The sequence below is a fragment of the Pristis pectinata genome, chromosome 1 (assembly GCF_009764475.1).
Source record: "Pristis pectinata isolate sPriPec2 chromosome 1, sPriPec2.1.pri, whole genome shotgun sequence".
Taxonomy (NCBI): domain Eukaryota; kingdom Metazoa; phylum Chordata; class Chondrichthyes; order Rhinopristiformes; family Pristidae; genus Pristis; species Pristis pectinata.
Window position 1 is genome coordinate 71,487,031 of NC_067405.1, and position 288,358 is coordinate 71,775,388.

The 288,358-nt window shown below is 41.5% G+C and overlaps 4 protein-coding genes across 13 annotated transcripts in view; 2 read left to right on the top strand and 2 right to left on the bottom strand.

Annotated features, from left to right (window-relative positions):
- Window positions 1-8,389: 8,389 nt before the first annotated feature.
- stradb (STE20 related adaptor beta) lies at window positions 8,390-39,721 on the bottom strand. Of its 2 annotated transcripts, none has more exons than XM_052015003.1 (13): window positions 39,555-39,721; window positions 39,014-39,156; window positions 37,963-38,018; window positions 33,329-33,409; window positions 32,104-32,200; window positions 25,484-25,605; window positions 22,972-23,080; window positions 22,743-22,866; window positions 21,275-21,446; window positions 15,871-15,975; window positions 15,509-15,747; window positions 12,628-12,670; window positions 8,390-12,173 (listed from the first exon to the last, which is right to left on the bottom strand). In XM_052015003.1, exons 3-13 carry the CDS (start codon window positions 37,972-37,974, stop codon window positions 12,024-12,026), a joined length of 1,254 nt encoding a protein of 417 aa, XP_051870963.1. In that variant the 5' UTR covers window positions 37,975-38,018; window positions 39,014-39,156; window positions 39,555-39,721; the 3' UTR covers window positions 8,390-12,023. The 2 variants fall into 2 exon arrangements, with proteins under 2 accessions (XP_051870963.1, XP_051870955.1); XM_052014995.1 differs by having other exon boundaries at window positions 12,531-12,670.
- An 11,479-nt stretch (window positions 39,722-51,200) lies between these two features.
- Window positions 51,201-152,980, top strand: LOC127571287 (trafficking kinesin-binding protein 2-like). 6 transcript variants are annotated; one of them, XM_052017580.1, is made up of 18 exons: window positions 51,201-51,354; window positions 56,736-56,835; window positions 81,114-81,450; window positions 94,229-94,423; window positions 107,669-107,728; window positions 109,556-109,632; window positions 110,586-110,702; window positions 113,174-113,383; window positions 118,511-118,589; window positions 120,716-120,846; window positions 120,968-121,042; window positions 124,077-124,211; window positions 125,606-125,682; window positions 126,159-126,359; window positions 134,034-134,338; window positions 141,303-141,599; window positions 142,857-142,956; window positions 147,641-149,450. In XM_052017580.1, the coding sequence occupies exons 3-18, from the start codon at window positions 81,396-81,398 to the stop codon at window positions 148,332-148,334; spliced, it is 2,808 nt and encodes a 935-aa protein (XP_051873540.1). In that variant the 5' UTR covers window positions 51,201-51,354; window positions 56,736-56,835; window positions 81,114-81,395; the 3' UTR covers window positions 148,335-149,450. The 6 variants fall into 6 exon arrangements, with proteins under 6 accessions (XP_051873540.1, XP_051873527.1, XP_051873535.1 ...); XM_052017575.1 differs by lacking the exon at window positions 51,201-51,354 and adding an exon at window positions 51,369-51,498; XM_052017567.1 differs by lacking the exon at window positions 56,736-56,835.
- A 2,423-nt stretch (window positions 152,981-155,403) lies between these two features.
- LOC127575252 (flagellum-associated coiled-coil domain-containing protein 1-like) lies at window positions 155,404-196,869 on the top strand. Of its 3 annotated transcripts, none has more exons than XM_052024977.1 (15): window positions 155,404-155,477; window positions 158,298-158,362; window positions 162,586-162,655; window positions 168,224-168,345; window positions 170,331-170,351; window positions 175,202-175,295; window positions 181,401-181,462; window positions 181,799-181,896; window positions 184,171-184,223; window positions 189,282-189,381; window positions 189,937-190,040; window positions 191,230-191,301; window positions 193,883-193,972; window positions 194,769-194,878; window positions 196,550-196,869. In XM_052024977.1, the coding sequence occupies exons 2-15, from the start codon at window positions 158,307-158,309 to the stop codon at window positions 196,755-196,757; spliced, it is 1,260 nt and encodes a 419-aa protein (XP_051880937.1). In that variant the 5' UTR covers window positions 155,404-155,477; window positions 158,298-158,306; the 3' UTR covers window positions 196,758-196,869. The 3 variants fall into 3 exon arrangements, with proteins under 3 accessions (XP_051880937.1, XP_051880953.1, XP_051880945.1); XM_052024985.1 differs by having other exon boundaries at window positions 155,462-155,591; XM_052024993.1 differs by lacking the exon at window positions 194,769-194,878 and having other exon boundaries at window positions 196,550-196,711.
- A 1,242-nt stretch (window positions 196,870-198,111) lies between these two features.
- usp40 (ubiquitin specific peptidase 40) overlaps window positions 198,112-288,358 on the bottom strand; it is a 102,637-nt gene continuing 12,390 nt past the window's right edge. Inside the window, exons 4-32 of one of the 2 annotated variants that reach the window (XM_052028716.1) lie at window positions 278,808-278,921; window positions 277,696-277,860; window positions 273,944-274,090; window positions 270,738-270,881; window positions 258,958-259,080; window positions 254,553-254,657; window positions 253,916-254,023; window positions 252,008-252,338; window positions 250,640-250,721; window positions 247,118-247,289; window positions 242,309-242,390; window positions 241,403-241,473; window positions 238,888-239,231; window positions 238,325-238,463; window positions 230,424-230,481; window positions 229,789-229,842; window positions 229,541-229,629; window positions 227,504-227,590; window positions 225,712-225,748; window positions 224,836-224,900; window positions 223,752-223,826; window positions 222,686-222,815; window positions 220,270-220,364; window positions 216,121-216,239; window positions 214,771-214,836; window positions 213,540-213,750; window positions 204,006-204,101; window positions 203,481-203,575; window positions 198,112-202,002 (exon numbers count right to left, since the gene is read on the bottom strand). In XM_052028716.1, the coding sequence (XP_051884676.1) occupies window positions 201,882-202,002; window positions 203,481-203,575; window positions 204,006-204,101; window positions 213,540-213,750; window positions 214,771-214,836; window positions 216,121-216,239; window positions 220,270-220,364; window positions 222,686-222,815; window positions 223,752-223,826; window positions 224,836-224,900; window positions 225,712-225,748; window positions 227,504-227,590; window positions 229,541-229,629; window positions 229,789-229,842; window positions 230,424-230,481; window positions 238,325-238,463; window positions 238,888-239,231; window positions 241,403-241,473; window positions 242,309-242,390; window positions 247,118-247,289; window positions 250,640-250,721; window positions 252,008-252,338; window positions 253,916-254,023; window positions 254,553-254,657; window positions 258,958-259,080; window positions 270,738-270,881; window positions 273,944-274,090; window positions 277,696-277,860; window positions 278,808-278,921 (3,525 nt within the window). In that variant the 3' untranslated portion in view covers window positions 198,112-201,881. Of the gene's footprint in view, window positions 202,003-203,480; window positions 203,576-204,005; window positions 204,102-213,539; window positions 213,751-214,770; window positions 214,837-216,120; window positions 216,240-220,269; window positions 220,365-222,685; window positions 222,816-223,751; window positions 223,827-224,835; window positions 224,901-225,711; window positions 225,749-227,503; window positions 227,591-229,540; window positions 229,630-229,788; window positions 229,843-230,423; window positions 230,482-238,324; window positions 238,464-238,887; window positions 239,232-241,402; window positions 241,474-242,308; window positions 242,394-247,117; window positions 247,290-250,639; window positions 250,722-252,007; window positions 252,339-253,915; window positions 254,024-254,552; window positions 254,658-258,957; window positions 259,081-270,737; window positions 270,882-273,943; window positions 274,091-277,695; window positions 277,861-278,807; window positions 278,922-288,358 lie in introns of both variants that reach the window. The other variant, XM_052028709.1, reaches the window with a different exon arrangement.

The following is a 288,358-nucleotide window of genomic DNA, read 5'->3' on the forward strand; positions in this document are numbered from 1 at the left end:
GTTTGTGATTAGTGGTGTGCCGCAGGGGTCGGTGTTGGGACCCTTGTTATTTGTTATTTATATAAATGATTTGGATGCGAATGCACAAAGTTTGATCAGTAAGTTTGCGGATGACACAAAATTAGGAGGTGTTGTTGATAATGAAGAAGGTTATCGTAGATTACAGGGGGATCTTGATCAGTTAGGAAAGTGGGCTGAGGAGTGGCAAATGGATTTCAATACAGATAAGTGTGAGGTGATGCATTTTGGAAAATCAAACCAGGTACGGTAGTGTAGTGGTTAACGTAATGCTATTACAGTGTCAGTGACCCAGGTTCAATTTCGGCTGCTGTCTGTAAGGAGTTTGTATGTTCTCCCCATGTCTGCGTGGGTTTCCTCCCACATTCCAAAGACGTACGGGTTAGGAAGATGTGGGCATGCTATGTTGGCGCTGGAAGCGTGGCGACACTTGTGGGCTGCCCCCAGAACACACTACGCAAAAGATACATTTCACCGTGTGTTTCGACATACATGTGACTAATAAAAATATCTTATCTTATCTCACTATGAATGGTAGGGCACTAGGGAGTGTAATGGAACAGAGGGACCTAGGAGTACAAGTACATAGTTCATTGAAAGCGGCGCGTCACAGGCAGACAGGGTGGTGAAAAAGGCATTTAGCACTCTGGCCTTCAGTCAGGGCATTGAGTATTGGAGTTGGGACATTATGTTGCAGTTGTATCAGTCACTGGTGAGGCCGCACTTTGTGTACTGTGTACAGTTTTGGTCATCCTGTTATAGGAAAGACATGTTTAAACTGGAAAGAGTGCAGAAAAGATTTATGAGGATTTTTCCAGGACTAGAGGGCCTGAGTTATAGGGAGAGGTTGGCCAGGCTGGGTCTTTATTCCTTGGAACATAGGAGAATGAGGGGCGACCCTATAGAAATGTTTAAAATTATTAAAGGCATAGATAAAGTGGATGGTAACAGTCTTTTCCCCAGGGTAGGGGAGTCCAAAACTAGGGTGCATTGATTTAGGGTGAGAGGGGAAAGATTTAAAAAGCACCTGAGGGGGATCTTTTTCACGCAGAGGGTGGTGAGTATATGGAATGAGCTGCCAGAGGAAGTGGTTCAGGTAAGTACAATAGTATCATTTAAGAAGCACTTGGATAGGGCTAAACACAAGAAATTGGGACTAGCTAGGTGGTCACCTGGTCACCATGGACTCAATGGGCCAAAGGGCCTGTATCCATGCTGCTATGGCTCTAAGAAGTCACAGATGTGCTTGTACAAAGCTTCAGCAAACTGAAACAATCCAGTTCAAGAACTTTATATTAGCTTACTCACTATAAAACTCATGACAAAAATGTCCTCTACCAAGATGCCAAGTCTTGCTATGAGAGGTTTAAGATGAACTTGACTGCAATGAGCCAAAGGGCAGAAACTTGCTGTTAGTGCACAGGGATTTTCCCAATCTCCCCATGATTCTGCGCAGTGGCATGCCAGTCAGAGATGTTGAAACATTTTGTGCTCGATTGCCACACAATAAAGGTTGGTAAGACCCTGTGTTAAGTCCAAGCCCATTTCAGCTAAATATGCCTAAATATGTTAAGGCATAGGATTTTTCTACCAGCTTGTCAGTTCTCCCGAGCCTGCCAAACTTCACTGGGAAAAGTCAGCAGATAACTGCAAACAGAGCTGTCACAGACCAGGTTACCTGTGCTCAGTAGCACAAGGCTACAGATGGAATGCCTTTTCTCCTCAGAATCAGATTTATTATCACTGACATATGACGTGAAATTTGTTTTGCAACAGCAGTACAGTGCAAAGACATAAAAATCTATAAATTACAAAAATAAATAAATAGTGCAAAAGAAAAGGAATAACAAGGTGGTGTTCGTGGGTTCACAGATCATTCAGAAATCTGACGGCGGAGGGGAAGAAGCTGTTCCTGAATTGTTGAGTTTGGGTCTTTGGGCTCCTGTACCTCTTCCCTGATGGTAGTAACACGAAGAGGGCATGTCCCAGATGGTGAGGGTCCTTAATGATAGATGCCGCCTTCTTGAGGCACCACCTCTTGAAGGTGTCCTCGATGGTGGGGAGAGTTGTGCCCATGATGGAGCTGGCTGAGTCTATGACCCTCTTCAGTCTCTTGCAATTCTGTGCATTGGAGGCTCCATACCAGGCTGTGATGCAACCAGTCAGGATGCTCTCCACCGTACATCTATAGAAATTTGTAAGAGTCTTTGGTGATATACCAAATCTCCACAAACTCCTAACAAAGCAGAGCTGTTGGCATGCCTTCTTCATGATTGCATCAATGTGTTGGGCCCAGGATAGATCCTCTGAGATGTTGATGCCCAGGAACTTGATGCTGCTCACCCTTTCCACCACTGATTCCTCAATGCGGACTGGCATGTGTTCTCCCAGCTTCCCCTTCCTGAAGTCCACAATCAGTTCCTTGATCTTGCTGACATTGAGTGCGAGGTTGTTGTTGCGACACCACTCAACCAGCCAGTTTATCTCACTCCTGTACTCCTCCTCATCGCCATCTGAGATTCAGTAATGTGATGTCATCGGCGAATGTATAGATGGTGTTTGAGCTGTGCTTAGCCACACAGTCATGAGTGTAGAGAGAGTAGAGCAGTGGGCTGAGCACACATCCTTGAGGTGCACCTGTGTTGATTGTCAGCGAGGATGAGATATTGCTACTGATCCACACTGACTGTGGTCTCCTGATAAGGAAGTTGGGGATACAGTTGCAGAGGGAGGTGCAGAGGCTTGAGCTTTGAAGTTTGGTTATTAGTACTGAGGGGACAATGGTGTTGAATGCTGAGCTGTAATCGATAAACAGTAGCCTGACGTATGTCTTGCAGTTGGCTAGGTGCTCCAAAGTAGAGTGGAGAGCCAGTGAGATTGCATCTGCTGTAGACCTGTTGTGGCGGTAGGCAAATTGCAGCGGGTCCAGGTCCTTGCTCAGGCAGGAGTTAGTTCTAGCCATGACCAACCTCTCAAAGCACTTCATCACAGTAGATGTGAGTGCTACTGGGCAATAGTCATTGAGGCAGCTCACCCTGCTCTTCTTGGGCACCGGAATGATTACTGCCCTTTTAAAGCAGGTGGGAACGTCAGACTGCAGCAGTGAGAGGTTGAAGATGTTCTTGAATACTCCAGCCAGTTGGTCAGCACAGGTTTTCAGTGCCTGGCTAGGTACACCGTTGGGGCCTGACACCTTGCAAAGGGTCACATTCTTGAAGGTCATTTGAACATCGAGACAGCAATCACAGGGTCGTTGGATGCTGTGGGGATTCGCACAGGTGTAGTGTTATTCTCCCTTTTGAAGCGTGCATAAAAGGTGTTGAGCTCATCAGGGAGTGAAGTATCACTGCCATTTATGCTATTAAATTTACCAATCATCTACTGTCCTTAAGTGACGCCAGGCTGACTTTCCAGATAAAGTATCTGCTCTCAGGCAGCCCCTAATCATAAGCTAGGCACATGAAATGCCAATTACAATACAGGGAGCTGAGACTACAGATGCTGGAATCAGGAGCAAAGAACAAACTGCTGGAGGAATTCGGGACTGATGCAGGGTTGACCATTCCTTACCCTCCACAGATGCTGCCTGAGCCACTGCATTCTGCCAGCAGTTTGTTCTTTGCTGAAACGTTATAGAGAGATGGGTTCTTCAACGTTTGGAATTATGGCCAGTTTAACAATATTTTTGCAGAAAATAACTGAATTGGTTGCTTTTTATTAAGCTGTTTTATGCTGTTAGATGTTGCCTTATAGGAAGTAACATCTTTACACATTTCACTGCCCTGTTTTGATGCGGTCCTGAAATACAAAAATACAGTTCCTTCCTTGATGGAGAGCAGACTCAGAGCTTCTCCTTAGCTGAGTATAAATTTGCCAAAAAAAAATGGAAGGGATGGCAAATAGGAGCTAAAGTAAACAAACAAGATGTAGAGCAGTATTTTATTTTATATACTTTTGCTGACACTTTTCAGAGTTCATCAGCAATCTTTAAAAACTACCTTAAATTAGCAAAGGCCAGGGAAGTAGTGATCAAGTAGTGCTTTGCTATTTGTATAGAGATAAAACATCCAAATTAAGGGATGTAAAACATCCAAACTAAACAAATAGTTGTATTTTTTTTATTTGAAACACAGAAACATCATCCAACAACCACTGAAAGATGTAAAAAAGCTATTTTATTTCCAGAAGTAGTAGTGGCAGACCAAAAGAAAGGCATCCTAAGCTTCAAAATGCACAAATATGTGTTAGAACAAGATAGAACAGGTGTTGCAAAACAACCCAAATCAAAGTCAGGATCTGCAAAGGCTGAGCCCCAGTCACGTTCTCCATGCAAGTATGTTCGAAAGGCTGAGGATTCTTTGAAGAGGCAGGACTCCAGGGAGACGAGTCTAAACACACTTGGTGCAGCTAAGGCACAAAATGCTGATCCGCGACTAATGACTTGCATGGCACATAACAGTCAAGATATTCAGCAGAGTGATGAAATAGAAGACATACTCCCCAAGGATGGGCCTCAGAAGAGACCACCAGAAAGCTAATAACCCAAACTGACTCAATAAAGTTGCCCATTTAAACCAGAGGGAACATCTTTTGATTGAAGGATGAGGTTGGGCACTTTTTAATTTCTTGACGTAGTCATGTTTTTTTGATGATATATTTCTTGTTTGTCCTAAATAAATCTAACAAACTTAGGGGCAATTGTAGTTTGAATATTGAATGCAAGATAGATTTTAAAATAAGATTCCATTTAGCTATCTCTTGATTTCGACACTAAGCCCTACACTGCTTGCCTGACAGATTATTTCAACTATTAACTGCCTAGTATGTGTGTTTTACATTCACTCAACCACATACCAATCTACTTTGGTCACCTGAAACAAAACATAACCATACCTGGCAGTATATCCATTGCTAGAGATTCTAACTCCCCCCGCCCCTCCCCTCCCATCTCTCCGATCATATTGAATATTTCACACCCTTCCACAATGCTGGTGATTATGAAGGCAGCTCCGTAGCTATGCCTTCAATCTCCACCCTTTTGGTCTCTCAGAGGCCCTACCATTCCCTTTTACAGGTTTATAAAATAACCTTGGAGTATTCTTTAATTTTTTTCAGACACCACCATTTGCCTTCCTAACATCCTTTTTTAATTTCTCCCAAGCACTTTATATATTCTTACAATTTCTGTTGAATTCTCATTGTCATAAGATTCTTTTTGCCTTATTTATCAATGTAATTGCTCTATGACTCTATGACTCTTTTTTGATTGAAAGCATATTATGAACCACACCTCCTTTAATGTCCTTGAGATCTGACACATTTACTTTTATTTCCTGTCTGAGATGTATGAGGCGGCTGTGGGTTCCTGAAGAAAGGTGAGCTGAATGATTTTCCTCAGCTGTGAAAAGCTGTGCGGTATACTGCTCTTGATAAATAACAGCTGCATCCATAATGACCAAAATACTATTCCATTTGTGAGTAGCTTCCTGGGTCATCTCTCACAAATTTGCAGATGCCAAAATGTGTCATCCTTGGCTCACTTCACACTCAAAATCAGGAGTTCAAGTCTCCCTCCGGAGTCACTGACAGTCTAAGAAACACAAGGTGTCATCCAAGTAGAAGTTTAGATCTTATCTGCCCCCTTGTGGGCACAGAAGATTACGAGGCACTCTTCAAAGATCTGCAGAGTTCTTGGCTAATCATTACATCTTTACCAAATAATCTGTTTTTGGGATGGTTATCACTTTGGTAGTCGAAGCCATTCGTAATGCACAGACTGCTGCATCCAAATGGTGTGAGGCTTCTCAAGTTGTTGCTTTGGTTGTGATGTGCTTTGGGACAACCCAACATCATGAAAGACATACCAAACAAACCCATCATGGCACAATAACTGAATCTACACTGGAACTCTGCCATGTTATTCTAGATCTCCTGATTAAAACTTTGTTGTTCGTCATACAACTTTTAATCAGTGCAATCCAAACCATAAACAGGTATTCAATATTGAGTGTAGTAAAATTTATGTTGATACCTTAACATTTTTAAATATAATTCAAATCATCCTCTTTATTTGTCCTGTTCGTTGTAGCACTTAGATTAAGGAGGTGACAAAAATGGAGAGAGACTTGTTCTATCCTGAACACACAAAGCTGCCATGTTGTCCCAAACCCAGACCACTGCCCACCAGACACGCTGACCTTCCATACCTGACAGGTATCCTGGAAGCAGAGCAAGTAATGCGTAGGCCTCAGATGTCGTGTCCTGAGACCCTATACCAAAATACCCCAACACCTTTCGGTAGCTTGATGGGTATCAAGGACTTTTAAAATTGGTTTTGGTTTCAGATACATTTAAAAAAAAACTAATGAATTTTAATTTAAACTATTAAATTAAAAAATATGAATTGAAATATGAAATAACAAGTCATGTACTTAGCTTTTCTACAGGGTCAGCCACCCTATTTAAATGAATGGGGTGACCATGTATACACCAACTTTCCCTAGCATAGAGCTGAGGGCTGCATGTGAAATCACACAAATCATCTCTTCATTGTCACTGCTTCATTGGGGGAATCAATAGCCACTGGTGAGTCAGATACATTGATATCTGACTTCCAGTTCACCTCAAACTTCTGTGCATGCATTATGTCAGAGACAGACTAGGCTGCAAATTGCTGATAGCTGGTATTGAAAGGAAGAGGTTCCCTGAAGGATTTTTAGCATTCTTCAACACAGACAGCATCACATTCTGTTTGGCCCTAATAGAACTAAATTACTCACAGCTACACATAGAATTAGAAACATGCCACAAGTTATTTTATTGTTTTATACAAGAGAGTATACATTGTGTTTAAAGGAATACATTTGTACAAAAAAGTAATTTATAGCAAAGTTCAATATCTCAAATCTTACAAGTGTTCATCCTTCTTAAAAGGATCCCCCTTGTTACCACAGCAAAATGTTCAAGATATTCTTGTGCAGGATAACATGTTTCTTTCAGCTTAGCAGTTTTGAAATAAAATCTAAAATTCTACTAACATACTTCTAACAAAAAGGGAAATATTGCAGCCTCTGAAATACTGATCATTCCACTCATTAGGCTTTCAGTATTCAGCATCAATATTAAATACAAATTCTTAAGGCACCTGTGCATGATTTTTTCCTCTCATCTATACCTTTAAGGTTTGAAGATAAGTTTAAGTATTCATTTCATTGTGCAAGAGTTTTTGGGTGGCAGGTATGAGGTGAGGGAATTCTCTCACACCATAAAACATTTATAACAGCAATAACTGCCATTTGGATAGCACCTATAATTTCGCAAAATGTCTCAAGGTGCTTTGTTGGCCTATTATTACAATAAAACTGATGCAGAGCCACAATACAAAAGACACATAGCTTGATCAAGGAGTACCACCTTAAAGCCAGCAAGAGGTAGAGGGGTTTATGGAAGGAATTCCACCCCTGGAAAATTGAAGGCATGTGAGGTGTTATTAAATGTGGGGGTGACCAAGAAGCTACACGTAGAGCAGCATATATCTGAGGTTTACAGGGCTGGAAAAACTAGAGTAGGTGTGGCAAGACCAATTTAAGTGTTTTAGCTACTTGGAAAGATTCAGACGTTCTGAATGCAAGCACCATTTTCTTGGTATTAAATGTGAATTAAATATCTACCATCAATTCTATTTAACAGTAAAATGTAGAATTTATCCCACTTGGAAGAATGTGTTGTTCAAGGCATGTGTGCAATTAAATAGCTATTTCACAAATTTCCACAATGGATGCCAATTATGAAATAATTGTAACCTCGATCCCAGATATAATTTCAATGGTGTTACATTTTAACCTATCTTAAACTTCTTTTTGACAAATATACTCAAACAATTTGGCTGCTGCTGTAGATTTGGGAAAGGGGGATTTGTTATGTAAAATGTGGTTATGCTTCAAAGGCAATTCCAGCACTAGGTTGGAGACACCAATTCTACAGGTGCTAGAAATCTGGAGCAATACACACAAAATGCTGGAGGAATGCAGCAGGTCGGGCAGCAGCTATGGGGGGAAATAAACAGTTGATGTTTCAGGTCAAGACCCTTCATCAGGACTGGAAAGGAAGAGGGCAGAAGCCAGAATAAAGGGTGGGGGGGGGGGGGGGGGGGGGAAGAGAGGAGCACAAGCTGGCAGGTAATAGGTGTGTCCAGGTGAGAGAGGGAAGGTAGGTGGGGGGGGGGGGGGGGGGGAGGGGGAGAATGAAAGGGAATAATGCAAGAAGCTACATACATCATTCTTCATCACTTCCTTTCAGCCCCCTGATGAAGGGTCTTGACCTGAAATGTCAACTGTTTATTTCCCTTCATAGATGCTGCCTGACCTGCTGAGTTCCTCCAGCATCTTGTGTGTATTGCTCAAGGACTAGATTATTTCTTTTGTCACTGATCTGCTTAATTTATTAGACATGTTATTGTTTCAGGAACTGTCCATCAATGAGGTGGACCTATTTGCATTTTCCCTCATTAAGATTTCTAATTGTTATAAACAGTGGCTCTGCCTTCCTTTAGGTATCCCATTTATTTTGCTAGTTGGAAGTAGTGGAAAAACAGGCATTTTGTGTTAGTCTCACTTCCTTCAATACCCTGATAATTTGCTTATCTTCTGACACAAATAGTAACTTTACCAATCATCTACTGTCCCTAAGTGACACCAGGCTGACTTTCCAGATAAAGTATCTGCTCTCAGGCAGCCCCTAATCATAAACTGGGCAAATGAAATGGCAATTACAATACAGGGAGCTGAGACTACAGATGCTGGAATCAGGAGCAAAGAACAAACTGCTGGAGGAATTCAGGACCGATGCGGGGTTGACCATTCCTTACCCTCCACAGATGCTGCCTGAGCCACTGCATTCTGCCAGCAGTTTGTTCTTTGCTTAAAACATTACAGAGAGATGGGTTCTTCAACATTTGCAATTATGGCCAGTTTAACAATATTTTTGAAGAAAATAACTGAATTGGTTGCTTTTAGTTAGGACACTAAATATATTTTCCATTGTGACCTCTTACAGAAGGGAAAATGCTCATAGCTGGCGTCTATTAGAATCCTTCAACACATAGAATAGTGGGAGCAGTTACTATACCCAATGTTTTCCACCAGTATCTCTACTAGCTCATCTGGAATTCTGTTTAAAAAGTCTCAAAAGCTGTCTCATTAACACTGCTTGGAATGGGCTACTGGCAATGGTGGTGGGGGCGGATACGATAGGGTCTTTTAAGAGACTTTTGGATAGGTACATGGAGCTGAGAAAAATAGAGGGCTATGGGACTCTAAGGTAGGGACATGTTTAGCACAGTTTTGTGGGCCAAAGGGCCTGAATTGTGCTGTAGGTTTTCCATGTTCTAAATATCATCACAACAAGCTTTAAAAGCACAAAAGAAATCTATTTCTCTGCATGTGTGCAATCACAATCCTGTCCCACACATTCCCTTTAGTCAGGATAAATGCCTAGATGCTGAGTAAACATATTAGCTATGGTACAGATTTTGATCACATCTCCAATCACAGCAAAACCATGTCTCATACAATATTCATCACACCCAAAAAAAAAGTACCAAGAAGATATTTTTGGAATTAAGACAAAAGAAAATCTTTGGTATAAAGCATATCTATCATTAAATTCATTCTCCTCTCCTCCACCAAACTCACTCACCCAATATGGGAATACTGGATACACCATGAAGGATAACACATGTATCATGTTGTTCATATATCCACTATATTTTTGAATGACGCAATAACCAAGTCTAATTGCACTGGTTCACATCAGATTCCAGTTAAGGGTACTGGTAAAATTTAGTGTTAACGTAGTGTATACAGGGTTAGATTTTGCATCTCATTGAACAAAATGGAAATAAATGACACTTACTTAAAACCTGATAATGTTGGGAGTTTAATAAGACGGTAGCTTCATAATTTCAAATAGAAGACAACTAAAAAGCTTTATTTACAATGGCTCCTCAACAAGTCAGGACTAAATGGAATTTATTTGGAAACTATCCCTTTGTTCAGGTTTCAGTTTCACCAACAAAACAGGAAAACAAAATCTCTGACTGCTTCCAGAAAACTTTAATAATTAAATTGAGATATTGTCATACACAGCAAACTCTGTATTTTCTATGAGAAAAATTTGCAATATGGATTATTTGTAAAGGTGAAGCCAGCTGCATGACTATACAGTGAATTGAGACACTGGGTGGTATGGTTCAATTATATATAAATTTAAATGATCTATAACAGTGCAAATTGCTTGCATTGTTTTAATTTACCAAAAAAATTTATAGTAGCAGGACTATAGAGGCACCTCCGCAACATGCCACTTTTAATTATCGTGATTCGGTTAGCTAATACAACCCAAGCCTATGGAATTCCAGCCCTAGTAACATTTTAGTGAATCTGCATTGCACCCTTTCCAAGAAGTAATGAGGTCTAATGCTCAAAAGTGAACAGTACTGTTAATGTAGCCTCAGAAAACCTTGTATATTTGAACCTCACTTTTGTATTTGAGCCCCCTGAGGTAAATGCCAACATTATAATACTTTTTAAAATATTTTTGTATGTTTGATATACATGAATTCCTTTATTTCCTTTCCTGCTAAACATCTCCTAATCTAACTCATTAAGAAAATGTTCCCTTTAGCTGCCTCCAAGTGGATGATCACAGAGTTTTGTCTACTCAATCTGATCAAAAGCCTTTTTTTGTTGTTGTTTCATCAGTTTTAATGATATTCTGCATGTCACATAAAAGTGGATAGGGTGGGGCAAAGTTATGGTACAAAAGAAATTATGTAGATGTTGGAAAACTGAAATAACAATGCTAGAAATACTCAACAGGTCAGGCAACATCTGTAGAGAGAGAAACAGGGTTAAAACTTCAGATCATTGACCTAACCTCAGGACTAATTATTAGTGACAGTGATTAGATAGTCAATAATAATGAGCCTGGGATTGCAGTAGTCAAGCAAATCAATCCAAATATGCTGTTTATAAAGATCTGAAAATAACATTTAGTCTTACCCAAAGAATCCACTTATTCAGACTGTGTTAAAAAGGGACAAGGCACATTGGACCACCAAAATAAAGTCTGAGGACCAATTCTCATTGCACTGTCTTCATATTAGATACCAGTTAAGGGAACTGGTAAGAATTAGTGTCAATATAGTGTTTTCACGTTTAGAGTTTGGATCCCTTTGAACAAAATGGAAATAAATGGCACCTAAACCCTAATCTTTTGATAGTCTGATGTGATGACAGTTTCATAATTTCAAATGGAAAAGAGCTAAAAGCTTTTAAAATAATGGCTCCCAGCCTATTGTTCCCTAAGCAATGAAATGAGAATGTCTTGGGGAACTCGTCTGCCACTTTCTTCTCTTTCACATTTCTGTTTGGATGCTCATTCTTCTATCTCAGCTTTGCTCCTTCTGCCTTAGCCCAATATCATCCCACAGCAAAATTAAGGACAAACCGCAAGGTGATCTTGAAGTTCAATCCTGTTGAAACACATAGACCTCACTATGCTACTAAACCACCAGATGTAATAAAGGTTGTTTGTATATTTATGCATGTAAAGAAAGTACAAAGATATGTTCAAAAATATATTTGTGCTTGTGCATTTGGCCATTTTGAGTATCTTGAGCAACTACATATCCTAATGTTCCAAATTACCTTTCAAAGTAATAATCTAATACTGGAATAGAAAATGCACAATTTGTAAACACAAGTGCATTTTATGCACAAATGCAGGATCAATTTGGATCAAGATGGATAAATGCCTAATCTAGATTTACAGCACAGATCAAGATTCCCACATATCAGCACAAAGGCAGCAATAACATATGCCTAATTTTAACAGGTCATTTCCTTGTCTTCAGTCACCTCAATGGGCAACTAACACAAGGTGAAACCAATTCAAACTTGTTGTGTTTGTCATAAAAAGAGACAAATGGGTAAAAGGAAATAAAGTTAAAATTCCCAGTCACCATCTAGGTCTTGTAAGGGACTGATTGGGCTGTCTCCTTTTGACTCTGATGTCCCCACTGTGGCCCGAGAGCCAGAAAGCGGCACAGCTGGCTGAAGCAGATTGATCAGGGACGACTTGGTCTGCTTTTTCACCTGCAGAAGTGGGAAAGAAGTTAACACCACTCACACCCAAGCAGTCTGCATAGGTTAGGGCTTCCAAAATGCGTGAAGCCTAATGCAAAGCAATATTCTGATAAAATTCTCTATTTAGTACTGAGAAAAATAGTAAAATGTTAATAAATGCATACGTCATCATAGCATTTTAAACTTATTCCTGGTACTGTTTACCATAGCAGCAGAAGGCAAAACAAATAAACATATTCATATCCATCTTGATGGGTTTTATTTACTACATGATTTACTAATTAGCAATACATTAAATTCTTTAGAATTTTTAAATCATTAATTACTTTGACATTTTCAAAATCTAAATACTGAAAATTAACAAACCCATCTTCCAGTGTTCCACAGTCTCCCAGGTTCTGATGAGGTATGTGTTCAATCTTAATTTTAAAATCAACAGAAAATAAATGGAGTGAATAAGCACCTGTTTAAAGAAGGGGTGGGATAGCAACGTGCTTGCTGATGGTCTGAAAAAGAGAAATCGAAAATTATTGATTCAAACCAAATAAGTATATCGATTATCACAATAATTACAAAAAAGAGTCATTACAAGATGAAAACTTTCTGAAGGTCTAATCCTGTTAATTTAAAGTCAAATTACAATTTACTTTGAACTACAATTTTTCTTAAAAGGGTAATTGCCATTTTAGTGCAATTGTTTTGATCAAATCACTGAATAATATTCACAGGTGCTGCCTGACCTGCAGAGTTTCTCCAGCATTTTCTGTTTTTATTTCAGATTTCCAGCATCTGCAGGATTTTTTTTTTAAAAAATTTCATTTACTGTTGGAATTCACTGCCCCTTCTGGGAATGCCAACTCTGAAGAAGTTCTCCTCCGCTCACTGGCAGGATTTCCGCTTGTCCCTTTTGTTTTGTCCACAGATGCTGCCTGACCTGCTGAGTGTTTCCAGCATCTGCAGTGTTTTTTTTTAAATTTTCATTGAATAATATCATTCATTTTGATCTGAAAAAGAACACCAGATTCCCAGGAATAGATTGCATCTTCTCCATGCTACAAACCATCTCTCCCCACTCCATAATCTTTTGAGTACACACTTATTTGTCTTTTTCCTTACAACTTAATAAATGGAGTCCTTTGTGAGTGATGTTTATATTGTGAGTAGCTATTGCCCTTCATTGGTATATACTGTTTCATGCTCAAAAAAAAATTACAACTCTTTCACTTATTAACAAATCTGCACAGTTTACTATGAGAAATCTCACTTTGAAAGTCAGCATTACTCAAATCTGGCATCATAATGGCTATTTTGCACAAATCACTTTTAAACCACAATCCTTTAAGTTAATCATATTGTTAATATGCAATATTAATGCTTGGCCGTAACTAAATCTGGCTCGCTGATCTTTAAATCCTTTTTGTTGGAGTTGTTGCAGGAAATTGTAGTGTGCAAACCAGACAATAAATAGGTTCCTTACCTGGGGTCACCTGATAATACCGATTTATATGAAATTCAAAATCACCATTAAAATCACTCTGCCTTTACCAGAAGTTTGTCAAATCTCAGCATTAATACACTCTGCCACTTCATAGTTGTTGCCAGGAATTCTATACACACTGATCTGTCCAATTCTTAATTATTCTCGTCTTCTCTGCCTGCTTACTTGTATCACCTCTAGTCAGACAGGTGATTTGTTCATTAAACAGTAATGGTATTCGTTCCTACCACCATGCATTGTAAAACTTTGATAATCCTGCAATTCTAAAATCCCAATGGTTTTTGGCATTTGGCTCACCAGGTGCTGTTTGCCATGCTCCTTTTCCACACACCAGGGCCATGCCCCCTTTACACTTGCCTGCTTCGCTGGAAAATTATAATACTGTATAACACCTTTAAAATTCAATTAAAAGTGCTGGGTATTAATAGAAGTAACATCTGTCAGTCTGGCACCACCAATGGCTTAAATGTGCCGGATTATCAAAATTTTACCATAGTGTGGTACATTCAATTCAGAGTCATACATCATGGAAACAGGCCCTTCAGCCCAACTTGTCCATGCTGACTGTGTTGCCCAGTGAGCTAGTCCCATTTGCCACCGTTTGGCCTATAGCCCTCTAAACCTCTCCTATGCATGTACTTATCTAGATGGCTTTTAAATGTTGCTAATGTGCCTGCCTCAACCAGTAATTCTGGCAGCTCATTTCCATATACGCACCACCCTTTGCATGAAGAAGCTGCCCTGATGTCCCTTTCAAATCTCCCGCTTCTGATCTTAAACCAATGCCCTCTCGTTTTTAGCACACCTTCCCTGGGAAAAAGACCATGTCCTTTCACCCTGTCTATGCCCCTCATAATCTTATATACCTCCTACGTTCCAGGGAATAAAGTCCTGGTCTACGCAACCTCTCCTTGTAACGCAGGCCCCCAAGTCCAAGCAACATCCTGGTAAATCTTTTCTGCACTCTTTCTAGTTTAATAACATCTTTCCTATTACAGGGTGGCCAAAACTGTACACAATACTCCAAATGCAGCCTCACCAATGTCTCATATACTGCCACATAACTTCCCAATTCCTATACTCAATGCCCTGACTGATGGTGGCCAGTGTGCCAAATGCCTTCTTCACCACCCTATCTACCTGTGATGCCAGTTTCAGCAAACTATGCACTTGCACTTCTAGATCTTTCTGTTCTACAACACTCCCCAGGGCCCTAACATTCATTGTACAAGTCCTACCCTGGTTTGACCTCCAAAAATGCAATACCTCACTTATACCTGGATTGAAAGCCATTTGCCAATCCTCAGCCCACATATCTAGCTGATCAAGGTCCCCCTGTAATTTTCCATAACCTTCTACACTGTCCACAACACCACCTATTTTAGTATCATCCGCAAACATACTAACCACGCCTTGTTCATTCACATCCAAATTGTTTATACAAATTAAAAACAACAAAGGTCCCATCACAGACCCCTGTGGCACATGACTAGACACAAGTCTCCAGTCCGAGAAACAACCCTTAACCATCACCCTCTGCTTTCTACCACTGAGCCAATTCTGAATCCAATCCACTCTCTCCCCCTGGATCCCATGTGGTCTGACGTTCCAGACTAGCCTGCCATGAGGGACCTTGTCAAAGGCCTTGCTATAAAGTCCATATAGACAACATCCACTGCCCTACCCTATTGCTAATCCAGTTTCATATGCACACCTCATCAAGAGCTATTACGTTACACCCTTTAAGCTGAACTTCCATCTGCAATTCATTCATTTCATTAACAACCTTTTAGTTGTACATTTACCTACCACAATTTCTGATTACTCTTCGAGTTAACCAACCTACCGATTGCCAGGCTCTCTCTGTAGACAGAGCTCCACAAAGCTGTGAAAAGCTGCAGAGAAAGTTTTCTTCGTTGAACTTGGGGATTGTTCACTTCTTTTTGTCCTCATCATGCGGTAGATGGCCATACTCTCCCCAATGCCAGAATCCATTCCAGAGCGGAAATTCTTTATCATTAGTTCCTTTTGTGGAAAACTGAAGTCGACCAAACATAATGACCTCTTCAACTTCTGGAGCAGCATCTGCAAAATGGAAATAGGAAAGCTAAATGGACAACCTTCCCCTATCTTCCTCTGTCATGCATCAGCCACATTAAACAGTTTCTTAATGTGCAATGCTCCATTTTCAAGAATTAAGAAAGTCACCTGTGTAGGCGGTGTATTCTGAAAAGGAACCTGGCCTCTGGCTAACTCACATGCTGTGATCCCAAGGCTGTAGATGTCAGACTTCGCATCATATCCATGCAAGTCCTAATGTAGAAGAGAAGGTGCAGTGTTTGAAATCCAATGGTAATGGGCAGGCTTACAATACCACTGTTCATCAAGGGAAGAAATGTGGAACTCCAGCTAACTGCACACCAAGATACATTGAAAGAAAGCTTACTATTGCTGCATCTCAAACCTAAAAAAGGAAAGAGCAGGTTCTTTCAATGTATTGGACATCAGCTGATCCACATTCTGCTTTACTGCCTTTAGCTCCATTATAAATCAGGAGGCAAGGCAAAATTTGAGAATTTTTGTATTAGTTTTATGTTGTTATTCCATCATTTAAGGCATGGTTAGATAGTCACTCAGGAAGCCCAAAGTGCAAGTGAAAAAGCTCTGCAAGTGAAACTCTCGCCCTTGTACTCCTCATCTTGGTCTTTGAATAAAATCCTTGGTTGAATGTACAGGTAGTCTCCGGGTTACACCAGGTTCCATTCCTGAGAGCTGTTTGCAACCTGAATTTTTTGTAAGAGGAACACAGAAACAGCTGTGAGGGGAAGAGCAGCCGTCAGCCAGCCTCACTGACTCTGAGTGAACGAGTCTGCTCAGCACCCCAAGCTCGGCTCAGCTCAACCCCACTGCTGATTGTTGTGGCTTGTTCATATGTATAGGTGTCCACAAGCTGGGTGTTCTTAGCCCCAGGGAGGGCCTGTATTCCTGTTGATTACTTTGGAGACTGGTCATCGGGATAACTACTCCTGGTCCTCTCTGCCGTTTTAGTCACAAAAGAAAAGCACAGAGGATCGTGCCCAAATTCTGCAAGTTGGTGAACTATTACACTTGAACACAGGGAAAGAAATAGCACAAAACTGGATTCATTCATCATGAGATTAAAGGCAACTGACAAAGAATATTCATCATGTGCAGTGCAAGGGCAGATTGTATTGAGTCTTTTATATTCAAAGGAATACAAAACTAAATAAGGATTGATCGAATTCTGCATTGGAAACAAACATCGAATCACAGAATGGTTACACCACAGAATGGTTACATGACAGGTAGACAGGGTGGTGAAGAAAGTCTTCATTCAGTGCACTGAGGATAGAAGTTGGGGTGTTATGTTGCAGTTGTACAAGATGTTGGTGAGGCTGCCTTTGGAATATTGTGTTCAGTTTTGGTCACCCTGTTGTAGCAAAGATCCACTCGGATCATTCAGAAACCGAGTCTGTACCAACTCTATACAAGAGCAATAGAGTCATACAGCATGGAAACAAGCCCTTCATCCCCACCAGTCCGTGCTGACCGAGGTGCCCATCTAAGCTAGTCCCACTTGCTCGCGTTTGACCCTCTAAAACTTTCCTATCCATGTACCTGTCCAAGTGACTTCTAAATGTTGTTAATGTACCTGCCTTAACCACTTCCTCTGGCAGCTCATTCCACATACGGACCACCCTCTGGGTGAAAAAGTTGTGCCTCAGGTTCCTATTAAAACTTTCCCCTCTCACCTTAAACCTATGCTCTCTAGTTCTTGATTCCCCAACCCTGGGGAAAAGACAGAGTGCATTCACCCTATCTATGCCTCTCATAATTTTATATCACCCCTTATTCTCCTACGCTTCAATGAAAAAAGTTCTAGCTTGCTCAAGTCCTGGCAACATCCTTGTAGATCTTTTCTGCACTCTTTCCATCTTAATGCATCTTTGCTATAGCAGGGTGACCAAAACTGAACACAATATTCCAAAGGCAGCCTCACCAACATCTTGTACAACTGCAACATAACACCCCAACTTCTATCCTCAGTGCCCTGAATGAAGACCTCCTTCACCACCCTGTCTACCTGTGATGCCATTCTCAGGGAATCATGTACTTGTACTCATTGGTCCCTCTGTTCTACAACACTCCCCAGGGCCTTACCATTCACTGTGAAAGTCCTACCCTCATTTGTCTTCCCAAAATGCAACACCTCACACTTATTTGAATTAACTCCTTTGCCATTCCTTGGCCTACTTACCCAGCTAAAGTTCCACTGGAATTCTTGATAACCTTCTTCACTGTCGACGACACTACCTATTTTAGTGTTATCTGCAAACTTACTAACCATGCTTTGTACATTCCCATCCAAATCATTGATATATATGACAAATAACCAACCTCTGCCACTAAAAATAGCACCGACACCTGAGGCACACCACTAGTTACAGGCCTCCTGTCAGGAAAAAAAAACAACCTTCCACCCATCACCCTCTGCTTCATACAATCAAGCTAAATGTGTATCCAATTAGCCGGATCTCCCTGGATCCCATGCAATCTAACTTTCTATAGCAGCCTCCTACCATGTGGAAACTTATTAAAGCCCTTACTGATATCCATACAGACTATACGTCTACAACCCTGTCCTCATCGACCTTCTTGATTACTTCTTCAAAAAACGCAAATCAAATCGTGAGACATGATCTCCTGCGCACAAAGCCGTGCTGACCATCTCTAATCAACCCATCTTTCCAAATCCATGTATATCTTATCTGTCAGAATCCCCTCCAGTACATAGCTAGCACAACATCACGGAAACCAGCTGCCCCTCCATGGACTCTGTCCACACTTCTTGCTGCCTAGATAAAGCAGCCAACGTAATCAAAGACCCCACCCACCCTGGACATTCTCTCTTCTCATCCCACCCATCGGGCAGAAGATACAAAAGCCTGAAAGCAAATGCCACCAAGCTCAACGACAGCTTCTATCCCACTGTTAAAAGACCATTGAAAGGTCTCCTTGTATAAGGTGAACTCTTGACCTCACAATTTATCTCGTCATGGCCTTGCACCTTACTGTCTGCCTGCAATGCACTTTTCCTGTAACTGTAACACTTTATTCTGCTTTCTGTTATTGTTGTCCCTTGTACTACCTCAATGCACTGTTGTAATGAAATGATCTGTATGAATTACAAGCAAAACAAAGTTTTTCACTGTGAGAAACAAAGGACTGCAGATGCTGAAAAACACGATGATGCTGGAGAAACTCAGCAGGCCAGGCAGCATCCGTGGAGAAAAGCCGGTGGTCAACGCTTTGGTTCAGGACCCTTCTTTAGGACTGAAGATAGGAAAAGGGGAAGCCCAATATGTAGGAGGGAAAAGCAGAGCAGTGATAGGTGGACAAAAGAGGGGAGGCGGGGTGGGCACAAGGTAGTAAAAGGTAGATGCAGGTAAGAGATAGTGATAGGCAGGTGCGGGGGGAGGAGGGGAGAGGAGAGCAGATCCACCGGGGGATGGGTCAAAGGTAGAGAGAGAGAGGAAAAAAAAGGTAGAAAAAAAGAGGCCAGGAATGGGAAGAAGAGAAGAAGCATGGTGGGGGGGTTGTGGGGAAGGGGGGTGGGGATTACCTAAAGTGGGAGAATTCAATGTTCATGCTGTTAGGCTGCAACGTTCCAAGAAGGAAAATGAGTTGCTGTTCCTCCAGTTTGTCCTTGGAATTCTGGCAGTGGAGGCGGCCAAGGACTGTCATATCTGTGATAGTGTGGGAGGGGGAGTTGAAGTGACTGGCAATGGCGAGATGCAGATCACTACAGGTTTTTCACTGCACAGGAAGTCCCCGGATTACGAACGAGTTCCGTTTTTGAGTCTGTTCGTAAGGTGAATTTGTATGTAAGTCAGAACAGTTACGTACAGTTCACATCTAGCATCAATTAGTCCTAAATCACTACAAGCTTGTTATTTATGGCTATATATTAAGATCCAAATGGAATTTTGATTCCAGTTTCATTATAATTCCACACATAATGTGAAGCAATCTAAAATACAGCATAAATTGTTATCACCGGGACATGTGAAGACTGTCATCAGTCTTATGTGCGTTTGGTGTCATTCATTACAGTACAGTACTGTGGAGGTACAGTTACCACATCGAGTGAATTTTGTGTATTTTCCGGCTGATGGACAAAATCAACTTAACGACATCTGTAGAAATGGACCTCGGTCATTACCTGGGGACAACCTGTCGGGGGAAAGCAAGTGCTGGATAAATAGATAGATAGAGAGTGAGATAGAGATAAATAGAGAGATAGGTATGGTGGGTGGGGGTAGCGGGAGAGGGGGCTGGTGACCATTCATAGCGCCCCTCATCATTCGGAACTCCTCCAACATCCCTGCCCGAAATAGCGGTACAGACTGTAACACATGAAATCCACGATCCAGCCGTTCGCCACCTCCATCACCTGGAAAAAGTCAACACTGACAAGCAAACCATTCTGCGCCCAATTCCGTGCCTTCTTCCCGCTGTTCGTAAGTCGGGCGTTCGTAACCTGGGGACTTCCTGTACCTCGGCACATGTGACAATAATAAACCAATTTACCAATTTATGCCCACCACTGTGGTTAATCAGACTGCTCTATAGATAATAGGTTTATCCTTAGTCCCTTTTTCAAACATCTGCAATTTTCCAACACTTGGGCACCACCCCTAAATGTTTAGATGTTTGAAAGATATATGGATAGGGCTCCTACAATCTTCTCCTGTCTGGACCAGGTGATTTATCTACCCTAAGCCTTTTTTAATAGCTCCTCTTTATCAGTTGTTTCAGCCCATGCAGAATCTCAACTACATCTTCCTTTGCTGAGAAACCAGCTGCATCTTCCTTGGTGAAGACTGGGATACGACACTCAGTACCTCAGCCACACCCTCTGCCTCCAACAACAAGTTTCCTTGGACTCTGGTCAGCCCAATTTCTTCTTTTACAATACTTTTCGTGTTCACATACCTTTGGAATGTTTTTTAGATTTCTTTTGAAGTTTGTTGCTGGTCTTTTCTCCCTTTGCCTCTCATTGCCTTTTTTACTTCCCTTTCTGTAATCAGGCAGGTTCTCACTTGTGCTAACAACCCAGAATCTTTCCTGTGCTTTTTTTTACTGCTCTGATTTGATAGGGCAGATGGTAAGAAAACATTTCTTCTGGCAAGGACATTAGAACAAGGAGACATACTGTCTCCCAAAGGGTGTTTGGCAATCTGGAACTTTTCCTTCAGAAGTTTGCTGAGGATGTAGGCTCAATTCATATAACTGAAAAATATGTCTTATAGATAATTACAGAATGATTAATCATGATTGAACTGAATGGCATATTCCTGTTTCTACTCCTAAAATGTATTTGTTTTAGTCACAATTAGCCTTGGTTTCATTATTAAATGAAAAACTCTATTTGATAGATTATCCAAGTACACAGTTCCAGACAACAGGCAAGTTGGTAAATTAAAACTATTTGTTAAAGTGCCAAAAGAGAAATATCATTTATTCAGCATCCATCACACTTTCAGCTTGGTGTACAAAGACTCAAGTTCGTAGTGCTGCTTAAGCTTACCTGTTGGAGAACTTCAGGGCTCAGCCAAGGCAGAATAGAAGCACTGAATTCTGGAAAATCATATACAACTCTTAGCCTTTGTCCATCAGTGATCATGTTGCAAAGACCATGCAGACCGGAGAGATAAATATGTCCCTCCCCAGAAATAAGTATATGGCTTGGCCTAACACTCCTGTTGAGGGAAAACAAGAATATTCAGAACTCAGCTTGTCTCCATCGGGAAAGTGTTTTGAATAAACTGTCCCAGAATTAAGTCCAGTCTCAAGATGGGGGACGAATGACCCTTGAGTACCCGACAAAATGTGCAGGTTGAATCAGTCTGCGCAGTCTTGAATGTAAATTTGAGTAGATTCAAGTTGATTCCAAACCAATCCAAGTCTACAGCAGTAAAAATTCAATCATTTTAATGAAAAAGCCAAATAAGACTTCACTAATGCACTTCATGTTGTGGTAATGCAATGGAATTAGGGAAAAAATATTTTTTGAACAGTATTTAATCCCCTTAACTTAATTTCACAGCTTTTTGCTTCTCACTAGCCTCCATATTTAAAACAAAATTTGTACCTTAGGGTTATTAAGTGCTAACAATTCCCTTAAAATATAATTCAGAGATTAGTAAGTCAACAGCAGCACATAGCTCAATCAAAGCCTCAAATTAAAATGAAATTTTCTTAAGATTTAAGGGTTGCATTAAAGCATCATAAATATTGAAGATGAACATTCAATCTATTTTAATGCAAAACAGTATAACAAAATAAAGCACTGAAGGATTGTGTACTTTTACATCTGACAACTACAAATGCTGGAAGGCAATCCAGAAATTATGTGCATGCATACTAATACTGGCATTTATTTAATCTGGATCATGGAAAATCAGCAATGTTTACACTGTTGTAGTGGGGAGATGACTTTGATAGAATAAATGCATTAAAGACACTAACAATCCAAGCCAAATGCCCCACAATGCATTACACCTCCCTACTTCTAATACCTGTCAGCTTACATTCTTCCAAAATTTCTATATGCCTCCAGATGTTATTTTTAAAAAAATACAAGTCGTTGTTGGACATAAAGTCTCATCAATTACTCCTTTTAAGGAGAAAGCGTACAACTTAGGAAGTGCATAACCATTGCCTTAACTCACCCTGGAGTTCTCTTTGCAACTTTAGCCACATATTTAATGAGAGGTATGATTTGACTGGCTTTTTGATTCTGAGCTGTTTATAATCACGTCTTGACTTTAAACAAATAACATGCAATACAGCAAGTTTTTCAACCACATTAATGGCACGACGGCAGATTCACAAATAAACACAAGAGGTTAAAGAATATCAAGAGGTCAGTTCTTGTAATTCTTTGGAAGCAGCAAAATGTCATCAACTAACAACAGATGCAAGAGAAATTCAAGAAAGAAAGAGGATGGGGGAAGCTTGTTTAAAAAAACAGTTGGCTTAATATCTAAACTTACCTGTGAATGCATCCCATTTGGTGAATATAATCCAATGCCTTCAAGACTCCATAAAATATATGTGCCATTAAACTCTCACTCATGCCTTCGGTAAAGTACAACTTTAGCAGGCTGCTGGCAGAACCTAGATAAAAGTCAAAAAAGCTCAAGGGGCACACATTCATTAAAAGTGATTAAGTGCAAAGAGTATAATACAACAGGAAGGTTCCTTGTACGGGTTTTACCTTACCGTAGGCTGTGAATGCCAGGATGACCCATAGCTCACTACCTTCTACAAAAACTGCTGGATGTGGCAGGATATTTGGGTGCCGGAGAAACTGCCAGATAAGCAGCTCATTCTGAAAGCAAAGCATAAATTCTCCAGATAAGGCTACATTCAGGGAAACAAATAATGTACATCAACTCGCACATAGAAGGCAGGCTCCATTCTTCCCGAAAATGTCAGCAGTTGTTTCTCTTTGGCTACCCTTTCCAATTTTCTCTTAAAATTTATAAACTCTAACTGTCAGGGTAGATAGGATAACTGGTGTTTTCCTGGATTTAGCTTGGGAATCAACTGGTGTGCCACAGTTGCTTTAACTGTACAAGACTGAGCATAGGGTGAACATTAGACAAAGCCATAAGATGACCAAAACAAAATCAAAGAAAATGAAGAAATAGAAAAAGAGTTACTAGCAAGAAATATAGAAAGGTCTCTAAAGGGCAGAGTCAGAAGAAATGTCAAATGATGAACTGATTGATGAGCATTAAACAAATATCTTGCACCCATCATCGTGGTGGAAAACTGATGAGACTGAACAGCATAGTGGCCACATTATGATCCAGTGACAATAATTCAAATCCCACATCAAATCTTAACTTTTTTTTCATTAACTAATCCAGTTCTGATGAAAAGTCTCCATGCTAAAACATTAATTCTGCTTTCCCTCCAGAACTATTTTGCTTTACTGCACTTATTCAAATAAGAGTGAGAAATAAGTTGAGTGAGAAACTTGCGCATGAAGTACAAAGTTAATTGCTAGGTAAGGTAAGCAACTAAGGCAGCATGTAGCATTACACACAAAAAGTGCTGGAGGAACTCAGCAGGTCAGGCAGCATCTGTGGAGGGAAATAAACTGTCGACGTTTCAGGTTGAGACCCTTCATCAGGACTGGAAAGGAAGAGGGCAGAAGCCAGAATAAAAAGGGAGGGGGAGGAGCACAAACTGACAGGTAATAGGCAAGTCCAGGTGACAGGGGGAAGGTATGTGGGTGAGTGGCCCCTTCACCCCTTTTTCCCCTCCCCCACCCATCACTCCTTCTGGTTCCCTACCTCCTTCCCTTTATTCCATGGTCTACTCTCCTCTCCTATCAAATTCCTTCTTCTTCAGCCCTTTGCCTCTTCCACCTATCACCCAGCTTACCAGATCACTCCCTTTCATCTTCCCTCCACCACCCACCTACCTACCCCCTCTCACCGGGACTCACCTATCACCTGCCAGGTTGTGCTCCTCCCCCTACCTTTTTATTCTGATGTCTTGACCTGAAACGTCGACTGTTTATTTCCCTCTATAGATGCTGCCTGACCTGCTGAGTTCCTCCAGCACTTTGTGTGTGTTGCTCCAGATTCCAGCATCTGCAGAACCTCTTGTGTCAAGGTAGCTAGCTTTTATTGCAAGGGACTAAGAAATCAAGTGTAAGGAAGACTTGCTCTAGTTGCACTGATAAGACCACATCAAGAGTACTGTTTGCAGATGATGTTCCCTCTCGCAAGAGAGTCTGGATCAAGAGGGCAGAGTATCCTTAGAAGGGACTGGGCATTTAGGATGGAGATGAGAGGAAATTTTATTACATAGGGCTGTGGATCCTTGGAATTCTCTATCCCAAAAGGCCGCAGAGACCCAACATATTATATTATATTTTGGGGCTCAAAGAGAATCAAGAGCTAAAGATGAAGCAGGAAAGTGTACATAATGACCAGAGTAGAGCAGACTTGAGACCTTGTGGTCTTTTCCAACATGTTCTTAAGGAAAAGGTGGGGAATGAGGGTGGTGGTGGTCTGACAGCTTTTTTTTATTTCCGTCCATATGGATTGACATATAGCTGCCTTCTACATTTAACCATGCCTCAGTTGGTAGCATTCCTTCCTCCAATTTGCGAGTTCAAGTGCTACTTTTGAGGCTCAAGTACACAAATCTAGGCTCACAGTCAAAAGCTGAGGGAGTGCTTTACGGTGTCAGATGCCAACTTTCCAATCAAATGGCACTTTGCAGGAGAGCCTGAGAGTGATATTTTTTTCCTCAACCAACACTTAAACATAATCTGGTCACTATCACATTGCTGTCAGTTAGAACTGGGCTAACACAGAAGAGTGACTATACCTTAAAAGTATTTCATTGGCCGTGAAGTAAGTGTTTTGGGACTGTATAGTTTCACCGACTGGAAAATGTAATTCTCAGTCTTCTGACGTGTGTGTGTGTGTGTGTGTGTGTGTATGTGTGTGTGTGTGTGTGTGTGTGTGTGTGTGTGTGTGATGCATGTCAGGGTTAAATAAAATAACAGCACCCAATGTGAACATTCACAAATGAAAAAGGATAAATGCTAAATGTGTCAAGTGATCACTGCTTTGATGAAAGAGGCAGTGAAACAATTTGAAGATGTACGTTGGGATCTATGTAACAATTTGACAACACTTAAAAGTTATTAGCTCAATTAAAAACATACAAAAAGGATTCTGCTTCATTGCATATTTACTATACTGACCTGCAAAGAAGACAGGTTTTCTTCCGAACAGGTGTCCATATTTGTGCGTTTGACAACTACCATGTTACCCGATGGGATGTGCTTAGCCAGGTTCACCGTGGTTAAATTACTAAAACTCTTTCCTGGAATATAAAATAAATAAATAAATAAATGGATAAATAGATGCCAAGGCAATTATTGAATTTTCAGCAGCCATTGTCATATTAAAACCAAAGGGAAAATAGTTCAGTTAAATGAAAAGTCCAATAATAATGCAGGAAATACAAGAATCTCTTAAGTTAGTTAAAACCACGTAACTGCAAAATAATTCAAGTCCTAACAGATTTCTATTTGCCCATCACAAAGGAAGTATGCTTATAGTCAAATATTTAAATGCAAGATATTGGAACACCCACAGATAATACCATGGGAGCAGCCACTATTATGGAATAGAATTCATTTTTAAAATTACACTCATGTCCTAACTAGATTAATATCCCTCAGACAAACCAGACCGACAAACCAGGACAGTGCTGCACTAGCAGAGGAGTTGCTCTTGGGTAACATTAAATTGAGACTTTAGCTATCCCCTTGGATGCAAGATCCCACAGCATTATTCAAAGAAAGGATGGGGAGTTTGCCCTGATGCCTTGGCCAAATTATCCTTCAACCAACATCAATGAAATCAAATTCATTCATTATATATGATCTTTTATTATCTCTGAGATCATAAATGGATATAAAACTAAACCCCACAGGGTTCTCAGAATGAGTGAAGGAGTTTTCCTGGTGACAGGACCAATATTTCCCTCCTAACCAACATCATTAAAATAGATTAATTGGTCCTTTACGCCAATGTCATTTATGAGATGTAACTGCACAAAAATTGTTCACCACACATGCATATTTCAAAAGTGATTCACTGTTAATGAAGCACATTGTAACATCTGAAAGGTATGACAAGATGCCATACAAATGCAAATTTCCTTACAAATCTAATATGTTATTTGTGAAATCCTTCTCTCTTGTGAGCTTGTGAGTTTTACCTTGCAGAGTTGGGAGTTGGGGCCAGATTTGGAGCAGGACCTTTGAAAAGAGGTGAGTCCCTGTGCCTGAGCTTGTGAGTTTCACCTTGCAGAGTCGGGAGTTGGAGCGAAATTTGGAGCGGGATCTTTGGAAAGAGGTGAGTCTCTGTGCCTGAGCTTGTGTGTTTCACCTTGCAAGAGTCTAAACAAGGCACATTTGCAAATTGTTACCAGTTGATTGGCTTATTAACAGCAGCAAATAAAGGTAAGGCAAGTATAAGCAGAGCGCCATTGCGTGAGTGGCTAGTATTAGAGTGGGGAGCTGAAGCTTTGGTCCAAGAGGAGTGGGCCAATGTTGGAGTGGGGCGCTGAGGCCCAAGATGCTTTGGTGAGAAGAGGTGAAGGCAAATCTCTGGTAAGTTCCTTTCTTTCTTTGCTTTGGTGTTCCCTTTAGTGCCAGGACAGAGTAGTGAGAATATCTCCAGGGTCAGTGGTGTGCTCAGCTTGTGAGATGTGGGAGTTCTCGGAGACATCCAGTCTCCCTGATAATGACATCTGCATGAAGTGCATCCAGCTGCAGCTCCTTACAGATCACATTAGGGAACTGGAGCTGCAGCTGCATGACCTTCAGCTCCTATGGGATACCGAGGAGTACATAGATAAGAGCCACAGGGATGCAGTCACTTTGAAGCTGCAAGAGGCAGGTAGCTGGGTGATTGTCAGGAGAAGGACTGAGAATAGGCAGGTAGTGCGGAGTACCCCTGTGGCTCTTCCCCTCAATAACAGGTATACCACTTTGGATACTGTTTGGGGGGGGAACAACCTACCAGAGGAAAGCTACAGTGACCAGGCCTCTGGCACTGAGCCAGGATGTATGGTGCAGAAAGGAAGGGGGGAGAAGAGGAGGGTGGTAGTGATAAGAGACTCCATGGGGGGGTAGACAGGAGATTCTGTGGACGTGTAAGAGACTCCTGGATGGTATGTTGCCTCCCAGGTGCCAGAGTCAGGGATGTCTTGGATTGGGTCCACAGCATTCTGAAGGGGGAGGGTGAACTGCCAGAGGTCGTGGTACATATTGGTACCAATGACATGGGTAGGAAAGGAGACAAGGTCCTGAAGAGGGAATATTGGGAGTTAGGTAGGAAACTGAAAAGCAGGACCTCAAGAGTAGTAACCTTTGGATTGCTGCCTGTGCCATGCACCAGTGAGGGTAAGAATAGGATGATTTGGCAGATGAATGTGTGGCTGAGAAATTGGTGCAGGGGGCAGGGATTCAGATTTGTTGATCATTGGAATCTCTTCTGGGGAAGGTACAATCTGTGTACAAAAGGTATGGGTTACACCTGAACTGGAGAGGGATCAATATTCTTGTGGGCAGGTTTGCTAGAACTGTTGGGGAGGGTTTAAACTAGTTTGGTAGGGGGATGGGAACCAGAGTAATAGGTCAGAGGTTGGTGCATTTAGTGTACAAGTAGATGCAGTGTGTACAAATACTGAGGAAGGATAGGCAGTTGTAAGGGCAAAATTGCAGTCAGTTGGATGGGTTAAAGTGTGTCTACTTTAATATGAGAAATATCAGGAACAAGGCTGATGAACTTAGAGCATGGGTAAGTATGTGGAACTGATATTACAGAGACTTGGCTGTCACAAGGACAGGAATGGCTGCTGGATATTCCAGGGTTTAGATGTTTCAGAAGGGACAGGGACAGAGGTAAAAGAAGTGGGAGAGTGGCTTTGTTGATCAGGGATAGTGTCACAGCTGTAGAAAGGGAGGATGTCCTGGAGGAATCATCCACTGAGTCAGTGTGGGTGGAAGTCAGAAACAGGAAGGGAGTGATCACTCTATTGGGAGTATTCTACAGACTGCAACCCCCGCCAAGAGCAGCGGAGACACTGAGGAGCAGATTGGGAGGCAGATTTGAGATGTGAAAATAACATGGTTGTTGTCATGGGTGATTTCAACTTCCCTAATATTGATTGGCACCTCCTTAGTGTAAAGGGGATAGATGGGATGGAGTTTGTTCGGTGTGTACAGGAAGGATTCCTGACACAGTATGTGGACAGGCTGACTAGAGGAGAGGCTGTACTGGAACTGGTACTGGGCAATGAGCCTGATCAGGTTTCAGATCTCTCGGTGGGAAAGCATTTTGGAGACAGTGACCATAACTCCTTGACTTTTACCATAGTCTTGGAGAGGGGTACGAGCAGTTGATATGGGAAAGTATTTAAATGGGGGAGGGGGAATTATGATGCTATTAGGCAGGAACTTGTGAGCACAAATTGGGAACAGATGTTCTTGGGGGAAGTGCACAGCAGAAATGTGGAGGTTGTTTAAGGAATACTTGTATGGGGTTCTGGATAGGTTTGTCCCATTGAGGCAGGGTAAGGATGGTTCCTTCACTCTACCATGGTTGACAAGAGATGTAGAATATCTTGTCAAGAGGAAGAAAGAAGTTTACCTGAGAGCATGGATCAGACAGGACCCTGGAGAGTTATAAGGTAGCCAGGAGGGAGCTTAAGAATGGACTTGGGAGAGCTAGAAGGGGGCATGAAGTCCTTGGGGAGTAAGATCATGGAAAACCCCAAGGTGTTCTACATATATGTGAAGAATAGGAGGACGATTAGAGTGAGGGTAGGACTGATCAGGGATAAGAGGAAACATGCCTGGAGTTGGAAGAGGTAGGGGAGGTCCTTAATGAATACTTTGCTTCAGTATTCACCAGAAAGTGAGACTTTGACATTTGTGAGTATGGTGTACAACAGGCTGATACGCTGGAGCATGTTGACGTGAAGAAAAAGGATGTGATGGAACCTTTGAAAAACATTAGGATAGATAAGTCACTGGGGCCAAACAGGATATATCCAAGGTTATTACAGGAAGCGCGGGAAGAGGTTGCTTTGCCTTTTGCGATGATCTTTGTGTCCTCACTGGCCATAGGAGTAGTGCCAGATTGGAGGGTGGCAAATGTTGTTCCTTTGTTTAAGAAAGGGAGTAGGGATAATCCTGGGAATTACAGACCAGTGGGTGGGCAAATCACTAGAGAAGTTTCTTAGAGGTGGGATTTATGGGCATTTGGAGAAGCATAGGCTGATTAGGGACAGTCAGCATAGCTTTGAGGGGCAGGTAGTGCCTCACAAGCCTGATTGAATTCTTTGAGGATGTGACAGCACATTGAAGGTGGAGCAGTGGATGTGGTGTACTTGGATTTTAGTAAGGTGTTTAATAAGGTTCCTCATGGAAGGCTTATTCAGAAAGTCAGGAGGCATGGGATCTAGGGAAACTTGGCTGTGTGGATTCAGAATTGGCTCGCTCATAGAACACAAGGTGGTGATAGATGGAGCATATTCTGCCTGGAGGTTGGTGACCAGTGGTGTTCTGCAGTGATCTGTTCTGGGACCCCTGCTCTTTGTGGTTTTTTTATAAATAACTTGGATGAGGATGTGAAAGGGTGGGTTAGTAAGTTTGCTGATGATACAAAGGTTGGTGGTGCTGTGGATAGTGTAGAAAGTTGCTGTAGATTACAACAGGTTATTGATAGAATGCAGAGCTGGGCTGAGAAGTGGCAGATGGAGTTCAACCTGGATAAGTGTGAAGTGATCCACTTTGAGATCAAATTTGAAGGCAGAATACAAGGTTAACAGCAGGATTCTTAGCATTGTGGAGGAACAGAGGGATCTTGGGGTCCACATTCATAGATCCTTCAAGAGTGCCATGCAGGTCGATAGGGTTGTTAAGAAGGCATATGAAGTGTTGGCCTTCATTAGTTGGGGTATTGAGTTCAAAAGCCGTGAGGTGATGTTGCAGCTCTATAGAACTGGTCAGACCACACTTGGAGTACTGTATTCAGTTCTGGTCACCTCATGATAGGAAGGATGTGGAAGCTTTAGAGGGGGTGCAGAGGAGATTTACCAGCATGTTGCCTGGATTGGAGAGCATGTCTTATGACGACAGGTTGAGCAAGCTCGGGCTTTTCTCTTTGGAGAAAAGGAGGATGAGAGGTGACTTGATGGAGGTGTACAAGATGATAAGAAGCATAGATCAAGTGGACTGTCAGACTTTTTCCCAGGGTGACAATGGCTAACATGAGGGGGACATAATTTTAAGGTGACTGGAGGAAGATACAAGGGGGATGTCAGGGGTAAGTTTTTTTTTGTGCACAGAGACTGGTGGGTGCATGTAACACTGCCAGCAGAGGTTGTTGGGGCAGATACATTAGGTACATTTAAGAGACTCTTAGATCGACACATGAATGATAGAGGAATGGAGGGCTATGTGGGAGGGAAGGGTTAGACAGATCTTGGAGCAGGATAAAATGTCAGCACAAAATTTGTGGCCGAAGGGCCTGTGCTGTAATGTCCATGTTCAATTTCCCAACCACTTTTAATCAACCACACATGGTGTAAATGTGAGGCAACTTATCTGATTTGAATTCTAGATTTTTTCTGATGTAGCCCACTGCATCTGTACACAATAATAAAAAGTATTGAATTTCTCATGAGACATTAAGTAAATGTGCTAACAGAAAGATATACATTTTATCCTTCACTAAAGGCAAATAAACTGGATACAAGCTCAAGGGTCATTCTAGATTGGAGCACATAACCTGATACTACAGACATTCAAGTTGATGGAGCAGATCTTGTGGAGAAGTTGCTGAATGCATGCGTGGGTGGATCTGAAGGATCATATGATATCATGGAAGGTGTTGTGTAAATATAAATGAGCCGAAGAATGAGTTTAACTGAAAGGAAGATTGGGGCTCCTACTGACTTCAGAAGTCTTAAATCAAGAAGAAAATCAGGCATTCTTCATACTTAATAAAAATCCATTACAAACTGAACATTAGGGCATCTGTTGTGAACAGATTAGACTATAAAACATAGAACAGTACAGCACAGGAACAGGCCCTTCAGCTCACCTTGTCTGGTGCTTGATGCCAATCTAACAATACCATCATGGTCTGTGTCTATTTTCTGCCTGTTCATGTGTCTGTCTGAATGCCTCTTAAATGCCACCATTGTATCTGCAGTGCGTTCCAGGCATCTGCCACTCTGTGTAACAAAAAAAAACTGCCTCACAAAGCTCCTTTAAACTTTCTCCCCCTCGCCTTAAATCTATGGCCTGTAGTGTTTGACATTTCCCTCCTGGGGAAAAAGACTATGACTAAGACTATGCCTCAAAGCTTGGTAGCAATGTTGTCAATACCCTGCTTACACTTACTATCTTCATTCTCAGCTGAAAAGCACCTACTACAGAAGATGCAAAGGGTCATTGTAAACAGCAGAAATACATTCCTGCACCTCAAGAGGACAGCTGGCGCTTGAAATCAAATTAAAACCCTTCTACTATTTGAAAACAGGAGCAAGTTAGACTGAATTTATTTTGTGCTTGTGGATTTGCAATGTTTTTTTCCAAAACAATCATAAATTATTCTAAAAGGAATTACTTAAATAGTTAGAGAAATACTAAAGGTTTGGGCAGCAAACAAGAACAGGATTAGACTATGTGCCTTCAGAAAAACCAGCACCTGGAACAAGTTTCAGTATTCTAACTTCTGCATTCAACAGTACATTTGTGAGGCCATTATTAAATAAACCTAATTCAAGTCTTTTTACCTAGTTCACATAGAAGCTCATAGTGACTGGCATTGGTTGTGTATATCATCTTTTCCTCTAGCTGGGACCTCCGGGAACACGTGGAAAATCCATTTTTCTATGTAGACAAAAAGAAAGCATAATAACAGATGAATACCTGTTCAGGTTGAGAAGAAATTTCTTCTTGTAGGGATCAAAATATTGAACACTTAAAGGTGAGCACCATTACCAGGCAGATTGCAGGAGGAGTGGGGGGCTAATCAAGAATAAAGGGAACTAGTACCCAACCTTGAGAGTTTATTTGCATAAAGATTACTGAATTTATCAAACCTCTGCCATGCAACTCTAAAAAGTAATCACTCTTCCTGAGAAAACTTATAGTCATTCAATTTAAATCTTGAAAATGTATCTTTTGTTTAAGTTATTGAAGTTTGTGAAGGAGTGAGCCTTTCACTCAATAACCAGTAGATATCCAATGCAAAACCAATTTGAGGAGCAAAACCTACATGCTGCCTACTAGCTATAAGTTAGTTCTCTCAATTAGTGACTGAGAATGTGATCAAATCCAACAACTGCCATACCCATCTACAATTTTGCAAAGTAAACAGATGTTATAAATAGACTGCAATGTGACTTATGAAATATGATCACTGTCCAAGAGATTATACTTATAGACTTTTTTAAAAAATTCTACCTTTATGTGCACAGACAAAATTCAGATAAGGAGGAATGCAAGTTATGATGCAGCCTGCCTCATTTTCTGCCCAATATACTGAACAGATGTCCTTGCAATCCAATGTTACCATCAAGGCTAAGTGATAATTTGTATCATAACTCAAAAGGTGAATAACCTGCCCTTTAATTTTTTTTGCAGTATCAATAAGTGACACTGTTGCTTGTAAAGCATAATAGATCTTGGGGGGGAAAGCTTCTGCCCAAGTTTCTCTCTCATAGTACAGCTGATACACCCACACTTTTGAACAGGCAGGTTAAGTATGGGTCCCTTCCAAGCCTGGATGAAATGTCCAACTGTTGTGCACCAGTAAATTATTTTGCTCAGCCTAGCACCCCTCAGCTCAGTTTGGGACAACACAAAGGCATTTAGCAGGCACTCAAATCATGTGATTACTTTGCAAAAGAAAACAGACCAGAATTATCAAATATAAAGATTAATCCTTCTCACCACCACCACTTGAGCATGTTACCTTATCAATAACACCAACATCATATTAAAGCTATAACTCACCGGATGGTGACGGTTTTTACCGTCTACCTGGCTCCCAGCATCAATTGGTTCTATTTCTGTTTGTGAAATGCAGGAACAGTCCTTAAGAGAGAAAAAGAAAATGAAGAATACAAACTTAATGTAATTAAAAGTTGGATAGGAGGGGGAAGGGCAGGAGGTGAATTCCTGATGTCTGAGATGGATTGCTGTCCAACTTCAGTAGTGAAAGCTAAAAGTGGGATTCAAGGGTAGCTACTTTGTGTTAAGATGTGGATGATTGTGTGCTACAAAGATAAATGTTGGGAACACGCTATTCAAAATTTACATTAATGATTTAGGCTCTGAAATCAAAATGGCTATATCTAAATCTGCGCACGATTGAGACCCAAGTTGCAATTTGTGAAAAGCACTGATTCACTACATTAGGCCTACACTGGATATTTTGGGCAGAGTCATAAGTGTGCATACTCACACATGGATGCTCATGCTCTGTTTCAGACACCTGGTCTGGAAAGGAGAGACACAGCATGAAATGGGAAGGGCAGTGGAAAAAGTGGGGGGATTAAGTGGAGAAACTGGTGCTTATAGACCCAGATCTGGGGTCAACATCTGTCAAGTATAGGCAAAAATGATGGGTAAGGTGGAGTGTCTATGTAGGTTCAGGGAGGTAGACAACAAAAGTTAAACCTGAGGCTGGAAACATCAATTACTAGGAGCTACAACACAGGCTAGCAAGTCCATAAAAACAACCAAGCACTGGGATTGGGAGTCAGAGAGCAGCAGGGAAACAGACCCCTTAGCCTACCCGAGCCTGTGCTGAACATTAACCCCTCCATTTTCATTAATTTTTTTTTACATTTTCCCCCTATTCCCATCAACTCTCCCCGTATTCTACTACTCACCTACGTGCAAATTGCCTGTTACTGTACTATCCTATATAATTTTCACCACTCTGGTTAAAGATCCAACTGAATCAGCTGTTGGATTTATTGGTAACTACCTTAAATTTGTACTCCCTTCTTGTGGGAAGTTTATGACTACCCTATCTAACCCTTTAATAGTTTTACAATTTCAATTCTTTGTCCCCCTTTGTGAGTTATCCATTTCCTCAAAGAAATTTGATGTTTACATCCTGCTCGCGTAATGTGTAACATGTACAACCACCACATTTTTTTTGATTCTTTGAGATACAAGCATTACTAGCAAGGGCACCATTTAACACCCACCCTGAAAAACCGGTGGCACGATGACTTCTTCATCCCCTGCAGAATTTGTCATAAAGGTGCACTCAGTAGCCTTAACTATGGAATTTCAAGATTTCACCAAGAAATGTCCCCATTACTGTTGAAGCACCTTTGACAACTCACTGGTCGCATCGAATAGATGGGGCACACTGCATTTGCTGTGTATTGAAGGAACTGAACATCAAGGATGATGGATGAGGTGCCAATCAAGTGTTTTACTTTGCCCTTCATGGTGTAAGGCATCTTTAATGATATTGGAGGTGCATTCATCTACATAAGTGGAAAGTATTCAACAAAACTAATGGTTTGTACCTTATTGATGGTGAAATGGCAAAGGGGAGTCAGGGAGCAAGTACTTTGCTGCACAATACCACGACTCAAGCCAGTCTCGTAGCCAAAATAAGTGCATGACCAATCCGGTTCTGTTTCTAGTCGATGATAATCTAGTCAATAATGATGTTGATGGTGGGGGAGTCAGCAATAGTAAATGCTATTTAACGTCAGGCTTAGGTAGTTTTATTAATCTCCTTGTTAGAGGTGACTCAGAGTAAGAGGTGCAGAAGAATGAATGTTATTTGCCACATTTCAGTCCAAACTTGAATGTTGTGCAGTTCTTTTTACACTGTTCATATTCTGCTTTATCATCTGTGGAGTTGTGATGGAACTGAATATCTCCATTTCTAACCTTCCAACTGCCCTGTAAAACCCCTGCCATAATGTTCTGGGATGAGATGATTACTTCCAACACTCTTTCTTTGTGCTGTCTGACCCAGCCAATGAAAACTAATCCCTTGACTCTATTGACTTCAAATTATAATGGCTGCTTGCTGCCACCTTCAGTCAACATTGCCTTAATGTCAAAGACAGTCATTCTTTCCTGACCTCTGGAATTCAGTTTTCTAGTCCACATTTGGAGGAAGGCTGTAAATGAGATCTGGAGTGAAGTGGTCCTGGCAGAACCAAAACTGAGCTATGTGCAGATTACTGGAGAGAAAGTACCACTTGACAGCAGTTAACAAGCCTCTTGTTACTTTTCTGTTAATGAAGGATAACTGATTGTGGTTAGGAGTTGGCAGTAATTGGGCAAATTTGATTTGTCCAGCTTTTTAATCAACAGAACCAACTGGGTAATTGTCTACTTTGGCAACTGCCAGTGTTATGGCCTAGTTGAATAATTTAGATAGATGCACAGCTAGTTCTGGGATGTCCCTTCATCACCACAGCTCTTGTTGTAACCAGTCCACTGTACAGCGAATCAAATTAGTTGACAAATGGCTTCAGTGGTGTTGAGGACCTCAAAAGAAAGTAAAACTGAAATGTCCTCAGGCTAAAGATGGATCCAAATACTTCAGCCTGTCATCTCCCCCACTCCCCCACCCGTCTCCAACAAGATCACAGAAGCCAGTCTTCATTCAATTCAATTCACTCCACACATCAAGAAACAGCTGAGAACAAAGGCTGTAGAGGACTAGACAATATCCTGACTGTTATACTGAAGACCTGAACTCCAAATTTAGCCACCCCTATAGCAAAGCAGATGCAGGTAACCTGTTCACAAAAATGCAATGTGGCTAATCACTGCCCAGTAGTCTACTCTCAAACATCAGCAAAGTGCTGGAAAGGATTGTTGACAGTGCTGTCAAGTACTTTCTCATCAATAATCTTCTCATCAATAATCTTCTCACCAATTCCCAGTTTGTCTTTTGTCAGTACCACTGAGCTCCAGACCTCACCACAGCATTGGTGCAAATATGGACCAAAGAGTCAACTCCAGAGGTGAGAGTGACTGCCCTTATCATCAAGTCAGCTTTTACTCAAGTGTGGCATCAAGTGCCTTGGTAAATCTGATGACAATGTGCATCATAGGGGAAGAAACATTCCAACAGTTGGAGCCATGCCTCACGCAAAGAAAGATGGTGGTGGTTGTCGGAGGTCCATCACCCCAGCCCAGGACATCACTGCAGGAGATCCTCAGAGCAAGGCCCCAAGCCTAACTATTTTCAGCTACTTCATCAAAGACCTTCTACTATCATGTCTGAAGTAGTCCACACCTGCATGTGGCAAGACCTAGTCAACATTCAGGCATGGTTTTTAAGTACAAAGTAACATTCACACCAATGTCAAGTAATAAACATCTCCAACACAAGATAGACCAACTACCGATACCTGACATTCAATGGCAGTACCATTGCCAAATATCCACAATCAGCACAAATCCTGTGGCTAGTCCAGATGAATAACATACCTCCAGACATGCAAAGCCTTTCCACCATCTCCTAGGCACAAATAAGGAGTATTTCTTCAACCATCATCCCAGATGGATGAGCTTCAGCAGCTCAGCACCAAATTATTCAAGACAACCTGTTTGTTTGGTACCCCATTCACTACCCTAACCATTCATTCCATTTGCCACTGGTGCACAGTGGCTGCAGTATGTAACATACACAAAATTCACTGCAGTTATTTACTTAGGCTACACTGACAGAACCTCTGACTACCACCAAGGACAAGGGCACTGGAACACCATCTGCAATCACATATCATCCTGACTTGGAAATATCACTGTTCCTTCAGCTTGCTTGGTCTAAATTCTGGAACTCCCTCCCTAACAGAACTGTGCAAGTTGCTTTACCAGAAGGACTGAAGCTGCGTCACCAGCACCTTCTCAACATTACTAAGGTATGGGACTATAAATGGTTACTTGTCAACAATGTCCAGATCCAAAAAAAATTGAACAAAAAATATGCTAAGCTTATCAACATGCATGGGAAGACACATCGAGCCTCTGACTCCTCTTAAGTATTTGATTGTCCACAACTGGATAGAGCCGGACTGTAAAACTTTGTTTTGATTCTTAGTTCTGTCTGATGCATGCTGCTTCCATTTTTAAGCACACGTGGTGACAAGTCATTTTCATGTGTCTACTGCTACCCTTTACATACTTCTCCACACTTTGTTGATTCCAGGTTTGCTCTCCGTGTGCGATGGTAATCACAATTCGTGTAACTGTCTCCATGGCGAAACTCAAGTGCAGATTGGGTAACCACTGTGTGCATCATGGCCTGCTAATACCCAAGAGTGACTTTTAGGTGCTGGTTGCCTGGCATACTAATTCTCTGTTCCACTCTGACCCTTGTCCTCAGCCTCCAACATTGCTCCAATGTAGCTCAAAGTAAGATTTTCTGTCATTATGTTTTGCATGGCAGGTTGGTATAATTGAGAGGCATGCAAGGACGGTTAAGAAGGTTGCAGGTTATTAAGTTAGCTGAATTACCAAAATGCTCTGACGGGATTTGAACTACATTGTTAAGTCCAGGCCAACTGATTAGTAGTTCCAGTAGTTTAACTACTATGGCAACCGCTTAGACAAATGGGAAGCTGCAATTACATAACAACTTTGGGTTGACTTACCAGAAAAGACATGGAAGCTCCTGATGTGCTTGGTGATTCACATGAGCACAGCAACCCTAAGAAAAAGAAATACTTGGATAGTCTCCTGATTTATTTGGCTGATCAAACAAAACTAAGAACTTGTGCATGATAAATTTTTCTGTAGCTCCCTGCTAAAATATATGCTATAAGACTTTGATGCATATATCCTAATGTACCAAGTCCTATTCACTGTCCTCCCTGACCTTCTGTAATAATGATCTAGTCATGCATTAGCTTTTTAAATTCTCTTCCCTGTGTTGACAAGCCTCCATGGCCCTGTCACTCTCTACTTCTAATCTTCTCCAGCCTTACTAGAATCTGCATTCCTCCAGCGCTGGCCTTTCAAGCATCAATCATTCCTTCCATTCCATCAATGCAGCCATGCCTTTAGTTGCCATATCATGAAACACTGGAATTACATTCCTAAAACTTTCTAATCCTCCTTCTCTCACTTTAAGACCACCTCTCCTTGACTAATCTCTGGTCATCTATTCCCTTCTATGGCTTAATCAAATTTTGTCTAATTATCATGTGAAGGACATCAGAATGCAGACCTACCTTAAAAATAAATTGTAGAGCAAGCTTCTGACAAGAGCAGCAATCTTGGTTGGAATCTTGATCGATAATTAACAACCACATCCCATTTTGTATGCCCTGCAGCGCTGAGCTCAACAAATTCCCATTGCACAGATTAGCTCACTCAGTACTGAACAAGTGAACCTGCCACCCTGCTAGCATATCCAATTCTGACACATATACATGATTGATGCATTTTTTTCCACTGAGTTATCACTGTTGTTTAGTAAGTAAATATAAATATTTAAAAAGTAACACCCTTTACTACGAATTTGGAATTATACCCAACCCTATTCTACAGAAACTGTTCATATTAGATTTTTACTGAAAAGTGAATTCAACATTCACATAGACACAGTTTAGTGCTAGCAGAGAAGATTTAAGCTGTTTAAATTCGATTTGCTCTTAAATAGCATATTAATATTTATTTTATTATCTCAGCACATGCACTTACTAAATGAACTGCATCATTTGCGAAGTATGTTAATATTTAAGACACAATCAGTATTAGGATTCACAACCTCCTGCTTCTCAAGAAATACGATGGCCTTTAGACAATGGAATGAACTTTTACTTCCAATCAACCAATCGTAGGCACTGCAAATAAAAACAAAATATTAAGCCACCAACTCCAGGTAAAATAAATCGATTCAGCCACCCCTCCCTCCTCCTCCCGCACACAACTCCATTGAAGCCATCAACTTGCACCAACGCAAAAAGTTGACATCTTACATGCTTAGAGGTTGGTTGTTTGCAAATTTATTTTTGCACACTTGCAAAAAATGACTATGATCCATCGCAGGTTCTAACGATCTGAGATATTTAAAGCTTACAACAACACCACCACCAACCCCCCCCCCCCCCCCCCACCACCACACACACACCCCCCCCCCCCCCCCGAGAGTCCTCGCCAGCCAGTGACAAAAAGAAACTTCAACGCCAATTCTCGGCTCTAAACGCCCTGCTCGTCTGACACTTGTCCATGGGTCACTCACTGAGGACCCTCCTTGCCCCAGCCCAGGCCTCGGACCCCAGGCACTCGAACAGTGTAGGAGGGAGCGAGAGAGGAGGGGAGGGCAGTGTGGACATAAAACGTTTCATTCCCGGCGGCGGGAGGTGCCTCCGCTGTCCTCCTGGTCCTGCAAGGGACCGTGTTCCCACAACCCCCACAGCTGCTGCCTCGGCGCGTCCCCCTCACCTTGACCAGAGAGGGAGGGGGGAGGGAGAGGGGGAAGAGACCCCCCCCCCAACGCCGCTGTCTGTGACGTCACAGTGACTGCCCGCCTCCCCGTTGACAGCGGGGGGGGGGGGGGCAGTCTTGGCCTCGGGCATCAAATCTCGCGAGAAGAGGCCGAAGCTGGCATGCGGGATTGGTCTTGGTGCCACCGAACTCGGAGCGGCGGCCGGAGGATGGGGCGGGGTGTCTGGGGGCTTGGGTGTGTGTGAGAGTGAGTGAGTGTACGGGGGTGTGTTGGGTGGAGGTGTGTGTGTGTACGGGGGTGTGTTGGGTGGAGGTGTGTGTGTACGGGGGTGTGTTGGGTGGAGGTGTGTGTGTACGGGGGTGTGTTGGGTGGAGGTGTGTGTGTACGAGGGGGGTGTGTTGGGTGGAGTGTGTGTGTGTACGGGGGTGTGTTGGGTGGAGGTGTGTGTGTACGGGGGTGTGTTGGGTGGAGGTGTGTGTGTACGGGGGTGTGTTGGGTGGAGGTGTGTGTGTACGAGGGTGTGTTGGGTGGAGGTGTGTGTGTAGAGGGGGGTGTGTTGGGTGGAGTGTGTGTGTGTACGGGGGTGTGTTGGGTGGAGGTGTGTGTGTACGGGGGTGTGTTGGGTGGAGGTGTGTGTGTAGAGGGGGGTGTGTTGGGTGGAGTGTGTGTGTACGGGGGTGTGTGTGTAGAGGGGGGGGTGTGTTGGGTGGAGTGTGTGTGTGTACGGGGGTGTGTTGGGTGGAGTGTGTGTGTGTACGGGGGGGGTGTTGGGTGGAGGTGTGTGTGTACGGGGGTGTGTTGGGTGGAGGTGTGTGTGTAGAGGGGGGTGTGTTGGGTGGAGTGTGTGTGTGTACGGGGGTGTGTTGGGTGGAGGTGTGTGTGTACGGGGGTGTGTTGGGTGGAGGTGTTTGTGTAGAGGGGGGTGTGTTGGGTGGAGTGTGTGTGTGTACGGGGGTGTGTTGGGTGGAGGTGTGTGTGTAGAGGGGGGTGTGTTGGGTGGAGGTGTGTGTGTAGAGGGGGGTGTGTTGGGTGGAGGTGTGTGTGTGTACGGGGGTGTGTTGGGTGGAGGTGTGTGTGTACGGGGGTGTGTTGGGTGGAGGTGTGTGTGTAGAGGGGGGTGTGTTGGGTGGAGTGTGTGTGTGTACGGGGGTGTGTTGGGTGGAGGTGTGTGTGTACGGGGGTGTGTTGGGTGGAGGTGTGTGTGTACGGGGGTGTGTTGGGTGGAGGTGTGTGTGTACGGGGGTGTGTTGGGTGGAGGTGTGTGTGTACGGGGGTGTGTTGGGTGGAGGTGTGTGTGTACGAGGGTGTGTTGGGTGGAGGTGTGTGTGTAGAGGGGGGTGTGTTGGGTGGAGTGTGTGTGTGTACGGGGGTGTGTTGGGTGGAGGTGTGTGTGTACGGGGGTGTGTTGGGTGGAGGTGTGTGTGTAGAGGGGGGTGTGTTGGGTGGAGTGTGTGTGTACGGGGGTGTGTGTGTAGAGGGGGGGGTGTGTTGGGTGGAGTGTGTGTGTGTACGGGGGTGTGTTGGGTGGAGTGTGTGTGTACGGGGGTGTGTGTGTAGAGGGGGGGGTGTGTTGGGTGGAGTGTGTGTGTGTACGGGGGTGTGTTGGGTGGAGTGTGTGTGTGTACGGGGGGGTGTTGGGTGGAGGTGTGTGTGTACGGGGGTGTGTTGGGTGGAGGTGTGTGTGTAGAGGGGGGTGTGTTGGGTGGAGTGTGTGTGTGTACGGGGGTGTGTTGGGTGGAGGTGTGTGTGTACGGGGGTGTGTTGGGTGGAGGTGTTTGTGTAGAGGGGGGTGTGTTGGGTGGAGTGTGTGTGTGTACGGGGGTGTGTTGGGTGGAGGTGTGTGTGTAGAGGGGGGTGTGTTGGGTGGAGGTGTGTGTGTAGAGGGGGGTGTGTTGGGTGGAGGTGTGTGTGTAGAGGGGGGTGTGTTGGGTGGAGGTGTGTGTGTGTACGGGGGTGTGTTGGGTGGAGGTGTGTGTGTACGGGGGTGTGTTGGGTGGAGGTGTGTGTGTAGAGGGGGGTGTGTTGGGTGGAGTGTGTGTGTGTACGGGGGTGTGTTGGGTGGAGGTGTGTGTGTACGGGGGTGTGTTGGGTGGAGGTGTGTGTGTACGGGGGTGTGTTGGGTGGAGGTGTGTGTGTAGAGGGGGGTGTGTTGGGTGGAGTGTGTGTGTGTACGGGGGTGTGTTGGGTGGAGGTGTGTGTGTAGAGGGGGATGTGTGTACGGGGGTGTGTTGGGTGGAGGTGTGTGTGTGTACGGGGGTATGTTGGGTGGAGGTGTGTGTGTGTAGAGGGGGATGTGTTGGGTGGAGGTGTGTGTGTAGAGGGGGATGTGTTGTGTGGAGGTGTGTGTGTAGAGGGGGATGTGTTGGGTGGAGGTGTGTGTGTACGGGGGTGTGTTGGGTGGAGGTGTGTGTGTGTGTAGAGGGGGGTGTGTGTTGGGTGGAGGTGTGTGTACGGGGGTGTGTTGGGTGGAGGTGTGTGTGTGTGGGGGTGTGTGTTGGGTGGAGGTGTGTGGGGGTGTGTGTGTGTACGGCGGTGTGTTGGGTGGAGGTGTGTGGGGGTGTGTGTGTGTACGGCGGTGTGTTGGGTGGAGGTGTGTGTGTAGAGGGGGGTGTGTGTTGGGTGGAGGTGTGTGTGTACGGGGGTGTGTTGGGTGGAGGTGTGTGTGTGTACGGGGGTGTGTTAGATGGAGGTGTGTGTGTGTGTGTAGGGGGGGGGGTTGTGTCTGTCTCTAGAAGTACGTTCCAAATCACACCAACTAAATGTCCTCGGCGCCTTGTGTAAATTTATTCCCAGTCTTCACAGTTCGCACTGCTCACTGACGGCAGAAAGCAGCGAGCCTGCCTGCTTTGCTGTGGGTCATGGGATAGAGGAGAGAGAGGGGCAGAACAGCCTCCATTGACCTGCCAGCCGGCTTCCCCACCACCCCCCACTGGTAGTGTCGCCTGTGGTCTCGATAATTAAAATGGAGCAGCTTCAGGTTGCTGACCTGAATAAATCTCCAGAAATTAAAGATTAATCTCAAAGGATATTGCTGTGGACAACAACAGGATGACTTTAGATAAAAAACAAAATGGGCTGCTCGATGAACACTTATACCTCAGTTCTAGAAGTGGTGGAGATGAGAAAGAAAATGGATCTTTGACCAACTGTCAAGTCTTCTCTGAGTCACCAAGACGCAGGCTGAAAGGCTAACAGTAGATGTGAGATGGTTGGATATCATATAATAAATACTAGAAAATGCCCAGAGTTGTCAAGCTAGCAAATAGCAGGGCAAGACGTGAAATTGCTCTGATGAGGGCTTGTTGACCTGAAAGACTAATGCTTTTACTCTCCCTGTGGATGTTGAAAGCATTGCTGAGTATTTCCGGCATCCTCTAATTTCAGATTTCAAGCATCCACAGTAGGATTTTGTCTTTTATATAATTGTTGGTAATCCCATAGTATTTTTTCACTTCAGCTGACAACATCAGAACAGTGGTAGCACATCTAGCCTCCTGAGCCTGTCCAGTATTGAATGGGACCATAGCTAATTTATGACCTAGCTTCATACGCCCACTTTTCCCCAACATCTTTTATCATACAGAAGAACGTGTAGAAGAATCTTCAGAAATTGACCTACTGATATCTTTTGCTAGTTTGTGTTCTCCTAAATAATTATATACAGCAGTGCACTAGCTTAGCTTTGTCCCACATCATCCTCAAATTTTCTCAATGGTTCTTTGAAAATAAACCACCAGTACAAGATGTATATGAATGTTGTGGCTAAAATTGACCTTTGTCCGACATTTCAAGAAAAATGTAATTGTTTATTGTTTCTGGAAGTATGCTGTTCAAATTGGCTAACACCTATATTACAACATTTCAGAAGTATTTAATGGGCAAAAACTGGTCTGAGGTGTTCTCAAAGGCACTATAAACCTGTGGTCACCGTTGAGGACGTAAGATTAGTCTCCCGGAGAGTGAACCCAAGAAAAACGTCTGGCCAGGATGGTGTCCCTGACCGTGTTCTCAGATATTGTGCTGATCAGCTGACAGGAGTATTTGCAGACATATTTAACCTATCCCTGCTTCAATCTGAGGTTCCAACCTATTTTAATAAGACCACTATCATCCCGGTACCTAAGGAAAACAAGGTAAACATGCCTTAATTACTACCAACTGGTGGCTCTGACATCCACCATCATGAAGTGCTTCAAGAGGCTGGTCATGGCACACATTAACTCCACCCATTGCAATTCACCTACCACCAAAACAGGTCTACAGCGGACACCATCTCCCTGACCCCACACTCATCTCTGGAGCATCTGGACAGAAAAGACTCCTACGTTAGACTATTGTTTATTGACTACAGCTCCGCAAATACTATAATTCCAAGCAAACTCATCACCAAACTCCGAGACCTGGGACCCAACACCTCCCTCTGTAACTGGATCCTTGACTTCCTAACAGACCGTAATCAGTGAGGATAGACAGCAACACCTCCAGCACAATTATACTCAACACTGGTACCCCACAAGGCTGTGTCCTCAGCCCTCTATTCCCTGTATACTCAGGACTGTGTGGCCAGATTCTGCTCTTAACTCCATCTACAAGTTCGCAGATAATACCACCGTATTAGGCCATATCTCAAATAACAATGAGTCGGAGTACAGGAAGTAGAGAGCTTATGAAACAAGTTTGAGGTCTTGAAGGACAAGGACTCTGAACACAGTCTTAGCGATAAGTGATTTATTTACAAAGACAAATGTGGAGAAAAGGTAACGGGAACAACATGCGCACTAGTTATAGCGAGCATGGGAAAATCGCAACAAGGGTAAAATACACACACGTACACACAACGAACTGGGTACAGACAATCAAGGAAAAACAGTATGATACCCACCACCCCTTGACTCAGTGCAGGCACGGATCTATGCTACTGGGGATACTAACTAGAACGCTTCTAACCCTATTGACAGTGCACACCTTACCAGCGATCTCTCCAGCGCCGTTCCACGGTTCCTCGGCCTGGGACAAAGGGTGTATCCCTCAGAGCAATCAAAAAGACGACAAACTGGGCACATGTGGTCCAGCCCAGGTAGTACAAAAAGGCCAATGGCCCAGTGCCAGCAGGGGCTAATCGATCACAAAAGGCCAATGGCCCGAGGCCAAGTACAAAGGTGCTTAAAGGGACCAATGGTCAGGTGTGCACTGATGGGTGGGGTGGAGCCAAACCTTGATTGACAGTGGTGTGTCTTCCAACCAGGTAATGGGTGGTGCCGTCATGTGACAGCCACGACCCTCCACAATACAGCGTCGTGACATGGTGTCATGACAACAACCTTTCCGTCAATATCAACAAAATGAAAGAACTGGTCATTGACTTTAGCAAAGGGGGTGGTGTGCATGCACCTGTCTACATCAATGGTGCTGAGGTCGAGAGGGTTGAGAGCTTTAAGTTCCTTGAACATCACCAGTAGCCTGTCCTGGTCCAACCACGTAGATGCCATGGCCAAGAAAGCTCACCAGCGCCTCTACTTCCTCAGGAGGCAAAAGGAATTTAGCATGTCCCCTTTGATACTCACCAACTTTTATCGATGCACCATAGAAAGCATCCTATCTGGATGCATCCTGGCTTGGTATGGCAATTGCTCTGCCCAGGACCACAAGAAACTGCAGAGAGTTGTGGACACAGCCCAGCACATCACGGAAACCAACCTCCCCTCCATGGACTCTGTCTATATCTCTCACTGCCTTGGTGAAGCAGACAGCATAATCAAAGACCCCACCCACCTGGGACATTCTCTCTTCTCCCCTCTCCCATCAGGCATAAGATACAGGAGCCTGAGGGCACATACCATCAGGCTCAAGGACAGCTTCTACCCCACTGTTAAAAGACTATTGAATGGTTCCCTTAAATGATGAGATGGAGTCTTGAACTCACAATCTATGACCTTGCACCTTATTGTCTACCTGCATTGCACTTCCTCTGTAGCTGTGACACTGTATTCTGTTACCCCGTATGACCTCGATGCACTGTGTAATGAATTGATCTGTATGAATGGTATGCAAGACAAGTTTTTCACTGTACCTCGGTACAAGTGACAATAATAAACCAATACCAATATCAATATAAATTATTTGGGATGAGCAAGGCTATCTTAATTCATCCCCCCAGATGAACCATGGATTCCCCTCTCATTCTTATTGGAATTGGTTTATTATTGTCACTTGTACCAAGGTACAGTGAAAAATGTGTCTTGCATACTGTTCATACAGATCAATTCATTAAACAGCACATTGAGGTAGTACAAGGTAAAACAATACAGAATGCAGAGTAAAGTGTCACAGCTATAGAGAAAGTGCAGTGCAGGTAGACAGTAAGGTGCAAAGTCATAACAAGGTAGACTGAGTCAATAGTCCATCTTACCATACTAGGGAACCGTTCAATAGTCTTATAACAGTGGGATAGAAGCTGTCTTTGAGACTGGTGGTACATGCCTTCAGGCTTTTGAATCTTCTGTCTGATGGGAGAGGGTAGAAGAGAGAATGTCCCGGGTGGGTGGGGTCTTTGATTATGCTGGCTGCTTTACTGAGTAAGTGAGAAGCATAGACAGAATCCATGGAGGGGAGGCTGATTTCTGTGATGTGCTGAGCTGTGCCCACAACTCTGCAGTTTCTTGTGGTCCTGGGCAGAGCAATTGCCATACCAAGCCGTGGTTCATTGATAAAAGTTGGTGAGTGTCAAGGTATATAGTTCCGGATTTTGTTCCACCACTTTGCCTGGATGTCTGTCCCAAATTGTTAGAATCATAGAATGATTGAGCCATCATCAAGAAACACAGTAAGCTAATATGAAGGTACAACAAGAAAATAAGAAGCCAAATGGAATGTTGTCCTGATTGTAAGGGGGATGGAGTATAAAGCTGAGGAACTGTGGTTACAAATTTATGGGGCTTTGTGGAGACCACAACTGGAGTACTGCATATAATTTTGGCCTCCTTATTTGGTGTTAGAGATAGTGAAGTGAAGATTCACTGGGAGGAGGGGTGTGTTTGTGAGGAAAAATAAAGTAGAATGGGCTTATAACAACCCCCCATTTAAAAGAATGAGAGATGATCTTGTGAGACATGTAAGATTCTGAGTTTTAGTAGGGTGAATACTGTGAAGATTTTCTCTCAGTGGGAGAGCCTAGAATGTGGGACATAAGGGGTCTAAAACTTAATACTGGGTTGAGGATGATTTTCTTTCTCTTAGGGAATTGTAAGTTTATGAAATCCTTTAACCCAGAGAGCTCTGTTTGCTGAGTTATTAAAAGTATTCAGGACTGAGATCGATCACTATTTGCACTACAATAAAAATCAATGGTAATGGGGAGAGGCTAGGAAAATGGAATGGAGGCCAAAGTTCGTATTAGTTATGAATGACAGAGCAGCCTCTAAGGGCTTTATGGCATACTCCTGCCCCTACTTCCTAATCATGTGCCAGTCCTTTGTTATCCAGTTGATTCCACTCCTCTGCTCTTACTCCGTAGCCTGTAATTTCTATCCCTTAAAGTATTTAATAAATTCTGTTGAATTTTATTATCCAATTTGCTTCATTCACTTTTTGGGCAGCATTTTTCAGATCACTGTAGTACTTATTGTGTGAGGAAGATATTTCCTTGTATCACTACTAGTTTCTTTGTCAAAGACTTTAAATCTGTGCTCTCTTATACACAGCCTTAGTCCACTCTGAAAGAAAATAACAACAGGCTGATCCTTCTGTGGGGTAAAAAACGTCATTCTTAATTCATTATTTTAGTTTCACCTTTTGCTCCCTTCTCCCATGGTTTTAAATTTGTAGAAGATTTCAGATGAACCTTTCCCATGCTAATACTATTTTGTATCTCAAATTTTTTGGAAGTGATTTGTGAATTCTTTAAGGGCAAATTTATGTATCCCGAACTGCTGTATTGAGGGGTTTCCTGTACTATCTTATGTACAAGCTATTTCAACTGGAACACTTTTATTCCAGTTTTGACAAAGACTCCCTTTTGCAAGTTTGCAGTGATTATTTGTGAATTGTGCACCAGTCTTTCCACCACAGTTAAATCAACTTGCTTTCATTCTTCAGAAAACTTGATAACATCCTGACTCAGAAATGCAGATAGACTCTGAACAGACTGTAAGGAGAACAGAGTGTGTGTAGCCAAATCATTCAAAAACACAACAGATAAATATTTACACATTAACATTATTGATTATGAAAATGAAACCAAATAATCAATGGTTTACTTTAAAAAGAGACACCAGAAAGGGAACATTAAAAGCAGCTTAAATGATGAGACCAAGTATTGCCATTGTCTAACTTTCTGGAAAACTTAGGCAATATTATTGCTGATGTTTAAGCTGATAGAATTGCATTGGAGATTTCCATTTACATGCTACATGCCTCACCCCAAACGTACACAATTTTCCACCCATTAAAAGCAACAATGAAAAATTATGGTAAATCCTGTCCAGAGTCTTTGACTCTTAGAAAACATAAATGTTCCTCACAAAAAATATGAGACAGAAGCAAAAGTTTATGGGATTCATAAGAGCAATTTAAACACTATTTCAAGCCCTGTGGAAGCAGACATTAACTGTGTTCACAATACTGATAAGAACATTTGGCTCATTATGCTTTGCTAGCCCTGAGAGATATTTTATTTACACAGAATATCAGTATTGTCATTGGAGGCAATGTTCTTGTGGAACTATTGAGCCTGACATTGTGAAGTGCTACAAATATACATAAATGAGATGATGACAAAATACTCTAGATTAATCTAAGGTTACATTTTAGCTAAACTTAGCATTTAGCAATCGTTCATTAATATTAATATTTAATCTGTATCAATGAAAATATTTGACCTTTCAAAGGCCTTCGACAAAGTCCCATATGGAAAATGATCCAAAAGTTAAGAGCCCACTGGATCCAGGGCACCTTGTCAAACTGGATCTGAAATTGGCTTGGTGATGAATGAAGCCTGTGAACAGTGTTGGATCACAGGAATCAGTATTGAGACCTTTGTTGTTTGTTTTTTATGTATTAACAATATGGATATGAATCTGCGATTTGTAAGTTCAGAGATGACATAATTTATGGTGTTGATGGCAAGGAGGGTAATCTTCAGCCACAGAACAATAATTGGTGAGCTGGTAAGATAGGCAGAGCAATAGCAGATGGAATTTAATCCTGAAAAATGTAAATTCATGCATTTTGGAAGACTAATAAGGTAGGATATATATAAAATGAATGGCAGGGCCCTAGGAAGTATTGAGGAACAGAGGGACCTGAAGACACCAGCACAGGTAGATAAGGTGGTTAAGAAGACATGCAGGATACTTGCCTTCATTAGCCAGAGCAATTAATATAAGAGCAGGGAGGCTAGGATACAACTACATTAAACATTAATTAGGCAACTGTTGGAATACTGTGCAGTTCTGGTCACTACACAAAAGGAAGGCTGTGATTGCAGTGGAGGAAGTGCAGGATGTTGCCATGGATGGAGCATTTCAGCAATGAGGACAGACTGGATAGGCTGGGTTTGATTTCCTTGGAGGCTGAGGGGGGACCTATTTGAAGTAATCAAAATTGTGAGGGGCATAGACTGGGTGGAAGTGAGAAACTTCTCTCTTTAGCCAAGCCATCTATGACCGGAAGGACGAGGTTTTATGGTCAGGGATAGGAGGAAGAATTATTTTTCACTCAGAGAGTGGACAAACTCTGGTATCCAATTTCTGGATGGTGGTGGAGGCAAGTACATTCACATTTAAGAAGTATTTAGATTGGCACTTTTCATCTGTAAATGTGGTAATCTCTTTGCTTAGGATAGAGTGTGTTTTTGTGCTATATTACTATAATTCTCAGTGCATGCATATGACATGTAGGAAGAAGATGTAGCATGTAGTGTAAGAAGAAGAAAGGCATTGAGATAATTTTAATTCATCCATCCATAAAAATTCTAATATCTGCATTTTAGCCCCACCTCAACCTCACCCCATTTCAGCATCCAACAAGAATGCAAGGTTTTCAATTTCCAGAGGTTGTAGGTTGGATGCCATAACAGTGCCTGTACTTTAAGAAGTAACTCAAAACAAGCAGAATGCTTTTGGGTTTCCTGATAAACTGGCAATTAAATGGAAGTTCTTTCTGTCACTTCAAATAATTGTAGGCTTAAAAATTAGGCTTTTTTTCCCTGAAAAACAAAGGGTATCAACTAGAGGGTATCAACCTAATTTATTGTACATTATATATCTGTGCCACAAATAACCACTTGATTGCTGTTGAATTGGTACTTATAATGTGTATAACTATTACATTCTGGTATAAATAACTCCTGAGAAAGTAGTTCAACATTGGTTAATTTGTCAAAATTCTGTGTAAACTTAATCATGCATTACATTAATAGATAGACTCTAGCAAAATCCTAGGCCGATACTTATACAGAGCCTAAGGAAGCAAATTGACTGCACACTCATGTTTGGGCCACTTGGCTGTGTTTGGATGCTTATCACGTTCTTCTGAACTAGCAGATAACAAGAGCTTTATCCCTTCTTTATAGCCATTGTATTTCCCATGAAAGCTTGTATTTTCAATTTGCTTAAGCATCAATGTTTGGCATGATTCTTAAGTCATATTGTTTTGTTCCCATATTATAATAGTGATTACACTTCAACAATAATTAGTTGGCTGTAAAGTGCTTTGAGAAGTCCTGAGGTGCCGGAAGGTGCTTTTTTACCCCTTGGGTCATAGAACTGATTGCTGTACACACACACACACATACACACACACTTTCAATGGGACCTTTTCCTTACAGGATCCTGTTCCATTGTCCAAAGTTAGCATCCCTTTAAGAAGTGGTCAATTAAATTTCATTACAAGAGTCTTGGCAAACTATCTTCCTGTGCAGCTGGTGAAGTAAGCCATTTAAAATGTTAAGTGTTTTCTCTTCATGATTTGATCAAGATACTGAACTTAGTTTAGGGCTTTCAGAATAGCTACACACTGAGGCACTGCTTTCTTAGGCTAATTACTCTTACCCTTATTGCTATATGATACTTTATCCTGTGAATAATTATGATATTAGCCTTTTCACATTGGTTTTATTAAAATGCTAAGAAAACAAATATATATATGTTTTTCAAAATACTCTTGCCTGGATTTGGTGAAACTGATATCATTTTGACCCTACTGTCTAGTTTTGAATACATTGTCTGCACTCTCAAGTATTTTCTTTTCATTGTTGGTGAATATCCTGAGTCAGCCAGCAAGTGGCACACAGTAGCAATCGAATAACAACAGCTTCTCTATTCAGATTTCCCTCTTTTAGAGGGAGTCTCTGTCTAGTACTGTTCCCTGGCATAGACCAGATTAGGGACTGAACCAGCAGTCCCCATTCACAGTGCATATGAGCTACAATGAACAGCACAATTGTCGCCTGTTCTTCTTCTTAGGCAGTCCCTTCGGACTGAGGATGACTTGATCACACTCTGGTTTTGTGGGTTCTGAGATGACCGACGAAGGCAATGTGGGAACTGCAGACTCGTCCACAGATGGGGCAGGAAGTGCCTGATGAGGCTGGCAGGTGGGTAATTTGTGAGGCAGTCTGGTGCTTCTGTCATTTATACAGAGTTTCTGTGTCCTCCAGAAGCAAGCACTTGAGGTCCACAATACCATCCTGTGTGCTCAGTCTCCACTTTGAGCAGTCATGTGCCAGAGATCCCCAAAGGTCAGTGGAAATATTGCATTTTCTCAAGCAGGTTTCAAATCTTTTCTTTTGTTCACCAGAGAATCTCTTCCTATGTTTGAGATCAGAATAGTGTCTGTTTCAGGAGTCTGTTGCTGGGCATGCGAATGATGTGGCCTGCCCAGGAGCTGACTGAGTATAATTAGGAACTCTATGCTGAAGATGTTGCCCTGGGAGAGGGCACTAATGTTGGTTCAATTATACCACCCCCTCCCCCAATTGAGTTGGGAGGATTTTGTGGAGAGAGCATTGGCATTATCTTTCAAGTGCTTTGAAATGCATACCATATGTAGCCCCGAGCTCAGAAGCAAATAGGATGGGAGGGATGTTGCTGTGTGGTAAACTGTGAGTTTGCACCAGATCTGATGGCATAATTTTCAAATACCCTTTTCCTCAATCAACTTGAGGCTTGTTGACACACTGAATGTGACAGTGAATTTCATTAATGATGTCTGCCTTTGCTGAGAAATGGCTCCTGAATTTTGGGAAGTGATCTATCTTCCCTAGGGTGTCGCCATGAACCTTTATTTTCCAGCCAACATTGTGCTGTGGAAAAAGGTTGGTGAGGGACTTTTGTTTTGTGGATGTTGAGTGTAAGGCTTATCCTCCTATATGCTCTCATGAATGAGTCAACGATGGCTTGAAGCTTGGCCTCTGAGCATGTCCTCTGCATACTACTGCACACGACGACACTACTGTTCTGTGACAAATCACAGGTGGCAATGAGTCAGCTTACCGGAGTGAGATAGGACACCTGGTTGAGTGGTGCCATAACAACAACCTCTCGCTCAATGTCAATAAAACTATTTTGTTGATAAAAATTGAAGCTGATTGCTGACTTCAGGAAGGGGAAGGATTGGGGGACATTGGGGGATTGGTGGTGGAGAAAGTCAGCAGCTTTAAATTCCTGGGCATTAGCCTATCGAATGACCTGTCCTGGGCCCAGCACATAGATGCAATCATAAGGAAAGCATACCAGTGTCTTTACTTTCTTAGGGGGTTAAGGAGGTACGGCTTGTCACCGAATGCTCTAACAACTTCTACAGATGTATTGTTGAAAGTATCTGACTGGTTGCATCGTGGTCTGGTACGGCATTTCAAATGCACAGGAACATAAAAAGCTGCAGAGAGTAGTGGACTCCACCCAATTCATCATAGGCACATCCCTCCCCACCATCAGTTGTATCTATAGGAGGTGCTGCCTCAAGAAGCCAACATCTGTCATCAAAGATCCCCACCATCTGGGCCATGCCATCTTTTCGCAGCTACCATCAGGCAGGGGGTACAGGAGCGTGAAGTCCCACACCACCAGGTTCAAGAACAGCTACTTCTCTTCAACCATTCGGTTCTTGAACCAACCGGCAAACCCTAATCACTACAGTTTAGCAATACTAAGACCACTTTGATCACTTTGCACTAAAATGAACTTAGGTTTCTTTTACTCTGATTGTGTTCTTTCTTGTAAAAATTGTGTATAATTTATGTTTTTCCTGTGAATGTTGCTTATATGATACTATGTGGCTGTGATGCTGCTGCAAGTAAGTTTTTCATTGCACCTGTGCATACATGTACTTGTGCAGATGACAATAAACTCAACTTTGAACTTGGAACTACAGCTCAACTACTCAGGTGACCTTGGTTCTGGAGTATGGTTGAACAGTTTCCCATTTGTTCTAAAGGTTAGCTCCATTCCAGTGGGAAGTTTGTTAAAGGTGAGTTGCAACATTGTAGCAAGAAAGATTGAGAAAAATGTTGGACCAATGAAGCAGCCTTGTCTGATGCCAGGCTTCACTGAGTTTACTTATAATGTAGAACCCATTGGATAGGATCATGGCTTGCACACCATCACAAAGCAAAAGAAATATGATGCAAATTTCTGTAAGCATCTAAATTTGAGGAGAGTGTTCCACAGTCCCTCTCAATTTATGGAGTCAAAAGCTTCAGTGAGGTTGATAAAGGCCACATATAGTGGCTGGTACTGCTCCCTTCATTTTTCTTGAAGGTATCACACTGTGAAGGTCATGTCCACTGATCCTCTAAATGGCTAAATCCACACTGTGATTCAGAGAGTAGCTCTTCGATCAGAGGCAGAAGGCAGTTGAGGAGAACCCTGCTGCAATGGCTTTCTCAATGACATACAGCAGGGAGACCCCTCTGCAGTTACCACAGTTGTATCTGTCTCTCTATAATTATCACAAATATAACATCATTGAGTGGTATATCCTCCTTTCCCAGAAATGCATAATGAGATTGTGGACCTGAACCTGACCTGAGTGCAGCAAATCCAAGCCCAGTCTGAGCCCAAGGACTTATTATTTTTCTGATATCCAACTTAAACCTAACACACATAGTCAGACCCTGTCAGGCTTGGAATGGGTAGCAGGGTTCTGCTTGGGCACAGGAATCTCAGATCGTTGGAAATGATGACAGAGAAACAGTAGGTCAATCCACATATTCTTATATTCATCTTAAATCATTGAAATGGTTAAAAAAAAGATTATATGAACAGTGACAACGTAATTATGCAGAAAGTTGACAAGAACAGATTTCAAAATTCTGCAGATGCTGGAAATCTGAAATGAAGTAGAAAATGATGGAACTACTCAGCAGGTCAAGCAACATCTTTATAGAGACAAACAAGAGTTAATGTCTCAGGGGGACTTTCAATGGGACTTTTCAGCTGATATATGTCTATGAAAATGAAAAAAATAACTACAGACACTAGAAATCTGAAATAAAAGCAGAAATGCTGGAAAAAAATCAGCAGATGAAGCAGCATCTGTGGAAACAGAAATAGAGTTAGCATTTCAGTTGGTTATGCCGTGTATCACTGTGAATGCTGACGTTTTCGGCAGCATTGACCCACAGCCTTGTAACGGTTGCTTTGTAGTCTAGTAAGAAGGGACATAATTTAAAAGTTAGAACTGAAGTTTCAGGAATGGTTAGAAAACAATTTCATGCACAAAAGATGATAGAAGATTAGAATTCTGTCTCTTCCATAGCAACTGATGCCAGGTTAATTGTCAATTTTAATCGTGAGATTAGTAGTTTTATTTTGCCTTTTTGGTGGTGTAGGAAAAAGATGGATAATCATCACAGATAAGCCACAATCTTACTGATTAGCTGGATAGGCTTGAGGGATTAAATGATTTAGTCATAAAATGGGTAGGAAGCCAATCTTTCATGAAAGCTGCATGAATTAAAGATTTTTCTCCTGTTTAATGCTGTGAGTAACTTGGGAGAAAAATCAGAGAACATTAAAAGAGCTGTGTGTGGTTTTAATTTTGTTTCATTAGTATTTGGGGAAAAGCCTATCTGACCAGCTGGGCTGTTTGGAAATGGGAAGCCATTTGACAAAACCATCAGGCTCAGCAACTTCATTTTGGCGAAAAGTGATGCTTATACATTCTGGGAATAGCTAAGGATATTCTTTAAGTTTTTCCTGGGTTAATTTATTTCAAATGCTTAAAAGGTGAATGCTAGTATTCACCCAGAAATGAGTCATTTAGTAAAACTAAAATCCTGTGATTTTCCCATGTGGACCTAAACTGTTATGGTGTGACTTTATAAAATATTGGTTAGGTCACAACTGGAGGCTTGTGTGCAGTTCTGATTACAATACTAAAGGAAGGGCATGATTACCCTGGAGTGGGTGCAGAGGAGATTCACTAGATTGTTGGCCGGAATGGAGGGTGTCAGTTATGAGGAGACTGGATGGACTGGAATTGTTTTCCTTGCTGGAGGAGGCTGATGATTGAAGTACAGAAAGCTATGAGGGGCATAAATAGCTTACAGCAACACTATGATAATTCAGCATCTTTGGGACATTAGTGATGCCAGACTAGCAAAATTTCCAAACCCTGGCTCCACAAAACTTATCCACATTTTGACTTGTGTATTGCTGACCTCTACCTCAGCTCCAACTACACACCCAACCCATAGTCCGGACCCTAGTCCCTGCTGCACACCCAGCCCTTACTCTGAACCCCTGTCTCCGATCGTACACCCTGCTCACACTCTGGATCCTTGACACACACTCTAGACTAATAAAATGCTGAACCATGGGGAATTGGATTACAGTAGTAATAAACTTTTCCTCACAGCAGAGGTATATAAAGCCAAAAGGCATGTGTTTAAGGGAACAGGTATAGGCCGGATCAACAATAATGATGAGACAGAGTACAGGAAGGAGATTATGAACCTTGTGTTATGGTGTCAGAACAACAACCTAGCTCTTACCATCAGCAAGACAAAAGAGTTGGTTGTTGACCTAAGGAAGCAGGTGGTGAACACAACCCTGTCCTCATCAACAGAGCTGCTGTAGAGATGGTCCACAGCTTCAGTTTCCTTGGTATTCATATCACCAGCAACATCTCCTAGTCTCTCCACTCTGATGCAGTGATCAAGAAGGTGCATCAGCATATTTACTTTCTTAGGCTTCTGAGAAGATTCATGAGGATTTGTCCATGAGGATTTTCTCTAACTTCTACAGATGCACTATAGAAAGTATCCTGATGTGTTGCATCTTAGTCTGGTATGGTAACTATTCTGTTCTGACTGACAGAAACTGCAGAGAGTGGTAAATACTGCCTAGTCCATCTTCACGACGTGTTGCTTCAGAAGGGCTAATAGTATCGTAAAAGATGCCTGCCACCCTGCCCGTTTCCTTTTCTCTCTTCTACCTTCTGGGAGAAGATACAGGATCTTGAAAGCCCAGAAAACCAGACAAAAACAGCTTCTTCCCTATGCTATCAGACTTTTGAACCAATCACCTTTTTCACATCCCCTTCATGTGGTGCTGTTTTGTTCTCAGACTCTTAATTATACTTCTCTCAGTTATTCCGTTATTGTCACTTTTTGCACTATTTCAGATTTGCACTACAATCTTTGCATCATTCTGTTGTTTTGCACTCATTACTGTATTTATTGTTATACTTATTATTACTGTCTACTGTTTACTTTGTGAGCTTCACGCAAGCAAGGAATTTCATTGCACCCTTGTGTTTGTGACAATAAACTAATCTGAATCTGAATCTAAGGATCTTCACCCAGAAGGTAACTTGAATCTGCAATGCACTGTCTGGCGGGGTGGCGAAGGCAGAGCCTCCCACAACGTTTAAGTATCAAGATGAATACTTGAATCGCCAAGGTGTAGAGGGCTGCAGTTTCGATGAAGGATCTTCGATCTGAAACGTTAACTCTGTTTCTCCCTCTCACAGATGCGGCCTGACCTGCTGAGCAATTTCAGTTTTTGTTATGGAAGGTTCCGGGCTGACTGCTAGAAAGTATAAATGGATATCGATGGTCTGCACGGATACGGTAGGCTGAAGGGCCTGTTTCTGCGCAGTTTGACTCTATCTTTGTGATCAGTGGGCACCACAGAGAGGGAAGTGCAAATAATATCGGTTGTTCAGTAGTTGAACCCAACCCAGGAAAAGGAGAGACTTTTGTTAAGTCTATTTTGTTGGTGTTTCTTTCTCTCCTGAAAGGAACAGACATTTTCCCAAATGCCGACGACCTGTCGTGACTAATTCCCCGGTGACACCAGCATCCCTCGGCCGTCACTGTCCTCCAACACTGAATGGCTTCGCCCCTGTCACTGCATGATGACGTCAGTTGTATTGGGTAACGGTGAGTGAAGCTGACGGTCGGAGATTGATGACGGCGGCAGAGAGCGAGGTGGCATCCCCGCCGGTTGCTAAGGCCCGTCCTCCTCTGAACGTCCTTCGGTTCCCGCGTCGGGACCTGACCAGCCGACGTCGGCCGAAGGGAGGAGGCATTAACGCGGCCAGGACTGGTCGGAGGCCAGTGTTGGACGGTGAGTGTCGTGAGTCGGAGGGAGGGAGGGAGGGACGAACGAACGAATGAGGGGGAGGCGTGTGGGTGGCAGGGAGCGCGTTCGTCACGGCCACCCCGGTGCTCCCCTGTCTCGGCCTCCCCATTTACCTTTTATTATCACCTCTAATGAAAACTCCACGTACGTCCGTTTCTTTACCGCTGCCTCCTCAGTTGCAGGACGCACGCCAGAACTCTTCTCGCTGTCAAGGCTTTTACTGGTATCCTAATACTACATCCGCGCACCGACAGCCAGACACGGCCCAGCCTTCTCTACCCCCAACTACTCAACCCCCCTCCCTTCGCCTCCACCCCTCTTCTGACCAACTCTCTTAACACCCCCAACTTCCCCGGTCGACCCTCTGCTCCCTTTCACTCCACCAGTCACCATCTGCATCCCATCCCGCCCCGCCCCTGCCTCCGCCCCCCTCCCCACTCCACTGGTCAAACACTGTCCCCCCTTCCGCCTCACCCCACTGATCAATCCTGTTTTTTTCCACCCTCACCCCGCACCTCACCCGTTAACCCTCTTTCCCCTCGCTCTACTGGTCAGCCCTCTTTATTTCCCTCACTCCACCATACACTCTCTATCCACCTCCCCCCTCATTCCACTGGTCAACCCTTTCTATTCTCCCCAATCTCCTCATTTCACCTTCAACCCTCTTCCCCTTCCCCTCTCCAGCAGTCAACACTCTCCCCTTGCTTCCCTCCCCCCACTGGTCAAACCTTTCACCCCCACTCAGTCACTCCACCGGACAACCCTCCTGCCTTCCCCCTCACACAAACACTCATTTTCCAACCACTCCTCCCCCATTCCTGCAACTGCCAACCCTCTTTTATTTTCCCCTCACCTCCCCACCCCACCCCCACCACCTCTCTCCTCTGCTATTTTCCATCTCCATATTATATCTGTACTATTTTCCTCATCACCTTGGGGGCCCAAGCAGCCATTAAAACTGCACTGCTTTATCTCAAAGAAGAGCATTTGTTCTCCCACGCCCTGGCTTATATTTATTTATCAATCAACCTCTAGAACATTATTTCTGCTTGTATGAACGTGCTGCATCCAAAGTAACTACTGTCTTTCTTATGTATTTCGATGACTATACTTCACATAAGTACTTAATTCAATTTGAAGTACTATTGTCATACAATGGTTATGGAAGGCCTGACCTCAGCATGTGCATTTCGTCTTCCTTAAATAAAGATGGGCGTTATTGTGTATCTACATTAAAGTGGGCTGAGGGTAACTAAATTGTGTCAGTGATTTAAATCCTAACAAACAAAAATCACTGGTTCATAATGGAGGTTTGTTCTGTTTTCCTCTGCTGGATCTTTAGTTTGCTCATCCAGTATACACTCGAAGGATGTGATTGTCATTTCCTGTTGGTGCAATGATGTATATGTGTAAATGAATTCTTAAGTACAGAAATGAACATCAGCAAATTGGAAGATTATTCTGAATCTGATGAAGGTGACAGTATAACTTGTAGGCTTTGAACATGTCATGTCACCTATAATGATGGCCACTGCTCCAGGATTTTTTGGGGTTCTTCAGCAATTGCATGTTAATCCTAGGATTTGGGTTTGAGCACCATTGTGGTGGGATAGAGGCAGTGGTGAAGTGTAAAATGAGGTTTATTTCATCACATGTTTTTGTTGACTGTAATATTGGAGTAGGGAAAAGGACCTGTTTGACAGTCAAGAATTATCCAGTTGAACCTGCTTTCTAGTCAGTGAGAAAGATGATGAGGATGGATGTGTCAAGCAGACAGGTGAATATGTTAAGGTTTGTGTTGAAACCTCTTTGAATGTATTCAAACAGGTTGCAGTCCTATTGAGATGATGCTTAACTTGGGATGTTGGTGAATTTATACTCTGTGTGATGTAAGTGAGTCTTGTTTCTATTGTTTGAAATGTTATACAGAACATTGATATTGTTAATTCTCCTGGACACTATTTGACCTCATGGGCAGAACTCCAGGCTCGTGTATATGCAGAATGGTCGATGATTATATGAGAACTGTGCTTGTGTTTTCTTGGATTACAATATTAGGAGAGCACTAAAAAATCTAGACGTGTATATTTAGGATAATGTACTTAGTGTACAGAATTTATTTGTACATCAAAGGTTAAGAGTGATAAACAGCATGACAGCTTATGCATGCTCAACCTGGGAACGTTATTGTTTGTGATGTGCTTTAAAATGGTGATATTACTTGTCCCAGAAAGCTGTTTTTGTTTGCCTCTGCATTGTTTCACTTGATGAAGAACCATACTTCCAATGGCGTGAAGTGGGAGGTGTAGTTAAACAGCACTTTGTCTGGAATATGTATTTCAATCTGGACAGTGAAGCTATAAAATTGCAGTGCTACTTGAAGGCTGTCACATTGTTGAGCTCAGTTGAGGCACAGTAACAACACTTGAGAGGTTTCATAGTTTAACTTTTGATTTTTCTCTTTATCTTCACACTTTCCCCTCCCCCCCCCATCACACACCCCTTCCATTCTCCATAAATATAGCTAACTCATCTATTAATGTAGTACTCATCTATTATTTTGTTCATTGATGTCTATTGGTTTCCAATACATTAAAATGACAAATTAATGATTCTTATTTATTTTTTTCATGGGTTTGCCCTTCCCTAATGCTTTAACTTTGTTTAATTCCCCTGTCTCCACTATCCCTTTTCTCACATTAAAGGCCTTCCCTTGTTTCCCCCTTCTTTAAGTCCCTTCTTAAAAACCAACTTCTTTAACAAGCTTTTGGTTACCTTTTTTCACTGTCACACGCTTTGGCTTGGCACTTTCATATTGTTTGGTTGCATTCCTGCAAAGGATGTTGTACATTAAAGGTGCTATAAAAATGCAGTTCTTTGCTGTTGAGACGGCAGATACTATTGAAATATATACACATCAGTTAATTCAACGTGGATAAGACCCATGATCTTGCTGCACAATACAGTGCACTATCATGTCATACAGAACCATCTTTATCAAAATATTCTTGTATTCAGAGGGAATCCTGATGCTAAGACATCCCTCTCTCTGTGTTCACAGTTCAATTCAGTTACACAGTCAATAATTAATGTTCAGAATATGATAACCTCTTCTGTTAAACAGAAGATAAATAACTCCATTGACTGAACTTGTGACATATAAAGTGCTTTAAATGATGGGATTTGTTCCCTGCAATCATTTAAAATTTGCACTCTGCACCTTCTGTAAAATCAGAAGGTGCAGGTTGCAAATTATAACTCTTGTCTGTAAAATAATTTTTTTTCCCTGTTTCATTGCCATTTTACACAGTGAATTTTGCCACTTAATTCTCTGTGAGTGCTGGACCTGAGGCCCCTATGGATTTTTTTTTGGTGTTACTCTGGATCCATTCCTTGCTAATTTTACCTAAGAAATAATGTGCTTTTATGTAATATTAAATCCTTGGCCACTACTTTTAATGCTATGATAAGTGAGGTATACTTTTATTAAAATATTCTTTCCCTATCCATACACTATTCTTAGTTTCTAGTAGTATAATTATTAATCTGCACATGTTTGTTGCACAAATCAACACTGGTGTCTATTCACTGCTAATCTGGGTGCTAGTGAATTTCCAGAATTGTTGGACTTAATCTCTTAATATGGTTGTGTAGTATTGAACTGAACATTAGTTGTATATTCTCCTTTTAATACAGTAATTTGATCTACCAAACTAATGCCCTTGTCCTTACTGAAAGGGCAGTCACTCGGCTGAAATGAAATGAATGCCCAAAGAGGAATGCAGTGCTGTAAATTGACATGTCTTGCTGTTGTAGGCAAGTTGTTGATACTTGGTGGAATGTGCGGGTTGGAGCACGATTTGCTTTGTTTTATTTTGGTCATTTGGGTCATTGTGCTTAATCAATAAACAGACTCATTTGCTTTGCTTGGTTATATGCAATTTTATCTGGGAAAGCCACATCATATTTCTCTAAACCCAGAGAAATTGACCACAAATTTAACAGTTTGTTTTTGATTGGCATGAACATCAGAATGAATGGTTTTTTTTTGCTTTTTATATCATAGAGTCATAGAAAAATTGGGTACCAGACAGAGAAATTTAGGGGAACAGGAAATCAATATAACTGCAGGTGCTGGCAACCTAGGATGAAAATGGAAAATACAGAAAACACTCAGCAGGTCAGGGAGTGCCTGTGGAAAAAGAAACAGAATTAATGAGTCAGGTTGAAGACCATTCATCGGAACTGAGAAGGTGAGAAAACAACTTAGCTTAGAACAAGCTAATTCTAGGGAAATATGTGCTTAGATTGTTGAAAGTGAAAATGATTTTAAAAAAAACATACGGTATCTTGGTCTTTATAAATAGAAGCATGGAGTACAAGAATGAAGAAGACATAATGAATCTTCTATAAAGTACTTGAACAATATACAAAAAGCTGGAGGAACTCAGTGTGTCAGGCAGCATCTATTGAGGGAAATGGACAGTCAACATTTCAGATCGGGAGAAAGTACTCTCTCTCCATAAAATACTGGTTCACCCTCAACTGGACTGTTGTATCTAGTTCTCAGCACCATATTTTAGGAAAGATGTGAAGACCTTGGAGAAGCTACAGAAGTAATTTACTAAAATGATTCCAGGCCTGAGGGACTTTAGTTACATTGATACTCTGGAGAGTGGAGAATCTAGAGTTATCTCTTTGAAACCGTATGTTACAAGGTGGTCTGATAGAAGTATTTAAAATCATGAAATACTGTATCTTGACAGTAGATAAAGAGAAACTTCTCATTGGCAGGATGTTCAAGGACCAGAGGAGAGAGTATGAAAGTGATTGGTTAAAATAAAACTAAAATGAGAAAAACCTTTTTAAACAATGAGTAGTTAGGCTCTTTGATCAAGCTTTTGGTTGACTGTTTTGAGACAGACTCTCAAAAAAAACTCTTTTGTGTCAGGTTTTGTTTGATAATGCCTCTGTGGTTTGGGATGCTTTACTATGTTCTAGGTACTTTATAAGCACAAATTATCATCAAACAGCATGGAAAGTGTGTTTGTTCCAGCCATTGATAATGAGATCCATACTAATCCCATTTTCATGCACTCAGCCCGTATCCTTCTGTGCCATGGTGTTTCAAGTACTAATCTAATCTAAATACTTATATGTTAAATATCTACTTTCAGCACCCTTCACGAAATGTCTTTTAGATTTCAACTGTCCTCTGGGTGGGGGGAAAAATCTTCTACCCCTCAGAACTTAAGCTCTCTGGTTATAGGCACTTCTACTTGGGAGAAAGGTTTGTCACTGTCTCTGCCCCTCGTGATTTTGTGTACCAGTCAGATGCTTCCTCAGCCTTTTCTGCTTCATGGAAAACTAACCCTATGTCTCCTCATAACTGAAATGCTCTATCTAATGCAACATCTTGATGAATCCTCTCTGCATCCTCCCCAGTGTAATCACATCCTTCCTATGGTGTGGTGACAAGAACTCGAGCTTAGCCTATCCAAAGTTTTATATAGTTGTACCATACCCTCCATGCTTTTGTATGCTATGCCCCAGCTAATGCATTTTTAACTACCTGCTGTCTGCAAGAATCCTTGGACATGTACACCAAGGTGTCTCTATTCCTTTGTACTTCCTAGGATTCATTGTGTATGTCTTAGCCTTCAGTTCTCCCAAAGTGCATCGCCTCACAATTATAAGGATTAAATTCCATCTGCCATTGCTTTGCCTATTTTACCAACTCGCTAATAGTTTTTGTAGCCTGTGATCATCCTCCTAACTGACAACAACATCACCAATTTTTATGTCAACTGCTGTCTTACTAATCATATTTCTTTATTCATATCCAGTTTGTTTATATATATAACAAATAGTAAAGGTCCCAGCATCAATCACAGGCTTACAAGCACAAAAACATCCCTCAACCATCATTCTTTGGCAAATTAGCTTGGTGACAGGAGGCAGATTGCTCTGTGTTCCCTTAGGCTCTTACCTTTCGGACCAGTCTTCCATGTGAGATCACATCAAAAGTCTTGTTTGCGGGATCAGCTTTAGGAGATTTGCCACTCTCAGATGTTTAATAACAAGATTCTCAGTGGGATGTGTTAGATAAGTAATAGACTTCCTGGATTTTTTTGTTTGTGTTGAGGTGATGGTGATTGTCACTGACCTCGGTAAGTTGTCCCATGGAGATCTGGTAATCGCTGTTGGATAAGTCCTTTCCTGAAGTCAGCTGTCAGCAATTCCAGGGGATCACTGGTATCAAACATCATAGAAGCTGTCAACCAGGCTGAAGAGCCAATCGCAAAGCTGTCTCAGAAGGCAACCTGGAAGTACAAAACAATATTTTTAAGTACTTTTGAAGAGCTTGAATGGTAGTTTATAATAGTTAAGGTAGAAATTGAAATATTTTCCAAAAATAAAAAGTAAAATCTTTTTAATTTTGAAATGCCATTTGAGCATGACCATCCACACAAAAGTGAATTTTCTTTGAGGCATACTGGTTGTTTTGCCATTATTATGGCTTAGAATGCTTTTCAGATTCGACTTGCATCTCATGAAACAAAGCATAACATTTTCAAATTTCTTTTCTGTGTTTCTATATATTTAAGTCTTTGGCAGATTGCTGCTTTCTGAACATTATCCTGAAGCCGGCTGCAAAAAAAATTACACCACTGTATATGTTTAATTGTGCATGTGCAAACTCCAGCAGTTGCTAGTGCATGGATAACAAATGCTGATAGTTTTGCTGTCTGCGCATCTGTTTGTGTATTTTTTTAAAATCTATTATTGTTGCTGTTAGAAAATCCATCCTATCCCTGTCATGTGACTGCTGTCATGGAGCTACTGTTGCTTCAATTACAATGCAATGTCAGACTACTCAGTTTAACGCTGGTGATGAAAGAGTGTAGAGCATTAAACATCTTAGATTAATATTTCGATTGTAATAAGCAGATGTTCTCTGCAAATCTGAAGAATATCTGCTTCTGAAGGACTTGATTTTTTGGGAAAGCAATTTGATAATTTTTGTCATGCATCTTTGTTCTAACAGTGATCCTATCTACGTTTTGTGTAAAAATAAATAAGGAGTATAATGCAGGCTGTAATTGGACTGGGAGGCTTGTTAGTCCGTTGATTTGATTTATCGGCATTACATTATGAAGTGCTATGTCCCCTGCTATCGAGGGAAACTGAGCTTACAATATAAACATATTTGATGAGGAGTGGTGTGTGTGTGTGTGTATACATATATAAAAAAGGCAAATGCAGAAAAGCTGCTGAAACTATTGAAATTAGGACTTGTAGCAAGAGACTATCTAGGGTGCTAATATAGTCAACAGCACAAACTGGTGACAGACCAGTGTCACACTGACAGTGTTTACATTAGTCAGTTTCAGCACTACTCAATGTGACTTCTGTTTCAGAAATTTTTTTTTGTTCTAAACGTCCTGCTTGATGTTTTGCTTGTTCATGTAGAGAAATTTGGCCTTTCATTAAAGTACATGACTAATTCTTTGCAAAGTATTCTGTTCATCCAAAATAAAAGTTTTAATAGCATATCGATTGGATGTGGACTTTCCTACCTATATAGTGATAATCAGGCATGCTTGTAACTTTGGTGCTGGATTGGCTGATATTCCACACTATTGGATGTTATTCCTATTAAAACCTCAACATATCTTTAATTCACTTTGTTTTGTGTTGCACAGTAATACATTTTCCAGTAAACCCAGTAAGTTTAAAGGAAGAGTGTGAACCAGAGTCGGGTGAAATTGAAGGGAGCATGGCAACCATCACCTGCTGAGCCAGATGATTAACCATTGGGATTTCCAAATACAGTTTTCCCCCTAGGTTATGACGGGATTCCGTTCCTGAGAACTGTTCATAAGCTGAACAGTTGCAAATTGGAAATGCAGCTGCCCGGCTATATTTAAATAAAAACATCGGCCAACCAAGGGCAACGTATAGTTAAACCAGGGCGTTTAACTCAACTGTTTAGATTCTTCTGCAAGATGCAATGATGTTTCTGTGAGCTGATATCCCACATGGCAGAAAATGCCTGCAGCAGCAGGGAAATCCATCCCACTGGTCTCCCAAATGTTCATTCATAGTATGGGTTCTATATAAGTTGGGCGTTTGTAACCTGGGGAGGACCTGTAGTCAGACAGTGGATTATTGGAGTTTTACTGTGTTTTGCGAGTTTCTTGATAAACATGCTAATATTTTCATCTTATGTGATACATTTGGAAATGAAGAGTTTTGAGAACAAAAAATTAAACAATGAGTTATTAAAGAGGTACAGGAATGTTTAATGGTCAGTTCCTCTGTTTTATTAATGGTTGAAACAAATAAAAATATACAAAAGTTTGCAAAATCATGATAGATCACTGGCTGGGCCTCAGATGGAGCATCTTGTTCAACACTGGCCATTCAAAAGGATGTCAAAAGCCCATGTGAAGTTGTAGAGAAGATTTACCAGGCTGATACCAAACATGGGACTAAGTTATGAAGAGAGACTAGAAAAAGTCAGAATTGTACCCGTAGTAAAGAAAATTAAGAGCACATGTAATGTCTTCAAATTTTTGGGGCAATTTGACAGATGGAGCAAACTTTCCACTTCCAGAAAAGTTACTAACCAGAGGTCCCAGTTAAAATAATTCTGGTCAGGGATTGGGAAGGGATGTGAAACCAGGGGAAAATAAGAATTGGTTTATGTAGAAAGCTGCAATCTGATATGTTTTACTTGAATGGTGGAAGAAGTAGATTCAAAAAGGAAATTGGATGTGTACGTAAAATAGAGAAATATTAAGAGGTATGCTAACAGTAGGGAGATGGGATTCTTTTCAATGAGTTGGCACGTGGCATGGAACCAAATGGCTCTTCATGCTTGAGAACCACCAATTTAAAAAATGAACAGTGCAGAATTATTTGAATTATATCATAGGCCTGTTAGAAATATTATTACTTTGTGTAAATAGCAGGACTATTCTGAAGCAAATTGGCTCTGTCTAGTATTTGCTGGTGTCGTAAGCGATCAAGAGAGCAAATGGTTTCTTGGTCTTTATTACAAGAAGATTGAATAAAGGAGTAGGGAAGTCATGTTGTGGTTTTATTGGGCCTCAGTTAAGTATATTGTGAAGTTTTAATCTCCTTGCCTGTGAAAGGATGTAGTTGCCCTAGAGGGAGTGCAGTGAACATTCACTCAACTTCCCGGGTTGGCAGGTTTGCAGTGTGAGGAGAGCTCATATTCTCCAGATTTTGGAAGAATGAGAGGAGATCTCATTGAAATGTACAAATTTCTTAACATGCCTGACAGGATGGATGCAGGGATAATATTTCCCCTGCCTGAGAAGTCTAGAACTGGAAGCACACTTTGAGATGAGGGATAGGCTATTTGAGTCTGAGATGAGAAATTTCTTCAACTCAGAGGGTGGTGAACCTTTGGAATTCACTGCCTTGGAGGGCTGTGAAGGCCTGGTCATTGTGTTCAGAAATTGAAAGCTGTCTGGTTTCATTAAGAAAATCAAAGGATATGGGAGTTGTGCTGGAAAATAATGCTGAGGTGGAAGATCAGCCATAATCTTAACGTTGTGCAGGGTGGAAGAACTGGATGCCCTACCCCTATTTCCTATATTATGATTTTGAATAGCTGTTTGTGAAAGTATTCTGTTAACTGAGGGCTGGTGGGTTGAAGGAGAATCAAGATCATTAAAGAATTGCCTCCTATAAATATTCATCAGGTATATAATAGAAAAACTTGCATTGCTTAGGAACTTCAGAAACCCCATACTCTTTACAGATATAGTTTACTTTTGAAGTGCAGCTGCCATTATAATGGAAACTCAGCAGTAAATTTGGTAAATTGGTTTATTAATATAACATGTACTGAGGTACAGTGAAAATCTTGCCTTGCATTTTTCCACAATTTCTGTGTATAATAGATTTGTTTATTTGTCCTCAGCAACGTACGATTAGACCAGATACCAGGGATTCTTTGCCACTTCATTGCCATGCACTTGGATCTTTAATTTCCACTTAAAACCATAGATTTGATGTCTCTTTGAAAAGATACAGTGCATTGTTCTGAAGTTTCAATGCATTGCATTCATTTCCAGTTTGGTATGGGGCTTGAATCCAAACTTCTTGACCCATTTGAGAGTCTTGCCACAGAACCAAATCTGGGATAGTTTTGATATCTGTTTTAGGTTTGGAACTGTCCTGCAGCACAGATTCTGCTTCTGATTGCAAATATAATTGTGATACTTGGACAACATTTGAAATTAAGCCTACATTCTTCTAGCCATGGGATCCTTTAGTCTTTGCAAAACTGATCCTGACTGGTCCTTTTTTGACCAGTTTTGATTTCCAGAATTAAAATGAATGGTTAGCATTTTGCAGTGAAAGGCTAAACAAATCTTTGAAACTGTCTTGGGGAACAGGTTAAAGTATTTTTTTGCAGTTATCAGTTACTATGGCAACTTAGAATCTGCTTGTTCATGTGAGACATTGACTATATTTAGCCCTGACATCACTTGGTACCAAAATCTGTCAATCTTATGTTTTTAATATGGTTGTAATGTAGAAGATGTAGATTGTTGGAAAGGAAGAGACTAGTCGGTCCATCAAGCTTTCCTCGCCCTATGATGACTGGACTGTTAAGCTAAAGGTATCAAACTTTACCTATCTCTACAGTATATTCCTATAATCTCTTGGCACTGTTTACTGTAACTGATTGCTTGCAGTAATTTGGCTCTTGGAGATGTGGGATATACTATAATTAGGTGATCTCAGCATGCAATAGAATGAAGATATAGGAAATATTGTACTCTGGATTCTGTGAAAATGCCATTGATTGAAGTTTTTCAAAACTCAGAGTTCCAGGAGGGTACCAATAGATTGGAAAACCACAAATGTGATGCCCTTGTTCAAGAAGGGAGGAAAGGGTGGTTTAAAAGTAGAGGGTGTTGGCAAGGCTGCACCTGGAGTACTGTCTGCAGTTTTGGCCCCCTTAGTTAAGAAAGGGTATACTACCATTGGAGACAATCCAGATTCACCAGGCTAATTCTTGACATGAGAAGTTTGTCCTATCCCAAATGGCTAAAAAAAAATCAGATCAATATTCTTTGGAATTTAGAATGAGGGCTGGCCTTATTGAAACATGGGTAATACAGAGGATGATGTAGAATTGGTGCAGGTGGACTTGAGGCTAGGGGCAGATCAGAATGTGGTGGGATAGGCTTGAGGGGCTGGATGGCCTGCTCATGTAACTATTTTCTTGTGTTTTCTGTAAAATTCAACCCTCTAGTCAGCAATAGACTTTTTTTTGGGGGCGGGGAGCGTGAGACATTAAACTGCTATATCTGTTCTCTGAGATGAACATTAAAGGTAAAAAGATCACATGGCTCTATTTCCAAAAAATGTTCATGTCTCTTATCCCCGTCAATATTTACGTGGGCAATCAACATGTTTCATAAAATGTTATCTATTATCCAGATTTCGAATTTGCAGTTGTGTATATGTTGCCATGTTTCCTCCTTTTCAATAGTGATCGTACTTCAAAGTTGCTCCTAATTACAGCTAATATATTACTTCGGAATATTTTAAGGACATGCAAATTGTTATTGAAATGTAAGTTTATTTCATATCCTAATTTACTCCAGTCAGTCATATCATGAATTGCACAGAGTTAACCAAAACGTGCGTTCTTTTTAGTTGACTTTATAAACTTGAAGTGAATAGGTGGCTTCAATTGAAAATATTCTTGAAAAGGAGAAATTTGCAGGGCAACAGGGAAAGAACAAGGAATGGCAGTACAGTAACTAGACAGCTGTTTCAAAATAGATGCAAGAGGCCGCAGATACTGGTATCTGGAGCAACAAGCAACCTGCTGGAGGAACTCGCGGGTCAAGCAGCATCTGTGAGGGGTGGAGAAATTGTTGATGTTTTGGTTCAAAATCCTGCATCAGGACTAAGGGTGGAGAGGGAAGATAACCATTGTAAAGAGGCGAGGGGGAAGTGGTGTGTTAGGGCCACTGGGTCATTGTTGGATCAAAGAGGAGGTGAAGGATGATGGGCAGATCAAGCTAGGTGGAGGAAGGGGAGGGGTGGAGGTGGGAGACAAGCAGGTGGATGATAGATGGAGGCAAACAAAAAAAGGGGCAGATGAAGCCAGGAGACAGCCAAGAAGGTGATAAACAGGAACACAGAAGCTACCAGTGCTGGACTCTGACAAGGAAGGAAGGTGATAATGGGAACCATCTTGCAAAGAATTTGCACAGGCATGATGGATTGCATCTCCTCCATCTGTGCTATTTGATTCTGTCATTGTTAACTGGATGGTGAGAAGCAGAATTCAAACTGACAAAGAAAACATGCTGTGTAGTGGCTAGCTATGCTACTGTAAGATAAAGACACAGTCGGTTGCTTGGAGTCAGAAGCTGAATGCTCGACAGGGGCGCAGTGCGCCTTTTCTTCCCGAGCTCCTCCTGCACTTCAGTTCCCGTGCTGACATCACGCGCGGGTCACCTGACCTTCCCGCGCATGGGCTTTCCTAGCCCAACGGTGGAGAAGGAGGAGGGCCCCGTGCCATCTTGGGTTGGGGCCTCCGACGACGCTCGCGATCTCGGGAGCTGGTTCGATACCGGTAAAGTGAGTCACCACATAACCCCTCCCCCAGAACCGGCGATACCGTCGCAAAACCCAGAATTAAATAAACTATGACTTGGGTGGCCTGCACCTGCGTCGTGCTCGCTGGACCACTACCAGTTGGTCCAGATCTAAATGAGCCAGCTTCAGCTGGTCAATTGTGCCCCCCAATGTCCAGCACTAACATAGACCCATTGTTCTTGACGACCTGGAATGGCCCATCGTACGGCCGCTGCAGCGGTGTTTGGTGCGGACCCCTCTTGACAAAGACAAACTTACAGTCTCGGAGGGGCGTCGGCATACGGGTCGGAGCCTGTCCGTGTCGTGAGGTGGGTATCGGGGCCAGATTGCCAAGCTGCTCGCGCAGCTGGTTGGATGGTGCAGCAGGTTCTTCCTCTGGCCCTCGAGGGGCTGGTAGGAACTTGCCCTGGACGACCAAGGGCATTCCGTAGACCATCTCCGTGGACAAGGCATGCAGGTCCTCTTTTGGCCCGGTAAGTATCCCCAGCAGGACCCAGGAGAGTTCATCCACCCAGTTGGGCCCCTTAAGGCAGGCCATGAGTGCCAATTTCAGGTGTTGATGGAATCTCTCTACCAGCCCATTGGATTGCAGATGATAGGCGGTGGTGAGGTGGATCTGGGAACCCCATAAGTCGGCGATGGCAGACCACAGGCCGGAGGTGAATTGAGCTCCCCTGTCTGAGGTGATATGGGCCGGGACACCGAAACGGGCCACCCAAGTGGACAAAAGGGCCCGTGTGCAGGACTGGGTGGAGGTGTCTGCAAGGGGGATGGCTTCGGGCCAGGAGGTAAAGCGGTCGACAATCGTGAGGAGGTACAGCGCTCTTCGGGAGACTGGGAGGGGACCGACAAGGTCGACATGAATATGATCGAACCTCTGACGGGCAGGTTGAAAATCCTGCAGAGGGGCCTTGACATGCTGCTGTACTTTCGAGGTTTGGCAGTGTGCACAGGAGCGGGCCCATTCGGAAACCTGTTTACGCAGGCCATGCCAGACGAACTTGTTGGACACCATCCGGGCCATAGTCTGGATGGATGGGTGTGCCAGGCCGTGGACGGAATCAAACACCCGTCGACGCCAGGCAGCTGGAACGATGGGGTGGGGTTTACAGGTAGAGATATCGCAGAGCAGGGTGCGCTCACCGGGGCCTACCAGTAGGTCTTGCAGTTGCAGGCCTGAGACTGCGGTGCGATAGCTGGGCATCTCCATGTCCGTTTGTTGTGCCTCCGCCAAGGCGCTGAAATCCACCCCCGGGACAAAACTTGGATGGTGGGCCGTGAAAGTGCATCCGCGACCACATTCTTTTTCCCGGACAGATGGCGGACGTCAGTGGTATGCTCCGAGATGTACGACAAGTGCCGCTGCTGCCACGCTGCCCAGGGATCTGAGACTTTGCCGAAAGCAAAGGTCAACAGCTTGTGGTCGGTGAAAGCTGTAAACGGCCTGCCCTCCAAGAAATATCAGAAGTGTTTGATGGCCAGGTACAACGCTAACAGCTCACGGTTGAAGGCGCTATATTTGAGCTCTGGTGGTCGAAGGTGTTTGCTGAAGAACGCCAGCGGTTGCCAACTCCCTTCAATGAGCTGCTCTAGAACGCCTCCGACCGCTGTGCTGGAGGCGTCGACCATGAGGGCAGTCGGGACATCCGTACGAGGATGCACCAACATGACCACGTACGCCAAGGCCTGTTTGGTTTTGACAAACGCGGTGTCAGTCTCCTCTGACCAAACAATGTCCTTGCTTCCTCCTGGGGAGCGAACAACGGGCGCATGATGCGGGCCGCAGATGGTATGAACTGGTGATAAAAGTTTACCATACCGAGAAATTCCTGCAGGCCCTTGGCAGAAGTGGGTCTGGCGAAGTGGCGGATGGCATCGACCTTTGCAGGCAGGGGCGAGGCGCCGTGTTTGTTGATCCGATGGCCCAGGAAAGCATTTGTCTCGAGCCCGAACTGGCATTTGGTGAGGTTGATGGTCAGGCCGAAATCCCTCGGGCGAGAACAGAATTGGCGGAGGTGCGTGAGATGTTCCTGGCGGCTGCTGCTGGCGATCAAGATGTCGTCGAGGTATACGAAGACGAAGTCAAGGTTGCGCCCGACTGCGTCCATCAGTCGTTGGAAGGACTGAGCAGCGTTCTTGAGGCCAAAGGGCATCCGGACGAATTCAAAGAGGCCGAAAGATGTGATCAGCGCCGTCTTTGGAATGTCGTCCGGATGCACCGGGATCTGGTGGTTGCCGCGGACGAGGTTGACCTTGGGGGGGAAGAAATGGACCGCCGATGCAGGTTGGCAGCGAAATTGTGAATATGCGGTCCGGGGTAGTTATGTCGTTCAGGCGTCGGTAATCACCGCAGGGTTGCCAGCCTCCGGCTGCCTTGGGAACCATGTGTAGCAGAGAGGCCCATGGGCTGTCCGATCTGCCGATGATCCCCCAACTCCTCCATCTTCTTAAATTCTTCCTTAGCGAGGCGGAGCTTGTCCAGGGGTAGCCATCAGGCGTGGGCGTGGAGGGGTGGGCCCTGGGTGGGGATGTGATGCTGGACACAGTGCTTGGGCAAGGTGGTGGAGAACTGGGGCGTTAGTACAGACAGGAACTCTGCCAGGACGCTCATAAACTCATTGGTCGACATGGTGACGGAGTTGAGGTGTGGGGCCGGTAGCTTAGCCTCACCCAACGAGAATGTTTGGAAGGTCCTGGCATGTACCAAACGCTTACCCCGCAGGTCAACCAGCAGACTGTTGGCGTGAAGGAAATCTGCCCTGAGGAGTGGTTGCACCATGGCGGCCAGGGTGAATTTCCAGGTAAAGTTGCTGGTGCCAAACTGGAGTTGCACCAAACGGGTGCCAAAGGTCCAGATGGCGCTGCCGTTAGCGGCTCTGAGGGCGGGTCCTGGTGTGCGGTTGCGAGTCTCGTGGCTGTTGGGAGGCATGACGCTGACCTCGGCTCCGGTATCTACCAGGGAACGACGGCCAGAACGCCTGTCCCACACATGCAAGAGGCTATCTGGGTGGCCAGCCGCCATAGCTATCAGCGGCGGCTGGCCCTGGTGTTTCCCGGAAACCTGCATGGTGGCCGGCACCTGCGGGTGTCTGCACCCCACCGCTGGTTTTAGAAATACCATTGGTTGGTCGGTGTCTCAGACCTGGTGGTGGGTGGATTGCGGTCGATTGCCGGGTCTGGGCTGCTGGGTATGTGGCGTGGCAACGTGCTCGACAGACGCCCCGCTCTCCTCTTCCTGCCAAAAGACATCAGCATGGGCAGCCACCTTCCGGGGGTTGCTGAAATCGGCATCCGCCAGGAGCAGGTGGATGTCGTCGGGTAACTGCTCCAGAAAGGCCTGCTCAAACATCAGGCAGGGTTTGTGGCCGTCTGCCAGGGCCAACATCTCGTTCATGAGCGCAGAGGGGGGTCTGTCACCCAACCCATGAAGGTGGAGGAGGCGGGAGGCCCGTTTGCGTCAGGAAAGGCCGAAAGTCTCAAAAAGGAGGGTCTTGAACTTGTCATACTTCTCTTCCTCCGGGGGCGCCTGGATGAAGTCCTTGACCTGGGCGGTGGTGTCTTGGTCAAGGGCGCTCACCACGTAGTAGTACTTGGTGTTGTCCTGGTGATCTGGCGAATCTGGAACTGGGCCTTGGCCTGGTCGAACCGGACGCATGGCCGGAGGGTCCAAAAGGTGGGCAGTGTAAGGGCTACTGCCCGTCCTCTTGCTGTGCAGACATCGTGGGTCCAAAAACGTTTGGGCCTGTCGGGGTCACCAATGTAGCGGCTAGCTGCACTACTGTAAAATAAAGACACAGTCGGTTGCTTGGAGTCAGAAGCCAAATGCTCGACAGGGGCGTGGTGCGCCTTTTATTCTCGAACTCCTCCTGCGCTTCAGTTCCTGCACTGACGTCATGCGCGGGTCACCTGACCTTCCAGCGCACGGGCTTTCCTAGCCCAACGATGGAGGAGGAGGAGGGCCCTGCGCCATCTTGGGTTGGGGCCTCCGACGCTCACGATCTCGGGAACCGGTTCGATACCAGTAAGGTGAGTCGCCACAACTGCACCAAAACAAAATCTACATTCTACTCCATTCCCACATGTTATTATTGCCAATTTTTACGTAACTTGGCAAATATCCTTTTTTCGCAGTGAATCAAAAATGTTCATGCATTAATTTACACTCTATGGCTCATTCTCCCTTTTGCAACCTGTGGTTCAATCTCCCTGGCAGTTTCCTTTTCTTTTTTGATCTTTTTATTAATTTTCAAATTAGTACAAAATAACATGTATAACATTGGCAGCACGGTAGTGTAGCGGTTAGCGCAACGCTATTACAGTGCCAGCGATTGGGGTTCGATTCCCATCACTGTCTGTAAGGAGTTTGTACATTCTCCCGTGTCTGCATGGGTTTCCTCCGGGTGCTCCGGTTTCCTCCCACATTGCAAAGATGTACGGGTAGGTTAATTTGGGTTTAAAATGGGTGGCGTGGACTCGTTGGGCCGGAAGGGCCTGTTACCACGCTGTAAATAAAATTTAAAATTTAAAAAAAAAATTAGTAATTATACATATGGTGCAAAGAGATCAGGATAGCAATCATAACAGTTAAAATATATAATCACAAGGAGTAAAAAAGTAATCTCGACCTTCCGCCCTCTTATTAAGTGAACAAATACAAAAGGAAAGATTGAAAAGAAATAAAATTTAGTTATATGAAAGAAGAACCCCCAAATCAAAAAAAAATTGATAATAAACCAAAAAAACCCAAAAATTTCAAAAAAAAACTGGACTGATATTTCTTCAATTAAAAAGAAAAAGAAACATTACTATGTCGTCAACTCCACTCCTCTGCATTCAAGGGTTATTGAGAGGGATCTGAAAAAGTTCAGCTTATATCATATGAAAATATTGAATGAATGGACTTCAAACTTCCTCAAATTTAAGCGAAGGATCAACAGTACGACTCCTAATTTTTTCTAAGTTTAAACATGCTATAGTTTGAGAAAACCACTGAAAAGTGGTGGGAGGCATTGGATCCTTCCATTTGAACAAAATGGATCGCTTGGCCATTAATGTGACAAAGGCGATCATACGACAAGCAGAAGCAGACAAATGGCAAGATTCCATCGTTGGTAACCCAAAAATTGCAGAAATAGGATGAGGTTGTAAATCAACATTCAATACAGATGAAATAATGTTAAAAATATCTTTCCAATATTTTTCCAAAAGGGGACAGGACCAAAACACGTGTCAGGGAAGCCACCTTCGAATTACATCTGTCACATATAGGATTTATATGAAGATAAAAATAGGCTGACTTGTCCTTGGATATATGGGTCCTGTGAACCACCTTAAACTGTATCAAAGAGTGTCTAGCACACATAGAAGATGTATTAACTAACTGAAGAATCTTCTTCCATGTATCTGTAGGTAAAAGTGTCTGGAGTTCTCTTTCCCATTCATTCTTAATTTTATCAAGTTCCTCAATGTATTTGAATAATCCGGTCATAAATTATTGCTATCAGGCCCTTCTGATAAGGATTAAAACCTAAAATTTTTTCCGTAATTTCAATTTTATATGGTGTCAGAAAAGAAGGTAAAGTAACTTTTAAAAAATTTCTAATCTGTAAATATCGAAAAAAATGTGATCTAGGCAGATTGTGTTTATTAGACAACTGTTCGAAAGATAAAAAACAGTTGTCAATGAATAAATCTCGAAAACATGTTATACCCTTCATTTTCCATAAGGAAAAAGCTGAGTCAGTTCTTCTCCCTGGCAGTTTCCATTCTACTATCTGCTAAAATTATAAATGGAATTCAAGTTACCCTGCCATTGGAAGCTATGAAATAACCGGATGAAATGTTTAGAAATAGAAAATGTAGTAACGCTCAAGGAATTCAGTTGTCAGCTTTTTGGGTGTAACCCTCCCCTGAATCTCCTTTTTAAAACAAAAGTTGTCTTTAAAATGTCACAGTGCTGGGTGGGTGGGAATTGTACACATACATGAGAAAGAGTGCTTAAAGGTAAAGCAGATTAAGTTGCTGCAGTAACATTTACAAGGTGAAGAAATACTGCCTTGGCGTGCATACAGGAGGGTCTAGCAAAGTGGAACAGCAGCCTGAAAAGAGAGGGGGGAGAAAAACAGGCAATCACCAAGGATGCAGACCATTACATTGGCAGATTGATCTGATAAAAGTCCTCACCCCACACTTGTACAAATCTGGCTGCTTTTCACTTTTTGTAAGTGCAGTCTTCTATTTTTACATTGTCCAAATGAGTAATTGGAATATGTGATTGCCTGACTATGGGATGAGTGTTAAAATCCTGTGCAGCTGTTTGTAATCCTGAGTATTTTGTACTTGTGGTGATAATCTCACATCCTTATCCAAAATTTCACAGGTCAAAGTGTTTATCCAAGGGCTGTTATGGAGTGTTTCTACAAATACTTTAAGTGTGATTACAGTGGCTGTAAACTGCTACTCCTGTAGCAGTGATTTTAAAGAAAATGCACAATAACTAGTTGGAGCTTGAAGGCAAATTTATGATTATTTTGATAGAAGGGTTAGGGAGTTGCCTTGTGGAGATAAACCAAGGAACTTTGTCCTTGTTAGTCAGTACAACCTAATAGCTGGTTACAGAGCAGCACTAGCAGAAAAATTGACCCTTCCCTTGGGGCTTTGATCTAAAATGTAGTGCAGGGACATCTTTTCAGTCTGTTAGAAAGCAGTCAGACTTTTGGTTCAGTGCACCAGAAACTGACACTGGCCTCTGACGTTGCTGGTGGCATCAGCCCAAAGTACCCTGCTGGTACCTTTGAAAACCTGGGGAAGGCACTTAGAATAAAGTTCTTGGGAGTTCATCTGACCTTATTACAATTGAGAACAAGAGCAGAATTTAATGATCGTGGAGCTTGAGTGCATGATTGTGGGCAATGGATCTATTGAACAAGTGCATCTGGACACAGCATAAACTTGTTGCACTTTCACTTGCTGGGCAGGCATTCTACAATGACAGTTTACCTGGGTTCTTTTGCACATTAAAAATAGCTGATCAATTACACATAATATTTTGAAACCCATTTTCAGATATGGTACAATATGGTTAACTGAGTTAGACCCTACCATTAACTAGTTTTTCCTACTTCCAAGCTGTCTAGTACATAAGTGGGGGATAAAGCATGCCTTTGACATGAACACCAGTTAGATCAGTTGCCGCTGCTGGTTCATAGCTAAATACAGAAGGGTAAACTTGCATTTGTGTAATTCTTCACTTTCTCTGAATGTCTCAAACAGCATGTCAGAGCAAGTTCTTGTTAAAGGAAATGAGATAAATAATAAATTAGAATTTCAAAGCTGTTAATTGAAGATTGCCTGATTATTAAGGACAGAAAGAAGGCTTCCCTGTTTCTTTTTTGGTGCAGCAAGATTTTACTTTTGCATCCACCTTAGAAAGGAGACAGAGCCTTGAGTTTGTACATTGTACTCGAGTGTGGTCCTAGAATAATGTGGCCAAGTACGAGTGTGAAGCTGGAATGTACAAGTTTAACTTTGAACACATTTAAGGTCTTTCTCTGGATTAGAAATAGCTGTTTATTTTTAATATTAACAATCTTCACATAGGTGGGTAGCAATGAATGCATTTCAGGCTTGTTTATGGGTTGTTACGATATTCCATTAAGTGCAACTTGCTCTGTCAATGACGTGTAGGGTGTCCTATCCTTTGTTAGTTTGAAAATAAATTTATAATCTTCACGCAAAGGTTGGTGCATATTTAGAATGAGCTGCCAGAAATAGTGGTTGAGGAGGCACATTAGAAATGTTTAAAAGCCATCTCGATATGTACGTGTATAAGAGAAGTTTAGAGGGCTATGGGCCAAACACGGCCAGATGGGACTAGCTTGCTGGGCAACACAGACAGTATGGACGAGTTGGGCTGAAGGGACTGTTTCCATGCTGTAAGACTCTGACTCTATGTTAACTGCATATTTTGATTTTCTTCGTAATGTTTTATTTAGGTTTAGCATAACTTCCTGTCTTTTGTATTCTTTGCCTCTGTTTACAAAGTTCAAGATCCCATATGCTTTATTAACTGTTGTTCTGCCATCTGCAGAAGTTGGTGCTTAAACTTTTAGCATTCCTTTTTAAAATTGTGCCATTTCCCTTGTATTATCTTTCCTTGTACATCCCTATCAAGATGTAATCTCTTTTACTTTTTTGTGTAGAATTTCATCTCTCCCATGTCTACCCATCTGTTTGTCAGTCCTCTTAAAGTGCTTTTTCTGGTGTTTACAGTGCTTTCAAGTTTTCCATTATTTGCAAATTTCATCATTTGTTTTTCATCACCACAAGCCATTTGAGACTTGAATTTTTCATTTTTATTTCTGTTGTGTTTGAAATGTTTAGATTTGATTTGCATTTGTGTTAACAATTGGATATATATGGAATCCTTGGTTATGGGGGAATAAGTCTTTAGTCAAAAGGTGCATCCGCTTTCAGTTAAACAAAATTGAAATCATTAATGGTAACATGTGCATAGTATTAACTTATTCAAATTTATTTATTGTGGCCTGGCATCTTTCAACTAAGATAATGCACATCTCTGCAAATCTGGTGCATGTGTGGCAGAATTTTTACTATGAGTTCATTCACAAAGCAGCACCAAGGGATCTATCTACTTGATTCATGAAACATGGTCATGAATCATTGCCTAAACAAATACAAAAGTAACATCTTCTGTTCATCTTTCCCTTATAATTACAGATGTTATAAATAGCATCTGTCCTGCTCCAGAAGTCGGGGAGAATTGACCAGAGGACTGAGTCAGTGAGCTTAGAACTTTAATTATTTCAGTGAAGGACTGCACCATGCTCTTGGTCCTTCAGTGAAATAATTAAAAGTTCTATAAGCTCATTGACTCTTGAGATCAGTTCCTAGTGCGTTGTAATGTTGCTGTGGTGTAGGTAGTTCAGGAAATGAAGTCAGGGAACTGGCAGAAAGGGATTTGCAGCTGCTGCAACGGCCCATCTGTTTAACCATAACACAAGCAGAGTAGAAGACTGCTTGTTTATATAAAAATAAAAGCTTGCATAATGACACTACTGTTAATCAGTGACTGCTGTAAGTGACTCAGATTGAATTTACACACAACTTGCATCATGAATCTATCCTCAGTTTATTGCATTTTTTCTGGGTAAATGGTCTCATTTTTGCTGGAAACTGATAGCATTTTGATCCTTATTTGTGATTGCACTGCCTCATATAAGCTGTTTAAATAGATACTTCATTCTAAAAGTGACTGTTGCAAAATAGCCTCTACCTTATTTCCTGTCTACTGCCATCTGATACACCAAAGGATACATATTCTGGGAGAGATAGGGTGAACCTTGTTTTACGTCTGACATTTTAGCAGTAAATTAATCCAATCCCAGCACATGAGTGCCTATTACACTTGTGTAAGGTTTATTAATAGTTGTATAATAGGCAAAGTGCTATCAAAGATACTGTTAGTCCTGAAAAGCAAATTTGGCAAGGACTTATCCTCTGTATATTTTGTTGAGAAACTTTTTGATTTGTATGTGCATGAGTGCATGCGCAAATGTTGGGCTTTTGGGCAAGAGCCAATATCATTGGCGGAAGTGTCGGAACTACTCAATACAAAATATCCGTGAAATATCTCATTAATATGCAATATTTTTCAGCCATCTTTCAATCTCATTTCCCAATATTTTTAAATTAGTTCTGCCTTTGTTCCTATGTAATTATTACCTAGAGATTACCACCATTGACTTCCTTCTCTTGCTTTTTCTTTCCTCCTTCAAATTGATTCTGCATCTTGACCTTCTGAGACAAGATCATTTCTCACTATTGCAGTGATCTCATCCTTTGACAGATATAACTCGCCTCTTTTTTCTTTCTTCCTATATTATCAAGGTGTTAAGTGTCCCAGATTATTTAGTTCTCAGACAAAAATAGAAAATGCTCGAAACAACACTTAGCAGGCCAAGCAGCGTATGTGGAAAGAGAAAGTGTTGTCTGAGGAAGGGTCTTCAACCTGAAATGTTAACTGTTTCTCTTTCCACTAATATTGCCAGACCTCCTGAGTGTTTCCAGCATTTTCTGTTTTTAAGATTTCCAGCATCTGTGGTTTTTGATTTTTATCTAGGTCCCAACCATGGTCATCTTGCAATCACAACTTTGTAATGGCTATCAAATCATTCCCACTTGTGTGTTCAATTTGTTTATATCATTTTGTGCATGCCGCATACATTCAGATATGGAACTTTTAATTTTGTCTTTACCAATTTGCATACAGTTAAGATACTTTGGAGGTTATCAACTTTTTTAAAAATTTGGATCCTACTCATCATATTGTACTGTTACTGTTTTTACCTGTACTACCTCAATGCACTTTGTACTAACTCAATGTAACTGCACTGTGTAATGAATTGACCTGTACGATCGGTATGCAAGACAAGTTTTTCACTGTACCTTGGTACAAGTAACAATAATATACCAATACTTTCTCAGTGGAGTCACTTTCTTAATCCCACTATATATTGGTACCGACGTGGACCACAACAGCTAGATTTTTCTCTTTCGCCTCTAAGTGCCCCTCCAGAAAAGAGATGTCCTTAAACCTGGCACCAAACAGGTAACACAGCCTTCAATACTCTCACTCATGACTCCACTCCCCAAACTTGAATGGGCCCATTGTCATGGTGCTACTGTTAGTTTGTTCATCCTCACAATGTTTCTTGTTGTCTTTTATCTCCAAGGTAAAAACAGGAGTTGAGCTCTGCATGTATAATAACGTAAAGGCAAAAACCTCTTCTTAGCTTGGCCTCTTCCATTTTACAGCCTTTGCACGATTTACTCCTAAATGTAATTGTGTGGTGGGATTATTGTTACAAAAGTAACAGTTCCTTCTGGTCTTTTCTGCAATGTAATTCTGATGTCACACATACTCACTTGAGATTGTACTGTAAGGTATCATGTCCTCTTGATATTATCCACCTGAAATTATAAAAGTTTAACTTCACTGGCTTCACTGCTAACAATGTTGATGCCAGGAGAGTTCAAGGGATTTGTGCTAAGTGCAATTTGTGTTTTGTTTTTGCTACAGGTTGCATTCGAAGAACAGAGCATTGTGAGCATTCCCTCTACTTGATTCTTTTGCAAGTCGCCAGCCCAGCTTTTAATATTTTCCGTCATTTCATCTTCACTGAATGAGATGTGATCTACAACGGACTTTAAATGCAAATCCGCTCAGCAATACTAAATATTATATGGGATGATATGCGTAATCCTCCTCATGCATTGAATCATCTAGTCTGTTTATTCGAGCTGTTTGGATGGCAGGGGGTCCTTACAAGAGGGAGTTTTCCAAGATGCCTTTGGATAAGTAATGCCAGAAAATAAACCCATGAATGTGGATCAAAAAGAGACGGGGACCATCACTGGTAAGAGAAGAAACCAAGCTCTACATTTGGAGGGACAAAACTTCTTTTGTTTAATTTTTTTTGTTTTCCCCTTTAAGTGTAATGTAAAACTTGAGTATAATTGTAAATTACTTAACTTGGAATGCCTGCTAATTATTGACTTTACTCTTTGGCTGATGGGTCTGAGCACCAGTGAGACATGACCTTGTTCTCTTTCACTCTTTTGCCTGCTGTTTTAGGCATGAAATTAAGGCATGGTGTATTTTTCAGGCAAAGCCATCATGTACAAGATGCTTTTAATTTCAAATGCAACCCAGTGAGCTTGCATGTTACTAGATCTTGTTAAGGCAAGGATTAGAATGGGAGCAGTAGTATCCAGTGACTCTATGTAGTCTTTGGAAGTGGAGAGAGGCAGCAAAACAAGGATTTGGAAAAGAAAACATTTCTGGAATCTAGAAGTGAGTGAGGTACATTTGAGCTTGGAAGTGCTTTATAACAGGGTCCAAATGATGAATGGATACTGGGACATGGAGAAGATTACAGATGTAGGGAAACGGTAAAACCATAAACAGATTGATACAAGAAGCAAAGATTTTGAAATGAGTAATGTTGAGAATATATTGATATCTAGCAAGGATAAGTGTGATGGGGTGGAGGAGTTGGTGTTGAATGACTTGTGATTCAGAAGGACAGATTTCAGAATGGTGATTCAAAATTGTGAAGGACAGAACGTAGTGGAACAAGTACTGTGCTAGAGTAATCATTAATGGAGGTGACTCATCAGGGATAGTACTTCCTCTATCAGTAAGTCATTAGTGGATGGACATGGGCAATGTTGCCAAAGTAGATAAAGGAGGTCCCCATGTTTAAGAGTAGGTTGAACTGGGGGTCAGGTTGCTGAAAGTTTAATAGCATCTCAGCCCCCCAGAGGAATCAAACAGGATAATTTTGGTCTTGCCAATGTTGAATGGAATTGAAAGACATTACTGCTCATCCAAGGCACGATGTAGGGGTAAGATATCAGAAAGCTATCAGAGTTGAGAATTAGAAGTTAAGGAAGAAAAAAAAAAGTCAAAACCAGAACCAAATATTTCTTATATATTTTCTATGTATATCAATTATTGGAAACATAGGCGTGGTTTTGAATCTTGAAGAAATCTATGTCATGTTTCCGCAGCCTGACTTCCTCCTTCTAATAAGTGAAATATTTTGGAGTGCTTCATGCTGATGACATCTGGGTGGGCAGAAGGAAAGATGTTGCAAGAGGTTTACTCAGCTTGTTGGCATAGTTCATAGTGAAACTAACATTTTTAAATTAAGAGATGATGGGGCAGTGGAATTAGCTTTTGATGCAGTACCCATGTTATCATAGAAGGCAGTACCTCTGGGTTGAAGCTGACTTCTAATACTGTCTTGAGGCATTCTCTTAAAGTGGGGTGGCCATTGTACACCACCTGTCAGTGGTCTTGAAAGCAAGGCCTTGCTCCAAGGCAACTGGAGACCAGGCTGAGCTGCAGGACATAGCATACACACATTTGTGTAACCACGTAGGCAGTCCAAATGCATACTGATGCCTTCTGATGGTACTTATACAATTTTACCCCCAAAGCCTTTGAAGCCACAATGTCAGGTGGCATAGATACATAAAGAAGATCATATACCAGAAACAGCAGAAGCTTTCAATCTTGCTGCTGCCTTGCTTCCAATTTGATTAGCTTGTAGCCACAAGCTCAAGAATGGTTTTAATTTGATCAATTTTAGACAAAATTTATTTGATGCTCTAGACAATGTTATAGATGTAATGAAGCAGGATGTGCCTCTTATGTCCAGGTAATTACTAATGGAAGGTTGATAATGAGTGGAAAGTGTAATTCATGGAATGGGCATGAAAGCAAACTTATCATAATAGGAAATACAAAAATTTGGAGATACTCAGCAGGTCAGGCAGCATCTTTGAAGAGAGAAATAGTTAACATTTCAAGTCAATGACCTCCCATTGAGAGCTAAATGAAAAGTTGATAGCATTTTTGAAGTTTATTTTAAATTTCCAACACTTGCCGTTTTTTTTGCTTTTCATTTATCATGGGTTTATGATCCAAAGGTTGCTATACTTTAAAATTTTCAAGATAAGTCTTTGCAGGTTGGCATTAGATACCAACAGAAACTTGGAGATATGAGGATAATTGGTTTTGTGTTGTAAACTATGTAGTGGAAGCTTTTCAATCCAAAAGTAAACACACTTGTGGCTTAATGTGTGGGGTAGAGATTTATTGTGTTGCATGTGCTAAGCACTTGACATGGTAGCATATTTACATTGTACACCACTTCCAAACTTTAGAAGTTGGTCATGCTTTTGTACTCTAACAATGTTGCATAACTTTTAACTCTTAGCTAACTGTACCTTCAATTCTCATGTAATTAGTTCTAACTTCAATTCTGGATGCAACTTGCCTATCTACACAGGTTGATCAGACCTGCCTGTAGTTTTGTTGCAATATTATTTAGTTTTGTCCCCAACCCCCATTTTTATAATACAAAAGAATTACACCATGGCAGTTGATCCAACCCCCTCCATTTTTGATTGTTCATTCCTTGCAAGGCCATGTACCCTAACCCAATTAGTACTGTCATCAATTTTCATTGAAGACTTGCTGTGACAAGGAAGAGCTTCAGCTTATCAGCACCTGAAGAATTTGTTCCTGACAAACATTCTGAAGACTCTTAGACTGAAAAATCTTTATGGAGTAAACACCATAAAAAACACGCTAGTACAGGTGGCTGTGTGGTTGGAGAGAAAGAGTGCAGTGGAGTGAGCTTTAGGTTCTTGGTGCTGGTTGAATTGCACGGAACTGGATGCTTGAGGAAGGTTCAATAGAACTATAATGCTGGGTGTGGGGATGTTGGGGGAGGAGTACATTTTAACTAATTTACTGAGGGATAAGTACTAGCATGTAGTATTGAAAGGGAGAAGAGCATACGTAGAGAGAGATCACTAGGGCAAGAAATTGTTTGGTTTTTTGGATCAAACCTAAGAGCACAAAAAACACAGGCTGATAGCGTATGTACATAAACACATAAGCATATTAAACAATTTTAGGGGTGCCGGTGCAATTAGTTCATGACGTGGCAATAATAGAGACATGGGTTAATAGAAAGAATAGGATTGGATACCATGCATTACTGAATGCAGTAAGGAGATACAAAACTGCGGAATCTGGAGCAAAGAATGAGCTTTTGGGAGGAATTCAGCAGGTCAGGCAGCATCTGTTGAGGGAAATGAACAGTTGATGTTGTTATGTACTAGCAACAAAAGAAACACAATGAGCCATGTCTAAATGTTAGAATTTATTAATAACTACTTGTAATAATGAGAGAAGTAAAAACTTTAGATATTAAACATTGACCCCAAAATAAACTCGAAGTGTGTGTGGCAAGTTCCCAAACCCCCAAGTCTAGGAACAGTTCTCAAAGTTCAATTCAGCGAGTCATAAAGTAAAACTGAGAAAAGGTTTCTGAAAACCACAGTAGAATGTGGAGAGAATGTAGAGAGAAGGAATTTACGAAATCCACAAGTTCCGCGATGGAACCCGTACGACACCTCAATCACTGAAGATCTCCATTGCTTTGTTCTGAAGTATCTGCCACACCGAGGGCACTCGATACGTGGCCGCCCACAGATGTACCTGCTTTCCAGTACAGGTTAACGACAACACAGATTGCTCCAAAAATCCATACATGGATTGTATAGTGACAGTCACAACTATTGTTCTTCATCCATAGATACAGAGACTGGCAGTCAGTGCCACCAACTCTCCCTCTCTCTCCATTTGTCTCTCTGTGCAACTGCCAGTATGCTCCAGTTATAGTCTTTTTTTCACCCGCAGTAGTCAGATAAAGCCACACGCACACTACTGTCCAGGTGCCTTAAAGGGGCACTCGCCAAGTACCAACCTAGCTCGTAACAATGTTTCGGGTTGAGACCCTTCATCTGTACTAAAAGTAGAGGGGAGATGGCCAGTATAAAGAAGCTGTGGGGGAGCACTGGGGCAAGAGCTGGCAAATGATAGGAAGATCCAGGTGAGAGGGGTTAATTGGCAATTGGAGTCAATCAGGTGTGTGAGGGAGGGGCAGGGAGAGCGACAGAGGTAATTGGTGGAGACAACAAAGGGCTATAGATTGTGGAAACCAATAAGAAGGAAGGTGAAGAGTGGAACCAAATTAAGGAGGAATGGTGGGCAGATGAGAATGGGGGAGGGAATAGGGGACCTAGTGGGATTGGTGTGTGGGTGATGGACAGGTGGAGTAGGTGGGGGATGGGAAGGAAACGAATAAAGGAGGCTGGGGAGGTGGTTTGGAGAGGACCTGGATAGATCAGAAGGAGAGAGAAAGGGACGGTGAGGGAGTGGATTACCTGAAACTGGAGAATTCAATGTTCATGCTGTTGGGTTGTCATGAGGTGGTGTTCTCCTAGTATGCGTTTGACCTTGACCTGGCAGTAGAGGAGGCTGAAGATACAGTATATGAAGGGGAATTAAAATGGCTAGCAACTGGGAGCTCCAGATGGCCATGGTAGACAGAGGGCAGGTGCTCGGTAAAGCAGTCGCCTAGTCTGCGCTTGGTCTTGCCATGCAATATGTTCACTGGGGATAGGGAAGGCACCAAGGTTGGGGGGAGGGGTAGGCAGGCAGGCTTCAGGGGGATACAGGATGGTGAGAGTTGGTATTGAAGTAGAAGAATATTTTAGTGCTGGAGAGAGAAGGTGTACTGGTGTGGTCATGGTCAGATGCTAGTTGAGAAATAATTGAGTTGCAATTACCCTATTGAGAGTATTCAAAGGGCCATCGAGCAGTGGGAAGAATGGCGAGGAGCAAATATGCAGGGAAGTGCAAAAGCCCAGAGAGTTGTAATAACTAGGGACTTCAACTGACCTAAAATAGACTGGGATAATCCAAGGGGTAGAGGGAGGGAGGAATTTTTTAAATGTGTTCGGGAGAATTTTCTTGACCATTATTTTACAGCCCAAAACAATGGGTGGCGTTGCTGGTCTTTTTCTGTGGAATGCGATGGGGCTGAGTGGAGTAGGTTCAGTGGTCGAGATTTTAGGGAATAATGCTTGTCTTTCCACAAGCATTGGGAAAAGAAATGGATTCTTCAAATGTAAAATAACCAATTGGAAAAGGACCAGTTTCAGTAGCATGGGAGACAATCTGACATGAGTAAATTGTAATTGAAGATTGGTGATCAAAATTGTAATTGATTAATGGGTGACCTTTGAGGAGATGGTTCAAGTACTTTCTCATAGTTCCCTGACCTGGACCTTCAGCAATTTGCCTACTGCCACAACAGGTCTACAGCAGATGCAATCTCACTGGCTCTTCACTCTGGAGCACCTAGACAACAACAATACATGCATCGGGCTGCTGTTTATCGATTACAGCTCGGCATTCAACACCATCATCCTTCAGTACTATTCAACAAGCTTCAAAACCTGGGCCTCTGCACTGCAACTGGATCCTTGATTTCCTTATTGGGAGATCACAGTCGGTGCGGATTGGTAATAACATCTTCCCCTCGCTGATAATCGACACAGGCAGACCTCAAGGATGCATGCTGAGCCCACTGCTCTACTTGCTTTACACTTAACTGTGTGGCGAGGTACAGCTCAAACGCCATCTATAAATTTGCCGATGACACTACTGTTGTTGGCAGAATCTCAGATGGCAATGAGGAGGCATACAGGAGTGAGATAGATCAGCTGGTTGAGTGGTGTCGCAGCAACAACCTCGCACTCAACGTCAGCAAGACCAAGGAATTGATTGTGGACTTCAGGAAGGGGAAGTCAGGAGAACACACACCAATCCTTATTGAGGGGTCAGCAGTGGAAAGAGTGAGTAGCTTCATGTTCCTGGGTGTCAACAGCTCGGAGGATCTGTCCTGGGCCCAATACATTAATGCACTCACGAAGAAGGCACACCAGTGGCTCTACTTCATGAGGAGTTTGAGGAGATTTGGTATGTCACCAAAGACTCTTGCGAATTTCTACAGATGTATGGTGGAGACCTTTCTGACTGGTTGCGTCACTGCCTGGTATGGAGGCTCCAATGTGCAGGATCAAGAGGCTGCAGTGGGTTGTAGACTCAACCAGCTTCATCATGGGCACAACCCTCCCACCATCGAGGATACCTTCAAGTGGTGTTGCCTCAAGAAGGTGGCATCCATCATGAAGGACCTTCACCATCTGGGCTATGCCCTCTTCTCATTACTACCATCGGGGAGGGGGTACAGGAGCCTGAAGATGCACGCTCAACATTTTAAGAACAACTTCTTCCCCTCCACCATCAGATTTCTGAACGGTCCATGGACGCTACACTTTTTTTTGGTAACTTGTAGTAATGTTTACATCTTGCACTGTACTGCTGCCACAAAACAACAAATTTCTCGACATATGTCACTGATGTTAAACCTGAAAATAAAAGTAGTGAATCGTTGTTTATCTGGACCAGAGGGGTGTGCAGTGGTGTTCCTCATTAGATTTCTTAATGTTTGATGACTTGAACTTGGGTGTACAGGGCCTAGTTTCCAAATTAACAGATAATATAAAACTTGGAAGCACAATCAGCTGTGAGGAGGATAGTAATAGATTTTGAGGATGAAATCGGGCTGATGTAATGGGTATGTCAGTTAAAACTTAAAGTAGAAATATGTTGAAACAACAAGGAGATGCATAATAGATTAGAGGCACACTTCTAAAAGGGCTACAGGAACAATCTTGAAGTATATGTGCATAAGTGGTTGAAAGTAACAGGGCAGGTTGAGAAATCTGAGACCATGCCCTTTTAAAATGGCATCAGGCAAAGAAGTCAAGATGAACCAATAGAAAACACTGATTTGCTACAACAGGAGTTTTGTTTAAGGTTCTGGATACCACTTTTAAGGAAAGATGTAAAAGCCAAAGAAGGGGTTCAGAGGAGATTTACTAGATTGGTTCCAGGAATGAGTTATTTTAATTATTGGATGAGCTGAAGTTATTCTCCTTGCAACAAAGGAGCTTAAGATGGGATTTGATAAAAATCACACAGGATCAAGTGCAATGTTCCCATTGGCAAAAAGGTCAAACACCAGAGGATTGGCAAAAGCACAAATAGATGTGAGGAAAATTTTTAAGCAGCTTGTGGTTGGAATCTGAAGTACACCAGCAAAAGGATATTGTGTCAGTCATGTCATTCAAAAAAGGAACTGGTTAAATATTTGAAAGAAAATAATTTGCAAAGGGAGAGGACAGGGAGGTTGGAATAACTGGATTGCTCTCACACACAGCTGGCAGAGTCTCTTTACACTGAATAGCCTCCTCAGTGCTTTAACCTCTTAATGGTAGCAAAATATAGTTGTGAACTGAAAATTAATCTGTGGGGTAATTGGAGAAAAGCCAACAAATAGTCAAAGTTAGACAATTTATTCGAAGACGTACCACATTCATGACAGGCTGAATGATAATCTTCAGCACTATATGATTCTGCAATTCTGACTAGGTTTATAGGACAAGTGTCAGAAATGGAAGGAAGCTTGTATGGACCCTGAACATCAGCCTAGTTTGGGGAAAATATAGCACATTACTGTCAAGTTAATTTTGGTCTGTATGAATTTTAAGAATGCAATCAACAGCTGCATTTAATTCCTTACAGTCATTCCTAAAATGGTGCTTTATAAAATTAGTTTAATATGTTTCACTATCCACATCAGTTTTTTTTCCAGTACTTGCCTCCCAGAGAGTTTAACAGATGTCGCATGATGCACACAGGAGTACATGTATCTTACAGCAAAATCTTGAACTTTACTCTAACCGGATCCTCTGAGAAGAAAATGGTGATATTGACAATCTACAGTAACTGCATGAGTGTATTAAATTAGAATAATACAATTCAAAATAGGAGTATAATAGTCCTTGATTAATGAAGGAAGGATTTTTCTAGCCAGTCTGAAAAATGGAACAGTAATCCAGAGATTTCTGCTGTTGATCCAGACCTGGGAATTCAAATTTGATTGATTTAATCTGAAAACATTTACAACAAGAATAAGTCTACACTTGGCATTCAATGGCATCATCATTGGTGATCAATACTATGTTTTCAAGTGTGGATTAATTCTGTCCCTCATTTTTTTTTCCCTAATAAACACCCGACCATTTGCCACTATTTCATTACTGGATCTAAATTTAGATAGTGATTCATTATGACAAGCTTGAGGGCATAAAAGGATGGGCAATAAATGTTGACCTTGCATATTAAGCCCACATCTTAGCAATGTATGAAATAAAATCAATGTGGTCTGTTGCTGTGGAACAATAGTTCATTAAGACTAATTATTTGTGTTGGAGGTGGTGAACTTGGTTGTTTAAACCCTTTGTATGGAATATTTTTGTAAAATTCATAATTTGATATCTAATTGTTCCAAAATGGATCTACAAGACTTTTAATAGTTCTCTCTCTCAGTGTAGAGGGAAAAGTTGAGTTAACGTTACATTGTATGACCTTGGAGCAGAACTGGCCAGTTTTGACACAAACGAGAAAGGCCTGTTACCTGAAATTGTTGGCCTCCACCGTTGGATTACAAAGCACCTTGATAGAAGCCTAACTTAATGTGAGAGGCATCTGGAATTTCAGGGTGACCCTTGCGAATTGAACAGGAATATTACTGATAGTGTTCTCCCAATCTATGTTTGGTTTCTGTTATGTAGAGGAAATGTATTGTGAGCACTGAATTGGAAGAAGGGCAAGGTGGTCCTTCACCTAGAAGCAGTGTTTGATCCCTGAATGGTGGGAAAGGAGGAAGTAAAAAGGCAGGTGTTGTACCCTTGGTGATTGCATGGGAAATTTCCTGAGAAGGGGAGGTTTTTTTTGTGGAGGTGGAAGAGCAAACCAGGGAGTTGCAGAGGTAACGACCTCTTTTGAATACCGAGAAGCAATGGTATGTCTGGTGGTGGCATCTTTTTGAAGCTGAATTAGAGCATATCCCATGGAATGCAGAGGTGAGGGCGAGAGGAACCGTATCCTCACACTGGCCTAGACATGGAAGAAAATGAGAGTTTTGTGACATCTAATTTTGGATTGATGTAATAACTGGATTATAATGAAGAGAAGTTATTTCATAGGTTCCCGTTAACACAGTTAACAGCCAGACCTGTTATCTTGATGAGCCAAATCTTGTTATCTCAACAGTGTTTTTTTGTGAAATCATCAAAATCTCCAGTTTATGGTGGCTGAAATGATTAATAGAATGTACATTACAAAAACCTGTGATTTTTGGCTGCTACTTTCCATGCTTGTCAAGCTTCATCCTACAGCATCCATTTAACACCATTTGCTACTTTTTCTGAAGGAGTTAAACACAGGACAGCACAGAAACAGGCCCTTTGACCCACAATGTCTATGCCAAACAAGATGCCAAATTAGACTAATTCTGTTCTGCTTGTACATGATCCATATCCCTCCATTCCCTGCATATTCATGTGTCTATTTAACAGCCTCTTAGACACCACTCTCGATTCTGCTTCCACCACTACCCCTGGCAGCGAATACCAGGGACCTATCAGTCTCTTGCGTAAAACAAAAACTTGCCTTGCAGATCTCCTTTAAACTTTTGCCCCTCTCACCATGTCCTCTGGTGCTTGACATTTCTACCCTGGGAAAAAGATTCTGACTGTCTACCCTGTCTATGCCACTCATAATCTTATAAACTTCTATCAGGTCTCCCCTCAGTCTCCGCCACTCCAAAGAAAACAACCCAAGTTTGTCCAACCTCCTTACATCTCATACCCTCTAATCTAGGCAGCATCCCGGTAAACATCTTCTGCACCCTTTCCAAAGCCTCCACATCCTTCCTGCAATAGGGCAACCAGAACTGAATGCAATACTCCAGATGCGCCTAACCAGAGTTTATAAAGCTGCAGCGTAACTTCCTGACTCTTGAACTCAATGCTTCAACTAATAGAGGCAAGCCTGCCATACGCCGCCTTTACCACCCTATAGATTTGCATGACCATTTTCAGTGAGCTATGGACTTGGACCCCAAGATTCCTCTGAACATAAATGCTTTGAGGGTGCTGCCATTAACTGTATAGTTTTCCCTTATATTTGACCTCCCAAAGTGTAATACCTCACACTTGCTCGGATTAAACTTCATCTGCCATTTCTCCACCCATATCTGTAACTGATCTATATTCTGCCCTCTATATTGTCCACAACTCTACCAATCTTTGTTGTCTGCAAACTTACTAAAGCACCCATCTACATTTTCATCCAAGTCATTCACATACATCACAAATAAGAGGCCCTGCACCGATACCTGTGAAACAACATTGGTCATGGACCTCCAGCCAGAATAACACCCTTCCACCACTACCCTCCGTCTTCTATGGCAAGCCAATTCTAAATGTAAGCTACCAAGTCACTGTGGATCTCATACATCTTAACCTTCAGAATCAGCTGCCATGAGGAACCTTGTCAAATGCCTTAAAGTCCATGTAGAGAGCATGCTCAGTCCTACCCTCCATCAATCACCTTCATCACCTCTTCAAATTAAAACTCAAATCAAGCTTGTAAAACGTGACCTGCTTTGCACAAAGCCATGCTGACTGTCCATAATGAGGCCATGTTTTTCCAAACGCGTGTAAATCCTGTTCCTAAGAATCCTCTCCAATAGCTTCCCTACCACTGATCTAGGGCTCACTGGCCTATAATTTCCTGGAATATCCCTATTTTACTACTTCAACAAAGGAACAACGTTTGCTACTCGCTTATTGCTAGTGAGGATACAAAAATCTTCAAGGCCCCAGCAATCTCCTCTTTCAATAACCTGGGATATATCCTATCAGGCCCTGGGGACATCCACCTTGATGCTCTTCTAAAGACCTAGTACCACTTCCTTCCTGATCTCAAAATGCCCTAGCGCATTAGTATGCCCCACACTAATCTCATTATGTTTCACGTCCTTCTCCTTGATGAATACTGACGCAAAGCACTCATTTAGTACCTCGCTCACATCCTTTGGCTCCAAGCATAAATTCCCTCCTTTATCCTTGAGTTCAGCATTTGAACTGGACAATCGCTTGAAGAATGTAGGAAATTCTGATTTCACTGTAGGAGAAGAGTGCAAATAATTAAGGTTAGCAATTGCATTTTCAGATTTTTTTTGTATATTGTTTGACTTTATTCTGTGGGAGGCTATTTGGCCCATTGGCTCCATTCTGACTCCCAGGGGAGCAATCCTATTTCCCCTCTTATTTCCCCGTATTCCTGTGACTTATTCTCTCTCGCACATGCCCATCAGTTCCTCTTTGAATCTTTTTTCCATTAAGGCATAACTTACAGTAGCCAATTAATCCACCATTGCATGTATTAAATCATTTTTTAGGTTTGATTAATGTCTAATAGTTTTGCAATGTTTTTGAATGTTATATGTTTCTGACATTTCAGAAGCAATGTTAAGTTAGCAGACTCCATGTTTTCCAATAGTTTAGTGACCGGGAATTGTTCTGTATTTTTCTCATTCTGCACTCCCTCCCCCCACCCCCACCCCCACCCCCAACCCACCCAAATCCACGTGATGGGATTTGTGAGTGGAAGCTCTACCATGAAACAGGGCCTTGCAGCTTACCTTGGAGCCAACGCTTCGCAGAAGATTCACAGGGGGAAGAGTGCACAAAGTTTATGTTTAGTCTTTCTTGTAGCTCGGCAGCAAATGTGGGCAGCTCACCTCTGGTCATAGATCCTGGGCCATTGTCTCAGGTTGTCAGCCTGAAACATCAGAATTAATAAGCTGCCTGAAAATTTAACTCCATTTTTTCTTCCCCAGGCACTGCTTGAGCTGGTGAGCATTTCCAGCATTTTCTTTTTTGATTTGAATTTCCAGCATTTTTTTTGCTTTTGTATTAATCTGAACTCCATTGGTTCAATAGGACCAAGTTTGCTTCATACAGTTAAAGGTGCAAAAATGTAGGATTAATTCTAGTGTTGTTAGAATTTGCAGTACAGCCTAGCTGGTCAGTTGTTCTTATTATTGGTTTATTTTTGTTACATGTACCGAGATACAGTGGGAAAAACTTTTGTTTGTGTGCCATCCGGAACACATTAGTTCATTGAGGTATTAAAAGAAAACAGAATGCAGGATGTCTTGTAGCAGCTACAGAGAAAGTGCAGTGCAAGTAAACAAAGTGCAAGGCTTTTGGCATATGAGAGGTCTGTTCAAGAGTCATATAACAGTGGGATAGAAGCTGTCCTTGAGCGTGGTGGTACATGCTTTCAAGCTTTGGTATCTTCTGCACCACAGAAGAAGGGAGAAGAGAGAATGACCGGGATAGGAATGGTCCTTGATTATGTTGGCTGTTTTCCTGAGGCAGTGGAAAGTGTAGATAGTGTTGATGGAGGGGAAGCTTATTTGCATGATGTACTAGGCTGCGTTCACAACTCTGCAATTTCTTGCGGTCTTGGGCAGAGCAGTTGCCAAACCAAACTGTGTCTGCAGTGTGTTTGTACTTCACATCTGGGCAGGTAGGGAGAAAAAGCCTAAAATGTCAAAAAGTCCATCGATAAAAGGTGAAATATTACTTGAAGCTTGCTGTCTGGATTTTTTCTGTCACTTGATATACTTCTGAATTTAATAATTTTCTTAGATATTTTTATCAAAAATACAACTTCTATGGACAAAAGTTGCCGTATACCTTTGCATGAAATGTGAAATTTTGACTGATTAATGTGATGGGATGCCCCTGAGAGGTTTCTCTGTTTTTTCACATCATTCCCAGATGTGTGCAGCAGTGAGGAGTTGCCTGAGGTGGAACTTGTGAGCTTGATTGAAGACCAGCTTCCCCAGTATCACCTGCGAGCAGAGTCGCTCTACCTCTATCAGAACAAGGACTGGGAGCAGACCTCTGAGCATCCTGGACATGCATCCACCGGGCTTTCTCCCACCCAGGCTGAGGAGGCCTTCCGCTACATGAGTAAGCGACCTGTTCATGGTAACTTTTCATTGAATGATTTGTTGTGTCATTTCAAAAGACAAATGACTCATCTTGGGGTAGGGGAAGAATCAAGCCAATAGCATTCTTTTTCTAACTAGGTTCCAATTTACAATATTATTCTCACCACTTGCATTTGTGAGTGCTAATGTATTATTAAATGCACACAAAACAGACTTTAACCTGCATTGAAAGCTGGATGGGCTTTGAGTTGTAAAGTGTTCCTTATGACCTCATGACTTAAAAGCAATTTAAAACCAATGAAATTCATTTGAAAGGTTGAATACATACATAAACTTGGCAGGCTATATTTTAACAATTAAAATCCCACAAATGATAATTTGATAGTGACTGTATAACTCTTGTGGGTGGGTAAAGACATTATCATGGGATCTTTTATATCCCTGGCGTTTGTCCTAAGTCGTCTTTGGAAAGATGGCACCTTTGCTTTTCTACCTCAGTAATGCATTGATATTGTCAGCTGGTTGTCTCAGGGACAAATGTTGATTCTGGGCTGAAGTAAAGAAACCATCACAAAATAAGTTGTATTGTATTACTTCTGCATCATAGTTAACTTCTTCATGGTGTTGGACCTAATACTGTATCTTTTTTATTGCAAAGCCAATGGGCTGGTGCGGAATGGAGTCATAACCCATTTATCTGAATTAAACTGTTAAGTATCTTCTCATGCTTGTCTGCATAGTATTTACTTCTGCTCTAATTCTCTTTTATACTAGCTGCATTTAGTGTGTCCATCGTAAAGATGTACGAATAACTGGTTTTTGGGGTTGCTTTAGTTTTGGAAAGTGCACAGGAAGTTATAAAATGCATTCAGAATAAAATTCAGTGATGGCAAGAACTCAATTGTTGTGTGTGCACGTACTTGGGATTTTCAAAATTTCTGGTAAGTATCCACTTCAATTTTGAATTCCTTGTCACAAAGGATTTGAGGGAGCAAAGAGGGAGAAACCGTTTTGCTTGACAAATGGATGGATAACCAGAGATCAGGCAGAATAGAACTGGCATAGTTGATAACGCATTGGTCTCTGAGCCAAAAGACTGAATTAAAATTCCATTCCAAAGACTACAGAACATTCAGGCTGATGGTCAGTGCCCTACTAAGGATCTGGTCCACTTTGGAGTTAATTTCTATGGGATGAAATATTAAGTGATACTCTGTCACCCTTTTTTGTAAAAGATCCCATTAACCTATTTTGATGACAAACAGGGTGGTGTCCTGTCCAATATTTCCCAATCAGCATCATATCTGTTCATTATCACATTGCTGTCTATGAGAGTTTGCTATCTGTAGATTCACTGCCACATTACCAATGTTACTACAGTATCTCCGCTTCACATTTCAAGAGTACTTAATTGGTAGTAAAGTAACCTGGAATTTCTGAAAACAGTGTGAAAGGTACTGTATAAATACAAGACTTTTTTTCCAAGTAACCCATGTCCTTCCAAATCCAATACAAAGATTCAGCAGGTCAGACCACATCAGATTTCCAGCTTCTGTAGTTTCATTTGTAGTAGCATAGTGGTTAGCATAATGCTTTACAGCGCCAGCGACCCAGGTTCAAATCTGGCCACTGTCTGTAAGGAGTTTGTACGTTCTCCCCGTGTCTGCGTGGGTTTCCTCTGGGTGCTCGGGTTTCCTCCCACATTCGAAAGACGTACGGGTAGGTTAATTTGGGGGTTTAAAAAATGGGCGGCGCGGACTCGTTGGGCCAAAAGGGCCTGTTACCGCGCTGTAAAATTTAAAAAATTTTTAAAAAAATTTGTAATGTTAGTCGAATCACTTAATCTAAGATTTTTTGCCTACCCTTGACTTTTGCAGCAAAGTTAATTTGCAGTAGAACACTTAACCACTGATTATTATCAGGAACTAGATTCTGTAATATTTAGGCACAAAATCAAAATACATGGAGTCTAGTGCCCCCTAGTGGCAAGTGAAAACTCAAAGCTATTAACATAAACATTCTGGAACTGGACAATAAACCTTTTTTCTTTTGGTCTCAGCCTTATTATGATTAAACAAGGTTTTCCTTTGTCTTCCACATGCTAAAATTGTATCAGGTCAATTTCATGGGACTTGATTTGTGAATGCTCCAGAACAGCTGACCTTCCTGTAGAAGACTTAAGAATAGGAGAGAACTTTCTTGTAGAGGCCTCTCCATTATATGTAAACAAGTTTCAATATACTATTCACATTAAAATACTTTCTAATGTGAATTGTTCCCTTTCTTAAAATGAAAGGGGCCTGCTTTCTATGCAAGTCGGAGATCATGTTCCATAAACTTGTACACTATATACTGTGACAACAAAGGTACATCTAATGGTTTGCTCTTAGTAATTCCAACAGATAGTGGCAAACAACATTACTACACACGTTAATGTAACATAGGTGTCACTGGCATTTCTGAACCATTCCTAATTCTACCCCCCCCCACCCCCACTGATAACAATGTGATGCATGGCCTTGAACTGTCTCACCCTCCTCTCCAAAGAGAAAAGCCCTAGCTCACTCAACCTATCCTCATAAGACATGCTCTTCAATCCAGGCAACATCCTGGTAAATCTCCTTTGCATCCTTTCTAAAGCATTTATATCCTTCCTATAATGAAGCAACCAGAACTGAACACAATACTCCAAGTGTGGTCTGACCAGAGTTCTATAGAGCTGCAACATCACCTCGCGGCTCTTGAACTCAATACCCCAACTAATGAAGGCCAACACTCCATACGTTGTCTTAACAACCCTAACTATTCTGCAGAATGACTGTTCTGCAGTCATTCAACTTTGAACTGGTCGACTGAGGTTTTCCCGACCAAGACTGGGTGGTCACTCTGCCACATGGGAAGAAAAAGTCTCTTCAGAATTTGCAGCAATCCCTCGGAACTGCTCAGATGAGGTCACTAATTTGCAACTTGAGCCTGCTAGAATGTTATCACTGGGATGTGGCTGTTACAAAGATATCAATTGCACTTTAGTTCAGTAGTCATTTTCGAGGTAGATATTAACTCTGATTTCACTGAAGTCAGTGACAAGAGTGCAGTTTATGGTGTTGGGGGACGTATCATTGGGGTGGGGGCTATGAAGAATCAACTTGCCAAAACTGGAAGTTCAACTTTATGCATCACAGCCTGTTCTGCAACAAAGATTTCTCAACTGCAATTAAGTACATTCTGTAATTTATTTAGAGAAAAAGGACTGCAGATGCTGGAACGTAGATGAAAAACACAATGATGCTGGAGGAACTCAGCAGGCCAGGCAGCATCTGTGGAGAAAAGCAGGCAGTCAATATTTTGGGTCAGGACCCTTCTTCAGGATTGAAGATAGGAAAAGGGGGAGCCTAATATATAGAAGGGAAAGGCAGAGCTGTGATAGGTGGACAAAAGAGGGGAGGTGGGGTGGGCACAAGGTGGTGATAGGTAGATGCAGGTAAGAGTGATGGGCAGCTGCGGGGAAGGTGGGGAGAGTAGATCCACTGGAGATGGGTCAAAGGTAAGGAGAAAAAAAAGGGGGGTAGAAAAAAAAGGGGGGTAGAAAAAAGAGAGGCTGGGAAAGGGAAGAAAAGAAGAGACATGGTTAGGGGGGGGGGGGGGGAGAAAGGGGTGTGGGGATTACTTAAAATGGGAGAATTCAATGTTCATGCTGTTAGGCTGCAAGATTCCAAGACAGAAAATGAGGTACTGTTCCTCCAGTTTGCACCTGGAATTCTCCTGGCAGTGGAGGAGGCTGAGGACTGACGTATCTGTGATAGTGTGGGAGGGCAGTTGAAGTGACTGGCAACGGGAAGATGCAGATCGCGGTTACGGACGGAGCGCAGGTGTTCTGTGAAATGGTCACCTAGTTTGCATTTGGTCTGTATCTTATTTATGCTTCTCTATTCAGCATATCTGCTGATTTTTGTTCTTTCAGTAGGATGTGGGACACTTTTAGGAGGCAAGTCAGAGGGAGAGCAACAAATGTATCCCTTACTTTTCACTATTTCCACTCCTGTTCATCTGCCCACCTGGACCTTATCTAACACTTTATTTAAAAACTGAACAATAACCAGTTAATTTTTAACCCAGTTAATGCTTATTGTTTATATTGCTGGTTCCTGCCCCATCTGTGAGTAGACTATAATTGCACTTGCAATGACCATATGTAAACAACATTTCTAATGGTCTGGAATTGACATTGTGATTTTAAGGTAATTCCAATGTTTCATTGTTGCAGTATTTTTCAGCACATGTCCACAATCATTGTGTCTATTGAAAAGTGAGACGCGTGATTTTGGTTTGTAATGGTGCCTGAACATTTATGGTGTACAAGATGTTATTGTGGTACAGTGGCATGGTCAAATTTAATGTAGATCAAATTGTAATGAAGAATTTCTACAAACATTGGTGAGGCTAAGCAAAAAATTTAGTCATAGATATTGGAAGCTTGATTCATCTGTTAATCTGCTAGTCTTTTGCAATAATTGCAGTGAAAGAATCAGCAGAAGAAAGGGAGGGTGGTTAAGTCAGAGTTCGGTGATTTACCAGGCAGCACACTAAACTCAGAGTTCCTCTCTCAACTAAAAATAGAATTTACAACCATATTGTTGTTGCCAAGTTGTACTCTGTTCTTCTCGTGCAGTTTCATTCTGTTTAGCCCAGTGATATAATATGGGTGGTGGTTTTGAAACTGCTGTACTGTGGATTGCTCTTCAGATGAAACAGAATAATTTCCTGCTATGTAAGCTGTTTGAAAGCCAGACTGTGGGAATGTATTCTGAGCCGTTTCTGTTCAGCATTGTACCCTCTATCTGCATTGGAGACCTTGAACAATGAGAACAAGAATTTGAATTGCTTTTCCTTATAATGCAAGATGTTTCGAGGCTTTTCAAAGGAGAACTGTCAAATAAAATTTGAAACTGAGGCACATAAAAGCAAAATATAGTTGGATTCCAGAAAGCTCAGGCAAAGTCCCCATTGTTTTATCTCAGAGGCATGAAGGTTCGAGAGGAAGATTGCTGAAGGATTTGAACACAGTGAGATTTTTAAATTACTGGAACAGGAGCCCAGTGAACATGAGCAAGCACTGGCGTGATGAAGAAATGGTGTACGTTAGGATATGGATAGCAGAATTTTGAATGGAGCTGAATTCATGGAGGGTATAAAGTGCTGGGGTAACTATGTTATTGTCGGAATAGTTGACTCTTAAAATAATGAAGGAATGCATGAGCATTTTGACACATCGATTCAAAGGCTAGAATTGGAGTTCTTGGTGATAGAGTAACACTAAGGTACTGAATGATCTAATTCAGTCACAGTAGCTAGGGAGAAAGACATAGTCAATGGCTAGGGCACAGTATTGGTGCTGGAAATTGAAGCTGATGAACCTTGGCCTTCCCAATATTTGTTTGGGGGCGGTGCTTGTGCTTGGATGTGAGGCAAGTACTGTGGCGGATCTAAAACAACAGGAACTGAGTATTGAGCTGGGAGTTGTAAGCATATTTTTGATACTGAACCTTGGGGGTTTCAACTGATGATAAATAACTGAAAATACGGAAGTATATTCAGCATTTATAGAAAGAAACATAGTTAATGGTTCAGATCAAAGTGTTTGGAATAATTTCAGGAAGGTGAAGGAGGGTGGTAAGAATTGATTGATTTTCTTTGAGGAGAAGCTGTGAGCCTTTGGGTCATTCTAGTAGAGATAAATGGAGTAAGGATACTGAACGTCCATGACAGAAAGAAAAAGTTGACGTGATCAGGAATCCTAAAACTGTTGATGGAATGATCTACCTGAATGCCATGCAAACAAAAAGTTTTTCATTGTATCTCAGTATATGTGACAATAATAAACCATTTACCAATGTAGACTGTTGGAGGCTGCTGATAGGGAGACAGAAGTTCTGTGGGGGCAAAAACAGACTGCAATCATAGATTTCTGTTGGTGGATCTTGTGGTGGAACAGAGGCAATCTCTCTGTAGTTTGGGACCAAATTAAGGTCATATGAGTGGGTGGTTTGGGAGGAATATTTCCAGAAGCAAAGTAAAGGATGATTTGGAGAATTCATAGTTACTCTGCACAATATAGAAGTTTGTTTAGACCATGAGATCAGAGGTTGGAAATTTAGAAGAAGACACATTTGAATGAGTGAGTAAGGTAGGAAAATTGACTTGGCCAATATCAAACCAGCAGTTTGTGATGACAAAATTAAGGGCCTGTAAAAGAGTTCCAGGTATAAAGCAGCATTTGTGGACTGGAGAGAGAGAGATTTCTGGCCAAAGGAGTTGGATGTAAAGGCAACGGCAATACAAGAACTTGAGAAATCCCCTGAGCTTGAAATTTATTATGATAGCATTGGGATGTAAAGGGATAAAGCAGAGAACTTTGACAGATCATTCAAAGTCAGAAAGGGGAAAGATAATGAACACGTGGCAAGATATTAGTTTGAAAGGAGGGATAGGATCAGAAAAGCAGAGGAAGGAGGATCAAAATGCATACCCAGGAGTTGTTTGTGAAATGTAGTACTTGAAAGGAAGGTGAAACACCTTTCTGCTGGGGAAAGGATGAAGAGGTAACCACAGATCAGGACAATTCTGAAAGAGACGGAAGAGGATTAGAGCACACGTGTCTGCATATAGTTCCGAATGTGGATGTAGCAGTGATTTGAGGAATGCTAGCTGTCTTGGAAAAAGCTGTAATCGTGGGTCAATCTGGGAAAAAAGGTAGTAAATTGCAATTGGGATTCACCTGGAATAAGTTGGAGCTAGAGACAGTTGGTAAAAAAGATGATGTGGGTATAAAAGTAGTTTAGTAGAAGCCTGATTAAACATAAACATAAAGCAATAAAGGTGAACAACTTAAAAGAAGCCATTGGAAATTGTTAGGAGAGCAAAATTTCAATAATGTAGGAATTCCTGGAAAAATAACAGTCAACGAAACAGTACAAAAGGGAAATACTATCAATGTTACAACATACTTAATGATTTAAAATTAAAACCAGGAAGTGTTAGAAATTGAGTAGGATCTGTGGATCAAGAAACAGTAACATTTTGCATTGAGACTCTTCAATAAGTACAAGAGAAAGTTGTGAAGTAACATTTTTATGCAAGTGCAGAGGTAGGGAAAGGATGAGTTAAAATAAATGGAATTGGCTGTAAACCTCTGCTTTTTACATCTGTACATCATAGACCAAGATATTCAAAGTAAGGCCATTTTCACAAACTCCATTACACCTTCAGAAAGCAGCTGTCTGATTTCTGTTGCTCCACAACCTTCTGCTGAAGCCTTCGTTTTAAGTCAGTGGTTCGTTGATCCTGTCTAGCTCCCAAAAGTTTAAGCTCTTTGTGAGCTTATCTGTACATCAATTAAGCAAAAAAAAATCAAGATCCATTGGTATTGTTGGCTCTCGCTAAAAGTAAAAGGATTAGAAACTAAGCTGTTTGTTCCCAGATAGTCACTGTTGAAATGTATTAAAGTTTCATGTTGATTTAAGGTAATCTAGTGCAGGGTTAATACAAGACTGTATCCCTGAAGCAGAATTCCAAAGCGCAAATTCCAGACTCTGGACCACACTGAATGGATGACTATTATATGATAGGAAAACACTATACTGTACATAATGGTAATAAAAGTATAGAAGAAGGCATTGTTAACTTTAACTCTGATAACACACATATTGGGCCTTGCCTTGTGAGATTGCAAAGTATTTTTGGCAATTAAATATGGGTATTAATATAAACTGAAGAATGTTGGGATTTTATATTACAACTAACCTATCTGGCCTTTAGTCCTCATATTGACTTGGTTATCTTTTTATATTAAAAAAAAATTATCCACAATACTTTAAATCTGGCACAGTGGTGCAACTAGTAGAGCCGCTGCCTCTCAGCACCAGAAACCTGGTTCAATAACAACTTCCAGTGCTGTGTCTGTGGAGTTTACCCATTGTCCCTGTGACCATATGCATTTCCTCTGGGTGTTCCGGTTTCCTCCCACATCCCAAAGGCATGTGGGTTGGTAGGTTAATTGGTGGTTGCAAGTTGCCTCTAGTGTGCAGATGAGTGTAGAATCTGAGGGGACTTAATGAGAACGTGGGGAGAATAACAAATAGCATTAATGTAGGTGGGTGGTCAGTGGTTGGTGCAGAAATGGTGGGTAGAAGATCCTGTTTCTACGCTGTATTTTTCTGTGATTCTATAACATATGGATTCTCCTTCCATTATGGTTTCTGAAAGCTGAGTCTGAGTATTACAGTTTGTCTTTAGGTTTTCTCAAGTCTTATAGATGTACAGTAAAGTAAAAAGTAATTGGTAAATCATTCGGGCATATTAGAAACCCGAACCCATTGGGATATATTTAAAGCAGCCTCTGCTGCAGTTTTTACGGGTACTTGTGAAGGATTCCCTTATACTTCCAAACTCGAGAAAACATCCTTTTAAAAGGCATGACTGACATAATATCCATCAACATCATTTTGTAATGTTTGCTATTTTTGTTGTAAAGGCACATTATATTTTCTTTGCTATTTGAAAATGTAAAACATTCAGCACTATGATTAGCCCTTATTAGTTTCCATTCAAATTGTATGTTGAGAGAGATTTAGATAAATGAATATTTACTCCAAATTCCATTGTGCGAATCCTCTGCTGATTTTGCTGACATTAATAGGGAAACCTTTCAGTGCCTCTTTGTTGCATACAAAATGACCTTGCCATCTAATATATTTACATTTGCTGTGATTTGTGAATTTGATAAAAGACCTGCAGACTAAAATCCATTTTGGCTGTGTGTATAAATTAGGTCACAGAGAAGTAGTAGTGACCAGCTGGCATTCAGGAGAGGTCACGACCTGAAAAATAAATTCTCATCTATATTGATTCTCCTACAACCCCCCCTCCACCCCCTCAGTCGTCAACACCACCAGTTAAACGGGAAGCATGTCTTAAAATAACTATCTGGCCATTTTGAAGAAAGCAGGGTTCTTTCTGGTATTCTGGTGAAATTACTTGGCCAATATCACTAAAATAGATTTGGCAAATTTCATGTTCCTGTTTATGGGACTGTATTTCCACAAATAATAGCCATAGATCTAATGTTTAAAAAATGACCTTTCATTTTTGTAAGAAAATTCAACATGAATATTGGTATAAATGCTTTTAATAATTATTTTGTTATTTCCAAGTAATTGAAACCTGCCAAATTTATTCATTTGGCTGTTATGGATATGCTCTAAAATCAAATGTATAATCTTTTATTAAATTACATGCATATATTTGAGAAAAAATTAGAATTGATGCATGTTAGTAATAGTGCAGCGGTATGCCCGTAACAATGCATTGGTATATTCTTAAAAGTGCCTTACTCTGGATTAATTTGTATTTGGAAGTTTGAAGTTCCCTGTGCCATTTTTAAAAAAAAATGGCATTTAAATTTTGAATCATCAAATATCTAACAGCATCCAAGAGGTGTATGTATTGATAAGGTTAAATAACAGGCTGACATTTGTTTAGTGTTTACTCCTCCGTTCAGAGTCCTATAGTTTGAGAACTGCAGGAGTGTGATTAAATTTGATATTGGGGTAGAATTTGTTTACAAAGGGAGTTCTGTTTCAGCCTATACCTAAAGTGGCACTGGGAGGCACAGAGGCACAGCAAATAGAGCTGCTCCCTCATAGTGCCGAGGCCCAAGTTTCATCCTTTGCACATTCTCTCTGCAATCATGTGGGTTTCCTCCCACATCCCAAAGACGTACAGGTTGGTAGGTTAATTGGCTATCATAAATTGTCCCTGGTATGTAGGTGAGTGGTAGAATCTGGAGAGAGTTAATGAGAATTGGGAGAATTTTTAAAAACATAAGGTCGGTGCAGTCACGCAGCTAGTAGAGCCATTACCTCAAGTCCAGTGACCCAGGTTCAATCTTTTCCTCGGGAGCAGTTCGCATGGAGTTTTTGTGTTCTTCGTGACCTCCACGGGTTTTCTCCTGATGCTCTGGTTTCCTCCCACATCCCTAAAACTTGCAGGTTGTAGATTGATTAGTCAATCGGTCCCATGCCTTCATCTTATTTCCTTGTACTCTTGTAACATGTCCATTGTGTCCCATTTGACTATTTTTGTCATTAACCTAGACTAAGGGGTCATTTATAGTAGTCAATTAATCTATTAGCATGTCTTTGGGATGTAGGAGGAAACTGGTGCAACAAAGGAAACCCACGTGATAACCATCTGACTTCTGAGACAGTACTTAAGGTTGGGATTGTTCCTGGATCCTTGGAGTTGTGAAGCAGTTGCACACACTGCTATGTTACCAGCCCATGATAATCATAAGTTAACAGATAAAGCTTAACTTGTACTTGCACAGGTTGTAAGTTTGTCCTTTTCGGTAGTTGATCTGAGGTTGTTTAAAAGGATAGTTTTGGGCACTGCATTCTGTGAAAGAAATTTGCATGCATTGCTTTTAACATCATCTGATGTAAGTTTGTGTGTTCTTAAAGCATTAAAAAGAAGCTTCGGACTTGGGATTGAACGGGTAGTAGCATCTTCTGGATCTTGGACTTCTAGTCTCCATCCATTGCTCCAAAGTGATTAGCAATAATTTAAATTTACTTTGTAGCTTTTAATGTAGAAAAGCATTAAAGATTGTCTCAGTAGTCCAGTTGTGTGTAAATGGACACCGAGGCAAAGGAAGATAGGTTAGAATGGGGTCACCAGAAACTAGGTAAAGTTGTGGCTTTTACAGAGTGAGGGATGTAGGGAAGTATGTCCATTGATGAAGCAAAGCTTGATAGGGGCAGAATTAGAGTACAGAGAACTCTGGGGGGAACTTGTGTAAATAAAGAAGGGTGGGACCAACAAAAGATTTAAATAAAGATAAGAATTTTAAATTGAAGATGTTGACTGATGGAGTAGCAAAGTAGGTTGGGCTTCAGTAGGATATGGTGCACAACGGTTTGACATTGATTTTTTTTTACTTGTACCAAAGTAAGTGAAAAGCTTTTGTTTTGCATGCCATCCAGACAGATCATGCTATACATAATTACATTGTGGAATTAAAAAGAAAACAATGCAGAATAGAGTGTTGCAGTTACAGAGAAAGTGCAGTGCAGGTAGACAATTAAAGTGCAAGGGCCACAATGAGGTAGATTGGGAGATCAAGAGCTCATCTTTTAGTATATGAGAGGTCTGTTCAAGAGTCTGATAACAGTGAGATAGAAGCTGTCCATCAGTTTCGTGGTTCAGGCTTTTGTTACTTCTGCCCAATGGAAGAGAGGAGAAGAGAGAATGGCTGGGGTGGGAGGGGTCCTTGATTATGCTAGCTGCTTTCGAGGCAGTGGGAATGTAGACGGAGTCAAGAGAGGGGAGTTTGATTTGCATAATGGACTGGGCTGCATTCACAACTCTGCAATTTCTTGCAGTTTTGGGCAAATATAATTGTATTAAAACTAGCTAAAGACTTGGCCACTAGGAATTGCAAAGGAAAGAAAAACTGGAAGCAGTTTAAATCAAAATCATCATACTGGTTCTTGACTTGGTGATGTGTAATATAGAAAAATCAATTGCTGCCTTTAACAATAGAAGTGGCCATGCATGTGAAAATGTTGACAGAGGTTTGTAATTGTCTTTTTTTTGCAGGGTACAGAAACGAAAAACTTGGATTTTAGAGTGTTTTTCATGACCTCCAAATGTCCCAAAGTGCTTAGCATCTGAAGAGCTATTTTCAAACGAGAACCAACTGGTGTAATGTAGGAAACATGGCAGCCAGTTTGTGCATAGCAAACTTCTATAAGCTGCAGAGGGATAAATAAACACTTATTTGTTAATGCCTGAACATTCATCAGAATGTTGAATCAGAGTAACATAGAATTATAGATTCAATGCAGTATGGATGGGGTACTATATCGGTCTCTGCAAGAAGAATCCAATCAGTCCCATTCCCAAGCTCTCTTCCATTTGTTTTGTACCACTTATGTAGAAATACATAAAATTTGCATCACGGGAAAGGGTAATTTAGCCTGAAAAATCTACACTAATTTGTGTTTTGTTTCACACACACCCCCTTTCATTCTACTTCATGCAACCCTGTTAGTCTATTTCTTTTTTGTCTTTTTAGTAGTTAATGAATTTCATCTTAAACACACTAGGCTTTACCTTAAATGTGTGAGGCTTGTCAGCATGTTAACCACTTTTCCTCGATAATATGGAGTCAGCTATGGGTAAGGAATAGAAAAAAATTGACAAGAACTGTGCTCAGTCTTGATTAAACTTTGCCAATAATGTTATTAGAGTTTTGGCTGTACAAAAAAAAATGCAGAGTTTTATTCCCCCACCCCATTAAGAAAATGTTTCTTTATCTAAAAAAACAATCTCCAAGCTACTATAATTCATGCTTCATTGCTTGAGAGTTAAATGGAAAGAAATTATTGCCTCTAGTGTGGAAGTCTAGAGCAAAAGGACATAGCAGAAGTAGAGCTAATCCATTCAGAATTGATATCTGGAAGGATAATTCACATAAAAGATAATGGAAAGCTCTTTCTTCATCACTCACACACATGCACGCACATACATATGTAGGCACGCAGGCACACCTGAACGGAAATAAAAAGCTGTTTAGATTGGAGACGATTAAAATTTTCAAAACTGAGATTAACTGACTTTTTAAATGTTGATGCTTAACCAAAGTGGGTAATGGATTAACCATGATCTGTTCAACGGTACAGCAAGGCACTCAAGCACAAACTGGCCTTCTGTTACTCCTGCAGCGTGATAGCCATGTGAAATAGTAATCAAAAAGTAGAGTTGAAAAATGTTGTGTTTTTTTTTTCAACACATCACATATCCAATGTGAAAATATCTGGACTTGAGATCTTCCATTGACTCCATTGGACACATCCTGGATGTCAATCGTGGGATTTCCTATTTATTTATATGCAAGTAGTTGAAGGTAAAATTAATTTCCTGTTGTATGAGGAGAAAAGAATTGCAAGTCACAATGGGAAAATAATTATTTGTGCCATTTACTCTTTTACTTTGTTAATTTCACTTTTTTTTCAAAAAAAACAGGTACCAATGGGAACTCTTGGTGGTTAGTCTAGTTTTAATTGCACTCTGCATGCAATGCTTTTGGTAATTATCCCATTCGTTGTGAATTTTCACCACTGACCTTTTATATGATCCCTGTATTACTCTTCTTTCTTTCTTTCCATCTGTACCTTTCTCTGATTTACCATCCCCTCTCCTTCAGCTTGCTTCAAAAAGGAAGAGAATTCCTCGGTACTCTCAATATCTTGCAACTTTCCTCAAGGTAACTGAAACTTCCATTGAGCCATAATTTGATACGATAGTTAAACATCAAAAGGTGCGAACTATCATTGAGAATCTGTATACTTCAGTAATTCCTACAGTTTGATGAAATTGAGCCTTTAGTCTTTGCAATTTGCTTAAAATGTTTTATGTCCAAATGCCTGTTGTTTTTTCATTGGTTTACTTGTTTAATTACTAGAGAGAAAAAAATAAGAATTACTTTTATTCTAATGTTAACAGGTATTTCATTCCTTTGAAATATTCTTTGGGTTTAAAAAATGATCTTGTGTAGGATCATCTTTATGCTTTGGAATCAAATGCATTTCATTTAGCCTGTGAGTGATCTAAAAATCTATACTTTTGCCACATTCCTGTGTTTGTATTTTCATTTGCAGTGCATTGTGAAATTGAGACATGGGAAATGGAAATATGGCATTAAGGACCCAAAAACGGGTCCTTAATCTGAAGTGCTCCATTCTTGGGTATTTTTACCTGGCCAATGTCTTTCTCTTGTTTTGGGGATTCTCCTTCCTCATTTTTTTGTTTGGGGGAGTGGGGGGGGGGGGGGGGTTCTCTTTGGAACCAGGTTGAGCTTGTGATTGATTTTCCTTGTTTTCTAAAGATAGTAAAACAACACAACAATGGACTTTTACTTGGAATTTAACTCATTGGTGACACTTGCCATTAGACTAATATTGGAAAATTGATGCTAGATTTGCTGGAAAAAATAATGGGATAGCCTTTGAAGGGTGTGCTGGACAAAGTAGAAAAAACATCCTGGTTTGATACGGCTGATGAGCAGTAATTCAAATTGGATAGAGCTGTTCGAGCCCAAGGATTTTTTTAAAACTCTGATGTTTGACAAGTTAGAACAGCTTTTCCCCTTTCCTCTCCCCTCTTCCCATTAATGGTGGCAGAGCAACATTAAAAAAAAGAGGCCTTGCTTATGCTACTGGAGCAGCAGCATAAGCAACCTGTGTGTATGTAGAGCCTTTTGATATATTAAAACCAAGCTATTTCACCAGAACAAATCCTGAAATGTGAGTTGCATGTTGGGATAGGTAACCAAAAACTTGATTTTGAGAAGAGGGAATAAGGCAGCAGAAAAATTCAGGGAAGGAATTTAGGAGATTTAGAGCTTTGGTGGCTAACAGAGCAACAGCAGTGATAGAACAAGGAAAATCAAAGATGTATAGGTGGATGGAGTTGAGAGGATAGGGAATTCTGCCTTGTTTACCCTATCCAAAAGGTTGCAGAGTTGCACTTCTTTTCTTCCTAAAGAGTTTTTCTGACTTACTTCTGACAAGCTTTTGAAGCAGCTTTTTAAACATGCTGAGCCCTTTAACGCATCCCAGGCCCTGGAGGCTAGTATTATTTTCAAGATGTGCATTATTTTTGAAAATGGAAATAAAAAGCTTTTTATGTCCTACACTTCAGCTCAGCTCATCTAATATGTAAATGGATGTCTTGCAGCTGGAGCAGATATTGTATGTTACGTTAGGGAATGGGGCATGCAACCTATAGAGAATGCTCGGCCTTGGTGAAATTTTCTTACTTTAACCATTTTTTTTAATGGTTAAAAGATTGAGAAAAAAATAGTGAATGAGGAACTATTTTCACTGGTGGGATGGTATTAACCAGGAGACTCAAATTTAAGAGCTTTATCAGTCATTTCATTCAAGTGTTTTGCTTTTAGTAAATGTGTACATTGGGAAAGATCTTCACAGGTTTTAACGCACTCATAAGTTAAATAAACTTGAATGCTACAGATCTTATGGGATTTTGACTCAAGTTAATGACTCTTTTCAAATTTCAATCTTTACCCCAGTTCTCAGTTCTGAAAGGGTGGATCAGATGACAAGGACGTACAATGACGTTGATATGGTCACACACTTGCTGGCTGAGGTAAGCAACTTAAACTGATTTTACATAACTTCCATCCAAATCGGGTAAAAAAGATAAAAGGTTAGAACTTGGTTGACAGCAATAACATTTAGTGGGCCAGCAGAGTTCTGCTGTATTGAAGTTGCAGTGGTATGTAGCTAAAATAAAGACTGCTTCCCATTTAATGTTTCACACTTAAGAAGTGCAGTTAATGTGAAATATTGGCAAAAATCATACAGCACATCATACCTGTGCCATTACTTTTAAAGAGCTAATAGTCCAATTCACCCACTTTCTCCACAGTCTTGCAGATTTTTCTCAATTTTCCTTTGAAAGTTGATTTAGAATTTGTTTCCATCACCATTTCAGTCAGTGCAAACCAGATCTTCATAATTTATTGAGCACGAATCGTTCTATCCCCCATTTTTTTTTGCTGAAAATGTAAAACCAATCACTGGTCATTCACCCTCTTGAACAGAAACAGTTTCTCCCTAGATACACAACAAAATCATTTTTATTTTGGAAGCTATCTTCTTTTAAATCACTCTCATTTGACCTGCTGGTGCTCTTGGGCTAATCCATTATAAATGAAAATATGGAAGCTATTATTCAAAAGATCGGAAACAACTTAAAGATTTCCACTTTGAATTCCCCATACGCATATTTCCTAACTTTGTCTTATAGACTTCATCAGTTTTACTGCTGCTATAAACAGAGCAATGCTCATTTTTTCCCCATAAAGCTGGACTAAATAAATAGTAAAATGATCTGCACATTGCTTGCCCCAGAAATGATAATTCAGTTGCACAGTTGGTAGATTTGTCTAAGAGGAAATTGTGTGTGAAGTTGTAAGATTGTAATGACCTGCAGCTTTGCACTATAAACTTATTGTACTTAAGGGATGGCCTAAGGGCTTTCACCAAACCGTTTGGGATAGATGTTGTTATACATGTTGTCCTTTTGCTTTTTGATAGAGAGATCGCGATTTGGAATTGGCTGCTCGGATAGGGCAGTCTTTACTGCAACGGAACAGAGTACTATCTGAGAGAAATGAACTCTTAGAAGAACAGTTGGCCCAGGCTTACGATCAAGTGAGTCAACATTTTCAACTGATTTACTTTTAGCAAAGGAAATTTGCCTTTTTCATCCAACCTCCAAGTGACCCCAGTTCCACATCAATGCTTGTGCTCTGTTGAGATGGCTGAAAGTCATGTTAGGTTGATCTGGAAGCCGACCCAATTCTTTCCAATGCCTGCCATGTTATTAAGTTCCTATCCTCTGTGGAATTGCCATCTAGCAATTGATTTATGCTTCACTAAATTGCATGATTGCCCAATTATCTCTTCCCAATACTAATATTGGGAGAGTTTGTAGAGAAGAGAATTCAATTTGTATTGAGTAGCAGCTGTTAGAACCAAATAACTGTTCACAATCCCTGACCAATGGCTTGGTCCATATGACTATACTCAAAGCACATGATTTTTCTTAGCTATTAACCTTTTTTAAAAAAAAATCCCACTCCCCCATTACTCCTGTGCTCATTGACCCCAGTCCAGCAACAACACTTTTAAAATTCTTGCTCCTAGTTTTCAAATCTTGGCATGGATTTTCCTGCTCCCTTTCACTCTTTCTACAATTCTCTGAGATCTGTTTTCTAATCTTGGCCTCTTGTGCATAATCACTTTTGATCTACTAGTTATTGCTGTGCCTTAGGCTGCAAAGCCCTAAGCTCTGTAATTTCATGCCCTGACTGTCTCTGTGTACGTGTCTGTCTCTCTCTAAAACAGATAACCTGGGTTTTGGTTATCTTCCCTAATTTATCTTTTAGTGGCTTAGTGCCAACTTTTATATCAAAATACTGCTGTGAAGGATCCGGTGATATGAATATATCGATTATGAACAGGAGTAGGCCACTCAGTCCCCTAAACCTGCTCTGTCATTTCACAACATTGTGGCCAATCTGATTGTAAACGCAATTCCCCATTCTGTGGTAACCTTTCACTCCCTTGTTTATCAAATATTATCTACCTCTACCTTACAAATTTTCAAAGCTTCCGCTTCAACAACCTTTAGAAAGTTCCAAAGTCTTCTGAGAGAAAAAAAATCATCTCATCTGTCTGAAATGAGCAACCCCTTATTTTTATACAGTGTCCTCCTAGTTCTCAATTTTCCCACAAGTGGAACTCTCCCCAGCCACCCTATCAAGACTGCTCAGGATCCTATATATTTCAATCGAGTCCCCTCCCACCTTTCTGAGCTGCATTAGATACAATCCAGGCCTGTCCAATCTTTCCTTATTAGACATGCCATCCATTCCAGGTTTTGGTTTAGTAAACTTAAGTGAACTGTTTCTAACAAATTAATATCCTTTTTTACTAAATAAAGAGTGCTCTGATGTAGTCTGAGCAGTGCCCCCCTATAAATTAAATATAACCCCTCTACTTCAGTGTTGAATTCTTCTAGTGACCAGTGATCACTGCTTTCCTAATTGCTTGCAATGCCTTTTGAGAATCGTGCACTAGGGTACCAGATCCCTCTGCATTTGGAAGCTCAGCAGTGTTTTTATTTCTCCAGGTTGTCAGGAAAATCTCTCACATATTCCCACATTATTTTCCATTTGCCAGATCTTTTCCCACTCACTCAACCTGTCTATATCCCTTTGTAGCTTTCTTATGTCTTCTTCATAACTTACTTTCCTGCCAAGGTATATATCCCCAATAAATTTAGCAACCATGCATTTGGGCCCTTCATCTAAATCATTTATATAAATTGTAAAAAAAAACTGAGGCCTATTGCATCTTGCCAACCAGAAGAGACCCATTTATGCCTACCCTCTTTTTCCTGTTAGCAGCCAATTTTCTGTCCATGCCAATATGTCACCACCTACAACATGAGCATTTAATTTTTGCAATAACCTTTGATGTGACACCTTATCAAATGCCTTCTGGAAATCTAAGTACAATACATCCACCATCCACATGTTTTACAATGTTAAATAAATGAAGATGGAAATTCATCTAGAATTACATTAAATTGTAGGTTTTTACATTCAAGTCACGTAAATGTGAAGATGTCACATCAGTTGCTTGAATGCACCACGTGATCACAACTGTTACTTCAGCAACTGTACAATTATTTAAAAAAAAATTCTGGACTCTTCTTAGAGATGTAGTTAAAAGAATGCATGTTGACTAAAGGAAAAAGCTGTTCTAAGAGTAGTGATTAAGTCAAAGGGGGTTGCTTATTAGAAAGGTACAAATGGAACGTGGGCAATTCAAGGCTTGGATAGCTAGAACGCAACATTTATGCAACTTTCTTGCCCTCTAGGATATCCGAAGGCACTTTATCCGTAGATAAAAGCTATTGTAGTCTAATCGTTCTTGTAATGTTGGAAGTGTGTCAACTTACACACAACTATATCCCAAGAAGGCAACACGATGACCAGAAATTGGCTGAGGAATAATTATCAGGAAATAATTTAGCTGCTTTGTTGCTCAGCTAGTTCAGCTCTATTCCATGTTTTTCCAGTTACTCTTTGCTCAGTCCATGTTCTTTCCATCAGGTTAACCAACTGCAGCATGAGTTGTCAAAAAAAGATGATCTCCTGCGAATTGTGGCCAATGCTTCTGAGGAGAGTGAATCTGACTCCAGCTGCTCCACGCCCCTCCGACGTAACGAGTCCTTTCATTTATCGCATAGTTTGATGCAATTGGATGCATTGCAGAGTAAACTGCGAGAACTAGAGGATGAAAATCTTTCTCTCCGTTCCGAGGTGGGCATGTATATTAATTGACTCAAGTGTGCTCCACAAGTCAAATACAAGTCACTCCTATAGTTCACTTAGTATTTACTGTGTTTGAAGCATAAGCTGATGCGGATTGAGTAGAGTGGGGGAGGAGGCACAGACCAGTTGGTTAAATGGCCTCTCCTTTTGTTATTTAGACATTTTAAATTCCTATTGAATAATTTTGTAATTTAAAACAACTTCTAAAGGATTTAAATTGAGGTCAACATTGATTCAGCTGCAAAGCATTCCTTTTTAAATAGAGTGTATGAATTTTTTATTCTTTTACAATGGAACACATTTATGATAGTTTCCTGGTTTAATTAGAGTTGTAGAGTAATACAGAATGGAAACAGGGCCCTTTGGCCCAATCCGTCCACACCAACGAAATCTAGTCCCATTTGCCCATGTTTGGCCCAAATCCCTCTAAACCTTTCCTATCCATGTACCTGTCCAATTGCCTTTTAAATGTTATTGTACCTACCTCAAAAGCTTTCTCTGGTAGTTTGTTCCATATATGCACCACCCTCTGAAGAAGTTGCCCCCCGGTCCCTTTTAAATCTTGCCCCTCTCACCTTAAGTGTAATTGTGGCACAAGGGAACTCAACTGGGCGAATCTTGCTGGCATTCCTTGCATGTCTTCTGTGTTGAACATTTGCTTGCTAATGCTGGGTTAAATTTATCTGTGTGGTTCTGGGACGTGACTTGCATGGGTTCCTTTTTTTAAAATTTATTTACACACCTACCGTCTTTCAGGTTCCATTCCTAAGGTACTAAGTCAACGCACAGCCTCACGATCCTCATTTAACAACCATCACTCATAACTGAATCCCCAGTACTCGATGTCTGTCCATTGTTTGCAGCTCCCCATTCCATTAATGCTCGCCCCAACTCAGTCAAAACCTCCATCAATGTCCTCTCTGCTGACTCCATTCATAGACCCCACTGCAAATAATCATTGACAGCCAACTCTTGCCCAAAACCCCTTCAAATCATTAACCTTTCCTATGACTGCGCATCCAGACCCAACTCCAGCTCCATGTTTTCTGTTTACTTTTCCGTACTTTGCACTGGCATAGTAAGTGAAGGGAAACCTGTAATAGGCTAGCGTTGTAGAGCAGGTTCAACCATGCCCAATTCCTTTTAGACTGCAGGAGTTACTGAATTTTTAAGCAGCGAGCTTGTAACTGATTCAGAAGTGCATTAATTTTTACACCAATCACTGTTGTGATGTAGGAAACATGACAGACAAATCGTGCCTAGCAAGGTCTCATGAACAGCGGAGATCTAATAATCAGATAATTTCTTTCAGTCATGTTGCTTGAGAAAGAAATATTGGTTCCTACTCTGTGGAGTAAACACTGCACCAGCCTAACATAATGCATTGATTATTGTTCAGGATAGCCTCCACTTTTTCTTTGCATATCTCATTAACCCTTGCATCTATGATAACACGATGGCCAAAGTGCCTTCAGGCCATTATCATTGCTGCCTTTGAGCTGGATGGCAACCAACAAACAACATTTGTTCATGACAGCATTGGTAGGACTGCCCATCACATAGTCCTTTACATGCTATTTATGTTGTGTGGCACCACCATGATATTAAATGTGAATAGATCTAGCAGATGAAACCAGACACCATTGAGGTGCTGTGGACTGTCGGTAGCAGCAGAAATGTGCATCGCCACAATCTGTGGCCCCTTCTATTACTCACTCTACCATTACAGTCAAGCCAGGTGATTAACTCTGGTTCAGTGAGGAGTGTGCAGAAGGCACACTGGGAACAGGATGAAAATGAGGTGCCAGACTGAAAAGCTGCAGCGCTGGACAACAAACACACTGGACAACAAGGAGTAGACAGCTAAGTGATCTTCGAACCAACAGATTAGATCAAAGCTCTCCAGTTTGGGCATATCCAACTAAGAGTGATAGGACAGTTAAATAGCTGGTAGGAGAAGACTCCACAAATATTCCCATTATTAATGAAAGCAGGACAAAGCACGTGAGTGCTGAAGACAAGGCTGACTGGAGATCCATTTAGGCTTCCTCCTGAGAACACCACTTCAGCTAATTTGATTTATTTCAAATGATAGTAAGAAATGGCTGAGAAGAGCACTAGATGCCATATCGTGAAAAAACTGAATGGCATTTCTCACCTTGGCACCCAATCTCATTCAATGTTTGAATTTCACTATTTACTATCAGAGAGTAAACAAATATAGTGCATGTAATAAAGCTATGACTATCAGAGGATTAGTTCCCTTGAATAGTAAGGGAAACTGAAGGTCTTGTGCAATCATTTGACTTCCAAGAAGTGGTAAAGCCTTGAGAGTGAAATTGTACTTTTACTTGATAGTGATTGTTTTACTCTTCCTAGCTTTCGCATTGTGAATTCAGATGAAAGGTCAAGTTGAAATGTTAACTCTTGCTTTCATACAGATGCTGCTTGAGCTGATAAATGTTTCCAGTGTTTTCAGATTTCAGCATCTGGATTATTTGTCTCTTATCAAGGTTATGGGTTCAGTCAATGCTGTGATGAACTTGCGTTTAAATGATGAAATCAAATTATGGCCTATTCCAAATAGTGGTTTAGATCAGCAAAGTGGGCCACAATGTCTGCAATCAGCAAACATTGTGGCTTAGATTAGCAACATGACAGCCAGTAGGCAGTTCATGAGATCAACATTTTGAGTGCCAGACAGAGTGCTTGAAAAGCAATGTCATCCCGCAACATTACAGAAGCTTTGATTTTTATGTTGAGGCCAGATAGGAATATGGATAGAAGGCCACCTACATAAAAGATCCAGATTAAAACTATGATTGCCAAATATTAATGTCCAGATTAATTGTCTGCACTAGCTGGCATTGAAAAAACAATGGAAGTCTGGTGACAATGGCATAAGTTAAAAGAGTGGGCATTTGATAGCACTGACATAGGTTAAAGGGTTGGACACTAGATAGCAGTGTGGGCGTAGTCAGTCAGTTTTGTGCACTGTGAATAAAATATGCTTTAAATTATCTGAAATTGTTTTGCAATATCTATAACTTTCTTTGTGGTGTTCTTTGCAGAACAATTTTGCAGGAAAACGGGGAGAGGGGAGCAAAATAACGGGATTCACGAGGCTTTCTTTGTGGAATTGGTGCAGAATCTTGTGCAGACTTTGTACCAGGTTGTAGTTCCTTAGTGTAAATTTTAATAATCTTAACAACAGTTGGTTCAAGGCTGGCGATTGTTCAATATACCGCCTCTAATTTTTAAGCTATAGTTTCAGAACTGGGGTTAATAACATGTTATAAAACAGTGCATCATCCTCTGTTGGTTGATAAGCATGTCAATTTATCTCAAAAGTACATGGAATAAAAGTATATCAGATTAATTGCACCTATGGAAAGAAAACAAGACAGTTAAACATTTCAGATTAATGACTTTTCATGGAAACTCAATGGATAGATGGGAAGCAGGTGAAAATAGAATAGCAAAATTGTTACCTGAAATTACTGAAAGCTTGCTGAAAGTTTCAGATACTGTTCTTTGGATCTCTCAGAATTCAGGAGGATATATCAGAAATTGAGAGCACGGTGTTTGGAGAGAGACTAGAATTAAAATGACAGGCATCCAGAAACTGGGTCCGTTCACAGACCAAATGGAGTTATGCAAAGCAATCCATAATCCACAATCCACATTCAGGCTTTCTTATTTAGAAACTGCACCATAAGCAGTGAAAGCAGTACACTGAATTGGAAGTAGAACGAATAATTTTGCTGAGCAAAATGCAGGTGCCAGGAATCAGAAATAAAATTACAAAATGCTGGAAATACTCAGCAGGCCAGGCAGTGTCTGTGGAGAGAGAACCAGAGTTGACATCAACAACCTTTCATCCGGACTGGAGAAAAATCTGAAAACGAGCATGTTTCTGCAGGGAAGGTGGGGTGGCGGGGTGGCGGGGGTGGGGGTGCAAAGAACAAAGGGAATGCTTGTGTAGGAAGAGACTGAATGAAACAGATATACTTGGTGCCAACTGAGAGGGGTTTGTAATTGCACCTGATCTGTCCAGAGGAGTGTAAGTAAGAGGAGACAAGAACATAAGAAATATAAACATTATTAGGTTATTCGCCTCTTGTGTCAGCTTAGCCAGTCAGTAAGATTGTGGTTGATCTTTTACCTCTGCAACTTTCCTGGACTAATCCCATATCTCTTCATTGCCTTAATGTCCAAAAATTGTTCATCAATGTCTTGACGGACCCTCCACAGCTCTCATAGATAGAGATTTCCAACAATTCATGACCCTCTCAGTGAAGAAATCTACTCTTCTTCAAACCTGGTCTAACCAGGGGGAGTACACCCACCCACCCTCCTGTCCTCAAAGTTTTCAAACAAAAAGTAAGTGTTTCATTAGCTCTCTTGATTATTTTCTGCACACTAGCACTCTGCCTAATGCTACCCTGCAGAATGCTGATTTGTCACACCGTTTTTGGTACTCTTGTCCGCGTGCTCGCAGCTAAGTACTTGCCTTGCTTCAAAATAAAAGCAGCTTGTCGCCCAGGAGATGCACTGCTGGGAGCCTGGCATTGAACTCCTGCACTCTCCTAGCAATCTAGCAGCAGAGAATCATCGTTGGCTTGGGTGGAGAAGCTGCCTGTGAAGGCTGGTGCGGGGCACCCTACTCCCTGAAGCAAATGCCGTTCTAAAGGACTAATCTGCCGCAAGCTGGCTGTCTCATGAAGATCCCACAGATGATTAGTGAGAGGAAATAGGAAAATCCATACAAGAGAACTGAAGTGGAGGGGTTTGCTTTTGCAGAGTCAATGTTAAAGCTTTTTTTTGGGGGGGGTGAAGTAGTTTTATTTGCAAACTAGTGTTGGTGTTGACACTAAAAGCCCTATCCTGATCCTAGCATAAGGAACAACAACTGTTTTACAGGGTACTTCATTCTTCTGTGGGTTCCCAATATTTAGGGTGCAAGCAGCCCCTCACTTAACTGTATCCTTGCATATACCATCTCCTAAGTACAAAACAGCAGATGCATTAAAGCACCAATTGCAGAGTCGTGTGTTGGAGGAATTGGTAATTGTCCTTGGTCTGATCACCTCTATGCATTCCTTCATTCCAAAGGCTTGTCACCTGAAGACTGAAACTATCAACTACGAAGAGAAGGAACAACAGCTGGTCAATGACTGTGTGAAAGAGTTGAGTAAGTACAAATAAAAGAGTCTCTTGCTTTCATACAATGCTTTCCAAAACCCCATGGTGTACCAAAGTACATTAGGCCCCTTTGAAGTACATTAGAAATTGCTATTGGTTTATTATTGTCACTTGTATCGAGGTACAGTGAAAAACTTGTCTTGCATATTGATCGTACAGGTCAATTCATTACACGGTGCAGTTACATTGGGTTAGTACAGAGTGCATTGATGTAGTACAGGTAAAAACAATAACAGTACAGAGTAAAGTAACTGCTACAGAGAAAATGTAGTGCAATAAGGTGCAAGGTCACAACAAGGTAGATCGTGAGGTCATAGTCCATCTCATTGTATAAAGGAGCCATTCAATCGTCTTATCACAGTGGGTTAGAAGCTGTCCTCAAGTCTGGTGGTACGTGCCCTCAGGCTCCTGTATCTTCTACCCGATGGAAGAGGAGAGAAGAGCGAATAACCCAGGTGGGTGGGGTCTTTGATTATGCTGGCTGCTTCACCAAGACAACGAGAGGTAAAGACAGAGTCCAAGGAGGGGAGGCTGGTGTCCGTGATGCACTGGGCTGTGTCCACAACTCTGCAGTTTCTTGCGGTCCTGGGCAGAGCAGTTGCCGTACCAAGCTGTGATACATCCAGATAGGATGCTTTCTATGGTGCATCGATAAAAGTTGGTGAGAGTCAAAGGGGACAAACCAAATTTCTTTAGCATCCTGATGAAGTAGAGTCGCTGGTGAGCTTTCTTGGCCGTGGCGTCTACGTGATTTGACCAGGACGGGTTTGTTGGTGATGTTCACTCCCAGGAACTTGAAGCTCTCAACCCTCTCGACCTCAGCACCATTGATGTAGACAGGTGCATGTACACCGCCCCCTTTCCTGAAGTTAATGACCAGCTCTTTTGTTTTATTTACATTGAGGGAAAGGTTGTTGTCATGACACCATTCCACTAAGCTTTCTATCTCCTTCCTATACTCCGACTCATCGCCGTTTGAGATACGGCTTACAACGGTGGTATCATCTGCAAACTTGTAGATGGAGTTAGAGCAGAATCTGGCCACACAGTCATGAGTGTATAGGGAGTAGAGTAGAGGGCTGAGGACACAGCCTTGTGGGGCACTAATGTTGAGAATAATCGTGCCAGGACTTGTATTTCCCCACCACTTCTTTGAAATAATGCCTGAGGAATTTTGGTACCTGTATGAAGGGGCAGATGAGACTTGGCCTTGACATTACATTTAAAAGAGAGTCCAGTATTCTATTAGCACCACATTCTGTTCAATCTTGCGCTGAAGTCCATTGACTGTATACCAATGCTCAGTTGCAGTCAACTGTGTGCATTACATCCAAGTGAAAAGTATTTATTCAGTGCAGAGAATGGTTGCTTTTTTTTTCCCCTCTATTAAATCTGAGTCAGTAGACAGAATCTTTGAGTTATAATTCTGAGGAAGCTGGTCTGTGAAACCAGGTAGAAAGATTTTGAAACTTTAAACTTTAGGAGCTCATCCAATCTGTCCACAGGCACAGATGTGTGTTGTAAAGCATCACACAGTGAAATCATTTACACCAGAAGGTCCCCAAGTTTGCCTATGCTCTATCAACTAACTGAGGCAATATCAACGGTTCTATTCTAAGCAGTTTTGTAACTGTGATTCCCTGGTAGACCTAAAGGTGAGAGTTGTTCCATTTAGTTTCTCATGAAATTATATGTATTTTATTCAATTTTGTCATGTGGCTGTACCTAGCAAGGCCAGTTTATTGGCCATTCGTTGTTTCTCTTGGGAGTGTGGTGAAGGGTTGCCTGTCATCTTCAATTATTATGGCCCATGTGGTGGAGACATTCCCACAGTGCTGTTAGATAGTGTTCCAGGAATTTGATACAGTGTAAAGGAATGATGAATTATGTACAGGTATTTATATTTGAGTTGCAAGGAAATTTGAGGTATTTTAATGTTCCTTGGCCTTGTCATGCTACGTGGTAGGGGTCACATGTTTGGGAAAAGCCAACCTGATATCCACAGTATCAGCACAATTCCTGTAAAATTGCATGGCACATAATCTGCTTTATTTGTTGAGTTCACGGTTTCTTTCAACTCTTTAATTCATCTTGTCCTTCCACTTTTTTTTGAAGGAGAAGCAAACATACACATTTCTAACCTGGCAGATGAACTCTCCAGAAAGAATGATGACATCGCTCGTCACCAAGAGGAGATTACCAACTTACTCGGTCAAATTGTGGAGCTTCAACTTAAAGTCAAAGAGGCAAGTGTGAAAATCCCACAAACTGGCACAGTTACTAAGCTTGCAGCAAGGCTGATATTGAACCCTGTCTACTTCTGGGTTACCTTTTCTGAAAAAGAAATTATGTGTATTTGTTTCTTAGTGTGCCATTGAGAAAGAAGAACTGAAGCAACATCTGCAGGCATCTAAAGATGCCCAGAGACAGCTTACAGCAGAGGTGAGTACTTTTCCTGGGCCTGAATTAACGCTATAACAAGAAACTAAAAGCTTTCTACTTTCTATGAGCAATTAAATCAAAGAAAATTAACTGCAGATGCTAGAAACACTCAGCAAGTCTGGCAGAATCTGTGGGAAAAGAAATAGAATTAATATTCTGGTCTTTGACCTGAAATGTTAACTCTGTTTCTCTTTCCACAGATGTTCTTGACCTACTGAGTACTTCCAGCATTTTATATTTTTATTCCTGCTTTCTACAAACAGTCGCAGAGAGAAGTAGTATCCACTCCCATTGCAACATCAACCCATACAGAGCACCAGTGTAAATGTTACCATTTCACATATGTTGGTCCCTCTTAGAATGATGTCCATTTACTGCATGGTTATGGACAGCTTTTATGATTTTGTGCAAGATGGAATTACAGTTTAGAGCACTCAGTCTGTTCTTTCCAGGCAGAATTCCAAATATCAAAGGATAAGTGCTGTGAAGCAATCAGATATTTAAGAGTTGAATTCTGTAAAATATAGCTTTTAATCACTCCATATTATCAAACGGAGAAGCAGTTGAGAAGGTGCGAAAAGAGATTCAGTCACCGATATCGCTGTCTTGAGTGCAGTTTTCAGGAAAGACTAAACAATCGTACACTTTTATTCTAGGAAAAAGAAAGTTGAAGGATATTAGATGCCTTTAAAAAGAGATTTCATTGAGTAGACGGAGAATATATGGGCATTCAGAATGACAGGTCAGGAATTCAGGATAATTTAATCCAGAGAGTTGTGAGAATGCAGAACTTCTACATGGAGTAGCAGAAGTCAATATCTTAAGCAAATACATTAAAAGGAAGGCCAGATGGAGAAAAAAAAAGAGTATGCTGATCAGATAATGTGAAGTAGGGTGCAAAAAGATGTGTTCAGCATTGTGTGTAATTAGTGAAAGGATGTATTTCATCCCAACAGTTGGTTGGTTACATGACTGCAGCTAGTCATTAGTCAGTCTCCCATCTTCTGCATGTATAGAATGGTGGTAAACCAGAGCCTCACTCACTGCTCAGGATGTAGTCCCATGAGCAAGTGGGCTAATGGAATCAGCACTAAAAGGCGTCGTCATAGCATTATGTGTAGAAAGATGTGTTTTAACAGTGCTGCTGTGCCAGGAATCTGGTGTAGATTTCTGCCCTCATTGCTGCTGCATCCTATCTTGCTGGAGACCCAGTGCCAAGAACGTGTCGCAAAGCTCTGCCCTCCTTGTTGCTGTGTGCTGCTGGCCTGAATCCAGCAATGAATTATTCCAGGGCTGAGTTTGGCTGCATCGCTCTCCCCAGCCTGAAGATTTCTTTACAGTAACAAACCCAACTGAGAAGGGGAGGCAGCAGCTCCCATTACATTCAGCAGGTGGTGATGAGGGAGACTGTCGGATCCAGGTGGTGTGCCAACACATGGAGATGGTGCTGCCAATGCCCAAAGAAGGCCCACACTTACCATGCCAGCCAGGGTGCATCCCTGGGTTCCACATATTGGTGCTGATCAGCTGCTCTGACCTACTGGCCCACTCAACACCAGCCCTTGTAGGCAGCCTCTCCACATAAACTTGTGGGAAATTCATTACCAGGTAAGTGCCAGGGATTCGTGCTAGGTTCCCGGCATCATGGTGTGCAGCAGCAGCAGGGAGGGCAGGGTTTCACACCAGGTTCCCAGCACAACAGCGTGCAACCTGAGCCAATGTCTTTTTTTCCTAAGAAAAACAGGCATTAGGTATCCATTCCTGTTGGTGTTTAGACTGGAGTACCAAGAGTGCTACAACAAATCGGCACTCTGCAGGGTAGTGCCAACTGTGCTGTTGTATATGAATGGGAGAAGGAAAACTGGATATTAGTGAGTGTGTTTGAAACCTTTACTTGTTAATTTAATCATGGCATTCATTTTTTTCATTTCAAAACAGTCAGATTTAATTCCCACCTGCTCAACAGAATTTGTCCAATTTGCTACTGCTTCCCACTCCTTTTACTGGATCTTACATTTTGGATTAATTCCATATCTCAGTTTGGAGAGGTTTCTGTTATTTTCTGCAGGGGAAAAAAATAGTAGAAACATCAGCAATTTTAGTATATTTCTACATGAGCTTGCCTTGGATTGAAGCTGTTACAAGGAAAAGGAGGCATATTATCATCTCTGGATGAACCAAATGCTTTACAACTAATGAAGTACTTTTGAAGTATAGGGAGGCATGGTAGTTATTGTACACACACAAGCTTCCACAGACAACAATAAGATAGACCAGATAACTTCTAATAATGTTAGATAATAGGTTTAAAAAATAAAATTGGCCTGACATCTTGGGAGAAGTTCTCTGCTCTACGTGGAATCTTTGCAGTGGGATCTTTTGCATCCGTTTGAGTGGGGTTGTCTTGCACAAAAGATCATACCTTTTCCCATTGAGAGCTTGTACTGTCTGTGTTAGTCTAGATGTTGTGCTCAAGTCTCTGGAGACTGATTTGAACCCACTGACTGTCAGAGAGGAGTTCTCTCAGTGAACCGTACCTGATGCAGCCAGGACAATGACTTCCCTGTCAGTAAAGGAGATTAATGTGAACTGATGAACATTATTAGCTAGTATTCTTTGGGTGGTTGTGTATTGATGGAAAACTGTAGAACCAAATCCATGAATGTCCTTAAGGAGTAGTATTAACCTTTTGATTCTCAACTATTTTAACTGCCTTGACTTTTGGCTTCATGTCTTAAAAGAGAGCTTGTAAACCACCAAATCATAGAATTACAAAATGCTAATATGCTATTATTTTCCTTCCCCTTTCCCCTACCCTGCCAAGCAAAGGAGGTGGATGATAACCTGCAATCTCTGTTGGTGATGTAAAACACAAGATACCATACTCCATGAGTTTACATCATACACGAACATGCAATGGAAAATGGTTGCGTAACATGTTGACTGATGTCTCAGATGTGCTAATTTTATAAGTTGATCAATGGGATAATCTTTTATTCTGATTTGTTTTTAACCTTGGTCTTTTTCACTGCAGCTGCTGGAAGTGCAGGATCATAATGTTGAGTGTTTGGGAATGTTGCATGAATCTCAGGAGGAAGTAAAAGAGTTGCGGAACAAGTCAACATCATGCTCACTTAACCGGCCCCAAGCCTACAGCATGTTCCCTATGGTATGGAGACTTGATATCAAATCCTTTTGCTTTCTAGTCTGTTAAATCCTATTGCTTCACACACCAACACTGAAGAGCACAGAGCAAGAGGATTGGACAAGCTGCTATCCACACTGCACCAAGCTATAGCAATTATGTGTGTGTTTTTTCTCCTTGTTTTCTTTTTTCTCCTTCACTTCATTTCCTTTCAATATAGAAGGAGGCCATTCAGCCCATTGAGCTGTGCCAGCTTCTAGCCAATTTCATCAATCCAATGCTCCCACTTCCTTCCCAGTAACCTATCCCCGATTCTCCTACCACTCACCTACACACTGGGGGAAATATACAGTGGCCACTTAACCTACCCACCAGCAGATTTTGTGATGTGGGACAAAACCGGAGCACCTGGAGGAAATGCATGTGGTCACATGGAGAATGTGCAAACTTCACATGGGCAGCATCTAAGGTCAGGATTGAACCTCGGTCACTGGAACTGCGAGGCATTAGCTTTACCTGCTGCACCACTGTGTCACGCTTCCTTGTGGTGAAGGATTTGCCTTGGAGAGGGGACAGCAGAGATTTCAGAGTGGTGCTGTATTCGCTTTCATTTAGTGAGAAGTCTACAGAAGCTGGGATATTGAAGGGGATATATTCAAAATTATGCAGGATTTTGATAATGATAATAATTTGTTTGTACAGGGCTGGAGAGCTGGTAAGCAGGGGAACCTGATAATTATAACAACTTGCAGTTATATATCATCCTTAAATGCATTTAATCACCTGGTGGTGTGCAAGGGTATCATCAATCAAAATTTTACATTGAGACACCACAGGAGAGTTGTCCAATGCTTGGATATAGAGGCAGGATTTAAGGAAAAGCATACAATTTAGAGAGGAAATTCTAGAGCTTAGGACATTGGCATTTGAAGGCAGTGCTACCAAGATTTGGCAGATTAAAATTTGGATGCTTATGGAAGAATTTGAAAACTAGGACAAGAATTTTTAAAATTGAAGCACTTCTGCACTAGGAGCCAGTGAATATACCAATGCATAGAAGAGGCAATTGAAACAAGTGAGGTTGGGTTGTAATTATTAAATGTGAGTATGTTACTATAATATGGTAGAAATTTTCACACTTCATTTTAAAGAGAGAGTGCAATCCAAATCATTTTGGTAAACATATACAATTCCAATCACGAATTATCAGGTCAACAACATTTTATCAAATTAGTTGCAATTCCCCATCCCACAGCCTACCCTCCCACATCCCCCACCATCACTGTGACCACTTGGATCTACCCAAGCGTCAGACAGCTTCAATAGAATATTGATATTAGTGATGGGCTTGCATGTGTATTTATAATTTCTGCATGTATTAGGTTTTGGAAACTGACCATAAAATAATGTCCTTGCAGAATTCCTTGGCTGCTGAAATTGAGGGAAGCATGCGTAAGGAGCTAAATCTGGATGAGTCGACCATGGAAGATCAAAGGTAATTGGAAGTACTGCAGCTGCTCTTAGCACATTTTCATCCTGCTATTTCTGGGAAAAAAAATTCTGAACCAAGCAATTTATCTTCAGAATAAATCAGAAAGAATGATTCTTCCATTTATCTTCACCCCAGAGCACAGGAAGCAGGGTTCAGCCTGCTCTGCTTTTCACTGATTATGACTGACTGATTGCATCTTTTCCATTTATGCACCTTGGTTCCATATCTATTGCCATCCTTGCTTAACAAATATCTATGGCAGTTTTGCCTTTTTCAATTGGACCCTAGCTTCGACAAGAACTTGGGAATGAGTGTTCCAGACTACTACTTTCTTTCCTGTGAAGAAATGCTTCCCGACATCAGCTGTCTAATTTTAATTTTTAATTAAAAATGATTTGCCCTCCTCTTCCATGCCCATTTCCATGTAATTGCTGATTTTCCTATACAATGATGTATTCCTGTGTTTTTTAATACCCTAGAAACCAACACAGGCGGGTTTTCCATACAGTCAGAAGCATCAATGAAGCCATACAATCACATGTGCCAGCTTCTCCTCTGGGATCTATCCCAGGATCTGGTTGTTCATCTGTTCTCATGACCATGAAACCCCACCAATCCAAAATGGGACCATCTGATCCAAAGGTGTCAAATAACTCGGCAGGTGAAGCTGGTTCCTATTGGTGAGTAATAGATGTCAATAAATTGCTTTCGCACTACCTAATGGCCAAGGTTAATAGGCAGGACAGATAAGGGAGAGATACACATGAGAGAAATCCTTTAAGTATCTACTGTTTCAATGTCATATTGGAAGGCTGGTGAACTACTAGTATGGAAGTGGAATAATGCCAAAGGTACAGTATATGCTATTGTTGGTACACGTTATTCATTCCTGTACATTTTGTCTCCTTTGTACTCATTTGTTTGACATTTTGCAAAGAAATAAAAAAAATCTAGTTTATCTCTTAAATTATATTTGTGTAGATAAATTTGAAAGGACAATTTTCATGGATTTCACTTCTTTGACCCAGGGGTGCTGCTTATTCAGCCCATTTTGCTGATTGCAATTGTTCATCAACCCGCTTTACTCAATTTGAGTAGTTGAAAGTGTGGGTAATTGTGTAAGGCTCTGATTACAGAAGAAACTTGCAGGGATTTGGGAACACAATAAACGGTGTTTCATATGAATTTGAAGAAACTAATATTCTGACAGAATGGAATAATTTGTATTAAAGTGATTTATGAGGACTGTGTGACAGTTGAAATCAAACAGGAAACATTATGTATGGCATGCTTTATAACGATTCACCTTAGTGGACTTCTTGGACTTACTAAACCATAATAATCTTAATACTTACAACTACTTGCAGTGGACAATTTACAATAGACGTAATGAACAGTGGTAAATCAACAAGCTAAATGATGAACCTCTCAAGTTTTCCAGTCTCTGTATCACCATTGAAAATACTGAAGTATCCCTAACCATGGCATGCTATATTAACATTGACAGGGGGCATTGTGGGAAACAAATGGTTGAGACACAAAATAAACATTTGTATCTCTGTAGAAAATGTGGCAGAACTAGAGGTAAGCCAGAAGTCTAATGACTCTGAACAACTTTAAATAAAAGGGAAAGTACTTGGAAAAATTAAGGAGCTAAAATTAAACAAATCTCCTGGACCTGACGCCCTATACCACATGGTTCAGGTAGTCGGCTGCAGAAATATCAGATGCATTAGTGACAATCTTTCCAAATTAACCAGATTCTGCAATAGTCTTGGGAGACTGGAAATCAGTAAATGTGACACTTGTTTTAAAAAAAAGTGTGGGGAAAAATTGGGAGCTACTGTTGGGAGACCAGTTGGCCTTGGAATTTGTTGTCAGTGAAATGCTGGAATCTGTTATCAAGGGTGTGCCACTAGAGCTCTTAAAAACTCAGAATGTGATTACCAGGCAGAGCCAACTTGGTTTTATTAAGGGAAAGTCATGTTTACGAAATCTATTTGAGGATTTAACTAGTTGGGTAGATTAAAAGAAACTTGTGGATGTGATTATATTTTGATTTTTCACAAGGAATTTGAGAAGTTACCACATAAGGTTGTTAGATACAATAAAAGCTGGATTTTGGGGACTAAAATATGGATGTGAAAGGACAGTAACCATGAGGAGAAATTAATGGGGCATTTTCAAGTTGCTCCACTGTTACTTGTGTGAATTACATGGATCAGGCTTTTGCCCAAAACATTTTCACATTTATATTAATGACTTGGATGATAAGACCAAACCATATCCAGGTGTGCTGATCTTGCAAAGCTAGGTGGACAAGTGAGATATGTAAAGGACATGGAGTTTTGAAAGACACGTAGATGGTTAGCCAGGTGGGTAAGAAGATGACAGATGGAGTACAATATTGAAAAATGGGAGATTCTGCAATTTGCAAAGGGAATTAACAACACAATATATTTCAAACAATGAGAAATTAGAAAATGTTATGTTGATAGGTGCAGAAATTAAATATCTACGTACAGCAAGGAATTGAGAAGACAAATGATATGTTGGTATTTATCGCAGGATGGGGTTGAGTATACAATTAAGGAAGCCTTGTTGAGATTATGTAGAGCTTTAGTCAGTCTTCACGTGGAGTTGTGTGCACATAAGGAAGTGCCTGCCTTGCAGTGTCAACTCACTGGATTGATACTTGGGAATGAGGGAGGTGGATGGTGCTGGTTATGTTGGACAAAATTGAGTAAGATAGGTTTTTATGCACTGGAGTTTTGGAATGAGAAGTTATCATTGAGTCATACAAAATTCTGAGAAAATTGACTGGGTAGATGTCAGGAGACTGTTTCCTCTCAGTGAAAAGTCTATAAACTATGGGCAAAGTGTCAGGATAATGGATCAGTCATTTTGGGCAGATGATAAATTTCTTTATGCAAAGAGGTTTTAAAACTTTGGAATTGTGTACTTCAGTAGGTGGTGAATACTCAATCATATAATAGTGAGAATTTTTAGATACCAGGGAAATTGGAGGTTTTGGGGATCAGGTGGCAAAGTAAACTTGGCACTGGATCAGCCACGATCAAGCTGCATGGCAGAGCACATTCAAAGGGCCAAATGTATTACCCCTTCTATTTATGTTGTAATGCACCACTTTCATAGAACAAATACAGCATGGAAACCTGGCCACCTGTTTTTTGCTGGTGTTCATGGTTCACTCAAGCCTCATCTGACCTAATTAGCAACTCCTATTTCTTTATCCCTCATGAACTTACCCATCCATGCCATGCTATCTTCTTGCAGCTACATTTGAGCAGTAGGTACAGAAGCTTGAAGTCCCACACCACCAGGTTCAAGAACAGCTACTTCCCTTCAACCATTCGGTTCATGAACCAATCTGCACAACCCTAATCACTATCTCAATATAGCAACACTACGACCACCTTGCACTACAATGATTTTCTTGTTTTGTTCTAATTATGTTCTTCCTTGTATAGTTTATTTTAAATTTATATTTTTCTTGTGAATGTTGTATACCTGATGCTATGTCCCTGTGATGCTGCTGTAAGTTTTTCATTGCACCTGTGCACACATGTACTTATGCATATGACAACAAATTTGACAGTGAGCTTCTCCTTAAATCCATCTTTGCAAATGCCACAACTCTACCACTCTAGTGAGCTCCCATTCTAGCACTTTCTAAATAAAACAACTCTCTTAAATTTCTAGCCCTTAATTTTAGGTACCACCGCCTTGATGACTTGGGAAAGTCTGTACATCTAGCCTATAATAACGGTGGTAATCTTTTGAAAGCAAAGGTGAATGATGACTATTCAGTTAATTCTGACATTGCAGCTAAAAATATGTCATTGTGATGTCATCTACATGTTGTCAGTATTAATTTGAATCGTCTATCCCACAGACCCGAGTCATTTTGTATATTGGATAGGAAGACCTAGCTGGTGTGCATTATCTTTGATTAACATTTTCTCTCCCTAGCATGTTTCCAGGTCTTTGTTTTTATTGAGCATGGGTATGTTTCTTTTGGCTTGGAATTTCAAGACCATTTCATATTGTAGATTTGGGTTTGGTAAATGGGGTTTCTGATTCTCAGCAGACAATACCATTAGAAAGTCTGCATACACTACAAAGACAATAGAAAGCTCTGGCAGTTAAATGCGTGGCTGAGTGACTGGTGCAAGGGGCAGGGCTTCAGATTCTTGGATACCTGGGACCTTTTTTGGGGGAGGCAAGACCTATTTGCTAAGGATGGGTTGCATCTAAACTCCAAAGGGTCCAATATCCTGGCGGGAATGTTTAATTTAGTTGTAGGGGAGGGTTTAAACTGATCTGGCAGGGGGATGGTAACCAGGATGCTAGGTTACAAGATGCTAAGGTGAGGGAGAAAGTGTATAGAAACGAATCCATTGAGGATGGCAAGAATGACAGGCAGGTGATAAGTCAGGATAATTTACTGAATAATAGAAGTACAACAAATCCGGATGTTAGGATACAGAATGTTAGGATCGGGGATGAGGATGTTCGGATACCGAATGTTAGGATAGGGGATGAGGTCTACACGAACATGTCTAAGATAGTAGGTAGCGAAGATAGTAAGAAGGATGGACAGGTAGAAAGTCAGGATAATCTGCTGATCAATAGAGGTACAATAAAATCAATAGCAGATACCAGTCTAAACATACTATATTTAAATGCACGTAGCATCAGGAATAAAGTAGATGACCTAGTGGCACAACTACAGGTTAATAAATATGACATCGTTGCAATCACTGAGTCGTGGCTTCATGATGGATGTGATTGGGAACTGAATGTCAAGGGGTATACAGTATATAGGAAGGATAGGAGGGTAGGCAGAGGGGGAGGTGTGGCCATGATGGTTAGTAGCGATATAAAATCAATAGAAAGGAAGGACATTGGGTCAGAGGAGGTGGAATCCTTATGGGTGGAGCTGAGAAATAGCAAGGGTAAAAGAACAATAATAGCAGTCATATATAGGCCCCCGAACAGCAGTCAGGAAGTGGACCATAAGTTGCAGATTGAGATAGAAAAAGCATGTCAGAGTGACAATGTGAAGATAATTATGGGGGATTTTAACATGAAGGTGGACTGGGAAATGCAGCAAGGCGGTAGTACTCAGGAGAGTGAGTTTGTGGAATGTCTAAGGGATGTTTTTCTGGAGCAACTTATTGAGGAGCCCACCAGGGGATCGGCTGTTTTGGATTGGGTGCTGTGTAGTGAACCCGAGGTGATTAGGGAACTAAAGGTAAAGGAACCACTGGGAACAAGTGATCACAATATGATTGAGTTTAGTTTCAAGTTTGAGAAGGAGAAGCTGATAACTGGTGTATCGATATTTCAGTGGAATAAGGGAAATTACAAAGGTATGAGAGATGAGTTGGCCCAAATTGATTGGAGGAGTAAGTTAGCTGGAGGGACGGCAGAGGAAAAATGGAAGAAATTTCTACAGGAAATAAGGACAATGCAGGACAGATATATTCCAAGAAAAAAGAAGGTTTTGAATGGAAAAAAGGCACAGATGTGGATAACGAGGGAGGTGAAGGATAAAATGAAAGCAAAAGGGGCGGCGTACAAAGTAGCAAAAATTAGTGGGAAAACAGAAGATTGGAACGATTTTAAAAATCTGCAGAGAGAAACTAAGAAGGTCATTAGGAAAGCAAAGATGAGTTACGAAAGGAAGCTGGCGGACAACATTCGGAAGGATTCTAAGAGTTTTTTTAAATACATAAGGAATAAAAGAGAGACACGGGTTGACATAGGACCAATTGATAACGGTGCAGGAGGTATTATAATGGATGATAGTGAGATGGCAAGGGAATTGAATGAATATTTTGCATCGGTCTTCACCGTGGAGGACATAAGCAATGTGCCCATTAGTCAGGAGTCTCACGAATTGGAGCTGAGTTCAATTGAGATTAATAGGGAGAAGGTGCTTGGAAAACTAAAGGGGCTTAAGGCTGATAAGTCTCCCGGACCGGATGAGGTGCATCCCCGGGTTCTGAAGGAGGTGGCTGTGGAGATAGCGGAGGCGTTGGCGATTATTTTTCAGGAATCGATAGATTCTGGCATGGTTCCGGAGGACTGGAGGGTAGCGAATGTAGTTCCGTTGTATAAGAAAGGTGGGAGGCAGCACAAAGGCAATTACAGACCTATTAGTCTGACGTCAGTGGTGGGAAAATTATTGGAGTCTATCCTCAAGGAGGAGGTTACCGAATACCTAGAGGCGCAAGGCAAGATAGGACCTAGTCAACATGGTTTTGTAAAGGGGAGGTCCTGTCTGACCAACCTATTGGAGTTTTTTGAAGAAATCACAGGTAGGGTGGATAAGGGAGAGGCGGTAGATGTTGTGTATTTAGACTTTCAAAAGGCCTTCGATAAGGTGCCTCACAAGAGACTGATTAATAAGATGAGAGGTCATGGAATTATGGGCAGGGTAGCAAAATGGGTGGAGAATTGGCTGGTTGGCAGGAAGCAAAGGGTGGAAATAAAAGGATCTCGTTCTGGTTGGTTACCAGTTACTAGTGGTGTGCCGCAGGGGTCGGTGTTGGGGCCTCTCCTTTTTACCTTGTACATCAATGATTTGGATGATGGAATAAATGGTTGTGTGGCTAAGTTTGCGGATGACACCAAGATAAGTGGAGGAGTAGGGAGCATAGAGGAAATAGAAAGAATGCAGAGGGACCTAGACAGTTTAGGAGAATGGGCAAGGAAATGGCAGATGAGATTCAATGTTGAGAAATGTGCAGTTGTTCACTTTGGAAGTAGAAATAAGCGGGTAGATTATTATCTAGAAGGAGAGAAGATTGATAGTGCGGTAGTACAAAGGGACTTGGGGGTACTCATACAAGATACCTTAAAAGTTAACCACCAGGTTGGAATCGGTGGTTAAGAAAGCGAATGCTATGTTGGCATTCATCTCGAGAGGTATAGTGTATAAAAGGAAGGAAGTGTTGATGAGGCTCTACGGGGCGCTAGTGAGGCCTCATTTGGAATACTGTGCGCAGTTTTGGGCCCCGCATCTTAGGAAGGATGTGCTGACGTTGGAGAGGGTTCAGAGGAGATTTACGAGAATGATTCCAGGAATGAAAGGGCTTAAGTATGATGAGCGTTTGTCGGCTCTTGGACTGTACTCGCTGGAGTACAGAAGGATGAGAGGGGACCTCGTAGCGACATTTAAAATGTGACAGGTAAGGATAGAGTAGATGTGGCTAGGCTGTTTTCCCTTGGTGGGCGTGTCCAGGACCAGAGGGCACAATCTTTAGAATTAGAGGGTACAGTTTCAAGACAGAGATGAGGAGAAGTTTCTTTACCCAGAGGGTGGTGAAATTGTGGAACTCCTTGCCACGCACAGCAGTGGAGGCCAGATCAGTGGGGGTATTCAAGGAGGAGATAGACAGATATCTAAATAGTCAGGGTATCAAGGGATATGGGGATAAGGCTGGCAAATGGGATTAGAATAGTTTTTTTTTTCTCTCTCTTTTTTTCCCACCCCATTTCTTTTTCCCTTTTCCTTGGAGCAGACTCGATGGGCCGAATGGCCTGCTTCTGCTCCCTTATCTTGTGATCTTGTGATACCTTTGATTGTCTGCTAATAGTCGAGTTTATTTCATGTGCACAAGTACAGTGAGGTACAGTACAATGAAAAAACTTGCTGCAGTATCACAGGCACTTAGGTACAGACAACACACAGAGTATAAATTATACATAAATTATGCCAGACAGTGAAGATAGCAAGAGAGAAGGAAAGACCATGTATAAACAAGACCTTAGTACACAAAAAGAAAGACGCAATCAGAAATGAGTCCATGGCAGTGCAAGAGGTGGTCTATAGTATTCCATTTCTGAGGTAGATTTAGAGTTCTGCAGGTTGGTTCAACAACCTGATGGTTATAGGAAAGTAGCTGTTCCTGAACCTGGTGGTTTGGGACTTCAGGCTTCTGTACCGTCTGCCCAACGGTAGCAGCGAGAAGAGGGCGTGACCCTGATGGCGGGGGTTCCTTGACGATAAATGCGACTTTCTTGAGGCATTGCCTCCTATAGATGCTTTCAATGTCAGGAAGGGCTATGCCTGTGATGGGTCTGTAAATCTCTGCAGCCTATTGCGTTCCTGTGTATTAGAATTGCGGTAGCAGTCAGGATACTTGCAACAGTAATAGCTTGTGAACATGTGGTCAACACTTCACTTCCAGCAGAGTAGGAACTAGTCAGTAATTGCTTGATAATTTGATTATTAGCTGCTCAAACGTGGTTAATTCCAATTTGGTCACACTAACCTGGAAAAGCCTTCTAAATGTTGCTCATACTCTTGTTTTTGTTCACAGTGAACAGTCTAAGGTTGGACAACCGGGCACACCTGGTGGCAAAGACCTGTCCACTGCTGTGCGCCGCCTTTCTCTGCGGCAGGAGAATTACTTGAGTGAGAAGATGTTCTTTGAAAGTGAGAGGGATCGGAAGCTGATGGCCATGGCAACAGAGGAGGAGGCTGGCTGCAGTACGCCAGCAGAAAGTGTGATGTCCACTGGGACCAACCTCAGTGACCTAACAGAGATGTCTTGCTTTTCCAGTGTGTCTAGCACTTACCGCACATTCCTACCCGAGAAACTACAGATTGTCAAACCAATTGAAGGTAAGGACAGAGATGTAGAGTTCCTTAATGATTGCAATAGTCATTGATGTAATTCAATACCCAGTATTTAACAGCAACAGTGGTGGAATGAGGAAGAGGCAACAGTGGTTCACCAGACCACTCAGTTGCTTCTCCCTCATTCCACCACTGCTAGTCATTCAGTGCACTTTTTCATCAAGATTTCGGTGCTGTCTGAATCTGATCATCGAAGGATTATATTTTCTGTTGAGGATCAATGCAAACCAGGACCACTTTGATCCATGGTATCCTGCAATTGATTATGTAAATTGGTTTATTATTGTCACATGTACTGAGGTACAGCGAAAAACTTGTCTTGCATACCATCCATACAATTCATTACAGCAGTGCATTGAGGTAGTACCAGGTAAAAACAGTAACAATGCAGAATAAAGTGTTAAGGTTACAGGGAAAGTAGTACAAGCAGACAATAAGGTGCAATGCCATAACGAGGTAGATTGTGAGGTCAAGAGTCCATTTTATCATACTTGGGGACCATTCAATAGTCTTACAGTGGGATAGAACCTGTACTTGAGCCCAGTGGTATGTGCTTTCAGTCATCTGTATCTTCTGCCCGATGGGAAGGGGGAGAAGAGAGAATGTCCAGGGTGGGTAGGGTCTTTCATTATGTTGGCTGCTTTATCAAGGCAGCGAGAAGTGTAGACAGAGCCCAAGGAGGGGAGGCTGGTTTCTGTGATGTGCTGAGCTGTGTCCACACTCTGTGCAGTTTCTCACAATCACAGGCAGAGCAGTTGCCATACTTAGCTGTGATGCATCTGAACGGGATGCTTTTTATGGTGCATCAATAAAAATTGGTGATGGTCAAAGGGGACATGCCAAATTTCTTTAGCCTCCTGAAGAAGTAGAGGCACTGGTGAGCTTTCTTGGCTGTGGCACCTACATGGTTGGACCAGGACATGCAGCGCGAGCGGTCCGGGTTCAATTCTGGCCACTGCCTGTAAGGAGTCTGTATGTTCTCCCCGTATCTACATGGGTTTCCTCCAGGTGCTCTGGTTTCCTCCCACATTCCAAAGACGTATGGGTTAGGAAGTTGTGGGCATGCTATGTTGGTGCCAGAAGTGTGACGACACTTGCGGACTGCCCCCAGAACACTACACAAAACACAGGTCAGGAATGTGATGGGGAAACTGCACTTGGTTGCCTTGGCTCTGTGCAGCTCTAGCAAAATTCAAGAAGCTTAACTCCATTCGAGAGAAAGCAGTCCACTTAACTGCTACCCATCCACCTTCTTGAGCATTCACTCCCTTTGCCACAAGGTGTACTGTGGCTGCGCTGTGTACATCTACAATATACATTGCAGTTACTGACCTCAGCTATTCCAACAGTTCTTCCCCAAACCCCAGCCTGCGTCACTAAGGAGGAAGGCAACAGATGTACAGGAACATCACCAACTATGTGTTCCCTTCCAAGTAACTTACCATCCTGACTTGAACTGTATTGACACTTATTCATCATCAGTGGGTATAAACACTGGACCTCCCTACCCTTCAGCATCAAGGGAGAACAGAAAAACTGCAATGGTTCAACAAGGTGGCTCCTTGGCACGGTCTCCAAAACAATAAGGATGGTATTAACAATCCTCACTCTCTACTCCACACTCCCTTCACAACCCCCAAAATGTTGTGTCAAATGCAATCTGATTTCCAAGACATTTCTCCTGAATTACTTCATGGCTTCATTTGTGATTTGCATCTTTTAGTTTTATATGCCTTTGTAGGCAGAAGCATAATTTTCTCTACCTTGTCATTTCCCTTCCTAATTTTAAATGCCGTCTCCATTAGGTCAATTCTCAGTCCTAGTTCTTTAAAGAAAAAGCTCTTTCCTATTGTGTATGTGTTGATTTTTCATAATTCAATTAAATCGAGCCTCGTTACATATGAATGTTTGTTTTTAAAGCACTTAACCCTTTAAAAGTATAAGAATTCCTGCTATTGAAAATTGGTTACTGATTGTACTAAGTAAAAGGACATAAATAACAAATGAAACCTATTGCATACAGCAAACTATATTAATTTAACTGTGTAAGTTAGTCTATACTATTTTTAAAATCACTTGTTTAACCTAGATCTAAAATTGCAGCCATTTGTATAATGTTCTCAATAAATTCTCATTCAGGATATAGACTTTTTAAATTCATGTTTTAAAATCATGGTAATGCTGGCAAGGCCAGTATTTATTGCCCATCCCCAACTGCCCTTGAGACAACACCTTGAACCATTGCAGTCCTCTGGTGAACCTACTCCCATGATGCTGTTGGGGAGGGAGTGCAAGGAATTAAACGCAATTTAAATGAAGGAACAGTGAGTTCCAAATCAAGATTGTGTAGGACTTGAAGGAGTAGAGACAGTGAGTTTGGGAGAAGCTGCTGGAGTAGTCTAGATGAGTAACTAGTGCATTTTGTAGATGGTATACACTACAGTCATTGTGTGCCAGTTGTGGATGAAGTACCAGTAAAGCAGCTGCTTTGCCCTAGATGATGATGAACCTCGTATTGCTGGAGTTGTACATATCAAAGCAAGTGGAAAGTATTCAATTACCCTCTAGATTTGTACCTTGTAAATGGTAGAAAGGTTTTATGAGGCCAGGACACAAGTCGCTCATCATAGCCAACCTCTGACTTGCAACCACTGTATTTATGTGGTTGCTCAAGTTTGTGACCCTTGGTATGTGTTTAGTCTTGGGACTCGGCAATGGTGATGCCGTTGAAAGTCAAGGGCAGATGGTTAGACCCATGTCTTGTTGGACATGGTACACATGGTACAAATGTTACATGCCACCTGTCAGCCCATGCCTAAATGTTGTCTAGGTTTTTCTGTATGCAGGCACAGACTGATTTGTTTGCTGAGGAGTTGTAAATGGAATTGAACATTGTGCAATCATCAGTGCTTGCCCCTACTTCTGACCTTATGATGCGAGGAAGCTCATTGGTGAAGAAACTGAAGGTGGTTCGGTCAAGGACATTGCCCTGAGGGTGGGATGATTGACCTCCAACAACTATAAAAGTCTTCCTTTGTGCAGGATATGATTCCAGTTGTCGGAGTGTTAGATGTCCTTTGACAATAAGGATCTCTAGTAAAACTGTTTGTCATACTCTGTCAAAAAGCTGCCTGATATCAAGGCCAGTCACTCTCACCATGCTCTAGTTTTTGTCAGGAGCAAGGCTTTGATGAGGCCTAAAGCTGATTGGCCCTAATGAAATCCAAACTGCACATCAGTGACCATGTTATTGCTGAGTAATTGCCATTTCATACCCCGATAACATCTTGCCGTTTTATACTTGATGACACTGTGTGTTACCTTGATGATTAAGAGTAGGCTGATTGGACAGTAGTTGGCCAGACTGGATTTGTAAACAAGGCATACCTGGGAAATTTTCTACAGTGAGTAGATGCCAGTGTTGGATCTGTGCTGGAGCAGCTTGGATGGAGGCGCCCCTACCTCTGGAATGCAGGCTTTGCATGTTTCAGCTGGAATACCTTCTGGTCCCACTGCCTTTGCTGCATCTTGGCTGACAAGTGACTTCTGTGATGGAGAAGACAAGATGGATCATCCACTCGACACTTTTGGCTGAACATAGCTGTGAAAGATTTGGCTTTGTCTTTGACACACATGTACTGGGCCCCACCATCATTGGGGATGGGCACCTTCCATTAGCTGTTTAATTGCCCACTCGATGTGGCAGGACTGCAGAGCTTTGACTTGATCCATTAGTTGTGAGATCTCTTGGCTCTCTCTATTCCATGCTGTTGTTGCTGTTTAGCAAGCATGTACTTCTGTGTTGTAGCTTTAGCTTGGTGAATGACAACAGAACAACTCAAGTTCTGTTAATTTTCTTACTAAGTTACATAATTAGATCACCATAGTTGGTGAACTACATGCAATGAACCTCTGAGTTATAACAGAGCTCACCAGCTGCAGATTGACCACTCCTGTAAGCACGGTAGTGTAGCGGTTAGCGTAACGCTATTACAGCACCAGTGACCTGGGTTCGATTTCAGCCACTGTTTGTAAGGAGTTTGTACGTTCTCCGTGTCTGCTTGGGTTTCCTTCAGGTGCTCTGGTTTCCTCCCACATCCTAAAGACGTACGAGTTAGGAAGTTATGGGCACGCTATGTTGGTGCCGGAAGCGTGGTGACACTTGTGGGCTGCCCCCAGAACACTCTACGCATTTCACTTTGTGTTTCGATGTACGTGTGACTAATAAAGATATCTTACTTTAAAGAGATGATGCATACTTCAAAGGTCTCAACTTCAGTATGAATTTTTCTGTCTTAGTTGGTTTGGTGCCTTTAATCAAGAAGACTGACAGGGTAATTTAGGAAATCACCGGCCAGTGAGTCTGATGTCAATGGTAGGGAAGTTATTGGAAAACATTGAGGGGCAGGTATAATCTACACTTGGCAAGATAGGGATTAGTCAAAGATAGCAAAAAAAACCCAAACTTCTGGAGGAACTTGACAAGTCAAGCAGCATTTGTGAAGGCAAAGGGATAGTTGACATATCAGGCCAAGACCCTGCATCAGGATTGAGGTGTAGAGGGAAGAAAGCCAGTATATAGTATGAGGAGGGGTGAGACAGGCTGATGCAGGATCTCGACCTGAAACGTAGACTATTCCTTTGCCTCCACCGATGCTGCTTGACTCAGCGGTTTGTTTTCTTGCCCCATATTCCAGCATCTGCACTCTCTCTTGTGTCTCCATTAGCCAAAGATAGTTTGCATGGCTTTGTTAGGGATAAATCCTGTCTATCCAATCTGACTGAATTTTTTTTTTGTATATTTTTGTATATTTTTTGTAAGAGGTAGCAAAATATATTGATGAGGGCAGGGCAGTTGATGAAATCTCCACAGATACATGGGAGATTGGTCCCAAAGGTTAGAGCCCATGGGATCCAAGGCAAGTTGTCAATTGGATCTAAAATTCACTTGGTAATAAGAGGCAGAGGGTTGTTTTGGTGTTTGGAAGCTTATGACCAGCATGTGTCAGAGATTGGTGCTGAGTTTCTTATTATTCATTATATGCATTAACAATCCACTTGTGAATGCAGAAGGTACGGTTAGTAAATTACAGATGACATGAAAATTGGTGGTGGTATTAAAAGTGAGAAGGATAGTATTTGGCTATTGAATGATCTTAATGAATTGGTAAGATGGACAGAGCAATGGCAGATGGAATTGAATCCTGGTAAAGGTGAGGTGATGCACTTTCAGAGGACTAATAAAGAAAGGAGGCTAATATATAATGAATGGTAGGGTTCTAGGGAGTATTGAAGAACAGCACGTGTACAAGCCCATGGAACACTGGAGGTGGCAGCACAGGTAGATGAGGTGGTGAAGAAGACATACAGAAACTACATTCATTAGCCAGGTGATAGAATATAAGAGTGTGGAAGCTGTGGTATAACTTAGAAAACATTGGTTTGGCCACAGCTGGATAATGTTTGCAGTTCTGTTTGCCACACTATAGGAAGAAAATGATTGGACCGTGGAGAGGGTGCAGAGGAGATTGACGGCATGGTGCCTTATGAGGAGAGACTGGATAAAGGCTGGGTTTGACTTCCTCAGAATAGAGGAGGCTGAGGAGGGACCTGATTGAGATATGTACAAGAGGCATAAATAGGATAGATAATTAGAATTTAAAGACCTATTTCGTGGTATATAACTCTATATCTTTTCTCCCCCAGAGCAGAGGTGTCTGAAGCCAGAGGGCGTTGCTTAAGATAAGGGACAGTAGGTTTTGAAGGGATCTGAGGAAGAGTTTTTCTCCCAAAGTGTGGTTAGAATCTGGAATGCACTACCTGAGTAGGTGGTGGAGACAGAAATTCTCAACACTCGAATGCATCAAGTTGAGCACTTGAATCTCCAAGGCATAGAAGGCTACAGACCAAGTGCTGGTAAATGAGATTGGTATAGATGGGTACCAGCTGGTTGAAATGAACATGGTAGGCCAAAGTGCATGTTTCTATGCTGTATGACTCTAGGTTTAAGGTGGTACAAAAGCAAATTACTGCAGATACTGGACACCTGACCTAAAAACAAAATGCTGGAAATGATTAAGTCAGACTAGAATTAGCTACAGAAACAGATTTTAAGTTTCAGTTCAAATGTGTGTGGTGAAGGTTAGAGTTCATAAACCAGTTGGTGATGCTGGAAAAATGTGTGATGGGGTGGGGGTGTGGGGGGAAGAGGAAAGAACGAAAGGACAAGTCAGTGTTGGCAGAAGAGATTGAATAACAAAAGAGATAATGGTAGGAGGCCTGCGTGTGTGTGTTAACGGTACAAGAAACAAAAGATGGGTGTCCATGGATGTCTAAGTGGCATTTCTCTGAAATTGTTGAACTCACTGGATTCCAGGGAGGCTGTAATATATTTAAAAAAGTATAAAATACTTGCAAATTATATGAATATAATGCATTCAAGTGCCACTTTTCTCAGTACAAGCTGCACCATCCCATGTATGTTCTAGTGTCTGATCGATGAAGTGCTATTCTTGGTGTCTGATGCAGTTCATGTCAAATGCGGTGAGTGTCAAGATTACCACAGTGCAGCATTTGGTGCCATAATATCTAATGCAGATATGAAAATCTGTATAAAAGTAAATGATGTATAATATAGAATATTAATTACTCTACAAAGAGTCATCTCAACATTTCAATCAGTTATGAATGAATGTGATGCAATTTTTGACATGTACCTGATGTGAAAAAACATGTTTGGTTGGATCCATCTGATTTAAGTAATGTCAGTAGTTGAATATTATTCCTTTCATCAAACACAACATTTAATCTAGTCACCTTCTGAAGTTATTACAAACAGTATAAAACCATATCTATATAACCAAATGGGACTTGACCTTGGTGCATTTTTCTCATCATTGAATCTAGTTACAGATTCTTGATTTTTCTATTGTTATCTTGCACTTGGTAGGTTCAATGACTCTCCATCAGTGGCAACAGTTGGCGCAGCCTAACCTGGGCACAATTTTAGACCCACGGCCTGGGGTCCTCACTAAAGGCTTTGAGCTACTTCCAGAAGATAGCGTCTACCACCTCTCTGATCTGGAGGAGGACAGTGAGGAAGGAATCACATTCAAAGTTCAGCACACTTCCACCCCCGAGGATAAGAAAGAGAAGCAGCAGGAGAAAGAGTCTTCTGAAGGGAAGGAGCTACCACCAGATATTTTTCTGCCAATAAATAGCCTCTCGACTCACGACTCAACAGCTGGTGAGTTTTTCTGTAGAATAGGTGGATTAATGATCAGGCACAATGAGAAGCCCTGAGCAAATTATCCTTATGACTTGCATGGGACAGTAACGGCCACAATCAATTTAAAATTACATTCCCCCCCCCCCCCCACCAAAAAATGACTTGAAATCATATTCAAAAAAATGAGAAATTTACAAAGGTTTTGCTAGATTTCACTCTAATTCACTAGCCCACCCCCACTCTAATCTTTTGTTTGTTCCCTTCATACCTTCCTGATCTGCTCGCTCTTCTCCTCCAACCACTCCCTGTCCTACAGCACTTATCCATACAACCGTAGGAGATGCAGCACTTGTCCTTTCCCACCATCCAGGGATCCAATGAGTTCTTCAAGTTGGAGCAGCAATTCACTTGCACTTCTAATCTAATGCACAGCTCATAATGGGATCTTCTCTGTATTGGAAAAAGTAAATGCAGGTTGGGTGATCATATTTTAGAGCACCAGCCATCAGTACACAGGGGTGACTCTGAGCTTCCAATTGCCTGTCACTTTAATTTTCCATCCACTGTGACCTATCTTTCTGTAGTCTCCTGCACTGTTGTAACTCAAGATAAGCTTGAGATAAGCAAGATAAGCTTCTCTCTGCCTAAGTCCTCGAATTAACCTTTCAACCAGATAGCCTCATCAACAGCTTATCCCCACAACAACCTTGGCCTCACCCTATTGGTGATGTTCCCTTATCCTATCCACCCCCACCCACTCTGCAACTTAAAACTAACAGGTTCTCTCTGTCTATATACAGTATGCTGTCCAACGTGAGTGTTTCCAGCATTTTCTATTTTTGTTTCTGATCTGTTTTTAGCCTCAACTGTTCCAAAGAAGCCCAACCCTATAAGCTCAAGGATAGCTCAGTAGGGTATGGGTAGCACAGTAGGTCAGGTGGTAGCTGGTGAGCGTCATCTTGTTGCTGTTTTTATCTAGTGACCTTTCATGGTGCGGGACCATCATCCTGGGGCACTGACACTGTGTCCCACTCTGTGGATGCTGAGTGTTTCCAGCATTATCTATTAACTTCCTTCAGGAAGAAAGAAACCAATTATACAGTCTGGGCTGACCTAACTAACCCATACTTGTGGCTGCTTACAGCACTTTCAGACTGTGTACAGAAGGAAGGTCAGAATGGATAAATGGGTAACAAAATCCTCAAACTGTTTGTCTGAATTTGGTACTGTTGTTAACCTGCAAAATTATCTTTCTCTCTCACTGTTTGTTTGTAGTGCGGAATCCAGGCAAATGTCTGTCACAGACCAACTCAACTTACACCTTCACCACCTGCAGAATCCTTCATCCCACCGACATTGTTCAAGTCTCAACAAGGTGAGGTATTAGTCTGCATTGTGTTGTTTTCTTATGGAACAGTTGCTTCCAACAACCCCTGTTTTGTTTTCATGTATTATATTCTTGTCACTGTGAACAAAAAGGGGAAACATTACCTGAACTGTGTTTATAAAATTATGCCACTGACTCCATCCACTGTGCCTGTGCTGGCTCTTTGGAAGAATTACTCCCCATTAATCCCATAACCTGTTGTTACCCTATACCCTACCATTTGTTTATTGTTAAAATACATGTCCCATTCTATTGGAAGGTTACTGTTGAATTTGTTTCTACCAACCGGCAACTGCCGGTCTTCCATACAAACTTGCCCAGGCCTGCGCCCTGGAGAGGACACTCCAGCGTTGCCTCACTGCGACGGCACAACACGGAAAGCAGCAGACTACCGGTTATAAGCCTGCGCTCGATTGGCGTAGAGCAAGGCGCCAGGGGTTGCTTTTGACAGAGGGAGAGACCATTGTGTCTCACTGGACAGCTACCGCCCACCTTAAGCTGGGCAGCCCCCAGCCAATTAGGTGCTGTCCCGCCACGGTCAGCCCACTCCACTGGGTGCGTGGGACTTAGGGATACAAGTATCCCGAACTGCGGACTGCAAACACTGCACCAGGCACAACAAGAAGACAAAAAAAGAAGCCAGCACTCAGACTAGGATGCTGGAATGTATGGACCACGACCACTGGTATGTCACGTGACCTTCGGGAGATCAGCGACTCACGCAAGACAGCAGTGATTAACAACAAACTGCTGAGACTCCAAGTGGACATCGCAACGCTCCAAGAGACACATCTCACAGGATCGGGAACCCAGCGTGAGAGAGACTATACCTTCTTCTGGCAGGGCAAGGGCTCAGATGAGACCAGAGAGCATGGTGTCAGCTTTGCAGTGAAGAACTCGCTGCTGAAGATGGTGGAGCCTAGCGAGAAAGGGACGGAGCGGATTTTCTCACTACGACTCCACACATCCGAAGGGCCTGTCAACCTTGTCAGCGTCTATGCCCCAACCCTCTACTCTACACAAGATGCGAAGGACGAGTTCTATGATCAGCTCTCAATGACAATACAGGAAATCCCAAGTCAGGAACAGTTGCTGCTACTTGGCGACTTCAACGCCAGAGTGGGTGCCGACCCTGACTCCTGGCCAAGCTGCCTGGGGCGGTATGGGTTTGGCAACATGAACGATAACGGGCAACGACTGCTCAAGCTTTGCATGCTCCACAAATTGTGTGTCACTAACACCTACTTCTAGACCAAAGCTCAGCATAAAGTGTCTTGGAGCCATCCCCGCTCGAAACATTGGCATCAGCTAGACCTGATCATCACAAGACGCCACCACCTGAGAAACGTGCTCATGACTCGCTCCTTTCAGAGTGCCGACTGCGACATGGACCACTCTCGGGTTTGCTGTAAGATCAGACTTCAGTCAAAGAAGATGCACTAGACCAAGCCTCCAGGAAAGCAGCGCATTGACGCTAGTAAGACCCAACACCCAGAGAAAGCGGCGGAGTTCATCAAATCACTGGAGGATGCTCTCCTTGCAGACCCACCAGAAGGGGATGCTCTGCAGAGATGGGAATCTCTCAGGAACACTATCCACAGCACTGCACTCAAGGCCTTCGGGAAGAAACGGGGCAAAACACAGGACTGGTTCGAAGTAAGCTCACCACTGTCATTGAGGCAAAGCGTGTTGCACTACTAGAGCACAAACACCACCCCACCCAGGCAACAATGCAAGTGCTAAGAACAGCAAGAAGCAGGGCTCAGAAAACAGCCAGACGCTGTGCAAATGACTACTGGCTACAACTCTGCGAAAGCATCCAGTTATCATTTGACACAGGCAATATCCGTGGAATGTACGAGGGGATCAAGAAAGCCATCGGTCCAACCCAGAGCAAGTCAGTACCACTGAAAACCAAAACAGGTGAGACTATCAAAGACAAAGGCAAGCACACGGAGAGATGGGTGGAGCATTACTCCGAACTCTACTCCAGGGAAACAGCATCTCGGACAGCGCACTAGATGCCGTGGAATGCCTCCCTATCATGGAGGAACTGGATGCATTGCTGACTGCCGAAGAGCTGAGTAAAGCCATCGACAGCCTGCCTACTGGGAAGGCACCTGGATTGGATGGCATTCCACCAGAGGCCATCAACTGCGCAAAGGGTGTCCTACTAAACCACCTGCACGAACTACTCTGCCAGTGCTGGAACGAGGGAGCAGTGCCGCAGGACATGAGACACTGCAACATTGTCACCCTATATAAGAACAAAGGGGACAGAAGTGACTGTAACGACTACAGGGGGATCTCTTTGCTGAGCATTGTTGGGAAAGTTTTCGCCCGTGTGGTCCTGAACAGACTGCAGAAAATCGCCGAAAGGGTATATCCCGAATCTCAGTGTGGCTTCAGGTCAGAACGCTCTACAATTGACATGATCTCCCTTCGACAGCTACAAGAGAAATGCAGAGAGCAAAGACAACCGCTCTACGTTGCCTTCATTGACCTCACGAAGGCCTTCGACCTTGTGAGCAGAAACGGCCTGTTTAGAATCCTCACCAGGATTGGTTGTCCCTCAAGGCTCCTCAGGATAGTTCAGTCATTCCACACAGACATGAAAGGCTTGGTTCTGTTTGACGGCTCTTCTTCAGAGGCCTTCAACATCCGCAGTGGTGTGCAGCAGGGCTGTGTGCTTGCCCCCACCCTGTTCGGCATCTTCTTCGCAGTCATGCTGAAGCACGCCTTTGGAACATCAACAGATGGTGTCTACCTCCACACCAGATTGGACGGGAGGCTGTTTAGTCTGTCCCGGCTAAGGGCGAAAACCAAGGTTCGTGAAGTACTCATCAGGGATGTGTTGTTTGCAGAAGACGTGGCACTGGCAACACACTCTGAAGAACAACTGCAAAGCCTCATGGACAGCTTCTCAAGAGCGTGCCAGGACTTTAGGTTGACCATCAACAATTACAAGCTGGAGGTAGTCCACGAGTTCACATACCTTGGTTCCACCATCACGGACAGTCTCTCCCTGGACTCCGAGATCAACAGACGGATCAGACAAGCAGCCTCAACATTCGCCAGGTTGGCAAAGCGAGTCTGGGAGAACAGAAAGCTGACAACACGCACCAAGGTTGCAGTCTACAGGGCCTGCGTCCTCAGCACGCTGCTTTACGGCAGCGAGATCTGGAGCCCCTACTCCAGACAGGAGCGGCGTCTTAATGCCTTCCACCCTCATAGCCTGAGACGCATCCTGGACATCAAGTGGACTGACAGTCACCAACAACGAGGTCCTGACCTGCTCTCAGATACCCAGTCTCTTCACCCTGCTTCAATGTCGTCTCCACTGGCTGGGCCACATACATCACATGCCAGACGGGAGGATCCCGAAAGACCTGCTGTATGGGGAGTTGGCCTCTGGCAAGAGAGCGCAAGGATGGCCCCATCTTTGCTTCAAAGATGTCTGTAAGAGAGATATGAGGTCACTGAACATGAACGTCGAGAGGTGGGAAGAAATTGCAAGCAATCGCTCTCGCTGGAGGCTGGAACTACACAGAGGTCTGAAACGAGGAGAAGAGAAGTTGAGGCTAGCTGCTGAAGAAAAGCACACTCACCGGAAAAACAGCACCAAAGCATCACAGGAGGACAGCGCCTTCAATTGCAGTCGCTGCAGCTGAGACTGTCACTCCCGTGTAGGCCTCTACAGTCACAACAGATGCTGCTCTACCACTACCAACTGAAGTAAGACTCTCCTTGTGCAGATCCATGGTCTCACGAGACTGACGGATGCCACCACCATCTGTTCCTACCATCCTTTCAGCTGGTGCAATACAGATCATAATTGTTCTCTGCATAATAAACTGGCCTTTGCCAGTTGCTTTAAGTCTGAATCATTTGGTTATAAATCACTGGTGGAAGCAGTTTCTCCTTAATTATTGTAAACATTTTGAATACATTAACTTTCTCTGCTCTAATCAGAGCAATTACATCCTCTGCCGTCAAATGCTTTTTTTAATTTATATCTTTTATGAGCAGTCTTTTTGCAAAGCAGCAATCAATGTAATTTGACGTTCATTTACGTGTGATGATTTTTTTTTCCCAAAAGAAAATCAGCAAGAAATTATCTTGGAGAAGCAGGTATTTTGTTAACCATGATCATCCAAGACAGAACAAGTCATTTGCTTGGAACCAATGCTTTTCTCCAAACAATCACTCCCTCTACCATAGAGGTACCATAGCCAATGTGTACCATTTACAAGTCGTAATGCAACAACTCACCAAGGCTTTATTTTTTTTACAGCATCTCTCACCCGTGGCAACAAATATAGATTACAGTACTGCTTCCAAGTTCTCTTTGATGTAGGATATGTTTTGACTTGGAAACATATCACCTTTCTTGCTTTGTCACTGGGTCAGAGTTCCACCACTAAGACTGCAGCAGTTCAAGGTGGGGCCCACCATTGCCTTTTCTTGGGCAATGAATGCTGGCCTTGCCATCAAAGCCCAGATATTCAGAATGCATTTCGTGGAATGCCCTGATACTACAACTTGTGTTCCTTTAGTGACTGCAGATGACAGTGTCATACAGATATTCTAGTGGGTGGTTTAAGTAAAATAGTTTTACAAGGCATTTGACGATGAAAGCAAGTTCGGTTTATCACCCTGTTCTTTGTTTTAGTGTCAGGTATGCTCCAGTGCCAAATACAGGGGGTTCATCTGTGAACGTGATCTCCAGTCCAAGCACCCCTATAGCTTCTTGCCGGCCAAGCATTGATGAATCCTTCACAAAGAGGAGGGAGTCGACTACTACTCTGAGCAGCACCAGCAGCTTAACAAAGCTCTTGCAAGATCGTGGGATCTCCGCTGGAGTTTATCGTTGTGCTCTGTTGAAAACCCCACCCGCGGTTGCCCCCAAGATGTTACCTATACCCCGTACCCCACCAAACTCTCCCTCCCACTCCCCGTGCCTGTCACCATTGCCCTTTGACACACGGGGAGCCATCGATAACTTCCTTGCTTCACGCCCTGCAGAGACGCTGCTCCACGAAGTCTACTGCCTGAAGCCTGGTCGGGGCTGTGCTGATTCTGGTCCTACCGGTCTGAACCTGGTCAAAAAATTGCAAAGAATGGGAATTGCCCAGGCTGTCACCCCACAGAACATCCCAGAGGATGACGACAGCCAAGAAGGAAAGGCTAAGAAGCACCGACAGGAATCAGCAATGTTCATGGGGACTGGTAGCAGCCTGCTAGGGGTCTTGAGGCGGAACCAGAGTCTCCCCAGTGTGCTTGGCGGACTTGGCAGGCCTATACCAAAGATGGGCACCTTCAATGAGAAGACTGAAACCAATTTGGTTTTATCTGCAGACAAGTGACCCATCTGAATTCCATTCCCTCTTCCCCACCTCCCAACCCTCCAACCCTTGTTCCTCAACCCCAACCCAGCCCTGAGTGGTTTTAACAGGAAGGCAGGGTTTGTTTTTTTTGTTGTCGAGAAACTCTTGAAAGTCTGAAGGTGGTAAGCGCAAGTGAACAAAGGAAATTGAGCTGTTGAAAAGATGAAATGATTTAGAAATGAGAGGGTAAGTAAAGGGAACTGATTAGTGATGAAATGAAGGCAGAAGAGAGGTGACATGGAAAATATTTGAACATTTTAAGGGTTGGTAAAGATAGTAATGAAAACGAGGCATTTGTACAAGGGCTGGACCTGCAGCTTGACACTAATGAACAAGAGTACAGGTTCACCACTGTTCCTCAACTCTTGCCCTTGGGAATTACCATGCGGTCTGCTTCTGTCCTTTGACAGCAAAGCACAGAACAAAGCATTAAAGCACACCCCTAAATGTTTTATCTGGACTAAGCACTAGAGTAACCACTAGCAGTGCTACCCTTTGTTTATGATTCAGTACTCTAAGACCCCGGCAGCCCCAAAACAAGCCTTGCTGTATTTGCCTATTATTCAATGCTTGCACTGCCTCACCACCTTTTCAACACACATGCTTTTTTTTAAAGTCCAAATATTTCTGAACATTTTTGAAGTATTCACATTATACCCTGTTTTCCTATATCAGTTTGAACACACATGTAAATTATTTTCCTTCTAAAGCCAATTCACCAGGTAATATCATTGTGCTTTAACCATCACATTACCCTAATTAAATTCTGTTTGGGCTTTTTAGAACACTGTTTAATCAGACTCTTCACTTTTTAGCACAAAAGTAGGATTATTTGCCCCTTTGGGTTTGGCATAATCAATTTTGACATGAATGCAGTCAATTTAAAAACCCACCACAATATGTCAGAATTGAAGGGCTGTACTGATCAAAAGCATTATGTGTTCTTGACTATGAAATTGGTGACTCCCTGGGATTGCTATCCATGCACATGAAACCACATGATACACAACCTAACCCCACGCAAGATGCCTTGACAAGAGAGACTGAAGTGCATTCAATTTAAATCCATGTGTATTTAACGGTGATATTGAACAGGTTGTGGGTGATAGGGTTGGGGGGGGGTGGGGTGGGGAGGGCAGGTTTTTGGAACTGGTGCTTCAATACTATCATATTACTACTTCATATAAGCTATAAGATGTGCATTTTTTTGCTCTATGTACTAATCTAAAGCTATAACTGGCTGAATTTAGTTTTGACTTATTTTGGCCTTCAGAAACCACAGGTGGAATCACGGTCTGTAGGGGTAGAATTTGAGTTGGCAATGTTTGGTTAACTTCTTTTTTGAACCTCCCCCTTCCACCGCCCCTTTGGGTTGTGGAAGGGTTAGCCAGAGTAGAAAAACAAGGGATTGCTTGGTGGAGCTAAAGATCCCACCGGTTGGCTGTTTGAGGTGTAGCACGAAGGGACAGGAATTGACAAGGAAATCTAGAAAATACAGATGGGGAATTCACCACAGCCAAACAGCATGGTTTTTCATTCAATGTTGTGGAATGAAGTGAAAGACAGTGCAAACAAATCTACCAATCCAAATGTGGTGCCTGGTTTAATGGTCTCTAATGTCAAGACCGCAGATTTTTGAAGTTATCAATGGCATAGTATAGATTGATATTTTATTTATTTCTATACACATTGATTCTTTCTTTTAAAAAAAATCATTGTCATATTTGTTTGCCATTCTACAATCTAGAACCTCTGATCTAAGCACTTGTCATGCTATGAGTTTGGTGAATCTTGTCTACCCCAAGTTTTGGAGTTGCCAATTCTGATTGGACAGAATCCTCCAGGAGGTTCATCACGTGACTCTATCCACTCTGCTCCCATGCTCCAGCCTTTGGTCGTCCACCCTCGCATCTTCCCATCCCAATCAGGAAACAAGTAGACATTGGCAGTCAAGAATCACTAAATTCTGTAACAATCAAATATTTTCCCATTTCCATATTTTTAAATACCAAAAAAATGAGGGTTTGGAGAAATTAAGAATCATTTTTAATGCTCCTCTTTGATGACCTGGAGGTTGACATTCAATTCCACGGAAGTCACCACGACGATCCTGGAGGGTTGACCACCCTACACAAGCATACCTTTTGTTTTCAATTTAGTTGTATTTTGTGTATGTTTACTGTTACTTGCAAAGCCATGAATTTAAAGTTCAGCAGTACCCTTTCTGAAACAAAGGCATCTTTCAGAGTGTTGTGGGCAGAATATAGTTAGTTCCAAACTTCATTTCAAGATGACCCTGGGATAGAAATATAGGCATAATGGGAAAATATCTTGGGCTGACAGCAGTCCTCAGAAGCTGACATGTCTTTAAAAGCTCTGCAAGCTGTCATGTCTTTAGAGTACACGGGTTACATGTCACGCTGCTAGGTTCCTGCCAGCTCAGAGCCAAAGTGGCAAAATCGCACTAATCTTCACCTCAGGCATGGTTTTGCACTTTTAAAGAAAAAATGCACTTTTTTTTTAAAAAAAAAGGGCCTATTTGTAATTCTAAAACAAAAACTAATTGTAAAGTAGAAGAATCTAAGGCAATCTAAAACAAAATTTGCAGAATAAGCTTTAAAATCTTTATTTGGAAATGTGAAACTCTTTCAGTTCTTATGATTTGATATTTAGTTTCCAGGTGCATAATAAGCTTGTTTATTTAGTGAAGGAGAGGTTAATCCACTAAACTCTGATCAGGAATGCATTCCGCCCAATACCTACAGTTGGTCAGGTCTGGCACAAGCCCAGAAACCCTGGGCCATCTGCCATTATACATTTGTGAAGGACACAGAGATGAAACTTGCTATTATTGAAACTTGAGCAATTACAATGATCAGTGAAGAAGTCCTTTGGAAACCCCATTCCAGAGACTGCTGATCATATCCTGAGAGCAGAGGAACACCAGACTCCACATTAGGATAGATAGAACCCAAATTTACTATCTAATCGGACTTTGTACATGCTCCTTCATTCTGTGTAAACAGGGTTTGATTCCAGTACTAAAACCCCTACATTCTGAGGTGAGTTATATTTCAGCTATCTATGTACATGTTCTTGTGGATTTGTGTCTATTTAAAAAGGGAATTACATTCACTTTCTTCCACAAACTGGTACAGCAAAAGTGACCAAACCTGGCACAGTTTCATTCTCTACTGAGTATAAACACCTTGTCCAGCCTGTGAATCCAGAGCCCACTCTGGATAAACAGTTATCTGAGGGTAGGTTAGAAGGGGAGAGAGAGGCAGCTGTTGGAAGGATGAGGTGCCTATTGCCCTCACACTCAGCGGAGGGGATTCCTGTTCTCTCTGCTAAGTGTTCTGACTGAAGCAATCTCTGACCACTCTCTTGAAGGTGCAGTGGACCAGCTGTGACCTTAGTGGCTCGCTGGGATGGTGGATGTATGGAAGTGTTAGCCAAACTGGACTTGCAGCAGCATTATACATTGTGCCTAGTTTCCATTAGACTTTCGGGGAAAAATGTGGCAATCAAGATAGCAGGGGCTGTAATGGATGACTGTGTCCCAGCTATGTGCATCATTGCATTTCCAAGAGTCTCTTTAGAAGTCTCGGTGTGCTTTCTTGCTTGCTAGTTAACCAGGTGATGAATTGAGTGTGTAAAAGATAAATTCGTTCAAAGCTAAGGGATAATGAACTCTAATTGGCCAGTAATCGAAATCCATGCTGCTTCAAGTTACCAAGGTTTGTATATATCTGAGCAATTCTCAAACTGTGTGGGGATCAGTGAGATTGCTTTCTTGTTTAATCGAAATATTGTTTAGGAATGTAAATTGACCATTTAAATCCGTCCTGCGTGAGAAACGTGGGAGTGTATTTTTGTTTGGACAGTGTATTTGAGGATCTAACCTTGAATCAGCCCACGTTCCGCTGCCTTGTCACTGGGTAAGAACGTGTCATTTCTTCGCTGTCTGCTTTCAGAGCTCTCTGGTTTTAGAGGAGGATTCATTGGAAACCCACTCAGTTTAGTTAGTATCTGTTGTTGCTTCTACTTGGCTTGCATGTTTTGTTTATATTAAATATTAATTTTAAAGCAGGGTGAAGTTTAGGCTGATGTTCTAATTGTGTGGCTCTTGGGTTGCCCTAACAGCAAGCCCTGCCTGACCACAGCCCAGGAGTGGTTAGGTCTTGGGTGGGTCCTGGCAACGCACAGAATTAGTGGCTAGTCCTTGCTGAGTCTGTGCAATCCCCCGCCAATGGCTTGGTTGCATTTCCGTGGAACGTCTCTGGGAAATTCTTGCACTATTTTTTGTAGGAGGAAAGATATATTTAGTCCAGTGGGTGAATAGTTTTACTAGCTACTGCACACAGTTGCTCTACTTGATATGTGGCATGGTCCTCCTATGTTTACTTGTGGCAGTGGTCAGGAGATTGAACTACTTGCCACCCGGCCGATGTAGTTGATGCCTTTTGGTTTACCTTCCAGAACTACCCTGAGAAGAACAAATGCAGTTGTTTTCACCAAGTTTGTCATTTGTTACGCAATATTTGATATTTATTGTAATAATTAATGTAACTGCAAAAATACATGGTATTTCTGAGCAATTCATAAATAAATGTTTTTTTTAAATTTAACTTTTGCCTTCTGAACTTTTGACCAGTGCGCTTAGAACCGGTTGCACTCAGAGGCACACACTGGTTGGGTTGTCAAGTCACACACAGGGTGGTCACAGTCCGGTGTCCCTGAGTCACCCTGTTACAGTGAAGCTGGGTTGCATGGGGGAAGATATACCATTTCTCAATACATCCTTCATGTGTGGAGTAGCAGGATGGCACTGCAACTGATGTTCTTGCAATTAAAGCATAGACATGACACAGCCCAGTTCGTCCGAAGGGGAAGCTTGTTTGTGGCTTGTAGACTCCATATAATCCTGTGCAACAATCCTCAGCCAATTATTTAGCACAACAACAAGATTGCTCTTCTGGCAACATTAGTTTCAAGTGGTGACCCCAGCAATCAAGTCTCCTGATGGGATGTCCTTGTGCTGTTGGACGTTTCATGTCAAGTCGGGTCAAGCTTATTGTCACGTGCACAAATACGGTGAGATACAGGTACAGTGGAAAAATTGGCAGCAGCATCACAGGCATGTAGGTACAGACAACACACAGAATATAACTTGCACATAAATTATACAAGACAGTGAAGTCAAAAGAACAAAAAGACCTTGTGTGAAAGCAAGATGGTGCAAAAAAAAGACACAATCTGAGATAAGTCCAAGGTAGTGCAAGAGGTGCTCTATAGAGTTCCATTGCTGAGGTAATTAGGGTTGTGTAGGTCATTTCAAGAACCTGATGGTTGCAGGAAAGTAGCTGTTCCTGAACCTGGTGGTGTGGGACTTCAGGATTCTGTACCTCCTACAGAATAAGTAGCAGTGAGAAGAGGGCATGACCAGGATAGTGGGGATCCATGATGCTGCCTTCTTGAGGCAGTGCCGTATTGTAGATGCTGTCAGTGGCAGGGAAGGCTGTGTCCACTACTCCCTGCAGCCTCTTGTGTACTTGTGTGTTGGAGTTGCTCTACCAGACCATGATGCAACCAGTCAGGATACTTTCAACAGTCAGTTTGTACCTTGACACAGTTTTCCTGTTTAAAAATTATACTGAAGTTTAAACTCAACCATGGGGGGGGGGGGTTCTATTGATGCCAGTTTCTCTCATTCCTGGATCGAGAGCACAGTCAGCTTGCTTTTCCATTTTCTGTACCTGATGGAAGCGGGAAGGCTGATGATGTAAAGTGGGATATGGTTACAGGATTGGCTGCTCAAGCTGTCCCACACAGAACTGTAGATGCAGTATAGTGTCCCGCCAGCTATAATTGTGTTACACGCAGATCAGAGGGAATAAAATAGGCATTGGAATTGGCATTAAAGGGAGGGGGGCATTTTGGATGCCTGGCAATGGTAGGTATGTCTCAGCAAAGCAGCCAACATAATCAAAGACCCCTCCCATCCCAGCCATTCTCTCTTCCTCCCCCCTCCCATCGGACAGAAAATACAAAAGCTTGAAAGCAGGTACCACCAGGCTCAAAAACAGCTTCTATCCCACTGTCATAAGCCTATTTGAACGGACCTCTTGCCGATAAGATGAACTCTTGACCCCACAATCTATCTCGTTATGGCCTTGCATCTTATTTGTCTGTCCGCACTGCACTTTCTCTAACTGATACTTTATTCTGCATTCTGTTAGTGCTTTCCCCATGTACTATCTCAATGCACTGATGTGATGAAATTATCTCTATGGATGATATGTAAAACTTTTTTTCACTGTATCTCTACACCCGACAATAATAAGCCAATTTACACGGCCTCCTGAAGCAGGGAGTCACAATTGTCGGGGGAAAGACTCGGTGGATAGCCACCCGGCTGGAACCCGGTGCACCAGCAAACCAACAATCACCGCTTCGCAACGTTGAACGGAAAACTTGGGAGTTGTTGTTGTTTTTCCCCCCGGCGAATGGCCCGTTGCCTATTTCCGAGCCCCGCCTTAGTGCGAAATGTCCTGCGGATCAGACAGTGATGGATCAGGAAAGCCGTGGCGCGGAGAACCGTTCCCAAACCGCCCTGGTGATCTGAGTAGATCCAAGGAAGGATCTGTAAATATCGAGACTCCATGCAGACTTCGCGCCAGGGAACACACACACTGTCAATAACAGCCCGGTGCATCCAGTGTTCCCTCGGGATGGAACCAGTACATGGGCTGGAAATCTCTCGGTTGAAAGCATTCTCCTCAGAGTTCAATGGTTGAAGCAAGTTGAAAGACTTTGGTGACTCCTAGCAACAGGCAGAAGCCCATTCTGACGAAGGCGGGCAACAGTGCAACGTCTTTGTGACCCTTGGCCAAGGTCTGCCTCTTTGTTTCATGGTCCCCGGTTACCAAGTCCGGGAAGCATTCCACAGTCGCCCCGGTAACCGTTCTTGCATTTTGAACACATAGTCCACCTCCTCCTCCCTTGTGTTGGGAACCTACAGCAAACCCCCTCCGCGACTGGCTTAGTGCGATGGCGCTGGAGAGAGGGACGGTCCAGCCGCCGTCCGTCTGATCCTCTTTCCCCCCGCCCCCCAACAAGGTCAGTGTTCCTCTCCATTCGGCGCTCGGTTCCCCCGGGGCAGTGACTCAAGCCCACACTGGGATCCTTCGTGCACTTCAAACCACCGAGTAGGCAACGCGCAAATATAAACAGGTATAAAAATAACAATTTAATGGGAGGGAATCTGGGAGTTGCCTAAATTTGACTCGAGAGATCTCGGCCCCAGCAAGAGAACGCCTCCCTCCCGCGTAAAGGGACCCAAATGAAGCACGTTCCCTCGCCTTCCATCACCAGAGATTTAAGGAGGAAAGAACTGGCTCCAGGCATCTAAACCTGAGCGACCCTTAATCCTCCGGCCCACTCCAGCCGACTAATTACAACAACAGTTTGCATTGATGTGGCACGTTTAATGTAGGAGGCCATTCCACAGAAAGGCAGGCACACACAATGTAACGAGCCATGTGAAAGTATTAGACGACCTTCAGTTGGGTAAACGAATTAATTTTCATTACTTGTCTTAAAGGAGAAGGGAGTAGAGAGGGATTTAGGGAGGCAAACAAAGGCAATTAATAATCCAAAACAAAATTGCGGGTGCAGGAAATCCTGAAATACAGACACAATCTGGAAACGTTCAGCAGGCCAGGCAGCATCACTGGGGAGAGAAGCAGTTAACCTTTCAGGTTGAAGATCCTCTGAGGAAGGGTCTTCAACCTGAAAAGGTATGTGTTTTCCACAGTGAGGAGCATTAAAATTGGCAACGTACTAAAAAAAAGGAACAGAGAGGCAGAGGAGAGCAGGCACTTTTGAGGGAAGTAGGGGCTGGAGAGGGTTACAGAGATAGAGAGGGGCAGAGCCATGGAGGGATTTGAACACAAGGTTGAGAATTTTCAAGTGGCATCATTGCTGTACCAGTAACTCGTGCAGGTGGGTGGGAGCAAGTGGACAGGACTCGGTACAAGTGAGGATGCATCCTGTAGAGTTTTATTGTCATTGGGCGTATTTAAGGCAGAGATTGGTAAGTTCTTGATTGGTAAGAGGGTTAAGAGCTACAGAGAGAAGGTGGGAGAAAGGGGTTTGAAAAACAATCAGCCATGATTGAATGGTGGAGTGGACTCGATGGGCCAAATGGCCTAATTCTGCTCCTAAATCTTATGGTCTCTTTGAGCTCCAGTTGAGGGTGAATTTAAGAGGTCAGCCATGAAGTCCTTGGTGTGGTTATGGAGGGACAGGTGAGGGTTTCAGCAGCTGATTAGTTGAGTCAACTTTTGGAGTTGGGGAGTGTCGATGGTGGATCAAGATCCAGGCCAATGCTCAACTTGGGGTCAAACACAACACCCAAGGTTGCAAGCAGTCTGGTTAACCCTCAGAGATTTTCCAAGGAAAGGGGAAGAGGGAGTTGCTAGGTTGGGAGGAAGTGGCTATAGCTTTGTCTTTCCATAGAAGGAAATAGCACAAAAACAGGCCATTGAATCCGCACCAGTTTTTACACTAATCCAACCCTAACCCCACATATCCCCATTAAAATTCCCCCCAGATTCTTCCACTCATATACACACTGGGGCCAATTTACAGTGGCCAATTAACCTACCAACCCACATGTCTTTGGGATGTGGGAGGAAACTGGAGCACCTCGGGGAAACCCACCCGGTTACAGGGAGAACATTGCAAACTCTACACAGAGCACTGGAGGTTAGGATTGAACCCAGGTCACTGGAGCTGTGAGGCAGCAGCTCTACTAGCTGAGTCACTGTGATGAAGTTAGAGGACGTTTCTCATCCAGTGCTTATTGTCAGACAGAAAATATCTAGCATGGCGAATGGGACTGTGTAGGGGTTGGGAGCTGTGACAGTGAGATAGAACTGGGTATGTGTGAAACCTGATGTGCTTCTGCACTACGTTACCAAGGAGCAGCATGTAGATGGGAAATTTGCTGGAACTAAGAAAAGGTTCTTGAGGAATTCCAGGAATGAAGGGACAGGAGTGGGGAGAGATTCTCAGGCTGCAACTCGATAGATTAGAATGGAGCCAATCAATCCAGTGGTAGAGGAGGGTGGCTTGATGAACCAGGTCTAAAGGTGCAGACAGATGAGGGATGGTTTACCATGGTTAACTAGAATAACAATTCAAGTGCTTCCCAAGGGAATTACTTTTTTACCATGTTGACATGAAAAGCAGTATTCTTAGAAGTTGGAGTTGAGAGATGATTTGGAGTTTCGTGGAGGAAGGAATTTTCCGAGTATAATGTTAAGGGACCATTGTTCAGCTGAGACTGCTTTTCCTACTCCAATATGCTCAATAAAGAGACCTTGAAAAGATTTCCAATGGAATTTAAGACTTCGGCATCTCACTCTACATATTTTATGTCTTTTTGTGATTGTTGAGGAAGGTCTTCAACTCCCTGTTTCAGCTGATTATTTTTCTTTCCCTTATGTGTTCTCTTTCAACTAGTTTTAAACAGAATAATGTTTGCTTCAAGTGTGATAAGGCCACACTTCAATCCAAAACATTTGCGTTTCCATATCTGATGGGGTGGAGTTATGGCAGTAGGGAGAGAATGTTTCCAATCTAAATGCAAATAGCAAGAAAATTCTAAACAACTGAGCTTGTCAGTTGGGTTAAGCCCACGAATCAGCTGTTTTGGTGATATTTTTTTGACTTGATATCCTCCTTGTGATTCTAGGTGTCCCTGCAGAGATCTGGGATAGATGAGATGAATGGGTTTCTTCCATCCTTGCTCTTAAAAGCTAGCTGCAGAATTGCCTTTTTCCCCATCCTCTTCCTAGTCATACATGTGCACAGAGAACGTAAAAGAGCTCATAACATTGAAAGTGTAGGATTCTAATGTTCTCTCATCATTAGCTTTTCAGCATGGCTGAATCTGGATCTCCAAGCTTGGTGTGTGACCATCCATCACCTCAGCCAAGGTAAGGATGGGGGTGGGAGCCCACAGAGAGATTATATAATGTTGTATTTTTGAGAGGGCCTTTATGAAAGGCATTCTGGAAATAAAGGTCAGTCATTTAGATGTGAATTTTTTTTGCTATTTTCAGTTAAACAATAATTTCAGAATTAAGGTTCTTGGGGCACTAATGAAATTCAAGGGACTTACTGGGAATGTGGGATTCTCGTAGAAATTCAGTCATCGTTTTATTGAATTCAAGGGACTGCGTAGCCTATTTCTTGTTCTTAGAGGGCCATATTCCATTCCAATTGGGTCTTTGCAGCCAAGTAAGAGTGAGGTTATTTAATCAGTGCCTGAAGATAAAACACCAGATTAGAAAGTTTCACAGAGGGAAAGTAAACTTGACATTTTAGGGAGGAGGATGTAATAAAAATCATTTTTCGATGCCTGATATGAAAATGCCTGCCTTCCTTCAAATTAGTGACTCAAGTATTATACACTGAAATATTTTATTTAGAAACTGCACTTTTATAACTCTGCTGGATTGGACTCTCAGGAAGAAACATTCAAAGTCAAAGTCGAGTTTGTTGTCATATGTAGAAGTACATGTGTGCACAGGTGCAATGAAAAACTTGCAGCAGCATCACAGGCACATCATCTGAGCAGCATTCACAAGAAAAACATAAATAAAACACAATTTTTATGAGAGAGGACACAATTAGAACAAAAAATAAAGTCCATTTTAGTGCAAAGTGATCAAAGTGGTCATAATGTTGGTAAACTCTAGTAGATTAGGCATTCCTCTTATTAATTAGAGGGAATCAGGTATTCCTGCAGGTCAAATAGAAAATGTTGGAAACATTCAACAGGTCAGGCAGCACCTACAGAAAGAGAAATAGCGTGACGTGTTTCTACAGACAGTTGACAAAGAATCTTTAACCTGAAACGTTAACTCTGTTGCAGCCTGACCTGCTGAGTGTTTCCAGCATCCACAATTTTTATGATTTTCAGATATTCCTACTATCTGATTAAAGAAGAATTTTAACCTCTTGGCATTTTTTGAGTAGTTATGTGCTACTGCCCAGTGTGATGAGGATAAAATATCTAAAGACTAGGTTTAGTATAATGCAAATTTTACATTTGATAAATAATGTCTTACAGCAAGACGTTCTGAAATTCTAACATTCAATAACTTAAAGTCTAAACAGGTGTCAACTACAGCTCTTCATTCTCTTTTGGGAATGACACCACTAACTACCCTTGAGATGTCGGTGGTGAGTTGCCTTCTTGAACCACTGCAATGGTGGAAATGTTGCCACAGTGTTCCTAGGTAAGTTGTTGAGGCATTTTGACCCATCAGCAAAGAAGGAACAGTCATGTATTCCAAGGCAAGATGGTATGTGACTTGGAGGGGAAGTGGTAGTGTGGCAGGTGGTATTCCCATGTGCCTACGGTCATTGTAGATGATTGAGGTCACGGGTTTTTAGACGATGTTAAAGAAGCCTTGATATATTACCACAGTACGTCGTGTGGAAGGTTCACGCTGCAGCTGTGGCACACCAGTGGTGGAGGAAATAAATGTTAGGATTTTGGCGGGTTGTGCTGATGGAGCAGGTTTGCGTTGTGCTGGACAGCATCAAGGTTGTTATCAGAGTTGTTCTCACCCAGGCACATTCCTGACTTTTGCCTTGTAGAGGGCAAAACGGTTTGGGGGAATCAGGAGGTGAGCCATGCACTGCAGTATAACCAATCTCTGACCTGTACTGGCAGCCACAGTATTTGTGTGGCTGGTTCAGTTACGTTTCTGGTCATTCGTGGTCTGCAGGATGTTAGTGGTGGAGGACCACAGACCGGCCTGTGCTGTCATGGGCAGAGCTCGTAAAGTAGCATTTACCACTGGAACCAATGGTATAGATAGTGGACAGCCTGATGTGAGTCACAAGAAGTGTCGAGATGGATGCAGGTCTCTGATGCTGGATTGGACTCCCAGGAAGAAAATCTGACCGCTATAAATGCCGTCAACCTCCCCCAAATGATGATCAGCAATCTACTCTATTGTTACAATTTGAGCTGAACCCATCATTATGTTCGGTAACGGATGCCCCAACAACAATGCAATGAGTCTTCTCCATTAAGTAGTGTTTTGTGGCCTGTTTTGTGCCTGATCTTGGTGTCCATTGTTGATTCAGTCCTTTGGCCTTTGGCATGGGTAGCTCCTTTCAAACTATCCGCTGGTGATGCCATTTGTTTTTACTGCAAGAAAGACAACTCCTACAAATAAGACCATCCTGTTTGTGGCCCACTCAGTTTCCTTGTCATATTTTCACCATTCAACTCTGCAGCAGTGATGCCAAACATGGTTGAACAGTGACTGCTGCTACCTGTTGACTATCACGTGAAGTTATCAAAGTTATGCATTGTGCTCAGCAAAATTCCAATCACATTCAATGATCAGTTTTACAGTTTAATCACAGAGTATGCAATGAACACCTGCACGATGATTAAATGTCTAAGCCAGTGCCCAGGGTCATATTACAGAAGGGAATAAACCTCACCTGGTCTAAAGGCATAAAGAAATAGAAGAGTGAGAGGGCCAAATAGTTCCTTGAACCTGCTCTTCCCTTCAGGTCATGGCTGTTTCTGTGCCTCATCCACTTGGTTGCCTGATCTTGGTGTCCATTGTTGATTCAGTCCTTCGGCCTCTGGCATGGGTAGCTCCTTTCAAACTATCCGCTGGTGATGCCATTTGTTTTCACTGCAAGAAAGACAACTCCTACAAATAGCTGACAACTGTGTCTGATCTTATTCTCTCTTCATCATCCTGTAAAGAAGTACAAGTGCTGATCCTTTAACAAGGCCTCCTTAGACAGCAAGCAAAGCACTTCCAGAGAAATAGAATTTAAAGCTGGAGAAGTAATGTTAAACCTGAATACAGTCTTGGCTAAGATTACACTTCTAAAAGTATGGACAGTTTCAGTCTCCATAATGTAATTAGGGTATGGGGACTGAAGAGAAGTTGCAAAATAATTAACAATTTTGAATGAGAGGTACCAACTATCAGGAAAGATTGACCAACCCTTTGGGAGGTCAAGTTCAAGGGGAAAGCATACAGTAAATGGCAGGACCCTTAGGAGCATTGATGTACAGAGGGATCTTGGAGTGCACGTCCATAGCTCCCTGAAAGTGGCCACACAGGTAGATAGGGTGGTAAAGAAGGAATACAGCGTACTTGCTTGCATCGTCAGGGTGTTGAGTATAAAAGTTGGGAAGTCACATTGCAGCTGTGTAAAACTTTGGCCAGGCCACATTTGGAGTATTGTGTGGTCGCGGCATTACAGAAAAGATGTGGAGGCTTTGGAGAGGGTGCAGAAGAGGTTCACCAGGATGTTGCCTGGATTAGGGAGTATTAGCTATAAGGAGAGGTTGGACAAACTTAGATTGTTTTCTCTGGAGTGTCAGAGGCTGAGGGGTGACCCGATAGAAGTATATAACATTATGAGAGATGTAGACAGAGTCTTTTTCCTGGAGTGGAAATGTTAAATACCAGAAGGCATAGTTTTAAGGTGAGGGGGGAAAGTTTAAAGGAGATTTACAAGACAAGTTTTTTTTTACACTGGTAGGTGTCTGGAACATGCTGCCAGGGAGGTGGTAGAAGCAGATATGATAGTGACGTTTAAGAGGGATTTTAGACAGGCACATGAACAGGCAGGGAATGGAGGGATACAGACCATGTGCAGGCAGATGGGATTAGTTTGGATTGGCATCATGGTCAGCACAGACATTGTGGGCTGAAAGGCCTGTACCTGTGCTGTACTGTTCTATGTTCTGTGTTCTAAAAGCTGAAAGGGTGGAGGGTGTTCCTGTCAAGTTCAGTAAAATCTAGAAAGGGTTGCCAGGGTCATATAGGATGAAATCCACAACCAAAGGACTGTAGATATAAGGTAGTCGCTAATAGGTCCAGAAGTGATTCATTAGTCACTCAGTAATCAAACACAGCAGAGAGTGGTAGGACGATGCAGCTGCCTGCTGTGAGATGATTGAGGTGAATAGCATGGATGCATTTAAAGGGTAACTGGATAAGCACATGAGGTGGAAAGCAATGGAAGAAGATGCACTAATGCTGCATTAGTGGTTGTTCTCTTCCTGCAGGTTGGATAGGGACCTGTGGGAGTAAGCAGAGCTCATCAAACAGTCTCCTACTGAGCAGAATAGAGGATTATTTCACAGTTTCTGTTTTCCTTCCAGTGCACCATGTGCCATCCTGCAGCTGTGTGGAAAATGTGGGAGTCAGTCGACTGCCACACATCATTACCAGGTAAAGGCTTTGTTACGTGAGCAGCCATGCAATGCGATAGAACTGCAGGCAGTAGGTGATCTCTCACTGACACTAACTGACCAACATTCAGTATTTGGCCAGCAATGAACTGCTGAAATCTGGATTTAATGAAATGGGATGTTTACATGGCAACCATCATTTGAAGGGAACAAAGTAGAGCTTTCATTTTAGTACTTTCTTGCAGTAAGCACGTTGGTTAATGTAATACAGTCTGTCCATCAGTCTGAACTATTTTAATTTGAACATGATCACAAAACCACAATAGCTCACTCCTTTTCAGTTCTCCAAATGTTTCTCTGCCTTCTTCAGGCTCCACCTCTCTTCCATATTAGAGCCCTAGTTCCCCTTTAAGATCCTCCTTGTGCTCATATCCCTCCAGGACCTTGCCGTTGTCGATCCATCACCAGATGTATGTCTCCCCAAGTCTCATCTCTACCACTGCTCTCTTGGGAATCCCTTAGCTCTTTAGACCCCGAGCTCTGGAATTCTCCTTGTAAACACAGCCTCTCTCATGCCTACTTTAAGAAACATTTTGAGAACTATTTCTGCCCTAATATCTTCTGCCCTAATATCTCCTTCCCTGACCCAGTGTCAAATTATGTCTGATTTCCTTGCCTCGATGCTGCCTGGACTAGAAGGCTGATTTATACGGAGAAACTGGATAGGCTGGGACTGTTTTTCTTTGAGCGAAGGAAGCTGAAGGGTGACCTGATAGAGGCTTATAAAATCTTGAGGGGCATAGATAGCCTAGATGGTCACAGTCTTTTTGCTAGGGTAAGGGAGGACATAGGTTTAAGACAAGAGGGGAAAGATTTAAAGGGGACCTGAGGAGCAAGTTTCTCCACACAGAGGGTGGTGGGTGTATGGAATGAGTTGCCAGAGGAGGTGGCAGAGGCAGATACAGTTAAAAAGCATTTGGACAGGTACATGGATAGGAAAGATTTGGAGGGCAAATGGGACTAGCTCAGGTAAGCACCTTGGTTGTTCTGGACAAGTCGGGCCAAAGGGCCTACTTCCGTGCTGTATAATTCTGACTGACTTACCAAGCCAAAGGTGCTGTTTAGAAACTAGCCATTGTTACTTTGCAGAATTTTTTTCATCGGACAGGGGGTTCAACAAGCTTGGGAGGACCAAAGGACTGCAGATGCTGGAATCGAGATGAAAAACACGGTGATGCTGGAGGATCTCAACAGGCCAGGCAGCATCCGTGGAGAAAAGCAGGCAGTCAGGACCCTTCTTTAGGACTGAAGATGGGAAAAGGGGGGAGCCCAATATATAGGAGGGAAAAGCAGAGCAGTGATAGGTGGACAAAAGAGGGGAGGTGGGGTGGGCACAAGGTGGTGATAGGTAGATGCAGGTAAAAGATAGTGATAGGCAGGTGCGGGGGAGGAGGGGAGAGCAGATCCGCCGGCGGATGGGTCAAAGGTCAGGAGAGAGAGGGAAAAAGATGGTAGAAAAAAGAGAGAGAGGCTAGAAAAGGGAAGAGAGAAGAACCATGGTGGGGGGGAAGGGGCATTACCTAAAGTGGGAGAATTCAATGTTCATGCTGTTAGGCTGCAAGGTTCCAAGACGGAAACTGAGGTGCTGTTCCTCCAGTTTGAGCTTGGAATTCTCCTGGCAGTGGAGGAGGCCGAGGACTGACATATCTGTGATAACGTGGGAGGGGGAGTTGAAGTGACTGGCAATGGGGGGGATGCAGATCATAATTACGGTGTTCTGCGAAACGGTTACCTAGTCTTCATTTGGTCTCACCAACGTAGAAGAGGCCACACTTGGAGCACCGAATGCGGTAGATGATATTAAGGGAGGTGCGGGTGAATCTCTGTCTCACCTGAAAGGACTGTTTGGGTCCCTGGATAGAGGTGGTGTTGGGGCAGTTGTTGCACCTATGGCGGGGGCAGTGGAAAGTTCCTGAGGTGGGAACGGGATGGGTGGGGAAGGACGAGTGAACTAGGGAGTCGCGGAGAGAGCGGTCCCTGCGAAAGGCAGAAAGGGGTGGGGAGGGGAAGATATGCTTGGTAGTGGGGTGTCCTCAGCTCCTCTCACTCAAGCCACCCCATCTGAGGGAGAGCAACACGCAGGCCCGTTTCAGAGAAAGGAAGCACAGAGGCCATGAAGGAATGGTGCCTTTAAATGGGAAGTACAGGTGAGACTGGGATCCGAGGTTGGACCGGGGGGAGGGTGAGCTGGAGTTGGTGTGAAGATCGAACGTGAGCAGAAGGTTTTTGCAAGAGCATTGTTTGAGTGATGTGGGGGGATGATCAGGATGTTGCTAACCTTTTTAGGAAAAGTGACTTCTTTTTAACAGTGAAGCATTTGTTACTGTGTGGGTTTCCTCCAGGTACTCCAGTTTCCTCCCAGATCCCTAAGAGTGCGGGTTGGTAGGATGCTGCTGTAAATTGCTCCCATTGTGTAGGTGGGTGGTAGAATCTTAGGGGAGTGGATGGGAATGTGGGGAGAATAAAATGCATTTAGGGTAGGATTAGTGTGAATAGGTGCTTGATATTCAGGGCGTATGGTGGACTGAAGGGCCTGTTTCTGTCTGGTATCTCACTGTGACCAATGGACATTTACTTTCCCTACGTTGGAGCATGCCTCCTTCCTCACCCCCACCCCAAATTCTCACACACTTTCTTTGGACCCAGATGCTCTTTGCTCTTCTCTCCCTCTATCCGTGCTGACATCCTACGCCGGCCTTGTCACCAGGCCTGTGATTCAAGGGGGCTCTCTTCTCGCCACCCCTTCCTTCTCTTTCCAATGATTCAAGCTGGAAGAAAGACCGAGAGTGTCTGGGCTGCAGTGTGCAGTTAGCCACTCGTGTCTGATCCCATATCAACTGTTTCCTTCCCTATTCCGCTTCAGGTAGAAGCTCTTTCCTCATCTTGGAATGGAGGAGAAGGGAGTCCCCTACCCAACTCTGCCCCTCCCCTTAGCATCCCCAGCAACAATTATCCCTCAAGTCAAAAGAAAGTCATTCAATGTCATTCAACATAAGAAATTTGACTGCAAAATAAGGTCCCAAAGTTTAATGCATTAATGTTCTAGACTTTTGAATTATTGGAAGGGGACATGTTCAGCATCTCAATCAAGAGATCACAGCTCCAAAGGTGCACTGGACAAGGTCCAAACCACTGCACTGCAGTTTCTGTGCCAGAGGCAAGACCACAACCACCATGCCCTGTTATACACATCTGTTGTAAGGAGTGAGTTCAGCATCTCAATCAAGAGATCACAGCTCCAAAGGTGCACTGGACAAGGTCCAAACCACTGCACTGCAGTTTCTGTGCCAGAGGCAAGACCACAACCACCATGCCCTGTTATACACATCTGTTGTAGGGAGTGAGTTCAATGGTAAAATTGGTAAATTAGTTTATTATTGTCACATATACTGAGGTACAGTGAAAAACATTGTTTTGCATGCTTTCCATACAGATCATTTTGTCACATCAGTACATTGAGGTTGTACAAGGGAAAACAATAACAGAATGCACAATATAGTGTTATAGTTACAGAGAAAGTGCAGTCAGACAATAAGGTGCAAGGCCATGACGAGGTAGATTGTGAGGTCAAGAGTCCATCTTAGCGTACAAGGGGCCCTTTCAATAGTCTTATAACAGCGGGATAGAAGCTGTCCTTGAACCGGGTGGTCCGTGCTTTCAGACTTCTGTATCTTCTGTCCAACTGGGGGGGGGCTGGGGGTGGGGTGGGCTGATTATGTTGGCTGCTTTACCGAGGCAGCAAGAAGTGTAGACAGAGTCTATGGAGAGGAGGCTGGTTTTCATGACGTGCTGAGCTGTGTTCATTTGTTTCAATGACTCCACTGTGGTGCACAGTGTTGTGTTGTTTGCTTCCATCGTCTGCAAGGGAAGATGAATGAATGGGTGTGAGGGGCAGTGACCCAGTGAGAGGATGCACAAAGGTGGGCAGAGGTCAGTGCCGGGCTTCAAGGTGACTTAGATTGAGTGAGTGAGGCAAATACATGGCAGATGCAGTATAAGTGGATAAATGTGAAGTTAGCCCCATTCGATACAAGAAACGGGAGGGCAGTGTATTGTTTAAATGGTGTTTAATTGGGAAATTTGGTGGACAGAGAGACTTGGGTGGTCTTATCCTTTTTCTTAGGCAGGCCCTCAGAATCGAGGATGACTTGTTTCCAAAGCGGTTTTGTGGATTCTAAAGTGGGAGATAAGGCCAGTGGGAAAACAGCAGAATCTTCCATGGATGGGGCAAGAGACAGCTGGAGGGCAGGGGGGTGTTGCGGGATGCCGTGTTCCTTCCACCACTTGCAGAGTTCTACTGTTTGCTCCCGATGCATGACATCAGGGTTCTGAATGCCACCCTGAACGTTCGTCCTCCACTTTGAGTGGCCATGGGCTAGTGGTTCGCGGGAGCAATGGGGTTGTTGCACAAGTTACTTAAAGCAAGTGTGCCAGGTGCAGTGAGTAGTTCTGAAGCTAAATGGTATATATTGGCCTTCAGAGCAACAGGTTTTGAGTGCAGTGGCAAGGATGTCGTGCTACAATGATATGGGGCCTTGGTGAGACCACACCTGCAGTATAGTGGGCAGTTTAGCTCTCCTTACCCAAGAATGGATCTACTAACCATAGAGGGAGTGCAACTTATTGCTGGAATGGCAGGGCAATTGTATGAGGGGAGACTGGATTGACTGGACTTGTATTCACTAGAGTTTAGAAGAATGGGAAGGGGCTATAATTGAAATAGGACTATAATTGAAATAGGACTAGAGAGCTGGGATGTAGGGGGTGTCTGGAATGAGGGGTCAGAATCTTGGGTTACAAACTTAGGACTGAGATGAGAAATTTTGTCACTCGGGGTGGTGAATCTGTGGAGGAGAGGTTGATGAATATATTTAAGAAGGTAGATTTCTTGATGCAGAAGATATCAAGGCGTATGGGGAAAGAGAAGGAATGTAGAATTGAGATGATCAGTTATGTCTGCACTGAATGTTGGGGACAGGTTGATAGGACAGAATGACCTCATACTGCCCCTCTTTTCTATGTTTCTATGTAAGTGTCTGAACTCCTAAAGCAGATTTAGTTTAATACTGGTTACCTTCCATACAGGATCCTCTGGTACTTCTGATGTTGAAATGCTAGAACGTTTTATTAACATTTCTCAAAAATATATTCAGTTACTGTGGGCAATTTCTTCGGGTTGCACTGTGGCACAGCTGGCGGAGCTGCTACCTCACAGCTCCAGTGACCTGGGTTCGATCCTGACCTCGGGTGTTGTCTGTGTGGAGTTTGCACGTTCTCCCTGTGACCACGTGGGTTTCCTCTCGGTGTTAACGGACACGTGAGAGAATAGGTTACAGAAATTAATGGAGGGATGGGATTGCTCTGAGAGATGGCATAGACTTAATGGGCCAAATGGTCTCCTATGAAATAAGAAATACGAAGCAATAAAACAAAATCAGGTAGAAAAGTCAATGGATCATTTATCCCTGGAGCTAGCTGTCTTTGAGTTATGTTCTATCAGGCTACTATTTTGCCACAGCGGATAACTACTGATGTTCATTTCACACAGAAGGGGGAATCTGTTGTCATTGCACCAGGATATACCTTGTCTCGGACCAAGAGTAACATTAGTGTCTCCCTGTGTGATGAATTCTTCAATCGACCCAAGCTTGTCAAGAAATATGTTTCAAGGTAATTTCAGTGTGATAATCAGTGTGATTTGCTCACTGGGGCAGTGGGATAGGCAGAAGCAGAGCACAGAGGACATACCGCTCTTTGTGTGTCTCTGAGCACCCATCCACCTTGCACAGCTTACTATGTTTATCCAAGGTTAATTTACCTTGTTGTATCTGCTAATTTCACTGCATTGTACAGCTTGTTGTTTCTGCCCAGCAGCTATTCAACACAGCTCGGTAAATCTGTCCAGTTCCTCTTGTACTGATTTCTATATCGATCTGAGTCTCTGTATACCTTGCTAAGTATACCTCAGCTCTTGTCCATCATGTATGATGTCTGTCTCCCTCTCATATTGTACAGCTCGATGCCAATCTCAGGTGTTGTACTGCTTACTTTATCTGTCCATGTCCCCCTGCAGTGTAATGTTTGGCATACCTGTGTCAATCACTGACTGCACAGCAGGTTACACCTGTCTCAACTCCTGAACTCCTGCAGTACCCACTGTAATGTACCTTTGCTTTGTCTGTCTGAGACTGCAATCTGTACTGTATGTAGGTGGAATGTCTGTTGCATTGTACACCTGGCTATCCCTGTTATAGGTTCTATAATATACAGCTTGCTACATCTACACTGTCACCTTGTGATGATACAGTTTGTTACAGCTGCCCACCTACAATACAACTTGCTGCACTCTGCCTCGGTTCCTACCTCTCCCAAAACTGTGCCATTTGCTGTTTGTCTTCCAGTAATTGTACGGTCCACCACATGTCCCCATCTCCCTGTACCATGCAGGTTAGACTCAGGGTTATACAGCTCAGAAACAGGCCCTTCAGCCTAAATCATCTGTACTGACCAAGATGCCTTTCTACACTAATCCTATTTGCCTGCATTTGGCCCTCAAAACCTTTCCCATCCATGCAACTGTCTAAATATCTTCTAAACATTGCAATTGTACCTGCTTCTACTACTTCCTCTGGCAGCTCGTTCCATATACCCATCACCCTCTGTCTGGAAAAAGTTTTCCATCAGATCCCTTTTAAATCTTTCCTCTCTCACTTGAAATCTTAGACTGCCGTAACCTGGGAAAAAATCTGTGATTATCCACCCTACCTACACCCCTCATGATTTTATAAACCTCTAAGGTTACTCCTGTACAGTCTGCCAGCTATGATATAAAACTTTACTTCTGTCATGTAAAATACTTTCGAGTTCAATTTCTTTATTTGTCATTGTACTGTTGCGACAACAACACAACGAGATTACGATGGCACTCCCTGGCCTAATAAAAACCAAAACAGTAAATTGATAAGAGCAATTATAACTATAAAACAAACATACTTACACAAATATAAAGTATAAAAAAAATAAAAAGGCAGTGTGCAAATGAACCATGATAATAATAATAATGATAATCAGCAGCATATCAATATCAATATGTTAAATAACACCATGATGAGTCCAGCCTTTTAACTTACTATTGCAGGTTTTTAACTATTTCCCTTGGGTGGGGAGTTCTGGGTGCTGGTGTAATACCCATGTGTTTTACATTTTAAGTTTGCTGTATCGCACTTCTATTGAAGCTCCTGTAATCTGGGATCAATCCTGACCTCAGATCCTGTCTGTGTGGAGTTTGCAGGTTCTCCCTGTGACCGTGTGGGTTTCCTCTCGGTGCTCCAGTTTCCTCCCATGTTCCAAAGACGGGCAGGTTGTGATATAGAGGAACTGTGCCATCACATCAACTGTGATAGCACATTTCCCCTATAAGGCACTAACACTGCTGCCATGAAGTCAGTGCATAAGTGAGTCGATGTTTGCTTGTGGGAAAGATTGCAAATCAATTCTGGTGTGAGCAATCACACTCTGTTTCCAAGCTGTATCATTTTAAAAGTATGCATTTTTAATTGTGGTATGCTTGTTGGTTATCTAATGGAGTGTACTGTAGTTGAGAGTTTATAACTTTCCTTGTCAGTACTAATTCAGATTTTTATCCAATTTTTCAGGCCTGCACCAGAGAAGGATACGTGAGTGTTCACTTTTTCTTTACGTTTAATATAAGCCATCTTGAGCATCAGAATAATTCACTGATTGTCAGTGAACATCCTTACACCTGGAGCTGTTTGAAGTTGTATGCCAACTGCAATCATTTCCTCACCATTTTTCTACCAGATGTGGGAAATAAAGGGCTAAAGGTAACATAGATATGTAATTGGCTAAGGAATAATCTTAGCTAATTACATGTCTAAGAAGAGGGTAGTGGGGGATCCCAGGGGTCAGTATTAGAAAAATGATGTACATTAGCCATCTGGACCTGGGTTATATGGGATACAATACCAAAGGCCGCAGATAGTACAAAAGTTGGCACTGTTGTATATAGGAGGATGTAGATTGGCTGGTGAAATGGGCTGACCCTTGGCAAATACCATTTAATACTGACAATTGTGAAATGATGAATTTTGGAGAGAGTGTATAATCTGAATGGTGCTATTTAGTGGCGGTTACAAGGACAGGGGTGCCTGGAGGTGCATGTTCACTTTGAGGGAAGCAGGGCAAGTTGATAAGTTAATGAAAGAAATATATATGCTCCTGAGCTTTGTATAGGGAGTCAGGCAGCACAGCCAGTAGAGCTGCTGCTCCAAAACTCCAGCAACCTGGGTTCAATCCTGACCTCAGATCCTATACATGTGGAGTTTGCACATTCTCCCTGTGACCATGTGGGTTTCCTCCAAGTGCTCCAGTTTCCTCCCATGTTCCAAAGACGGGCAGGTTGGCAGGTTATTCGGTCACTATAAATTGTCCCTGGTGTGTAGGTGAGAGGTAGAATCCGGTGGAGCTGAGAACAATGCGGAGAGAATAAAATGGTATTGGTGTAGGATTATATTACTGGTTGATGGTCGATGCGGAATTAGTTGGCCAAAGGGCTTGTTTCTGTGCTGTGACACAATGAACAAAGCATGTTTTTTAAAAAAAAGTTGGAGCAAACCTCTTCACCAGTTAGCTGAAGAATTGTTTGCAATTATTCTGAGTGCCACACTTGTGAAAGATGTCACACCCCTGGAGAGGGTAATGGGGAGGAGAACGGAGAAACGGGGATTATTCTTTCTGCTGCAGAGGACATGAGTGGGAGATCTAATAGAGGTATTCAAAGTCATGAGGAGCTTTGACAAACTTCAACTGTTCCCTCTGGTGAGTAGATCAGTAATCAGAGGTTCTAGATTTAAAATAATTATTGAAAGAACAGAAGAGAAAAGATATTTTTCAACACAAAGGGTTGTTAAGATCTGAGGTTACACCTGAATCAGATTCAGTAGGAACCTTCCAAAAAGAAAACACTTGGCCAGGTCTTCATGTATATACATAACTTGGTGTACAGGATAGGAAGCACAATGTCTAAAGTAGAGGATTAATTTGCAAAGGTGTGAATCAAACTGGACAGCACTTTAAACTGCCTGGATACAGTGGGCCGAATTACCTCTTTCTGAGCTACAAGATCCAATAATTCCATTATGCCTGTATTTCCTTACAAAAGCATTGAATACATTCAAAGCTGGTGACAACATCTCATTTGCTGACCCCTCCACAATTTTTTCCAAGTGACTGCTGGATCGAACCTATTGCCTGTGACCCCTACCAAAAGCACCATGTCCCCATCAGTAATTCTATTCCCATCCCAGACTTCTGTCTCAGGCTGAACCACATTATGGACAACTTTGGTATTCTCTTTGATTCTGGTCCCATTTTCTCTCCTTCCCTACAACTACCCTTAGCACTTGCATATTTGTCATCACCTCAGCCAAGCCCATGTGTTGCTGAAGACTTCTAATAAGCTCAATTATTTCAACACTTTCCTACCTCTACATCTACATAACAGTCTACATAAAATGAACCTTCTCCAAGTCTCTGCTGACAGACCAGGTACCACTCTCACAACCACTACTCTGTTTGCTGACAAACACCTCAGTTTTAAAATGTACATCCCTGCATCGAAATCATGGCCACTCTCCAGTTCTGTCCGCAGCTCCCCCCAGAAATTCCATCCTGTGCATCACTACCTGTACTTCCAGCCTAAGCTATAGAATTGCCTCCCTAAACTCCATCTGCAAACTGACATATAAAACCTACCTTTGCCAATCTTCTGGTCACCTCCTCCCTTGGCTTGATATCTATTTTTTCTTGTTAGCGGTCCCATGAAATGCAAATTACTATTTCTAATACTGAAAGGTCTGGATGGAGTAGACCTGGAGGGGATGTTTCCATTAGTAGGAGTCTCGGATCTGAGGCCACAGCCTCAGAATAAAAGGATGTCCCATTAAAACTGAGATGAGGAGGAATTTCTTCAGCCAGAGGGTAGTGAATCTATGAAATTCGATGCCACGGAGGGCTGTGGAGGCCAAGTCATTGGGTGTATTTAAAACACAGATTGATAGGTTCTTGATTGGTAAGGGGGTTAAGGGTTGCAGGGAGAAAGTGGAAGAATGGGGTTAAATAAAAATCAACCGTGATTGAATGGTGGAGCAGAATCGATGGGCTGAATGGCCTAATTCTGCTGCTATACCTTATGGTCTTACGTTAAGTAGTTATGGCTGACTTTCTATCCCTAACCCAAGGGCTCTAGGGACCAATATTAGCTAACTTGGCTTGATGGTAGGAAGCAGAGGGTGATGGTGGAAGGTTGTTTCTCTGACTGGAGGCCCGTGACTGATGGTGTGCCACAGGGGTCGGTGCTGGGCCATTGTTATTCCTCATTTATTTAAACGATTTGGATGTGAATGTACAAGACGTGGTTTAGTAAGTACGCAGATGGCATTAAAATAGGTGGTATCGTAGACAGTGAAGAACGTTATCAAAAATTTCAGGGGGATCTTGATCAGCTAGGTAAGTGGGCTGAGGAATGGCAGGTAGCGTTCAATCCAGATAAGTGTTGCATTTTGGGAGGTCAGACTAGGGTAGGATTTTCACAGTGAGTGGTAGGGCACTGTGGAGTGTTACAGAACAGAGGGACCTAGGAGTACAAGTACATAATTCCCTGAAAGTGGCGTCACAGGTAGACAGGGTGGTGAAGGTGGCGTGTAGCACACTGGCCTTCATCAGTCAGGACATTGAGTATAGAAGTTGGGCTGTTATGATGCAATTGTATAAGATGTTGGTGAGGATGCAACTGGAGTACTGTGGACAGTTTTGGTTACCCTGTTATAGGAAAGATGTCATTAACCCGGAAAGAGTGCAAAGAAGATTTACAAGAATGTTGTCAGGACTCGAGAGCCTGAGTTATAGGAGTGGTTGGGCAGGTTAGGATTTTATTCCTTGGAGCCTAGGAGAATGAGGGGTGACCTTACAGAAGTGTATAAAATCATGAGGAGCATAGATAGGGTGAACACATACAGTCTTTTTCCCAGGGAAAGGGAATTAAAAACTAGAGGGCATGGGTTTAAGGTGAGAGGGGAAAGATTTACAAGCGACTTGAGGGGCAACTTCGCACAGAAGGTGGTGCATGTATGGAATGAGCTGCCAGAGGAATTGGTTGAGGCAGGTACAGCAACAACATTTATGGCATGCAAAAGTATGGGCACCCCTGGTCAAAATTTCTGTGACTGTGAATAGCTAAGCGAGTAAAAGGTGACCTTATTTCCAAAAGGCATAAAGTTTCCTACATCCTCACCACAAAATTCAACATCAGAAGTTTGCAAAGGAACATCTAAACAAGCCTGATGCATTTTGGAAACAAGTCCTATGGACTGATGAAGTTAAAATAGAACTTCTCGGCCGCAATGAGCAAAGGTATGTTTGGAGAAAAAAGGGTGCAGAATTTCATGAAAAGAACACCTCTCCAACTGTTAAGCACAGGGGTGGATCGATCATGCTTTGGGCTTGTTTTGCAGCCAGTGGCATGGGGAACATTTCACTGGTAGAGGAAAGAATGAATTCAATTAAATACCAGCAAATTCTGGAAGCAAGCATCACACCATCTGTAAAAAAAAGAGGATGAAAAGAGGATGGCTTCTACAGCAGAATAACGATCCTAAACACAGCTCAAAATCCATAATGGACTACTCAAGAGGCACAAGCTGAAGGTTTTGCCATGGCCCTCACAGTCCCCCGACCTAAACATCATCGAAAATCTGTGGATAGACCTCAAAAGAGCAGTGCATGCAAGACGGCTCAAGAATCTCACAGAACTAGAAGCGTTTTGCAAGGAAGAATGGGTGAAAATCCCCCAGACAAGAATTGAAAGACTCTTAGCTGGCTACAGAAAGCGTTTACAAGCTGTGATACTTGCCAAAGGGGGTGTTACTAAGTACTGACCATGCAGTGTGTCCAAACTTTTGCTTCGGGCCCTTTTCCTTTTTTGTTATTTTGAACCTGTAAAAGATGGAAATAAAAAAGGTAATCTTGCTTAAAATATTAAAGAAATGTGTCATCTTTAACTTTATGCCTTTTGGAAATCAGGTCATCTTTTACTCGCTTAGCTATTCACAGTAACAGAAATTTTGACCGGGGTGCCCAAACTTTTGCATGCCACTGTAAAAGACACTTGAACAGGTACACAGATAGGAAAGGTTTAGAGGGATATGGGCTGATTGTGGGCAAATGGGACTAGCTTAGATGGGCATCTTGGTCAGCATGGATGGGTTGGACTGAAGGGCCTGTTTCCGTGCCGTATAACTCTGACTCTGTGACCACAGATTAAGCTTGGTCTCAGGGTAAAATTGATCTGAACAGTGGAACAGGGGTTTGGTCAACCTGTTCCTCTTCTTTCCCTGCTCAGCTCAGTTTTTGCTTAGCCTGTTAAATTTCAGGTCCAAACCACCTTGACATCCACAGTACTGATTGAATGTGACATCCCCCTGTAAGGTTGGGATCTTGTACTTTCCAGGGAGCAGCTGGTCACAGACCTGCAGCAGCAGATCACTCAGCTCGTCCAGTTACTGGAACAGGAGAGTCACAAGCAAATGACCGTAGAGAGAAAGGTGAGTCCAAAAGGTTTCGGGTATGCAGGGTAAAATTCTTCTCCTGTGTTAGTTTTCTTGCATCTCAGAGGGGGAAGAGTTGTATCTGGAATGTAAATCACCTGTTTTAAATACTCCTACCTGCTGACGGAAGTAACAGTTGCTATGCTTCATCAACAGGGAGGAGTTGATGCCACACCCAGAGAGCACTGGAAGAGTTGTAGACACATGCAGCACAGAAACAGGCCCTTTGGCCAGCCATCAACCACCCATTTGCAGATCCTACATTAATCCCATTTTATATTTCCCGGATTCTACCACTTATTTACACACTAGGGGTAATTTACAGCGGCCGATTAGCCTACTAACCCACGTGTCCTTGGAAATCAGACCTCCCAGAAGAAACCCACACAGTCACAGGCAGAATGTGCAAAATCCAGTTGCAGTTGCGGGGAGGAGCCAGCAGCTCTTCAAGGGTTGTTTTTTAATTGCCTAAGTATCTGGCAACTTGGCCAATAAAAAGGAAGGTAGGGTAAAGTGGGGTGACCATTGTGTGAGTGGCCAGTGTAAGAGTGGGGAGCTGAGGCTTTGGCTCAAAAGGCTTTGGCGAGGAGGCACAGGTGAGTAGCAGGTAAAAACAGGTAAGGTTTTTGGTTTCCTGTTAATCCGTGACCTTTGACTTAGTGCAGACAGGATGATTGGGCAGTGGAATGCTCCTCCGGTGAGCCGTGGGAAGTCATGGAAACTCTCAGTCTCCCTGGTGACTACATCCGTGGGAAGTGCACCTAGCTGCAGCTCCTGACAGACCAGGTCAAGGAACTGGAGGTGGAGTTGGATATACTCAGGATCATCCGGGAACAGGGCAGGGTTCCCCTGTGACCATTCCCCTCAGTAACAGGTATACCCCTTTGGATACTGTTGGGGGGGATGACCTTTCAGAGGCCAGCAGCAGTAGCCGGGGCACTGGCACTGTGCCCACCTCTGCGGCAAAGAAGGGAAGGGTGAAGTCAGGCAGATAGTGATAGGGGAGTCGATAGTAAGGTGCTCAGGTATTTCTGTGGCCGTAATTGAGGATGGTGCGTTGCCTCCCTGGTGCTAGGGTCAAGGATGTGTCACAGCGGGTACAGGACATTCTGAGAGGGAGAGTGAGCAGCCAGAGGTCATGGTCCAAATAAGTACCAATCTTGTAGGCAGGAGCAGGGATGAGGTCCTGCAAAGTGATTTTAGAGAGTTGGGTTGAAAGTTTAAAAAGCAGGACTTCCAGGTTTGTAATCTCAGGATTACTACCCGTGCTCCATGCTGGTGAGGTGAGAAATCGATGCATGGTGTAGTTCAATACATGGCTAAGGAGCTGGTGCAGGAGGGAGGGCTTCATATTTATGGATCATTGAGCTCCCCTCCAGGGCAGGTGGGACCTGTACAAACAAGACAGTTTGCATCTGAACTGGAGGGGAATCAATATCCTCGCTGGGAGGTTTGCTAGTGCTGCTCGGGAGGGTTTAAACTAGAGTGGCAGGGGGATGGGAACCACAGCAGCAGGACAGCAGGTGGTAGGGTTGAAGGCAAGAAAGATGGTGTGACAAGTAAGACTGAAAGAGACAGGCCAATAAACACAGTGGGACTGATGGGCTGAAGTGTGTTTTGGTTAGCGTAACGCTATTACAGCGCCAGTGACCCGGGTTCAATTCCGGCCACTGTCTGTAAGGAGTTTGTACGTTCTCCCCATGTCTGTGTGGGTTTCGTCTGGGTGCTCCGGTTTCCTCCCACATTCCAAAGACGTACGGGTTAGGAAGCTGTGGGCATGCCATGTTGGCGCCGGAAGCGTTGTGACACTTGCAGGCTGCCCCCAGAACACTCTACGCAAAAGATGCATTTCACTGTGTGTTTCCATGTACATGTGACTAATAAAGATATCTTATCAATGCTAGGAGTATTATGGGTAAGGAGGATGAGCTTAGAGCCTGGATCAGTACATGGAGTTACGATGTTGTTGCCATTACAGAGACCTGGTTGCGTGAGGGACAGAACTGGCAGCTCAATGTTCCTGGGTTTTGTTGTTTTAGATAGAGAGAGGGGTAAAAGAGGTGGAGGGATTGCACCACTGATGACGGAGAATGTCACAGCAGTGCTCAGAGAGGACGCACTGGAGGCTCATCCATAGAGGCAACTTGGGTGGAGCTCTGAAATAAGAAAGGTACAATTACACTGATGGGATTATACTGCAGGCCCCCCAGTAGCCACCGAGAGGTGGAGGAACAGATATGCAGACAGATTATAGAAAGGTGCACAAACAACAGGGTTGTCATAGTGGGGGACTTTAACTTGCCCAGTATTGATTGGAACTTCCTTAATACAAGAGGCTTAGATGGGGCAGGATGTCTTCAGTGCATCCATGAGGGGTTCTTGAAACAGTATGTGGAGAGTTCAACTAGAGGATGGAACATACTGGACCTGGTTTTGGGAAATGAGCCAGGCCAGGTGACAGACCTGATAGTGGGTGAACATTTTGGGAATAGTCTCATTATGTTTTAAGATATTTATGAGTAAAAATAAAATTGGATCTTGCGGGAAGGTACTGAATTGGGTGAGGGCAAATTACAACAGGATAAGACGGGAGCGAAGGGGCATTGATTGGGAGCAGCTGCTGTCGGAGAGTTCTCGCCTGACGTGGGAGTTGTTTAATGACCAGCTGATCAGAGTGCAGGATCGGTATGTTCTGGTAAGGAGTAGGGACAAAAATAGTAAGGTAAGGGAACCTTGGATGACCCAAGTGATCCTAAATTTAGTCAGAAAGAAAGAGGAAGCATATGTAAGGTTTAGGAAGCTAAAATCAGAATGAGCCCTTGTAGAATATAAAGACAGCAGGTAATTAGGAAGACCAAAAGGGGCCATTGAAATGTCCTTCGTGAGCAAGATCAAGGAGAATCTCAAGGCATTTTATACATATTAAGAAAAAGAGAATAAGGTAGGTCCACTCAAGGATAAAGGAAGGAATTTGTGCTTGGAGAGAGCACGTGGCTGAGGTACTAAATGAATACTTGGCGTCGGTATTTACCAAGGAGAAGGATTTGGAGGATAGTGAAAACAGAATGGGGCATGCTAATGTGCTGGAATATTCTGAGGTGAAGGAGGAGGTAGTGCTGGGTCTTCTGAAAAGCATTAAGGTGGATAAGTCCCCAGGGCCTGATGGCATATATCCCACAATATTGAAAGAAGCAAGTGAGGAGATTGCTGGGGCTTTGGCAAAGATCTTTGTGTCCTCACCAGCAACGGGTGAGCTCCCAGAGATCTGGAGAGTAACAAATGTTGTGCCTTTGTTCAAGAAGGGAAACAGGGATAATCCAGGTAATTACAGACCAGTGAGCCTCACGTCAGTGGTAGGGAAACTGTTGGAGAAGATACTGGGATTGATGCGCATTTGGAAAGGATGGCTTGCTTAGGGACAGTCAGCATGGCCTTGTGCGGGACAGGTCATTCCTTACAGACTTGATTGAGTTTTCTGAGGAGGCGACAAAGGAGCTTGATGAGGGTAAGGCAGTGGACGTTATCTACATGGACTTCAGTAAGGTGTTTGACAAGGTCCCTCGTGGTACGTTGATTCAGAAGATGGAGGCATGGGACCCAGGGTGAATTGCAAGTTTGGATTCAAAACTGGCTCTCCCGTAGAAGACAGAGAGTAGGGGTGGGAAGCTGTTATTCTGGCTGGAGATCCATGACCATTGGTGTTCCGCAAGGATCGGTGCTGGGACCTCTGTTGTCTGTGATATATATCAATGATATGGATGAAAATGTAGCAAGGTTAGCAAGTTTGCGGGTGACACCAAGATTGGTGGAGTTGTAGACAATGTAAAGGACTATCAAAGAATACAGCGGGATATAGATCAGTTAGATATGGGCAGAGAAATGGCAGATGGAGTTTAATCCGGGCAAGTGTGAGGTGTTGCACTTTGGGAGGTCAAATGATAGGAGAAAGTGTACAGTTAACGGTAGGCCCCTTAATAGTATTGAGGTACAGAGGGATCTTGGGGTTCAGGTCCATAGTTTGCTGCAAGTGGCTACACAAGTAGACAAGGTGGTAAAGAAGGCATATGGCACTCCTTCATTGGTGGGGTGTTGAGCATAAGAGTAAGGAAGTCATACTGCAGCTGTGTAAAACTTTAGTCAGACCGCACTTGGAGTATTGTGAGCAGTTCTGGTCGCCCCATTATAGGAAGGATGTGGAGAGGGTGCAGTAGAGGTTTAACAAGTTGCTACCTGGATTAGAAGGTATGAGCTATAAGCAAGAGTTTGGACAAACTTGGGTTATTTTCCCTAGACTGTCAGAGGCTGAGGAAAGACCTGACAGAGGTTTTTAAAATTATGAGAGGCATAGATAGGGTAGACAGTCAGAATCTTTTCCCCAGGATAGAAATATCAAACACCAGAGGACATGCTTTTAAGGTTAGAGGGGGGAAGTTTAAAAGTGATGTGAGGGGCAAGTTTTTTTTACACACAGGGAGTGATAGGTTCCTGGAATAGGTTACCAGGGGCAGTAGTGGAAGCAGGCAGTTTGGTGGAGTTTAAGAGGCTTTTAGATAGACACGTGAATATGAAAGGAATGGAAAGATATGAATGATACACAGGAAGAGGACATTTACTATAAACTGGTATCAAGATGGGCACAACATCGTACTGTTCTGTGTTTTATGTACCAGAGGTTAGGACGAACCCTGGTCTCTGGCTGAGTTGGGAGAATCCGACAACGATGCTAGAATTGAAGTAGCAAACCTTAAACTCTTTCCTTTGAAAAAGTGAACATGAAAAGATAACAGGTTAAGCCGAAGTATAGTGGTGCAGCTGGTAGCGCTGCCATCTCACTGCTCCAGAGACCCAGGTTCAATCCTGATCTTAGGCACTGTCTGTATGGCATTTGCACGTTCTCCCTGTGACCACTTGGGTTACCTCTGGGTGCTCCGGTTTCTAATTGGCTGTTCTAAATTGCCCCTTAGTGTGTAGGTGAGCCGTAGAATCTGGGGGGAGCTGATGGAAATATGGGGAGAATAAAATGGGATTGGTGTAAATAGGTGCTTTATGGTCAGCATGGATTTGGTGGGCCAAAAGGTCTTTTTCCCTGTTGTATGACTCTCTAAAACAGGAGCAGGAGTAGGCCACAGCCCCTCGTGCCTGCCCTGCCATTCAATATGACCACGGCTAATCCGCCCCAGGCCGCATCTCATCGTCTGTGCCAGACAAAATTTACCTCCCTTCTCTTTAAGATACCCGCTTTGTTCTAGCCTCCACAATACTCCCATGGCAGATAATTCCAGGGACTCAGCACCCTCTGCAAGAAGTAGTTCCTGCACAATTCACTTTTAAGTGACTGCTTCCTAATCTTGTAACTAAGTCCCCTTGTTTGGTAATCTCCCACCAGTGGAAACATCCCAACGCTTACTGTTACAGTTGTAGTGACTGTGCTTCCTTTGTAGGAAGGAATCACTCTGATAGAGGTCTTTGAAATAATAAAATGGTTTGTAGTGTAGACCTAAAAAATGTTTCCATGTGTGGGAAACTGAACTAAGCCCCATAAAGTCACAAGTGAAATCGACAGGTAATTCAGGAGAAGCATCCTTACCCAGAGGGTTCAGTGGAGGAGGAAGTCGCTACTACATGGCATGGATGAGGTGAAAAGAACCAATGTCTATAAAGGGGAAACCAGAAATGTGCACAGAGGAGGAAGGAATAGAAAGAAGTTCAAATTGGGTGAGGTGGAGGAGGAGGAGGAGGAATGTTTAGAGCCTGCATACTGGCTTGGGTCAGTGAGCTGAAAAGGTCTGTTTCTTTGTTGTAAATTTTACTCTACACTGTAACCTTCAGACCCCAGTTGCCTGTACAAATCAGCTATGATCTAACCACATTTTTGAGCAGATTTGTATTAACAGCTCTCAAATCATTTACAAGGAGAGTTCTCTATATTGCTCCTTTCAAACTTTTCTCCACGACAACCACAAGAAATGAATTAGGAACTGCCCCTTGGGCACTTGTGGGGTGGGCCAGGTAGTTGGGGGCTTACTGGTGAGATATGAAGCAGCCAGAAGCTTGCTTGGTGTTCCAGGGAGATGGTTTCTCACTGCACGTTATTGGTTCCAGTTTCAGAATGAGAACAAGGAGGTAAAGTTGTTGTTGGAGAAGAAGCATGAAGAACACATGAGGTAGGACTTCAAAAGTCTGGGGGCGGGGAGGTGTTACTGAGACGGTTGAGATATTCCTTAAAATGCCGTGGGGCTCCACATTGAGAGCTGAATGTGCGTAGGGAGTTGCATGTTGCACCTGACCCAGGCTTGGTTGACATGAATGGGTGGGGCTGTTGCCATTGCCAACATTCCAAAAGGCCTATTCCGATGCTTTCCTTAAGGTTCAAAAGTAGCCTGAGGTTAATGTTTGAAACAAAATACAGGACTGGAGGACCACTTGCCCTGATAAACGTGTTGAACAATGAGGAGGATGGAGAAAAGGCCAAATTGTGAAGGCAGGTTTCTTTGTTGCAGTGAAATCACAGCCATCCATGCTCTTGAAATCAAGGTGATGAATGAGAAATTTGAAAAGGCGATGGTGGAGATCAAGATGGATGCAGAGAAGCAGTATGGTATGTTCCATTCACACCACTTGGAACAGTTATACTGTGTGGAGAGGATTTGCTATGTTCTTCTGGTTCCCAAACATTTTTTTAAGAAGTTTCAAAATGGCTGTCACCCCTATGAGACTTTCTAGTAATTTGTTCACTCAATGAACTGTTGTCAGCTGAGGTTCCATGCCACCTCTGGGAAAGATTTGAGATCACCTTATACTGGTGAAGAACAGTGCACATTGCCGTACATTCCTTGCCGATGAATTCAATATTCCCAGTGAGGCTGCCTCCCTCTGAGTGTGGACCAGTTTATGTTGCAGTAGTTTGTTCATATCTGTGTGGAAAGTTTAATTGTTATGACAAATCTGGTCCTCGTATGGTGCAGTGAAGAGTTTTCTTCCATGAGGCCTTCGGACCAAAAAGGTTGGACTAATGCACTTGTAGTCGTTGCCTCATGTTTTTGCTTTCTGTATCTGGATGGTACATGACATATTAGTTTAGTCTGATAAGGTGCATGGGATACCTGACCATCGTGGTAAAAAGTGCAAGGGAAAGTTACTGTAAATCTAATATACAGTGCATGGGGTTCTGGTTCAGTCCGATATACAGTACACGAGGTTCTGGCTTGGTCTGATGTACAGTGCACAGGAAGTGCAGTGACACATAGCATATTGGACTGGTCTGAAGTATGATGCGTCAGATACTGGACCAATTTTGTATACGGTGTATTGACACTGGACCAGACTGATACGTGGTGGAAAGGAACCTGGACTGGTTTAATACATAGAGTACTGTGGACTCAACTGGTGTATAGTTACTGCACTGGTCTGATAGATAATGGATAGCCTATAGGTTTCACAGAGACACAAGAGATTCTACAGATGCTGAAATCTGGAGCAACACACACAAAATGCTGGAGGAACTCAGCAGATCAGGCAGCACCTATGGAGAGAAAGAAACAGTCAACGTTTCGGGTCGAGACCCTTCATCAGGACTGGAAAGGAAGAGGGCAGAAGCCAGAATAAGAAGGTCGGGGAGGGGGCGGAGCACGAGCTGGCAGGTGATGGGTGAGTCCAGGTGAGAGGGGGAAGGTAGGTGGGTGGGGGAGGGGGAAGGGGGGATGAAAGGGAGTGATGTAAGAAGCTGAGAGGTGATAGGCAGAAGAGGCAAAGGGCTGAAGAAGAAGGACTCTGGTAGGAGAGGACAGTAGACCATGGAAGAAAGGGGAAGAGGTGGGGCATAGATGGGCAGATCATGAGGGCGGGGGAAGAGAAACAAAAGGAATGAGGGAAAACAGAGAGGGGGAGGGATTACCAGAAGTTAGAAAAATCAGTGTTGAGGCCGACAGGTTGGAGACTATCAAGGTGGAATATGAGGTGTTGCTCGGAGAAGCTTATAGATACAGCAAAAGGAGGGACAGATTATTTCCTTATAACATTTATAAGCTCTACAGAAATTAAGGGCCAAAAATATCTTTTAAAAAATCCCCCAGAACTGATGGTCTTCAGTTTTAAATGACAAGGCTCCAGCAAAGACTGTTACATTGGAAGCGATTTTCCAGAATTCCCTCTCCTCATTTGTTAGCCCTTGATTTGAGGGGAGAGGATATAGTGTCCAGTGAGAAGCAGTGTGTGGACTGGTCTGCTTGAAAGAGGGAGCATACGTGACATTATAGACAAAATAGCCTGACCGTAGTAAAGGGAGGTGACGGTCTATTATAAAGAATATGATTAAAATAGTGCACTTAGAAAATCACATTGTGATTAGGAGTCTGGATTGTTTATGAATTTGGGGGTTTTGATAACGGATGTAATAACTTGTATTCTCATAAGGTTTGGTAAGGTTCCACAGTCATTCTGGATATGGGTTAATGGTAGTGACCTATTGTTAGCATAGACTGAAGATTTATTAAGGTGGCAGAAAACTGAGCATGTTAATTAGCATTTCCTACTTATTTCATACGTGTTACCTGAGCCAGACTAACATTGCGTGCACTGTCTGGATCAGTCTGATGTATACTTCTTGGGGTAGCTGACCAGTTCAAAATAGAGTGTACTGTGTGCCTGGACTGGAGAGTCAAAGGGCATCTAGATCAGTCTGACATGGTTGGGCAACATCCAGACTAGTATGATATATACTACTTTGGGTAAGTGGACTGGACTGATGTGTATTTTGGGCAGGATCTTAACTAGTCTGATAAGCTGTTCATTTATTACCTGGATCAAACTGGTCACTGACCTTGAATGACCTCTTTAGATGTAACAAAAAATCTTTTCTCCTTTTGTTCCACAGCTGAGCTAAAGGGACAACTTAATAATGCACAGGCTGCATTTATGTCTTATAAGGTAAGTAGCAAGGAACTCTTGAAATTTTATAGCACTTTATATTGAATTGCCTCGGGAAGTAATTAGTTTTGTGGTGCTGTGCCTCGTACATAAGTTACTCTTTTGGCATATTCTGCACCAGTAATGTTCTGATGGTCATATGAGGGTATTTAATCTGTTTCTAGAGGTGGTAATGGAGAGAAAGATAAAGAGCTATTAGAGTTGAAGACAAAGAAACGGGAAAAAACAGCAGCAGGAGGAGGTCATTACGTCTTCAAATTTGCTCTGCCATTCAGTATGAGCAAGGCTAATCCATTAACTCAATACTATATGACATAGGAGCAGAATAAGGCCATTCAGCCCATGAAGTCTGCTCCGCCATTCGATCATGGCTGATTTAATTCTCCCTCTCAACCCCATTCTCCTGCCTTCTCCCCGTAACCTTTGATGCCCTTGCTAATCAAGAATCAATCAACCTCCGCTTTAAATATACCCAATGACCTGGCCTCCACAGCCGTCTGTGGCAATGAATTCCACAAATTCAGCACCCTCTGGCTAAAGAAATTCCTCCTCATCTTTGTTCTAAAGGGACGTCCTTCTATTCTGAGGCTGTGGCCTCTGGTCCTAGACTTTCCCACTACTGGAAACATCTTCTCCACATCCACTCTATCCAGGCCTTGCAATATTCAGTAGGTTTCAATGAGATTCCACCCCCACCTGCCCCCATCCTTCTGAACTCTAGCAAATATAGGCCCAGAGCCATCAAACGCTCCTCATATGTTAACCCTTTCATTCCCGGGATCATTCTTGTAAACCTCCTCTCAGCTCAGCCCTAAGTGTCTTATCCCATATCCTGAGACCATCACCCTTGGTTCTAGACCCCACTTATCCAAGTGAAACACCTTCCCTATATCCAGTCTGTTTAGCTGTCAGTCTGCTGTCTACCCTGTCAGAATTGTGTACATTTCAACGAGCTCTCTCTCCTCTCATTCTTCTAAACTCTAGTGAATTCAGGCCTGGTTGACCCAATCTCTTCCCAGCTTGCCAGGAATCAGTCTGGAGAGCTTCTGTTGCACTCTTTCTCTGGCGGGTACATCCTTTCGTAGGTAAAAGATCCAAAACTGCACACAATATTCTAGGTGTGATCTTTGCGCAACTGTAGAAAGACATCCTTGCTCCTATACTCAGAACCTCTTCCAGTGAAGGCCAACATACCATTCTTAAGTGCTTGCTTTCAGTGACTGGTGTACAAGGACACCAGTCACTGAATAATAATATTTCTTCTTTTTGTTTTTCCTGCTAAACTGGATAACCACGCAATTATCCATATTATACTGAATCTGCCATGAATTTGCCCACTCTAAAAACTTATCTAACTCACCTTGAAGTTCCTTTGTATCCTCCACACAACTCTCAGTCCCACCCAGTTTTATGTCATCAGCAAACTTGGAAATATTTCACTTGAAAAACACTATGATGATGCTGGAGGAACTCAGCAGGCCAGGCAGCATCCATGGAGAAAAGCAGGCGGTCAATGTTTTGGGTCAGGACCCTTCAGAAGACGTGCTGTAGTTCCTTGACAGCATGTCCTAATGATGGAGGGCAGCAGGGTTATAGGAGCACCATCACCCCCTAGTTCTCCAAGTCAGACACCATCCTAATTTGTGAGCATATCACCATTGCTTAATCATATCTTGGCCAAAATGCTGAAACCCCTTCTGTAAATGGCATAGTTTCTTCATCTCCAAAATTGAAGAAAGCTGCTTACCACCTGCTCCTCAAGGTCATTCAGGGATAGTCAATCAGCTGTGGCCTGCTGAGAACTTTCACATCTGAAAAGAAGCCATTCAGCTCCTTGAGCCTGTTCTAACACTCACTTAGTTTGTACCCTAATTCCATTTACCCATTTCGTATTCTTGTCTATTGTGTTCATTTCTGGTCACCTCATTGTAGGAAGGATGTGGAAGCTTTAGAGATTTACCAAGGTGCTGCCTGGATTGGAGGGCATGTCTTATGAGGATAGGTTGAATGAGTTAGGGCTTTTCTCTTTGGAGAGAAGGAGGATGAGAGGTGACTTGACAGAGGTGTACAAGATGATAAGAGGCATAGATCGAGTGGACAGTCAGACTTTTCCCCAGGCCGACAATGGCTAACTCGAGGGGGTATAATTTTAAGGGGGATGTCAGGGCTAAGTTTTTTTACACAGAGAGTGGTGGGTGTGTGGAACGCACTGCTGGCAGAGGTTGTGGGGGCGGATACATTAGGGACATTAGATAGGCACATGAATGATAGAAAAATAGGGGGCTATGTGGGAGGGAAGGGTTAGATAGATATTAAAGCAGGATAAAATGTTGGCACAACATCGTGGGCCGAAGGGCCTGTACTGTGCTGTAGTGTTCTATGTTCTAAAAGTCTACCAGTCCCAATTTTGAAATTTTCATTGGTACTCCAACTTCCAAGTCTGTCCGAGGGGATGAAGTGTGGAGGAATCGCGAGCCCTGCTATAGCCTTTAATGGAAACAATCTCAGATCGAGCTGCTGGGTTCCCAGAGACGAATTGTAGTAGATATAGTAGCGGGTAGTTAAAACTAGAGGACATGGATTTAGGGTAGGGGTAAGAGACTTGAGGGGGACCTTTTTCCAACCAGACGGTGGTGAGTACCTGGAAAACACTGCCTGAGATGGTGATGGAAGCAGAATCACTGTCAGCATTTAATAGACATGCACTTGAATTGCTTAGGCATAAATGGCTACAGCTCGAGTGCTGGAAGTTGGGATTAATATGGATGGCTGCTCACTGGTCAGCCTGGACATGGTGGGCCGAATGGCCTGTTTCCATGCTGTATAACTGCATTGTCACAGGGTAGAACTATATGCAGAACTGGACTGGAAGACTTTATGTTTAGTCCTCCTCTCATCTGGTGAGTAATTTTTCATTTTCCACAAGACTTAAGCTGAGATGCATGGGATCCACGGTGACTTGGCCATTTGGATTCAGAACTGGCTTGCCCAGAAAAGACGGAGGGTAGTGGTCGATGGGTCTTGTTCTGGCTGGAGGTCCGTGACTTGTGGTGTTCCACAGGATTCTGTACTGGGACCTCTGCTGTTTGTGATAGATATAAATGACTTGGATAAAAATGTGGGTGGGTTAATAAGTTTGCAGATGACACAAAGATTAGTGGCATTGTGGACAGAATAGAAGGTTACCAAAATATACAGCGGGATATAGATCAGTTGCAGATAAGCGCGGAGAGGTGGCAGATGGAGTTTAATCCGAGCAAGTGTGAGGTGTTGCACTTTGGGAGGTCAAGCGTAAAGGGACAGTACACAGTTAAGGGGGGGACCCTTAACAGCATTGATGTACAGAGGGATCTTGGGGTCCAAGTCCATTGCTTCCTGAAAGTGGCTGCACAAGTCGTTAAAGTGGTAAAGGCAGCATATAGCATGCTTGCCTTTATTAGTCAAGGCATGGAGTTCAAGAGTCAGGAAGTTATGTTGCAACTTTATAAAACTCTGGTTAGGCCACATCTGGAGTATTGCATTCAATTCTGGTCGCCCCATTTATAGGAAGGATGTGAGGCTTTGGAGAGGGTGCAGAAGAGGTTTACCAGGATTCTGCTTGGATTAGAGGGTATGTATTATAACAAGAGGTTGGACAAACTAGGGTTATTTTCTCTGGAGTGGCGGAGGCTAAGGGCAGACCTGATGGAAGTTTATAAAATTATGAGAGGCACAGATAGAGTAGACAACCATTATCTTTTTCCCAGGGTCAAAATGTCTAATACTGGAGGCCACGCATTTAAGGTGAGAGGGGGACAGTTCAAAGGAGATGTGTGGGGCAAGTTTTTGTTTTACACAGAGTGGTGGGTTCCTGGAATGCGCTACCAGGGGTGGTAGCGGAGGCAGATATGATAGAGGCATTTAAGAGGCTTTTGGATAGGTACATGAATATGCAGAGAATGGAGGAATATGGACCACGTGCAGGCAAAAGTGATTAGGTGCGATTAGCTTAATTAGTTCGACACAACATTGTTGGCTGAAGGGCCCGTTCTATCTGAATAGAGGGAATAAAGAAATAATTAACTTTATTTAGGATCTGAGCATCTTTGAACATTGCAAAGTTGGAAATGCAGCAGCCAGTTTTCTACATGCAAGGTCCCACTAGCATCAATGTCATAGTACAAGATAATTTGTTTCTAGGTGTAGCATGAGGTATAAGTTTACCCGGGAATCGGGTGAGAGTTCCCTTGCACTTCTTCCAACTGTGCATTAACAGTGGTGCAGTCCATTGGTGCTGTCAGCTAAAGTAGCGGGGAGAATCCAGACTCCCCTACCTGAGCTACAGCTCACACCTAAAACATAAACTTCTCGTGATCCAGGAACCTGGTGTTAGAACATTCATCTATGTGTGTCTGAGTCAGGACTTTTAAAATCCATTTCTCCCTCGAGGTAAAGCAGGAGCCACTCAGCAGGGAACAGGCTCTTTGGCCCATCATGCTGACCATCAAGCACCCATTTACACCAATCCTACACTGATCTCATTTTATTCTCCCCATGTTCTCATCAGCTCCCTCCAGATTCTTCCACTCACCTATATATGGGGCAAATTAATCTGGATGCCTTTGTCCACAAAGACAGCACTGGGAGGGGAGGAGGTTCAGGATTGAACCCAGGTTGCTGGAGCTGTGAGGCGGTTGCTGGAGCTGTGAGGCAGCAGCTCGACCAGCCTCGCCATTGCTCTGTCCTAATCTGACTTCAAAGCAAAAAGCTGAATTTACTCAAATCTGTTCTCCTTAAAAGTAAAACTAAGAACCTTGTGGCCGAGTTGTAACCATTTATGTTGTACGTCTTTACATGCGAGGAAGAGGTAAGGTTTGTGAAATGAATGTGGATTTGACATGCCCCTGAATTTATGTTTCATTAGGTATTTGCATTGGAAACCACTAACGACCAGTTCAGTGGAGTTATTATTGTGTTAATTTTCCTATTACAAACAGAAGTGAAACAAATGCCACCTGGAGCTGTCTTGAAATTTATTCCTAATAATATTGATTCTAAGTTAATGGATTCTTAACGCAGGAATCCATCATTGAAGAAATGAACGAAAACTGGTCACAGAGAGAAGCTGAAATGAACAAGCAATTTGAAGCAGACAAGAGAATGGAGCTTAGCCTGCAGGGTAATTGACCGTTTCAGTAGAAAACCCACTGAGCACGAGTTACAGTGGGAAATGGGGGAAGCAGGGAGTGTTTGGGCTGGGCGCATTGTGAGGCTGTGTATGAGAAGAGCTATATTGCAAGTACACAATGTGTGTAAAGCTTAATAGATAATGGAACACCATTAATACATGCTGATAATATAACTACTATGATCTTGTATAGTGCTGGTGACTTGTTTTCTGCTTCAGTGGTAACCACTGTCTACTAACTACCATGGATGGTGAAGAAGTTTTTCCCCCATATTTTAACTAGCTCGTTTATTTAGTCTGGATGGAAGGGGAATCATGTGGTCAAGGCCGATAGCTGAAGTGCTGTAAATGGCTTTCTCTGTTAATTTACTTGTATTATCCTGTGAGCCCGAGTTGAGTGCACCACCACTGAAGCAGGGCTGATGTTAGAAGTATCTCGAATTGCAAAAGTGGGAAAGATTACGAGGTTGTCTCCACACACAACTGCTTTGTGGTGTGGCATCCAGTGTAATAGTCTTTGAATGACAGGTCTCTTTTGTCTGCCAGAGAACACCTTGAAAGAGAAATGTGACCTAGAGAAAAAATTAATTGAGCAGCAATTCCAAGAACAGATTACTTCCATGCTTGAGGAGCACAAAACTGAAATGGAGGTGAGCAGAATCCTCTTAATATGGCATCAATTGGGAAAAATGAACAGAAATGCTTAAAGATATTTTGACTATTTTTCCACAAAGGAAATTTTTTTTTCTTTGAATGGAATGATACATTACAAATATATGGGATAGACTATTAGGTCTTTTCCTAGCCATCATTTTTCATGTGCAATATCAATTAACTTGCATTTACGTAGTTCTTTTAACATAACAAATATTCCAGAGCACTTCTCGGGAATGATATGAAAGTTGGCCGAGCCATCAAAGGAGGTTTATCAGAATAAGTGGAAAAATCTTGACCAAAGCACCAGCTTTTAGTACTTTAAAAGGTGCAGAAAAGTTGAAAGACTGGGGAGGCTTAGAGAGGGAATTCCAAAGCTAAAGACACAACCTTCTGGGGTGGGTGCATGAAATTTGGGTGTATATAAGAGGTCAAAATTGATTGAAGAAGCACCAAGATGCCAGAGGGTTGAATCGTTGGAATAAATTACGGAATAGGGAGGGGGTTGTCTTGGAGGGATCAGAAGGATAAGAACATTAGAACCAAGGCCTTGCTGGACTTGGAACCATTACAGATGACACACTGCAGGGGTGATGAATGAATGTAACCTGATGTGAGTTAAGATTGTTCTTGTGTGTTTTTGTTAATGTTCCCACTATATTAAAAGTTGATCTTGTCAATAATGGGTGACTTTTGAGGAAGGGCACATGAGCCATACTAAAGGCAGCACTTGGTTTTAATGCGTCCATGTCTAGAACCATGGAAGGTTGGCTAGAATTTTAGAATGTTTGCTAATGTGAAGCAGTAATGGCATTCTGCTATCCACTAGATATATTGAAAATGCATCTGGGTGTTCAGTTGGTGGAGCTGAAATTCCACACAAGTTTTGATAGGCTAAATGGCTTTTCCTCAAGTTAGAATTTTGTTTCAAGGTTTTCAGACAGAATATTTCCTCCACTTTTGGAATTAAAGGAAAATCCAGTTTCTCGGTCAAATATGTCCAACTGGGTGAACTTTAAAAAACAGATTTCTATCTTATTACTTTCAAAATAGGTATGCTTGACATTTTTCTATTAAGTTAGCTGTGCTTTTGCAGTTCAGTGAACTTGAATTTGCCAATCTGCAGAAATCAGAAAGATAATTTTTTTAAAGTAATTGACTTGCTCTTTGATTCTACTTTCTCAGGAAGCTGCTAGCAAGTACAATGCCATTTCTGGCACACTCGATGAGCTGACAAAATCAAGGCAGGAGATCCAGGTAAAAATGTATACAGCCAACAACTATTCAGTGCTCTTTGGAATTGTTTATGAAGGTAGAGCAACTTTGTTTTCGTACCATTCAACTAAAGGACCTGTTGATGACTTCAGTGGCTAGATCTTGCTGCAAATGAACAGGATTTCATTGAGACTGCTCCAGGAGTACCAAGTGTAGTTTTGGTCATCATACCCAAGGATGTACTTGCCTTGCAGTTGGTATGCCTCAGATTCATTAGATGGATTCCTGGGGTAAGGATTTTGTAAAATGAGGTGTTGAGCAAAATTGGTGCAGAATGAGAAGTGATTGCAAAGGTACTGAGAGGCTATTTCTTCAGATTGGGAATGTAGAACCAAGAGGCAAAATCTCAGGGTCAGAGGTCAGACTGAGGGGGCTGGAGTTCTCTATCCCAGAAGCCTATGGATGCTCAGTTGTCAAGTAGATTTAAGGCTGAGATTGATAGATTTTTGAATACTAAGGGAATCAAGGGATATATAGTGCTGGGCAGGAAAGATTAGGATTCCCCACTCTATCAATCACACAGATTGCTTATCAGCATATGGACTGCAGTGATCGAAAGTGGCCTGTCTATCTCCCTCATATAGACTACTGATGTGAACGCTCCGTTTGTCTGATGCCAGCTCAGCCACAGTTTTAGTCATTTTCATGCAAGAGGTTGTTGAATTTCTGATATGTTGATCAATGAATCTTGGAGTCAAATAGCATGGAAACTGGCTATTCAGCCCACCATGTCCACACTGATCAGTGGCACCCGTCCATATTAATCCAATCTTCCAGCATTTGGCTCATAGCCTTCTATCCCTGGGTGATTCAAATGCTCATCTAGACACTTCTGAGATGCTGTCAGGGACACTGCTTCCACCTCTCTCTCCAGCAGTGCATTCCAGTTACTCACCTCTCCCTGGGTGAAGAAGGCCCTCTTCAGGTCCCTTCTAAATTTCTTACCCCTAATCCTAAATCTATGTCCTCCAGTTTTATTTACTGCTGATAAGGGGAAAATGTTTCCTGAACTACCCTATGTATACCCCTCAATTTTATTTACCTCAATTACGTCCCCTCTTAATATCCTCTGTTCCAGGGAAAATGGACCTAGTCTCTCCTCGTAACAAACCCTCCATCCCAGGTGACATCCTCGTGAATCTCCTCTGCACCCTCTCCAGCACCATCATGTCTTTCCTGTTGTGCAATGACCAGAACTGCACACAATTCTCCAGTGTTTTATAACGTTGAAGCATAACCTTCCTGCTCTTGTATTCACTGGACAGATTATTGAAAGCCAGTGTATATCTTCTTAACTGTGCTGTCACCTTTGAGGGATCTTTGGATTTACACACCAAGATCCCTCTGTTCACCTCATTATTTTGGGAGTATAATGAGGCTGGGGGACACACCACGAGCCTCATTATACTCCCAAAATGCAGCACCTCACATTTATCAGGGTTAAACTCTATCTGCCATTTCTCAGCCTGTTTCACCAACACATCAATATCACCATGTAACCTGAGACTACCTTCCACACTGTTAACAACTTCACCTATCTTTGTGTCATCTGAGAACTTAATGATTATGCCTCTTATATCCACATCCAAATCATTCACATTTATTACAAACAGCACAGATCCCTGTGTGAAACCACTAGTCACAGGTATTCAATCGCAGAAACAACCCTCTGCCATCACACATTTTCTATCTGGCTTAGGAACAAAGGTTATAGGGGTATAGATTGTGACCATCAAGTGCTTCAGGGATTTGATGGTCTTAAGGCTGCTACAATCATGCAATAATGAACTTTGTTAGGGGGTATATAGTGAATTGAAATTTCAGTTTTTTTCAAGGTCTTTGGTTGAATGTGACTCAGTCTACAATAGGGAGGTTGTTCTGTGGTTTGATAGAACAAATGATCTTTTCCCATTCAAGTTTTGTATGCTTTTGAAAGTGTTAAAGCAAACAAAAGTGAAATAAAGTTGTTTCACTGTCTGTTGAGGAGGGAGAGGTAATGCTGAACTAGCAAGTGGCAGTTAATCCAAATCCTGGCAAATCACTGTGCTGTAACCTTCCAAATATTAGATCGTTTGTTATTTTCAAACTGTTATCCTTACACCTATGGTCTTTCTTCAAATAAGCAACTTTGTTAAGAACTTGTAAAAGGATTATCAATTTCATCATAAGGGAGGATCTATATTACAACCTGTAAAATAAACAACTCTGTTCTGCTATTAGTAAAAACTATTTTATACTCCAGCTTCTTGACCCACCTAAGCACTATACACGGACACCTCAAAAGCTCTCATTTCAGAGGAATTCAAATTCTCTAGTTACTGAATCATTTCTGTGCACACTGTTAATCACAACATCATACATTTTAAAAAAGCCTTTTAGGACACGCACCACTCAAAGTAGCCAACCCCATCTATGATTTTTTTAAAAATGTTCCCACAAAGTGCCTTCCGTAAACTGCTTGTGATAAACTGTTCTTGAACCTGAGAATTCTGAGGAGTTTAAAACTGGAGGATAATTTACACTACTAAACATAGTGAAACTTAGCCTGTATTCGTATTTACAGAATCTGCAGCAGCAACTGGAAAACAAGACAGAAGAGCTACTGCATCAGACTGAACATCTCAGCCATGTCATGGGACGACTACAGTCAATGGTAATCAGAAGTTTGATCAATTTTGTGTGAGTGTTTCTAGTCTTGGGAACCAAAGGCTAGTTTATCAGTAGTGCAGGGGTACTGATCATTGTAAACAATAGCAGGAGCCGAGTTCATTTCATTGCATGCTTGGCACTGAGTCAGGTCATGGACACAGCTACCGCTCCAAGCTGGGATAGTACTGAAAGTTGCTTGAATTATCTAACATTTCAGGCACCTTTCACACCACAATCTACCCAACACTCAGATGGACATTGAGGATTACATTAGTTATTGGAAAAGGGTTTACAGCTCCAGTGTCCTAGTTAATAGATAACGATTTACTGTGAATTTACTTGCACCATAATCACTGTACTAAGTACTTTTGAGATACGAGAATCATTCAGCACTCTGCATATGTGAAAAGTAGGTCCAGTGATGTAGAGACCACGTGCAGCAATGCGGGGTCCAGCCCAACAAAGGGTTATAAAATCAGGCTGAGATGGGAGGAAAAATGATTATCATGCTGGAAAGCAAACACTGTTCTCAAGTGGGTGATAAAGAATTTTTGATCAGAGGGTAAATTAATTTGGCTATAGGTGAGATGTATGGAGAGGGCAGAGCTGCTTTAATGCAGCCACTGATTTTCCCTCCAGCCTGGAAGACAAATCAGCCTCTCTTTAATATATCCCTCTCTGGCTGTGGCTCAGTTGTAGAACTGTGTCCACTCATTGTAGCCCAATTTTAATCTGATTCCTGTATTTTGAAGAAAAGATCTCAATATTTGTGATTTACAAAATAACACTTATTATTTCAGGAAGCTAAGCTGACTGAATATGAAGGACTCTACAAGGCAGAAATAGGCACTCTGCAGGGGAAATATTTGCGTTCCATAGAAGCTTTAGAAAATCAAAACATGGATCTGAAGTAAGAAAATAATCTAGGTCCTTGCTCTACCAAGATTATACTTTACTAATTAGAGTAAAAGCAGTCTTTGGTTTACATATTTTCAGGAAAAACCTAGTTATCTCTACACATTGCAGGCCTTTTTTCCCTATTATATTCATGACATCATTGCACAGACTTTGGTTACACGGATATTTCTGTATCACAATCTACACCTCATTTCATCACTGAAGTAAATCCCATTATTTCAATCATATTCTGGCCAAAGACATTTCCTCTGAATTTCTTACTAGGCCAGTTAACAGATAAAGGAAAATCCTAGTGTTCAAATCTTCCACAAATGGAAATATGTTTACCCTATTAAATAATCCCTCAATTACATCACCCTTGGATAGAAAAACATCAGCTTATTTCCTCATAATTAAGCATTTAGTTCTGGCAATAAACAATTGACCCTCTCTATTAGCTCATTTGAATGGCTGGGCTTTACGGCATAAGACTCAATCTTGTCCTTGTACTGTTTGTAATATGGACCCACTTCCAGCAGATGTGGGCTGTGGACATTAATTAAGACAGGTCAGATGCCTAAACTATGAGCACCACAGATAATTTAATCAGGATATGTTTTGGTAGACACCTCATTACAGGAGAAACTTCTGTGGCTCTCTACCAGATCTGTTTATGGTAAACAAGAGTTCTTGCATTTTCTTGGCTGGCTAATTTACGTTCAGTCCTTCTGTCACTACATAAAGGAACTCAAAACCCCCTCAAGACAATGCAGCTCCAGAGGTATCATGGTTCTGTAAAGGATTTCAAACAATGTTCTGCCTTTAAACATATGTCATCAGATTTTCTCCACATCTGTAATCAAAATACTGAATGATTCCTATACCTGCAATCTTTGAGTAAGTGGTAAGATCTGAAAAGTGGCTTCAGAACTAGAATGTAGAAATCTAGAAAGGGGATGAGGCTGTTCCAATCATTGTTGATTGACAGCACAGCACCATTTATCCATATCTCGACATAGAGTCATAGAGAGAGACGGCCCACCAGCTGTGCGTTGTCCAAGCACCCATTTTTACAATAATCCTGCACTAACCTATTTTGTTCTTCCCAGATTCCACCATTCACACTAGGGATAATTTACAACAGCCAATTAACCTACCAACAGACACATTTTTGCAATGCAGGAAGAAACTGGAGCACCTCTAGGAAACCCACACAGTCACAGGGTGAACATGCAAACTGCACATAGACACCGGACGGCAGGATTGAACCTTGGCCACTGGAGCCATGAGGCAGCAGCTGTACCATCCAACATCTTCCCTCAAAAATTATGTACTCTTCTTCTGTTGTACACAAGTTTACATAAATTGCACAGTGTGAAACTATTTTGTTTTCCCCTCCAAATAGGAATTCTCAGTATTTAAAAGAACATAGCTCTAGAAACAAAAAGTTAAGTAGAATGATTATGAAACTCAACAGGGGAGCAACTTATCAAAGGAGAGCCTCAAGGTTAGTTTTGGATTTTGACAATATGTCCAGAAGAATTGTATAAGTGACAGAAAATCTGCCCCATTGAAAGACTGAAAGGCATCGACTTGTAACTGCTTGTCAAAGTGCATTACTAATCATGGGAGGTTCTAGTGCAATAGGACAAAAATAACCACCACTTTCTTTTTCTCTCTTCAGGCAATTGTTTGCTCACAAAGCTGAAGAGTTATGTGCCCTGAAGGCCAAAATAGAGGAGCAAGAGAGAAAACAGAGGCTTAAAATGAAAGCAAGTCTCCAGGTCACTTTACAAGAACAAAACAAGGTCAATGCAAGTGATACAGATGATAAATTGCAGCCAGAATCTCCTCTGGCTCCTCAAACAGATGGGAGCAACCCACAAGGCTAGCACTTGTCCATCTGCATCATGGTCAAAGGAGCTGAGTATAAGATTTGTATGTACAGAGCAAAGATCAGCAACTACACTCCATGGTACATTTTTGCTTGGTTCAAATGTACAATTGCTGATTGGCAACATTGTTTTGTAAACAGAATAAATTTGGACTTTGGACCTAATTAGCTGTAACAACCTCATTTGCAAAACATCATCCAACACACCCATCCTCACTTACCTTTCATGCACATTTTCAATGGGAATTCTGAATCAATTACAGTTACAATCCCTGAAAAAGTGGTATAAACAGATTCAATATGAACTTTCAAAAGGGAGAGTTACTTGAAAACTTCAGCAGAGAAAGAATAAATGAGATTGAAAGAATAATTGAGCCTGCATAGAGATTTTGAGTCAGCTGACCTCCTTTACTGTTTAAATCTGCCATTTGTTTGGCTCCATAGCAGGCCCACCTTGGGACTTTCCTGCAAGGATGAGAACAAGTTTGCACTGACAATATTAATTCTGTTCCTTGTATGATTGGAATGACTCCGTATAATGTACCAATATTATTTCTCTACTAAAATTTTTCAAAAGGAAAACAAGATTTTAAACCATCAATTGACCATTTCTGCATTTGCTGTCTGACAAAATATTTACAAAAGTTTTCTGTCTTAATATAAAAAAATCCAACACAGGCAATTTTCATCCTGTACTGAAGAAAATTCAGCACTTTGTACAACGGGCTAAAGTGCTGTTTAAACAATGTTGGCACTTTTTTGGCACAATGTAGGCAACATAACAGCCAATTGACAATGTGATTAAGACCAGAAAATCTCCTTGGGTGCTAATGACCAAGGGATAAATATGACCCAAGCTGCCCAGAGAACTCCCTGCTCTTCAAATAATGCCTTGCTTCATGCTTTCAGTCATATCGTTAACATCTCATGTGGCTCATAAGCAAACATTGTTTGAAAATCCCATGGAACACTTTGGGCCTTATTACTCTGTTAAAGGTCTAAATAAAAGTAAGTTTGTTTTACTCTTGCGCTGTGCGTGTTCAAGCAACATATCCAATATCCAGTATAAAATTAGTGTTCCCAGCTGTGCAGAACGAAGAACAATCATCAGATCCACAAACCAAATGCCTTACCAAAGTTTTGCAGGTGGTTAATGTAGAGGTCCCATTTCTATGTTTAAATCGAAGCCTGAAGTTCTCCCCTGAAGAATGCAGTATATACACTCTTCTAATAGCTCAATGGACTAATAAGCATGAACCATGCTGCATTAATTGAGACCTAGATTAGATAGAACTAAAAGTCAAACTATCGAAAACACATGAATTAAAAAAAATCACAACAGAATGTTTTTCGTATAAATCCTTTAATCAATTTATAGAGCTTTACATATGAATTTATTGCATTGTGCCTATCCTTGATAAAAAATAAACCAAACCAATTCCAATTTCTTAGGAAAATTCAAAGGAGGGCCTTCCCCCTCCTAAAGCTAGAATAATTGTACAATTACTTGCTCAGATTAGAAGGGGTTATCCTTGGTCAACATTAAAGATTTTGCTTTCAATAGATGCCAAAACATCTCTGAATGCCAGACTTGCATCTTTGCTGGACTTGAGTTCTTGCCTGATATTAGGCAACAATCCAGGTGGAACTTGAACTGTGAAATCCTTTAATCCAAAGTTTCAGGTTTTCTATTCATCTGCCCAATTCCCCCACCCCCAACTATATTTCTTGCAGTGCTGCCAAAATCATCTCCACTATACCCATCTCTTAATCTAATTACTGGTGGGCTGGGACAACAGAATCTCTGGCACTGTAGCAGGAAACCTCAATCCCTCTGTCAACCAACATCCCACAGGAAATTTAATTGTCCATGTATCACGGCAGTGCAAAGTAGAAAGGAAATCAAAACACCATAGCAAACAAATGGGCTAAATCAAATCATTAACAAGCATTAATCACCTTCTGAAGTAATTAAGCATCAGGTATAGATGGTCGATTTGTTTGCCATATAGTCCAATAATTCAATAAATTTGTGCCTCCTGCTTCATTAAAAGAATTTCACATTTTCAAACTAAAACACCTTATTTTTTCCCCAAACAAAGCCCCTCCTGCACTTGCCTACCTGCCTCCATCTCCGTCTCCACACTGCTTCACTGGAAGCATGAAAATGGGCCAGAGATGCCTCTGATTGAATCAGTGCCTGAAAGGGTTTACATTTTCTAGTTTTTCATTAAAACACCATCCTCATGGGATACTCCGATTGAAAAACAGACAAAATGTATCCTGTATCCAATATATAAACTGACATGAATTGTTAGCAACTTACACCGAGGTTACCAAAGGAGAAGCTGACAAATAACCCATCACCGCTCTCTGAAGAGTAAGGATTTTTGAGACTCTCCTTTAGGGACAATGAGGTGTGCCAAACTGAAGATGAATCTGTAACCAACTCTATCACATACAAAGATAACAACTACAAGTGGAAAGGTGGTATTTTACAAGATTCACTAATACCCCACAGGGGCAAAATAAGTACAACACAAAGCACTAATTCTGGACATTAATTAATAAAAAATAAAATACTACAGATGCTGGAAATCAGAAATGAAAACTGAAAATATTTAAAATACCAAGGAGGCAAGGAAGAACCTGTGGATACTGAAGCAGAGTTAACGTTACAGGCCAAAGACCTTTCATCAGAACTGTTCTTATGAAAGGTCATCAACCTGAAATGTTAACTCAGTTTCAGTGTGCACAGATGCTGCCTTGCCTTCAATATTTCCAACATTTTCTGTTTTTATTGCTAATTCTGGGTAAATACTTTGGATTACAATAAATTAGAGCCATACTGGTTACTGACTAAAGAAAAGCTCTAAACCAGTTGTTAAAAGTACTTAAAAATTTTGTTTGTATTTGGTCTGTTGTTACTGAAATACCAATAGTTAGTGGTCATCAAGCTTGTCATCTGCTTTTTCAGCAAATCATGTTGAAAAAAAGTTTTTAAAAATCCCCTTGTTCCAGAAAGAAAGCAAATTCTATCCAAAGGTCTTCATGAAAATATTTTTCATAATGGCCAGTGGAACTTCTTCTCCCCTTCTTCCTCAAGTCAACTGTTTCTTTGCATATTAACACAGATTTTCAGTTCAAATTGACAGTAATAAGATTTTTCTTATAAGAATAATCTACCATTGGACAATCACAAATTATAGTGCAACATGGGAACTTCATATCATGCCACACACATGTAATAAGCCTAATTCACATCCACAATTCAAAGTGAAGTCACAGGTCACTCAAAATTATATTATGTTCTAAATTTATATTATAAAGTTCAAGCTTAAGATTAAATTGACTGCAGCTGCTAAATAGCATCACATTTCTTGATGAAATTATTCACTGAGTCACTGATATCTGGAGCCTAAACTTTATTTTCAAGGCGACATTTTGCATCCTGTTCTGCTGGGGGAAGAAATATAATTTACTAGTTGTAATCTTAAGGAACAAGAGGACAAGGCTGAAATAAAGGACAGTTGCAGCATTTCTAATTGATTCTTTAATTTCTGTCTTTTCACTATTATTCATAACTTGTTTTCTTGTTTTACAGACAACAGGCAATTTTGCCCCAAAAAGCAACTGCAGATTGCTGTAGCAAATTTAACCTGTTTTGTTTGGTAATGTATGAGTAAATCACAGAAATGGTGCTTGTTCACAAGGACAGTGGAGAGAATTTGTTATAACGTTTCATCCTTGAATAAACTCAGTGCAATCTTGACTTTCCATTACAAACAATGCAACCCCTGCAACTGTTACCATATAGCACATATAATTTGATAGTGAAATTCTGTTAAGTGGGATCAGTGGACACTGTTCTTTAAGCACGTGGAATGTATATGACCAAATTAACAAAACCGACTCCTCATTCCTGTGCTACTTAGCGTTAGATCCAAGTACAGACTTGGTAAGGATTTTTTTCTAGCCACTTAGCACTTACTAGCAGAACATCCAGATTCCAACACTAATATGATATTAACAGGAGGGAAACAGCATACCTACTAACACGTAGATAAAGTTTTGAGTATCCATCCTATTTACAAGAGGTTAGGTCTCTTTTTAAGGCATTGTGTAAAACAGGCAGCAAAGTGACTAATTGGGAAAAAAAGTATTGGTTTTCTAGTCAGAGCAAGAGTTTAAATAGGAAAACAGTGGCCCTGTAAGAGATGTTACTCCAGTGGCAACATAAGGCCTTACATAAATATTTTTATTTCTTCCAATACATTATATACTTTGCGTCTACCTCAAATTATCAACTTGTGTATCATTATTAAACAGCAGAGCTTTCTCTGAACTGGGAACTCCTGAGGTTGCAAGTGTTCATGTGAGGCACACAGTCCTTGCCAGCAAGTCAGGTTCTCACTGAAAATCAGACCATAAAATCCACTTCAACTGTTTTTTTTTCACAACCATTTTGCGTTTAAAAAAAACACATTTCAAAATTATCATTCTTGTATGTAATGAGATCCTGCACTGGATTTTATGGTCCCTTGAAAATTCAGTCAATACATCAATCAGATCAGAACAAGTCCAGGAGAAATTTTCACATGAACACATTACCAATACACTACATTTAGACAACTGCAATACTGAGCGCTTCACAACATAAATGAACACCAGTTGCTGGTGTCAGAAGCGTTGACATTTATCTTGGGAGTAGAATCCCATTTATTGCATAGATATATTAAAAAAAAATTTGAATACTTGCATGAGATAAAAAATATATCTTTTAAATGTTCATTCTGGCAGTTATTGACCAAAAAAACTCCAAATTCCTCTGGAGCTGGTCCTTCAATCTGTTCTGATAATGCCTCCTGCTGGATCTCTCTTCTCAGTCTGAGAAAGTGAAAGAGAATCTTCTTAGGGCACCAATCAATCTGGCAGCTTTTGCCAACTTATTCTCAACCCTCACTTTATAACTGAGACCACTGGCTTCTTATATTCCTTTGCACTTCATAGAAGATGAGTCACTGATTATACATTCACTGCTCTTACTCAGCTGTGGGCTTCTTATAATCCCGACAAAAGCTCATCACTTCCTCCAGCCACCCACTTCCAGTTTCCATAGCCATTATCTGAAGTCTGCCACACTGATGGACAAGGCCACTTCAGGTCTGCGGGTCCGACCACGAACTACCTGTCTTTCACTGTTTTCTGTGGATTCTCCACTCTGATGTGCAGTAGCTTGTTGACTGTTAAGGAAAAAATGTTCAGTTAATCTATATATTCCTAAGTTTAAGATTTGTGTGCAAGTTTAAAATAATCTTTACACTTGTGAAAGACACTAGAATGACTTATTATGTTTAAGCCATTAAGTTCTTAAGGGTATAGATTCTATTTAAAACAAAATTTTAATTACGCAATTCTTTTCTACTATATTTATGTTTCAATACTTCAAATGTGTAATTTCAACTCATGAAGTAACAAACATTAAATTGTATTTAAACATGTGCTATTATTGCACTATTAGGAGACACATCAGAAGCATTGGAGGACTTGTAGAAATCAGCTATATGTACAAGATGATAATCCTTTTTCCTGCTGCTTGCGTTTTTCATCTTTCCTTGGGCCGGGTGAATAATCATTTTTTTTTTATTATTCACTACTTGAACTGCAACTGCTAAGTACTTCTGTATTAATTGTAAGTTCATAGAGAAATGATTCAAGTCATGGGTTTGATCAAGATTAAAAGACCATTCTATCAGAAGTACACACCAATTAATGAACACGGGATTGGTATGTGTCGAACTCATCATTCAACATGAGGTTCCAAGTGCTGAATGGCCAACCATTGCTCATATTTTAAGGTGAGCTGCAATGGCCAATGAGCTAAGGCATTGGACTTCAAATCCAATGGGAATTTCCCACCCACGTTTGAGTCCTGGCTGCAGCATTAATAACTTTAGCTTCCAAGGGTTCGACGGCCAACCATTACTGGTAATTTTAGGGGTAGCAAAGCGGCGTAGCTAGTGGAGCTGCTGCCTCACAATGCCAGAAACCTGGGTTCAATCCTGACTTCGAGCACTGTCTGTGTGGAGGTTGCATGTTCTCCAAGACCACATGGGTTTCCTCCGGGTGCTCCAGTTTCCTCCTACATCCCAAATATGAGTAGGTATGGTAGGTTAATTGGCCACTGCAAATTGTTCTTTATGTGTAAGTAAGTGGTAGAATCAGGGGGAGCGGAGTTGCTGATGAGAATGTGGGGAGAATAATAAAAGGAGTTAATGTAGGATAAGTGTAAATGAGTGGCTGATGGTCAGCGCAGACTATGACTCTAATGAAGGGAACTGTGACTTCATGACTGGACTGTTCAGAAGCCGCATTTTGCTACTATTGTCCCTCAGGAGAAATACATCACACACCTCCATAATTTGCAGCTTGATACCATCTCCTGATTCTGTTGTTTTCTGTGACAGACTTAATCTAATTTAAAATTGGAGTGCTTAAATTATATCCTACTGTACAGGACTATAAAACACCCAGACCTTGGCTGTACAATAAAAAAAGGAAACTTGGCAAATGACTACCAGCATTGAGCTATGAGGAAGAACATGTTTATTTCTCCCCAGGAAAAAGATGGCTAAGAGATCCAAGAGAAGCAGTATTTTGATGGATAGTTTTTACAGCATGACAATAAATTGATAATAAATTTATTTAACAAATAAGTTACCGTTTGTTCTTATTACTGCCTTCAAGTCTGAGTTTCTCCTTCCCAATGTCATCAGTCACGGTGCTGAAGTCTTTGTTGTTGTCAATTAACAGATTCTATGTGAATAAAATATTTGCAATTATCCAGTGAAGTATAAACAAGTGAGTTTCTGCAAGAGAGTTTGATCATTTCATCTTTCAGCATATGCACAGAATATATTTTAAAGCTCTGCAGAAGTGTGTTGGTGAGTAGAAGAACCTCAAAGGTAGCCAAGATTGAAATTTGAGGGAGGAGATTTCGAGAACAGAGCATTAAACTCAGAGAGAACCTTGGGAAGGCCAAAGCTTTGTTCTTTGTGTTACAAAAAGAACATGGAACAATTGGAGGAAGTGCGAACAGATTCACAATGATGATGATAAGAGAATAGCCTGGATCTCTTTTCTAGGGTGGAACAACACTGTCATAAGCCTATAGCTGTGCTACAAACTGGCATGTAAAGCAAAGGTTTAGAATGATGAAATTAACGTTAGTTAATATCAAACTTACCTTAACTCCAATGACATCTCCATCTTTCAGATAATATGGTGCTCCCTGCAGGCTCTGTAGTTTCTTTTTCTTCTTCTTCTTTGAAACTTGTTGGCTCTAAAAAGAGAAAGGTGAGAAACACGATGCTTACAGTAACAAGCTCAGCAGTGCCACAAAATCATGATGATGAGAAACAGCGGAGTTCTCCCCACTGCCTTTGCCAATATATTTTCCACAATCAATACCTAAAATGGATTAGTTGATCATTATCATATCAATAATGGAGCAACATTATGGTATGCAATTTGGTTGCCAAAGTTCGCACATTACAACCTTAACACTACTTCGAGTGTTTTAAAGTTTTGGGATATCCTGAGGTCAGGATGGGTATTAAAAAAAAGAAAAACTAGCCTTATGCAAAATTAAAGTTTTAAAATAAATACTTAATCCGCAAAAAGAGAATTCACATAATCTGAAAATGCAGAATTTTATCTCTAAATATTTCATATAAAGTAAGGATGTCACTAAGAAGTACTTAAACACTCAGGAAGTACAAATCAACTGTCAGCATCTTCATTTCAATCTCATTGCTAAGGTCCAACATAAATTGCAGGGAGAATTTCAAAAAATTGCTGCTGAGTTGCAGACATGATGCACAAACTTAATAAAAAGTCACATCACTTTTTCCCAATAGTGATAATTTGCAAAAATCTGTCTGTAAATTGATTTTTGAGCAAGGGGGAACAAATTACATGTGGAGGTGAGGTTGCTTTGCTTTCTATTGCACTCAGGCTGAGGCAGCAATGCTCAACTTGATCCAACCCCAGGAGAAAATCCCAGCAGCCTATCATCTACCCCATGTCGGTGGGGAGGGCTGACTCCCTGAATTATCTGCAGGCTGTCCCCCGTGCCAACGCCTATGACAGTTCTATACTGAGCCCATATGCACCAAACCCTTCAGTGCTGTGATGCTTCCCCATTATAGAACTAACTCTGACTCTCCACCACATAAATGGGATGGCATTTAGCTCTGATGGCCTGTGCTGGAACATTGCAGATAGGGTCTAATGTTGAAAGACCTGCAATTTCTGCAAAATTGCAATTTAAGTAGGACCTTAGTCATCAGCATATTCTCCACCGCTCTGAAATCAAGCACTGATTTTATAAATTTGAAGGGTAATAAAGAAACAAGGTTGCGATGTAACAGTAACTCAGTAAAATTATAGTGGAGTCTTGAACGGTATTGTGAAACAGAGGCAAGTGTTCTAATTGTGATCAATCCAGTGATGCTTGATGCCATTGCTGGGGAATGGGACTATTCACCATTAACTATTTAAAAAGCAAATTTATGTTTCTGCTGGAAATCTAAATCTAAATGATAGAATTCTTTATTAAGATGGAAAGTGAAGTAGTTCAATTTGCAACAAGAATCTTAAATCTAAACAAAGGAAACTATCAAAGTACAAGGAATGAATTGGCTATGATAAAGGCACTTCATTGCAAGGCATGAAGGTGGATAGTAACTGGCTAACTGTTAAGAAGTGACCACAATTAAACATTCCTTGCTGATTTGCCAAAGTACAGAAGGAAAAGTGACCCAACGATGATAAACAAAAGAAGTTAAGGCTGGTATTAGATCCAAAGAGATGTCATATGAAGTTGTCAGAAAAAGTTGCAGTAATTCTGAGGATTGGGAGCAGTTTAGAGTTCAGCAAATTGGACCGTATTGATTAAGAGGGCAAAAGTAGAACTTGCAAGTAAACTTGCAAGAAACCTAGAAGTGGACTATAGATGTAAAAAGAAAAAGATGAAGACATGTAGATCTCTTACAATCAGAAATGGGAGAATTTATAATTGGGAGCAAAGAAATTAAACAATTATTTCAGTTTTGACTTTTTAGACAGGACACGAATAACTTACCAGGCATGAAGGGAATCAAGACTCTAATGAGAAAGAGAATTAAAGGAAATTTGGAAAAAAGTAAAATGTGAGAGAAATTAGTGGGACTGAAAATCAATAAATTCCAAGGGGATTCCAAAGTTAAAAAAAGAAGTAGCTATAGAAATAGTGGATGCATTGCATGTCATCTTCCAAAATTCTGTGGATTATGGAGGGTGGTAAATTTAGCTCCACAATTACGAGAAAAGAGGAAGGGAAAACAGGGAACTACAGATCAGCAGTAGGGAGAATGCTCAAGTCTATTATAAATGATATGATAACAAGACACTTAGAAAGTGTCAAAGGGATTAAGCAAAGTCAATATGGATTTATGTAAAGGAAATTGCATGACAAAACCACTGGAGTTTTTCTGAGCTCGTAAGTGGTAGAATAGAAAAGAGAGAACCTGTGAATATGGACTTTCAGAAGGTTTTTGATAAAGTCCCAGATAAGAGGTTAGCATGAAAAATTAAAGCACATGGGACTGAGGGCAATAAGCTGGCAAGCACTGAAAACTGGAGTTGACAAGCAGGAAACAGAGTAGGAATAAATGGAACTCTCTTGGTGTGGCATGTGGTGATACACAACATACATCAATGATCTGGATGAGGAGGAAGCAAAGAGGCTTCAAGATGACTTAAGCAAGTTGAGTCAGTGGGCAAATACATAATAGATGCAAATGCAACTGTGAAATTATACTTTCTCTGTCAATAAAGTTATCTACTTTGGTTGTTGTGATGAGGGCATATTGTGATGAAGGTACTGTGATTTTGCAACGGGATATGGATAGATTGAGGGATTGAGCTAAAACCTGACTAAAGAAATTTAACGTGGGGAAATATGAGGTCATGTACTTCAGTAAGAGAAACCAAAAGGCAGATTATTATCGAAATGGAGAGAAATTGCAAAGAAGTGAAGTACAGAGGGAATTTAATTAACATAGCTATAGGAATCAGTAGAGTTATAGTGGATTTGAGTGGGAAGCCACCGTCACTCTGGCACCTCTGTGCTTGATTCAGTACTATTCTAACGAAGCTCCATGTATGGCAAAGGAACACCATTTCATCTTTTGATTAAAGTGCCTAACCATGTTGTGATTGCCTTAATTGTTCACCAATGAATTTAACAATTTCAGATCATAATCACTTTGTTTTTTCAGATGTTAATGGTATACCCATTTATGCCTTGCATAGATCCAAGTTTTCTTTCTATTCTTGTCCTCCCATTATCACCCTCAGCCTTCATGCTCCAATCCTCCACCCAAGTGAAGACTTTATTTTTGTTTTCTGCCTGTATTTGGTTATTTGCTTCTCTATCCTTTTTCAGCTTTGATGGAAGGACACTGGAGAGTGAAGTAGTCCAGATTTCAGGTTGCAGTTGTTGTCTACTCCACTACATACTTCTATTAATTCTGCTTTTATTCCATTGTCAACAATACCATTTGTCAATTTACCTGCTGAGAGCTAAGTGAAGGATGTGTTGATTTTATTTGATTTGTAAACTGCACGGAATTGGAATGATTGCAGCAATGCAATGACGTCCACTATCAGCAAGCCCAACATCTCTTGAAACCTCTCAACCAAATGCTTTATTTGCAACAGTGCTACATAATTTATAGAGTTATGACATAATTATGTAAGTTACTTTGTGCCTGTCACAACTACGACGAGAATGCAACCTACAACAGAAAGTTGCTTGGATGGCATTTTTTATATGAGTAAACATCTCAAAATGATTTAATGTGGGAATGTTAGATAGCAAAAGCTTGTACTGGTACATAGGAAGTAGCTAAAGTAAACATTGGTCCTTAGAGGATGCAAGTGAGAAATTAATAATGGAAAATGACAGATTCTTAAAGTTAGTTTTGGACTGATAGAATCCTGCAGAAGACACTAAAAACATCCCAAGAATAATAGATAATCAACCAGCTACAGGGAAGGAGGATCTTAAAACAATCTCTACTTCTAGGACAAAATTAGGAGGCAACTAGTTCCATGCATCCTAGGATCTTAAAGGAAGTGGCTGCAGAGACTGTGGCTATGCTGACTATAATCTGAGAAAATTCCTAGGATTCTGCAGAGGTCCCCCAGAGGACCGGAAAACTGCAAATTCAAGGAGACAGGCAGAAAGCAGGTAACAAGAGGCCAGTTAGCCTAATATCTGTCATTGGGAAAATGCTGGAATTTAGGAGATAATAGCAGGATATTTAGAAAATCATTAGATAAGTAGAGCAAGAGCAAGAGAGAAATTACGTTTGACAAATTTGCCCAAGTTCTTTGAGGATGTAACAAACAGGATGCAGTAGGAGAACCAGTAAATATATTTGGATTTCCAGGTGCCACATAAAAAAAATTACTGTCCTAGGTAAGAGCACCCAAGGTTTGGAGATAATATATTGGAAAGAATACAAAAGAACCCAACTAAAAAAGTCTAAATTATTGCCAGGGGGATGGGAACCAGAGTGATAGGTCAGAGGTTGGTGCATTCAGTGTACAAGTAGATGCAGCATGTAGAAAGACTGTGAGGAAGGATGGGCAGTGGAACGGGCAAAATTGCAGTCAGTTGGATGGGCTCAAGTGTGCCTACTTTAATGTGAGAAGTATCAGGAACAAAGGTGATGAACTTAGGGCATGGGTAAGTACATGGAACTACGACGTGGTGGCCATTACAGAGACTTGGCTGTCGCAAGGGCAGGAATGGCTGCTGGATATCCTGGGGTTTAGATGTTTCAAAAGGGACAGGGATGGAGGTAAAAAAGGTGGGAGAGTGGCTTTGCTGATCAGGGACAGTGTCACAGCTGTAGAAAGGGAGGATGTCCTGGAGGGATCGTCCACTGAGTCAGCGTGGGTGGAAGTCAGAAACAGGAAGGGAGCGAACTCTCTACTGGAGAGGGACAGGAGCAGACGATATGGGAAAGTATTTAATTGGGGGAGGGGGAATTATGATGCTATCAGGCACGAACTTGGGAGCATAAATTGGGAACAGATGTTCTTGGGGAAGTGCACAATGGAAATGTGGAGATTGTTTAGGGAGTACTTGTATGGTGTTCTGGATAGGTTTGACCCATGGAGGAAGAGTAAGGATGGTAGAGTGAAGGAACTGTGGTTGACAAGAGCCATAGAATATCTTGTCAAGAGAAAGAAAGAAGCTTACCTAAGGTTTAGAAAGCAAGGATCAGACAGGACTCTGGAGAGTTACAAGGTAGCCAGGAGGGAGCTTAAGAATGGACTTAGGAGAGCTAGAAGGGGGCATGAGAAGATCTTGGTGAGTAGGATTAAGGAAAACCCCAAGGCATTCTACATACTTGAAGAATAGGAGGATGACTAGAGTGAGGGTAGGACCAATCAGGGATAAAAGAGGAAACATGTGCCTGGAGTCGAATGAGGTAGGGGAGGTCCTTAATGAATACTTTGCTTCAGTATTGATCAGTGAGAGACCCCTTGACATTTGTGAGGATGGCGTACAACAGGCTGATATGCTAGGGCATGTCGATGTGAGGAAAGAGGATGTGCTGGAAATCTTGAAAAACATTAGGATAGGTAAGTCACCGGGGCCAGACGCGATATATCCAACATTATTATGGGAAGCGAGGGAAGAGATTGCTGCGCCTTTGGCAATGATCTTTATGTCCTCACTGGCCATAGGAGTAGTGCCAGGTGATTGGAGGGTGGCAAATGTTGTTCCTTTGTTTAAGAAAGGGAGTAGGGATAACCCTGGGAATTACAGACCAGTGAGTCTTAATCCAGTGGTGGGCAAATTACTGGAGAAGATTCATAGAGACAGGATTTATGGGCATTTGGAGAAGCATAGGCTGATTAAGGACATTCAGCATGGCTTTGTGAGGGGCAGGTCGTGCCTCACAAGCCTGACTGAATTCTTTGAGGATTGATGAGGTAGAGCAGTGGATGTGGTGTACATGGATTTTAGTAAGGCGTTTGATAAGGCTCCTCATGGAAGGCTCATTCAGAAAATCAGGCGGCATGGAATCCAGGGAATCTTAGCTGTGTGGATTCAGAATTGGCTCGCCCAATTCTGTGTTCAGTTCTGGTTGCCTTATTATAGGAAGGATGTGGAAGCTTTAGAGAGGGCACATCAGAGATTTACCAGGATGCTGTCTGGATTGGACAGCATGTCTTATGAGGATAGGTTCAGTGAGCGGGAGCTTTTCTCTCTGGAGCGAAGGAAGATGAGAGGTGACTTGATAGAGGTGTACAATATGAAAAGAGGCATAGATTGAGTGGACAGTCAGAAACTTTTTCCCAGGACGAAAATGGCTACAGGAGGGCGTAATTTTAAGGTGACTGGAGGAAGGTATGGAAGGATGTCAGAGGTAAGTTTTTTTTACACCGAAAGTGGTGGGTGCGTGGAACACACTGCCAGCAGAGGTGGTGGAGGCAGATACATTAGGGACATTGAAGAGACTCTTAGATAGGCACATGAATGAGAGAGAAATGGGGGGCTATGTGGGAGGGAAGGGTTAGATAGATCTTAGAGCAGGATAAAATGTCAGCACAACATCGTGGGTCGAAAGGCCTATACTGTGCTGTAATGTTCTACATTCTAAAAGATTTTTGGATTAGCAATCTGTGTGTAGTGGGGTGCAGCACCAATCAATGCTGGGGCCTCAACCATTTACAATCTATATTGATGGCTCACACTTGGATGAAGGGAATGAGCGTACTGCAGTCAATTTTGCTGATGATACAAAAGGGGGGAATGCCAAGTTGGGAGGAAGACACAAAGAGCCCCCAAAGCGATACAGATAGGTTAAGTAAGTGAACAATACATTTGCAGATGGAGTATAATATGAAATATGTGAGGTTATCCAATCATAAAGCAAATTATTATACAAATGGATCAAGACTACAAAATGCTGTGGTACAAAGTGTTCTGGAGGTCCTGGTAAATGAAACACAAACAGTCAGCATGCTGGTATAACAAATAGTTGGGCCACACAGTGGCACAGTTAGGAGAGAGACTGCTTCACAGCTCCAGCAACCGAGGTTCAATCCCGACCTTGGATACTGTCTGTGTGGATTTTGCATGCGTTTCCTCTGGGAGCTCCAGTTTTCTCCCATATCCCAAAGATGTGTGGGTTGGTAAGCTAATTGGCTCCAGTAAATTGACCTGAGTGTAGGTAGAATCTTGGGGGGTGGGTTCATGAGAAAATGGGAGACAATAGGTTACAGGGAAAATTAGTGAGGGAATGGGATTTCCCTGTGAGCTTGCAGAAACAATAGACTGAATGGTCTCCTCTGGGTCATAAGCAAATATGGAATATTGGCCTTTATTGCAAGAGGCATGGAGTCTAAATATAGGAAAGTTCTGATGAAATTTCACACGGTGCTGGTGAGACTGCATCTGGAGTACTGCGTTTAGTTTTGGTTTCTATTTAAGAATGGATAAACTTGCATCAGAGAAGGTTCATTAGGATGATTCCTGGGTTTGATGCATAAAGACAGGCTGAGCAGTTTAGCCTATATTCATTGAAATTTGGAAGAACGAGAGGTTATCTTTTTGAGATACATTACATTCTGTGAGAGTGTGACAGGGTGGATGCTGAGAGGATGTTTCCCTTAGTTGGGGTATCTAGAACAAGGGGGCATAGTATCAGAACAAAGGGTCACCCATTTCAGATAGAGATGAGGAGGAATTTCTTCTCTCACAGGATCATGATTCTTTGGAATTCACTAACCCGCAGAGCTATGGAGACAGTCACTGAAAATATTCAAGGTAGCAACTGATAAACATTTGAACGACAACTGAGTCAAGGGGTATGGGAGAGTGCAGGAAAGTGATGTTGAGGCCAAGACTGGATCAGCCATGATCTTAATGAACGATGGAACAAGCTTGAGAAGCCGCTTGGGCTATTCCTGCTCCTGTTTTTTGTATTCTTAAAAAGGATTTTCTCTGGAGTGTCAGAGGCCAAGGGGAGACCGGAGAGAAATTTATAAGATTATGAGATAGGGTTGACAATCAGAATCTTTTTCCCCAGGGTAAAAATGTCAAATACTAGAGGACACGCATATAAAGTGAGAGGGGGCAAGTTTAAAGGAGATGTGCGGGACAAGCTTCTTTTGTACAGGGAGTGGAGGGTGCCTGGAACAGGCTGCCGGGGGGAGTGGTGGAAGCAGATACAATGGCGGTGTTTAAGAGGCTGTTAGATAGATACATAAATATGCATGGAATAGAGGAATAAGGATCATATACAGGCAGAAGAAAATTAGTTTAATTTGGTGTTGTGTTCAGCACAGACATTGTGGCCTGAAGGGCCTGTTCCTTGTGCTGTACAGTTCTGTGTTCTATGTTCTACAAGGATAAAGGGATATAAGTTCAGCAATATTGCTTCAGGATTTCTGATGATGGGACAAGAGATAAAGAGTGAATAAAGGTCCACTACGGAAGAATGGTTGGCCTCTGCCACTGTCAACTCACTGTGTGGTGGGTAGTGTTGCGGACATCCAAAATATAAACAACACTATCTGGAACACCACTGGATATAAACTGGAAACACAAAAACCAGGTAAAGTTGATGAGCACAGGTGTAACAGATATGCAAGCAGGACCTAGTATTGAAAGATTAGAGCTTGTGTAAAACGAGAATGAAATCTTCCACTGATGCCTTTTATTTTAGTTAAAAGAGCAGAAATGGGATATGGAGCCCCATCTCAGATCAGGACATCTATTGATTCAATCTAATTTAAACAGGGCAGACAAAGAATCAGACTAATTTTCTGAGGCAAAGTTTCCGGGAAGAGTCAAACAATACCAAGTGTTATGTTCCTCTGGAGTAAAACAAACTGCTGGAGGAACTCAGCAAGTCAAGCAGCATCAGTGAAGACAAAGAGATGGTCGAAGTTTCAGGTCAAGAGCTTGCATCAGGACTGTGGCGCGCAGAGGAAAGAAAGCCAGTGTACAGTTGCAAAAGGGAGGGGTGCAACAGAGACCTTAAGGTGATAGATGGAACCAGATTTTTTTTTTGGTGGGGGTAGGAGTTGATGGGCAGATGGAGCCAGGTGGGAGAAGGGGAGGAGAGCGTGTTGAGAGAGGGGCATGTACATGATAGGTGGATCCAGATAAAGGAGGAATGATGGGCAAATGGAACCAGGTAAGGGAGAGGATAAGAAACCAAGGGAGACAAACCCCAGGTAGATAGGTATGTGGGTGATGGGCACAGGTAGGGGAGGGAGATGTCTAGGTAATGAGGAGCAGGGCAAGGGATGGAAAAGGTCAATAAAGGGAGAGAGACTGAATGGACTGGTGGGAGTGGGAAAGGAACACAGGGGGACTTAGCCTCTGCTATCAACAACTTAATATTCAAACTGGCTGTCCAAAATCACATTGCAGGGTGAAAGCTGAAAGATAAGGATAGTTAACAATGATGCACATATTGATTTACCAAGGGAGTCGGAATTTGCTGAGAATGGAGCCTTGGGGGTTGATAAATGGGTATTGCAGAAGTTGTATGTACTCAATAGAATATGGTACAGATGGGCCATTACCAATCACTTACAACACAGGTACATTCCATTCTAAATAAAAGTAAATTATTTTATCATATAAACTGTGAATATTACACTCTTCTGCTAAACCATAGTAAGAAGTGTTGCTTCTTACCCAGGTGGTTATTGGCATCCATTCAAACTGATCTGTAAACTGTTTAGCAATTTCAATATGTTCTGGTGCCAATGAGTAGTGCTGAGAAATTCTCTGTCTCAGGGACCGAGCTGTGGATTCCTTGGAAATGTCCCAAACAATCTCCTCTACTGGATAATAGGTCCTTTCACCAGGCACAGCCATCCGCAGCCGTAGCAACAACTCAGTGGACCTAAACAGAAGACAATTGCAAGTCTATTTACAAAAAGGTACCATTCATACTTACCACTGTTAATGCAAATACAAGGGAGGCAAACTTATTTTTAATTTCACTGTTGGGAAATAATCACTGCTGGCAGGTCGACATTTACTGGCCATTCCTTGGTGCCCTGAAGTTGGTGATAGTGAACCACCTTCTTATCCTGCAGTTCATGTGATGAAGTGCTGATACACAGGAGATTCCAGGATTTTGACCCAAGGATGTAGGTGATATGGCAACATATGCTCAAGTCAAATGTGTCCTATTGGCTATCACAACTGAATAAAGAGTTCCAAAAGGAGGATTTGATTCACATCTCCAGGAACAAACATGGTTTTCTGGGTAGAAAATATTGGCAAAAACATACAAGACAAAATGTAAAAGATACCACTCCCCAGGAGTATAGCTAGAGATTATGGCCTTCCTCTTATCCAAACTGGTGGTCATACATCTCTATCAGCTGAAATATATGTATATATACATGTGACAATAATAAACCACTTACCAATTACAGTATCCCTTGACTGTCCAAATTACAAACCATGCCACACATACAGCAACCCTAAAGCAGAACAAACTCAGCCAACTAAATTCTTAATTATACCCATCACTCACAATGTATAAATTCTTTAGACAGACAAATTTGGAAATGACACTTTTTAATGGTGCAGTTGCATCACTGCTGGTTAAATTTTAAAGCATGCCCTTATTTATTACCAACGGCACTTCATGAAATGTATCTAAGCCTCACATAACAGATAATAATCCTTTAACCTTGCTCTAAGAAACCAGTAAAAGGTAAAAAAGCAGGAGCTTATCTTCTGTCCTGCACACAGAAACATACTCTGAAGAGAGTAATTGTTTATTATGTTGACATAATATCAACAAATCTAATAGGGGGTTAATATGTCTCTGCCATGGTACTCCATCTACACCAGCAGCAAAAATCATTATTCCAAGGAGGCTGGGACAACAAACCACATCTGTACTTACGCCAGATGTTCTTCCGCCTGAAGCAGCTGAATCCCAATCTCTGCAGAACTCCCCAGCTTGAATTTGCTGTAGACAAAAAGAATTTATACTCAAGATGAAAGCTGTGTAGTCTTCTCAATTAAGATAAAAGTAATGACGTTTCGAGTTATGTACTGTATAAATACAGGATTTGAGAGTGTTGCAATGGGAGGAGTGAAACAAAAACACAAATGCCTTTTAAGCAGCAATGTAAAGCAGTTTTGACAGAGTCCAAGGAATTGAAGTAGCTTCCGGTGGTGGAGCTGAGAAATCCTGGATGGGCTGATGGGTCTGACATACAAAAATCAGCATCTTCTGAACAGACAATGTAGAATTAAAGTTTGAAATAAAAGGGTCTTTTTTGTATTTTCCTAGAACCATAAAAGCACAGAAACAGGCCCTTCAGCCCACCATGTTCATGCTGACCATCAAGTACCTATCTACATTAATCCCACTTATCAGCATTTGGTCCTTCACCTTCTATGTGCTGGCAATCTAAGTGCTCGTCGAGATACTCATTCAATGTTGTGAGAGTACCTGACCCCACCATCCTCTGAAAAAATCTATGCCTTCTAGTTTTAAATACCTCTACCATGGGGAAAAATTTCCTACTATTTACACTGCTCATAATTTTGCCTACCTATTTATCCCATTCCAAAGTAAGATCAGGAGCTTCACACCAGATCGATGTGGAGTGTAGAACTGGAGTGATGCACCACTGTAAATGAAGCAATAAAGCCAGAGAACTAGCAGCTAGCTAAACCTCCAGGGCAATTCTGGTTTTCAGACACCCGGATTTTGGACTGAATCCATAAAAACTGTTTGATAAGCTGAAATAAGATGAAGCCTTCTAAATAAGGCTGATCTTGAAGTCAATATGTTGAGAAGCAGAGAGGTAGCAACACTTGGCAAAAGCGAGTGCGATGGACATGAAGGACTTTCCGCTCTCTAGATTAATGAGTATTTCTGGTATTTTCAGCTTTTCACAGCATTTAGCTTTCATTTTAAACACCAGTCACTCTGCTTATGTTATTATTAGAGTGCAGTTTACCACTAGGCAGTTCTCCATCTTTCAAAGTAGTGGGCCAGTGTAGATCTGGCAAGTGGCGTAAAATGCAACCCAAACAGTTTGTGTGCCTTGAACAAGTTCAATGCAAGCACCAGCTAACACGCACCATGGCTGGTGTTTGCCCAAGGGTTCTTGGAATCATGCAGCATGGAAACAGACAATTCAGCCCCACTCGCCTGCATCAACCAGTGGAAACCCATTACCCAGCATTTGGTCCATAGCCCTCTATGCCCTAGCGATTCAAGTGTTAGAATCAGAATTACCTGAGCTGCTGCTGCTGGTTCCGCAGGATCTTAGCAGGACATTTATTCTCGAGCAGCCAGACCCTGAGGAACTTCACTGAAGGAACAGGGAGACCTTGCAGCAGAGGCAAAGTCAAAACCTGAGAAAGGAAATCAGTACAGTTAAAAAAAAATTCTCATAACTGGGGAGCCTGCAACTCATAGAACATATAAGAGTACAGCTCAGGAATAGGCCATTCAGCCCACGATGTGCTGACCAAGATGCTAATTGTAACTAATCCCATTTGCCCACACATGGTCCATACCCCTCCATTCCCTGCTTGTTTATGTCTAAATAAATGCCTCTTAAACATTGCTATTGTATCTGCCTCCACCACTTTCCCTGGCAGCGTGTTCCAGGCACTTGTCACTCTGTGTTAAAAAAAAACACTTGCCTCACAAATCTCCTTAAAATTTTCCCTCTCTCACCTTAAAGCCATGCCCTCTACTATTTGACATTTCTATAATGGTAAAAAGACTTCTACCCTATCTATGCCTCTCATAACGTTATATACTTCTATCAGGTTCATCCCTCAGCCTCAGAGAAAACAATCCAAGTTTGTCCAACCTCTTCTTACAACTAATACTTTCTAATGCAGCAACATCCTGGTGAACCTCTTCTGCACCCTGTACAAAGCCTCCACATCCTTTCTGTGATGCAGCGACCAGAACTGCACACAATACTACAAATGTGGCCAAACCAAAGTTTTATACAGCTACAATGCGTCTTCCTCACTTTTATACTCAACATCCTGACTGATGAAGGCAAGTATGCCATATGCTTTGATTTACGTGGTCCTACGTTCAGGGAGCTATGGACTTGCACCCCAAAATCCCCCTACATATCAATGCTCCTTTGGGTCCTGCCATTTACTGTATACTTTCCTCTTACATTTGACCTTCTAAAGTACAACACTTTACACTTGTCCGGATTAAACTCCATTTGCCATTTCTCTGCCCATATTTCCACCTATCTATAACCTGCTGAATCATTTGACAACATTCTTCACTATCTACAACTCCATCTATTTTTGTGTCATCTGCAAGCTTACTAATCAGCCCATCTACAGTTTCATCCAGATCACTTATACATAATCACAAACGGCAGAGGTCCTAGCACTGATCCCTGCGGAACACCACTGGTCATAGTAACGTCCCTCCACCATTACCCTCATTTCAGTCTTTTCTCTCGGGAAGATGCACATAACTATATGTGTACATAACAATATCTATAAACATTAAATGCAGCACAAATATATAGAACAAACATAGAACAGTACAGCACAGGAACAGTCCCTTTGGCCTCCGATGTCTGTGTCAACCAGGATGCCAAATTAAACTAATCCCATCTACCTGCACATAGGATATTTACTCATTCCTTCACATGGGCAAGTTTGCACGCTGCCTACTGTAATTTTTTTTGGCTAAGTGTACTCCCTGAACATGTCCCAAACATATTATTTTAATGGGGAAGTGCATATTTATTCCAGTGTTAGTCTCAGTTTTTCTGAGAACACAGAAGAACATATAAGCTTTGCCCTCAATGAGTAACCTCCAACTTGATCTTCCAGAGCTGATATTCTGGAACCTATAATTCAGAATAGGATTGGTAATGAACCATAGAGAAAGCACAAGGATATACTCAAAGAAGATTGTGGCTTAAATGAGGGCTTTCCCTGGCATTGGGAATATTGAGGTGGCCTTCCTTTCACTTAACTTGGAAAGATGAGGTATGCAGAAAATCACTGGAACCATGAACATAAAAGTGGGAGATTTTGGCAGAATGGTTCATTTTCACTTTAAGGACCAGGGCTGTGGAAATTAGGGCTGGAAGGAGCTTGCCTAAAATAAAATACTTTCAAATCTTTGCATAAAGTCTAGAAAAGCCAGTGATCCAGCAACTGAGTGAGGGATTGCATTAACACTGATTTTAGGTTTCCAATTGTAGCATCTCTGAGAACTGGAGTTGAGTAGAGCACCATGAAATTTCTGACCTCTAAGAAAATTCCAGAAGGAAAAGTGCCAGTGGAACAGCAGTGCAGTAGGTCAACAATGACTTCATTTGTAGACCTGGAGATAGGAAAAGCTGAAGGAAGTTCTGGTCTATCAGCACTTTCCATCAAATGCTTAATTATCTGACAAGTTTGTGAATGTAATCGAGCACAGCATTCATCTATGAAAAACCCCATTTTCTAAGATGGAAAGAAGGTCATCGACAAACCAGTTGAAGGTGATGGGGCCTAGAAAGCTGCCCCAAGGAACTCTTGCAGCAATGTCCCAGGACCGGCATGACTGATCTTTCTTTGGACAAGGTATCACTCCAGCCAGTGGAAGGCCTCCCTTTCCTCCAATTTCTATTGACTTCATTTTACCAGGGCTCCCTACTGCCACAACTGGTCAAATAGTACCTTGTTAACAAATGAGGTCACGCTCACAGTATTTCTAGCATGCAGCTCTTCCGTCCACGTTTGTGAACTTTTTTTTGTTCCCCATATTCATTCTTGGTATATGGAATTGATAACAAGACCAAAATTTATTGCCCATCCTAAATTACCTGGGAAGGATGGTGGTGAGCCTAGGACTTAAACCATTGCAGTCTATGTGACAAAGGTGTTCCCACAATACTAGTAAGAGTTTCAGGATTCTGGCAAAATAGCATTTATTCCCAAATCAATAAAGTCTATCACTTAGATGGAAGTTTGCTGATGACAGCCTTCTCATGCATTTCCTATACTTGGCCTTTCTAGATCGTATGAGGTCACTGGTTTAGGAGATGTTATCACAGAGGTCTTGACACGTTGCTATTGTGTATCATATAAGGAGTTTCACCTCCAACAATACCGTACAAGAGTAAGGTTTAATATAGTGCATAGGCAGCTAATCAAGTGAAGTGCTTTGTTACAGGACAGGCTGATTACCAATACAAAAAACATTATTTAGGATGCATATGGTGGCTATCACCGTTCAGTAAGGGAAGGAGTGCACTTGAGCATAATCTATTGCATCCTCTGGTGTAGAGAGCCATGTGTAGAGATCTCTGGTGTAGAGAATCTCCTCAAAAATCACACAGCATTCCATCTTTAGTCATTTACTGGTATTCCTTCATTGTTGCAGTTAAATTCCCAAAACTTCTTCTGCAATAGCATTGTGGAAGTACCTTAACTACATGGATATCGGCAGTTCAGGAAGGTTGCCTCACACCTCCTTCTCAAGGGCAACCAGGGCCAGGCATTGAAAGCTGGCATTGTCAGCAATGCCATAACCCAAGGATGAATTGAAAAAATAGTTAGATCTATGTTATCACAATAGAACATCTGCTGAAGGGCTTTCAGAATTCTACAACCCGAACAGAACATAATGCTAGCCAAACACACATGGGAAAATAAAAGGGAAATTACAATCAATTCTCAATTAATCAGTGGCTGATTTACTTGTTTGCAGGTTAACTGCATGAGGAATAAATCAGTGCTTGCAAAAGAAATTTCTTGAGTTTTGATACAATTAAACATTTCAGTCTTATCGAATTAGATTTGGAATTTATAAGTAATCTAGAGAACTTGATGAAGGAAGCAATTTGAAATCACTTTGAAAGATTCTGTTTGAGGTTTATGAATTAGGTAGAGTATGGAAGGCAGTGAAGCCAATCTGTGATCACAATATGGACTAAGATCTTGCCAGAAATAAGCAATAATAAAAACATGGATAAGAGAGAAATTTCTGCAGTAGGCCCTGTAGAAAATTTGCATCAAATCGATAAGAGGTGAAAATGTTGATGCTGAGGATGTTGGACACTGAATGCCATCAACCTGGATGCATGTTCCTTTCTGAGAATTACATCATATGGCATGTTTGCTAACATACCACCTCGCTGAGTGAAAGTGGAGAGAGGCCTCATCCTTCAGCTTAGCAGTTCTCACCTGTGTTGACTGACATCTTATTCACGTGGAGCACTAAAGTGACATGCCTTGTCTATGAGTGATACAGACAAATATCAAAAAGATGGCAAGCCAGTCAATGGAACAAACAAACACAACAGTACTTTAAGAAACAATGAAGTAAATGTAGCACCTCTGATATATTTTTTAATGTGTACTGCATTACCTGTAGGTCAATTGTGGCGAATTGATTTACCTGAGTTTTTAAATCCTCAAGACTAGCATCGCCAGATATCTCAATATTGCCCATGAACTCCAAGTCTGTGTCCATATACTGCTGTAGCGAAAAGTCTGCAAAGGAAAACTAACAGATAAATCACCAACAAAAATACCTTTCACTGTGCCAAATGCTGTTATGCTGGAAAATATCCAAAATATAACCACCATAGGAAGGAGAACATGACCTAAGGGATCAACCAGTCCATATAAAACTCAAAGCACGGGCAAACAATTCAAAGAAAGGTCAGCAGAAATCTATTATTGAACACCTTGACATTACTTCAAAAATTCAAAACTGTATAAATTCTTATTAAGTAGAATAAAGTTGACCCACCAAATCCTCTGCAAGGTTAGAGAAAAGTGGGCAGAGCTGCTGATTTTAGGGTCACAAGACATGGAGTAATATAAACTGGTTTTACTATACATAAATTAAGCAACGTTTATGTAAGAATGAGTGTTATTGCATCTGTTGTTCAGTGTTCTGGATGGATACAGGTTGTCTAGCTGGCAAAGCATCATCACTGTGCTCATCTTGCCCTTCAAACTGATTTCTGTAGAGCGCTGTCACCAAACAGATTTGTTCCTGGGGTGTTGCAGTACAAATGCATAAGAAACATAGTTGCTGAATGAGCCTAGATGTGTTTGAATTGTTAGGGAAAATCTGATTTAACCCTCTGTAATTTTTGTTTGCAAGTCTTGTGATCCCTCAGTAACTACAATGACTGGAATTATGAAGTAACTGCCTTCCACGAAGATAGTTCGTGCTACAACTGTTCACAGTATTGAATAACCAAAAAATTTGCAAGAAATTAGGAAAGCTAATGGACTGTTATGGTTTATTGCTAGGGGAACAAAATACAAAAATAGGGAGGTTATGCTTCAAGTTTATATGGAGTACTGGTAAGCCCACATCTGGATTACTGTGTACAGTATTATCTTTATTTAAGGAAGGATGGTAATGAGTTAAAAATGATTGAGAGTGGTTTACTAGATTAATATCTGGAATGGACAGATTATTTCTATTTTACGAGGAAATGTTAGACAGGAGCGGCTTACATCTGATGGAATTTAGAAAAATGAGAGACGACTGAAACATACCTTGAGGGATGGATGTGGAGAGGATGTTTCCTTTTATGGGAGGCTCTCGAACTAGAGGTCACTGTCTATAAGTAAAGGGTTACCCATTTAAGAGGGACATGTGTCTTTGGAGCTTCCTTCCTCAGAGGATGATGGATCAGAGCCTTTGAATATCTTTGAGGAAAAGGTAGATGGATTCTTGATAAGGATGTGAAAAGTTACCATGGGCAGATGAGAATGTGGAGATGAGTTTACAATCAGGTCAGCCACAATCTTGTTAAATGACAGAGCAGGCTCGAGAGGCCAAGTATGTATTCCTAATTCATATATGATAGTAATTATGTTGTATGTTGCCAGCGGCATATTGATTTAGTTATGTATAGTTTTAAACATCAAAAGGCTGTCCGGTTATACAGCAATTCCCATCTGAGGGTCCAGTTCTTTGCAAGGCCCTTGTTGGTGTGACAAATAAGAATCTAAATGTCTTGGACTGTTTTTGCACCTTTTATTGAAAAGAATAGCTTAAGGCTGGGACCAGATTAGCAATGAAATAATGCCATAGTAAACTAACACTTGCCTCTGATAAGAACATTGCCATAAAGAGTGGGCACTACAATACACTGTGAAGGGGAAGAGGCAGCTTTCAGTACCTAATGGCACCCAGGATTCAAGGGGAATGTACTTTGTAATTTTCAGCTCCCTTCACCACAAAGATCAGGAGCTTTTCCACTGGTTCTTCAAATCAGCCTACAAGGTCCAGTAGTTTGATTATAGATCTTTAACAGCAGAAGATTTAGAGTTGCCACATTCATTCTTTCCACATCTCTGCCAAGGCAGAGCACTTGTAAGGAAACTTGGAAAAAAGTAGAAACTAAATAAACATAAAACTGAAAGGAACAGTTTTTATCATGCATCAGACAGAACAGAAGCATGTCATTTTACCCCTCAAAATAATTCAACAAGTTTTTGGAATAATCAGTTAAAGAGCAGTTTTAAGCTCAAGTCACCTGCATCTAAGTTTTTGATTAGCTGAGTACCAAGAGATATTCACAATATCCATTGCACAATTCCATAAGTCAAAACATTTTCCAATCTCAAACTGGATATCTCCCACAACACAAAAGTTGTGGGAGAGGGAAAAAACATGATTTTCTCTTACAACTTCAATTCAAAGACCTAATCCTGTAGTACCTATTATATTTCTATGGCCATAATTATTCTGAAAGAGTCTAGAAATTCCAGTCACATCAAGGTAGTGCAGAACCCCAGGGCATCCTAACCTGCATCCATTACTAAATTCAGCTTAGTTGACCTACCTCTTGCAGTGGACAAGATACTTAAAGAACAAAGCCCATCTTCAATGCTTTTCTGCTTCTCTTGAAAGGACCCTGTGTTTACCGAGTTCAATGCAGAGTGGTAGAACCAGACAGGTAACATCAGAAATCCCTGTGAGAAAGATAGCAAAAAAATTTAAGAAGCACGGAAAAGGAAGTTTTTCCTTTTATTTAGTACTGGGGTGAAATAGACCCACTCCACGAAAAATAACGAGGTCTTCTTGAAAAACTAAAACCACTTCTTTCACTGATGGTACTGGTCTATTTTGAACATGATGCCAAAGCCAAGATATGTCATTGTAATTGTTGAAGAAATGAAGGCCAAATGGAGATTTAATAGAAGTTCATACTTATAGAATCATACAGCATGGAAACAGGCCCTTCAGACCACCATCTGTGCTGGCCACTCGGCTGAGAGCCTTTTATGTCGTGGCATTTGAATTGCTCATCTAAATACTTAACATATGGAGAAACTGGATAGAGTAAATAAAGATATTGTTTTCACCAAGAATAGAGATTATAATAATTAGTAAAGGAACTAAACATTTTAACGTAACAAATTATAATGATGTGGAATGGACTGTCTGAAGAAATGGTGAAAACAAGTTGTTTATTTTGTTTGACTATTTGAACTGCTGTTTCAGAGCTTTAGGCATAAGCATGACATACTGAATCCTTTTGTTTTGTGTGACCTGATGCTGAGCAACAAATAATAAAAATTTGTAAAGTTAGATTTCCACTTCTGCATTTTTACAGAAGATGGTTTACTTTTGTTAGAGCCTCCAGCTGAGTGAGATGTACTACTATTCTACTAGAAAGATTGGAAATAGAAACAAGATAACAGAAAGTGAAATGCATCAGGGGAAAAAGACTAGCATGCGATACACATTGATGAAAAACCATTGAAATAATTAGGGCTAATGATACATTTTTTTTCTTTTTTCTTACATATAAGTTTTGGCTATCATATTTTTCTATTATAAAAGCTGAAAGAGTAGAATTTGTGGTGTGTTCTTCCAACTTTGTTCAACTTGGGTGAGAGATTTACCTTTGGTGGAAGTCGCCCTTCCATGATAACAAGTGCCTCTCCATTGGTTATCTTCATGTCTGCTAGTGTAGCTTCCTACAAATACAAAAAAATAATAAATTACTGCACACAGCTCAGTTCTTCCTCCTTTCCTGTCAATTTTCTCCAAAATCCTCCTCCTCCTGAAAGCACAGACTCTTGTTTCAGAGTCCTAATGGCTCTCAGTTGCCATTCAGTATTTCATCTGAGCCGGCACTCTGTGTGCGACGGCCCAGGAAAAAAAACAACAGTACTTCATTGCCGGTGACATTTAAATCCATAATGATCCAGTTAATTTCATATGTGTTCTTTCCAACAGAAGTAGCAACTGCAGAGATCAAGCCCAGGGTTCCTCTCCAACTTACTTTTTTAAAATTTCGTTTTGGTCCCACGTAAAAGTACTAAAGGAAGGACATAATTCCACTGGAGAGGGCGCAGAAGAGATTCACTTGGATCTTGCCTGGGATGGGACATTTCATTTTGGGGAAAGACTGGATTGGCTGAGTTTGCTTTCATTAGAGTGGAGGAGACCAAGGAGGGGGTTCTGTTAGAATTACACAAAATTATGAGGGGCACAGGTAGGATAGATAGTAGGAAACTTTTGCCCATAGACAGGTGTCTAAAACTAGATGGCATAGATTTATCGTAAGGGGCATGAGGTTTAGAGGGGATACGAGGAAGAACTTTTTCGCCATAAGGGGAATCTGAAACCTATGGCAGGAACTTTCACTACATTTAGGACTTGAATCAGCAAGGACTAGAAGGCGGAGCAAGTGCTGTTTAACAGGATTAGTAATAGATAGGTATTTGATAGTCAGCATGGACATGGTGGACCAAAGGGTCTGTTTCTGTGCTTTGTGAATACCTCGATGACTTTATGAAATCTATCAAATTACTGCAAAGTAATATGTTATCTGTGTGAGTTTGGCTGCATTATTTGGTCTCATTCTAACTTTTTCGGAGTGGAAAGTGTGAAATTATAAACATATTCATTGCATAACAACATTTTGGGAAAATAAGTTAGGATTTAATATATCAGAGTGATTGAATTCACTTTCTACCTCACCTCATCTTTCAAAACTTCTCCAGCATCACAGCACCAATCAGTCTTCCTTAAGTGCCAACATTCTCCTATAGAACAAACAGACTCCCATGTGTAACATTCTGACAGCAACTCCACAAACATTAATATTTTGCTTAACTTATGTTTGCTGAGGTATCCTTAAAAAGTTAGTCCCAATGTTGAGTTTATTATGTTACTAGTGATAATGCAATTGTTTTCCTGAATTCTTTATTGAATTCTATGAACTCAGAGTACAGGAGGGAAACCAGTGGTTGTTTTACAGTTAAGTTAATAAAGGTTTTGAAATAAATTATTTATAAACTCCTAAAAGCTTATTAACGTTCGTTCTCATTAATCCATACTAAAATCAAACTGGTAATTTTACAATAATTATGTTGCAATTATAATCGTTCGGCAAGAATATTAAACCAAATCAACTGAATGGAATAGACTGATAAACAACAACACCTCAGACCACCTGCCTGCAGAACACATGCATTCTGGGTAACAGCAGACCAGGCAAACCTGCTTCACTCCCCAATTTTCTTGCACTGATCTACACTGAAAGAAATTGGCTACAGTAGGATCCTCATACTTATATTTTCTAATTTATGATTGTTGTTAAAAACATATATATTTATTGATTATAATTAAATATTACTGTATGCAAGATGTAGAAAATTGTTTGGGAAATTGTGAAACGTGGGCAGTTACTGAATGTACGCCATTTAAACCCAGTGAGTCAAGTTGGTCCCTAATCCCCGCTTTTTATCTACAGATCTGCACATTTTTTTTACTTCCCATTACCAACTCTTCACTACTGTATAAATTAAAATAGGCAGTGAAACTATTGTAGGAGATATTGGAACTCTTAAATACCTGATAATCCAGCTTTCTCTAACATCAGCTTCAAGCACTGAAACAAGAGAGATAGTAAACTTGACTGTAATGAAAGATCATTTGAAACAGTAACAACATTTGGTAATGTTAAACATATAAACCTATTAAAAAGTGTATCACAGAACTAATTAAAAAGAAAATAGCAGCAGGGAGATGTTAAAAGGAGTAACCAGAAAGCACTTTATAGGAGCAAGATAAAAATTTAAGGATAGAATTCCTTGAAATGGGCAGAAGTCACAGAAGATAGTTGTGATGGTGGAATAGAGGGAAAGCAAAATGCACATCGGGACAGTCTAGAAAAACAAGGAGTTTTTAAACTGTGTGCGCGCGCACTCGCACACGTGGGCACTTATAGGGCTGGAGTTAATGGTAAAAAGAAAAAAAAGCAAGCCGGATAATACCTTGAAGCCATTTGGCACAAGAGAATGAGATTATAAATAAGACGCCAAGGCCAAAAGAAAGACTTCTAGGGCACGGGTAATGGGATAGCTTGGACTTAGTCTAGCATAATTTTGGATATGCTGCAATTTATGCAGGGTGAGGGACAGGCTTATCCCAGTAGTCAACACATCTTCGATCCCAATTTATGAGAATCTAGTAGACGCTATCTTGACAATTACTAATCAGAAGCTCTAGTCCTGAGAGACATGGATTAAAGGAATTCCACAGAACTAAGAAGCTACTTTGCATTCAGGAAAACACTTTGTGTTCGTTTGTAATCCCGATCTCTTGTGCATTTGATATTTTTATTTAGGCAAAAAATGTGCTTAAGCAAACTCTCAACTCAGCTCAGACTGATAGAATGAAAATCCCCTCCTGCTTGTGGCTACATGAAATGAATGGATATTCTTAATTCATTGTCCCTAACCTGTAACAAGGATAATTGGCAATCTACCCTGGAAATGGAAACCAGACATTGCTGACAAAGTAATCACAATGGAAAAATGTTAATTGTAATTAAAACAAATATCTATTCATAAACTAGTACAAGATTTAAGAGGTACAAACTATAAAGCAAAAGCAAAATAGGTTGAGGGCATGGGAGTTTATCAAAGTATCCAGATCCAAGCTCACTGCCAAAGAATAATTTTTGTAACTTTAAATGAAACACTCAACTATTTGAAAATGTCAGAGCACCTTTCAGAAAGGAGAATCATTACTGATTTGATCCTATGACCTCCCCCCCACAACCCCCAAGTCCACTACAATCTCCATTGTTAAGCACCAGTGGTAATTGCATAATTAAACAGTCAGGATACTCTTCCATATGGTTAGTCAATGGAGAGCAGAAGTCATTGTAATATCCTATATATACAGAATAGACTATTTTCTTCTGCGTCAATTACCTAACATTAAATATCTGGAAGGGTGTGCCATAGAGAATAATTGCTAGACGAAGATATCAAGGGATATGGAACCATGGTGGGTAGACAGAATTAAGACAAAAATCAATTTTGATCCAACTGAAAAATTATCAGCTCATGGTGCTAAGTGACCTACTCCACCTGCTTGTATTTTTTTTAAACATGACTTTTCACAATATACTTATGCGCAATGCTGTATTCATTACAAGATTTTATTTAATTTTAGTTAACTTCAATAATCTAAAATGCCATTTAATAGAGGTTTGATATATACAGGTTTATATACATAGGATTTACTCCTCAGGCAGATTGTATCTTCACAGAACTGTGTGATCACACCAAACGTCACTCACAAGAAAGCTATAATGAAAGCTACCGAAATCTGATGGTATACACCTGCTTTTTACCTCTCGGACTGAGATGCTCTGTTCTATCACAATCTCCATTTCAGGGCTCAAGTGAAGTCTGTCCCCAATAGCAAAATACAAGAACAGCTAGATAAAAAAAAGGAGAAATAATCAATCAAAATGAATGATACGAAGTATCCTTGCACCAACTGTTAGAATTTGAGAAAGTTCTGGAAAATCTGATAAAAATCTGGCAGGACCAACCAACACGCAAAGCCACAAATTTTCCGGAAACAGATCTACTTCAAGTATTTCTCCAATCAATCTTGCACTTCCTCGGGATTTAAATCAACAGACTACCTAATCGGTGCAGATAATAGTGTAATGATAGGAAGAAATTCTATGGATAATTTAAATAGTAAGCCTCTGAATTAGTCTAATTAAAAGAACAATAAAATGAGACAGACTGAATTAATGGCCTGAACTGGCTGACATTTCTCAGCATAAACATCTATTAAGTTTCAAGGCTCCTGGATAAATGCAGAATCACCAAACCTATCTGCCAAGCTCCACTGATTTAGAAATTTTTAAATGGTTGGCACTGATTTTATTTTTTAATTTTTCAAATAATTTATGAAAATGTTTTATTTATTTGTAATAATTTTTAAATAGTTTCTGAATGACAGATGGCAGAGCTGGGGGAGGGCAATCGGGCTTTGCTATCAATAGGTTTCCAAAGGAATTTCATGGGCCACTGCGCCATCTATTACGTCACTTGAGGCTGTGCAGTTGTTAAGGCCTATTTGCTCAGCTGTGAGGCATCCAAGCCTCAGATATCATCCTTCTGGATCCTGAGAAGTTAACTTCAGGGGAATGGGGAACCTGAGCAGTGAGTACAGATAGGAAGATCAGGGCCAATATGTATTTAACATTTTAATTACCGCAGAAATGGCTATGACTTAGCAAACTATTTAATTCAAAAAAAATACAGGCTGCTGAAGGAACTCAGCGGGTCAGGTGGCATCCGTGGAGGGAACTAGACAGTCCACATCTCAGGCCGATTGCAATCTGGATAAAGGGTCTCAACCCGAAAAGTCAATAGCTCAATTTTGCTCCGGATTCAAGCCTTTGCAGTCTCTTGTGTCGCCAATCTATTAAATTCTTCCATGGGGTATGATCCAGTCTGAGAGAATAAAAAGTTGCTGCAAGAGTCCTGCATGTCAAGGGTAGTGGACTCTGCCCAATACATCACAGGCACATCCCTCCCCACCACTGGTAGTACCTACAGGAGGTGCTGCCTCAAAAAGGCAACATCTATCATCAAAGATCCCCACCATCCAGGCCATGCCATCTTTTTGCAGCTATCATCAGGAGGTACAAAAGCCTCAAGTTGCACACCACCAGGTTCAAGAACAGCTACTTTCCTTCAACTATTCGGTTCTTGAACCAACTGACAAAACCCTAATCACTACAGTTCAGCAACACTATGACCACTTTGCACTAAAATGGACTTTTGTTTTCTTTTAAAATCGAATTGTGTTCTTTCTTGTAGAAATTGTTTATAATTTATATTTTTCTTGTGAATGCTTCGTGCCTGTGATGCTGCTGCTGCAAGTGGATTTTTCATTGCACCTATGCATACATGTACTTGTGCATATGACAGTAAGCTCGACTTTGACTATGAACTGAGTTGGGTATTCTCAATTCATAATGCCAAACTTGTAACTATGGTAAATGGCAAACTCCCCAAAAATGGAAACCATCATTCTAATGCTTCTGAGCTTAGGCAGAGTAGAACAACTTTTATTCTACTTTGCTCCCACAGCTGAGCACACCTGGATTCCATCTGACAAAGAATTTTACCAATATTTTGGTGAATTTTTTCAATTTATTTCTTCTTCAAACCTCAATGCTGGCATTTCTTTCAACAAAGCCCAAACTCTAAACACCATAGCTTAACGTAATTCTCCTGGAGAATTAACAGATTGAATTGAAGAGCACAAGAGCCAACTAATGCACTTGTTCAGCACTTTCAGCTTTAAATGGAAGAAATAGCACCTGCCAATAAATCTTGGAAACTGCCCTGACCTCTCTTACCTGTGTGTCTGTTGGAGTGCAGCCAGGAAAAAGTGCCAGGGTGCTTCCTGTTTTAAACCCAGCGTCCTTCACAGTCAAATTTTCATACACTGTGGGTAAGATGTAAACAAATATCAAGGAAGAGCCTGTGGGTCAAAGAGAAAACCACGTACGACTTCTCCCAGAGACAAAAGGGAATCAAATTAAGCAGCAAGCTAGACACAGGAAGGGGAAAACTGTGGAACGCATGATAAGAGTAGTGAACCCACCTGGAGGGAGGAGCTTTCCAACTCTGTCAATTGGTCTCAAACAGGTTTCATTCTCTGCAAAATAAAATAGTATCTAATTAACTAGATATATGTGTAATAGTTATTAAAAAAAACACACAATTACCTCAAATTTATTTGAAAAGTGATTCAATCCATACATCTTTTTCTGCCTGTTAGTATCTCTACAGCTGAAATGGGAGCCGATTCAAACTGATTAAGAAGGTTCCAGTGGACTCCCAGTGAGTGTTTTAAAGTTCTAAGAAGAAAGAGTGAACTTCCATCTATATAATTTTCCTGAACTTCGGCATTCCAAAGCACTTTAAGTCAATGAGATACTTCTGAATTTTCATCACATTGCAATTTAGGGAGCACACAGCCAATTGCAAAATCTTGCAAACAGCATTTTATTTATTAGTTAATAATTTGTTTTATTGGGATATCACACTGTTGTGGGTAACATCCCTAGATGATGCATGGAGAAATTCATTATAATTCCTATTCTTAAACCTCAACTATAGCCCCCTCCCTTCCCCTACTGAAGGCATACATATACTGGATGCCACAGGGAACTGAATCATGCTGGATAGTGAGGATTCCTATAAGAAATTGCCTTTACTTATAAAGATATTTCTTACCTTTTTCACTTCTCAGTTTCAGTTTTTCAACTGCATTAGTTTTAATTTCCGAAACTAGCTGAAAGAAGATTAAACAAATTGGTTTTAACAAATAATTCACATAATGACATAATCATATAGAACCAACTGTTGTGACTGTGACTAAGTCACTGGAGAAACCGGTGGATATGAAAATCTTTATTCATCACGACAAGCTTTTTTTATATTCCAAAAATAAACTTTATTCATAATAAAAATATATACAAAAGAAGAAACAGTGCAAAACTTTTACATCTATGGTCATTACATTCAGTAGTGTTAACTTATTCTTTTTTAGAAGCACAGCACCATTACCACTTATGTGGCCATCTGGGATGATACACCCTTTCCTTGTTCAAGGGGCTTCCCTACTCGACTCAGCCCCTCCATGTGCGGTAGCGGAAGAAGTCTAGACTGTGGTCCTTCCCCACAGAGACTTTGCATTGGCTGCACTAAGCTTCAGTGCATCCCTCAGCACGTACTCCTGCAGCCTAGAATGTGCCTGTCAGCAGCAATCCCTTATAGACATCTCGCTCTGCTCAAAGACCAACAAGTTTTAGACAGACCAAAGGGAGTTAATGACCTTCAAGCAGCACTTGATGTCTGTCTCAGTGTGTGCCCTGGGAACAGCCTGTAGATCAGAGTCCTCCGTTAGGCAGCTGCTGGGGATGAACCAAGACAAGGACCTCTGCATCCTTCTCCACACCCTCTTAGCAAAACCACAGTCTGCAAAGAGCTGGGTGTCCATCTCTTCCCCAGCGCAACCGTCCCGAAGGCAGCGTGTGTGGAGGATGATATATCAACTATACAGGAAGGATCTAACTGTGAGGGCTCCTTGCACTGCCAGCCAAGAGAGGTCTTGATGTTTGTTAATGAGTTCTGATGATGAGGCATCCTGCCAGAAGATTTGAACAGTTTGCTCAGGGAATCACCCCACCGTATCCATAGAGTTCCTGTCCCGCGGTGTCTGCGTGTGTTCCATGCTGACCACTGCCTGATGGACTTGTGGTCAAAGGTGGTTTCTTGGAAGAACTCTTCCACAAAGGATAGGTAGTGTGTCAACGCCCAGCTGACTGGGACATTGCATGGCAACGGGGCCAGACCTATCCTCCGCAACACCAGGGACAGGCAGAACTTCAACACGTAGTGACATTTGGTGCCAATGCACTTTGGATCCACGCACAGCCTGATGCAGCCATACACGAACGTGGTCATCAGGATGAGGGCAACATGGAGTACACTTTTGACCCCATTCTCTGGGGACTTGTGCATGATAACCCATCAGATTCACTCCTTCTTGGACCCCCAGATCAACTGGAAGACAGTGACTACTGAGGTGGAGGACCAAGGAAGGGGCCACACCTGCAAGTACAGCAAACCTGAGAGCACATTGCACCTGATGACCCAGTTCTCCCAGTTACTGACAGAGAGCGTCATTTCCACAAACTCAATTTTTGTTTCCAATCCACTCCAGCCATTTCTTGTTACATGCCTCAGCCCTTCTGAACCAGATCCCCATCATCCTCAGATAGTCAAACATGACAGCAAAGGGGATCAGTCGGGTCAGTCGCCAAAGAGCATGGGCTCACCCTTATCACGGTTTACTCTGGCCCCTGATACCAACTCAAACTGGTCAGAGGTGCTGATCAATCTGTGAACTGACTGTGGATCCAAGCAGGAGACAGCAACATCGTCCATGTACATGAAGGTTTTGACCTGGATGCCTCCAGATACGTCAACCCTCTCATGAATTTGGCAAAGAGTTCTATGCAACACACAGACAAAACAGGGGCTCAAACTATATCATGTTTAAACTTGGAAAAAATTAGGAGTGGTACTGTTGATCCTTCGCTTAAATTTGAGGAAGTTTGGAGTCCATTAATTCAATATTTTCACATGATATAGATCCCCTTGTAATAACCTTTCAATTTAGAGGAACGGAGTTGATGACATAATATTGCTCTGTTTCTATTGAGAAATTTTAGCCCAGTTTTTGTTTTGATTTTTTTAAAATTTTTTTTCTTTAGCTTAGTTTGGTTAGATATATTGTTTATAATTTTTCTTATTGTTTTGGGGATTTATTTTTCTTTCTTTTATATTTTATAATAAATCTTTTTCTTTTACATTATATTCATTCACTAACAAATCGATGGATCTACAGATTTTTTTTAATATACTTTATTGTTCTTTATGATTATCCATGTCACGATTGTTCTCCTGATCTTTGTATTACGTGTATAAACATTGATATATTAATCTGTATTAATTTGAAAACTAATAAAAAGATTAAAAAAGAAAGAAAGACGGGAGAGTGGACAACCCTGCCTGACTCCAGATTTGATGGGGAAGCTATCTGTCTCCCACCCATTGATTTGCACTGCACTATGGATATCTGTGTAGAGCAGTTGGATCCAATTTCTGATTCCCTCCCCAAAATCCATCATGTACATGTGTGATATTCTGTCAAAGGCCTTCTCCTGGTCCAAGCTGACCAGGCAGGTCACCACCCCTCTGTCCTGCACATAAGAGATGGTATCCCTGAGCAGCGCAAAACTATCAAAGATTTTCCTGCCAGGTACAGCAGAGGTTTGTTCTGGGTGGATCACCTGTCCCATAGCACACTTGACCCAGTTGGCATTTTCTTGGAGACCCTCTTGGTAGAGTCTCCCAAACTCACAATCCATCAATTTTTTTTATAATCTTAAGAACAATGCTAACAGCAGGTGATTCAATACAATTTCAATAACTACAATGACATTGTTTACTTCAATATTTTGTGTCTGACAAATGGTTCCATTGAAGTACATATTTACAATGGGAGCACACTGTAACTGACAAGACATCTCTGAATGTTCAAACACCTTTGCTGGGACAAACTAATTCACAAGGATGGTCTAAAAGATTGAGGACAAAGAACCAGACACCAAAAATTAGTGTTGTGAGGGCTGACTCTGAGTACACAAGTATCCCAATTATTGAAGAGCAAATATGCCCCTAACCATGTATGACATGCTAAGTGACAAAATTAAATCTGGTCTGGCAGTCCTCCTTGATCTCTGGAAGAAGGGTGCAAAATAACTTAGCTGCAGGTGCCTTGTTTGATGTAGGCCAATTAACATAGACCCATTGTCTTATGTTTGGCTGATGCATACAAGGTTGTGTCAGTATACAAACCACATCTTGAGCAGCCAGCAGCCTGTGCTCTGTTGATGCCTTTAACTTTAAAACTGATCACTGCTTATGCTTTACATTTCAACAGGTTTAATTTTGAAGACTGGTTGGTTCTTGTTTGTATTATTACCTGCTACCCTAAGATGCCTCATGTCTGACAATTCCCTAACACCAATATAGTAAAACAACCCAAAAGACTTCAAAGAAGTGATATTAGAAATCATCTGACACCATAAAAGTTCACATTATAGGACAGGTGACCAAAAGCTTGGCCAAACAGGAATATTTAAAAGAGCATCTTAACGATGAAGTAGAGAGATTTTCATTACTATTATTATTTCATCAAGAGACAGTATTATATTTTACTTAACAGGTATCAAATATATGGTTTTGCTTGATGCAGCAGTTTCACAGAAAATTGAAATACAGTGGTAACTGTGCATCTGGTAAGCAAGTATACAATCTGGACAAATAACAGAACTTCAAACAGTAGTTCAGCTTAAAGAAGGAAATGAGATACAAACTTACTTAAATGTACAGAGATGACACAAGGAATCCTGCCTAATCCAGTTAATAGTACTACAGTTTAACCCTAAACCCATCACATCTTTGCTGATACGCTACTTTTAATTATGGAGTTAAGTCTTGTACACCAAGGTCATTGGCATGGCAATCACATGGACTGCAGTGTTTCAAAAAAGTCAGATCACCAGCAGCCTTACAAGGGCAATTGGGGATTGGGCATTACATGCTGGCCTTGTTAACGATCAAATAAAACAGAAAATTAAAGTAGTTGGACTTTTTAAAGACGAAATTGAAAACTTTCAGACATTTGATTCAAACAAGATGATTAAACTGAAATAAATCATATTCCTAGTGAAAATGAAATTAATTTGGAGAAAGATGTTTGCAGTTACATGCATTCCCTTTTAAAACTCTATTCAGAATTGATTATGATGTTTTACTATATTCTAAAAGGACAATGAGTGTAAGAGCACTTATTCTTACACTTTATCTTATCAAAGGGGTATGATTTAGTGGCCATTACAGAAACGTGGTTGCAGGGTGGAGATGATTGGGAATTAAATATCCTAGAGGATCAGGTAAAACTGAAGGATAGGCAGGAAGGCAAGGGAAGTAGGGTAGCGCTCTTAATTAAGGGTGAGATCAGGGCGATAGCGAGAGATGATACAAGATGTAAGGAGTAGAATGTTGAATCCATCTGGGGAGCGATTAGGAATAGTAAAGGGAAAAAAAAATCACTGGTGGGAGCTGTTTGTAGGCCACCAAATAATAACATTACAGTGGCACAGGCAATAAACCAAGAAATATCTGATGCATGCAAGCAAGGAGCGGCAGTTGTCACAGGGGACCTTAACTTGCACATAGATTGGGTGAATCAAGTTGGTCGAGGCAGTCTTGAAGAGGACTTCATAGAATACATCTGTGATAGCTTTCTTGAACAGCATGTTACTAAACCTACAAGGGAACATGCTTAGATATGGTCTTGTGCAATGAGACAGGTAATATTAACGACCTTGTATGAGAAATTCAATAATACTATGATCCTCTTGGAAAGGGTTATCACGGTATTATTGAATTTCTCATACAAATGGAGGATGCAATAGTTCAATCTAAAACCAGTGTATTATGCCTAAACAAGGGAAACTACAATGGGATGAGGGAGCAGCTGGCTATCATAGACTGGGAACACAGGCTATATGGTGGGACAGTTGGGGAACAGTGGAAGACTTTCAAAGAGATTTTTCCACAGTGCTCAACAAAAGTATATTCCAGTTAAAAGCAGACAATAAAGATGGGGAGAGGCAGCCTTGGATAACTAAGGAAATAAAGAAAGGCATGAAACTAAAAGCTCATGCATACAAAGTCAGCAAGAGTAGTGGGAAACTGGAAGGTTGGGAAAACTTTAAAAAGGAACAAAGAACCACTAAGCAAGCAATTAGGAAAGGGAAGATAGATTATGAAAGTAAACTAGCACAAAATATAAAAACAGATAGTAAAAGTTTTTATAATTATATAAAGCAGAAAAGGTTGGCTAAGTGAACATAGGTCCCTTGGAAGACAAGAAGAGAGAGTTAATATTAGGTAATGCAGAAGTGGCCACGGCTTTGAACAACTATTTTGTGGCAGTCTTCACAGTAGGGGAGACGTATAACATGCCAGAGAGATGTTATGGATGCGATGGGAATTGAGGACCTCAATACAATCACTACTACTGGAGAGGTAGTGCTGAGCAAACTAGTGAGCCTAAAGGTAGACAAGTCCCCTGGTCCTGATGGGATGCTTCCCAGGGTATTGAAAGAAATGGCGGAAGTTATAGTAGAGGCATTTGTTTTAATTTACCAACATTCCCTGGATTCTGGGCAGGTCCCAGCGGATTGGAAGACTGCAAATGTCACGCCACTGTTTAAAAAAGGATGTAGGCAAAAGGCTGGTAACTATAGGCAGTTAGCTTAATGTCTGTAGTCAGGAAAATGCCTGAAGCTATCATTAAGGAATAAATAGCAAGACATCTGGATAGAAATGGTTCCATCAGGCAGACACAAAATGGATTCAGGAAGGGCAGGTCCTGTTTGACAAACTTACTGAAGTTCTTTGAGGATATAATGAGCGCAGTGGATAGAGGGAAACAGGTGAATGTTGTATACTTGGATTTCCAGAAGGCATTTGATAAGGTGCTGCATAAAAGTCTTATCCATAAGATAACGATGCATGGAGTTGGGGGTAATTTATTAGCATGGATAGAGGATTGGTTAACCAATAGAAGGCAGAGAGTTGGGAATAAATAGGTGTTTCTTTGATTGGCAATCAGTGGTGAGCTGGGTGCCGCAAGGGTCGGTGCTGGGCCCGCAGTTGTTCACAATATACATTAACGATTTGGAAGAGGGGACCGAGTGTAGTGTATCTAAGTTTGCTGACGACACTAAATTGAGTGAAAAAGCAAATTGTGCAGAGGATGTGGAGAGTCTGCAGAGATATAGATGGGTTAAGTGAGTGAGCAAGGGTCTGGCAGAAGGAGTGCAATGTTGGTAAATGCGAGGTCATCCAACTTGGAAGAAAAAATAGAAGAGCAGATTGTTATTTAAATGGTGAAAGATTTCAGCATGCTGTTCTGCAGAGGGACTTGGGAGTGCTGGTGCATGAATTGCAAAAGGTTAGTGCAACAGGCTATCAAGAAGGCAAATGCAATGTTGGCCTTCATTGCTAGAGGGATTGAATTTAAGAGCAGGGAGGTTATGCTGCAACTGTACAGAGTACTGGTGAGGCCGCACCTGGGGTACTGCATGCAGTTCTGGTCTCCCTACATGAGAAAAGATATACTGGGCTTTGGAGACGGTACAGAGGTTCACCAGGTTGATTCCAGAGATGAGGAGAGATTGAGTCACCTGGGACTATACTCGTTGGAATTCAGAGAGGGGATCTTATAGAAAGATATAAAATTATGAAAGGGATAGATAAGACAGAGGCAGGAAAGTTGCTTCCACTGGTAGGCAAAACTAAAATTAGGGGACATAGCCCCAAGATTCAGGGGAGTAGATTTAGGATGGAGGAGAAACTTTTCCCAGAGAGTAGTGAATCTGTGGAATTCTCTGCCCAAGGAAGAAGTAGAGGCTACCTCATTAAATATATTTAAGACAAAGTTAGATAGATCTTTGCATAGTAGGGGAATTAAGGATTATGGGGAAAAGGCAGGTAGGTGGAGCTGAGTCCACAGCCAGGTCAGCCATGATCTTATTGGCAGGCCAGATGGCCTCCTCCTGCTCCTATTTCTTATGTTCTTATGTTTATTATATTTATTTTCACATTATTCTACTTATTGTTTTGTTTCTTATTTTCTCCTTATGGTTTCCACTGTTTTTCCTACCACCAATGCTAAGTAGCGGGGTTATCGTACCCTGGGCATATTCGATCTTCAATCTTACATATAGCCATAGCATTAACTATTTGCCAGTTTCACGTCCAGTTTCTCTCTCCATAGATGCTGCTTGGCCTGCTGAGTGCTTCCAGCATTTTCTGTTTTGGTTTCAGATTTCCAGTACTGGCTGTTTCTTTGGTCCAATTTTTCAGTGTAGCAGGTGATGTAAAATATGCAAAAGCATCCAGATGTAGCCCCATTGTACTTCATAATAGCCCTCATGGCATCATACATTTCAATCCTTAGGACTTTTTTTAAAATCTGTTTTTTAATCAGTTTTTTTTAATCTAGTTGTATCATCAACCATAAACCCAATGCCTCTACCAACTAGAAGGTCAGGTGGAAGAGCATGTGGAGGCAACAAATTCTCCTCTAAGTCGTACATTATTATAACTTGGGTATATATCTCCACTCTGTCGTAGCTAGGCCGAAAGCTTAGAATTTGCCATCTAACATCAACATGGAAGTAGTTTCACCACAGAGACATCATAAGTTCAAAAATTTGGCTCACCATCACCTTCTGAAAGGTGATGAGGCAGAAGAGAATGAAAGGTTATCATGGGATTGATGATAGTGCTCCCAATCTTAAATGACTCACCCTCTGTGGTGCACAGCAGTGACTCTGCTATAAATCATTTCTTTTTCAAGCTCTAAACAGCCATAATTGTTAATAATGGCATGCATTATGTTTTAATGATAAAAGCATAGAAATATTGTCCTCATTTCACCCATTTAAGTGGAAGCAACTTCAAAAGGAACACAGAATACTACTCACCATCTCCATGGTAACTGGAATGGTCACCACTGCCCTTGCAGATTGTGACAATCCTTCACCACAGTAATCCTTGATCTGTAGCCAGCTACGATCAGTCTGTGGTGCTACATTTACAAGGGTATCATTGGGACAGGGAACACTGTGAAAGCAACAGAAAATATGTGCCATTAAACATAAGGTGATTTGTTTGAATTGCAAACAAGGAGTCAATTGCAGTTGTTTTTCTTTTCTTAATGAAAGCACTGATTTCAACATTTCAAAACAGCTTATTTTCCACATGCTGCTGAAGAACGTGGATTTTGTTTAATGTCTCTTTCAAAAATGCTATTAATGAGGACAGAAATCTTCAAACTTCTGTCAAATGAGAGTGTGGCAAAACCATATTAAGGAGCTTTAGGTAATGGACTAACATCAGGTCGAGACTGATCACTTACTTGCCTTAGCATTTTCAGGGATTTATGCAAATAGAACTGTCAATATTTTTCTCTAATAGATTAGGGTTCTAGAGCAAAAGTAGCAAATCTTACTCTTTTAAACATTAACAAAATATCTCAAATTCTTACCTCAGGTCATAGTATTTCTGGTCTGTTGCTAACATGGAATCACCATCTTTAAGTCTTAGTTCTGCAAGGGTTTTATGTACATCTTCATTGTCAAACACAATCCAATTTGAGGACATTTGATTCTCCAACTTCCTGTAACAAAGCGTTAGCTCCTCTGGAGAAATTCCTGTTGACAAGGCTACAGCTTCTCGAACTGAACTGAGCAATGTGTTCCGGGTGAACACCTTTTGTGTCTCATTGAACTGTATGATTTCAGTTTCTGATTTGCGCCTCATTCTAGGATACAGTATTTTAAGTAGCAATGGCTCAAACTCCTCACCCGTTTGTACCTTCACACCACAAACCTGGCAACAGAATAGTCAATGACGTTAAACCTCTAAATTACACTTGATTATGCAAACCAAATCCGTAATTTCTTTATCTATACAGAAAAGTATCAGCAACCCAGAGGGTAAGGAAGCAACAGAACCACTTAAGTTAAAGAAATAAAGGATAAATGAAACGAACAGGTGAGCAGAACAGCACAACAGACTGTAAAAATGGAAATATTCACGGCAAAAAAGAATTGTAAGAAGTAACCAGTACTTGATTTGTGTATGAATGGGTCAGACCTCTTTAATATTGATAACACCCAAACACGCACATACGTGTGAAATGCACAAGCCGTGTACTGGGTGTAAATACACAACAAATACATACCCAGATGTTATATACTGAAATTTACAAGCATTATAACAGCTGTTTAATAAATTTATGATTACCTGGTGGCTATGATTACCTAAACCTGGCTCTAGAGAGCCATAATTCTGAAGGAACAAACCAAATAATCAACTAGATGCCACAGCTGTCCTCTAGGGGTCAGCATTGGCTTAACAATAACAGTTAGGAATCCCATGTGATGAAGGTTGTAGGTTCCAAAGATGAGCACAAAATTTGAGGGATTCCAGCTCTGTCAGAGGTGCATTTTTCAGAGCAGATGTTTGAACAATCACTATTTTTGTCCTCTTATACAGGTACAAATGAGATTACACAGCATAACCTGAAACAGCAGGGGAGATATTCTAGTATCTTGACCAATACTCAGATCTCAACGAGCATTCCCCCTCCCCCTTGTAAAACCACAACCCAGCCCACCCAGCAGTTTCCATGCAATTCAAATTGAGACCTCACCGGTAGCGAGTTGTTTAGGGATGTACTGAGATTGTGAAGGACGCTAAATGCCCAATTTTCCTTTTCTGTGAACAATACTATGCAATGCTTTCAGTTTGGACAGTAGATTAAACTGTATTCACCATCATATGGTAAGAGCATTATTACAGGAAATTACTGAAATTTATCTAATGCTGTAACATTTTCTTTAAAATGAAGGAAAATTGAGATTTATGTAAAGATGAACGTCAACCAATAACACTGGGGATAATCACTGGATTTAGTAAGCATAAATATGGATGCTGATCTTTGTCAATGTTTGAGGATTATGGCACTGAGGGGCAGCATGTGGAAAACACCAAGAATAGATCTTTTGGAGACTCTGAAGGTGAGTGATAGGGAAGGTTGGGGGGGGGGGGGGTGGTGTGGGGGGAAGATTCAGGTAACAGAAGAGAAAATAGACAGAGGAGGAACACATACAGATAGAAGACAGAAGAGCCAGGTGCACAAATATCTATAATGAGAAGGCATTTGAGATGTGAGACTGTAGAGAAGTACAAGAATCCATGAAAAGAAAATACAAAGAAGCAGGCCATGAAAGAAACTATTTCCTTTCATAGGGGATTCCACAACAAGAACATAACAAAAAAATTAGAGCCAAGTGCTTCTTTTCTCAAAGGCCAGTGGTAGTAAGGAACACACTCCCCAAAATAAAATTTTTATTAGGTTTGGATATTAAGATGTATAGATCTCAGGAAGGTCAATGAAATTACAGCTCAGCCATGGCCTAATTCATCAGAATAGGTTTGAGGAACTGCATGTCCTCTTCCTATTCCTATGTATCTAATTCAGCATGATCATGGAGATATCCAGACCTAAAATTATCATATTCAGTCAACAGACCATGTGAGGTGGGGTGACAGGGAGAACTGAGACTTTCATACACACAATATGGAAAATTTATGTTGACCTCTGAAGTCTTTATTCAGACCTCTCCCCCACCCCATCTTGCCCCCTTGACCACTCCCAACCCTTACATTCCCAGTCCAGAATGATGAGACAAATTGAAAATAAAACTTGGGAAATGAGTAAGGATAACCCAACTAACACCAAACTGCCAACCCCACATAAATACAAAGGCCACTGAATAAATTATGTGGAGAAACATCAGTGCTTTACTGAAGTTTACTATTGAACCAGTATCAAACTATTCAATATCTGATGCAAAAACATGTCACCCAAAATAGAAAATGTACTCTTTCCCTAGCACCAACAACCTTCACACCTTGATGAGCACAAAACAAAGTTGGCAGAAGTACAGAATGGGAAAATTATACCAATCACAAGCAAATTAATTGTTCATTACCTTGTTACCATTCCATACAAAAAGAATTGCTCCATCTGTAATGCCCAGACTGTGCAGAGAAATGTGATCCTCTGGGTTGAAAGGGAGGAAACTGCAATCAGTACTTGGAATGTAATTAAAATTGATCAGCCACCACATGGGAGAGCAATTGCAGGAATTATTCAAAGTTAATCAACAGATTCGGAAAGGCAACCATTGAAAATATAGTTTTTAACATTTATTTGCTCATCAGGAATGCTGAAAAAATGTTACGTTTATTAATTTTCTTTCTAATGGCCTAAACTATAGGATTTAAGAAACCCACATAAGATTACAGTTCCACTTGTGAAAGAGCATTCTTTATGAAGGTCCTGTGTCACTTAGCTTTATTGGTCTTGTTTGCATTATGCCGCCATGGTCAAACTTTACTGAAAATGCCAATAATTACAAAGGATATTGTGAGCCCAATAAGAAGTGGACACGCGTAACAGTTGTCAGCTGAAAGTAATAATATTACACAATTACAACCCAAAAGATTCCACAGAGGTTTAGCTACGAATGTTTGGAAAAGTGAAAATAGCTAAAGTTGATCAAATGGTCCACGCTGCAATGTTGGGACCATTGAACTATAATATCCTGGAAAGCAATTAGTTGAATTCAGATTGGATGAATATTCTGATAATCAGTTAAAACAAAGAATGCTTTCCTTTTTAATAGAACTTCTCCAAGAACAATAAACCTGGTGTAATCCATCAAAAGATAACTTACACATGATATCATGTGGTTTAAAAGGCTCAAAGACATTTTTCCCCACCCCCCAAGTTATCCTTCTGTTAACAATAAAGGCAGTGGTAAGCTTTGGAAAGATGCTGTAACAGTGGAGACAACTCCTTGGCACTTCTTAATCATTGTTTATTTAATCCTTACCTTTAAGGGTCTCATAAAGGTGAAGACCAGCTGGCAATTGCTTGGCAACAGTGATCACCATATCGCCCTTCCAGAATTCCAACTGCTGCAGTAAGAGATACTTAAGTTAATGCTAATTGTTATAATTAGATACAGATCACCTGCTTTTTGTAACAACTGTACTGCTAAAGAAGAATATCAATACCTTGGATATGACTTTTGGTACACCTAAAAGAAAGGAAGACAAGCAAACGAGAGAACAAGAGCAATTGAGGAAAACAACAAGAGTGAGCGAGCCCAAGAGAATGGGGCAGATACTGCAAGGAGAACATGGGAGGATACAAAAGAGACAGCAAGTAAATGAAAGAAAGCTTGAACCAAATAGGCAGAAGAAGAAACATGTGCATTTGTGCAGCACTTTTTGCAACATTAGGAGGTTCCAAAGCATGTTACAGCAAAATAAATAGTTTCTGAAGAGGAGGCTATATACTACAAATATGGCAACCAATTGGTGTCAGGGGCATGCACAGTCATCAGCCATCACAGTCACCATTCTTTCCATGCGAGATCGAGAAACAGTCAAGGAATTGGGAACAGCAAAGAACATGCATCCCAAAATCATTCTGGGGATAATACCAAAGATTTGTGGTCCAGTACCAGCTTTGGCTCTAGCCAAGCTGTTCTCTTACAGCTACATCACTGGCATTCATGTGACAGTAGAAAATTGCCCAAGGATGTCCTAATTTCTATTGACATGAAAATTTCATAAAGCCCAATTACCAACTTATCAACCTATGCTTAACCTTTCAAGTGATGGTCAATGCCGTTCACAGTGCAATCAAATGGCAGTTACTCACTGATTTGCTAGCCCCAGACCCTGGAGAGTTTAGGCAAGAACAATCTTTCCTGTGATCGTCAGTCTTGGCCAAGTGCTGCATCATTGGGAAATGGAGGAAATCTCCACATTAGTGAGTCTTAAACCTTACATAAATGTAGATGGTTGTGTTAATGGATGCCAAACAACTGTACTTACAAATTCCTGCACCAAAGTCCTGGAGCAGAAATTTATAATCACAATACCTTGGATCCAACCAGGTGTGAATGACATATCAGTGCATTTTCCTCCATTGTGAGGTTAGTAGTGGAGATCTTGTCATTGATAACATTTTTGCAATTGTTTAGATAATGAAGCAGTCAATGTCACATTCAGCAAGATAAGGCCAACATTCAGCTATGATCAATAAGTAGCAAACAACATTGTGCCACACAAGTGTGAGACAATGGCCATCTCCAAAAAATATCATTGGGAAACCAATGACCAAAACTGCATCAGCCACATTAAAACTGTGAATATAAGGGCACAACCTGGGTATTCTGAATGAGTGACCTCACCTTAGGACACCTCACTCTGCTCTTTGACTACTGAGTTGACTCAACATAAAATTTGGTCTTCATTTTGCTCCCTGTTTTTGGGTCTTACCCAAGTTACTGCTTTCCCACTCTTCAGTTTCTTCCTCTTCCCCAGTCCCACCTGATCTCCTCAAAGACCTTTGCAGTGTCTCCTGGGCTACAGCCATATTCTTGTGATCTTTCTGTGCCACCTTTTTGTGCCATTCCCCAGTATCCTATTTTAAGTTCCACCTCATTCCCTCTGCCTCTAAATCTGCTACACACTTGACACCTTATATAACAAATCGTCTGCTAGCAAATCTTTGTTCTCACCATTGTATTTTAAAGAAGAAAACAAATCAAATTTATATGATTTGTTCTTTTTACAAAGTGTTATTGGGTGTATTTAATATGCTCCTATCAATCCAAGCATTCAATATGTTACATTCTTAATGATTCCCTTAAGTGCCTTTCTGATTACTGCTGTCAGGTTTGTTCAAAATGTGTGGGAGGTACTAAAATATAAATTAGATGGTACTAGAATGGTACTAAAAATATAAATAGCATGGGAAGAAGAATCTACAACTTGCATCAGATTTCAGAAGAGAAAACTTCATTTAAGTGGATGAGAATATGCATAAGTGAAGAAAATTTTAATTTAGAAAATTGCGGAAGATAATTAAAACAAGGGAATGTATTAAGGGAAAGCCAAGATGACTGAGCGATCATGGATAAAGATACAATGTATACATGAGTGTTTCTGTAAAGACAATGAACACCAAACTAAATATTGTTGGGTAGAATGGACAAATAAAGAGAATGGACGTTGTTAATAGAGTCACTAAAGAGCCAATGGAAAAGAGAATCATGATTAATAGTAGAAGTAAAGGCTACTTTTTTTTGGAAAGAAAATAAAAGCAGAAATAAGTCATTTAGTTACTCTGCCTGTTCCACCATTCAATAAGATCATGGCTGATCTTTTACCTCAGCACAATATTCTTGCACTAATCTCATATCCTTTGATTTCCTCAATATCTAAAAATCTATTAATCTCTTGAATATACTCAGCAACTGAGTCTTCACAGCTCTCTTGGGTACCAAATTCTAAAGATTCAACAGCAGTCAGTGAAGAGTCATGATGCGGGAAGGGTCAAAAAACTGTTAAAAGATCATGCTGGGTCAGTAAAAGATGTTCAAGTACAGTTTACAAGGGACAGTCTCATGGCTGTCTCTACTCCTGAAGACTAGGTTCAACAACTAAAACTGAATGATTTTATTAACAAACCAGTAATATTAGAGATGGATATATTTTTAGATAATTATTTAGAATATTATTTAGATAAAAATAAGAACAGAAAAATGAGTTAGCAGCTTGGATGGATGATAGCCAAGAGTCTTCAGAATGATGGGACACATGCTGCTGAACCCCAGGAATTTGTAACATGAGATGGTTTCAATAGACTGGAAGGAAGCTAATATAGATATATCAGAGTTGTGACCTTTTTAAAAAACTTAACAAACCTGACCCAGATAACTATTGGCCCATCAGTGCAATGTCAGTAGCAGGAAAGATGATTGAGAAAATCATTCGGGATGCAACATGCAACTGCTTGAATTGGGAGAAGTATATAAGATACACGCAACATGGCTATATTAACAGCAAAGTCTTATAAGTTTAACCGTATCTGTTGAAGAAAGCACTATGGTGGTCAAGAGAAGCCAATTAGACAGACCATTTAGACTTCCATAAAATTTTTAATCAGGTACCGCACAAGTAAATCCCCATAAAATTCAAGTTTCTGTTATAATTAGTAATATATTGGACTGAATTGAATACCTGCTGAGGGAACACAAGCAAAAACTAGTTGTAGATGGGTTTGTATCAGATTGGATATGGAATATTGTTGCCCAATTGGGATCAGAGTTGGGACTATCAGTAGGATCTTGCTGTGTTGTGAGAAGGAACTAATGACTGGCAAGTTTTGTTTAATTTGGAAAACTGCAGTGTTGCTTATGTGGACACAGTGAATGTTTCAGAGAAAAACATTAATGAAGGTGGAGAAAGAAAGATCTAGGAACTTTTATCAATATACAGTATTTCTCAAAATACCCAAGTTCTACCATGAAGTTATAGCTAGAATGATTTGGGTATTGTGGTGCAAACACAGGGGTACTGATTATAATACAAGTGATAGTATTTTGACATTGTACAAGACCTCAATATCTGGCCTCCTTACATGATGGGCAACATCCAAACACTGGAAGGGTGTACCACTAGATGGTCTAAGTAATGAGGCATCCCACTTGGGATTTTAGAGCAATGCCGATCTGGGGACAATCTGATTAAGATTTATAAAATAACAAAGGAAATAGTGTTCTCTTGACAATTTATTCCAATTACGTACTATTCCAATTGAGGACTAGGATTCAGAATTTTAAGTTGTATGAGAACAGATTCACGTTAAAGGAGCTGTTCCCAGAGAATACCAAACACCTGGAATAGGCTCCCAATTTGTGCAGTCAATGCTAGATCAATAAATTACTTCAAAGGTGAATTGAAACAGTTTCTGTCTGAAGCAGGTATACTTAAAGAAACGTAGGGCCAAAGGTCCATTCTTGATTATTAATTAGTTGAGTCAAAGTGCAATTTCCCATGTTGGGCTAAACTGTTCTTGACGTCACCATAAAAATGCCACACCCAGTTTTTTTTGGGAAAAAATAAAAATCGGTTGCTGTTAGATTCAGTCTCCCATGGGATCACCACAGTTGCAGCTTCCATTTGTGGCAGTGCAACACCCATGAACTGCGTATGCTGTGAGTTCAAAGGTAACTGCTTTTTCATTTTGTTTTAAATCCCAGTGTGTGAATCAGGAACCTATATTATATGTACTACATTGTATAAAGTAAATGTCCCTTAATTTGTTGTATTCTGACCTTAAGTGCCCTACAGGTTATAAGTTTACTGGGCACTATTATTAAATACTGGTGCAAAACTCCTGATTGTGCCAATAACAAAATTATCCTGTTAAAATAAGAGGGTCAAATACTTTATGAATTTTATTTTAAGCAATCTTATTAAATAGAGAGAATTCTTTAAAGAGCCCTGATTTGCTAATTGATAAATATATATTTCAATGTCTATAACAATGGATTTAAGACAATTGGCAAAAATTCCAACAGGGGAAACAAGAGTATGTTATGCAGTCATTTGTTAAGGTGCCTGAATGGATGGTGGAAGAACAGAAAAGCTGACTTTCAAAAGGGAACTGGATATTGGGTAAAGAGCAGAGAGACATATTAGAAAACACTTCAATGGTCAAGAACGGGTGTAATGAGCTGAACATCTTCTCTGCTCCACAAGATTATGTGCAATAATCCTAAATAATGACTGATACATATATTACAGTACATCACTGACATTAACCAACGTTGTGCACTCACCTGGAAAATAGTCTGCATGAGATCACCAACTGTTTTTCTCCTGTCTATGGTTATTGTCAATACACTGTCCTTCTGGGAGGAAACAGGTTGTAAGGCACCATTTTCAAACTTATACTTGGGACCCAAGTGGAGATGGATTTCAATGTTATTGGCTGCAGAATCAAATTCTGCCCTGGATTTGAAACGGCATAAATGAAGATTTCATCAGTGTCTTTTTTAAGATAAGATGCAAGTAGTGAGATGGGTAGTTCCCCTCACTTCCCCTCAGACTTGCTTTAAACCAGATTGAATATATTTTATACCAAGGAACGCAGTGCCACATTAAGAATGGGATCATTCAATCTTGCCTGATCTGCAACTGAACCAAAGTACCAGGGTTGAATGGTCAGGTTCAAACATAATGGATTTGTTAGCAAAACTAAAGTCCTGGCTTTACTAAAGAACCTTAAGTTCTAAAATCCTGAAGGCCAGGCAGAAACTAGAGTAAGGAATGGTTAAATAATTCATTTCCTTATTGTCCAAGATTGTTTATGCCAGAAGCGTGGCAAAAAAAGTATTTAAAAACAAAGTGACTGGTATGATGTGCAAAACTTGCAAACTTGGGTGTTTCCTCTATATGGAGAACCTGGAAACAGGAGGCAAAGCCTGAGGATAAAGGGTCAACCTTTATGGACCCTTATTGACCCAAAAGAGAAGAAGAAAGATTTCTTTACATTGAGGGATGTAAATCTTTGGAGTTGTCTACCTCAAGAGCTGCAGATGCTCAGCCATCAAATTAATTTAAGGCTGACATTGATAGATTTTTGGACACTAAATTAGAACATATGAGAATAAAGCACACAAATGGATGAGCCACAAGAACAGCCATGATTTTATTGAAATGTAGAAATTCTTTTGCGGAAATGAAGTGGAAATTTCATTTCCTGTAACTATCAAAATAAATGTTATTTAGCACTTGAAAGGAATTTCTAACAGAAATGAATTTTAAAATGTGTCTCTAAATTATTCAATAATTTCCTTGACTGATTAAATTAAACTTGACCAATGATATTGAGCCACATGTTAAATGGAAAAATGTTTTGTGCAGTAGCTGAACAAACATAGGGTTAACTGTTTAGCCATTCAGAGCAAGGTCTCAGATTACTTTGATACAGTTTTGACTTGCCAATTTTATTTTCCTAAATTATCTATTAAGGAACTATGAGTCCAATAAAAATAAGGAAATATGATTTAGCAAGCCAAAATTTGTTTTTCAAGTACAGTTTATACAGACAGAATCAAACAGCAAGTATTTTTTTCCTACCAAAAACCTAAAGGTGAAGGAAGTGGCACATTCATATTTTGTTTGACTTGAACATACTCATGCTTGACATTTAACCCAATAATTTCAATTTATCTTCCGGGTATAATTAATTATACCCTGAAAGATGAATCAACTAGGTTAACCCAAGATTAAAACTTCTATGAACTAAAACATTCTGAAATTTGGACATGCCCACCCAGGTTAACTGGGTACATTCCTGAGTGGCAAAGGCAAAGGTTCCCCCTATATGGACATTTGAATGCATTGCACTGAAGCTGGTGAGGTGATATGAAACTCAAGAAGGGCTGCTGCTAAAATTGGTATTGGTATATTATTGTCACTTGTACCGAGGTACAGTGAAAAGCTTGTCTTACAAACCGATCATACAGGTTAATTCAAGTGGGATTGGATGAAGTGAGATTGGAATACAATGTGGACCTAGCACTATTAGTAAGGATCTTCAAATGAAATTTCTACCAATTTTCACCAAAAAGGCTCTAGGTTTTAAAGTACCTCTGAATCACTGCCTTTCTTCGGACTGTCAGTTCCCAAGATAGCATAAATTGTGTTCATGACTAGATGAACAAACAACACAAAGCCTTATTTTTAGGCAGAAGAGATACATAGCTTTGAGGGGATGAAGGACATTTTTTTGTAATGAAGTTTCTGGGCATCATGATGTGAAGCAAATTTGATTTTTTCTTTCCATCAATTTTGTTCCACTAAAGGAAACCCATGTGTTGGAGATTTTTTTTCCACTCAGAAAAAAAATGAACTTAGTTAACTCATAATGGACTTCAGCTTCTGGTTCATTAATAGGCATGATCTGATATGCATTAGGGACAACTTTACAGAGTGTGATAGACTCAGCCCATATAACAACTACTGCTCAGAAATAATGGCTGAACAACTCTATTCCAAAACAAAACTGCTCAGCCACAATTACATCTAAAACTTTATACAGATAGCTATAGTGGCCCAAAGGTATCCATCACCACTTGAAGGTGGATATAGTTATGTCTCTTGGTCAACTGGAACTCAAAATAATTCAAATCCTTTGTGTTTATTAATAAAGCAGCAGATTTTCCTTTAATCCTTCATTAATTTTCTTCAGTTTTATCAGAGTTTGAAATAAATAACAACACCAGACTCAATTTACTCTGGATAGAATTTCCTCCCTCCCTATTTTATCTCCCATTTGAAGTCAAAAATGAAACCTGATAAACATCAAAAAAAAAATTGGATTTTTACTTTTGGAATAAATAATACAGGTATCAAATCTTGGGAAGAATCAGTGACTATTGTACTCAAAATAGGTAATGCCTGTGTAACTCACACCTGAATGCAGAGACTTTTGTCTTCTAACAACATGTGAATATTGCCTATATAAGATTAAGCTACTATTTCCACAAGAAGTAAAAGGAATTTTCTGATGATCTGTGAAACATCTGTAGCCCTACAAATTGAACCTGCAGACTCAATAATCCTAGCGTGATTATAATGTAGTTCACTTTCAAGAGAAAAGTTAAGAACTCCGTTTCAAAAAAGATGTAACTGTAGTGCTAAGATTTCAACCAACTAACTGCATTTGAAGTCATTCAAATTAGTCATTTGAGAGCTGCAAGTACATTTCAACAGAATCAAAACAAATGTTTTTAATCCATTGTTAAATGAACTGATAAACTTACTAAGCTTCTATTAAAGGGCAGAGAGTAATGCATCACTTAATAAGACCATCATGATTGTTTTACTAATTTCAGGGTTTTTAAATCACAGTGAGACAAAACTATCAATAGGACATTAGTCTGCATCTACAAACATTAAGCTCTCACTAATGACTGAAATCCTTTTTTTGAAGGGACTTGCTGGCAAAGTGTGTGAGCATAACTTACTCTAAGATTGAATACATCCTATGTTATGGAATTAATAGCTGCTCTTTACTCAAACTAATTTCTTCTGAATAAAGGTTCAACTAATTCATTCACTGTTTTAATTCAGACCCTACTGACACGATGAGGCTGTGGAAACCTTCCTCGTTATTTTTCTTAGTGGTCTTTTCTGCTCTGCCTTGCTGTACAATTGGAGTTTTTGGTTCCTGAAATTAATCCTATTGTATTTATTGATTTTTGACATTTCTTGGGTTGCTTCTGATGTAAAATATGCTATGTCAAACAGTCATCTCTTAGAACAAATCTTGTTAATCCTGTTACAGAAATTACCTTTGTTTCTGAAGACTGGCATCCAGACTGGCTATCTCTTCCAACAAGTTGGCTGGTACTTTATACCTTGAATTTCCTCTAGCTATGGAAACATAAAAATGAAACAATGCTTTACTGAAGGAACATTCACAGGCTAATAAAAACCAGCAGCAGTGCATTCAACCCTTGCATAGCTGTTGTGACTAAGATGATACAAGTTTACAGCACAAATGGGGATTATTTATCATCTGTTCCAAAGCTGTTAAATTAAGCTAGGACAAATCCTCTGCCCCAGTCTTCCATATAACCAAAGCCCTGTACCTTGGACATGATTATGATGTCTTCCCTTAAAAGATCTAACGCTCAGTGCCTCAACTACAATCATCATGAAGTAGAATGCTTAGTGTTGACTTGAAAAAGAGACAGTAATCAAAGCTTCAGATGAACTGCTGTCTTCTATACTCTGGCAACTTAATGGTGAATTTGGCATAAGCATTTGAGGATCAAGACGATTACAATGAAGGTGATGACTGTTACATTGCAAGTTGTCAGAATGTCTTTCCATTTTCAGATTAATTATCAGATGCAATATTATAGTGAAGATTACGTTTTTAAAGGCCACATTTTCCATTAACCAATTGATCAAATCACATACATGTTGATGAATGAAAATCAGATGGGTATTAATAGTTGTACTATTAGATAGCAAGATACCACAGGTTTTAATCAGTGCTGATGCCCCAGTATTCAATCAAGCTATAGATAAATACATATTGATTTGTAAAGTTTCTGTTTGTTAATATTGAGTACACATTTTCACACATGAACATATCCCACTAAAATTAAGCATAGGTTAGCCGAGTAAAGCTCAAGCATGGCGAAATGTGTGCAGAAGTAACGCTGGAGTTATAACAGCTAAGAAAGTGTGGTGTAACAGGACAGATCACTAGTTATATTTCTTGTTTACAAGATTTACTAAGAACAACTGGAAGTTCGAACAACAGTGCAAGTAAATCATTCATTTAGGTTTCATTTGCAAGTTTAATTGTTTGATCCAACAACAGATATGCAGACCTAGTTACATCTGCCAGAGGGAGTTGACATGTTTCTTAAATTTTAACACCTGCAATGTCAACATGTCATCTTAACCCCAAAAAGCTGACCATCAGCCCCATCCTCAGCTGACTAGCTTGATTTAAGCACTCACGGGGTGAACAGATGTTAGGAGCTCATAAGCGACATAAAACAATAAGATGCTTAACAAACCTAAAATAGATTATCAGGACAATCTGTGATGATACAGCAGAACTTTTGTCATCTGAAGAAATACTGGCCAATTAAGATATTCTAAAGTAAAACCACTATAAATTGATCTACAGTATACTGTACCCTGCAATGGTCGCTGCAGTTGAGATTTTCTGTAAAACAGCATGTACGCACACTCCTTGCCCTGAAATTGCTTTTCAATATCTTTCTCATGGATAGGCCGCACTTGGGAATCATCAAAATCGAACCAATGTACTTCAGAAGTAGGTGTGATAGACTGCATTCCCTCTGTATCATCCCCATGTTCACCGCTGGCTGTGGAATTTCCTGTCTGTGCCTTCTTGACTTTTGATTTATGGAGCTGTTGCCCTAGGTAACCATGATCAGTCTGTTTTAGAGCAACCCTCGTTCCATCTGCTTTTAGCAGAAACACATCAGGATGTCTCTCCAGAAACTGGAATAAGAGAGGAAAGATTACAATAGAACCCTCCATCAAACACAGCAGCACTAGAATTTACAGTAATGCCTAAAGGAGGTAAGCTGGGCAACGATTGATACTTATATCTGGTTTAAGTTCAAACGGGGCATAGCAGTTGTTACATGTTCAGGAAAAGCCCTTTCAGTTTATGTTGTGTAAATGCATTACAGCATTAGATGCTGTTATTGACCAGTTACAAGCATCAGCAGCCTCCACTTAGGTGAGCATAGAGATTACATAGCAAAACAAACAAAAGGATTTAATGTCATTCTCATGTTCAGAAACCATTACTGTGAAACTGTTGGGACCTATGAGCCACAAGTTTCCTCCAGGTAAACACTGGTAAGGTCATAGACAATCTTCAGCACACACTGGTACTTTGCTGAGTGCTCATGACATGTTTCCAGGAACAAGAGCACTAATGGAATCAGTGCTAAAAGGAGTCATTATAGCATTACATAGACATGCACTACTAACAATACTGCATTTCTGGCAACTGCAGCTAACCTCTGCTCATCCCCCACTCCTCTACTGTATACTGCTGTGCTTGGATCCTGGATGAAGGCTCAGCCCACGACAATGAAATTGTTGAGATAGCCTAATTGCTGCATCACTTAGTGTGGAGCAAGCCACAGAAGCAAAGTGCAATGACTGCCTCTGAGGAGTGGTGCTGGGCAGGCTGGGATGAATGGTGCAGCCACTTAGTGCTGAGATGTGGGACTCAGGATTCCATCCTGGCTGGCACAATAAATACAGGCATTCCCAGGGATCATCATGGCTGCCCCATGTATCGACAGACCACCAGCGCTCTGCAGTTTTTCTCGTCACCTCCAGTTGGATATGATGGATGAAGCTGTCTCTCCCTCTCTTTGCTTGGGTGCATGGCTCTCTACCGCAGGGAAACCTCTCTATGGCAAGAAGCTCAATGGCCAGAGACCATATTTGAATGTACCACACAGAAATGTCCAGGCTGGGGAGAGCTGTGCCGCCAAGCAAAGAGAGGGGGAGACAGCAACTTCATCACATTCAACAGGAGGTGATGAAAGAGACCTTAAGATTAGGGGCAGGGTTTGCAAATAGTTGCACTGCTCATCCTAACTTGCCCAACGTCAGTACTCACAAGCAGCCTCTGCACATTGCCTTGGCAACTCACTCCACAAGGAGCCATGTGACAACAAGATAATCTTCCAATTGCTGTGGGAGCGCCAGGATTCTGACATGTTATCATGCAATGGAAGCTTTTTTTTAAGAAGTACAAGTGTACACACCTTTGAGTATATGGAGTCCAGAACCAAGAGTGCTATAATAAAACAACATTCTGTTGGATAGCGCTAAGCACTGTAACAATATAGCTCACAATTGAAAATAAATAATCATAAGTAAAGTGTAACTCTTGTAAAACAGCTTCATCATCAGTTACAGACCTCCAACAATTAACTCGTACATATTGCAACAGAAAAGCAGCAGCACAGGTGCAAACCAATTATTGGGATATTAATTTGGTGCACACATTCTATTTCCATTTTTGTGGTGATCAAGTTGCAGTTTCCTACCTTTCTTATGGACCCACACTGCTTGCGATATCTTTTGTTCCATGCAACACCAACCTTCTCCAGCAATTTCTGGCCCAGCTGGTCAACCAGTATGCCATCAGGTCCTATCTAAGTGAACAGATGAGAGGATGGAGGGTGAAAAATACAACATTTTATTTCAAGAACATAATTTATAATTTTGGTACATTGCCAGGTCTATAGCAAAGTAAACCTTGCTACCCTAGTTAACACGGTTCTTGGTGGTCAATGCAGGCACAGGGTAGGGAATAGCAATGCATTCAAGCTGCTCTTTCCAAGTACAGAGCCAGAAGCAGCAATGACATTCTATCTGCTTCAATTGCCATCTGGCTCGTATTCAGAGATGCTGCCATATTTGAAGCATTACTTGAGTGAATTGCAGCAAAACACATTTTTCAGAAGCCAAGATCAAGTAAAATTAACTAGTAAACTTATTTTCAGAGGGGTGTAAGAAATTATATAACACAGGAATGTTACCAAACAAAATTTTATTTTAGTTTTTAGAAACACAATTTCACTTGGCCATATTTTGGATCATTATATTTTAAGGTTTAGTAATTTGAAAATACAAGAGTGCAGTAGGGTGATATATGCAAGGATTCCATATTTAACACCATACCTGGACTAGAATAGCTCTAAGAATTTCAAGGGGATCTCCCAGTTCCAACAGGTTGGCTTCCTTGGTTGGATCTTTAGTTGAATTGATCACTGTTTTCTCTTCATCCTGAAAAGACCACCTATTAGTGATATGCCATACACAAACACATTTTACTATAGTTCAATTAGGCCACAGTTAAAGTTATATAAGTGAAAGTACTGAAGAAATGGGCAAGGGAACTGCATAATTTTTCAAAAAAGGCAAATTAAGAAATTATGCCTTTGGATTGAAAATAGGCAAATGGCCGTTTATATTTGAATTGGGAAGTGGAATCAGAAGTACATAGAGAGTTTGTTAGTTTAAGAACAGTTATGGGTAAATTCAATAAATATATCAAAGCCTATTGATGAGCACATGGACAAGTATGAATTAATTAAAGAGAAACTGGTAAAAGGTACATCATGTGTGAATATTCAAGTTGAATTTTTTGATATGGCCTTTAATAGAGTGTATAGGGGAGTGACTCCAAAACATTATGGACTTCTTGAAGACATTTGAAAAGGCCGCACATAAGAGTTGGCAAAAATGCACCCTCATAGTTTAGGAGATGACCTTGTGATGTGGGCCAGTAAATGGTTTAACAGAAGACAGAGAGCAAGAATAAAGGGAATGCTTTGATTGGTAGATATTGAGAAATTGCAGGCCTGCTAGTATTTCACATTTCCACCCTGAGTAAAAGACTCTGACTATCTACCCTATCTATGCCTCTCACAATTTTATATACTTATATCGTGTCACCCCCTCAGCCTCCGATGCTCCAGATAAAACAATCCAAGTTTGTCCTACCTCTCCTTTAGTTAACACTCTCTAATCCAGGCAATGTCCTGGTGAACCTCTTCTGCAACCTCTCCAGAGCTTCCACATCCTTCCGGTAATGGGGGCGACTAGAATTGGACAATGTGGCCTAACCAAAGTTTTATACAGCTGCAATATGACTTCCCAACTTTTATATTCAGTGCCTCAATCGATGAAGGCAAGCATGCCTTATGCCTTCTTTACCACCCTATCCACACGTATTGCCACTTTCAGGGAGTTATGGACTTGCACTCCAAGATCCCTCATTACATAAGTACTCCTAAAGATTCTGCCATTTACTACCTACTTTTACACTTAAATTTAACCTCCCAAATTGTAATTCCTCACATTTGCCCAGATTGAACACCATCTGCCATTTTTTTTGCCCACATTTCCAAATGATCTAAATCCTGTTGTATCCTTTGACAGCCTTCCTCACTATCCACAACCCCATCAATTTTTGTGTCATCTGCAAACTTACTAAGTCAGCCCACCTACATTTTCATCCAATATATCACAAACAATAGAAGTCCCAGCACTGATTGCTGTGGAACAGCACTGGTCACAGACCTCGAGTCAGAATAGCACCCCTCCAACAGTACCCTCTGTCCCCTATAGCCTGGCTAATTTTGAATCCAATCTACCAAGTCACCATGAAACCCACATGCCTTAATCTTCTGGATCAGCCTACCATGTGGGACACTGTCAAATGCTTTTCAAAAGTCCATGTAGGCAACATCGACTGTCCTCCCTCATCAATCTTCATCACCTTCTCAAAAAACTCAATCAAGTTCATAAAACATGACCTACCCTGCATAAAGCCATACTGACAATCCCTAATAAATTGTGCTTTTCCAAATACAAGTAAATCCTATCCCTAAGAATCTTTTCCAATAATTTCCCCATTACTGATATAAGCTACAGGGACTTGGTCAAATCCCATCAGGGGTACTGTATTTAACTTACAAGTTGACAGTGATCTAACCAGGGGTGTTTAAAATAACATAGGGATTATTTAGATAAAAAGAAACTTTCTATTATGCTGACCCGAACAAGATGGCAAAACTTTAAAATTCAAGCCGATATTTTAGAAATAACTTGAACCTACAATTGCAAATTCATTTTAAAGTCAGTTGACCAGTCTAATGCTGTTAAGGGAATGTATCTCTGTAATGTCACCACCAAACTAGAAAGAGGATGGAGCATTATTATGTGGATCACAGTCTGATCAGGGTTGCCTCAGTCACATCCTGCACAACTCCAAAACAGCATTTGTGCACCAAGTAAATGACAGCAACCACAAGCTGGTTTATGTTGCTGAATTTTTTTTTAAAAAGGTATTTTAAAGTTGGGTTGGAAATTAGATATTTATCCTGAATAACGTTTTCATTCCATGCTTTCCTCCAAATGCCAATGACCTCGCTGTACATATCATTTCTCTGGAGAAGTAATATTGGCCAGCACCAGTAACCATCACATTGGTGCAGATTTCAGGGTTCCAATGTTCCAATTGCAAAATTTAACTGGATATCTATGCCTTTGGTATGAACACTACCAGCTCAGACAGGTGCAAGGTACTACAGTGGTGCGGAATACTTTCAATACGTCTCGGGTAGACGGGTAGATATTGCGATGTGTTTCAACTAATTCTTGATCTTCACAGCATCCTCTCCAAGACAATTACAAACAAATAAAGGTGTAATCATGCACAGCACTTAGACAGGACAGAAATGGAGTGTGCTGAAACTTTTCCCTGCAAAAGGTGATGCTGACATGAATATGCGCTTTGTGGTTGTTGATTTAAAGTGCTGAGATAACAAACTTAATTGAATATGGTTTCCACTTGCAGAGAAATTTTGTCATTATCAATAGGTCTAATGCCAGTGGGTCTTCAATCTCTTTGAAGCATAGTTTCGCACAGGTTTAAAGTTAAAACCAGAGTTGAACATGTTCCAAACGTGGCCAAACCAAACCCAACCCAAGTCAAAGGACATTTTTCTTTCTGATAAACAACCTGACCTGAACTCAGGGAATACAGTCAGTTCCCCTTGGGCTTAGGTCTGGTATCCAGGCTCCAGAGGAAAGGGTTATTACTTGGCAGCTTGCAGTGAGCTTCACTGCAGGCATTGGCCTCAAGAGCCCTGCCTCCACACTACTCCCATTGTCTGACTCGACGACACGTCCTAGTCTCAGCTCATTTGTATTCCCTCCTGGTTCCCCAGTGCATGGAGCCTCCTACACGGAATGTGGCACACATAGCAATGAAGTTAAATGGCAGCGAGTTTATGATTTAAAAAGTCTCCCTGATCCAGCCGGAGGCCAATAAGTTACAATTTGTTTCAAAGCATAGTTTGGGTTGAGTAGTATGGCTCTACTTTGAAGTCTTTGTGATCTGTGTTAAGTCATTTGTGTGTACAATTTTTCTCAGGCATATTAGGGTGGAAAATGACAGCATGATCCACCATGGTACAGGAGATGTCCAAAACATGGAAATCCACAATAAATGTCATCACAATATGACCGAATGTCCAATAGTCTCTCAGTCGAAGGAGGAACAATAATAATCAGAAAAGACAGTGGAAACATGGATTTCTCTCCCAAAATACTGTGGATACCGAGTCAACTGAAGTTTCCTTAGAACACCAAGGGATAATAGACCAAAGCTGTCAACGGATTGAAGTACAGATCAAGTATCTTCTATCTGAACAGCAGGATAGGCTTGACTAACTCTTTTTCCTATGAAACAGAACTAAAATATTGACCTTATTTAACAACTGATCTGACATTATGGGATCATTTATTTCCAGAGCATTCTTTTCTACTGGATGGCCCTAGCACTGAATAAACTTATTTTAAAGTTTTAAACAACTAGCATTAAGAAACCGCACCTTCATATGATATAGACCCCTTTTCAATAATCTTTGAATTTAGACGAGCGGAGTTGATGACATAATAATGCTCTTTATTCATCGAGAAACATCAGTCCAGTTTTATTTTTCTTTTGAAATTTTTGTTTTAGTTTGTTTCATTTTATTACTTACAATTTTTTTTCCCGATTTGGTTTTTTTTATACAATAAATCTTTTTCTTTCTCCTTTTGACTTTCTTTTTGTAATATATTCATTTACCAAGAAACCGTGGGGCCTAGAATTTTTTTTTATTCTTTATGATTACATATGTCATGATTGTCCTCCCGATCTCTTTGTATTACGTGTATAATTACTGATGTTATATGTATTAATCTGTATTAATCTGAAAATTAATAAAAAGATTGAAAAAGAAAGAAAGAAACCACACCAAGGATAAATTGCAAAATCAAGACTGTTACAGACTGGGAAGGTCACGCAGATACATGACAACACAATGACAATGGCATCATAGTCAAGAAGTGTCATAAACTTGCAAGAAAATGAGATAAAGTAGCTTATATAAAAAAAAATCAAACTAAGCTAAAACAGTCACTTCCTGGGATAAACGGCACAGTATTTTGCACAAATAGGTGGTGCCATTCAATAACATCATCATCAAATACCTCAAGTGTAATGAGATGTTTTCTGTAGTAAACAACTTACTAAAGAAAACCAGGTGCCCAACTGGTCAATGTCTTTGATGTAAGCATGGTAATGGCCTCCGTAGCAACCTCCTTTGTGAATGATTACAGAAAAAAGTTCATACTCAGTGCCTGCCAGGTTGTCCTACGAGAGAAAATAAGGAAATTCAAGAAGAGCTTCATTGCTTGTAGCAGTCTTTATTATAACAACATGCATTTATATTGCACCTATAACAAAGTAAGATGTTGTAAATTTAATATCAAGCCACTTCACAAGAGAGGTCTGACCTTGGAATAAACATTAGATGGAACACAAGAATCCCCCTGTTCCTCTTCAGATATCTGAACAGGCAAAATGAGACTTCAGCTTAACATCGCAACTGAAGGATAGCATCTGAAGGATTTAATTGAGCAAATTAAAGGAAAAGAGATGCCTTGGAGATGTGGGAGGCAATACTGGAGTTGAAAGATCAAATTTGTTTAATAGTTAGCATTGTAAATCATTTAAGTCATAACTTAAGAGTCATACAGCATGGAAACAGGCCCTTCAGCACAACATGCCGACTGCATTGCCCGCGTTTGGCCCATAGCCTTCTAAACCTCTCCTATCCATGTACTTATGTAGATGACTTTTAAATATTGCTCATGTGCCCACCTCAACCAGTATTTCTGGCATCTCATTCCAAATACGCACCACCCTTTGCAAGAAGAAGCTGCCCCAACGACCCTTTTAAATCTCTCGCCTCAGATCTTAAACCTATGCCCTCTTGTTTTTAGCACATCCTCCCTGGAAAAGATTATGTGCTTTCACCCTGTCTATGCCCCTCATGATCTTATACACCTCTATCAGGTCACCCCTCAATCTCCTATGATCCAGGGAATAAAGTCCGAGTCTACGCAACCTCTCCTTGTAACTCAAGCCCCCAAGTCCAGGTAACATCCTGGTAAATCTTTTCTGTACTCTTTCTAGTTTAATAACATCTTTCCTATAACAGGGTTACCAAAACTGTACACAATACTCCAAGTAAAGCCTCACCAACATCTTATATAACTGCATCATAACTTCCCAACTCTTATACTCAGTGCCCTGACTGATGAAAGCCAGTGTGCCAAACGCCTTCTTCGCTACCTGGTCTACCTGTGATGCCACTTTCAGCAAACTATGCACTTGCACTCCTAGGCCCCTGTGTTTCATAATTCTCCCCAAGGCCCTACCGTTCACTGTATAAGTACTGCCCTGGCAAAATGCAATATCTCACATTTATCTGGATTGAAAGCCATTTGCCAATCCTCAGCCCACATACCTCGCTGATCAAGATCCCCCTGTACTTTTTCAAAACGTTCTATGCTATCTACACCACCACCTATTTTAGTATCATCCACAAGCTTACTAACCATACTTTGTAGATTCACACCCGAATAGTTTATATAAATTACAAACAACAAAGGTCCCAGCATCGACCCCAGCACACCACTAGACACAGGCCTCCAGTCCGAGAAACAACCTTCGACCACCACCCTCTGACTCCTATCACTGAGCCAATTATGAATCTAATCTGCCATCTCCCCCTGGATCCCATGTGATCTAACATTCCAGACTAGCCTGCCATGTGGGACCTTGTCAAAGGCCCTGCTAAAGTCCATGTAGAAAACATCCACTACCCTGCCCTCATCTACCCTCTTGGTTACCCCCTTAAAGAACTCCAGGAGGTTTATCAAACAAGATTTCCCACACACAAAGCCACGTTGACTGTCCCGAATCAGACCCTGTCTCCAAGTGTTGGTAGATCCTGTCATTCAGAATCCCATCCAGCAATTTATCCACCACCGACGTCAGACTCACTGGCCTGTAGTTTCCTGGCTTTTTTTTTGCCTTTTGAAACAATGGTACCACATTAGCCACTCTTCAGTCCTCTGGATCCTCATCTCTGGCCAGAGATGAAGCAAAAAATCTCTGCAAGGGCCTCTGCAATTTCTTCTCTATCTTCCTACAAGGTTTGAGAATGCACCAGGTTAGGCCCTGGGGATTTATCTACCTTAATGCCCTTTAAGGCCTCCAATACCTCCTCCCTGCTAATTTGTGTGTGCTCCAAGACAACACCACTCATCTCCCCCATTTCCTTAACTTCCAACATTTTTTTCCCCCACAGTAAAAACTGAAGAGAAATATTCATTAAAAACCTCACCCATTTCCTTTGGTTCCACACAAAGACGGCCATGCTGATCTCTAAGAGGATCTATTCTCTCCCTAGCCACCCTTTCACTCTTAATACACCTATAGAACCTCTTGGGATTTTGCTTCACCTTGACTGCGAGATCTTTTTCAAATCGTCTTTTTGCCCTCTTAAGTGCACTCCTTCGCTTCTTGTAATCATCAAGAAAGTCACTAGTTCCCAATTGCTTATGCACAGCGTATGCCTGTCTTTTTCTTAACCAGGGTTCCCTAAACCTGCCAAAATTGCCCTTCACCCTAACAGGAATTTACAGGCCCTGAACTCTTGACATCACACCTTTAAAAGCCTCCCACTCGGCAGACGCTCCTTTCCCTGCAAATAATCTCACCCAATCAACCACTGCAAGATCCCGCCTAATGACACCAAAATTTGCACTGCCCCAGTTCAGGACTTTAACCTGTGAATCGGCCATATCCGGTTGGTCAAAATATCAACTATTTTCACTTTTAGTAATAAAGTATTAACTCACCATGCATTTATTTGGTGTCTTTCACATCCTCAGAACATCTCAAGTGAATCAGTCAACAAATTAACAAGTGTTGCTTGGTGTACACAACAAAAATGTCCCACAAAGAAATAAGATTAATGGCTAACTGATAAATGTTAACCAAGGAACCTCAGTTTCTTTTTCAGATACGTCCAACCGAAGAGCAGCTTCAGGCATTTGTTTTACAACTCATCGCCCTGCAATTCTGCTCTCACCTCTCCTCTTGGACAAATCAAGATCAGAGTTCCCCTTGCCCTCACCTTCCACTTCACCAGCCCCCATATTCAATGGATCATTTCCACCAGCTCCAACAAGATTCCACTGCCAGACACTTATCCCCCTTCCCTTTCAGCATTTCAAGGGGATCACTCCCTTCGCAACTCCCTGGTCCACACCCTCCCCACCTAATATGCCCCATTGTATGGCATTTTCCCATCCAGGGATCCAAACAGTCTTTCCAGGTGAGGCAGCAATTCACCGACACTTCTTCCAATCTAGTGTACTGCATTCGGTGTTCACAATCTGGCATTCTATGCACTGAAGAAACCAAATGGAGAATGGGTGATCACTTTGGGGGCTCAGTTTGTAGGAGTGATCCTGAAGTTCCGGTTGCCTACCACTTTAATTCATTATCCCTCTCCTACTCTGACCTTTCTGTCTGTGTCTGCCTGCACAGTTACAACAAGCCCAAAGCAAATTAGAGAAAAATCACCTCATCTTCTCTCTGAGCACATTGCAATGTGCAGCACTCCATATGAAATTCTCCAACTTTAGATAACTCGTTCTATCAGAACTAGCCATTTATTCCTGCCATCATTTAGGTTCAGTTTTTCATTTTGGTTTTTTTTGTATAGTTTGGCCTGCTGAACATGTCTCACAGTCTTATCATTAGCAACACATCACATAGACAAAGCAGCTTAATCTGATTTTAACTTCCCCATAACCAGTCAATTCCCAACTTCCCCATAACCATTCTGGTAGGATGAGATATTCCCCTTGTTTCACCTATCCCTCTGCCTCTTCCTCTGCCACCTAAGCTACCTAGTTTTCTGTTTTTTCCAGTTCTGATGAAGGTTCTGGATCTGAGACGTTAACTGTTTCTCTTTCCACAGATGCCGCCTGACCTGCTGAGTGTTTCTAGCATTTTCTGTTTTTATTTCAGATTTCCAGCATCTTCAGCTTTTTGAATTTTATTTGTTTTACATCCCAATTAATAGACAGCACTGGACTTTCACTGTAAGTGGGATGGGGAAAGAAGCAGAATAAGTCACGTCATGAAAGTACTGACAAAAACCTTGTCAAAATAATCCATGTTTCTTACTTCAGTAAGTTAAACATTTTTGAAAGAATTAAAGAATGAAAACACTTAAATAACTAAAAAAAATTAATAGATTTAAATCAATTAAGATTGCACAGGTTTTAATTGGCACAGGGTTTTCATCAAAATTACATGTTCTATTGCTGGACCTGAACAGCTGTCAGAAAATTTGTAACTTCGACATTACTCATTCAGACACACAAATCCCAAACTTTCTGGCACTGATGTGGAGAAATCCTGGCAGTCCTGCAAGCAAATGCAAGCTTTTCCATGCAAAATCCTGTCAGGGACTCCTTCCATGCAGAAGTACCACCCACAAGATATACTATAGCCATTCACCAGTGCTTCTTCCATAGTACAATCTCTACCACCTAAAGCAAACTCAAGAATTTACCACTACTTCTATCTTGGTCACTCACCATTCTGAATTGGACTTGTATCTCCCCATCTCTTCGTTATCCCCATATCAAATTTCAAAGCTCCCTACTTAACACAGGGAGTACTTTCACTATTCAGGCTGAAACAATTCAAGCAGGTGGCTCACCATCACCTCAAAAGGTAATTAGGTATACATTAATTTAAACTCTAGTAGTCCTGCTAAGTCTGGCCCATTGGAAAAGCTACTATCTGCATAACGAACAAACTTAATGGAGCAGATTTTATAAAATAAATCATAATGACAGTTATTCAGCACCTTGTGCATAATAAAGTCTTCACATGATACAATGAGCATAGTTCTACCAGAGTTGGGAACTGTATTGCACTCAAGATTTCACAAACAACAGTGAAACAAACAACTGGTGGACTGATTTTAGGTTATTTGGTTTGTAGGAGGAATAATAGGACACCACAGTAAAATCCACGTGAAATAAAGACAAGCACAAGATGATCAATCTAACATCTCAGGTGATGCACAGTGCTCAGATGAACCAGCAACATCTATTTCCAGAGTTCTTTAAAATTAAAATCCGAAAGATCATTGACCTAAGATACCCTGATCCTCTTCAGAGTTGCTCCATGACCCACATTTCAAATATTTTGTATTTATAATCAACATTTTAACCACTAAATACTGTTTATATAAAAGATAATTTCATATCAAAGTATATTTGTTGTTGAACATTCTATTTGGCTGCATCTTCCTTATCCTTCTTGACCCATCTGGACCCTTTGACAGTTGATCACACTCTTCCTCCAGTGTTATTCACATGGGTGGGACTACATCTAATCTGGTTTTATCCATCCAACTCCAACAGAGAATCTCTTCCTGATCCCACAGCCTTGTCTCTACTACAGAAACCCTTATCTGCATCTTTGTTCTTATCTTCTCTGATCTGCTAACAGTGGCAAAAAGCAATAGCAAGAAAGAAGTTCTCCAAGATGGCATTCAAAATAGAAATAAGTTATAACACAGGAACAACCCATTCTGTTCCAACCAATATGCTGTTCATTCTCTAGGCAAACAAATGTCCTAATATATCCTTTCAGTCTGTCAGAAATAATATAGAACCATAGAACACTACAGCACAGGAAACAGGGCATTCGGCCCTTCTAGTCTGTGCTGCAACGTTATTCCACTAGTCCCATTTACCTGCACCCAGTCCATAACCCTCCAGACCTCTCCCGTCCATGTATCTATCCAATTTATTCTTAAAACTCAAGAGTGAGCCTGCATTTACTACATCAGATGGCAGCCCGTTCCACACTCCCACCACTCTTTGAGTGAAGAAGTTCCCCCTAAACCTTTCCCCTTTCACCCTAAGGCCATGTCCTCTCGTACTTATCTCTCCTAATCTAGGTGGAAAGAGCCTACTTGCATTAACTCTGTCTATACCCCTCATAATTTTGTAAACCTCTATCAAATCTCCCCTCATTCTTCTGCGCTCCAAGGAATAAAGTCCTAACCTGTTCAATCTTTCCCTGTAACTCAACTCCTGAAGACCCGGCAACATTCTAGTAAATCTCCTCTGCACTCTTTCAATCTTACAGATATCCTTCCTATAGTTAGGTGACCAGAACTGCACACAATACTCTAAATTTGGCCTCACCAATGTCTTATACAACCTCACCATAACATCCCAACTCCTATACTCAATACTTTGATTTACGAATGCCAGGATGCCAAAAGCCTTCTTTACAACCCTGTCTACCTGTGACGCCACTTTCAGGGAATTATGTATCTGAACTCCCAGATCCCTTTGTTCCTCTGCACTCCTCAGTGCCCTACCATTTACTGTGTATGTCCTACCTTGATTTGTTCTTTCAAAATGCAACCCCTCACACTTGTCTGCATTAAATTCCATCTGCCATTTTCTAGCCCATTCTTCCAGTTGGTTCAGATCCCTCTGCAAGCTTTGAAAGCCTTCCTCGCTGTCCACTACGCCTCCAATCTTAGTGTCATCAGCAAACTTGCTGATCCAATTTACATTATCATCTAGATCATTGATATAGACAACAAACAACAATGGCCCCAGTACAGATCCCTGAGGCACACCACTGGTCACAGGCCTCCAGTCTGAGAAACAATCACCCACTACCACTCTCTGTCTTCTCCCACACAGCCAATTTTGAATCCAGTTTACAACCTTTCCAATGGATACCTAGTGTCTGAACCTTCTGAACTAACCTCCCATGTGGGACCTTGTCAAAGGCCTTACTAAAGTCCATGCAGACAACATCCACAGCCTTTCCTTCATCTACTTTCTTGGTAACCTCCTCGAAAAACTCTACAAGATTCGTTAAACACGATCTACCACGCACAAAGCCAGGCTGACTATCCTTAATCAACCCTTGGCTGTCCAAATACTTGTATATCCGATCTCTCAGAACACCTTCCAATAATTTACCCACTACTGATGTCAGGCTCACTGGCCTGTAATTACCTGGTTTACTTTTAGATCCTTTTTTAAACAACGGAACAACATGAGCTACCCTCCAGTCCTCCGGCACCGCACCCGTGGCTAAGGACATTTTAAATATATCTGCCAGGACCCCTGCAATTTCTACACTAGTCTCTCTCAATGTCTGAGGAAACATCTTAATCAGGCCCGGGGGATTTATCTACCTTTATTCGCTGTAAGGAAGCAAGCACCTCCTCCTCTTTAATCTCTTTATGTTGCATGACACTATTGCTTGTTTCCCTTCCTTCCCACTATACCAGTTTCCTGAGTAAATACTGATGCAAAAAAACTGTTTAAGATCTCTCCCATCTCCTGAGGCTCCACACATAGATGACCACTCTGATCTTCTAGGGGACCTATTTTGTCCCTTACTATCCTTTTACTCTTAATATACTTGTAGAAACCCTTCAGGTTTACCTTCACATTATCTGCCAAAGCAACCTCATGTCTTCTTTTTGCTTTCCTGATTTCCTTTTTTAGTATTTTCTTACTTTTTCTATACTCTTCAAATACCTCATTTGTTCCTAGTTGCCTTTACCTGCTATACACCTCTCTCTTTTTCTTAACCAGATCGCCAATATCCCTTGAAAACCAAGGTTCCCTGTGCTTGTTAACTTTGCCTTTAATCCTGGCAGGAACATGCAAACTCTGCACTCTCAAAATTTCGCCTTTGAAGGCCTTCCACTTACTGAGCACATCCTTGCCAGAAAACAACTTATCCTAATCCACTTATCCCAATCCACTCTTCCTAGATCCTTTTTCATTTCCACAAAATTGGCCTTTCTCCAATTTAGAACCTCAACTCAAGGTCCAGACCTGTCCTTATCCATAATTAACTTGAAACTAATGACATTATGGTCACTGGACCCAAAATGCTCACCTACACATACTTCTGTCACCTGACCTGTCTGTTTCCCTAATAGGAGATCAAGTATTGCATTCTCTCTCGTTGGTACCTCTATATATTGATTTAGAAAACTTTCCTGAACACATTTGACAAATTCCAAGCCATCCAGCCCTTTCACAGTGTGGGAGTCCCAGTCAATATGTGGAAAGTTACAATCCCCTACAATTACAACTTTCTGTTTCTTACATCAGTCTGCTATCTCACTACAGATTTGTTCCTCCAGTTCTCTCTGACTATTGGGCGGTCTATAATACAACCCTATTAGTGTGACCACACCTTTCCTGTTCCTCAGGTCCACCCATTTGGCCTCTGTAGACGAGCCCTCCGGGCTGTCCTGTCTACACACAGCTGTGATATTTTCCCTGACTAGTAATGCCACTCCTCCCCCTTTCATCCCTCCCCCTCTATCACGTCTGAAACAACAGAACCCCAGAACATTAAGCTGCCAGTCCTGTCCCTCCTGCATCCAAGTCTCACTAATAGCAATAATGTCGTAATCCCACATGCCAATCCACTCCCTAAACTCATCTGCCTTACCTACAATACTTCTTGAAATGAAATAGATGCACCTGACAACATTTCGATCACGAACACACCTTTGATTTCTGTCTATACCTGCAGTCCTTGCATGACCTTTTTCCTCCTCCACCTCACTATCTGCTCTAACACTCTGGTTCCCCTCCCCCTGCAAATCTAGTTTAAACCCCCCGGAGCACCACTAGCAAACCTACCCACAAGAATGTTAGTCCCCCTCCAGTTCAGGTGCAAACCGTCCCGTTGGAACAGGTCCCACCTTCCCTGGAGCAAAGCCCAATTGTCTAGAAACATGAAGCCCTCCCTCCTGCACCATCTCCTTAGCCACGTATTTAGCTGCATGATCCTCCTATTTCTAGCCTCACTAGCTCGTGGCACGAGTAGCAATCCTGAGATTGCAACCTTGGAGGTCCTGTCCTTCAACTTTGCACCTAATTCTCTAAACTCTCTTTGCAGGACCTCCTCCTCTTTCCTATCCACGTCATTGGTCCCTACGTGGACCACGACATCTGGCTGCTCACCCTCCCTCCTGAGAATATTGAGAACTCGATCCGAGATATCACAGACCCTGGCACCAGGGAGGCAACAGACCATCCAGGATTCTCGATCTCTCCCACAGAACCTCCTATCTGTCCCCCTAACTATCCAATCCCCTATCACTACTGCTCTCTTCTTTTCTCTCCTTCCTTTCTGAGCTGAGGGTCCTGTCTCGATGCCAGAGACGCGACTACTGCAACTTGTCCCTGGTAGGTCGTCCCCACCAGCAGTATCCAAAATGGTATACTTATTGTTGATGGGAACGGCCACAGGGGTGCTCTGCTTTTTCTGTCTATACCCCTTCCCTTTCCTGACAGTCACCCAGCTACCTGCCTCCTGACTTTTAGGGGTGACTATCTCCCTGAAACTCCTGTCTATTTCTGCCTCTGCCTCACGAATGATCCGAAATTCATCCAGCTCCAGTTCCCTAACTCGGTTTGTCAGGAACTACAGCTGTACGCACCTTTTACAGGTGTAGTCATCAGGGACAAGTGTGCTGTCACTGACTTCCCACATACTGCATATGGAGCACACGAATGCCCTAACTGCTGCCATCACTACCTACTCCTAAGTTAATTAAATTAAAGGAACTTACCGGCCTTACCTCTGTGGGAGCAAGCTCTTCCTCAGCCTTTTGAGCCAAAGCCTCAAAGCTCCACTCCTACCCTGTACCACTCACACACTGGCCGCTCCTCTTCAGTTACCCCTCCTTATATTTGTCTCTGCCAATTACCTCAAGTACACACTCCCTCTAATCAAGCACTCAACACTCTGTTTAATCCTTCAGTTGCCCTCCACTTATTAAGCTTTTTAAATACACTCACTGGACCTGAAAGGGAACTGCTGCTCCAACGGCTGCCGGGCTGCTTCTGTAAAAGAAAAGCCCGCGAAACACACAAGTATTTTAAATGCACTCACCGAACCTGAAAGGGAACTGCTGCTCCAACGGCTGCTGGGCTGCTTCTGCAGTTTGAAAACTTGACCAACGTACCTGCCTCCACCACTACCCCAGGCAGTGCATTCCATGCATCAACCACTCTCTGGGTGAAAAACCTCCCTCTGATATCTCCCTTGAACTTCCTACCCATTACTTTAAAGCCATGCCCTCTCATGTTGAGCATTGGTGCCCTGGGAAAGAGGCGCTGGCTGTCTACTCATCTATTCCTCTTAATATTTTGTATACCTCTATCACGTCTCCCTCATCCTCCTTCTCTCCAAAGGGTAAAGACCTAGCTCCCTTAGTCTCTCCTCATAATCCATACTCTCCAAACCAGGCAGCATCCTGGTAAATCTCCTCTGCACCCTTTCCAACGCTTCCACATCCTTCCTATAATGAGGCGACCAGAACTGGACACAGTACTCCAGGTGTGGTCTAACCAGAGTTTTGTAAAGCTGCATCATTACCTCGCAGCTCTTAAACTCGATCCCACGACTTATGAATGCTAACATCCCATAAGCTTTCTTAACTACCCTATCCACCTGTGAGGCAACTTTCAGTGATCTGTGGATATGAAGCCCCAGATCCCTCTGCTTCTCCGCACTACACAGAATCCTGCCATTAATCTTGTACTCTGCCTTGGAGTTTGTCCTTCCAAAGTGTACCACCTCACACTTCTCCGGATTGAACTCCATCTGCCACTTCTCAGCCCAGCTCTGCATCCTATCAATATCCCTCTGCAACCTTCAACAGTCCTCCACACTATCCACAACACCACTGACCTTTGTGTCATCTGCAAAATTGCTAACCCACCCTTCTACCCCCTCATCCAAGTCATTAATAAACATCATGAAAAGTAGAGGTCCCAGAACCGATCCTTGTGGGACACCGCTAAGTATTTATAATAGAATGATCCTGAACTTTAATATGCTACCAATATTGAAAGGTCCCTCCATCATTTATCATTAAGTGATGGTGGGACTTTGCAATATGGGTAGAGCGTTAAAAAAAAAGATCAATCCAAAACATCCTCCAGTTTTAATTTTCTAGTTTTCCCTCAAATAATTTAACAGTAGACATCGAGGAAATGAATAGACTAACAAAAATAAGGATATTATATAGTCCAGGAGGGTGTTGTTTCAATTATGTGATTCAGTTGAAATGTACATCGCCTTGATCTAGTTACTGATTCTAATACTGTACTCATAGATGAAAATCTTTCAGCAGCAAGAACCAAAGACTGCTCAGTTATGAAGTATATGCTGTATTCTACATCCCACAACAAATTTCTGCCAAACAAGGAGACGAGCATTCTGTTACTAGGCAATTACAAGCATTGTCCCTAATAAACCTCCAAGTAAGTAAACCCAAAACAAATCATTCCCCAGCTATTTGTTTATAATAACAAACATCAATAGCCTAAACAATCCCCATTGCATATGACTAAATAAATGCAGTACAAAATCAATGTCCAATATGAATTTCTCATGCACAATCAGTAGGTACCTCAACCACATTACAATCCCAAGAAGAATAAATCAAGAAATCCTGATAATCCTCATGCCACAAGTCAACTGTTCACTACTCACAGAAGCATTCCGGCTAAATATCAATCCTCAAAGGGCAGATTTTCATGCCTCCCCTTACCCCATACAGACACACACACACTCACAGGGCCAACTGTATTGATTATTATATTTCTCGCTGCAATCAAACTTGCAGAAATAATGGAACATTTCCATAGATTTCCATAAATTCTGGGCAACCTGAAAGGAATTCAGATTTGATTCATGAAATTTCTCTGCCTCACATGTATGTTTTTATACCAAATCACCTAGTAAAAAAATAGGATAAAACTAAATGAAATGAACCATGGAGAAAAATAATCTGTGGCTTCACAAGATAAGAGTCTTGAATTTGCAAATCTGAAGCAGAAGATATGACTCACCTGCTCACAGAATGGCCGCATATCAAGTCTGACTGGAAAGGAGTAGCATCCTGTCTCCTTGTACCGCTCGCACTTGGCAAAATCAAAGTTGAAACGCAGCAATGAAATGGTCAGGAACGTGGGAAGGTGCCGTATTTTTGCTGACTGCAGAAACAAGAGGATGGGCCAGATTACACAGTTAAACTTTACTAGAACTATCAATCACATGATCAATCATAGTTGCAATTAGAATTATATCCAATATGCCGCTAAGGCTCTGTAGTAAAAATGGAAACATTAATAAAACTTTTCTTTTATGTATAAATATCATATGGGACTTTAGGAAAGAAAGGGATTATACTATTTCATTTGGAGATACGCATTTCATGTTTCCAACTTTGTTTCTCCCCACAGAATCTATAAAGGTAGATTCTTCTTCTATTTTACTTCTGCTTTCTTTCAGTGGGGATTATCATTTATTTATTTTAACCTTCAAAGTAAATTTTAGTAATTTTAGTTAATGATTTTCTTTTGAAGCTGATGGCAGTTTATAGTTGGCTAGAATATGTTCTTGTTTAAAAACAACTAAGATAGTTTGTGACTTGCTGATTTAGTTGGTCACCGACACTGAAAAAATTAATTAGTTCCAAACTCCAATGGATGCCAAATAGTAAGACTTTTAATTACACCAATAAATTAGTTTTTGAACAAAGGCTCTTTTTCGACCATGACAATTAGTCACTGAAAAGATGAAACAGAGTCAGACAGCACAGCCCTTTCAGCCCATACCATCATACTGACCATCAGGTACCCATCTATAATAATCCCATTTATCTCGGTCTGTACCTTTCTAAGTGCTCATCTGCATATTTCTTAAATGTTGTGAGAGTACCTGTCTCCACCACCCACAAAGGCAGTGTGTTCTGGATTCTAACTACCCTCTGGGTGAAAAAGTTCTTCCTTAAGTCTCTTCTAAACCTCCTACTCCTTACTCTAACCCTATGCCATCTATTTTTAGAAATGTTTCCTACTATCTACATATGTATACGCCTCATAATTTTGTATACCTCTATCAGGTCCCTCTTCAGCCTTCTCCACTCCAAGGAAAACAAACTCAGCATATCCAGTCTCCCATAACTGAAATGCTCCATCCCAGACAACAGCTCAGTAAATCTCCTCTGCACCATCTCGGGTGCAATCACATCCTTCCAGAAATGGCAATCAAAATTGCACACAGTACTCCAGCTGTGATTTGACCGATGTTTTATGAAATTGTAACATAACCTCCCTGCTCTTATATTCTATGCACTTGGTAATGAAGGCAAGCATCCTGTATCCTTTCTTTACCACCTTATCTACCCATGCTGCCACCTTCAAGGATCCTTCATCTTGTACACTAAGGTCCCTCTGTTCCTCAATACACCCTAGGGCTCTACCATTAATTTTCGATCTCCTACCATTTTAGTCCTCCTAAAGTGTACCAAGATTAAGTTCCATCTACCATTGCTTGCCTGTCTTATGAACTGATCCACACCATTCTTTAACCCAAGACTATTCTCCTCACTATCAACACTACCACCAATTTTTGTGTCATCTGCAAACTTTTTAAATCAGACCTCCTTCATTCATACCCTAATCATTAATTTATATAACAAACAGTAAGGGTCCTAGCACAATCCCTATGGTACACTACTGGTCACAGGCTTGCAATCCCAAAACAACCCCCCATCATCAGCCTCTACCTCCTATTACCAAGCCAATTTTTGATCCAATGTGCCAAATTGTGTTGGATCCCATGGGCTTCAACCTTTATGATCAGCTTCCTATTGGGGACCTCATCAAAAGCTTTGCAGACTACATCAACCACATTGCCCTCATCATTACCTCTTCCAAAAATTCAATCAAATTAGTCAGACTGTAACCAAAGCAGAGAAGCTGGTTTGAGATAACTCTTAACGACAATAGAAAAAGCAAAGCTCATCTTGCATGCAAGAGAACAGTGCAGACAAGCATCTTAATTACTGGAAGTTTTGATGCTCACAGGGAAACAGGGAAAGGAAAAATCAGTAGTTCAAAGATGGCACTCAGTGCTAGAACAGGTTGGAACACAAGAAGAAAAGTAGGTTATTAAGACAAAGGTCATCATTTTAAAATTGCCACTGAAGAGAAAGTATGAAAAAATATTTATGGAGTTGTCACAGGAGTACCAGAGAAAAATTAGTGTAGACATCTACTCGTTAATGCTTTTATCCAAGTGTGAATTGATTTCGACTGCAAAGGATTAATTTTAATCAAATTGAAAAGACCTGCATTTTGCAGTCAGCATTTGATGTTCCCCTTGAAAAAAGCTGCCCACAAAAATACCGATTTCTGTGGAATAGACTCCCTTTCCAGGTGTTGCTGTCACATGTCATATCATGGGAATTCTTTGAAACTAGCAACCAGCATTTTGATAGGTAACAAGTGTGTAAGGTCCAAAAAAACATTCAGTAATCAAAAGGAATAATTTGTAGTTTCACTTCAGTAATGGTAATGTTATTCTTAATGGCATAATTTGTGATGGCAATTTACAAGAGATGACTAATTTCCTTTCTATTCTTGTCAAGTTGAGCAAAGAGAATAAAGACCCTGGATTAAATAGGTGTTCATTCTTCATATGGAAGTACAACTATTAAAAATGATTAACTTTACTTCAATGAGCCACAAAATAATGTTTTACACCATGACAGTAACTTCAATCCTAAATCTCATATGGTAATCCCTAATTGCCTGGCAATCAAAAAACTATGTTCATCCACCATTTAATTCCCCATTTGGATGACTTCTCATTACTTTTACTAGCATTACATGTGATTGCATTTGCAAATAATATTTTCATCCCTGAAATTCACAAATAAAAGAAATTAATTTTCCTTTGTAAAATCAATAATCCTTTGATGATTGGGAGATTTTAAAAAGGCAATCTTCATCTTGGGAGATCTCCAAGAAAACACATTTGAATTGATGACAGTGTTCAAGAATTTTTTTTACAGATATAAATCTATTTACATTAGCTTCAGGTCATTTATATGTGTGCAGTCCTTCCTCAAGATAAAACTTTCAATACTCTGGGGCAGGATATGCACGATGGAATGTAATTGTCAGTGGTGCCAAGAGGATTGCTGTCAAGAGGAAGTACAGACTCAAATGGGCCAATTCCATGGCTCTATGATTCCATACAAACTTACCTTAGTCGCTTTAACCAATTTCTCACACCTTCCACACTGGTAGAGATTATCATTATCAAAATGTTCTTCTTCAACATAGAGCGCATACAGGGATTCTTCCAGTCCACTGACATCCTTCACAGCCACGGTCAAGTCTAAAAAGTCCTCCTATATATTGAACCAATGATTTCTATTACAGAGTCATATTCAGAGTTAATAAAAAGAACATTTAAAAAGAGAAAACACTTAAAGAGAGACCTCCTAAAAAGAAAATAGTTAAAAAAGAAAGAACATTGAAGAAAATGCAGCATGCCGGTGGGTGCAAAAGCAAAACACAAATAGGAGTAGGAGAGATGTCATTTAATAAGACCAAGGCTGCTCTGACTACAAGTGGGTGCTAATACCCTGCCAGGATAACAAACCTTTTTTTCGCAGGAGAAATTCTCTTTGAAGATTGCATGAGCTTTCTGTAATGATAGAAACTAGACAACATCTGTGTAGCAGGAAGATGTTAAATGGCTCTTTCTTTAGGTCTGAAATATACTAATGTAAATGTAAAATTCTAGTTTGATAGTTGCTGTGATTTTGTTTTCCAGTATAACACTGAAATTTACTGCTCAAGAATCAGTGATATGTTAATGTGACTGAAAGATCACAACATGCTTACAAGAACTTTACCCCAATTACAACAAAACTGCAGATGTAGGTCAATATCAAAATGCATACCCTTGTTATTCATAAATTACTGTTTTCAGATTTGAAGAAGCTTAAATATTAAAATGAGGTTTCAACAGTTTAAAAGTTGCACTTTCAGTGGGAGAATATGGCCAAGAATAGCTTCAACATTGGGCACTTAACCATTGAGCCACTGTAACCAAGTGAATTACGCAAAATTCTACAATTGTTTTGTACATAGAAATATTGACTGGAAAGCAAAGATTATATTGTACAGACCATACCCTGCTTTATGTTTAAAATCTGCAACAAAACCTAGATGCACATTACGGATTAGGGTTTCAGATTTACTACAAAATTCCTATATCTGTACTTTCCACGTCTCTATTTAGCTATCTATAGCACTTTTCATAACTATTCAAATTATTAACCATTCTGTGACAGGAGTCAACATTTCTGGCATACACAACGTGCAATTTCAATGTGTGCTGATAATACAAAATTTAAATATAGTAAACAATGTCGAGGATATAGAAAGACTGCTGAATTGGACACATATAGCAGATGAATGCAAGAATCTATGAAGTGATAGACTTTTTCAGGATGAGGACATACAAGAACTAAAAAGTAAAATTTTTAAAGGGTGCAGAAAGATAGAGAACCTAGTCTCTTGTTCAGAATCATAAAATATAGGAGCAGAATTAGGCCATTTGGCCCATCGAGTCTGCTCCACCATTCAATCATGGCTGATATTTTTTTCCCTCAACCCCATTCTCCTGCCTTCTCCCCATAACCGTGAAGCCCTTTACCAATCAAGAACCTGTCAATATCTGCTTTAAATACACCCAATGACTTGGCCTCCACAGCCCTCTGTGGCAATGAATTCCACAGATTCACCACCCTCTGGCTGAAGAAATTCCTCCTCAATTCTAAAGAGACATCCCTTTAAGGCTGTGCTCTTGGATCCTACACTCTCCTACTAATGGAAACATCCTCTCCATGTCCACTCTATCCAGGCCTTTCAGTATTCAGTAGGTTTCAATGAGATCCCCCCCCTCAGCCCTGTGAGCTTCATTGAGTACAGGCCCAGAGCTATAAGTGCTCCTCATACATTAAGCCTTTCATTCCCAGGATCATTAAACAATCCATCCGGAATTGTTTAATATTTGAGAATGGAGTAAAAAAGAAAGGAAGTTATGCTTTGGGAAATCACTGGTAGGCCTAATCTTTAATTATGGGCCAGATTTTGCTGGAAAATGGAAGCATGAAAGTTCTGCTCATACACAGTCAAACATGAAAGTCCAGACTATAATAACCAATTTAGAAAATTTGTTCTGCAATCGTCTCCCCAGCAACAAAGCTCAATCTTTCTGCAATTCTCCAGCATTTACATTGGGGTAAAGAAATGTCAGACCTAATGCAGAATCCCCATTGATTTTAATGGGGATTGTAGGGCTCCTGGTAAAACAAAGAGGAAGAATAATTTTTTTTAAAAAAGGGGCTTCATTTTAATTTCATATTTTCTGGGGAGTGGGTTAGCTATCTTTGTTGAAAGTTTAATACCTCTTTTTTAAATGTTTCATTTCAATAACTTTTATATGTCTTTGAAAGTCAAAGAAGTTCAGAGACTCTAAAACCCTCATACCTATTATCACCACTAATTTGACCTGATCCAGTCACGCAGACACTATGACCAAGAAAGCACACCAGCACCTCTACTTCCCCAGAAGGCTAAAGAAATTTGGCATGCCCCGATGACCCTCACCAATTATTACAGATGCACCACAGAAAGCATCACAGCTTAGTATGGCAACTGTTCTGCCCAAGACCACAAGAAATTGCCGAGTGTTGTGAACGCAGCCCAGTATATTGCGAAAACAAGTCTCCCTTCCATCGATTCTCTACACAGTATCTGCTGCCTCGGGAAAGCAGCCAACGTAATCAAGGATCACTCCCACCCCGGTCATTCTCTCTTCTCCCCCATACCACTGGGCAGAAGACAGAAAAACTTGAGAATACCTACCTCCAGGCTCAAGGAAGTCCAGCTCCAGCTTCTATCCTGCTATTATATGACTCTTGAATGGACCTCTTATATGATAAAGATGAACTCCTGATCGCTCAATTTACATTATCAAGGCCCTTGCATTTTATTTGTCTACCTGCCCTGCATTTTCTCTGTACTTGTAACGTTTTATTTTTCATTCTGTTTTGATTTCCTTTTGCACTACCTCGATGTATTTATGTTAGGATGATCTGTCTGGATGGCATGCAAACAAAAGCTCTACACTGTATCTTGGTACATGTAACAATATAAACCAATTACCAAACTACAAAGGTAGCAGATGTCAAAACCTTCCTGGGTGTTTCAGGAGTTAACTTCTTCAGGAGACCCTGCCATCACTTAGGACAACATGACAAACCTTCTGTACCTGAAGCAGATAAGTTCAGGCATGGGCTAACTAGAGCCAGTGACTGAGGACAGTTGTCAGATTCCACTAATTCCGGCCCACTATGTTAAATTCAGGACACTGTACTTTAGGAAAACCATTAAGGCATGAGAGAGCATGCAAGAGACCAAATAAAATTACACCAAGAAGAGGGTCTTCAGTTAGACAGGGTAGAAAACCTCTTATTTCTCAGCTTAAGAGATTTGATAGAAGTAGTTAAAACCCTGGACATTTTTGATAGAATAATCAAAGTGGAAATTTTTCCAGTTGAAAAAATTATAAGCCTATAGGGAAAGAGCATAGCAAGGTAAGCAACTAGATAAATTGATCGTCCAGCTGATAACAGACATGACGGGCCAACAAGCCCCCTTTTTCACTGTATCATTCCAGCATTCTACAGCTGTGGCAGTTTTTCCTTCCTGTAACTCCCATTTCCTAGTATTCAAAAACACTACTGAGTCTTTGAAATTTTAGCTTTATTCTGCTGGGCTCAACCTATCTCTTTGCTTTTTATCACAGAAGGTATCTTGTCTCCTGACAGGGTTCACTTCTTATTACAGAAGAGATCTCATCTTCTGATTAGTGTGGCACCAGAGATCGACTCCCTAAAGTTGGTACTATCATTGGTTACAAAAAAATGTCATTTCTCACCTGTCTTTCACTAATGTTGCTACATTCCTTGCAGAAAATCTTGTTAACAACTATTCCGTGGTATAGTCTATTAATGAGGTCATGACCAGAGGTTCCTACTAAAGAGCTTTCCAGCGCACTGAACAGAATTCGATTTAATTCTTGCACATCATGTTGACTGGTTTCCTGTAAAATAATTTAAACATTCAATTGCACATTCAATCAGTCCTCCAGAAGCAGATCATTGAAGGGTTTTCAGGGATGGCAGCACATCAGTGTTACACACTTCATTGTCCCATTCGTGAGATTGAAGTTTACAAATCCCTGTGGCCTCACTTTTTTATTGCAGGTTGTTTTCTTTGTTTCCAATCTTCTACGCTTCCACCCATCCTTTCCCTCCACCAGCTCAGTCAGTCTTTCCTGAATTCTCACAGAAATTCTCCTGATTCACCAAACAACCGGAAAGTCTATATCTTTAATAATGCTTACAGTCATCTCTTAACTTTATATTGATAAAATCGTATAAAAGTACAATGCAGAAACAGGACCTTTCAGCCCACCTCATTCATGCCAACTGTGATGTCTATCTACGCTAATCCCATTTGCCTGCATTGGGCTGGTATCCTTCTCCGCCTTTCCTATCCAAGTACCTGTCCAAGTGCCTTTTAAACATTGTAATTGTATCTGCCTCAACTACTTGCTCTGGCAGCTTGTTCCAAACACCCTCTGTGTGAAAAACTTACCCCTCAGCTCTCCTTTAAGTTTCTCCCCTCTCACCTTAAACCTATGCTTCCTAGTTCTGCTCCTATTTCTTATGTTCCTATAAAGTCACCCCCTCAGCCTCCTACGCTCGAGGGAAAAATATTCCAGTCAATCCAGCCTCTCCTTTTACCTCAAGCCCTCCAGTTCCAGTAACATACTTATGAACCTTTTCTGCACCCTTTCCAATTTAATGACCTATAACTGGGTGTCCAGAACTGAGCACAATAGTCCAAGTGTGGTCTCACTTCTATAAGGAGTCAAATGCAATACAAATCATGCACATTTTTCTCCACTTAAGCAGCTGAAATTGACTTTGCTTTTCCAAGCTCTATAAAAAAAATTAAGAAGAAAATCAATTGCAAACAACTCACCTCATTACTTGTCCAGCCAAAGCTATCAGTTAAATCAGATGTGGATGCTGCCAGCTGGTCTGCAAGCAATAACTGGGCAAAGAGTCTTTGTAGCTCTAAAGGGATGACTCGCACCTGAGAGAGTGCAACAATTAATGACTTTAAACATCACATTTTATCATGTCCTGAAAACCTAAATAACTTTTCAACTCAGGCCCAATGTAAAGCAAGGAAATAAACAGACCCAATATAAAAGCTGACAATAAATAGCTTCCACTGAAACTGCAGAGTCACTGTAAAAACATCACTGTCTTCAATGTACTTTACAGTTGTTATGTGAACACTTGGAAAATGAAAGATGCAAGATAGCACACATTTTAGGCATACAATTACCTACAGAACATATATTCAGAAACACAACAAAATCACTCATTGGTACACAGGAATACATTAAGTTCCTCAAGCATGCTCCACCATTGAGATCTCAGCTGATCTTTGACCTAAATATTATATCCACCATTTTTTCATATTTTAATAACTTAATTAACATACTACTATCAATCTCAGACTGAAAATTAACATCTGATCCAGCATCACGCACCATTATCGACCTGCTTCTAAAAGTATCTGAACCACTGGCTTTGATTTTTCAACTATGTCCCTTGTCCTTGACTTGCCAATCAGCATTCTCCCCATCTATCCTATCAATTCCCTTATTATCTTGAAAATTACAAGCAAATCACTTTTTACCTTTCTAAATTTCAGGAAATACAACCTATTTGCAAACCCTCCGTATAATTCAACTCTTAGAATCAAGGTAATATGCAGGTAAACTCTGTCCAGTCTATCCAAGGGCAATATATCCTTCACAGAAAAACTCACAGGACTCCAGGTGTGGTCTTAGCACGATTTTGTACAGCTACACCAAAACTTCTCTTCCATTTTACTTCAGCAAGTACAAAGTACATCATTCAATAAGCTTTTTTTTAAGTATTTCTTTTCTATCCATCTAATGCTTTTTTTTGATAATCTTTACATTAAGCTTTCACTATTTACAAAGAACTCAATCAATTTCCTGAATAAATTGATGAATTGCCTTTAATTTCATGAGCTTCAACTCTAGTTAAAATTCCCTTACAGGTCTATATAGACACTATCCTGTCCATTATTTTAGTCACCACTTTAAAGCATCAGATCCATCAAGCATGACCAATGCTTTACAAATCCACACTGGCTCTCTGATCAACTGAAAATGTTTGGGGCTTTCCATCTCTTTGTTTAAAAACCATCATTATTTCAGCAATAAACGTTAAACTAATTAGCTTACAATTCTCTGGTTTCACCCTCTCAACATGAAACATATATAGGGCAACGTTACGAGCAAACTTCCAATCTAAATGACATGTTTACCTCTTCAGAGAGGTGTGTAAGATCATAGATTGGCATCTACATGTCCCCAACAACTACCTTTGAAGCCCTTCTGCAATCCAGACTCCATTCAGGATTTTCATTAAGAATTCTGCCGGTGTACGTTTATGATCGGGATTGGTAACCAAAAAAAATGAATGTTTTTATAAGCAAGAGTCATCAACCTGTCTATTATTAATTCAGTTTTTATTCTCTCACCACCAATGGTGAATATTTCTGGCATTTTCTGTTTTTATTTTGATCAAGACACAGTGCTGAGCATTCATTAACATCTGGGATTAGCTATCAATTTGTGTCAGAAGCAATTTAAAATAGATTGCCAGGAATGAAATTTATAATTAAAAAAATGAGACGTATCACAAACCTACTTATTACCATAAAGTTATCTTTATTTTTAAAAAGTGATTTCCATGAAGTAGCCTTATATTTTAATGAATTGAGCTTAAAAACCAAAACTTCAAAAGGACTGGAGGTGACATTACTGATTTAATAGAACGCTGAGGCAGCATTTTCTACATTCTAACAAGCTATTAGAGCATTAGATAAAGAAATGCTAAATATTACTGAACAATATTACTGAACAATAACTATGGGGCGCTAGTGAGGCCTCATTTGGAATACTGTGCGCAGTTTTGGGCCCCGCATCTTAGGAAGGATGTGCTGACGTTGGAGAGGGTTCAGAGGAGATTTACGAGAATGATTCCAGGAATGAAAGGGCTTAAGTATGATGAGCGTTTGTCGGCTCTTGGACTGTACTCGCTGGAGTACAGAAGGATGAGAGGGGACCTCGTAGCGACATTTAAAATGTTGACAGGTAAGGATAGAGTAGATGTGGCTAGGCTGTTTCCCTTGGTGGGCGTGTCCAGGACCAGAGGGCACAATCTTAGAATTAGAGGGTACAGTTTCAAGACAGAGATGAGGAGAAGTTTCTTTACCCAGAGGGTGGTGAAATTGTGGAACTCCTTGCCACGCACAGCAGTGGAGGCCAGATCAGTGGGGGTATTCAAGGAGGAGATAGACAGATATCTAAATAGTCAGGGTATCAAGGGATATGGGGATAAGGCTGGCAAATGGGATTAGAAATTTTTTTTTCTCTTCTTTTTTTCCCACCCCATTTCTTTTTCCCTTTTCCTTGGAGCAGACTCGATGGGCCGAATGGCCTGCTTCTGCTCCCTTATCTTGTGATCTTGTGAATCTCCTTCAGGCAAAAAGTAGAATCTGCCATAGAAATCCATTATTTCATAGTGGAAGAAAAAGAGACATGCAATTACACTGTACTCTTGACTATGTCAAAATGTCCCAAAACAGACTAGATGCAGCAAGAAAGTAGGCCATCTGGCCCATCAGCTCAATATACAAGCAAATCAGCTGGTGCCACTCCCTCACCCTTTTCTCATACTGCTGCAAGTTCTTCCATTTGAAAGACATATCCAGCTCTCCTTTTGAATGTTACAATTAAATCTGCCTCCACTACTACTGTAGTGCATTCCATATCCTAAACACTCATTGTGTAATAAAGTTTCCCCTCATGTCAGTTTTGGGTTTTTTTTTGCCCATCACATTTTCTCTATACCCACTAGTTCTTGACCACACTACACTGGATAAGCATTACCTACTCCGTCTATACCCACTCTGTCTATACCCTTCATGAATTTAAGTATCCCTGTCAGATCCACACACAACCACAACTCAGCTCCCCCAGTCTGTTCACATAAATGAGGTCCCTCATCCTTGGAATCATTTCGGCAACCTATAAAGCTTTGAGATGCTTCCTAAACTGTGATGTCCAGAACTGGACACATGCTCCAGTTGTTTCCAAAACAGTGTTTATAAAGGTTCATTGTGGTTTTTTTGTACTTGTACTCAATGCCTCTACTTATAAATCCCAGGATTCCATATGCTTTTGTTTTTAAACACTTTCCCAACCTGCCTTACCACTTTCAACATATCATGTACAGACACCCCCAGATCTCTGTGTTCATGTACCCATTGTAGAATTGTGCCCTCTAGTTTATATTGCCTCTTTTCATCCTTTCTTCCAAAATGTAAAACTTCACATTTCTCAGCACTGTTTCACCTGTCACCTTTCCACTCATTCCACCAAACTGGCAGTATCTTTTTGAGGTTTATTATTATCATCTGCACATTAACTATGCCAAGTTCTGTTGCATCTACAAATCTGGAAATTCTACACTGTACATCCAAGTCCAAATTTTTAATACACAAGAAAAACAGTGGTCCTGGTATTGGCCCTTGAAGGAACTCCACTATATACTTCCCTGTAGTCCAAACAACAGGCTTTCACAACTAGTCTATTTCCTATTAGTTAGCCAGCTTTCCAATTATGCTGCTGTAGCTCCTTTTATTCCATGATCTTAATTACTGATGAGGAGTCTACTTGTGTAGCACCTTATCAGATACCTTTTGAAATATAGGCAGCTGTCATAATGTAGATGGTCTTTTAATAGTGATATATTAGACCATGCAATTATGTGGACATGTTACTGCTTCAGTAATTGACATTTTAGCATATTGGAAAGTAGTGATTTTATTTATATATATAATGGAACAAGTGTTATTATTGAGGGAATAAAATAAAATAAAAACATCATTGAGGATCTCAGAAAAAATATTGGAGGATTAGCACGATATCAAAGCAAGAAAGATTTAACTGCTCCCTTGGCACTATCTCTAGTAGTTCTGTATGCAATTGCGTGCCCAGGTATATGCACTGCATGGTACTTTATACCAATATACATTGTAGTGTCAAAAGACGTTCTCATATTACAAACCATGGTATGATAATCTGAATTTTTCCTTCAAAACTCTTGTATGGTTTCAGCAGAGGCTATCCCATGTGCTAGCTTTAGTTAGGTTTATCTATCACAAGATTATTCCGTATGGAAGAAGGGAAATAAAGAAGAAGACGGAAAAATAAGAGCTATTACCCAACCATGCCAACAATACACCTCTTCAGAGTATGAGCAGAGGCCTGGAAATACGTTGGCCACAGATACAAAAGGAATATAAAAACATGAAATTGAGATAGAATGTAGAACATGAGAGCACAGTACAGGCCCTTCAGCTCACAATGTTGTGTCGACATTTTATCCTGCTCTAAGATCTACCTAACCCTTCCCTCCCACATAGCCCATTTCTCTATCATTCATCTGTCTATCTAAGAGTCTCTTAAATGTCCCTCATATATCTGCTCCAACAACCTCTGCTGGCAGTGCACCCACCACTCTCTGTGTAGAAAACATATCCCTGACATCCCCCTTATACCTTCCTCTAATCACCTTAAAATTATGTCCCCTTGTGTTAACCATTGTCACCCTGGGAAAAAAGTCTCTGACTGTGCACTCGATCTATGCCTCTTATCATCTTGTACACCTCTATCAAGTCACATCTCATCCTCCTTCTCTCCAAAGAGAAAAGCCTTAGCTCACTCAACCTATCCTCATAAGACATGCTCTCCAATCCAGGCAACATCCTGGTAAATCTCCTCTGCACCCTCTCTAAAGCATTCATATCCTTCCTATAATGAGGCAACCAGAACTGAACACAATACTCCAAGTCTGGTCTAACCAGAGTTCTATAGAGCTGCAACATCACCTCACAGCTCTTGAACTCAATACCCCGACTAATGAAGGCCAACATGTCATATGCCTTCTAAACAACCCTATTGACATGCGCGGCAACCTTGAGGGATCTATCGATGTAGATCCCAAGATCCCTCTGTTCCTCCACACTGCTAAGAGTCCTGCCATTAACCTTGTATTCTGCCTTCAAATTCGATCTCCCGAAGTGTATCACTTCACATTTATCCAGGTTGAACTCCATTTGCCACTTCTCAGCCCAGCTCTGCATTCTATCAATATCCTGTTGTAATCTACAGCAACTTTCTACACTAGCCACAGCACCACCAACCTTTGTATCATCAGCAAACTTACTATCCCATCCTCATCCAAGTTATTTATAAAAAATCATAAAGAGCAGGGGTCCCAGAACAGATCCCTGCAGAACACCACTGGTCATCGACCTTCAGGCAAGATACGCTCCATCTACCACCACCCTCCGTCTTCTACGGGTGAGCCAATTCTGAATCCACACAGCCAGGTTTCCCAAGATCCCATGCCTCCTTACTTTCTGAATGAGCCTTCCATGAGGAACCTTATCAAATACCTTACTAAAATCCATGTACACTACATCCACTGCTCTACCTTCATCAATGTACTTTGCCACATCCTCAAAGAATTCAATCAGGCTCGTGAGGCACGACCTGCCCCTCAGAAAAGCCATGCTGAATGTCCTTAATCAGCCTATGCTTCTCCAAATGCCTATAAATCCTGCCTCTAAGAATCTTATTCAGTAACTTGCCCACCACTGAAGTAAGACTCACTGGTCTGTATTTCCCGGGGTTATCCCTACCCCTTTTCTTAAGCAAAGGAACAACATTTGCCTCCCTCCAATCATCTGGCACTACTCCTGTGGCCAGTAAGGATGCAAAGATCATCGCCAAAGGCGCAGAAATCTCTTCCCTTGCTTCCCATTATAACCTTGGATATATCCCATCCGGCCCCAGTGACTTATCTATACTAATGTTTTTCAAAAGGTCCAGCACATCCTCTTTCCTCACGTCAACATGCCCTAGCATATCAGTCTGTCGTACACCATCCTCACAAACGTCAAGGTCTCTCTCTCTATCTGGTGAATACTGAAGCAAAATAATCATTAAGGACCTCTCCTACCTCTTCCCACTCCAGGCACACATTTCCTCTTTTAATCCCTGATCGGTCCTACCCTCACTTTAGTCATCCTCCTATTCTTCACATACGTGTAGAACACCTTGGGGTTTTCCTTGATCCTACTCCCCAAGGACTTCTCATGCCCCCCTTCTAGCTCTCCCAAGTCCATTCTTAAGCTCCCTCTTGGCTACCTTGTAACTCTCCAGAGCCCTGTCTGATCCATGCTTTCTAAACCTTAGATAAGCTTCTTTCTTCGTCTTGACAAGATATTCTACATCTCTCGTCAACCACGGTTCCTTCACTCTACCATCCTTACACTGCCTCAATGGGACAAACCTATCCAAAACCCCATGCAAATATTCCTTAAACAACCTCCACATTTCCTCTGTGCACTTCCCCAAGAACAACTGTTCCCAATTTATGCTCCCAAGTTCTTGCCTAATAGCATCATAATTCCCCCTCCCCTAGTTAAATACTTTCCCAAATCGCCTGCTCCATTCCCTTTCCAAGGCTATGGTAAAGGTCGAGGAGTTATGGTCACTATATCCAAACTGCTCTCCCACCAAGAGATCTGAAACCTGATCAGGCTCATTGCCTAGTTCCAGGTCCAGTATGGCCTTTCCTGTAGTCGGCCTGTCTGCATAATGTGTCAGGAATCCTTCCTGTACGCACCGAACAAACTCCGTCCCATCTATCCCCTTTACACTAAGGAGGTGCCAATCAATATTAGGGAAGTTGAAATCACCCATGACAACAACCATGCTATTTTGGCACCTCTCCAAAATCTGCCTTCCGATCTGCTCCTCAGCGTCTCTGGTGTTATTGGGGGCTCTGTAGAATACTCCCAATAGAGTGATCGCTCCCTTCCTGTTTCTGACTTCCACCCACACTGACTCAGTGGACAATCCCTCCAGAACATCCTCCCTTTCTACAGCTGTGACAGTATCCCTGATCAGCAAAGCCACTCTCCCACCTCTTTTACCTCTGTCCCTGCCTCTTTTGAAACACCTAAACCCCGGAATGTCCAGCAGCCATTCCTGCCCTTGCGACAGCCAAGTCTCTGTAATGGCTACCACGTCATAGTTCCATGTACTTACCCACGCTCTAAGTTCATCAGCCTTTTTCCTGATACTTCTCACATTAAAGTAGACACACTTCAGCCCATCCAACTGACTGCAATTTTACCCTTTCAACCGCCTATCCTTCCTCACAGTCTTTCTACACTCTGTATCTACTTGTACACTAAATGAACCAACCTCTAACCTATCACTCTGGTTCCCATCCCCCTGCCTAACTAGTTTAAACCCTCCCCAACAGTTCTAGCAAACCTCCCCGCAAGAATATCGGTCCCCCTCCAGTTCAGGTGTAACCCATCCCTTTTGTACAAGTCATACCTTCCCCAGAAGAGATCCCAATGATCAACAAATCTGAAACCCTGCCCTCTGTACCAATTTCTCAGCCACGTATTTATCTACCAGATCATCCTATTCTTACTCTCACTGGTGCATGGCACAGGCAGCAATCCAGAGATTACTACCCTTGAGGTCCTGCTTTTCAGCTTCCTACCCAACTCCCTATATTCCCTCTTCAGGACCTCATCTCTTTTCCTACCCACGTCATTGGTACCAATACATACCACGACCTCCGGCTGTTCACCCTCCCCCTTCAGAACGCTGTGGACCCAACCCAGGACATCCCTGACCCTGGCACTGGGGAGGCAACATACCATCCAGGAGTCTATTTCACGTCCACAGAATCTCCTGTCTGCCTCCCTTTCTATAGAATTCCCTATCACTACTGCCATCCTCTTCTCCCCCTTTCCTTTCTGCACCAGACAACCTGACTCAGTGCCAGAGACCTGGTCACTGTGGCTTTCCTCTGGTAGGTCGTCCCTCCAACAGAATCCAAAACAGTATACCTGTTATTGAGGGGAACGGCCACAGGGGTACTCTGCACTACCTGCCTATTCTCAGTCCTTCTCCTGACAGTCACCCAGCTAACTGCCTCCTGCAGCTTCGGAGTGACTGCCTCCCTGTGGCTCATGTCTATGTACTCCTCATTATCTCGTAGGAGCCAAAGGTCATCTAACTGCAGCTCCAGTTCCCTAACACGGTTTGTAAGGAGCTGCGACTGGATGCACCTCGTGCAGGTGTACTTATCAGGAAGACTGGATGTCTCCCAGATCTTCCACATCTCACAAGCTGAACACAACACTTACCCTGGAGCCATTCTCACTACTCTGTCCTGGCACTAAAGGGAAAACCAAATCAAAGAAAGAAAGGAACTTACCAGAGACTTACCTGCGCCTCTTCTCAGCGAAGCCTCTTGAGCCAAAGCCTCAATATCCCACTCACACAATGGCCGCTCCGCTTATACCTGCCTTACCTTTATTTGCTGCTGTTAATAAGCCAATCAACTGGCAACAATTTGCAAATGAGCCTCGTTTAGACTCTTGCAAGGTTAAACTCACAAGCTCAGGCACAAAGACCCACCTTTTTTCTTTTTGTTCTGTTTGTTCAAAGCAGAACATACCTAAGAGGGAACAGTTGTAATTTGTGATGACCTTGCCAGAGATGGAGATGTTCAGCTATTAAGACACTCTAGGCTAGCTTAAACAGGAGGCTTTATTTGGGGATCCATTTCCCTTAGCACAGATGTCAATAGCTCAACGTTAAGGATGCAGGACTAGAGAGGGGCATAGGCATAGATTCAAGTTACTAGGAAGCGCTTTAGAGCGCTTTATAGAAAAAAACAAAATTAACCAAAAAGTGGTGGGGGTCTAGAATTCATTGCTCATAAAGATGGTTGCTCATAAACCTGAAAATCATTTATAAAATACCTAAAAGAGCAAAATGATCGAAAGCTTTTTTGTTTGACCAGCCAGCATCTGCATAAAGAAATGGATGGCTTCTTTCTATTAATTTTTTGCAAAATGACAAAAAATGAAGGGTATTAGCCCAATGTCTATCACATCATGGACAGCACAGTAGCATAGTGGTTAGCACAATGCTTTACAGCGCCAGCGACCCAGATTCAAATCCGGCCACTGTCTGTAAGGAGTCTGTACATTCTCCCCGTGTCTGTGTGAGTTTCCTCTGGGTGCTCCAGTTTCCTCCCACATTACAAAGACATACAGGTTAGGTAGTTATGGGCATGCTATGTTGGCGCCAGAAGCGTGGCAACACTTGCAGGCTGCCCCCCAAAATCACTACACAAAAGATGTATTTCACTGTGTTTCGATGTACGTGACTAATAAAGATCTTATCTTATCATATGCTTACGCACAACCATTTTATTTTTACTTCCACAAAAAAAAACAAAAATAAAACTTATCTGAATTAGTCAATACTCTCTTTAATAGCCTTTAAAGAGGACAGCTTCAAGGATTAAAAATGA

Excerpts from the sequence above, each read along its gene's own strand:
- LOC127571287 (XM_052017580.1), top strand. The coding sequence starts at position 81,396 with ATGCCAGAAAATAAACCCATGAATGTGGATCAAAAAGAGACGGGGACC. Across the intron at positions 107,729-109,555 it reads ATCTTGCAACTTTCCTCAAG|TTCTCAGTTCTGAAAGGGTG; the intron begins GTAACTGAAACT and ends TCTTTACCCCAG. Across the intron at positions 118,590-120,715 it reads TGACTGTGTGAAAGAGTTGA|GAGAAGCAAACATACACATT; the intron begins GTAAGTACAAAT and ends TTTTTTTTGAAG.
- LOC127575252 (XM_052024977.1), top strand. The coding sequence starts at position 158,307 with ATGGCTGAATCTGGATCTCCAAGCTTGGTGTGTGACCATCCATCACCT. Across the intron at positions 175,296-181,400 it reads AAATGACCGTAGAGAGAAAG|TTTCAGAATGAGAACAAGGA; the intron begins GTGAGTCCAAAA and ends TATTGGTTCCAG. Across the intron at positions 191,302-193,882 it reads AATCAAGGCAGGAGATCCAG|AATCTGCAGCAGCAACTGGA; the intron begins GTAAAAATGTAT and ends TCGTATTTACAG.
- stradb (XM_052014995.1), bottom strand. Across the intron at positions 32,201-33,328 it reads GTAAAAACCGTCACCATCCG|AAAAATGGATTTTCCACGTG; the intron begins GTGAGTTATAGC and ends TTGTCTACATAG. Across the intron at positions 15,976-21,274 it reads GCCCTGAAGTTCTCCAACAG|GACTTGCATGGATATGATGC; the intron begins GTAAGCTTAAGC and ends CTTCTACATTAG.